This window comes from Pristiophorus japonicus, chromosome 5 (genome assembly GCF_044704955.1).
Source record: "Pristiophorus japonicus isolate sPriJap1 chromosome 5, sPriJap1.hap1, whole genome shotgun sequence".
Taxonomy (NCBI): domain Eukaryota; kingdom Metazoa; phylum Chordata; class Chondrichthyes; family Pristiophoridae; genus Pristiophorus; species Pristiophorus japonicus.
Window position 1 is genome coordinate 67,526,844 of NC_091981.1, and position 243,793 is coordinate 67,770,636.

At 45.6% G+C, this 243,793-nt stretch overlaps 1 protein-coding gene across 1 annotated transcript; it reads right to left on the reverse strand.

Moving 5' to 3' along the window:
* Positions 1-27,178: 27,178 nt before the first annotated feature.
* Positions 27,179-237,645, reverse strand: LOC139264084 (androgen-dependent TFPI-regulating protein-like). Its single transcript, XM_070880177.1, has 6 exons — positions 237,490-237,645; positions 143,467-143,583; positions 92,649-92,750; positions 44,773-44,888; positions 43,546-43,697; positions 27,179-27,276 (listed from the first exon to the last, which is right to left on the reverse strand). Exons 1-6 carry the CDS (start codon positions 237,643-237,645, stop codon positions 27,179-27,181), a joined length of 741 nt encoding a protein of 246 aa, XP_070736278.1.
* Between the last annotated feature and the right edge of the window lie 6,148 nt (positions 237,646-243,793).

The following is a 243,793-nucleotide window of genomic DNA, read 5'->3' on the forward strand; positions in this document are numbered from 1 at the left end:
TAGCAAGAACCTAGTGATACAATGCTTAAATAGAATCAGTCCACAAAGGGGTAACATAACTTTATATGGTCCCATAACCTGCAGGAGTTGTTGATGAATTAGTCTTTCATAGACTTGCTGATGCAATGTCACATATCAGTGATGTGATTCCTTGTGGAGTTAACCTTTTCAACTTAACTGAAGTAAAATTAAACAGTTAGGGCAATGGTTTTTCTGTCAAAAGTAGACTTGCATTCATTAATTTTTCAAAAAGTGATTTCCCAAGCACTAAGCAATCGTTGACATAAAATTTGTTTCCGAGTACAGGCAGTAACCTGTAAAGAAAGCTCTCTAATTCTGATTAAAGATGTGGATAGATCTGATCAGATTCATGAATTGGCTACTGCAAATCAAAACGAATGAAGATTAGGAAAAGATTAGGAAAAATCTCTTTATGAAGAGAATTGTCAGACCATGGATCGCTTTGACACTAGATCTAAGTTTTCATTGTGTAACATCTGTATCTGAGTTAAAAACATGAAAAAAATAAATACAGGTTAGAAATTAGTGGTGAAGCTTTGCAACTAGGCTTCAGCCAAGCAGCACACATTGCCCAATTCAAATTTCTCCACTATTAGCAAAAGATTGCAACAATCTGGAAGAGTGGGTAATAAACTTCGTAGTTTATCCACTGTGGGACTGGATACAATGAAGGTCCCTCCCATTATAGTATTCTTGCATAACATTGAGGCCAGACCTTTGCTACAAATTCAGGACAGTGGCAGAGTTAGCATTTGATGTATAATTATTAAATTATAGGGGAAATTTTTAAGTTGGGCCCAAAATGGGTGCGATATTGGCTGTGAGCCTTCTCAAGGCCACAATTGTGAGACTTAAACTAGTTTACGTTTGCGCCTTATTTAAATTTTACCAACAAGCTGCGGGTGTCAAACAGGCCCACAAAATTATTTTAAAAAAGCAAAATCTTTACCTTTTCTGAATAGCCTCCAGCAGTCCATTAGAAAACTGGATAATATTCTTGCTGGCCTGCAATGCCCATTTCAAATGGACAGGAAACCTAGGAATTGAAGGCCTATTTCATAATACATAGTTGAGTGGACCTTCAATGTCTAAGGGAGCTCTGAAATGTTCTGTAATAGAGTGAGCAATACAGATGAGAAAGCTGCTTGCTTGGCGAGATGCCTTCCAGTTTGGAACTCACTATTTTCTGACTCCTGCTTGCCCAACTCATACCAATCAACCCATTTTCACCAGTTGCCACTTTGACCCTGTTCAATCAAAGCACACTAAAACCAAATATGCAACTTAATGAATTATGTAAGAAACTGTTCAATCCTCTATGGTGTTGCATATGGGGAGTCAAGACCAAGACCAGGAATAGTAATGGAGGGAAGAGAGAGGGGATAGGGAGATGGGAGAGGAGGGGGGGATGGAGAACTGTGGGCAGGATGTGGGAGATGGGGGTGGGCGGAGACGTACAAAAAGAGGAACAGGAGTAGGTCATCCAACCCCTCGAGTCTGTTCCACCATTCAATGAGATCATGGCTGATCTGTATCTGTTCTCCAGCTACCTACCTTGACTCCATATCATAGAAACATAGAAACTAGGAGCAGGAGTAGGCCATTCGGCCCTTCGAGTCTGCACCGCCATTCAATGAGTTCATGGCTGAACATGCAACTTCAGTACCCCATTCCTACTTTCTCGCCATACTTCTTGATCCCCCTAGTAGTAAGGACTACATCTAACTCCTTTTTGAATATATTTAGTGACTTGGCCTCAACAACTTTCTGTGGTAGAGAATTCCACAGGTTCACCACTCTCTGGGTGAAGAAGTTTCTCCTCATCTCGGTTCTAAATGGCTTACCCCTTATCCTTAGACTGTGACCCCTGGTTCTGCACTTCCTCAACATTGGGAACATTCTTCCTGCATCTAACCTGTCTAAACCCGTCAGAATTTTAAACATTTCTACGAGATTCCTTCTCATTCTTCTGAGCTCCAGTGAATACAAGCCCAGTTGATCCAGTCTTTCTTGATATGTCAGTCCCGCCATCCCGGGAATCAGTCTGGTGAACCTTCGCTGCACTCCCTCAATAGCAAGAATGTCCTTCCTCAAGTTAGGAGACCAAAACTGTACACAGTACTCCAGGTGTGGCCTCACCAAAGCTATGTACAACTGTAGTAACACCTCCCTGCCCCTGTACTCAAATCACCTCGCTATGAAGGTCAACATGCCATTTGCTTTCTTAACCGCCTGCTGTACCTGCATGCCCACCTTTAATGACTGATGTACCATGACACCCAGGTCTCGTTGCGCCTCCCCTTTTCCTAATCTGTCACCATTCAGATAATAGTCTTTCTCTCACTTTTTATCACCAAAGTGGATAACCTCACATTTATCCACATTATACTTCATCTGCCATGCATTTGCCCACTCACCTAACCTATCCAAGTCACTCTGCAGCCTCATAGCATCCTCCTCGCAGCTCACACTGCCACCCAACTTAGTGTCATCCGCAAATTTGGGGATACTACATTTAATCCCCTCGTCTAAATCATTAATGTACAATGTAAACAGCTGGGGCCCCAGCACAGAACCTTGCGGTACCCCACTAGTCACTGCCTGCCATTCTTAAAAGTACCCATTTACTCCTACTCTTTGCTTCCTGTCTGCCAACCAGTTCTCAATCCACGTCAGCACACTACCCCCAATCCCATGTGCTTTAACTTTGCACATTAATCTCTTGTGTGGGACCTTGTCGAAAACCTTCTGAAAGTCCAAATACACCACATTACTACTGGAAACATCCTCAAAAAATTCCAGAAGATTTGTCAAGCATGATTTCCCTTTCACAAATCCATGCTGACTTGGACCTATCATGTCACCTCTTTCCAAATGCGCTGCTATGACATCCTTATTAATTGATTCCATCATTTTACCCACTACCGATGTCAGGCTGACTGGTCTATAATTCCCTGTTTTTTCTCTCCCTCCTTTTTTAAAAAGTGGGGTTACATTGGCTACCCTCCACTCCATAGGAACTGATCCAGAGTCAATGGAATGTTGGAAAATGACTGTCAATGCATCTGCTATTTCCAAGGTCCCCTCCTTAAGTACTCTGGGATGCAGTCCATCAGGCCCTGGGGATTTATCGGCCTTCAATCCCATCAATTTCCCCAACACAATTTCCCGACTAATAAGGATTTCCCTCAGTTCCTCCTTATTACTCGACCCTCCTTTTATATCCAGGAGGTTGTTTGTGTCCTCCTTAGTGAATACCGAACCAAAGTACTTGTTCAATTTTGGTCTGCCATTTCTTTGTTCCCTGTTATAACTTCCCCTGATTCTGACTGCAGGGGACCTACATTTGGCTTTACTAACCTTTTTCTCTTTACATATCTATAGATGCTTTTGCAGTCTCTCTTAATGTTCCCTGCAAGCCTCCTCTCATACTCTATTTTCCCTGCCCTAATCAAACCCTTTGTCCTCCTCTGCTGAGTTCTAAATTTCTCACAGTCCCCAGGTTAGCTGCTATTTCTGGCCAATTTGTATGCCACTTCCTTGGCTTTAATACTATCCCTGATTTCCCTTAATAGCCACAGTTGAGCCACCTTCCCTTTTTTATTTTTATGCCAGACAGGGATGTACAATTGTTGTAGTTCATCCATGCGGTCTCTAAATGTCTGCCATTGCCCATCCACTGTCAACCCTTTAAGTATTATTCGCCAATCTATCCTAGCCAATTCACGCCTCATACCTTCAAAGTTACCCTTCTTTAAGTTCTGGACCATGCTCTTTGAATTAACTGTTTCATTCTGCATCCTAATGTAGAATTCCACCACATTATGGTCACTCTTCCCCAAGGGGCCTCGCACAATGAGATTGCTAATTAATCCTCTCTCATTACACAACACCCAGTCTAAGATGGCCTCTCCCCTAGTTGGTTCCTCGACATATTGGTCTCGAAAACCATCCCTTATGCACTCCAGGAAATCCTCCTCCACCGTATTGCTTCCAGTTTGGTTAGCCCAATCTATATGCATATTAAAGTCACCCATGATAACTGCTGCACCTTTATTGCATACACCCCTAATTTCCTGTTTGATATCCTCCCCAACATCACTATTACTGTTTGGAGGTCTGTACACAACTCCCACTAACGTTTTTTACCCTTTGGTGTTCTGCAGCTCTACCCATATAGAATCCACATCATCCAAGCTAATGTCCTTCCTAACTATTGCATTAATCTCCTCTTTAACCAGCAATGCTACCCCAGCTCCTTTTCCTTTTATTCTATCCTTCCAGAATGTTGAATACCCTTGGATGTTGAGTTCCCAACCCTGATCATCCTGGAGCTCCGTCTCTGTAATCCCAATCACATCATATCTGTTAACATCTATATGCACAGCTAATTCATCCACCTTCTTATAGATACTCCTTGCATTAAGACACAAAGCCTTCAGGCTTGTTTTTTTAACACCCTTTGTCCTTTTAGAATTATGATTTTGTGTGGCCCTTTTTGTTTCTTGCCTTTGTTTACTCGGCCTTCCACTATTGCTTTTTACCTTTCTACCATCTGTTTCTGACTCCATATTACTTTGCCCTGTCTCACTGCATAGGTTCCCATCCCCCTGCCATATTAGTTTAAGCACTCCCGAACTGCATTAGCAAATGTTATCACCAGGACATCAGTTCCAGTCCTGCCCAAGTGCAGACCGTCCCTTTTGTACAGGTCCCACTTCCCCCAGAACTGTTTTCAATGTCCCAGGAATTTGAATCCCTCCCTCTTGCACCACTGCTCAAGCCACGTATTTATTCTAACTATCCTGCTCCCTCTACTCTGATTAGCACGTGGCACTGGTAGCAATCCAGAGATTACTACCTTTGAGGTCCTATTTTTTAATTTAATTCCTAGCTCCCTAAATTCAGCCTGTAGGACCTCTTCCCACTTCTTACCTATATCGTTGGTACCTACATGTACCACAACAACTGGCTGTTCACCCTCCCTCTCCAGAATGCTCTGCAGCCACTCCGAGACATCCTTGACCCTTGCACCAGGGAGGCAACATACCATCCTGGAGTCTCGGTTGCGGCCGCATAAACTCTTATCTATTCCCTTACAATAGAGTCCCTTATCACTATAGCTCTCCCACTCTTTTTCCCGCCCTTCTGTGCAGCAGAGCCACCCATGGTGTCATGAACCTGGCTGCTGGTGCCTTCCCCTGGTAAGTCATCTCCCCGAACAGTATCCAAAACGGTATATCTGTTTTGGAGGGAGATGACCGCAGGGGACTCCTGCACTACCTTCCTGCTCTTGCCTTGTCTCTTGGTCACCCGTTCACTATCTGTCCTAACCCTTACCTGCGGTGTGACCAAATCACTAAATGTGCTATCCACAACATTCTCAGCATCACGCATGCTCCAGAGTGAGTCCATCCGCAGCTCCAGTGCCGTCATGTGGGCTGTCAGGAGCTGCAGCTGGATACACTTCCCGCACACATAGTAGTCAGGGACACTGGAAGTTTCCCTGATTTCCCACATAGCACAGGAGGAGCATGACATGGGTCTGAGCTGTCCTGCCATGACTTAACCCTTAAATTAATTTACTTACTAAAATTTACTTAAACACCAATCAGCTACTTAGTAGTTTGCTGCCAATTAAACCAATCTAAAAGTTAGTCTAAAAGAGAGTTATACTTACCAGTTGAACAGCCAACCACTTACCAGCTTGGCTGTGACATCACCTCTCGATTTCGCACCCCTCTATCTTTGTCTGCAGCTCGTTCGGCTGGTCTCTGGGCCTCCGTCTCCTACTCTCGCACTCCTTATCAGCTGCTCTAGTGTCTAGTATACCCTTAGCTAGCAAAATTCTATCGCTCTCATACATAAAATTATTAATTGGGCTAGCATCTACTGCTTTTTGTGGGAGAGAGTTCCACATTTCTACCACCCTTTGCACGAAGAAGTGTTTCCTAAATTCTCTGCTGAATAATTTGGTTCTGATTATGTCCCCTTTATGCTCGACTTCCCCACCAGTGGAAAAAGTTTCTCTCTATCAATTCCTTTCATAATCCGAAAAACCTCAATCAAATCACTGCTGAATATTGTACATTCCAGGGAATACAAGCCTAGTTTATGTAATCTCTCCTCATAATCTAACCCTTGGAGCCCTGGTAACATTCTGGTGAATCAGCGCTGCACTCCTTCCAAGGCCAATATATACTTTCTGAGGTGCGTGGTCAGTACTGTACACAATACTTCAGATGTGGTCTAACCAGAGCTCAGTATAGCTGCAGCAAAACTTCCCCCCCTTTATATTCTAGCCCTTTAGTTGTACAGGTTAACATTCCATGAGCCTTTTTGATTGTTTTTGTACCCGATTATTACATTTTAGTGATCTATGTACATGGACCCGTAAATCTCTTTGGAGCTCCACTGTTCCTATCTTTTCACCATTTAAATAATAGTCAGGTCTGTTGTGTATTTAACCCTTTGTAACCTGCATGACACCTGACCACCAGAGGGTCCACCTGTTGGAGTTCCAAGGTATCCCAGCATCTTTTGGGAGCACAGTATATAAGCAGGCTACCCACAAGGTACCTGCACTCCGGAATCTTATTAAAGGAGCTGAGGTCACACTTGCTCATTACACACAGTACTCAATTTCACCCTTTATTATGAGCGTAATAATTGGCGACGAGATAATGAACACCGCGCGAAAATGCAAAGAACAGTCGGCATCTTGGAGAAGTTCTCAAAAGGGGATAATTGGGAGGCCTTCATGGAGAAACTCGACCAATACTTCGTGGCCAGCGAGCTGGAAGGGGACGAGAACGCTACCAGACGAAGGGCAATCCTCCTAATTGTCTGTCTGGGGCAACAACCTATGGCCTCATGAAGAATCTCCTGGCCCCGGCAAAACCAACAGAGAAATCCTATGAAGCATTGTGTATGCTGGTCCGGGAGCATCTAAATCCTAAGGAAAGCATTTTGATGGAGAGATATCGGTTCTACAGGTGTCAACGATCGGAGGACCAGGAAGTGGCGAGCTACGTCGCCGAACTAAGGCACCTCGCAGGACATTGTGAGTTTGAGAGATTCCAAAAACAAATGCTCAGAGACTTTTTTGTATTGGGCATTGGTCATGAGACAATCCTTCGCAAACTGTTCACTGTAGAAACTCCAAATCTAAGTAAAGCCATAACGATAGCCGAGGCATTTATGTCCACCAGCGACAACACCAAGCAGATTTCGCAGAAAAAAGAAGTTTCGGCCAGTACTATGCATAAAGTAACGTTGGTTTTGAGCAGAAATGTACTTGGCAGAATGTACATGCTGGCTGCCATGGCCCGATCTCAATTTACCCAGAGTCTGCCATCAACTGTTAATGCGAGGCAGTTAACACCCTGTTGGCACTGCGGAGGTGATCATCGGCCCCATCAATGCCGCTTTAAGCACTATGTTTGGAATGGCTGCAGAACAATGGGACACCTCAAACGAATGTGCAGGTGAACTGCAAACCCTGCAAACCACCACATTGCAGAGGAAGATCGATCTACAGAGGATCAGGCTGAATTGGAGACTCGTACGGAGGAGGCAGAAGTGTACGGGGTGCACACGTTCACTACGAAATGTTCACCAATAATGTTGAAAGTTGAACTGAACGGTATTCCAGTATCTATGGAGCTAGACACGGGGCAAGTCACTCCATAATGAGGAAAAAGGCCTTCGACAGGCTGTGGGGCAAAAAGGCACACAGGCCCAAGCTCAGCCCCATTCACACCAAACTAAGGACTTACACCAAGGAACTAATCCCTGTAATTGGCAGTGCAGAAGTCAAAGTCTCCTACAATGGAGCAGTACACGAACTCCCGCTGTGGATTGTGCCGGGGATGGCCCCACGTTGTTTGGCAGAAGCTGGCTGGGAAAAATCCGCTGGAACTGGGACGACATCCGGCGCTTTCGTCCATTGACGACGCCTCATATACCCAGGTTCTGAGCAAGTTCCCATCGTTGTTCGAGCTAGGCATCGGAAGCTTCTCAGGGGCGAAAGTGCAGATCCATTTGGTTCCCGGTATGCGACCCATCCACCACAAGGCACGGGCGGTACCGTACATGATTCGTGAAAAAGTGGAAATCGAGCTCCACAGGCTGCAACGCGAAGGCATCATCGCGCCGGTGGAATTCAACAACTGGGCCAGTCCGATTGTCCTGGTACTCAAGGAGGATGGCACGGTTAGAATTTGTGGGGACTATAAAGTAACGATTAACCGTTTTTCGCTGCAGGACCAGTACCCGCTACCCAAGGCAGATGACCTATTTGCGACCCTGGTTGAAGGGAAGACCCTCACCAAGTTGGACCTGACCTTGGCCTACATGACGCAGGAGCTGGAGGAGTCTTCGAAAGGCCTCACCTGCATCAACACGCACAAAGGTCTGTTTATCTAAAACCGGTGCCCATTCGGGATTCGGTTGGCTGCGGCGACCTTCCAGCGGAACATTGAGAGCCTGCTAAAGTTGGTTCCTTGTACAGTGGTCTTCCAGGACGACATACTGGTTACAGGTCGGGACACTATGGAGCACTTGAAGAATCTGGAGGAGGTTCTTAGTCGGCTGGATCGTATGGGGCTCAGGTTGAAATGCTTGAAGTGTGTTTTCCTGGCACAGGACGTCGAATTCTTCGGAAGGAGAATCGCAGCTGACGGCATCAGACCCACCAATGCCAAGACGGAGGCCATCAAGAGCATGTGCGATCACAGAACATGATGGAACTGCGGTTGTTCCTGGGACTCCTTAACTATTTCGGTAATTTCCTACCTGGATTAAGCACCCAGCTCGAACCCCTACATGCGCTACTGCGCAAGGGAGACAACTGGGTATGGGGGAATTCACAAGAGGCTGCCTTTAAGAAAGCCAGAAATCTGTTGTGTTCTAACAAACTGCTTATCCTGTATAAAACCTTGTAAATGATTAGTGCTAGCTTGCGATGCGTCGTCATACGGGGTCGGGTGCGTGTTACAACAGGCTAATGAATCGGGGATTTTGCAACCAATCGCTTATGCGTCCAGGAGTTTGTCCAAGGCCGAAAGGGCCTACAGCATGGTTCAAAAAGAGGCTCTGCCGTGCGTTTACGGGGTAAAAAAATGCACCAGTACTTATTTGGCCTCAAGTTTGAGCTTGAAACTGACCACAAGCCTCTCATATCATTGTTCCGTGAGAGCAAAGGGATTAATACCAAAGACTCTGCCCGCATCCAAAGATGGGCGCTCACGCTGTCAGCATACACTATGTAATCCACCACAGACCGGGCACAGAGAACTGCGCAGATGCTCTCAGTCGGCTGCTATTGCCCACCACCAGGGTGGAAATGGCACAGCCAGCGGACTTGTTCATTGTCATGGAGGCATTTGAGAACGAGAAGTCCACCCTTACGGCCCGCCAGATCAGGACGTGGACCAGCCAGGATCCTTTACTGTCCTTGGTAAAAAAAACTGTGTCCTCCATGGGAGCTGGTCCGGTGTCCCAGTGGAGATGTAGGAGGCGTTTAAGCCGTTCCACAGACGCAAAGACTAGTTGTCCCTGCAGCGGACTGTCTGTTGTGGGGCAATCGTGTGGTCTTTGCAAGAAAGGCAGAGATATGTTCATATGTGAACTGCACAGCACCCACCCAGGCATTGTAATGATGAAAGCCATAGCCAGATCCCATGTGTGGGAGCCCGGCATCGTCTCAGATTTAGAGTCATGCGTGCGTCAGTGCAACACTTGCTCTCAGCTGAGCAATGCACCCAGAGAGGCACCGCTAAGTTTGTGGCCGTGGCCCTCCAAACCTGGTCGAGGATCCATGTAGACTATGCGGGCCTATTTCTAGGCAAAATGTTTTTGGTTGTCGTGGACGCTTACTCAAAATGGATTGAATGTGCAATAATGTCTGTAAGCACGTCCACGGCCACCATTGAAAGCCTACGAGCCATGTTTGCCAAGCACGGCTTGCCTGATGTCCTAGTCAGCGACAATGGGCCGTGCTTCGCCAGTGCTGAATTCAAGGAATTCATGACCCACAACGGGATCAAACACATCACATCTGCCCTATTCAAGTCCACATCCAACGGCCAGGCAGAACGGGCAGTTCAGACCATCAAGCAAAGCTTGAAACGTGTGTCGGAAGGCTCCCCGCAGATCCGGTTGTCCCGCGTGCTGCTCAGCTACCGCACCAGATCCCGGGAATCCCCCAGCCGAGCTGCTCATGAAAAGGGTGCTCAAAACAGGGCTCTCTCTAGTCCACCCTGATCTCCATGATCACATGGAGGACAAGCGGCATCAACAAAGTGTGTACCATGACCGCGCAAATTTGTCACGTGATATTGAGATCAATGATCCTGTGTTTGTGCTCAATTATGGACATGGTCCCAAATGGCTTGCTGGCACGGTCACAGCCAAAGAGGGGAGTAGGGTGTTTCAGGTCAAATTGGCCAATGGACAAACGCACAGAAAACATTTGGACCAAATCAAATTGCGGTTCACCAACAGCTACGAACAACCCGAAGAGGACACCACCAACTTTACCCTTCTAACACACACACACAAGTGGCAACTGACATCATAGTTGACCATGAAACCGAGCTCATCATCCCCAGCAGCCCGGCAAGGCTGGCTACCCAACAGCCCAGTGAAGAACTGACCAACCCACCCACACCCGCATTTGTACCGAGACGATCGACAAGGGAGCGTAAAGCCCCAGATAAGTGTACTATTGACTTCACGGGGGAGTGATGTAGTGTATTTAACCCTTTGTAACCTGCATGACACCTGACCACCAGAGGGCCCACCTGTTGGAATCCCAAGGAATCCCAGCATCCCTTGGGAGCACAGTATATAAGCAGGCCACCCACGAGGTACCTGCACTCTGGAATCGTATTAAAGGAGCTAAGGTCACACTTGCTCATTACACACATACTCAGTCTCACCCTTTATTATCAACATAATAGGATCAATCTTATTTTGGTCTAAAATGAATGACCCACATTTACTTGCGTTGAATTCCATCTACCATAGTTTTGCCCACTCACTTAATCTATCGATGTCTCTTTGTAATTCTATGCTCCTGTCTACACTACTTACTCTGCCCCCAATCTTTGTGTCATCGGCAAACTTGGATATTACGTTATCGAAGTCATTAATAAATAAGGGCTAGATTTTCGCCGACTTTGCAACCGTATTTTTGCTGCGATTTTACCCTCCGCAACGAAAACCCGGTCACCGGGATCTTCGGGCACCTTTTTTTGGCAGCGCTTCGATGTACCGCCGGGGAGAGGTGCACCGACATGAAATAATGTGCAACATCGTGGATTGCGTTACCATCGTACTTTCGGCACTCTCCGTCACGCCCAGAATACCGACAGGGTCAAACCTGCCGGTGCAGCCCTGCCAGCAGCAGTCAGTATGAAGACCTGCAAAAAAGGTAAGTTAAAGCTTTAATTTTAAATTATTTATCAGCGATTGAGTAGGTAAGGGGTTTGTGAATGTTTCATGAATGTTTTTTGCAAGTTTTTTGTGTGTTTTCCCCCCCTCTCAAGGCCTCTCTCGCAGCACTAAAGTTGCCGAAACTTGCGGTTTGCGCCATGAATCCTCGTGCAACCCCAACTTTACCAATGCAGACGTAAAGGCCAAAATTTAGACCTAAAAATGTTAACGCAGCGAAAATGGTAATTTTGGCGTAAAACTACCGTTTTCGACGACAACCAAAAATCTAGCCCCAATGAATAGCTGAGTCCCCAGCACAGATCTTTGTGGAACACCACTAGTCCCTTCCATCCAATTTGAGTATATACCCATTATTGCTACTCTGTCTTCTACTACCTAAGCAACCTCCTAACGCGATCAATCATTTTCCATCAGTTCCATGACCTTTCATTTTTGCTAACATTCTCTCATGTGGTACCATATCGAATGCCTCTGGATGTCTATATCAACTACATCCATAAACATTTCCCTGTCTACTACTTCAGTTACCTCCTCAAAAAATTAAATTAGTTTCGTGAGACATGACCTCGCCTTTACAAATCCACGTTGGCTCTCTCTAATCAGCTCTCTAAGTGCTCAGTCTGTCTTCAAATATAGGTCCCAATAACTTACCTGCAACAGATATTAGACTAACAGGTCAATAATTTCCTGAGAGAGAAGGAAGAGAGACAAGAGGAGGTGGAAGGTAGGAGAAGGATAGTAATTTTCTTCTGAAAAGTTGGGGTGGAGGAGATACCATAGCCTTCTCCAGCTTCATAGCTTCCTCCCAACAGAAGGAGGGAGGGTTGTGGTTGGCTACCCTTCATTGCTCCTGTTGTGTATCTGTAAAGCATGCACTCCCATGTTCCGCCAACAGGGAGTACATCCCCTCGAGTCCCAAGGGATCCCAGCATCACTTGGGAGCACTGTATATAAGCTGGCTCCTAAGGCCTGTTACTCACTCTGGAGTGTCTTAATAAAGACTGAGGTCACTGTTACTTTAACCTCCCTGTGTGCAGTCTCATCTGTGTTAGGAACACAATAACTGGCGACGAGTATACGAATCCAACGCAAAGATGCAGCGAACTGTGGGCATCCTGGAGAAGTTCTCGGAGGGTGAGGACTGGGAAGCCTATGTCGAATGGCTAGACAGTACTTTGTAGCCAACGAGCTGGACAGAGAAGGAAACGCTGCAAAAAGGAGAACAGTCCTCCACACGGTCTGCGGGGCACCGACCTACAGCCTCATGAAGAATCTTCTGGCTCCGGTGGAACCCACAGATAGGTCATATGAGGAGCTGTGTACACTGGTTCGGGAGCATCTTAACCCGAGGGAGGATGTGCTGATGGCGCGGTATCGGTTCTATATGTACCAGCGATCTGAAGGTCAGGGAGTGGCGAGCTATGTCGCCGAGCTAAGACGACTTGCAGGACAATGTGAGTTTGATGACTACCTGGAGCAAATGCTCAGAGACTTTTTTGTACTGGGCATTGGCCACGAGACCATCCTATGAAAACTTTTGACTGTAGAGACACCGACCCTCAGTAAGGCCATTGCGATAGCACAGGCGTTTATATGTCCACCAGTGACAACACCAAACAAATCTCTCAGCATACAAGTGCTAGAAATGTTCATAAATTAACTGGAACTGTATTTTCGAGCAGAAATGTACAGGGCAGAAACCACAAGTCTGCAACTGCCAGCAGGCCTCAGGTGACCCAGATGACTCAGAGTCCGCACAAAGGATGAATGCAAGGCAATTCACACCTTGTTGGTGTTGTGGAGGTTTCCATTCAGTCTATTCATGTTGCTTCAAAGGGTATGTTTGCAAGAGCTGTGGAACAATGGGGCACCTCCAACAAGCTTGCAGATGACCTGCAAGCTCTGCCAAACCTGCTAACCACCACATGGCAGATGAAGCTCGGTCCATGGTGGATCAAAGCAATTTCAAGCCTTAGCGAGAGGAGGCAGATGCTGAAGTACACGGGGTGCACACATTTTCGACGAAATGCCCACCTATAATGCTAAATGTAAAATTGAATGGCTTACCCGTAGCCATGGAACTGGACACTGGCGCTAGCCAATCCATCATGAGTAAAAAGATGTTTGAGAGACTGTGCTGCAACAAGGCACTCAGACCAGCCCTGAGCCCCATCCACACGAAACTGAGAACGTACACCAAAGAGCTTATCACTGTCCTGGGCAGCGCCATGGTCAAGGTCACCTACGAGGGCATGGTGTACGAACTGCCACTCTGGATTGTCCCAGGCGATGGCCCCACACTGCTTGGAAGGAGCTTGAGGGGCAAAATCCGCTGGAACTGGGACGACATCTGAGCGCTATCACATGTCGATGAGGCCTCATGTACCCAGGTTCTTAACAAATTTCCTTCCCTTTTTGAGCCAGGCATTGGAAACTTTTCCGGGGCAAAGGTGCGGACCCACTTGGTCCCAGAGGCACGACCCATTCACCACAAGGCGCGAGCGGTACTTCACATGATGAGGGAGAGAGTGGAAATTGAGCTGGACAGGCTACAATGCAAGGGCACCATCTCCCCAGTGGAATTCAGCGAGTGGGCCAGCCCGATTGTTCCAGTACTCAAAAGTGATGGCACGGTCAGGATTTGCGGCGATTATAAAGTAACTATTAATCGTTTCTCGCTACAGGACCAATACCCGTGACCTAAGGCAGACGACCTATTTGCGATGCTGGCAGGAGGCAAGACGTTCACCAAGCTCGACCTGACTTCAGCCTACATGACGCAGGAGCTGGAGAAGTCTTCGAAGGGCCTCACCTGCATCAACACGCACAAGGGACTGTTCATCTACAACAGATGATCGTTTGGAATTCGGTCGGCTGCAGCGATCTTCCAGAGAAACATGGAAAGCCTACTCAAGGTGGTACCACGCATGGTGGTTTTTCAGGATGACATATTGGTCACGGGTCGGGACACTGTTGAGCACCTACAAAACCTGGAGGAGGTCCTCCAGCGACTGGATCGCTTAGGGCTGCGGCTGAAGAGGTCGAAATGTTTCTTCATGGCAACAGAAGTGGAGTTTTTGGGGAGAAAGATCGCGGCGGACGGCATTCGGCCCACAGACACCAAGACAGAGGCTATCAGGAATGTGCCCAGGCCACGGAAAGTCACGGAGCTGCGGTCGTTCCTGGGACTCCTCAACTATTTTGGTAACTTCCTACCGGGGTTAAGCACCTTCTTCGAGCCCATATATGTGTTATTGCGTAAAGGTGAGAACTGATTATAGGGAAAAAAAACAAGTAATTGCTTTTGAGAAAGCCAGAAACATTTTATGCTCCAACAAGCTGCTTGTATTGTATAACCCGTGTAAAAGACTTGTGCTAGCATGTGATGCATCGTCATACGGAGTCGGGTGTGTATTACAACAAGCTAACATTGCGGGGAAGTTGCAACCTGTCGCCTATGCTTCCAGAAGCTTGTCTAAGGCCGAGAGGGCCGACAGCATGATTGAGAAAGAGGCATTAGCGTGTGTGTCCGGGGTAAAGAAAATGCATCAGTACCTGTTTGGCTTCAAATTTGAGCTGGAAACCAATCACAAGCCCTTCATATCCCTGTTCGCTGAAAACAAGGGGATAAATACTAATGCCTCAGCCCGCATACAAAGGTGGGCACTTGCGCTATCAATGTATAACTATACCATCCGCCACAGGCCAGGCACCGAGAACTGTGCGGATGCTCTCAGTCGGCTACCATTGCCCACCACGGGGTTGGAAATGGCGTAGCCTGCAAATTTGTTGATGGTGGCGCAGCCCGCAGACTTGTTGATGGTCATGGAAGCGTTTGAAAATGATAAATCACCTGTCACGGCCCACCAGATTAGGACTTGGACCAACCAAGATCCTCTGCTGTCCCTAGTAAAATCTGTATACTGCATGGGAGCTGGACCAGCATCCCCATTGAAATGCAAGAGCCAATCAAGCCGTTCCAGCGGCGAAAGGACGAGCTGTCCATTCAGGCAGACTGCCTGTTGTGGGGTAACCGCGTAGTGCTGCCCAAAAAGGGCAGGGAGATGTTCATCTCGGATCTCCACAGCACACACCCGGGTATAGTAATGATGAAAGTGATAGCCAGGTCCCATGTGTGGTGGCCCGGTATCGACTCTGACTTAGAGTCCTGTGTACGGCAATGCAGCATGTGTGCTCAGTTGAGCAACGCACCCAGAGAGGCACCACTAAGTTTGTGGTCCTGATCCTCCAGAACATGGTCGAGGATCCATGTCGACTATGCGGGCCCGTTTCTCGGTAAAATATTCCTGGTGGTGCTGGATGCTTTTTCAAAGTGGATTGAATGTGAAATAATGTCGGGAAGCACCACCACCGCCACCATTGAAAGCCTGAGGGCCATGTTTGCCACCCACGGCCGGCCTGACATACTGGTCAGTGACAACAGGCCATGTATCACCAGTGCCGAATTTAAAGAATTCATGACCCGCAATGGGATCAAACATGTTACCTTGGCCCCGTTTAAACCAGCCTCCAATGGGCAGGCAGAGCGGGCAGTACAAACAATCAAACAGAGCCTTAAACGAGTCACAGAAGGCTCACTCCAAACCCACCTGTCCCGAGTACTGCTCAGCTACCGCACAAGACCCCACTCACTCACAGGGGTGCCTCCGGTTGAGCTATTCACGAAAAGGACACTTAAAACCAGACTCTCGCTGGTTCACCCCAACCTGCATGATCAGGTAGAGAGCAGGCGGCAGCAACAAAATGTAAACGATGGTCACGCTACTGTGTCACTGGAAATTGATCTGAATGACCCTGTGTATGCACTAAACTATGGACATGATCCCAAGTGGATCGTGGGCACGGTGATAGTTAAAGCAGGGAGTAGGGTGTTTGTAGTCAAACTAGACAATGGACAAATTTGCAGAAAGCACTTGGACCAAACGAGGCTGTGGTTCACAGACTGCCCTGAACAACCCACAGCAGACACCACCTTTTTCGAGCCCACAACACACACCCAAAGGATCAACGACACCACGCCGGACCAGGAAATCGAACCCATCACACCCAACAACCCAGCAAGGCCAGGCTCACCCAGCAGCCCTGCAGGGCCAACAACACGCCAGCCCAGTGAGGGCACAACCAACACACCAGAACAGACATTTGTACCGAGGCGGTCCACCAGGGCAAGAAAGGCTTCCGGCTGCCTCACCTTGTAAATAGTTTTCACTTTGACTTTGGGGGGGAGTGATGTTGTGTATCTATAAACCATGCACTCCCATATTCTGCCACCAGGGAGCGCATCCCCTGAAGTCCTTGGGAGCACTGTATATAAGCCGGCCCCTAAGGCCTGTTACTCACTCTGGAGTGTCTTAATAAAGACTGAAGTCACTGTTACTTTAACCTCCCTCTGTGCAGCCTCATCTGTGTTAGGAACACAATTGCTCCAGCCCAGAATTCTGCTCCCAGAGTGGGGAGGGAGGGTTGTGGTGAATTGACATTGGTTGCTTCAGCTTTTCTTTTTTCAGCTATAAATTCTCATTGACCAGAGACAAGAAGGGAGATGGGTGGATGACATGAAAAACAGGACTTAGAAGGGAAAAAGATAACAAAAGATAACAAAAACATTGAAGAGAATTGTAATTGAGAATTGTGAATTGCAAAATTGCTCACTATTCCAGAATCATTCTGGAATATAATGATAAACCCCGGCTTCTATTCTCCACTGCTAACTGTCTTTTTAAACCACTCTATAGTTTCCACCCTCACCTCCGACAATAAGTGTGAGAAGCTCATGGACTTCTTTTTCTCTAAGATTGAGACCATCCGTTCAGCCACCTCTGCCTCTTCCCTTCCTTCCCCTATGCCACCGGGCCAAACCTCCTCTACGGATCCCACCTGCCCTAGCCCTGACCTCACATTTTTCTCCAGTTTCTCTCTGATCTCCCCTCATGACCTCTCCAAGCTCATCCTGACCACTTCCTGCTCCCTTGACCCTATTCCCACCAAACTGCTGACCACCCAACTTCCTTTTCTGGCTCCCATGTTAGCTGACATTGTTAACGATGCTCTCTCCTCAGGTATTGTCCCCCCCTTTCTCAAATCTGCCGTCATCACCCCTCTCTTCAAAAAACAACCCTTGACCCCTCTGTCCTTGCAAACTACCATCCCATCTTCAACCTCCCTTTCCTCTCCAAAGTCCTTGAATGTTTTGTCACCTCCCAAGTCCATGCCCATCTTTCACGCAACTCCATGTTTGAATCCCTCTAATCCGGTTTCCATGCATGCTACAGTATCGAAATGGCTCTCATCAAAGTCACAAATGATATCCTTTGTGACTGTGACAAAGGCAAACTATCTCACCTCATCCTTCTTGACTTGTCTGCAGCCTTTGAAATGGTTGACCACTATATCCTTCTCCAACATCTCTCCATCATCGTCCAGCTGAGTGGGACTGCACTAGCCTGGTTCCATTCTTATCTATCTAATCGTAGCCAGAGAAGCACATGCAACAGATTCTATTCCTGCCCCCACATCATTACCTCTGGTGTCCCCCAAGGATCTATCCTTGGCCCCCTCCTATTCTCATCTACATGTTGCCCCTTGGAGACATCACCCGGAAATGCAGCATCAGTTTCCATATATACACTGATGACACCCAGCTCTACCTCACTACCACTTCTCTCGACCTCCTCCATGGTCTCTAAATTGTCAGACTGCTTGTCCGGCATCCAGTTCTGGATGAGCAGAAATGTTCTACAATGGAATATTGGGAAGACCAACGTCATTGTTTTCGTTCTACGCCACAAATTCCGTTCCTTAGCCACTGACTCCATCCCTCTCCCCAATTTCTCTTTGAGGCTGAACCATACTGTTCGCAACTTTGGTGTCATATTTGACCCTGAAATAAGCTTTCGACCACATATCCGCAGCATAACTAAGACCGCCTAATTCCACCTCCGTAACATCGCCTGTCTCTGCCCTTGCCTCAAGCTCATCCGCTGCTGAAATCCTCATCCATGCCTTTGTTACCTCTAAACTTGACTATTCCAATGCACTCCTGGCTGGCCTCCCACATTCTACCCTATTTAATCCTAAACTCGGCTGCCCGTGTCCTAACTCGCACCAAGTCCTGCTCACCCATCATCTCCGTGTTTAATGACCTACATTGGCTCCCGGTTAAGCAACACCTCTATTTCCAAATTCTCATCCTTGTTTTCAAATCCCTCCTTGGCCTTGCCCCTCCCTATCTTTGTAATCTCCTTCAGCCCCACAACTCCCCGTGATGTCTGCGCTCCTCTAATTCTGCCCTCTTGAGCATCCCTGATTATAATCACTCAACCATTAGTGGCTATGCCTTCTGTTGCCCAGGCCTTAAACTCTGGAATTCCCTGCCTAAACCTCTCCACCTCTCTATCTCTCTTTCCTCCTTAAAGGCATTCCTTAAAACCTACCTCTTTGACCAAGCTTTTGGTTACCTGCCCTAATTTCTCTTTATGTGGCTCGGTGTCAAATTATTTGTCTCATAATACTCCTGTGAAGCGCCTTGGGATGTTTCACTATGTTAAAGACGTGATATAAATATGAGTTGTTGTTATTGTTGTTTTAAAAATCTGTTGATAGAAATGCATGACAATGCTGTCAGTTATGAATAGAGTTTGAAGTGTCCAAATGGATCCAACAACTCAGCAGAAGGTAGCTTATAAATCATGGGGTGAATGTAACAATTAGTGCTTCCAGTGCAGAACTTCACACAATGGGAGCACATTTCAGGAATTTGGGTTCAGAGATCAATGTACCCAGATCACGGTGCAAGTGATTTATTTTATCTATTAAAGTGAATGGATGGAATATAGAGTGAGGTAACTGATGGACTGACTTTCCAATACATTGCACAAAGCTCTGCACTGGGTGAGCTAAATCACAACATTTGCCTTCATATGTACAAAACCATCTTTAAAGAATTAATGAGGCTTTGAGTGCATTATTTTAACTATTTGAATAGAAGAAAAAGATTCAAATCATCTTATCTTAAAATTTTAAAATGCATTTATTTTATATATATATCTCAATAGTTGTACATAATACAGATTGTCAAATGAATGCAGTAGTATTCAATCATAAATATATTATTTATAATGTCCTGGAATAGTTTGGTCAAATATATATGATGAATGGCTTTGCAAACCAGAAAGTTGGTATACACCTTAATAATAATGTCATTTCCCATCTAGTGATAGTTGTGGTATGGCCAACAGCATTGAGATACCAAGCTATTCCAGGCTGCGACAGACATTGTGCATCCACTTAAAATGGGTAACAAACTAACATAAAACTTTAACAAACCCATCAATTTTACATATCCTGTTATATTACTGTAAACCCCACCCCACCCCATACCACCAAGAAAAACACAAGATTAACAGGTTGTTTTATTTCCTGTTTGTGGGATCTTGCTGTTTGCAAATTGTAAGTCATTTTTTCTTACACAACTGTAGTCATTGTTATCCAAAAGTAATTCATTGGCTGAGAAGCACTTTGGGAAGTCCTTTGGGATATTAATAATGTAAGGGGCAAATAGAGGGAGGAATTCCTGAAATGTGTACAAGTGAACTTTCTTGATCAGTATGTTTCCTGCCCAATGAGGAAGGAAGCAGCATTGGATCTTGTTCTGGGGAATGAAGTGGGGCAAGTGGAGTATATTTCAGTGGTGGTGCATTTGGGGAACAATGATCATAATATCATCAGGTTTAGAATAGTTATGGAAAAGGACAAGGAAAGGAACAATCAAGTGTAAATATACTTAACTAGAAGAGGGCTAACTTTAGTGAAAAGAGATCTGGTCTAGGTGGATTGGAATCAAAAATTGGTAGACAAAACAATAATTAAACAAGGGGAAGCTTTCAAAGAGGAGCTGGTTTGGGTACAGAGTAGATACAGTCCCACAAGGGGGAAAGGAAGGGCATCCAAAGCTGGAGCTCCTTGGATGACAAAAGCTATAATAGAGATTAAAATGAAACTGAAAAAGGAGGCTTATGATAATTGCATGGTTCATAATACAGTAGAGAACCAAGCTGAATATATAAAGTACGGAGGAGATCTTAAAAGGAAATGAGAGAGCAAAGCGAGAGAGTATGAGAATAGATTAACGGCTGGCACATAAAGTAAACGGAAAGTCTTTTCTAAACATATAAGTAGTTAAAGGGTCGTCAAAGGAAGGGTGGAGCCAATTAAGGACTGAAAAGGAGATCCTCTGATGGAGTCAGAGGACATGGCTGAAGTACTAAATGAGTAATTTACATGTGCCTTTACTGAAGAAGAGGATGCTGCCAAAGTAGCAGTACTAGTGATATTGGATGGGATAAAAATAGATAAATAGGATGTACTTAAAAGGTTGGCAGTACTCAATGTAGAAAGGTCACCCGGTCTCACTGAGATGCCTAAATTACTGAGGGAAGTAAGTATGGAAATTGTGGGTGCTCTGGCCACAATCTTCTAATCCTCCTTCGAGATAGGGGTGGTGCTAGATTACTAGAAGATTGCAAATATTACATCCCTGTTCAAACAAGGAGAGAGGGATAAACTCAGTAATGACAGGTCAGTCAGCATAACGTCGGTGGTGGGGAAACTGTTAGAGACAATAATCCGATACAAAATTAATTGGCACTTAGAAAAAGTATGGACTAATAAATGAAAGTCAGCACAGATCTGTTAAAGGCAAATCGTATTTGACTAACTTGATTGAGTTCTTTGATGAAGCAATGGAGAAGGTTGATGAGGGTACTGCAGTTGATGTTGTGTATATGGACTTTCAGAAGGGATTTAATAAAATTACTGCATAATTGACTTGCTAGCAAAATTAAAACCTATGGGATTAAAGGGACTGTAATAGCATGGATACAAAATTGGCTAAGGGATAGAAAGCAGAGAGTAGTGGTGAATGGTTGTTTTTCAGACTGGAGGGAAATGTGCAGATACACAAATCACTACAAGTAGTGAAGCAGATTAATAGGCCATAACAAAGCACTGGTGTTCATTTCTAAAGGGTTTGAATTGAAAAGCAGGGAAGTTATGTTAAACTTGTATACAACCTTGGTTGGACCACACTTGGATTACTGTGCACAGTTTCAGTCTTCATAATGGCCCGGATTTTCCTGTAATAATAATGTCGAGACTACGTGAGCTCGCCGTTAAAACAGGATAAATCTGACAGCAACTTTTGCCGTCCACCCCTGCGCAGTTAAACATGGAAATCCAGAAGTTGCTGTCAGTAATACCCAGCTCCTCCACAAGCTTTGCTGATACAGTCTTTGATGATGGAATCTGCACAGAAATGATGATGGAATCTGCACAGAAATCATTGTAATGGCATGAACATGGGCTAATTACCCACTTGTTCCACAGTAAAAGTGGCTGAAAAAGTTAGGGTTGTAGCATTCAGGAGTAAGTGAGTTTTTAATGGCATAATACATGATAATTGCTGCTGAACAACCTCTCTGGCCCTGAAAAATTAATGTTGTAAGTGTGGCATCTCATTCTCTCAGAAGAAAATTAAGGTTTTCTCTTTGATCTCTTTCCCTTAATCCCATCTGTATGTCCCAATCTCTATTTCACTTCTTGTATAATGATTTAACTGTAATTTATATTTCCTCTTTTTTGCTTCCTGGTTTACAGTCTGCACGTCTCAGTGATGATATCTCAAGCTCATTGGTTGAAGAGCCTTGCTGCTCATAGGCACCATAGATACCCTGTAGAGGATGCTGCATTAAAACAGATGGCAGATTAGCAGATATCTCCGCTGACAAGGCTGCTAAAGGTCTGTGGGCAACTGCACGTGAGGTGAACAGCGAAAGCCGTTCCTTCGCCACTGAAAGGAAAATTCGGACCATTGTATAAAGGCATTGGAGAAGGTTCAAAAAAGACTTCCAAGCATAATACCAGAACTGAGAGGTTATAACTATCAGGAAAGACTACATAGGCTGGGGCACATTTGTCTAGAAAAGAGAAGGTTGTTGGTACTTGATAGAGCTCTATAAGATAATGAAAGGGTTTGATAGGATAGATGTAGAATGTTTCCACTTGTGGGGAGATCAAAACAAGAGGCCAAAAATATAAGATAGTCATTAATAAATCCAATTGGGAATCCTAGAGAAACTTCTTTACCCCAAAAGTGGTAAGAATGTGGAATGCACTAATACAAGGAGTAGTTCAGACAAATAGCATAGGTGCATTAAGGGGAAGCTAGATAAGCATATAAGGGAGAAAAGAATAGAAGAGTATGCTGATGGAGTTAGCTGAAAAGAGGTGGGAGGAGACTCATTTGGAGCATAAACATCAGAAAAGACCAGTTGGGCCAAATGTACTGTTTCTGTGCTGTAGACTCAATGCAGCGATATACAGTGGTGTTCCCCACGACTATATTAGCAGCACTACTCTGTTCGATATATAGTAATGACCTGGTCTGGGGTGTACAGGGCATCATTTCAAAGTTTGCAGATGACACAAAACTTGGAAGTGTAGTAAACAATGAGGAGGATAGTTGCAGACTTCAGGAGGACATCGACAGACTGGTGAAATAGGCAAATAGATGCCAAATGAAATTTAATGCAGAGAAGCATGAATTGATATATTTTGGTAGGAAGAATGAGGAGAGGCAATATAAACTTAATCTTCAAATTCTAAATGGGATGCAGGAAAAGAGAGACCTGGGGTTATATGTACACAAATCTTTGAAGATGGCAGGACAAGTTGAGAAACCTTATAGGACCCTTGGCTTTATTAATAGAGGCACAGAGTGAAAAAGCAAGGAAGTTATGTTAAACCGAGTTAGGTCTCAGCTGGTATATTATGTTCAATTCTGGGTACCGCACTTTAGAAAGGATATCAATACTTTAGAGAGGGTGAAGAAGAGATATACTACAATGGTACCAGTGATGCTATATGGGTTTTTTGTTGCATTTTTTAAATGTGTAGAAAATTATCACTTAAAAAAAAAATGTTTATACTGTAGAAAGTCGAGAGCTACCAGATTTGTAGAGTTGTAACGCGTTCAACACTGTACCGCACAGAAGTGCATTTAAATTCATTGCATCATCTGTGTCTAAGATGGCATATAGATATTTAAGCTGAATGCTGTCTGTATAAATGTGCTCTGTGTGATAACACCACCGCAGGTCAGGGCTATAAATAGAGCTGGAGCGCCGGGCCCTGGAACATCATGGTGGAGGTGCGGCGAATGATGGTACGGGGCCCAGGGGCAGCACGGGCCAGCCCACACTGCGATATGTGTGAACACTGGGTCCGTGCAGCAGAGCAGGTCTCCAGTCGTCCTGGTTAATCCTTGCCACTGGATAAAGGCCTAGCTCTGTCAAGCCCATGTGGTGGCTGATGTGCAACGGTCACCACACATTAAAAAAATTCACGCACAGGCATCTTCCACCCCCTCAACTGGAGTTCAGGACTGAAACATCGGGTCCTTCATTGAAACATCTGTGGAAGCAAGTCATCCTCGTTCGAGGGACCGCCTATGATGATAACCAGGGATGAGGGATTTCAATTATGTGGAGAGACTGGAGAAGCTGGGTTGTTCTTCTAAGAGCAGAGAAGGTTAAAGGGGAATTTGATAGAGGCATTCAAAACTATGAACGGTTTTGATAATGAGAAACTGTTTACAGTGGCAGAAGGGTCAGTAACCAGAAGACACAGATTTGGCAAAAGAACCAGAGGCGACATGTGTTGTTGTGATCTGGAATGCACTGCCTGCAAGGGTAGTGGATGCAGATTCAATCGTAACTTTATAAAGAGAATACTTGAAGGGTACACATTTACAGGGCTGTAGTAAAAGAGTAGGGGAGCGGGACTACATTGGATAGTTCCACCAAAGCATCAAAGCATCAGCACAGGAATGATAGGCCGCCTTCTGTGCCGCACCAATCCATGATTCTATGATAAGGTGATCTGTAAATGAATGTGTTTCATTCTTTATTCCTTTTACCAATACCCAATATTTAAGCTGTACAGCTTTCATTTCTACCCATTTAATTTGATTTCTGCATAATTTACAAGGGTTACAATTTAAAAGACTTTAATATCAGGTTAGCTACACAGTGTGCAAAATTTCAGTGCTTCATTAGAGATAATTCATCACAGTGCTCTGAGGTTTTCTTGTTTGAATTGTTCTTTAACAAGTCAATTGTAACTGTTTGATTCTTAGAGTGAGTCGAGTAATGTAATGCATACATAAATAACATTCCTATTCAATCTGATGTTTTATACACAATGGAGGACCATACTTCTTCTCTGCCCCATTATTTGAGTTGATATTTATGTAAAAATAGCACTGTTACCACACTATTTCCATCATCGCACAATATGTGTATTTGCCTAGCCACCCTGCTACACACTGCACCACATATTATATGGCTAAACATGTCAACCCTGAAATTCCAACTGGGTTCTGTGTGTCTCCCATTCTATCTCCAGCAAGATACCAGCAGTACCTCCCAAAAAATAGTAGAGACCCAGCAGAACTCATGTCATCAGGTTTTATCTTAAGTTCCAGCTCCATGACTTCCATCCTCCCCCAACCTAAGAATTTCTGACCCAGGGTATTTTTTGAATGGTGATATCGCCAGTTGACTCCCAGTGCTAATTCTCACTTCCTTCAAAGATTATCCATCTCTGGTGAGTTTAGAGTATGAATTCAAACAGTGGCACAATCATCAGGTTAGAAAGGACTTGTATTAGTGTACAAAGGTTTTTCTGGGATACAGGAAAGACAGCTGTGGCAGGGTGCTCCGAGGTGTGTAAGACATCCAAATTCCTCAACAGTTTGACATGCTTGCATCCCATTTATGTTTTCTTTGCTTTTTCAGTTAAACCTGAAAATAAAAAAATGCGTAGTTATTCTGTTGGAACATAAGAACAGGAGTAAGCCATTCAGCTCCTCTAGCCTGTTCTGCCATTCAATTAGATCATGGCTGATCTATATCGGAACTCCATTTACCCACCTTGGTTCCATAACCTTTAATATCCTTAACTAACAAAAAGTTTATCAATCTCAGTTTTGAAATTTTCAATTGATCTAGACTCATCAGCTTTTGGGAGGCAGAGTTTTCCAGATTTGCACTACTATTAATGTGAAGAAATGCTTCTTAGCATCCCCCCTGTACAGCCTGGCTCTAAATGTAAGGTTTTGTCTGGACTCTCCGCCAGAGGAAATAGTTTCTCTCTACATACCCTATCAAATCCTTTAATCACCTTAACCATCTCATTTAGATCATCCCTTAATCTTCTATACTCAAGGGAATACAAGTTTAGTTTATGCAACCTGTCCTCATAACTCATAACCAGAACTCAATGTAGGATTCCGGATGCAGTCCAACCAGAGATTTATACATCTGTAGCAAAATCTCCACCCCTTTGTATTCCAGTCTCCTTGAGATAAAGGCCAACATTCCATTAGCTTTTTAAATTATGTTTTGTACCTGTCCATTAGTTTTTAGTCACTAATACAAAAGCAAAATACTGCGTATGCTGGAATCTGGAATAAAAACAGAAAATGCTGGAAATCTCAGCAGGTCAGGCAGCATCTGTGGAGAGAAAGCAGAGTTAATGTTTCGGGTCGATGACCGTTTCGGGTCTGACAGAGGGTCATCGACCCGAAACGTTAACTCTGCTTCCTCTCCACAGATGCTGCCTGACCTGCTGAGATTTCCAGCATTTTCTGGTTTTATTACACTAGTTTTTACATGATTTCTGTACATGGACCCGTAAATCTCTCTGCTCCTCTACATATCCTAGCATTTTACAATGAAATGAGATGATATTCCGTCTCTCTTCTTCAATATCAAAAAATGAACAATGATGACGACCATTTACTCTGATGTACTCTGATGTATCAGTCAACTAAATAATAAATGTTAATAAGCAGGATTCATACTCACTCCAAAAGATGAAACAAAAATTGAAAACGCACTGAACACAATTCTCCAGTAATTTGATGTTTAATATGATTGGTCGAGTCTGTTGACTTCGGAGACCGTGGGTCCAATAGCATTGTCTGCAGTACCTGATCAGCTTCAGGCATCAGGGCCCCATATTACTGAATGCTGAGACCTGAGGCCAACTTAATGTTTGACGAGCACAAAGCTGCATGGTATCAGATGAAGAGTTTGAGCACGAAAAAACTAATTAAGCCCCCAGTTCTTATTGAAATTAACCCAAAGACAAATGGTAGGAGCACCCAAGAAGCACTCCAGCTGCTCAGTTTCCATTTGAATTGAACACTTGATGGCAGACTTGAAATAATATATCCTTTTCCTCTTTTTCCCAATAGGACCCCAATTCGATGCTGTGCATACCTTTACTTGGGCTACAAAAGACATCCCATGAAAGGGTCCTTAATCCCCCAGCATTCCTATGGTCCAAAAAATGGCAGCATTTTAAAGGCAGCCAGTGTCTCTGCTAATACTCAGTATTTGCCTCCAACTTCAGTGGCACTCCCAGCACACTGTAAGCTAAATGCCAGGAGCACACTAAAAATGATCTAATCTTGCATCATCGGGCCACATCAATTTCATGGGGTACAGGTGCACATAGTGCCTATAGAACTGCACTGTTCCAGGACCAAACACTCTGCCCTATATTTTTCTGTTCTCACATCCATATCAGCCACTGGATTGGGTATAATTGTGGCTCAAAGCCTCAGCTGTTCCAGCAAACTCTCACCATAACTATAGCAGATGTCCACCAGGACGGTTACAAACTCCGTTGGGGCAAAGTTTGCACCCACCCCTACAAGAGTGTCGGCATAAAAGGGCATGAATGGTGAAGGGTCTCCCTAGGTTGGAAGTTTCTACAGCCCTGCCCTCACCAGTCATATCTCCCTGACACCTGACAGAAGTGAGGACCATCCGGGGTCCAGGCTGATATTGTAGACTAGACCCCCAAAAGAATTTTGATATTGCATGCTGCCCCTGACATAGGCATCTTCAGTGGCGGAGGTCACTGGTAAGCACGCAATTCCAGGACACCATACTTTTTCCTGTTAAAATTTGCAAGGAAACATTTTTTGGGGATTACATTGAAGTGCAGGAGAAATATATTTATATCTACTTGGAAACCATTTTTTGACTACATACGCATCTAGAAAGCTAAGTTGACATCTCTTTCAATTTTTAAAATGTATTTTGTAAATGTGTCCACGTCACCACAGCTGGCAGAAGTCCTATCTCGACCCATCTCTGGAAGCAAAACCGCTACAGAAGGAAATCCAGCCTCGAGATTCTGATGGGCAGTGCTCTCCCTCCAAAACTTTACCCTGCCCTTTCTCTTCTCAGATACTGATGAATATTCTCAGCATTTTCAGTTTCCATTCTTGATATATAGATTACCAAATACAGTGTATTCACCACCCGATGGCATTAATGGTTAGCACTAGGTCTTAAGCTAAGAGTAAAAATGGACTACTGCCAGATGCTCAATGCTATCATGTCAGCAGAATGCTGTCAGCAAGACACAGGGTATAAGAAAGAAAGATTTGCATTTATATAGCACTTTTCATGACCTCAGGGCATCCCAAAGTACTTTACAACGAATGATGTACTTTTGAAGTGCAGTCACTGTTATAATGTAGCAAATGCAGCAGCCAGTTTGCGCACAGCAAGGTCCCACAGTGAAATGTGAGAATGATGAGATAATCTATTTTTTGGTGATGCTGTTTGAGGGATAAATATTGATCAGGATACTTCTGCTCTTATTCAAAATAGTGCCATGGAATCTTTTATCACATTGGTTTAACGTCTCATCCGAAAGACGGCACCTCCGAAGTATCAGTTTTCTGCCTCAAATCTCTGGAGTGGGTCTTGAACCCAAGACCTACTGACTCAGCGGTGAGAGTGCTTCCATTGAGCCATAGCTGACACTTAAGTATGTAGTGGTCATTGTGACATCCCACCTGATTTATTGTTGCTGGTAGATGGGACACCAACAGAAGCTGGACTTACCCTCATCTTAGTAGTTTAATGTAATACCATGTACTACATGTGCCAATTATGGGTGAATCTCAAAATGGGATTGAAAATAATCGACTGTTTTTGTTATGTATGTAAACTTGTAAATACCATGTCTAACCACCCGAGGGCTTATCCCCTGGAGTCCCAAGGGATCCCACAATCCCTACAGTCACACCTTACTTTGAGCTTGCAGTATCTAATCTGATTCTTTATTCAAGACATAACAATTGGCGACGAGATACAGATGACGAACCCCACCGCAACAATTCAGAGAACTGTGGGCATCCTGGAGAAATTTTCGGAGGGAGATGATTGGGAAACCTTCGTGGAGTGACTCAACCAATACCTCGAGGCCAACAAGCTGGAAGGAAAAGTGAACGCTGCCAAACAAAGGGCAATCCTCCTCACCGTTTGCGGGGCACCAATATATGTCCTCATGAAAAACCTGCTCACTCCAGCGAAATACACAGACAAGTCGTACGATGAATTGTGCACACTGGTCCTGGAGCATCTAAACCCAAAGGAAAGCGTTCTGATGGCGAGGTATCGGTTGTACACGTACAAGAGGTCTGAAGGCCAGGAGGTGGCGAGCTACGTCGCCAAGCTAAGGCGCCTTGCAGGACATTGCGAATTTGAAGGACACTTGGAGCACATGCTCAGGGACTCCTTCTACTTGGCATTGGACATGAAGTAATACTTGCAAACTTTTGACTGTAGAGATCCCAACCTTGAGTAAAGCCAAAGCGATAGCCCAGTCGTTTATCGCCACCAGTGACAATACCAAACAAATTTCTCAGCACCCGAGTGCTGCTGCAAGTAATGTGAACAAAGTAACGTTGTTTTCGAATCGAAACATACATGGCAGGACTTACATGCCTACAGCTGCATGTCCGCAGATGACTCAGAGCCCACCATCAAGGGTGGTGAATACAAGGCCATTAACATCTTGTTGGCGCTGCGGGGGTGATCATCGTTTCCATTCATGCCGCTTCAAAGGATACATTTGCAAGGGCTATGGAACAATGGGACACCTTCAATGCATGTGCAGGCGAGTTGCAAACCCTGCTAATCCTGCAAACCACCATGTTGCAGAGGAAGACAGATCCACGACAAACCAGAGCGTCAGACCGAGGAGGCAGAGGTATATGGGGTGCACACATTTACCACAAAATGTCCCCCGAAAATGCTGAATGTTAATTAAATGGACTCTCGGTGTCCATGGAGCTGGACACGGGCGCAAGCCAGTCCATAATGAGCAAAAAGACTTTGGATAAATTGTGGTGCAGCAAGGCTTCAAGGCCAGTATAGACTCACATTCATACTAAACTGAGAATGTACACAAAGGAATTGATTCCCGTAATTGCTACCATAAAGGTGTCCTACGATGGAGCGGTGCACGAGTTACCACTCTGGGTGGTACGGGGGGATGGCCCCACGCTGGTCGGCAGGAGTTGGCTGGGAAAGATACGCTGGAACTGGGATGACGTCCGAGCGCTTTCATCTGTTGACGACACTGCATGTGCCCAGGTCCTAAGCAAGTTCCCCTCGCTGTTCGAACCAGGCATCAGGAAGTTCCAAGGAGCAAAAGTGCAGATCCATTTGATTCCGGGAGTGCGATCCATCCATCACAAGGTGAGAGCGGTACCTTACATGATGAGAGAGAGGGTGGAGATCGAGCTGGACAGGCCGCAACGAGGGGGCATCATTTCACCGATCGAATTCAATGAGTGGGCCAGTCCGATTGTTCCAGACCTCAAAGGAGACGGCACCGTCAGAATCTGTGGTGATTACAAAGTAACTATCAATCATTTCTCACTGCAGGATCAATACCCGCGACCAAAGGCAGACGACCTATTTGCGACGCTGGCGGGAGGGAAAATGTTCATGAAGCTGGACTTGACCTCGGCCTATATGACGCAGGAGCTGGAGGAATCATCGAAAGGCCTCACCTGCAGCAACACACACAAAGGTCTCTTCATTTACAACAGATGCCCGTTTGAGATTCGATTGGCCGCGGCAATATTCCAGAGGAACATGGAAAGCTTGCTGAAGTCGGTCCCGTGCACCGTGGTCTTCCAGGACAACATCTTGGTTACAAGTCGGGACATCATTGAGCACCCGCAGAACCTGGAGGAGGTTCTTAGTCGGCTTAATCTTGTGCGGCTCAGGCTAAAATGCTCGAAGTGTGTTTTCATGGCACCTGAGGTGGACTTCCTGGGGAGAAAAATCACGCCGGATGTCATCAGGCCCACCGGTTCGAAGATGGAGGCAATCAAGAATGCACCGAGACCATAGAACGTGACAGAGCTGCGGTCGTTTCTAGGACTCCTGAACTATTTTGGTAACTTCTTACCGGGTCTTAGCACATTGTTAGAACCCCTGCACTCTTTAATGTGTAAAGGAGATGAATGGGTATGGGGTAAAAGCCAAGAAAATGCCTTTGAGAAAGCTAGGAAGCTGTTATGTTCAAGCAAATTGCTTGTGTTGTACGATCCATGTAAGCATTTGGTACTAGCATGTGATGCTCATCGTACGGGGTCGGGTGTGTATTGCAACAAGCTAATGAATTTGGGAAATTGCAACCAGTTGCTTATGCATCCAGAATAAGGCTGAGGGGGCCCACAGTATGATCGAAAAAGAAGCGTTAGCGTGTGTTTATGGGGTAAAGACAACGCATCAATATCTGTTCGGGCTCAAATTTGAATTGGAAACCGACCATAAGCCGCTTATATCCCTCTTTTCTGAAAGTAAGGGGATAAATACGAATGCATCGGCCCGCATCCAGAGATGGGCGCTCACATTGTCCGTATACAATAAAGTCATCCGCCACAGGCCAGGCACAGAAAACTTGCCGATGCTCTCAGTAGGCTGCCATTGCCCACCACAGGGGTGGAGATGGCACATCCCGCAGATTTAATTATGATAATGGAAGCATTCGAGAGTGAGCAATCACCTGTTACCGCCGATCAGATTAGAACCTAGAAGAGCCAGGATCCCTAAAAAACTGTGCTCCACGGGAGTTGGTCTAGTGTCCCATTAGAGATGCAGGAAGAAATAAAGCCGTACCAGTGGCACAAAGATGAAATGTCTATACAGGCGGACTGCCTCCTATGGGGTAATCGGGTAGTGGTGCCAAAAAAGGGCAGGGACACTTTCATTAATGATCTCCACAGCAGCCACCCAGGCATCGTAATGATGAAAGCGATAGCCAGATCCCACGAGTGGTGGCCTGGTATCGATGCAGACTTAGAGTCCTGCGTGCATGAATGTAATACATGTTCCTAGTTAAGCAATGCACCCAGGGAGGCACCACTAATTTTATGGTCCTGGCCCTCCAAACCGTAATCTAGGGTCCATATCGACTATGCAGGCCCATTCTTGGGAAAAATGTTTTTAGTGGTTGTAGATGCGTACTCCAAATGGATTGAATGTGTGATATTGTCAGCAAGCATGTCCGCTGCCACCATTAAAAGCCGACAGGCCATGTTTGCCACGCATGGCCTGCCTGATGTCCTTGTAAGTGACAATGAGCCATGCTTTATCAGTGCCGAATTCAAGGAGTTCATGACCCGCAATGGGATCAAACATAAGAAAATAACATAAGAACATAAGAATTAGGAACAGGAGTAGGCCATCTAGCCCCTCGAGCCTGCTCCACCGTTCAAAAAGATCATGGCTGATCTGGTCGTGGACTCAGCTCCACTTACCCGCCCGCTCCCCATAACCCTTAATTCTCTTATTGGTTAAAAATCGATCTATCTGTGATTTGAATACATTCAATGAGCTAGTCTCAACTGCTTCCTTGGGCAGAGAATTCCACAGATTCACAACCCTCTGGGAGAAGAAATTCCTTCTCAACTCGGTTTTAAATTGGCTCTCCCATATTTTGAGGCTGTGCTCCCTAGTTCTAGTCTCCCCGACCAGTGGAAACAACCTCTCTGTCTCTATCTTGTCTATCCCTTTCATTATTTTAAATTTTTCTATAAGATCACCCCTCATCCTTCTGAACTCCAACGAGTAAAGACCCAGTCTACTCAATCTATCATCATAAGGTAACCCCCTCATCTCCGGAATCAGCCTAGTGAATCGTCTCTGTACCCCCTCCAAGGCTAGTATATCCTTCCTTAAGTAAGGTGACCAAAAATGCACACAGTACTCCAGGTGCGGCCTCATCAATACCCTGTACAGTTGCAGCAGGACCTCCCTGCTTTTGTACTCCATCCCTCTCGCAATGAAGGCCAACATTGCATTCACCTTCCTGATTACCTGCTGCACCTGCAAACTAACTTTTTGGGATTCATGCACAAGGACCCCCAGGTCCCTCTGCACCGCAGCATGTTGTAATTTCTCCCCATTCAAATAATATTCCCTTTTACTGTTTTTTTTCCAAGGTGGATGACCTCACATTTTCCGACATTGTATTCCATCTGCCAAACCTTAGCCCATTCGCTTAACCTATCTAAATCTCTTTGCAGCCTCTCTGTGTCCTCCACACAACCCGCTTTCCCACTAATCATTGTGTCATCTGCAAATTTTGTTACACTACACTCTGTCCCCTCTTCCAGGTAATCTATATATATTGTAAACAGTTGTGGTCCCAGCACCGATCCCTATGGCACAACACTAACCACTGATTTCCAACCCGAAAAGGACCCATTTATCCCGACTCTCTGCTTTCTGTTAGCCAGCCAATTCTCGATCCATGCTAATACATTTCCTCTGACTCCGCATACCTTTATCTTCTGTAGTAACCTTTTATGTGGCGCCTTATCGAATGCCTTTTTGAAATCTAAATACATCACATCCATCGGTACACCTCTATCCACCATGCTTGTTATATCCTCAAAGAATTCCAGTAAATTAGCTAAACATGATTTCCCCTTCATGAATCCATGTTGCGTCTGCTTGTTTGCACTATTCCTATCTAGATGTCCCGCTATTTCTTCCTTAATGATAGCTTCAAGCATTTTCCCCACTACAGATGTTAAACTAACCGGCCTATGGTTACCTGCCTTTTGTCTGCCCCCTTTTTTAAACAGAGGCGTTACATTAGCTGCTTTCCAATCTGATGGTACCTTCCCAGAGTCCAGAGAATTTTGGTAGATTATAACGAATGCATTTGCTATAACTTCCGCCATCTCTTTTAATACCCTGGGATGCATTTCATCAGGACCAGGGGACTTGTCTACCTTGAGTCCCATTAGCCTGTCCAGCACTACCCCCCCTAGTGATAGTGATTATCTCAAGGTCCTCCCTTCCCACATTCCCGTGACCAGCAATTTTTGGCATGGTTTTTGTGTCTTCCACTGTGAAGACCGAAGCAAAATAATTGTTTAAGGTCTCAGCTATTTCCACATTTCCCATTATTAAATCCCCCTTCTCATCTTCTAAGTGACCAACATTTACTTTAGTCACTCTTTTCCGTTTTAAATATCGGTAAAAGCTTTTACGATCTGTTTTTATGTTTTTCGCAAGTTTACTTTCGTAATCTATCTTTCCTTTCTTTATTGCTTTCTTAGTCATTCTTTGCTGTCGTTTAAAATTTTCCCAATCTTCTAGTTTCCCACTAACCTTGGCCACCTTATAAGCATTGGTTTTTAATTTGATACTCTCCTTTATTTCCTTGATTATCCACGGCTGGTTATCCCTTCTCTTACCGCCCTTCTTTTTCACTGGAATATATTTTTGTTGAGCACTATGAAAGAGCTCCTTAAAAGTCCTCCACTGTTCCTCAATTGTGTCACCATTTAGTCTGTGTTCCCAGTCTACTTTAGCCCAACTCTGCCCTCATCCCACTGTAGTCCCCTTTGTTTAAGCATAGTACACTCGTTTGAGACACTACTTCCTCACCCTCAATCTGTATTACAAATTCAACCATACTGTGATCACTCATTCCGAGAAGATCTTTTACTAGGAGATCATTTATTATTCCTGACTCATTACACAGGACCAGATCTAAGATAGCTTGCTCCCTTGTAGGTAACATACTGTTCTAAGAAACAATCCCGTATGCATTCTATGAATTCCTCCTCCAGGCTACCCCATGCGATTTGATTTGACCAATCGATATGTCGGTTAAAATCCCCCATGATTACTGCCATTCCTTTTTCACATGCCTCCATTATTCCCTTGATTATTGTCCGCCCCACCGTGAAGTTATTATTTGGGGGCCTATAAACTACGCCCGCCAGTGAGTTTTTCCCCTTACTATCTCTAATCTCCACCCACAATGATTCAACATTTTGTTCATTGGAGCCAATATCATCTCTCACAACTGCCCTGATATCATCCTTTATTAACAGAGCAACCCCACCTCCTTTTCCTTCTTGTCTATCTTTCCGAATTGTCAGATACCTCTGTATATTTAATTCCCAGTCTTGGCCCCCCTGCAACCACGTTTCTGTAATGGCCACCAAATCATACCCATTTGTAATAATTTGTGCCGTCAACTCATTTACTTTATTTCGAATGCTGCATGTGTTTAGGTAGAGTATTAAAACACTCTACCTAAACATGTCACGTCTGCCCCGTTTAAATCAGGGTCCAACGGTCAGGCAGAACGAGCAGTTCAACCATTCAAGCAGAGCTTGAAAAGGGTAACTGAAGGCTCACTGCAGACTCGCTTATCCCGAGTCCTGCTTAGTTACTGCACAAGACCCCACTCACTCACTGGCGTTCCTCCCGCTGAACTGCTCATGAAAAGGGCACTTAACACAAGGCTCTCGTTAGTCCACCCTGATCTACACGAACAGGTAGAGAGCAGGCGGTTTCAACAGAATACATATCATGATCGCGCAAATGTGTCACGCGAAATTGAAATAAATGATCCTGTATTTGTGTTGAACTATGGACAAGGTCCCATGTGGCTTCCTGGCACTGTTTTGGCCAAAGAGGGGAGTAGGGTGTTTGTGGTCATACTCTCAAATGGACTCACCTGCAGGAAACACTTGGTCCAAACCAAACTCAGATTTGCAGACAATCCAGAACAACCCACAATAGACTCCACCTTTTTTGACCCTCCAAAACGCACACAAGTGGCAACTGACCCAACGGTTGACCATGAAGCAGAACCCATCACCCGCAGCAGCCCAGCAAGACTCACCACCCCAGCAGCCCAGCAAGGCCAGCTGTGCAGCAGCCTAGCGAAGGCCCAACAAATGACTCACCAACACCAGCATTTGCACCAAGATGATCAACTAGGGAAAGGAAGGCCCCAGATCGTCTCACATTGTAAATAGTTACACTATTGACTTTGCGCGGGGGGGGGGGTGGTGGGGGAGCGGGGAGTGTTATTATGTATGTAAACCTGTAAATACCATGTCTAACCACCAGAGGGCTTATCCCCTGGAGTCCCAAGGGATCCCACAAGGAGGCCTCACAGGCTGGAGAGGCACTCTGAGATCTGTAATAAAGGACCACGGTCACACTTTACTTTGAGCTTGCAGTATCTAGTCTGATTCTTTATTCAAGACATAACAGTTTTCAGTTAGGTATGTTGCCTGCAGAATAGTTAAAGCCATCTTTTCCACCCCTAGTGCCTATCCTCCTTAAACAGAAGGGGTAATGGTGAGAAAAATCTCTTTGGGTTTGAGATGGCTCTAAGAGCTGCAATGCAAATCTTGTACCAAATTAACTCTCTCTGTTAGACTCAGAGTTGAATCAGACAATTCCACAGTACTCCAAGGCAGTTAGGGTTAGGGAGTGCTGCACTGTTGGAGGTGCTGCCTTTCAGATCAGATGTTAAACTGAGGCCCTATCTATCCTTTCATCTGGATGTAAAAGGTTCCATGGCACTATTCAAAGAAGAACAGGAGAGTTCTCCCGATCCATATTCATCCCTCAACCAGCATCACAAAAAAAATAGATTATCTGATCATTATTACATTTCTGTTACTTTCAGTACAATTTAGAATTTGAGGACTGCAGCTTCCATACCAAATGGCAGATCCAAGTGTCATCTGCAGCTCAGCACTCTCACTGCTGAGTCAGAAGATCGTTGGTTCAAATCCCACTCCAGAGACATGAGCACATAATCTAGTGCAGGTCTGAGGGAGCACTACAATGTCAGAGATACTGTCTTTCAGATGAAATGTTAAACCTAGATCCCATCTGCCCTCTCAGGTGGACGTAAAAGATCCCATGGCAATATTCGAAGAAGAGCAGAGGAGTTCTCCCTGATGTGCTGGACAGTATTTATCCCTCAACCAACTTCAGATGATTTTTTCATTTTCACATTGCTGTTTATGGGACCTTGCTGTGCACAAATTAGCTGCCGAGTTTCCTACATTACAACACTTCAAAAGTACTCCATTGGCTATAAAGTGCTTTGGGACGTCCTGAGGTTGTGAAAGCCGCTATATAAATAAAAGTCATTGTTTTCCTATTCCTCCGCTTCCCCTTTCTTAGCTATTCTTTTGTCATGCTCTATCCTCAATGCTCCCAGACCACTGCATGTCATTCAAATGAGCAATAAGGAAACACAGCCCCTGCTTCATCTGCGTCCTCGGAAATGTGGGCTGACCTTTCGTTTTCAAATCCAATTGTATATTTGGCTGTCAATCATCCTTTAATAGTTTATTATTTCTTGGGTATTTTACACTTAGAATTGTTTAAATTGGAACTTTCTGAAGTCGCTCATCATATATGTTCCCATGTGTTTTGTAAAAATCCCTTTTTGCAGTTTAGCTCCTGTCCCAGTGCTTTCACCTTTTATGAGTAAATTGGCTTATTTAAAGGTACAGGGTAAATCCAGGATAGCTTGGCACAGAGCCTCGTACAGAGTGAGTGCTGATTAGAGAATCAGTGCCGTGTCATTATCCTTTCTGCGATCTGTCTAACAAGGCTCTTCGCCCGGGGAGCAGCTCATGGAATTTAAAGCAAAGCACAATTCATTCCTCAAATTTCCTACATCACGTGACTCTGCATTCCTAAAACCCTCAAACAAGATTAGCGGCATCAAAGAGGGCATGGCTGGGAAGGAACTCCAAGGGCAGGAGGTTTCTCACCTGACCTGGTGGTACAGTGGTGGGTTGCTATGCCAAGTCATAGCAAGTGTGCCAACTTAATAAAGAAAAAGAAAGACAAACTTGCAATTATATGGCGCATTTCACACTCTCAGGACCTCCCAAGATGTTTTACAGCCACTGAAGTACTTTTGAAGTGTAAGCACTATTGTAATGTAGGAAATGTAATTTAGCATCCAGCAGAAGTGGGGCTCCAGGCCTGGGTCATCAATTTTTAAGAAATGTCATGATTACTTTTTTCCCTTTTTATAACAGGGCCAATGGGCCCACATCAACCACCTTGCGGGGGTGGGGGATTTGGGTGGGCCAGCACGCCCCACCCGTCCACGGAGCAGTTACTCTCTGTCGTGTGTTGTGGCCTTCTCCCTCTGGCTGACATCCAAATTGAGCACCTAGTGTGGTAGATTATTCAAATTAGGTGACCACCCTGCATACTTTGGCGAGGTCAGCCACAGAGATCACTGCTGGTTGGATCCTGACACTTACTCTGGGAGCAATGGCCTGAAGATTTTCAGGGCATGCGTCTTACCTTTCTGGAACATGCAGTCAATTCCCACAATTAGAGAGTGCAACTGTTCAAAGTCGTGCTGTCAATAGTCTGTTCAGGAAAATTAGGAGAAGCACATGGGGGAGTGGAAAAGGTACCTCAGGAGTGTTGGGAATGATTCAGCAAAGTAACAGGATTTCAAGGGAGTAGCTTATAGTATTATAAGTAGTGCTGTAATATGTCCCAGTGATGTAACAGTACTGCTAGGAAATGACTAGTGTCCTGACTGCAGCGGAATAATGCAGAATAGAAACGGAACTACTTAAGAATGGCCCAAAAGAAGGACTAAGAAATCCTTTTTTGCTGTAGAGCGAGAAACCTTAGCACATTTCAGGACTGAAAATAAGCTTGCTGTCAAAAATACATTTGTATACATGCTAACTGGGCGACAACTTATAACCTTTATTTAAAACTGGTATTAGAAGTCACTTAAGTAACACAAAAATCAGTTGGAGGGTAGGATTGAAGAGTCTTATGCCCAATAAATCAGACGTGATATACTGCAACTGTTGAACACAAGAACATAAGAACACAAGAAATAGGAGGAGTAGGCCACCTGGCCCCTCGAGCCTGCTCGGCTATTTAATAAGATCATGGCTGATCTGATTATGGACTCAGCTCCACTTCCCTGCTCGCTCCCCATAACCCTTTATTCCCTTATCGCTCAACAATCTGTCTATCTCCGCCTTAAATATATTCAATGACCCAGCCTCCACAGCTCTCTGGGGTACAGAATTCCACAGATTTACAACCCTCAGAGAAGAAATTCCTCTTCATCTCAGTTTTAAATAGGCGGCCCCTTATGCTGAGACTATGCCCCCTAGTTTTAGTTTCCCCTATGAGTGGAAATATCCTCTCTACATCCACCTTGTCGAGCCCCTTCATTATCTTATATGTTTCGATAAGATTACTTCTCATTCTTCAGAACTCCAATGAGTATAGGCCCAATCTATTCAACCTATCTTCATAAGTCAACCCCCTCATCTTCGGAATCAACCTGTGAACCTTCTCTGAACAGCCTCCAATGTAAGTATATCCTTCCTTAAATACGGAGAGCAAAACTGTACACAGCACTCAAGGTGTAGCCTCACCAATACCCTGTACAGTTCGAGCAGGACTTCTCTGTTTTTATATTCTATCCCCCTTGCAATAAAGGCCAACATTCCATTCGCCTTCCTGATTACTTGCTGTGCCTGCATACTAACATTTTGTGTTTCATGCACAAGGACCCCCAGGTCACTCTGTACTGAAGCACTTTTCAATTTTTCTCCATTTAAATTATAATTTACTTTTCTATTTTTTCTGCCAAAGTGGATAACCTCCCATTTTAACACATTATACGTCATCTGCCAAATTTTTGCTCACTCACTTATTCCTTTGCAAATTTTTTATGTCCTCCTCACAATTTGCTTTCCCACCCATCTTTATATCATCAGCAAACTTGGCTACATTACACTCGGTCCCTTCATCCAAGTCATTAATATAGATTGTAAATAGTTGAGGCCCCAGCACTGATTCCTGCGGCACCCCACTAGTTACTGATTGCCAACCAGAAAATGATGCCTATATCCCGACTCTCTGTTTTCTGTTAGTTAGCCAATCCTCAATCCATGCTAATATATTACCTCCAACCCCGTGAACTTTTATCTTGTGCAGTAATCTTTTATGTGGCACCTTATCGAATGCCTTCTGGAAATCCAAATACACAACATCCACTGGTTCGCCCTTATCCACCCTGCATGTTACATTCTCAAAGAACTCCAGCAAATTTGTCAAACATGATTTCTCTTTCACAAAACCATGCTGACTCTGCTTGATTGTGTTATGCTTTTCCAAATGTTCTGCTGCTGCTTCCTTACTAATGGACTCCAGCATTTTCCCAACGACAGATGTTAGGCTAACCAGTCTATAATTTCCTGCTTTCTGTCTGCCTCCTTTTTTAAATAGGAGCGTTACATTTGCGGTTTTCTAATCTGCTGGGACCTCCCCAGAATCCAGGGAATTTTAGATTACAACCAATGCATCCACTATCTCTGCAGCTACTTCTTTTAAAATCCTAGGATGCAAGCCATCATGTCCAGGGGAGTCGTCCACCTTTAGTCCCATTATTTTACCGAGTACTATTTCTTTAGAGATAGTAATAGTTCCTCCCTCCCTATAGCCGCTTGATAATCCACTATTGGGATATTATTAATGTCTTCTACTGTGAAGACCGATACAAAATATTTGTTCAAATTCTCTGCCATTTCCCTGTTTCCCATTATTAATTCCCCATTCTCATCTTCTAGGGAACTAACTTTAGCCACTCTTTTCCTTTTTATGTATCTGTAGAAACTCTTTCCATCTGTTCTTATATTTCGTGCTAGTTTACTTTCATAATCTATCTTTCCTCTCCATTTTTTTTTAGTCGTTCTTTGCTGGCTTTTAAATCCTCTGGCCTCCCACTAGTCTTGGCAACATTGTATGCCCTTGTTTTCAATTTGATACTCTGTCCAACAATGTATCTACTGTTAGTGGGTCCGTTGACTACGCCCACCAGTGACTTTTTACCCTTATTATTCCTTATTTCCACCCAAACTGATTCAACATCTTGATCTTCTGAGCCAATATCGTTTCTCACAAATGCACTGATCTTATCCTTTATTAACAGAGCTACCCCACCTCCTTTTCTTTTCTGTCTGTCCTTCCGAATTGTCAAATACCCCTGAATATTTAGTTCCCAGTCTTGGCCACCTTGCAACCATGTCTCTGGAATGACTATCAGATCATATCCATTTGTATTTATTTGTGCCGTTAACTTATCTATTTTGTTATGAATGCTGCGTGCATTCAGATAAAGAGCCTTTAAATTTGTTTTTTTACCATTTTTTCCTGCTTTGACCCCACTTTCTGATTCACTTTTATATTTATATATTCTGTCCCTTCCTGTCACGCTCTGGTTTTCATTTCCACCAGTGCTACCCTGCTCTATTGCCTTCTCCTTATTCTTTGACTTTTTAAATTTTTGCTCAGGTGAACCCTCCCCCCCACTATTTAGTTTAAAGTCCTCTCTACAGCCCAAGTTATTTGATTCGCCAGGACCCTAGTCCCAGCACGGTCTAAGTGGAGTCTGTCACAACGGAACAGCTCCCTCTTACCCCAGTACTGGTGCCAATGCCCCACGAACCAAAACCCATTTCTCCCACACCAGTATTTGAGCCATGTGTTTAACTCTCTGATCTTATTTACCCTATGCAAATTTGCTCGTGGCTCAGGTAGTAATCCAGAGATTATTACCTTTGTGGTTCGGCTTTTTAATTTAGCCCCTAGCTGCCCATATTCCCTCAGCAGAACTTCTTTCTTTGTCCTACCCTTGTCATTTATTGCGCACAAATTTGATGCAGAAAGTTTTAAGCTGAGCTTATAGTTTCTGAGAGTTGCTGCAGGTGTTTATTTAATGTTAGTTCTATCTAACAAATAAGCTGTTAAAATGAAGCTTTAAAAATATATATATTTTACTCAAAGGCTATTTCTGGTGCTGTTGTTCTAATGGAGGTTTATTTTTTTCCAGACTATTTGCAACTGCTTTTTTGATACAAGGAACATACAGGTGCATTCATGCTTTCTTTGAGCATTCTTATCACTGCACTTGTGAAATTTTCACGGCTGGAAATAAAGTCGGGAATGTGGTTGGAATGGTGATAATTTATACTTAATTTTAGGTATTGTAATGCGACTCTCATATTTAGAACTTTAGAAGTTTAATATAGATTGTTGTGATTCATAATTCTGTTCTATAATTGTGAAGGTTCTTTTCAGTTGGCATGTAAGAAGGACCCATTGTTACCATGCAGTAACTATGGAGAGAACCCACACATCCGTATTGGAGCTGTCAACAGCCACAGGGAAATGTGAGGAGTAGTATTAATAATATTAGTTTGCAAGCCTCAAATGGCCAATTAGGTTCCTCTGAGAGCCAAAAATTCAGCTTCTTGTGTCAGTTTCTGAAAACCACATTTTTGTGCATGTTAATGTTTTGTTTAATGATCAACGTGGGTAATGGCTTTATTTTCAGTACAAGCCTTTGACAAGTTAAAGGAAATAAAGAAATACTTGCATTTATATAACACCTTTCTCGACCACCAGACGCCCCAAAGCGCTTTACAGCCAATAAAGTATGTTTGGAGTGTAGCCACTGTTGTAATGTGGGAAACACAGCCAATTTGTGCACAGCAAGCTCCCACAAACAGCAATGTGATAATGACCAGATAATCTGTTTCTGTTATATTGATTGAGGGATAAATATTGGCCAGGACACCTAAGATAACTCCTATGCTCTTCTTCGAAATGGTGCCATGGGATCTTTTACTTCCACATGAAAGAGCAATTTAATGTCTCATCCGAAAGATGGCACCTCCAACAGTGCAGCACTCCTTCAGCACTGCAGTGTCAGCCTAGATTTTTGTGCTGAAGTCCCTGGACTGGGACTTGAACACACAACCTTCTGACTCAGAGGTGAGAGTGCTACCCACTGAGCAACGACTGACACTAAGTTGAAGCGAGCAAGCCACAGGACCTCACTGGAAAATAAATCTCTTGCTGTTTGCATTTACATCTTCTGTCAGCTGTTTGTACCATTCACCGTGATTGGTGGGTGTATCTGCAGCTTATGTTATAACAAGCTTATGTCCTACTGTCCTTATTTTAATTTGGTTGCCAAGTTGCCACACTCAATGAGTGGGAAATCCAACAGTTCCTTCACGGAGCTGATCCAGAAGTTAAACATTATGGGGAGGTGGGGTTAAAGCATTCCCAGGGGGCGGTGTGGGAGGGATCACTGAGCAACCAACAGTGAGTGTGAAGATTTTTGGGGGGCTTGGTGGAACACTGAACTATCTCTGGGTGCTAAGTAAATCAGTGACACTACTTTTTTTGCGCTTTTTTGGAGTGCTCTGCAGCGATCCCTTTAAGGACCGTTGGTTGGGCCGGTCAATGCCCAGTGGAATACTAAACTCGCATCAGGGTCCTACAAATGACATAGGACACCGATTTAAATATTTTAATGAGGCTCCTGCCTGTTTCAAGCCAGGTCACTGGCTGCCCATTTTGAGACCCACTTGAATATCGATTCGGGCGGGTCTCGGGCAGCCAGTGAGCGGTAGCGTTCTTTTTAATTTTCAGCTGTCTACTGCCCCTCTTTACAGTGTGAATGAGGTGGTAGGCTTACAGAAATTTATCCCTTTGTCTTCTTGTGTTACAAAGACTATATTTAGGTTGTTTTTGAGGTATTTTTTTGAATTTATTGGTCAGCTTATATTAGTTTTCTAGATCAGCATGCATTCTGTAATTCACAACATTAGTTAACTGCAAATTTTTGCTTGCAAGCATAAATCTTGATGACACCACTAACTGAAAAAGCTGAAAAAGATTTGAGTATCTGAAGATCGATACCCTCTGTCATTTGTCATCATGCGAATGTAATAGATGAATATTTACTTACCCCACGTTAACAAGGTGAGCTTCTCCCCCAGGAAATATAAGAATACCACCAACAGAAGACTCACTGAGAAAAATAACACCAGGCCAAGTCGATTAAATAGGCCCAATAAGGGATAGACCCAGGCTCCAGCTGCATAGTAAATCCACAGAACCCTATATTAAAGAGAATACATTCCATTTGATTACTGAATATAATCATCAGAAAGTAGTAACTGGTTGGAATTTTGGTGTAACAGAAGGGAATTGGAATGGAACACATGCTGGAGCATTATGCTTGGATAAGGAATTTGTCTATATGGATTCCACTACTTTATTTTAATGAAAACATGAGGATGTTTTGTCAGTAAATTTATGAAATAACAACCCTCGTTTGAATTTGATAGTGAAATTTATATATCTTGTTAGAGCTATACAAGATACTAAGTGGATGAGACAAGGTTCATCCTAAGCATTATTTCACGTTAAACCATGACTGCAGGACAAGGCAGATATAGTTACAAATTGATAAAACATAAGAACACAAGAACATAAGAACATAAAAGGTATGTTTGGGAATAATGCCAGGACCAAGAGTGCTTAATACCTGGAATGGTCTCCTGGTTAAGGTAGTTGAGGCAAAAAGTCTGGAGTCATTTGAGAGGAAGTTTGAGGGTGAGGGGTCTATAGGCTTGAATGGAAAGATGAACTTGATTGGCCTTTATTTATCTATATTTATAAACATACAAAAATGGCAGGCAGAAAAATCAAGCCTGCCCCTCACTCATGATGGCTGGAGCATCATGACTCGATACTTCCTACCAGTTTAAAATAAAAACAGCTTTCCTTTCACACAAATATTACTTTATTTAAATTTTCTGCACTTGTACTCCCAATGCAATGCCCTCGCTACCAGCAGCATGTATCAGGAAATTAAGTGCACAAAGTTCCTGTTTTTCCATTCATTGCAACACATAATTTGGACTTCACGATATGCAATCCCAGAAGCAAAGGCTTCATGTACAGAAGCAGGAAATTGACCAAAACGCCAATCCTTATTAATCTGAGGTGAGAAGAAACAAGTGGCCTCAGCCAATAATAATGAAAGACCTCAAGACATGTTGAAGATCCATTAAGGAAAGAAAAATCAAATATGCACAGAGATTTTAGTGATTGGAATTTAAAATATTTGGAAAGGAAATGCATTGTTTCACCATTTGGTCATGTTTATTTGTCTGTGTGCAGTCCTTACCACAACAAATAGGAAATGGAGACAATTCCCAGGATGAGAAGTCCAGTTCTTCGTTTTGGATATTGATGGGGTATAATGAACAGCTCCAGCAGGATTAGTGGCAATACTATAGTGTGCTGAAATAAGAAAGAGAAACTTTCATTTATATATGGCATTTCACAACCTCAGGACGTCCCAAACAATTTGACACGCAATGAAGTACTTTTGAAGTGTAGTCACTGTTGTAATGTAGGACACGCAACAGCCAAATTGCATTTTAAACAGTGCAGCACTCCTTCAGTACTACACTGGAGTGTCAGCCTAGATTTTGGGAATATATAACAATACTATTGCAGTTGTTTTCAAAATCAGCCACCACTATTCCAAACCAATCAGATGGTTCACAAACCTATCTGTACAGAATGTAAGATGGCAGAACTGCAACAATCGCTGCACTGTACAATACTCACTGCTGCAGAAAATATTAACTGCATATCTGTGGAAAACTTACTTTCCTTATTGTTAGATCTTGCACCATTCATAACCAGTAGGAATTTAAAAAAATATGAAACTAAAGCATAAAATGTTGATGCTACAGAACAGGTCAGACAGCATATGTAAAAAGAAAAGATGGGCAAAGGCTTTCTGACCTTCTATCAATACCAGATGTAATATATTCTTATGATATCACTAACAAACACACTCTATAGGATGGCTCCAACTGTCATCCTGTGACTTTGTCACATGATGCTTTTATTGTATTTACATCAGTAGTTGCATTTTCACAGTGGTCCACTAGATAGAGCAGTTGTCCACGAGGGGGGAGCTCTATAACACTTCTCCCTCCTTAATGAAGAAGTAATCATAACAAAATAATCATCATACATAACTTACACGGTATACACAACAAAAGATATGGAATTATTTTTCCATATTTACAAATCGAACTTAACCACTGGTTTTCTGTTTCGAAGAGGATACCATCATTCTTGAACAGAACTTCCCAAACTTCTTATAAAATTTAATTCATTCTCGGCTGAGCCTGAGGAGAGTTTTTCTCCAAGGGCAACTCTTGATCTACATTTGAACTCTTCACAACTTCAGACTGTTTGTCTACCTGACTCAGGCTGAGACTTAAATTCTGACTTTCTCTTGGACTTGTTTCTAGTACATCTGATATAGAATTTGCTACTGGTACTCCACTTGCAAATAGACTATCTGACGCATCAGAAATAATCAAATCATTCCAACTTTCAACTCCTTCTACATCTGTAGGTAAAATATGATCAATGTGAAAAACCTAACCTTTCCACGATCAAACATCTTGACCAAATATGTGCGAGGACCACCGAAAAGCAAAATTCGGTCACGCAGAATCAGCATGGATTTATGAAGGGGAAGTCAAGTTTGACAAATTTGCTGGAGTTTTTTGAGGATGTAATGAACAGAGTGGATAAAGGGGAACCAGTGGATGTGGTGTATTTGGACTTCCAGAAGGCATTTGACAAGGTGCCACATAAAAGGTTACTGCACAAGATAAAAGTTCACGGGGTTGGGGGTAATATATTAACATGGATAGAGAGCAGAGTCGGGATAAATGGTTCATTCTCTGGTTGGCAACCAGTAACTAGTGGGGTGCCGCAGGTAACAGTGTTGGGACCCCAACTATTTACAATCTATATTAATGACTGGGAAGAAGGGACTGAGTGAGCCTTGCTGATGATACAAAGATGGGAGGAAAAGCAATGTGTGAGGAGGACACAAAAAATCTGCAAAAGGACATAGACAGGCTAAATGAGTGGCAAAAATTTGGCAGATAGAATATAATGTCGGAAAGTGTGAGGTCATGCACTTTGTCAGAAAAAATCAAAGAGCAAATTATTATTTAAATGGAGAAAGATAGCAAAGTGCCGCTGTACGTCGGGACATGGGGTACTTGTGCATGAAACACAAAAGGATAGTTATGCAGCTACAGCAAGTGTAAGGGCGTGGTCTCTATGAGGGGGTCAGGTTCCCTTCTGACTAACTTGAGCGGTTCAAATCGCTCCCCCTCCCTTGGGTTCTAGACTCTGGATTTATTTGGCGGGTGTGACAAAGTGCAAAGGACAGTGGTTTGATGCAAAAGAACTTTGGTTTTATTACAGTCAAGGTAATACAAGCTTATTACTCTTGTGAGAGAATACAAGGCCAAACTTACAATCACTCTAATAAAGGACAATACAAGGAAAGGTACAAGGTCAAACTTATAATCACTCTAATAAAGAACCATACACTATGTATTCAAAGGGGGTTACAGTAAAATTATACCTCCCACCTCCGAATATCTAATTCTAGCTAGGTTGGACCCCAGGGCAGGCAGGGACTATGCTTACCAATCCTTTTGACAGTTAACGGTAGATCGCGGTTTTGAGGTTCGCTGGATGTGGTAGGGTCTGCTTGCCGTAACCCGAACGTCGGAGAAGACTTCTTGCTGCGCAATCTTCAGTTGGGCTGAGTCCGCTGATGTGGTAAGGTGTGTTTTGGATCTATGGGGTAAGTACCTGGTTTTCTTTGTTAGTCTTTTAGGTAAGGTTTTACCCGTTGGTAGGTCAGGATTAGATTGTAGAATGGAAACTTTTCGATTCTTCGGTTTTTTCCCGTTGGAGTTTTGTTCGAGTTTGGTCGATCGTGGTGGTTTTTCCGTTGATACCACGTTGACTGTGGTCGGTTGCTGCCACGATGGTGATGTTCTTCAGGACTTCAGGACGTCGAGGCTGGAGAAATTAGTTTGCATCTGTCGTGTTGGTTTCTCTCCTTGTCGTGATGACACAAGCGTGGTCTCGGTTGTATCTCGAAATGTGTCATCTGAGGTAGTAGCAGCCTTGTAGCTACCTAGCAACCTAACCTCTGTTGAAAACAGGTGCCAGTTATACGATTTCAGTGGTTCTAATCTTGGCGCCAAATCAGTTCAAAATCCTTTGTATAAATTTGGCGGGCTTGGCTCTTCTTTGTAATATTTTGACTGGCTCGTTAAAAGTTGATTTGTTTTGGGTGGGTTCGAAAACTGTTTCCTGATGGAAATATTAGTTTGGTAATTGCAATATCCTTTTATGCTTAGTTTTCTCATGCAGGCTGGATTGGGCCTCTTTGTGATGTATATGCTGAAATGGTTGTCCAGACCCATGTTGATGGGTAGCTAGCTCTGGGTGATTTTATGATGTTAATGTCTCTTGTGAAGAAGGGTTCTCGAATACTCATTCCTCCAGACAGGTTAACTTAGTCCTCACACACAGGTACCCTCACTTAATCAGACTGTCTCCTGCTAGTTCCTTCGGCCGCCCACAGCCTTGAGTTTGTCTTTTAAAATCCAAAATTCTATTAAAGTTCGTAATTTCTTCTGTAAGCACCTTAGAGTTCCAAACATTTCGGTAGACAGTCCCAAATTAAATTTCCTTTCGAATGAGCCCAAACACAGGGAGGGTTTCTTGTGAATTGTGCACCTACTTCAGTCCCTCCTGTTGACACTCCACACTCTTGAGTGTCGATCAAGGTAAGCAAAATTCTTGCTCCCGAGAGTCAATCTTCCCTGCATTTAAACTAGCTCTAAACATTAATGTACTTCCCCCATTGAAATGCAATGCAATTTACAGGCGAATACAATCATTACAATTCGGTTGCATATAGAGGGGGTATGACGTCCCCCTTTTACTCGGTTTTCACAGTAAAGTAACGGGATACAGTCAAACACAGTTTAAGTAAAGTAAAATAAAAGCATATAGTCAAAACACATTCTCAAGTAACATAAAGGTCCATCGTCAAACATATTTTAAGTTCAGTAAAATAAAGGTAAGTAGTCAAAACATTTTTAAGTAACACCCTTACAACACTCGCTGGCTGGGTAGAATTAGATCCCAGCCACCCTGGCCATCTTCCCTCGTGGGCGTAAACGATGAGTTCTTCCACGCCTGGGTGCCACCCCTGGCGGTTACGATCGGTGCTCTTCCCCCTGAACACCCATAAATGAGGGATTCTTCCACGTCTCCTCGGTCGCCGCTGCTCATCATTATCAGAGCGAGCAGGAACAGGATCCTTTCCATACTGTTCTCTTTCCTGTCGGGGCACATAAAACAGATTGTCTAGCCCTGAGAAAGCTCTCTGGCTTGACAAAGGTGACCGAGTTCCAATTTGGGCTCATAGTCTTTAGTTGACTGGCTGTCTTATTCAGTTCCTTGTGGACAGATGACTGCTCTAAACTTTATCTCACAGTCGTTTTGCTTGTTATCTCACCGGTGCTTCCTTAATAGCCATACTGGTAGATTCTTTTTACTCCCAGGTGTTACCCAGCCTGTGCTTCTTTTAACAGTTGCGCTGGTAGATTCTTTCCTTACCCCAATTAACTAATACATCTATACTTATCATTACACAGATAATCTTACATTACTCTAAATTACTACTAAACATATTTAAATTCATATCGTACTATATATGTACATTTGCCACCCGTCTCCGGGTGGCCAGGTTAATTCCTGCCTTCTTTCTTTCTTCTTCTTCCGCTGGGTGTCCAGCGAGGTGAGCAATAGGTCGGTCTGCACCGCCGGACCCGGAGTGTCCTGACCGGAGGTGGGTTCGAGTCCCACACTATCGGGGGAATATCCCCCCGGTGCTGCAGCACAACGCTTCTTTGGGGGTGGCTGCCTGGTTCGTTTCTTCCCCTGGATGAGGGCTACAGCCTGGGGACTCTCACTTGGTGGCTGGTCCACTGCTATCTCTTTTGAGGGTCCCTTGTTGCCCGAGGCTACCGGCTGGGTGTCCCTGCTCGCGAGCTGGTCTCTGACCTTAGGTACCCTTTTGCAGCTGGTCCCTTTCCCGGGGCTGAACCATTTAAATTGGAGCGCTGGTGACCACGGTGTCTTTGGCCGTGGTGTGCAGGGAGTCCTTCTTAAGGCTCTGGCTGCTGGAGGTGCGTCCAAGTCCCAAATGATTGGGGGGACAGCCCCTCCAGTAACACAGTCCACCGCCCCTCTAGGTACAGTTTCTGGGTCTGCCACGCCCCCTGTGGGAATTCCACAGTCGGGGGCTGTTGGCTGGGGGTCCCTGTCTTTAGCACAGTTTACAGGTTTTGACTGTCCCTTATGTTTAGCTGCTGCCCCTGGGTTGAAAAGTTTGCACTGATTTATGTGGAACCATTTTGTTCGGCGGGGCAATTTTATGGCATAGGCCATGGGGCTTGCCTTGTCGACAATGTGGTACGGTCCCATGTACAGTGCCTCAATGACCCCTACTATAGCGTAGTTCCTCACCATAATCTGGTCCCCTATCTCCCACTCATGATGTTTGCGGGGCTCTAGCAGCAGTCGGTTGCTCCGATGCTGTTTTCTCATGTTGTTAGCAGCCTGCCAGTGAATCTGTTTAAGGTGTTCAAACAGATTCCTGACAAAGCTGTCCCGGTTCGCTTCCCTCAGCTGACCTTCCGTGAGTACCGGGGCTAACACATGGGTGGGGGTTCGCATGGTTCTGCCGGTCATGAGGTCGTATGAGGAGTACCCCGTGCTATTTGACTGGCTGGTCCAGATCACCATGAGGACTAGTGGTAGGACCTCTTCCCACCCCTTGGGTGAGTCCCCTGTGTCTTTGCACAGCCTTTCCTTGACAGTGTGGTTTAAATGCTCCACAGGCCCCGATGTCTGCAGGTTGTGGGCAATATGCCATTTTCCTTTGATGCCGAGAACCTTAAGGGTCTCCTGCATCACCTGCCCGGTGAAGTGACTCCCTTGGTCGGACTCCATGTATTGTGGTAGCCCCCATCTAGAGAACACTTCTCTGACCAGGATCCTCGCTGTTCCCAGGGCAGTGGCTGTTCGGCATGGGAAGGCTTCCACCCATTTGGTGAACAGGTCCACCAATACTAGGCAGTACCTGCAGCATCCCTGGGCAGTGGGTAGGGGCCCGATGTAATCGATTTAGATCAATTGCCAGGGTCCCTCTTCCCTCCTGATATGTCCCATAGACACCTTTATTTTCTGGGGGTCAGGGTTGTTGGCCGCGCACGCCTGACAGCTATCACAGAACTCGCGGACGTCTTCCCTGAGTCCTGGCCACCACCCTGCCTGTCCCATTCATTGCCAAGTGGTCTCAGGTCCGTGGTATCCTGCTCCTGGACCCTCGTGGGCCAGATGGAGGAATTCTCGCCGGTGTTGTTGTGGTACTATCCATTGCTCCCCCCTGAACAGCATGCCTTCTTTAATGGCAATTGCTGCGGTGCCGTCCGGGCCGTCTATCCTTTCCCCTTTAGCTAGCGTGTTCAGGACAGTTTTGAGGACGGGGCCTTGGGTCTGAACCGTTTTTAGGTCCGGGGGCAAAGCTATCCCTGCCTTCCCTGCGTCCCCATCCTGCCCCTGACTGCTGCAATGGGTCCTGGATTGTACTGATCCCAGAGCTTGCCCGTGCGGGCACCTTGCTTGGCCAACATATCAGCCTGCTGGTTTCCCTCACTACGAGGTTCAGTGGTGGAATGTGCCTTCACCTTATGTATATGGATATTCACTTCCTCCCCTATGGCTTTCGTGATCTTTTCCAGTAGGGGCTTAATTGCCAGGGGTCTCCTGTCTGCGGATGTGTATCCGAGACGGGACCAGTTAGCCAGGTACTCCGTACATGAATTGTATGTGAACATACTGTCTGAGCAAATCGTGTATGGGGTAGGGAATTCTTCGGGGTATGTGACTACGTACACCACCGCAGACAGTTCAACGTGCTGGGCACTCATGGTACTGGGGAGTTTAATCCCCAGGGCAATGCCTGCCTCGGGGTCATAAACTCCGCAGCCTGTGATTCGTTCCCCCGCAGATTCTGTGCTTGAACCGTCCACATAAATCTCTCGGCCTGTGGGGTGTAACCCAGCCCAAAAACCTATGTCAATTTCCCATACCCCTTCTATGGAACACCGGTGGGCCGTCCCTGGATAAATCATGTTGGCTGTGAGTCTTGGCTCGCAGAGATCCTTTACCCTTAGGCCCATTTAAGAGAGGAGCAGGGTCCAGCGAGCAATGTGGGCACTGCTCACTGTCCGGTCCTTGATTCTCCCGTCCAGGAGCATTTGGGTGGGGGTATGGTGGGTAAGGAGTGTGATAGGGGACCCCGCTATGAAGATCTTTTCACAGCCCAGTGAGTGGCTAGGAGGTGCCGCTCACAGTTGGAGTATCCCTTCTCCACGTCTGTGAATATCCTGGAGGAGTAGACCACTGGCCTCAGCCGGCCGTGCCGCTCTTGGAGCAGTACTGCACTCAGGCTGTCCCCACTGGCTGCTACCTCCAGGAAAAACTCTTTACCCCCATCGATGGCCCCTAGAGCTGGCACGGTCTGCAGGTCTTTCTTGAGTTGGATAAATGCTGCCTCGCAACCTTTGTCCCATTCCCACTCCACTCCCTTGTGTAGGAGTCGGAGCAGAGGGGCTGCGGTGGCTGCATAATCCTCAATGAAATCTCTGCAGTACCCGGTTAGCCCTGGAAAAGATCTCACTCCTGTTACTGTGTTGGGGGCGGGTAACTTCTGCACTGCTTCCCTTCTAGCTTTGTCAATGGCTCTTTCCCCTGCGCGCACAGCCAGTCCCAGAAATTTTACTTTCTTAAGGCCGATCTGTGCCTTCTTGGGGTTTACTTTAAATTCTTCTTCTTTCAGCAGCTCCAGCAGTTCAGCCAGCAGTGGGCCATGCTCCTCCCCCTCATCGGTGAATAGGAGCAGGTCATCCACACACTGTACTAATTGCTGGGGTCTGCTGAAACTCTTTAAACAGTTGGCCATACACTGATGGAAAATACTGGGGCTGTTGTGGAAGCCCTGAGGGAGACAGTTCCAAGTATATTGCTGTCCCTTAAAGGTAAAAGCAAACTTGTACTGATCTTCCCTTCTCAAAGGTATGGACCAAAACCCATTGGAAATATCCAGCACCGTGAAGGTGGTCGCGGAGGCTGGGATACTTCCAATGAGGTCGGCGACAGCAGCAACGGTGGGTGCACAGGTGGGGATGCTCCGGTTGAATACTTGATAGTCCACCGTAGCTCTCCAGGAGTTGTCCAGTTTCTTAACTGGCCACAATGGGGAGTTCACATGGGTTGCTATTGGTCTCAATACTCCCTGTTTAACCAGCGAACCCAAGGCTGTTTCCATGTCTGCCTCCTCCTCCCTGAGGAAGTTGTACTGTTTCTGTGGTCGGGTCATGGGGTCCCCATCTATACTAACCTCGACCTCATTTATTCTCCCGCAGTCGTGTTTGTGAGTGGCAAAAGCTGCAAGGTTTTTCTTCACATACTCTTGATATTCTATCATGGTGCTACTGACCAGTGATTCAAGGTCGTAACCCTCGTTTGGTTTCATGGTGCACACCGTCCCTTTTCCCTGTTTTCCCAGGATAACCATCACCTCACTCTCCTGTCCCGTGCAGACTGATCCCCAAAGGCAGTGGTTTCTTAAATCCACCAGGATTCCATGGCCTAGGATGAAGTCAGCCCCCAGGATCCCTCTCCCTTCCTGCTCCCACTTCATCAGGGCACAAGTCCACTTAGTGTGGAGTGTACCTAAATGAATGGAGAGCAGAACGGAGAATGAGCCAGTCTGTTCAGTGCCTGTGAAACCCACCAAGCTGTCGGGGACCCTGTTAGACAGAGGTGAGGCGGCGGGGTTAGCTGCATAGACAAGGGTGCTTGAGGCACCAGTGTCCAGCAGGTAAGTCCCTTTCACCTTTTCCACTTCCATCTGTACGGTCGGTCTCTCCCACGCATCATACTCGAGGGCACACAGGTGGACAGGCTGTGCCTGTCCTAGTCACGGTTTTGGTTGGGAGGGGGCAGATGGGATTTCAGTACTGGTGGTGGTGGCTACCTTTCCAGGGCCATCTAACATGGCTTGGAGCGCAGTTAAAAAGGTATCAAACGAGTAGGAAGGGACTGGCTTCTCGGTCTCGGCCTTTTTGGCCGGGGTTGGAGAACTCTTTCCTGCGCTATTCTTCCAAGGATTTCTACAATTCTTTCTCCAGTGCCCATTCTTTCCGCACCTGAATCAGGTACGTTTTGTATCGGAGGGATTACCCCCCTCGTGGCGCCATTCCCTCTTATCTTGGTTAGGTCGGATTTCGTGAAACCTTCCCTTTTGTGGGTGCTCTTTTGTCCCTCTGTCGTTTCTGTAAGCAAGGGTCAGTTGCCTAAGCACTCCCTGTTCGGTGGCTTGGGGATCCCTTGGGTCGAACCAGGCCTCAGCCTTCGTTCTTATTCTGGGTAAACTGTTAGCTACTAGGCTTTGGAGCCAGTGTGCTAATTTGTTCGAGTTTAAGAGATCTCTATCTATGTCCCCACTACAGGCGCTTTTGTACACCGGCCACAGTCGGTCTGCGAAAGCCTGTGGGGTTTCTCCTGTGAGCTGCACTGTTTTCTCTACTCTAGAGAAGGGACACCCGTCATTGCAGCCCACAGCTTCTAAAATGTCCTTTTGGACAGCAGCAAGTGTTTTCTGTCCTCTTTTGCTCTCAGTAGAGAGAGACTGGTACAGTTTGCTGTCTAGCGATAGGAGAAGCATCTTTGCCATTTCTGCATCATCGCATCCATTAATATCCCCTGCCTTTCCACTTCCACAAAGTGAACCGAGGGGTCTCCCTTTGGAGATAGCTTTCCCAGGTGGCTTATCATAGCCCTAAGCTGGTGGGGAGTGTGGGGGACCACAAACTGACTTTCCAGGGGCCCTGGACCCCCGTTAAGGATGGGCAGGCCAAACTTCTGTTGCCGGACTGGGCACATTGGCCCTGGTTCTGGCTCTCCCTGTTCTGGCTTGCCTCCCTCTCCTCCCTGCTGCCAAGCCGAGCTGAAACTCGGTGCTACAGGTGGTGGTGGTTCACTATCCCTGTCCGCCCCACAACTGATTTGCCCCTCCTGCTGCTGCACCAATGTAGTCACCGGTGCCACAGGTAGTGGCCAGGTAGTTTCCTCCTTCTCTTCCAGGTTTACCTGGGGCGTACCCGGGCTTATTAGGCATACCATACCTTTTGCCTTGGACAGAGCAAGGTTTAAACTTTTAATTTGTTGCTGGCAGGGACCGTGGTCTCCCGATTCAAACCCATTAGTGCTAGCTACTTTATACGCTGCTTGCACATCTTTTAATCTTTCCTGGAGCTCTTTTACTTGTAGGGTGAGGCGAGTACTTTGCTCCCTCAGTGACTTTTCATTACTTTTGGCCTCGGTAACCTGACATTGAAAATAGTCCTGACTGTTTTTAAACCTTTCCATTATCTGGGTTCTTTCCTGTTTTAGCTTATGGAGTTCTCTCGATAATCTTTCTTTTGACATAACTCTTTCCTGGTAGTTCTCTGCGCATTCCCAGGACACTGCCTGTAATGTTTCATTGGTTTTATCCAGGAGTTGGACCTGTCATTGCAGACAGACCAACAAAATTGCATTCTCTACTGCTTCCTTGTGATCTTTGCTTGCTGTCCACTGGGCTGCAGTGTCAGCCGGACGCTCAGTGCACAATAGACTAAGCACCCATTCCTTAGTTACATTGACCTTCTTAAACACATAGGAGGAAATCCTCTCTTCCATTTTGGTTCTTTGCTCTAAACCAGCATATTCCACATCACAACCCTTGTACCAGAGTCCTGCCGTGGTCGCCATTTTGTAAGGGGGTGGTCTCTATGAGGGGGTCAGGTTCCCTTCTGACCAACTTGAGCGGTTCGAATCACTCCCACTCTCTTGGGTTCTAGACTCTGGATTTATTTGGCGGGTGTGACAAAAGTGCAAAGGACACTGGTTTGATGCAAAAGAACGTTGGTTTTATTACAGTCAAGGTAATACAAGCTTATTACTCTAGTGAGAGAATACAAGGCCAAACTTACAATCGCACTAATAAAGGACAATACAAGGAAAGGTACAAGGTCAAACTTATAATCACTCTAATAAAGAACCGTACACTACATATTCAAAGGGGGTTACAGTAAAATTATACCTCCCACCTCCCAATACCTAATTCTAGCTAGATTGGACTCCAGGGCAGGTAGGGACTATGCTTACCAATCCTTTTGACAGTTAACGGTAGATTGCAGTTTCAGGATTCGCTGGATGTGGTAGGGTCTGCTTGCCATACCCCGAACATTGTAGAACACTTCTTGCTGCGCAATCTTCAGTTGGGTTGAGTCCGCTGATGCAGTAAGGTGCGTTTTGGATCTATGGTGTAAGTACCTGGTTTTCTTCGTTAGAAACAGGTTTCTACAGACTTTTAGGTAATGTTTTACCTGTTGGTAGGTCAGGATTAGATTGTAGAGTGGAAACTTTTTGATTCTTTGCTTTTTTCCCGTTGGAGTTTTGTTCAAGTTTGGTCGATCGTGGTGGTTTTTCCGTTGATACCACATTGACTGTGGTCGGTTGCTGCCATGATTGTGATGTTCTTCCTTCCTTCAGGACTTCAGGACTTCGAGGCTGGAGAAGTTAGTTTACAACTGTCACATTGGTTTCTCTCCTTGTCATGATGACAACAGTTTGGTCTCGGTTGTATAGCGAAGTGTGTCATCTGAGATAGTAGCAGCCTTGTAGCTACCTAGCAACCTAACCTCTGTGAAAAACAGAGGCCAGTTACATGATTTCAGTGGTTCTAATCTTGGTGCCAAATCAGTTCAAAATTTTTTGTATAAATTTGGTGGGCTTGGCTCATCTTTATTATATTTTGGCGGGCTCGTTAAAAGTTGATATGTCTTGGGTGGGTTGATGTTCGAAAACTGTTACCTGATGGAAATATTAGTTTGGTAATTGCAATGTCCTTTTGTGCTTAGTTTTTGCATGCAGGCTGGATTGGGCCTCTTTGTGATGTATATGCTGAAATGGTTGTCCAGACCCATGTTGATGGGTTGCTATCTCTGGGTGATTTTGTGATGTTAATGTCTCTTGTGGAGAAGGATTCTCGAATACTCATTCCTCCAGACAGGTTAACTTAGTCCTCACACACAGGTACCCTCACTTAATCAGACTGTCTCCTGCTAGTTCCTTAGGCCTGCCCACAGCCTTGAGTTTGTCTTTTAAAATCCAAAATTCTATTAAAGTTCGTAGTTTCTTCCGTAAGCACTTTAGAGTTCCAAACTTTTCGGTAGATAGTCCCAAATGAAATTTACTTTCGAATGAGCCCAAACACAGGGGGGGTTTCTTGTGAATTTTGCACCTTCTTCACAAGTGATCAGGAAGGCCAATGGTATCTTGGCCTTTATTGCAAAGGAGAATGAGTATAAAAGCAGGGAAGTCTTACTACAGCTACATAATGTATTCGTGAAGCCACACCAAGAGTACTGCATGCAGTTTTGGTTTCCATTTTACATAGAAACATAGAAAATAGGTGCAGAAGCAGGCCATTCAGCCCTTTGAGCCTGCACCACCATTCAATATGATCATGGCTGACCATGCAACTTTAATACCCCACTCCTGCCTTCTCTCCATATCCACTGATCCCTTTAGACGTAAGGGCCACATCTAACTCCCTTTTGAATATATCCAACGAACTGGACTCAACAACTTTCTGTGGTAGAGAATTCCATAGGTTCACAATTTTCTGGGTGAAAAAGTTTCTCCTCATCTCGGTCCTATATGGCTTACCCATTACCCTTAGACTGTGACCTCTGGTTCTGGACTTCACCAACATCAGGAACATTTTTCCTGCATCTAACCTATCCAATCCGTCAGAATTTTCTATGAGAACCTCTCTCATTCTTCTAAATTCCAGTGAATATAAGCCTAGTCGATCCAGTCTTTCTTCATATGTCAGTCCTGCCATCCTGGGAATCAGTAGGTGAACCTTCGCTGCACTCCCTCAATAGCAAGAATGTCCTTCCTCAGGTTAGGAGACCAAAACTGCACACAATACTCAAGGCCCTGTACAACTGCATCAAGACCTCCCTGCACCTATACTCAAATCCTCTCGCTATGAAGGCCAACATGCCATTTGCTTTCTTAACTGCCTGCTGTACCTGCATGCCTACTTTCAATGACTGATGTACCATGACACTCAGGTCTCATTGCACCTCCCATTTTACTAATCTGTCACCATTCAGATAATAATCTGCCTTCCTGTTTTTGCAACCAAAGTGGATAACCTCACACTTATTCACATTATACTGCATCTGCCATGCATTTGTCCACTCACCTAACTTTTCCAAGTCACCCTGCATCCTCCTCACAGCTCACACTGTCACCCAGCTTAGTATCTTCAAACTTGGAGATATTACATTCAATTATTTTGTCTAAATCATTAATATGTATTGTAAATAGCTGGGGTTCCAGCACTGAACCTTACGGTAACCCACTAGTCACTGCCTGCCATTCTGAAATCCGTTTATTCCCACTCTTTGCTTCCTGTCTGCCAACCAGTTCTCTATCCATGTCAATACATTACCCCCAATCCTATGTTCCTTAATTTTGCACACTAATCGCTTGTGTGGGACCTTGTCAAAAGCCTTTTAAAAGTCCAAATACACTACATCCACTGGTTCTCCCTTGTCCACTCTACTAGTTACATCCACAAAAAATTCTAGAAGATTTGTCAAGCATGATTTCCCATTCATAAATCTATGCTGACTTGGACCGATCCTGTCACTGCTTTCCAAATGCGCTGCTCTTACATCTTTAATAATTAATTCCAGCATTTTCCCCACTACCGATGTCAGGCTAACTGGTCTATAATTCCCTGTTTTCTCTCTGTTAAAAAGTGGGGTTACATTAGCTACCCTCCAATCCATAGGAACTGATCCAGAGCCCATGGAATGTTGGAAAATGACCACCAATGCATCTACTATTTCTAGGGCCACTTCCTTAAGTACTCTGGGATGCAGACTATCAGGCCCTGGGGATTCATTGGCCTTCAATCCTATCAATTGCCCTAACACCATTTCCTGACTAATAAGGATTTCCCTCAGTTCACTCAGTTCCTCCTTCTCGCTAGACCCTCGATCCCCTAATATTTTCGGGAGCTTATTTGTGTTTTCCTTAGTGAAGACAGAACCAAAGTATTTGTTCAATTGATCTGCCATTTCCTTGTTCCCCTTTATGAATTCACCTGATTCTGACTGCAAGGGACCTACATTAGTCTTCACTAATCTTTTTCTCTTCACATATCTATAGAAGCTTTTGCAGTCAGTTTTCATGCTCTCTGCAAGCTTACTCTCATGCTCTATTTTCCTCCCGAAAGGATATACTTGCTTTGGAGGCAGTTCAGAGAAGGTTCACTAGATTGATTCTGGGTATGAGGGGGTTGACTTATGAGGAAAGGTTGAGTAGGTTGGGCCTCTACTCATTGAAATTCAGAAGAATGAGAGGTGATCTTATCGAAATGTATAAGATTATGAGGGGGCTTCAGAAGATGTTTCCACTGATGGGGGAGACTAGAACTTGAGGGCACGATCTTAGAATTAGGGATCGCCCATTTAAAACAGAGATGAGGAGACATTTCTTCTCTCAGAGGGTTGTAAATCTGTTGAATTTGCAGCCTCAGAGAGCTGTGGAAGATGGGACATTGAATAAATTTAAGACAGAAATAGATAGTTTCTTAAACGATAAGGGGATAAGAGTTATGGGGAGTGGGCAGGGAAGTGGAGCTGAGTCCATGATCAGATCAGCCATGATGTTATTGAATGGTGGAGCAGGCTCAAGGGACCGATTGGCCTACTCCTGTTCCTATTTTTTATGTTTTTATGTTCTTATATCTTCACTACTCTTCCTGGTAACCACTTTAACCATTTATGGTGATGGTTCTTCACTCACCTTCTGATTCAATTTCACACTTCTCTCTTTTACTCTACCTCTATCATGATTCTCTTCTGGATTAATTGTTTCTTTTCTACTGACTGTGCCAGGTTTGGCTTTAACAACGAGAATCTAGTTCATGGCTGTCATTTGAGAAACAACTTTGCTGGTGTTCTACCAATAGTTGTATGAGGAATATTATGATAAGTAATTAGAAAATTTACTAGCTTGTGGTTCAATGACAACTGCCGTTTCTTTGGATTTGGATTCAACGTTTACTTGATAAGTGCACGTTTTACAATTTGTTCTGTGCACACTGCTGCACCATTTGAAGCAGGGTAGTACAGTAGAATCTTGGTATCTTTCACACCATTTCTGCTCATGTGTAAATTCCTCTGAACAAAATTGCAGCCCATTATCATACACAATTTCTTCTGGGAGGCCATATGTAGAAAACAATCTTCACAAATTGCCTAGTGTTTAACTTGTTGTTATTTTCCACATCGCAAATACTGCTACCCACTTCGAATGACTATCAATGACAATGAACAATTGCTGTCCTTCAAGCTCATTAAAATCTACATGTAACCTTTGACACACCCTAGGAGACCATTTCCATGGCTGAATTGGTACTGATGGTGGTTTTTTGCTTACTGATTGACATGTTGTACACTGACTAACAATGTATTCTATGATTCAGAATTTCTTAACAACCCGCCAGCGCCCGATTGCCGCCCAAAAGACCACGAAGATTCCCAAGGTTATCACCGGCAAAACTTCCCCCAAACAAAGAAAAAAATCTGCCCAGCAAAAAAATGGGCATGCACCTCGATTCTCGGCAAAAAAGTGGAATTTAGGGTCGAATGGGCGGTTCTTAAAGAAAATGGACGATAATTTAAAAATTCACTAAAAATTTACCCCAAGGCTGCGGGTTGGGCCTAGGAGGAGAAAAACACTAAAAATAATTTTTAAAAAACAGAACATAAAAAAATCATAAAAGCATTCTCAGGACCCTTTTAACTTAAATCACGACAACAGAATTTTAAAATATTGAGTAAAAAAACAATTACTTACCTTTTTCTTGCAGGACTACTCACCGCCTAAATTCTTATGTATTGGTCACTGCTGAGCCAAGTCGCGCCATGGCGATCTGTGGACAGTGCACAGCGACAGTCCGCACCCCAGCGGTACCTCAAAACCGTCGACATAACTCAGCTGGGCAATTTCTCACCGATCCGGTTATTGCCCAAAACAGCCAATACCGTCCAGAAACCGGGCAGTGAGCCAATGCAATTTCTAGCCCTAAATCTTTATCTAAACCTGGCCACCATAAGTAACTGTGTGCAAAATCCTTGGTCAAGCACATTCCCAGGAGCTGGTCATGAAGATCTCCTAACAATTTGGACCTGATCTTATTTGGGATATCGACTCTTGCACTCATGATACAATCTTTATCCACTGATAATTGATTTCTACAAATGAAGTATGGAGGAATATCTTTCTCTGATACCCGGTTTGGCCATCCATTTGCTATGTAATCATACACCTTTGACATAACTGGGTCATGTTTGGTTGCTCTACCAATCTCTTCAGCTGTGACTGGCAGTTCATCAATGTATGAAAAATAGAACACTTCTTCTACCTTAGAGATAATGTTCTCAGATTCTAGTCTTTTGAGTTCTTGCTCAACTTTCTCCTTGAGTGCGAATGGTATGGGACGTGGCTTGCAGTAAAATGGTCTAGCATCCTTCTGCACTCTGACACTCGTCTTGAAGCCTTGGATCGGACTGCCTGTTTCATGGAACACCTTCGGATACTGCTTGTTAATGTCATCTTTCAATGCAAATTTCATTTCCACACAAAAAATATCATTCCAATCCAGCTTCAGTGATACCAACAAATTTCTACCTATCAAACAGGCTTGTCTCCTGCCATTACTATGAGAGGCTAGCTCCGAAACGGATCCCTGTATTTCACCAGTATGGTGATACGACCTACAACAGGAATTTATTCTCTTGAGTAGCCTCGCAGCTCTATCTTCGATTTCTCCAGTGGAAAATCATGTAACGTGTCGAGATATAACGATTCTAGTACGACGCTCACGGATGCACCAGTGTCGATTTCCAAGGGTATCCTGGTTCCTGCAATGTCTACTTGGATGACGATACATCATGAATCATTGTTAGATACCCTCGTGGTCCTGATGACATGTATCTCCAGAAACTCCTCGTCCTGTTGCTTCTCTTCAATGCTATGTAGTGTTTGGTGATTTCTACTTATAGCATTGAAAGTTGGTTTACTCTTCAGTCAGCATGCCTTTGCAAGGTGCCCAGTTTTCTTGCAGTAGAAACACTCTGCCTTCACATATGGACAGCTTTAAATGATGTGTTGTCCCAGACACCGATAGCGCGATTTCAATGCACTGTTGCCTTGGCCAGTTGCTGAGGTCTTAAGACCGAACTGCCTTTTACTTTTAACCGGCAGGCGATTCACCTCAGTTTTCTGATGACTGGAAATGGTCCGAAATTCTCGGGAGTATCGGTCGGCCATATCCATTGACATAGCTACCTGACAAGCTGAATCAAAAATCCAAATTAGGTGTTGTCACAATTTTCTTCTGATTGCTTCATTTTGCTCTCCACAATCAAAGCGATCACACAATGCTTAGTCCTGAAAATTTCTGAAATGACTGTGAATGCATCGCTTTTTTAAAGCTACAATGTACTCACTGATACTCTGGTCATGTAATTGATTTTGTGTTCAAAACGATAACTTTCAGCAATTTCCAGAGGTTCAGGACTGTAGTGCTGTCTCCATCAGTGGCGTGACCTTTGGCTTGATGGGAATAAGCACTCAAGGTTTCATACACCTCGGGGCCTGCTTCAGTCAAGAAAATAGCCCATTTCCTTTCTAACACTACCCGGTTACAGTTTTCATCATCGGGGACTTTGACAATACTGTTCACGGTGAAAAGGATTTCTAGCCACTCCTCATCCGCTCCAGAAGTCTCTTGGTCATGATGGAACTCACCTAAGCACCCTATTATTCCAATAGGCTCAGTCATCTGGATTCTGACAGTTCATCCAAGTGTGCTTGTAATTTATCTTGGATTTTAGCTGTACTGCAAAACGAAGAACCTCTCAAAGTCTCTCTCTCAGTTAGCTGGATCATTCACCAACAAAAATTTCAGCTAGGGAATCTGATTATCTTATCCTCGTTCACCAAGGTGATATATTCTTATGATATCACTAACAAACACACTCTACAAGATGGCTCCATCTGTCATCATTTGTCACATGACCCTTTTATTGTATTTACGTCGGTAGTTGGATTACCACAGTAGTCCACTAGGTGGAGCAGTAGTCCACTTGGGAAATTTCTATTACAACAGGCAGATGGTCACTTGGTGCCAGATCCCTATCAATGTCATTTGCACCTGAACTCTGTCCAACATCTCACTGTAACACCATGGGCATGATAAGAAAATCCACCTACTAAGATTGTACCATCACATCCATCCCATGGGAAATCATTCCTTCATGTACCAATCAATAATAAATCAGTAGCCATTGATTTTCTTTTCTTTTCATGCCTATTTATTTTACTGTAGGAAGGAGGATTGTCTCAGGATTTGTACTGTGCACAAAAAGGCCATTTTCTATCCAAACCTCTCTAGAAGTATCATGATAAATGATTGCATGAATACCTATTACCTGAAGCACAGCCATCAATGACCAATCTGTGCTGACACTTATATTAAATAGAAAATTCAGCACTTAGTTTATTCAGACTATGAACTATTTCGATCAGCTGATATACGACTGGGTTGTTTGCTGCATGTTGACTAATACCTTGTACAGTTAACTGTATTATATTACCACAAAATTTATTGCTCAGAGCGAGAACGTTTCAGAAACATTTGTTGAAACTCCTGTTCCAAATTGTATTCATTTCATATTATCACAAATATTTGTTTTCATTTCCCAGACCAGCCACTCTTGCTTAGTCAGGTGAACTATTATGGTGGCTAATTTGATGAATTTTCACTCCATGCACAGAACTTGGGAATTTGGTAGCACGTTCGCCATGTTTTACCACCTATTCAGACAGAATAATGGTGTGGGGGGAGTGAGCACACCTGGATTCTCGATGGGGGTAAGTTCATTATTGCATGCTTTCAATGGACATTATCTCTGACCTGCAATCCCTTAAAGTGCAGTTTCCCCACTAGACAGGATTGGGGAATTACCCCTGATATACACTCTCAGTGGACATGGCTCAGCAGCTGGTATGAAAATTCATAAAATGATCCTGTTAGTGCTCAGCAGTTTTGGATCATAAGCATTTCTGTACTGTAGACTCACATTGGAGTGAGACTTGAACCCACAACCTTCTGACTCAGAGGCGAGGGTGCCACCAACTGAGCCACAGCTGACACATATGGACAGAGAGTGCATAATTTATACAAGATTTTTAATATATAGATTTCAATAGAGTTTTTAAGCACTAAATAGTATCACATGAAGAACAGAATTTATAATTTGAATACAAGCTGTCATACAGCCAGAACTGAATGTTAAAATGTTAACTTTCGCATAAATAATTTGGCTTGTATGGCAAAGGAGTTTGAAATATTCCAATAATATAGTGAATAACATAGTTAGAGAATAAAACTGTTCATGACTTGGTGAAGGATAGACTCCAAGTCGATTGTTTTTGTTGTCTCCTTGTGATAGGATGAAACTTTCTTCTCATAATGAAAATGCTAAGAACACAGCTGTAACAGTGAAATACTTATTGCTTGATACGACCTATTTCCAGTAATGTGTCCACACATCTGCACTTACCAGGGGTGGACCTGCCCTTCACAATTTGATTTCACTGAGATCAAGATACAGATGATTGCACTCTCAGCATCAGCCCCAGCCCCAGGAACCCCCAGGAGCCTCAGCCACCTCGGATCTGGACCCCACTGATTAACCATTTTCCCTTTTCAGCCAGGGGCTGATTCAAGTTGCCCTTGCTGTCCCATCACTCACAACAGTAGCGTGTGAGGAATCAGAATTGTCAAATTTAATAAGCGATAAGTCTGTCCAAAATGAAGCAGAGGAAATCGGGCCAGAGTCATTGCAAATGTCACATATCCGACCATCAGGTAGCTGGGGAGAAGTGGATAAAACTTTGGGAAATGGGAGGGGAAAAAGTAAATCAAAGCATCGAGAGTAGGGTGGGGCTGATGCTGAGATCGCAGTCACCTGTATCTTGGTCTCAGTGAAATGAAGTTGTGAAAGCCATTAACTTATATGGTCAGGCTACTTCTAGGCTGGAGCAGGAAATATTTGCAACATCTTCCAGTTTGTCATGCGCTGTTCTATAAGGGAGGTAACTAAAGCTCTGTATTCTAAGGGAACTGAATACATTTTCTTCTCTCCAGCCAGAGAGCAGCAGGCAGAGCGAACACGTGGCTTCGCGAGTATTGCAGGTTTCCCCATGGTACAGGGTTCCATTGACTGCAGGCACGTCGCTTTGCAAGCACCACATGTAAACTCTGAGATTTACTACAACGGAAAGGGATTCCGCTCTGAGTGTCCAGCTGTTGTGTGGCCATACTTACCAAATCATGCAGGTGAATGCCCGGTATCTTGGCAGCAGTCCACGGTCCCATGTGCATTTGAGCCACAATGACAAACCAAAGGTTGGCTACTGGGCTATCCGGTAACAACATGGCTCATGAATCCGTTTCGCAACCCATACACACGTGGGCAGCATTCATACAACAAAAGCCATGCTACCACACAAAATATCATTAAACAGACCATTGGTGTGCAGCAGCAATGCTTCTGCTGACTGAACAAATCTGGAGGAGCCTTGCAGTACTTAGCAAAGTGCATGTCAAGATTCGTAGTTGTCTGCTGCATGCTGCACAAACTCGCCATTATGAGGGCACAGCCCTTGACACCAGCTATATGGTGACCAGCTGAGAAGCAGGAGCAGGAAGAGGAAGTGAGGAGGAAGAGGAAGCGAAGAGAAAGCAAGGAGGCAACCCGGACAGCCTTTTGCTGGCGAGGCTGTCGGTGACCGACTCATCCGGCTACAATACCAGTAAACACAAACCTAATCCCCCATTCACCAACACCTTACCTTCCCTCTGTCACTGACCATCACGGCATCTGCTTGGCCATAATGCAAAAATAAAAGCCAACACAAAACAAACATTCCAAACCAAATGTATTAATTAAATCATGCCATATTGCATACAAACATAAACTAATCACCCTTATGCCTTTCTTTGTGGTTATTTTCCATGTGCCTTTGCCTGTCCTAATGCTTCTGTGCAGTGCTATTCCAGTGGCTGCAGTATGGCTGGTTGAAGGCTGCTGACTTTCAGTGGAGGAGACTGCAGATAGCCCTGGAGGATGACCTCAAGCAGCTCAGGGCCTAACAGGCTTGGCTTCGGACTGCACCATCTTTGCATGGGTGGGAGAAGTCTAGACTGGCTGGCTGACAGGCAACTGCAAGGGAACTAATTGAGTAGCAGGAATGGGAGGACGAATGCTATCATCCTGATAGAGGACAACAGGTTTGTGCTCCATGGAGCCACTGCCCTTCCCCTGGATCCGCAAGTGTGCAGTTGGTCATCACTTCCATGCTAGAAAGGATGGGCTGTGCCAAGTTGGTGCCGGACTCCTACATGCTCCTTGACATTGCATGCAGTCCTTCTGGCAGGCCTGCCAATGCACCAAGTAATTTATTGTGCATACCCATCAGCCCTCTTCTGTAGCCTGCCAAATTGAAGTGGTCATCAGAGTCCTCTGCAGCAGAACTCATGTGTGAGTTCGCCCTCTGGGGAGCTGGCACCTGTGTTACCCTTGTTCCCACTCGTGCCTGATGTCTCATCAATTGCAGATCCCACATCTAATGCTATCCTCTAAAGTCATCATCATCATATGCAGTCCCTCGGGGTCAAGGATGACTTGTTTCCACACTAAAAATGAGTACTCAAGTGACTGATGAACTCATTTTAAACGGTGAAAGATGCTTGTGCATGAATTCTTTTAATGTGGGATGGCCGTTGCACACCAGCCACCACACGGGCTTGATGGAGCAAAGTCTTGGTCCAGTGGCAAGGGGATCCAAGACGACTGAAGACCAAGCTCCGCCACAAAGTACGCAATGCGTCAGTATCGGAGTGTGAAATCGAGTGATAGTGTTGTGACTTCATCATCAATGCCTTCTTCCTCTTCCATCTGTTGCTGTTCCACCACTGCTGGCCAGGTTGCAGTTCTTAGGTAGCTGAAAGGAGAAAGGCACAAGGCTGGGGTTGTGGTGCGGTGAGGGAGGGAAAGTAAGAGGTGCATGCTTACACGATCTACAACTTTTAAATCAAAAGACATTGCAATAAGAAGGAAGTGGGAATTGTGAGAAGTAGGATTAGATATGAGGATACTATTATGTTCCATTGATTCAGCACCGCCGTTGACCACAGAATCAGTGATGGCTGCACCAACGATGCCATCTCCTCCATCGGGGTAAGGTCATGCAGGCGCACCTGTCTCCCCTCAGTTAGCTCCTGCTGGCTCCAATTATGTGCCAACTTGTCCTGCAAGATAGAGGGAAGTTTGTCAGTGAGTGCAGTGCAATGTGTTTGGGTGATACAGCTGTCATGGTTGAATAGCTGGCAATGTGGTACATTGAGCAGTGTATGAGGCTAGTGGTGCAGTTGGTGGGTTATGGCATTTGAAGATGAATTCAGTGACCTTGACCACTCATGTGAGGTCATTGAACTTTTTTTGGCATTGCATGCAGGTCCTCAGGGCTTGACTCCTGGCATTGACCTCCACAGCTACCTGCTCCCACTGCCTTTGCAGCATTTGCCTGGAGGGTCTTCTACGCCCCCACTCCCTGTGAATAGAGGACGTCTCTTCTCTTGACCACCTCCTCCACCACGGCTTCAAGTGCAGTATCTGAGAACCTTGGAGCATGCTCTCTCTCCCCTGTTGTGCCATCAGTCAGTGTTCTTGCAGGCCAGACTCTCTTCTCCAGCCACTTGCAGCATCTGCTCCAGTCAGAATGCACCTCCCCTTTAAGCAGTGCAGCCTGGTTTTAAGTAGAGCTGGTTAGCTTTAAGTGGATCTAGCCTCGCACGAACTTGGGCCCCCTGCTCAGGCATTCAGCTATGCAACGGCGCATGTAGCGCTGCCTCAATGCTGTAATCATGTAAATTAGCAGGCAGCACAAAGTTTGCTGTATCGGAAGCAACAGGCGCAGATAAGTCACGTATCCTAATCCCCATGCCCATTTCAGAGGGGCTATCAAAGTTATCCCAATAGAGTTTTATAAAGGCTTGCTCCATTTAAGATCAATTGCCAGCCTTTCTTAACTTCTGAGTTAACTATCCTAATATAGATTTCAAATAATTAATACAAGATGGTTATTCCACTTGCCTACTACGAGTACATATCAGACGGCATGCACAAACAACTTACGAACAGAAATTTTCCTGGACATGCACCCAGGGCACTGAAAAATGGAGTAGGAGCCTGTTGTGTGCTCTGACCCGCCCAATATTCTGTGCCGAGGTGATCCAGTGCCCCTAGGTGTCAACCCGGGAAAATCTCACCTATTATTTTCATCCACATCAGGAGCATGTCAGTGGAAAATTTATCCCAAATATAAATAGTTCCAGCTCAGTGCTAAACAAAGCAATTTGCTGAACTACATCAGCCTGAAAATTACTGTACCTGTAAATGCTTGCATCCAACTGCACTCACTCATCCAATCTCTCTACAGTGCTGCTCTCTTCACCACCTTTAAATTCTATTTTTTATTGTATATTCAACTAAATCCTCCACTGCCCAATCCATCTCTCTCTTTAATCTTTTACTGTTGATTCATCTTTCATCTAAAACCTCTAAGTATCAGTTTGTGTCAGTTGGTACCACCCTTGACTGAAGGTTGTGGCTTCAAACCCCAAAATGGGCTTTGAACACATAATGTACACTGACACTCTAGTGTAGTGATGTATTGTTAAATTAAGGGGGAAAAATGCCGTTGCATCCCGTTTGAGGGTGGTAATATCCGGGAGATGGGACATTTTGTGCCAGGCGCGGATGTCCCGCCCCACTCGCTAAATTCGGGTTACCGCCCCCGAAAAGAAGTGGAGTGCAAAATAATGCACTCCACTTCCTATCTCTTGCAGTAGTGGGGCGGATGGGTAGGGAGTGCAACACTAGGCTACGCACTGGGCCGCGTAGGAGGGCCTCTTCCCTTAATTAAAGGGAAGGACCCTAGGTTCAAACTCTGCAATGATGAAAGGGTCCTATCAGGATCACCGGGGAGTGGGAGTGCCGTGCCAACAGCCCGGCACTCTAGCAAAGTGCCGGGCTGACCGATCGTGGCACGGATCCTGCATTCAATGCGACAACAGGGCGCTCGTCAAAATCGGCTGACTATTTTTTGTAATGGCCCACACCTCCCCTTTAACTTGCACTCCGCAATCGGCCAGCCGCCCTGGACACGCTCCATGAAGCTGTTGCTGGCATTGCCCAGCGCAGCTTCAGGGCGCGATACCCAATTTAGGGTCCGGGGCACTAACGAGGAGCTGCGCATGGTGATGATGTCCCTTTTAGAGCTCCTTTGCAGCCATTCTATGAGGACAGGCTGTGCAACCACATTGGAAAGAGCAGGAAATTGGACAAAGACCCCCTTGAGCATAATTTACACAAGACTTCATAGAAACATATAAACATAGAAAATAGGTGCAGGAGTAGGCCATTCGGCCCTTCGAGCCTGCACCACCATTCAATATGATCATGGCTGATCATGCAACTTCAGTACCCTATTCCTGCTTTCTCTCCATACCCCTTGATCCTTTTAGCTGTAAGGGTCACATCTAACTCCCTTTTGAATATATCTAACGAACTGGCCTCAACAACTTCCTGTGGTAGAGAATGCCACAGGTTCACAATTCTCTGAGTGAAGAAGTTTCTCCTCATCTCGGTCCTAAATGGCTTACCCCTTATCCTTAGACTGTGACCCCTGGTTCTGGACTTCCCCAACATCGGGAACATTCTTCCTTTAAAAAGTGGCTACATTAGCTATCCTTCAAACCATAGGAACTGATCCAGAGTCTATAGAATGTTGGAAAATGACCATCTATGCATCTACTATTTCTAGGGCCACTTCCTTAAGTACTCTGGGATGCAGACTATCATGCAGTAATAAATGTGAAAGGACGCGCTAACTTTAAGTGCAGAATGATCATGGCAAAATCAATCGCTGCCTGATTTCTCAGGGCTGATTTGCCTGAGCAGAAAATCCATCCTGTACATCTTTAAAAGATGGAACCTCAATTTAAATTTTCATCCAATGCACTCCCATAGTACTGCACTGAAGTGTCAGTCTAGGTTATATGCAGAAGGCCTTGGAAAGGATGCAGAAGTGATTTACTAGAATGATATGAGAGACTTCAGATATGTAGAGAGACTAGAGAAGCTGGGATAGTTCTCCTTAGAGCAGAGAAGGTGAAGAGGAAATTTAATGGAGGTGATCAAAATTATGAAAGGTTTTGATACAGTAAATAAGGAGAAACTTTTTCCACTGGCAGGACGGTCAGTAACTAGATGACACAGATTTAGGATAATTGACAAAAGAACCAGAGGGAAGATGGGGATTTTTTTTAATGCAGCGAGATGTTATGATTTGGATTGCAGTGCCTGAAAGGGTGGTGGAAATTTCAAATGGGAATTGGATATATATTTAGAGCAAAAATTAGCCGGACTATAGGGAAAGGGTAGGGCAATGGGACTAATTGGATAGATCTTTCAAAGAGCCGGCACAGGCATGATGGGTCGAATGGCTACCTTTTGTGCTATAAGATACTATGGCTGGTGTTTCAACCGAAGAAAACGCTGGGTTTGGAGTATGGAGCCAGTTAAAATCTTCCTCTTTCACTAACCTTTTGGTCACCTTTCCTACTATCTCCTTATGTGGCTCGGTGTCAAATTTTGTCTGATAACACTCTTGTAAAGTGTCTCGAGTCATTTTACTACATTAAAAGCGCTATATAAATGCAAGTTGTTATTGCTGTAGTAAAATAATTTAACATCCATTATTTCCAGACAGTGGATCACGGCACAGAATATGTGAGAAGGGCCAAAAAAATTCCTACCCTATTCATGCAGCACCTGCAGTAGCTTAATTTAAATATTAAAATCATTGGATATATGTAAGTAAGGTACATGGTGATTTTGGTCCACCAAGATGGAGTCACACTATGCCCTCCCTTTGCATATCTGGAGTGGGTATAAAGAGAAGCTCCAGGCAAAACGTAGGTCTTAAAAGGCTAGACCTTTATTTTTTTTCTATTTGTTCATTTGATGTGGGCATCGCTGGTAAGGCCAGCATTTATTGCCCATCCCTAATTGCCCTTAAAAAGGTGATGGTGAGCCACCTTCTTGATGTGGTGAAGATACTCCCGTAGTGCTGTTAGGGAGGGAGTTCCAAGATTTTGACCCAGTGACAATGAAGGAACAGTGATATATTTCCAAGTCAGGATAGTGTCTGATTTGGAGGGGAACTTGGAGGTTCCCAAGCACCTGCTGCACTTCTAGGTGGTAGAGGTCGCAGGTTTGGGAGGTGCTGTCGAAGAAGCCTTGGTGAGTTGCTGCAGTGCATTTTGTAGATGGTTCATACTGCAGTCACTGTGCGCTGGTGGTGGAGGGAGTGAATGTTTAAGGTGGTGGATGGGGTGTCAATCAAGCTTTGTCCTGGATGGTGTCGAGCTTCTTGAGTGTTGTTGGAGCTGCAATCATCCAGGCAAGTGGAGAGTATTCCATCACGCTCCTAACTTGTGCCTTGTAGATGGTGGAAAGACTTTGGGGAGTCAGGAGTTGAGTCCCTCACTGCAGAACACCCAGCCTCTGACCTGCTCTTGTTGCCACAGTATTTATGTAGCTGGCCCAGTTAAGTTTCTGGGCAATGGTGAATCGATGATGATAATGCCATTGAATGTCAAAGGGAGATGCTTAGATTTTCTCATGTTGAAGATGATCATTGTCTGGCACTTGTGTGACATGACTGTTACTTGCCACTTACCAGACTAAGCCTGAATGTCATCCATGTCTTGCTGCATGCAGGCACGGACTGCTTCATTATCTGAGGAGTTGTAGTACAGGGCTGTAGTAATACCCGTCCTCCTGTATGGCTCAGAGACATGGACCATGTACAATAGACATGTCGCTGGAGAAATATCACCAATGATGCCTCTGCAATATCCTACAAATCCCCTGGGAGCACAGGCGCACCAACATTAGCAACCCTGACCAGGCCAACATCCCCAGCATTGAAGCACTGACCACACTTGATCAGCTCTGCTGGGCAGGCCACATCGTTTGCATGCCAGACACAAGACTCCCAAAGCAAGCGCTCTATTCGTAATTCCTTCACGGCAAACAAGCCAAAGGAAACGTTACAGGGACGCCCTCCCTGATAAAGTGCAACATTCCCACTGACACCTGGGAGTCCCTGGCCAAAGACCGCCCTAAGTGGAGGAAGTGCATCTGGGAGAGTGCTGAGCACTTCGAGTCTCATCGCCGAGAGCATGCAGAAATCAAGCGCAGGCAGCGGAAAGAGTGTGCGGCAAAACTGTCCCACCCACCCTTTCCCTCAACGACTATCTGTCCCACTTGTGACAGGGGCTGTGGTTCTTGTATTGGACTGTTCAGCCACCTAAGGACTCATTTTAAGAGTGGAAGCAAATCTTCCTCGATTCCAAGGGACTGCCTATGATGATTTTACAAGATTTCAACAGAACAAGAACATTTAAATGGGCTTTTACAATATAAACTTGCATTGGAGCTCTGTGAGTGATAGGATCTCTAAGAGCAAGCTGTAGATTCCTGTACAATTCCCAAGGCAAGCTAAGATTAATTACGAGGGTTGGATTTAAAGTGCCGCAAATACAGTATTTCATGGTTGAAAGACAGACTTACATTTATATAGTATATTTTCAAGTCTCTCAGAAGAATGCCAAAGAACCTCACATACAATGAATTGCTTTGAGGTAGACAGCAGTGCGGACTGTATGGGAGGAGATTCTGCAAAAGTTAGATACTGTGATAAGAAAGACATTGGCCTGGAAATTGTGGTCAGAGGCTTGTCGCCTGCGACGCCTCTGAAACACAAGAAAAGTATGTACCTACCGACTGTCTGCAGAGCTTCAGACCCTTGCGGTCCTGGGCCTGCAGGCGTACGCAAGCAGCCCTGGGATCACGTGGGCCAGGCCAACCAATGGCAAAGGTATTATGCTTATGAGGATTCCATTTACCTACAGAATCCTTATAAGCATAATATAAATCGCCTAATAAAATACGATGTCACAATACTGAAATAAAAATAAATGATCACAGGTTCAAAATTAATAAAAATACTATTTAATTAAACATTTAAAATAAAAATGTAATTTTTTGAAAAACTAACTGTAAACATTTTTAACCAGGTTAAAATTGACCTAAACTCACTTGAAATGTAAGTGAATATTTAAATCATTTTTAAAATGTTACTTCCAGGCATAAGGGTTTCATGGGTATTCGCTGGGCAATAGTTGGGCAAATAGCTCAATTCTACGCCAGCGAAAATGAATTTGTAGCGGATGGGTACGATCTGTCAAACTGAACCTCGACAGATCGCAAGTGCCGGGTTTTCGCGCATGCGCTACTCCGGTAACGCCGGTAAAATCCGAGTCTATAATCAGCCTGAGAGCATCTGCCAGAAAGTTACCCAGCATTTCCCTTAACCAAGCCGAAAAGCAACGTATACGTTGGACATTCAATGTAGCCACATACAGATACCAGTACCACTTCTCACAGCTTCACATACATGCAGAGCTGCAGCTGAGCATACGATCCAACTGGAACTTTAAACAGAAATCATTGCCAGTTTAGGATCTGTAAAGGTGAACCCAAAAACTAGCTTCCAACAATACCTAGCTGCATGATGCATGTTACTTTGCTCTCAAAGTACTACATAATAGACTTGATTGAAGATAAGAACATAAGAACATAAGAAATAGGAGAAGGAGTAGACCATTTGGCCCCTCGAGCTTGCTCCGCCATTCAATAAGATTTTGGCTCATCTGATCTTGGCCTCAACACCATTTCCCTGCCCACTCCTTGACTCTTGAGTCCTTTGACAATCAAAAATCTGTCCATTTCCACAGCTCTCTGGGGTAGAGAATTCCACAGATTTACATCTCTCTGAGAGAAGAAATTTCTCCTCATTTCCGTTTTAAATGGGCGACCCCTTGTTCTGAAACCATGGGGTAGAACCTCCACTTTTTTTGCATGCTTAATGAACGGCCACTTAACGTCCATTTTACTACTGAAATGACGTATAACGCCCATATATCGCCCATTTTGGCACAAAATGGAAACTGACGAGCATTTTTAGGAAACTTATCACCGAGCGTTACTTTCCCCATGTGCTTAACGCCAGGAAAAAATATTACCGGCCAGCCACTTTTTTGGAGTGGAATCATCAGAATGGGCGAAATCAACGCCCATAATATCGCCCAGCGTTATTTTCCGCATGGAATTAACGCCGCGATTCAATAATACCACCCGCTCACTTTTTTTTGTCGTAAAGAGCCCAGGAGATCGCCCAGCATCACTTTCACCACCTTGTACACATATCGCCCACAATATCGCTCATCCAGAAAATCACCCAGAAAAAGTGGAACGAACGCCAGTGGTGTGGCTGCATTTTTAAAATCGCAGGTCGCTTCATTCAAAAGGCTGCCTCAACTTCGGGGGAGTTTGCATTGACTCTGGAGTTCTTCTCAGGTGAAGTGAACATCTCAACAGACATATTTTCAGACTCTGGACTATTGGGGGTTTACTCCAGGTATATTTTAGTGAGGAAATCATTGCTTCTGATCAATCGCTATTATACTTTCAATGCAATGGGGCCACCAAACAATAACTGTGCTTAAGCAGCGTTTCAGATGGCTTGACCACTCAAGAGGGGAGCTACAATGCAACCCTGAGCAATTAGCTAAATTTGTGATCGTGTGCTTGATGCTGCACAACCTGGCTATCAGGAGGGGCCAAGAATTGCACTGATACTCCACCTCATGAGAGAGAGGAAGAGGAGGATGATATGGCTGGACGCTGACCTAGGGCCAGACAATCAGGCTGGCTATGCAAACATGCCCACGAACCCCTTCAGACCACAGGAAAAGGCCCGTGATGGCTATATAGCTGCAAGACTCTTAACGTGAGGAGCTGCTATCTGAACGATTTGCCTGAAAGAGCGTTGATGTGAGTGACAACAGTGACACACTGCTGTGTGTGTGCAGCTCAGATATTAATGGTACCCATCACCTTGGTGCCAGTTAAAGTTTACGTTGATTGATGTTAAGTTGTATTTAACCCTTTCATGTTAAGGAATCACCAGTGTGTAACAGTGCAGCTATCTGAGACAATGCACAACAAGGTTATGTTCAATAACAAAAATTTTATACCAACATTGGCCTGAAATCATAAGTATCACAGGCAATAACACCCAAACCCCGCCTACACCCATTTTTTCCACCATTGACAGCAATCAAATGTTCAACATGTCCAGCAACACAGAATACAAAGGCAAAGCAGGAGAATGGTCCCCAGTCCCCATACATTACAACAAATTGCATACACCCAGATGGAGATATAACACAGCCATCACCTGTGGACATGCACCTCACTTTCTTTCCCCCCTCCCTTTCACCTCCCCACCTCTACCCCTTCCCCTCCTCACTCCACGGTGCCTGGCTGAGGAGCTCCTCAGGCGGTGCCTCATTGGGGGGAATGAAGGCAGATGCGGTCTCTGCACGGGTACAGGAGCGGGGGGGGAGGGTGCCGAGGGGGCAACATTCTCTGATGCAGAAGCAGGATCTTGGTCCTTGCTCTCATCTGTTGTTCGCAGTGGTGGTGCGGAACCTAGGGATGGAGTGCCATGCTCGGGGACCACTGGGAGGCCTGTGGCAGCAGTGTTCCTGGCTATCGCATCCAGGGCCTTTGCCATCCGCAGAATATACTTGCTCATGGTGGCTGGTGGGATATGCTCCCCAATGCTTCAATGAGCTGGTCACCAATGTCTACAGTCCTCCTGGACAACTGTACCATCTCTCCGCTGTCATGTGGTGCTCGTAGAACAGACCTGCCACGTCCACAAGACCTCCGCGGGGTCGGTGCCGTCCTGGGGACAAATGGGGTGCCCTGTGGCGAGGTACTTGGGGCCGGTAGAGTGGAGGCAGGAATGACTGGAGGACCACTAGATGGCCTTGGGGTGGAATGGCTTCTGGAGCGTGGCGATGCAGGTTCATCGAAGTCCGCGCTCTCATCCATGGAGAACAGACCCAGTGGATTGATGGTCGAGAATCGGCGCTCCTCAGCATCAGATGTTGGATCGTCCGGAGAGTCGGGCCCCCGCCCGCACCTTCTGGCCTCTGTGGTCTTGCCTTGGGACTGCTGGCTGAGCTGCAAAACACAAATGAGGGTCACAAGGTGAGTCCAATGCTACACACAGCATATGCAGGACAAAAGCACCACCACTCTCAAAATCAACGCAGACATCACATTCATGACCATCAACACATTTGCATTCCAATGGTTTCCATTAGGCCAGCATTATTTCTATGACAATTTTAGAAATCAGCTATCATATATGATTGTTCGGATATGAGTGAGTGTGGCATCTATTGACTTTACATCACTTAATGGTGTAAGCTTTACTCACGTGGCATCACTTCAGGGTCTGCAGATGTGTCCGTGGCTGTCCGGGGGGTGCTTCCCCACGAGTGTGAGCAATCCCTCCTCCATCTCAGTGATGTAACTGGGAACGGGTGCCCCCCCCACCTGTTCGCCTCTGCACGGACCTCATCATCGTAAAAGGTGACAGGACAACATGGTATGAGATAATTGCATGATATTATTGCGAGGTACTGTCACAGACACTGATATAACACATAACCAACAGATGTAATCATGATTATTACAAAAATTATCATTCTTTACCTAAAGACGTACACCGTGCCCACAGACTTTGAGTAAAACATTCCCAGTAAAAGTGAAAGACCTCACATCTGATGATAGCCACTCATGACTGTTACAAATCAAATTATATAAATGCACAAGTACATGTAAATCAATGTAATACTTACTCTTGCGGATCCCACAAGGTCATTCCTTCGTTTGCGACATTGGTTGCCCTCACGCACCTCGATGGTCGCCAACGAGACCACCTCTGCTATCTCGGTGCATATCTGCTGGTATGCCTTTGGGGTGGGCTTCCCACGCTCTCCCTGCGTCAAATTACCACAGCGTGACTCGACCTCCTGCAGGAGGGAGGCATTTGCCTCGTCCGAGAACCTCCTCGCTCTTTTGCGCCCTCCAATGTGCTCCTCTCCCACCTCACTGCTCTCTCCAGTGTCAGTCACCATAGTGTGCTGTGATGCCTCTTCCTCTCTCTCCATTATAGGCCAAATTCCAGCAAATATGTGGCTGGTAACAGCTACCTTTTGTTTGCCTACTTGCTGTGAAGCTCTAAAGTCTCCCTCCTTCCTCCCAAAGCAGCCACACCACACCCAGCCACGCCTGCAGTCCCTCTGAGCTCCCTCTCTCTCTGTCTCCTCTTCTACGCATATCATGATGACCTTTGACCTCCTGAATCAAGGGAATCGAGCGCTGCCATGCCGTTGCTAAGGACGGCCACATTTTATGGCAGAAGGTCAAAAAAATTTAACGCTACTGCCCATTTTCTATCGCTCGTGGTAATGCCCATTTTCAAAAGTGGAGACTAGGTGCTTTGAGAATGGGCGAGAAGCCGGCGATCTGAAAACCTTTTTTTAACGCCCACTCCAGAAATATCGCCCATTTTTAGGCAATAACCACAAAAGTAGAGGTTCTAGCCCCATATCCTTTTGCAGATTTTTTGTGGCCTCCTCACAACGTGCTTATCCCACCTATCTTTGTATCATCGGAAAATTTGGCTACATTACACTCGGTCCCTTCATCCAAGTCATTAATATAGATTGTAAATAGTTGAGGCCCCAGCACTGATCCCTGTGGCACTCCACTATTTACAGTGCCAACCTGAAAATGTCCCATTTATCCTGACTCTCTGTTAGTTTTCTGTTAGTTACCCAATCCTCTATCCGTGCTAATATATTAACCCCCAACCCCGTGAGCTCTTATCTCTTTTATATGGCATCTTATCGAATGCCTTCTGGAAATCCAAATACACTACATCTTCTGGTTCCCCTTTATCCACCCTGCTCATTACATCCTGAAAATTTCCCTTTCATAAAACCATGCTGACTCTGTTTGATTGGATTATGAATTTCTAAATGTCCTGCTATTACTTCTTTAATAATGGACTCCAGCATTTTCCCAATGACAGATGTTAGGCTAACTGGTCAATAGTTTGCTGCTTTCTATCTCCCTCCTTTTTTAAATAGGGGCATTACATTTGCAGCTTTCCAATCCAGAATCCAGGGAATTTTGGTAGATTACAACCAATGCATCCACTATCCCTGCAGCCACTTCTTTTAAGACCCGAGGATGCAGGCCATCAGGTTCAGGGGACTTGTCCACCTATAGTCCCATTAATTTGCGTACTACCTTATCTCTAATGATAGTGATTGTTTTATGTTCCCCCTCCCTATAGCCCCTTGATTATGCATTATTGGGATGCTTTTAGTGTGTTCTATCGTGAAGACCGATACAAAATATTTGTTCAAAGTCTCGGCCATTTCCCATTATTAATGCCCCAGTCTTATCATCTAAGCGACCAATGTTTACTTTAACTACTCTCCTTTTTATATACCTGTAGAATCCCTTACTGTTTGTTTTTGTATTTCTTGCTAGTTGATTGTCATAATCTATCTTCTCTCTCTTTATTACTTTTTTAGTCATCCTTTACTGGTTTCTAAAAATTTCCTAATCCTCTGGCCTACCACTAAAGTCGTAACATTGTATGCCTTTGTTTTCAATTTGTTACCATCCTTTACTTCCTTAGTTAGCCACAGATGGTTCATCCTTCTCTTAGAGTCTTTCTTTGTCACTGGAATATATCTTTGCTGAGGGTTATGAAATATCTCCTTAAATGTTTGCCACTGCTTATCTACCGTCTTATCCTTTAACTATTTTCTCTGTCCACTTTAGCCAACTCTGCCTTCATACCTTTGTAATTGCCTTTATTTAAGTTTGGGACACTAGTTTGAAACCCATATTTCTCACCCTCAACCTGCATTTGAAAAGTCTTATATGCTATGATCACTCTTCTCCAGAGGATCCTTTACTATGAGATCATTAATTAATCCCATTATCAGATCTAAAATAGCCTGCTCCCTGTTGGTTCCACAATGTATTGTGCTAAGAAACCATCCCAAATAGACTCTATGAATTCTTCCTCCAGGCTACCTTTGCCAATTAGATTTGTCTAATCTATATGAAGATTAAAATTGCCTGTGATTATTGTAGTACCTTTCTTACAAGCCTCCATTACTTCTTGATTTATACTCTGTGCTACAATGTTGCGGCTGTTAGGGAGCCTATAGACTACTCCCACCAGTAACTTCTTTCCCTTATTTCTTATCTCCACCCAAACTGATTCTACACCTTGATCTTCTAGCAAAATGAAAGCTCATATGATTAAAGGTGCTATGGCAGTATGGATGCAGAATTGGCTAAGGGACAGAGAGCAGAGAGTCGTGATATTTAGTGTTTTTCAGACTAGAGGGAAGTGTATTAGGGTTGGTATTAGGACCACTGCTCTTTTTGTTATAAATTAATGACCTGTACTTGGATATACAGTGCATAATTTCAAAGTGTGCAGATGATACAAAACTCAGAAATGAAGCAAGCAATGAGGAGGATAGTAACAGACTTCAGGAGGATGTAGATAGACTAGTAAAATGGGCAGACACATGGTGGATGAAATTTAATACAGAGAAGTATGAAGTGGTAGGAAGAATGAAGAGAGCCAGTAGGAACTAAAGGGTACAATTTTTAAGCAGGTGGAGGAAAAGAGCAATCTGTGGGTTTACGTACACAATTCTTTGAAGGTGGCAGGTCAAGTTGAGAAGGCTGTTAAAAAAGCATATGGGATCCTTGGCTTTATTAACAGAAGAATAGAATACAAAAGCAAGGACGTTATGTTAAACCTTTATAAAACACTGGTTAGGCCTCAGCTGCTGTATTGTGTTCAATTCTGGGCACCACACTTTAGGATTGATGTCAAGGCTTGGAGAAGGTGCAGCAGAGATTTACTAGAATGGTACCAGGAATGAGGGACTTCAGTTACATGGAGAGACTGGAGAAGCTGAGGTTTTTCTCCTTAGAGAGTTAGAGGAGATTTGATAGAGATGTTCAAAATTGTTGTGTATCTGTAAAACATGCACTCCCATGTTGCGCCACCAGGGAACTCATCCACCGAAGTCCCAAGGGATCCCAGCATCCCTTGGGAGCACTGTATATAAGCCGGCCCCTAAGGCCTGTTCCTCACTCTGGAGTGTCTTATTAAAGACTGAGGTCACTGTTACTTCAACCTCCCTGTGTGCAGCCTCATCTGTGTTAGGAACACAATAACTGGCAACAAGAATATGAATCCAACGCAAAGATGCAGCAAACTGTGGGCATCCTGGAGAAGTTCTCGGAGGGTGAGGACTGGGAAGCCTATGTCGAACGGCTAGACCAGTACTTTGCAGCCAAGGAGCTGGACGGAGAAGGAAATGCTGCAAAAAGGAGAGCGGTCCTCTTCACAGTCTGTGGGGCACCGACCTACAGCCTCATGAAGAATCTTCTGGCTTTGGCGAAACCCACAGAGAAGTCAGGTGAGGAGATGTGTACACTGGTTCGGGAGCATCTTAACCCGAGGGAGAGCATGCTGATGGCAAGGTATCGGTTCTACATGTGCCAGCGATCTGAAGGTCAGGAAGTGGCGAGCTACGTCGCCGAGCTAAGGCGACTTGCAGGACAATGTCAGTTTGATGGCTACCTGGAGCAAATGCTCAGAGACTTTTTTGAACTGGGCATTGGCCACGAGACCATCCTACGAAAACTTTTGACTGTAGAGACACTGACCCTCAGTAAGGCCATTGCGAGAGCAGAGGTGTTTATGTCCACCAGTGATAACACCAAATTAACTGGAACTGTGTTTGCAAGCAGAAATGTACAGGGCAGAACCCACGAGTCTGCAACTGCCAGCAGGCCTCAGGTGACCCAGATGACTCAGAGTCCCCAACAAAGGATGAATGCAAGGCAATTCACACCTTATTGGCGTTATGGAGGCTTCCCTTCAGCCTATTCATTCTGCTTCAAAGGGTATGTTTGCAAGAGCTGTGGAACAATGGGGCACTTCCCAACGAGCTTGCAAATGAGCTGCAAACTCTGCAAAATCTGCTAACCACCACGTAGCAGAGGAAGATTGGTCCAATGTGGATCAAAGCAATTTCGAGTCTCAGAGAGTGAAGGCAGATGCTGAAGTACACGGAGTGCACACATTTTCGACAAAATGTCCACCTATACTGCTAAACGTAAAATTGAATGCCTTACCCGTAGCCGTGGAACTGGACGATGGTGCTAGCCAATCCATCATGAGTAAAAAGATGTTTGAGAGACTGTGGTGCAACAAGGCATTCAGACCAGCCTTGTTGCACCACAGACTGGATTGCGTAGGGTTGCGGCTGAAGAGGTCAAAATGCGTCTTCATGGCAACAGAAGTGGAGTTTTTGGGGAGAAAGATCGCGGCGGACAGCATTCGGCCCACAGACACCAAGACAGAGGCTATCAGGAATGCGCCCAGGCCACAGAATGTCACGGAGCTGCGGTCATTCCTGGGACTCCTCAACTATTTTGGTAACTTCCTACCGGGGTTAAGCACCCTTTTAGAGCCCCTACATGTGTTATCGCGCAAAGGTGAGAACTGGGTATGGGGAAAAAAAACAAGTAATTGCTTTTGAGAAAGCCAGAAACATTTTATGCTCCAACAAGCTGCTTGTATTGTATAACCCGTGTAAAAGACTTGTGCTAGCATGCGATGCGTCGTCGTACGGAGTCGGGTGTGTATTACAACAAGCTAGTGTTGCAGGGAAGTTGCAACCTGTTGCCTATGCTTCCAGGAGCTTGTCTAAGGCTGAGAATCGCAGCTCCGTGACGTTCTGTGGCCTGGGCGCGTTCCTGATAGCCTCTGTCTTGGCGTCTGTGAGCCGAATGCTGTCCACCGCGATCTTTCTCCCCAAAAACTCCACTTCTGTTGCCATGAAGACGCATTTTGACCTCTTCAGCCACAGCCCTACGCAATCCAGTCGCTGGAGGACCTCATCCAGGTTTTGTAGGTGCTCGACGGTGTCCCAACCCGTGACCAATATGTCGCCCTGAAAGACCACTGTGTGTGGTACAGCATGATTGAGAAAGAGGCATTAGCGTGTGTGTTCGGGGTAAAGAAAATGCATCAGTACCTTTTTGGCCTCAAATTTGAGCTGAAAACGGATCACAAACCCCTCATATCCCTGTTCGCTGAATACAAGGGGATAAATACTAATGCCTCAGCCTGCATACAAAGGTGGGCACTTGCGCTATCAGCGTATAACTATACCATCATCCACAGGCCAGACACCGAGAACTGGACAGGGGGTGGAAATGGAGCAGGCTGCAAACTTATTGATGGTGGCGCAGACCGCAGACTTGTTGATGCTCATGGAAGCGATTGAAAATGATAAATCACCTGTCACGGCCCGCCAGATTAGGACTTGGACCAGTCAAGATCCTCTGCTGTCCCTAGTAAAAAACTGTGTACTGCATGGAAGCTGAGCCAGCATCCCCGTTGAAATGCAAGAGCCAATCAAGCCTTTCCAACGGCGAAAGGACGAGCTGTCCATTCAGGCAGACTGCCTGTTGTGGGGTAACCACGTAGTGCTACCAAAAAAGGGCAGAGAGATGTTCATCTCGGATCTCCACAGCACACACCCTGGTATAGCAATAATGAAAGCGATAGCCAGATCCCACGAGCGGTGGCCCGGTATCAACTCTGACTTAGAGTCCTGTGTACAGCAATGCAGCGTATGTGCTCAGTTGAGCAACGCGCCCAGAGGGGCACCACTAAGTTTGTGGTCCTGGCCCTCCAGACCATGGTCGAGGATCCATGTCGACTATGCGGGCCTATTTCTCAGTAAAATGTTCCTGGTGGTGGTGGATGCTTTTTCATAATGGATTGAATGTGAAATAATGTTGGGAAGCACCGCCACCACCACCATTGAAAGCCTGAGGGCCATGTTTGCCACCCACGGCCGGCCTGACATACTGGTCAGTGACTACGGGCCATGTTTCACCAGTGCCGAATTTAAAGAATTCATTACCCGCAATGGGATCAAACATGTCACCTCGGCCCCGTTTAAACCAGCCTCCAATGGGCAGGCAGAGCGGGCAGTACAAACCATCAAACAGAGCCTTAATGAGTCACAGAAGGCTGACTCTAAACCCGCCTGTCCCGAGTACTGCTCAGCTACCGCACGAGACCCCACTCGCTCACAGGGGTGCCCCCGGCTGAGCTACTCATGAAAAGGACACTTAAAACCAGACTCTCGCTGGTTCACCCCAACCTGCATGATCAGGTAGAGAGCAGGCGGCAGCAACAAAATGTAAACGATGGTCACACCACTGTGTCACGGGAAATTGATCTGAATGACCCTGTGTATGTGCTAAACTATGGACATGGTCCCAAGTGGATCGCGGGCACCGTGATAGCTAAAGAAGGGAATAGGGTGTTTGTAGTCAAACTAGACATTGGACAAATTTGCAGAAAGCACCTGGACCAAACGAGGCTGCGGTTCACAAACTGCCCTGAACAACCCACAGCAGACACCACTTTTTTCGAGCTCATAACACACACCCAAAGGCTCAATGACACTACGCCGGTCCAGGAAATCGAATCCATCACGCCCAACAGCCCAGCAAGGCCAGACTCACCAAGCAGCCCGGCAGGGCCAACAATACGCCAGCCCAGCGAGGGCACAGCCAACACACCAGAACAGACATTTGTACCGAGGCAGTCCACCAGCAAAGAAAGGCTCCCGACCACTTCACCTGTAAATAGTTTTCACTTTGACTTTGGTGGGGGAGTGATGTTGTGTATCTGTAAAGCATGCACTCCCATGTTCCGCCACCAGGGAGCTCATCCCCCGAAGTCCCAAGGGATCCCAGCATCTTATTAAAGACTGAGGTCACTGTTACTCCAACCTCCCTGTGTGCAGCCTCATCTGTGTTAGGAACACAATAAAAATCATGAATGGTTTTGATAGAGTAAGTAAGGAGAAACTGTTTCCATTGGCATAAGGGTCAGTAACCAGAGGTCACAGATTTAAGGTGATTGGCAAAAGAACCAGAGGCGAGATGAGGAAACTTTTTTTTTTAAACACGAGTTATTGTGACCTGGACTGCACTGCCTGAAAGGGTGGTGGAAGCAGATTCAATAGTAACATCCAAAATTGAATGAATACTTGAAGGGAAAAAAGTTGCATGGCTATGGGGAAAGTTGTGGGATTAATTGGACAGGTCTACCAAAGAGCCAGCTTAGGCACGATAGGCTGAATGGCTTCTTTTTGTGCTGCATTATTTTATGATTCTATAAACTCTAATTTCAATGATCTTGGTAAACCACTTTCCTCCATTCTGGTTAAGCTAATGTAACCAATATCAAGTTGTTTTTCTTCTGGGTTATATTTACTTAACCTTTGAATCTCACGATATCCTTTCCATCATCCTCAAGATGTGTCTCCAAACTTTAACCATCTTATTCTCGCTCTTTAATCTCTCTTACTCAGTTAACCTTTCCTTCTCTCTGGAAATTTGTCTTAAAAGAAAGAAAGACTTGCATTTGCAGAACACCTTTCATGGCCTCAGGACATCCCAAAGCGCTTCATAGCCAAGTGTAGGAGGGAATTTTAACCTGGAGGAATGCGCGGGTATGGGTGCGGGTTGGGAGTTAAAAGCAGCAAAAATGCAAGCGTGAAAGGAAGCAAGGTCCAGCATGTCAACTTTTGCACTTAACTCGAGCACATTGGGCTGCTTGCACGCAAGCTCCTCGGCAGATAATGAGGACAGTGCACTATCCGCTACTCACATTGCTGCCTTGGATGCCAGGGGTGCCTTCATTAATGCAAGGTTCATTTAGGTTGCACCAGTGACCGATGTCAGAAGCACATTCAACAGTCACTCTTCCCACCACCTTCAATGTCACCGACACAAAACAGCCCTGCAAACAATTAAGTATGCCTGGCCCATAAAATTCAGGTGTTCCCATTCATAATCAAGCAAGTTAAAATGCGACTTTCTACCCAGCAACTAAAAATGGGAAAGTGGTGCAAAAGAATAAAGTATATGGGCTAGATTTTCCACTTTTTCTGCATGCTTAACGCCCACTTAACGTCAGCATTTTAACATTGAAATGACGTATAACGCCCATATATCGCCCATTTAGCCACAAAATGGAAACTGATGGTCATTTTTCGGACAATTATCGCCGAGCGTTACTTTCCCCATGTGCGTAATGCAGGGAAAAAAATAATACCGCCCGCCTCCTTTTTTTGGCTGGAATCATCAGAATGGGCAAAATCAACGGCCATAATATTACCCAGCATTATTTTCCACACAGAATTAACACAGAGATTCAATAATACCAACCGCCCACTTTTTTTTGTCGCAAAGATCACATTTGTCGAAACTAATGCCCAGGAGATCAGCCAGCATCACTTTCACCACCTCGCACACATATCGCCCACAATATCGCTCGCCCCAAAAAACACCCGGACAAAGTGGAACTAACCGGAACTAATCGCAGCGTTATGGACGCCATGTTCTACACCAATTGTCACACCATTTAAAAGGCTGCTCTGCGTCAACCTTGGGGGACTTCGGATGTACTCTGGAGGCCTTTGGAGGTGAATGTGAACATCTGTAAAAACATCTTTATCATACTGTGAACGATTGGAATTTAATAGGTGTCTTCATTGGGACATTCATTCTTTGTGACCAATTGGTGGAAAGCATAGAGCTATTGCAATGGGGCCTGTCCTTTCTCACCCTCTGATGACCAATTACATGCTGCAGACTCGAGCTGGCTGAAGGTACGCTCCACAGCATTATGTGTCCAATGTAAGACTTGCCAGACTGATGAGGAGGACCAGACGTTACACCCCCAGCAAGTACAGGGAGAAGCAGTCTTTCCTCAACTTGCCCAATACCACCTGCCTTCACGGTCTAAGGATAAGGGATAAGTCATTTAGGATTGAGATGAGGAGAAACTTCTTCACTCAGAGAGTTGTTAACCTGTGGAATTCTCTACCGCAAAGAGTTGTTGATGCCAGTTCATTGGATATATTCAAGAGGGAGTTAGATGTGGCCCTTACGACTAAAGGAATCAAGGGGTATGGAGAGAAAGCAGGAAAGGAGTACTGAGGTGAATGATCACCCATGATCTTATTGAATGGTGGTGCAGGCTTGAAGGGCCGAATCGCGATGCGGGCACCTTTTCAGGATGCAGAGGTTTTCAGGAACCGCAAGGGATTCCACTCCCTGAATGTGCAACTCGTTGTCGACCACCAGCAAATGATTATGGTAGTGAATGCTAAATTTCCGGGCAGCATCCATGATGCTCACATCCTGCATGAGAGCACTTGTTTAACAATCATCCACAAGGTCAATGCTGGATGCTTGGTGACAAAGAATATGGTCTCGCTACCTTGCATGACACCCACACAGAAGCCGAGATGTGATACAATGAGAGCCACAGAGCTACTCGCAATGTCATGGAGAAAACCATTGGAGTGCTTAAGCAGTGCTTTAGATGCCTGGACCACTCAGGAGGCGAGCTCCAGTTCCACCCTGAGCAGGTCGCTCAATTCATGGTGGTGTGCTCCATGCTGCACAACTTGGCGATCAGGAGAGGACAAGAATTGCCTGATGAGTCTGACAGTCCACTTCAGGAGAGAGAGGAAGTGGAGGATGAGGAGATGGATGCTGACATTGGCCCACACTATCAGGCTGATGCTGAAGCCATGCCCCCGACCCCCTGTAGACCACATGAAAGGGCCTGTGGTGGCATGATAGTTGCAAGACTCTTACATCAGGAGCTCATAAATGAGCGCTTTGCCTGAAAGAAAGTTGGTGGTATTTACAAAGCTGACACACTGCTGGGTGTGCAGGTCATACATCAATGGTGGGCATCACCTTGGTGACAGTTAAAGTTTAAGTTGATTGAAGTTAAGCGTAATTATACCCTTTGATATTAAGGAATCACCAGCGTGTAACGGTGCAGCTATCTGAGCCAATGCGCAATAAGGTCTTGTTAAATAAAATACATTTAAACCGAACATTTGTCTGAAATCACAAGTATTTCTGTAAAAAAAACAACCCTTCCACCACCCCCTGCCAGCTTCCCTTTCCCACCTCTACCCCTTCCCCTTCCCCTCCTGATTCCAAGCCGCCTGGCCGAGGAGCTCCTCAGGCGATGCTTCATTGGGGCACGGGGGGTGGTGGGGGACTGGTGTGGGCCGAACTGCTGCTTGGACGGATAAGGGAGACAATGGTCCCGAGGTGGGAATGTGCTCCAAGCCAGAAGCAAGATGTTGTTCCTGGCTCTCATGTGTCGTTGGCAATGGGGGTGCGGCACCTTGGGGTGCAGTGCCACGCTCCAGGACCACTGGGAGCCCTCTGACACCAGTGTCCCTGGCTACCAGCTGCAGGGCCTCCTCCATCCCTTCCATGTTATATATTATTTGTTGGACAAAAACTTGGTGCCAACTATGTTCTTGGTGCTTAGTCGGCTTTTTGCTGCTGGTGAATCTCCCTCGTGCCTCCCACAACAGCCAAACAAACACACATCACAGCCACACACGTTTTTAGTCCCTCTGAGCTCCCTCTCTCTGTCTCCTCTTCTGCGCATGTCATGATGACCCTTGACCTCCTGAATCGTGGGAAACTTTGCTGTTGCTAAGGACAGCGACACTTTATGGCAGAAGGTCAGAGAGATTTAACGTTACCGCCCATTTCATATCGCTCGCAGTAATGCCCAATTTCAAAAATGGAGACAAGGGGCTTTGAGAATGGGCGAGAAGCCGGCGATCTGAAAACCCATTTTTAGCGCCCAAGCCGGAAATACCGCCCATTTTTGGGCGATCTGTACAGAAGTGTAAAATCTAGCCCTATGTTCTTTAACTAAACTTAAGAACATTACATTTTCTCATACATTCATGTGCATACCCTTGAGCAACTGCAAAGCTTTCCTCTTCTATTTTCCTTCTGCTTCTACATGGTGCAACCCCTGTGGCTTCAGTAGAGGTAAAGAGAGGCTGCTCAGATCCTTGCTCTGACTGCTGAGATGCTCTTGGCCAACGACCTTGGGCTTTGGAGTCCGTGAGGGCCCCGCCAAAGGCTGCTCCACCTACACTTGTGCAGGGGCAGACTCACCCATCGGGACACGAGGAAGCATTTTGGGTACTGACTTAGGAGGGTGCAACGGGTGAGAATTAAAAGCTTGTTGCGTGGAGTCCCCACTTTCGCCATCATCCCTCTCATAGCCCAGCCTCATTTCACTGCTACCACTCTGCTGGAGAATACAGTATGGTGCAAATTAGTGCAGCATTGTAAAGCCATTGCTATGGTATCTGTCATCCTACTTAAGGTGGCAGATGTGCTGTCATCCAGAGTCTGCACGGGAATGGACTCATTTGATTGGTGCGTTTGATGTTCCACGGAGCTGGCCACTCTATCTATGGAAGAACATGTTATCGCAATGCCCTTTGACATCAACTCACTCCTGCTTGAGTTGAAATCCTCCATTCTGGGGAATAAGGAAATGGCAGAGATGTTGAATAAGTATTTTGTATCTCTCTTCAGAGTAGAAGACACAGAAAACATACCAGAAATAGGGGGGAACCAAGTCTCTAATGTGAGTGAGGAACTTAAAGTGATTAATATTAGTAAAGAAAAAGTACTGAGGAAATTAATGGACTAAAAGCCAAAAAAATCCTCTGGACCTGATGACCTAGGGTTCTAAATAAGGTGGCTACAGAGATAGTGGATGCATTGGTTGTAATCTTCCAAAATTTCCTAGACTCTGGAACCGTCCCAGTGGATTGGAAGGTAGCAAATGTAACCCCGATATTCAAGAAAGGAGGGAGAGTGAAAACAGGCAACTACAGGCCAGTTAGCCTGACATCAGTCGTCGGAAAAATGCTGAAGCCATTATGAAGGACATTTTAACAGGACATTTAGGAAATCATAATATGATTAGGCAGTGTCAACATGGTTTTATGAAAGGGAAATCATGTTTGACAAATCTATTCGAGGTTTTTGAGAATGTAACTAGCAGGGTAGATAACAGGGAATCAGCAATGTAGTATATTGGATTTTCAAACAGCATTCAATAAGATGCCACATGAAAGGTTATTATACAAGATAAGGGCTCATGGGGTTGGGGGTAATATATTAACATGGATACAGTATTGGTTAAAGGACACGATGGGCCAAAATGGCCTCCTTCCGTGCTGTAAATTTCTATGATTCTATGACAGGAAACAAGGAGTAGGAATAAACAAGTCATTTTCAGGTTGGCAGGCAGTTACGAGTGGGGTGCAAGGATCAGTGCTGGGCTGGGACCTCAGCTATTTACAATCTATATTAATGATTTAGATGAAAGGACCGAGTGTAATATATCCAAGTTTGCTGACTATACAAAGCTTGGTGGGAAAGTAAGCTGCGAGGAGGTCACAACGAGTCTGTAAAGGGATATCGACAGGTTAAGTGAGTGGGCAAGATGGGGTATAATGTGGGGAAATGTGAGGTTATTCACTTTGGTAGGAAGAATCGAAAAACTGAATATTTTTTAAATGGTGCGAAACTATTACATTTTGGTACTCAGAGGGATTTGGCGGTCCTTGTACACAAAATACAGAAAGTTAACATGTAGATAAAACAAGCAATTAAGAAGTCAAACAATATGTTGGCCTTTATTGCAAGGGGGTTGAAATATCAGACTAAGGAAGTCTTGCTGCAATTGTATAGGGCTTTGGTGAGACCACACCTGGAACAGTGTGTACAGTTTTGGTCTCTATACCTAAGGAAGGATATACTTGCCTATACTTGCCGAGGGACTGCCTATGATGATGATGAGAGGTGGTGCAATGAAGGTTTATTAAATTGCTTCCTGGGATGACAGGACTGTTCCATGAGGAGAGACTGAGTAGAATGGGCCCATACTCTCTGGAGTTTAGAAGATGGAGAGGCAATCTTATTGAAATAAACCAGATTCTGAGAGGGCTTGACAGGATAGATGCTGAGAGGCTGTTTCCCTTTGCTGGAGAGTCTAGAACTAGGAGGAATAAAATGAAGAAATGACAATGTATTTCCAAGTCAGGATGGTGTGTGACTTGGACGGGAACGTGGAGGTCATGGTGCTCTCATGCGCCTACTGCCCTTGTCCTTCTAGAAAGTAGAGATCGCGGATTTGGGAGGTGCTGTCGAAGAAGCCTTGGCAATTTGCTACAGTGCATCTTGTAAATGGTAAATACTGCAACCACAGTGCACCTGTGGTGGAAGGAGTGAGTGTTTAAGGTGATGGATGGGATGCTAATTAAGCTGACTGCTTCAGCCTGGATGGTGTCGAGCTTCGTGAGTTTTATTGAAGCTGCACTCATCCAGGCAAGTGGAGACTTGTGCCTTATGAATGGTGGAAAGGCTTTGGGGGGTCAGGAGGTGAGAAGTTACCACAGAATACCCAGCCACTGACCTGCTCTTGTAGCCACAGTATTTATGTGGCTGATCCGGTTAACTTTCTGGTCAACAGTGGCCCTCAGGATGTTGATGGTGCAGGAATCAGTGAAGGGCCATTGAATGTCAAGGGCTGTGGTTAGACTCTCTCTTGTTGGAGATCGTCATTGCCTGACACTTGTGTGGCGCGAATGCTGCTTCCACTTTTCAGCCCAAGCCTGAATGTCATCCAGGCCTTGCTGGATGCGGGCATGGAATGCTTCATTTTCTGTGGAGTTGTGAATGGAGCTGAAAGAAGCAGCTGAAGATGGCTTGGGCCTAGGATACTGCCATGAGGAAATCCTGCAGCGACATCCTGGGGTTGAGATGATTGGCCTCCAATAACTACAATTATCTTCCTTTGTGCTACATATGACTCCAGTCACTGGAGAGTTTTCCCCCTGATTCCCATTGACTTCAATTTTACTAGGGCTCCTTGATGTCACGCTCGGTCAAATGCCGCCTTGATGTCAAGGGCAGTCACTCTCACCTCACCTCTGGAATTCAGCTCTTTTGTCCATGTTTGGAACAAGGCTGTAATGAGGTCTGGAGATGAGTGGTCCTGGCAGAACCCAAACTGAGCATCGGTGAGCAGGTTATTGGTGATTAAGTGCCATTTGATATCACTGTTGATGACACCTTCCATCACTTTGCTGATGATTGAGAGTAGACTGACAGGTGGCTATTGGCCAGATTGGATTTGTCCTGCTTTTTGTGGACAAAACGTACATGGGCAATTTTCCACATTGTCAGATAAATGCCAGTGTTGTAGCTGTACTGAAACAGCTCGGCTAGGGGCATGGCTGGTTCTGGAGCACAAATCTTCAGCACAACAGCCAGGATGTTGTCGGGGCCCATCACCTTTGATCTATCTAGTGCACTCAGCTGTTTCTTGATATCATGTGGAGTGAATAGAATTGGCTGAATCCTGGCTTCTATGATGGCGGGGACCTCAGGAGGAGGCCTAGATGGATCATCCACTCGGCACTTCTGGCTGAAGATGGTTGCGAACACTTCAGCCTTGTCTATTGCACTCGCATGCTGGGCTCAGTCATCTTTGAAGATGTGGATGTTCATGGAGCCTCCGTCTCCCATTAGTTAGAGTGAGGGGGTGGGTAATGCGCACAGCAGGATGAAAGTGAATGTGCAACTGTACTCACCTTTCCTGATGAGTCTGGCACTACGCTCCTGCTGACCTCCTTGGCCACCATCCATGCCTTCTTGGTGTCAGCAGTCGGTTCTCTTCCTCCCATTGCTGAGGAATAGCATCTCTCTCTGGCTCCTCACTGTTCCCAGCAGCACATCATGAGTGAACAGTGGCACAGCCTTTATCCGTCTGGAGTCATTGTCACATCTTGTCTTATCTTGTCTTGTCTCCAACTCCAACTTCTTTAAATTCCATCTTCGGATTGGCTCTTTTCATACTGGAGTTGAGATCATGTCATGCGGGTCCTCATTATGCCCGCTATTGTGCATTGGAAGGCAAACCAGGAAGTAAAATGCTAACGAGCTGGCTGAGTTAAAAAGCCACTGACAGACGAGCTGAACATTCTTCCGGGTTTCCCCTGCGATATCAGTCGCCACCACTCCCAATGCATCTTTCAATTAATATCGGGGCCGTTATAATGTGGAAAATGCAACAGACAAATTTCACACAGCAAGGCCCCACAAACAACAATGAAACTAATGACAGACCACCTGTTTTAGGCATTGGTTGAGGGGTAAATGTTGCCCAGAACACAGGGGAGCTTCCCTGTTCTTCCTCAAATAGGTCTGCAGGATCTTTTCCATCCACCTGAGAGGGTAGATGGGACCTTGGTTTAGCATCTCATCTGAAACACAGCATCTTCAACAGTGCAGCACTCCCTTAGCAATACATTGGAATGTCAATCTAGATTATGTGCTCAAGTCTCTGGAGTACAGCATGAACATGCAACTTTCTGACTCAGAGGCTTGTGTGCTACCACTGAGCCAAGGCTGACACTTGAGTTGAAGCTTTAAATCTGAGTTTTAAATCCAGTTGTCTAAAATTAAACTAGATCAGACAGTTTACCCAATTACAATGCAAGTATAAACGTTGTTGGTGTTTTTTTTAATATCGTTACTGAAATTACCATTCCAACATAACATTTAAACACACTGATTAATAAAACTCATCACATATTTACAGTAAAAAAAAATCATAGAAACAAATGCTTAATATGCCACTGACTGTCTTTGATAACATCACACTTAAACAATTGTGATCTTTAACTTAGGCAGTCAGTTACTTTCTTATTGCAGATAAATTTCCCCATGTTTAACTGCTCACACTTACCACGGCATGATTCAGCCATAAAGGAATGAATTCATCGAGGTCGTCAGGGTACACCAATGCTCTGTCATACGTGAACAAAATCCAAAAGGATGTGACAACGAACTGAAAAAGGTCACATTCAAAATTAAAAAATCAGGATGGGAGTTATAAAACTTTCTAATATAATTTCAAATGAACCAGATTCCATTGATTTGAAATTGTAAGTGATTTATTTAAATATTGTCACTTAATATTCAACTGGACTTTTAGGAACGCAAATTAAATGTAGAAAAAATTTAACAAATAATAGAGGAAAAAGTCCATGCTGAAAGTGTGCATACATTACATTGAACTGTGCGTTAGTCTGCTGTTTCTGAGAGCTATGGGAAATACTGATGTCAAGGAGTTCTCCCGGTACCCTGGCCAGCATTGATCTTTCAACAATCACTAACCAATAACAGATCATCTGGCTATTCAGTGATTTACTGTTTGCCCACAAATTGGCTTCCCCATTCGCTTATGTAACATCAGTGACTGTACTTCAAAAGTAATTAATTAGTAGTGAAGCATTTTCAGATATTCAAAGGCTGTGATAACATGCCGTATAAATGCAAGTTCTCTCTTTTGTCTATGTGGTTCTGCTCTGTGTGTTTCCTAAACTGAACCCACAATATCATCTTTAAAAGTAGATAAATCGCCAGGCCCGGATGAAATGTATCCCAGGCTGTTAAGAGAAGCAAGGGAGGAAATAGCAGAGTCTCTGACCATAATTTCCCAATCCTCTCTGGCTACAGGTGTAGTGCTGGAGGACTGGAGGACTGTTAATGTTGTACAGTTGTTTAAAGAAGAAGAAAAGGGATAGAATGAGTAATTACAGGCCAGTCAGTCTAACTTCGGTGGTGGGCAACTTATTGGAAAAAGTTCTGAGGGTCAGTATTATTCATTGTTTAGAAAGGCATGGATTACTGAAGGATAAGAGCATGGATTTGTTAAGGGAAGGTCGACTCTGGTAACAAGATAACAAGGAGGGTCGCTGAGGGTAGCGTTTTTGATGTAAATTACATGGATTTGAGCAAGGCTTTTGTTAAGATCCAAAATGGAGACCTACATATTGAGGTAGAGGGCGTGGTTGAGATATTAAATGAGTACTTTCCATCTGTCTTTACCAAAGAAGAAGATGCTGCCAAAGTCATAGTGAAAGAGGAGGTAGTTGAGATACTGGATGGGATACAAATTGATAAGGAGGAGGTACTAGAAAGGCTGGCTGTACTTAAAGTAGATAAATCACCAGGACCGGATGGGATGCATCCTAGGATGCTGAGGGAAGTAAAGGTGGAAATTGCAGAGGTACTGGCCATCATCTTTCAATCCTTCTTAGATATGGGGCTGGTGCCAGAGGACTGGAGAGTTGCAAATGTGCATGTTCAAAAAAGGGTGTAAGGATAAACCTAGCAATTACAGGCCAGTCAGTTTAACCTCGGTAGTGGGGAAGCTTTTAGAAACGATATTCCGGGAAAAAATTTAAATTAACAGTCACTTGGACAAGTATGGATTAATTAAGGAAAGCCAGCATGGATATGTTAAACTATGTGTTTAACTAACTTGATTCAGTATTTTGATGAGATGACAGAGAGGGTTGATGAGGGCAATGCAGTTGACGTGGAGTACATGGAGTTCCAAAAGATATTTGATAAAGTACACATAATAGGTTGCCAGCAAGGTTGAAGCCCATGGAATAAAAGGGACAGTGGCAGCATGGATCCGAAATTGGCGAAGTGACAGGAAACAGAGAGTAGTGGTGAAAGGTTGTTTTATGGACTGGAGGAAGGTATACAGTGGTGTTCCCCAGGGGTCGGTACTAGGACCACTGCTTTTCTTGATATATATTAATGACTTAGACTTGGGCGTACAGGGCACAATTTCAAAATTTGCAGATGTCACAAAACTTGGAAGTACAGTGAATAGTGAAGAGGATAGTGATAGACTTCAAGAAGAGAGAGAGAGGCTGGTGGAATGGGCGGACACGTGGCCAATGAAATTTAACGCAGAAAAATTATATATTTTGGTCGGAAGAACAAGGAGAGGCAATATAAACTAAAGGGTACAATTCTAAAGGGGGTACACGAACAGAGAGACCTGGGGGTATACGTGAACAAATCTTTGAAGGTGGTAGGGCAAGTTGAGAAAGCGGTTGACAAAGCTTACGGGATTCTGAGCTTCATAAATGGAGGCATAGCGTACAAACCAAGAGAGTTATGATGAATCTTTATAAAATACTGGTTCAGCCTCAACTGAAGTACTGTGTCCAATGCTCCAAAATCCTGAGGGGTCTAGACCAAGTAGATAGAGAGAAACTGTTCCCATTGGTGGAGTTGACAACCAGAGAGTACAGATTTAAGGCAGAAGACCCAAAGACGACATGAGGAAAAACGTTCTTATGCAGCGAGTGATTAGGATCTAGAATGCACTGCCTGTAAGGGTGGTGGAGATAGATTCAGTTGTGGCTTTCAAAAATAAATGAATTTGCAGTCTACGGGGAAAAGGCGGGGGAGTGGAACTAGCTGAACTGTTCTTGCAGGGAGCCGGCACCGGCTCGACGGGCCAAATAGCCTCCATCTGTATTGTAACCATTCTATGATCTAGGTTCCCACTGGCCAGAAAAGTAAAAGCCCATGGAATCCAAAGGAAAGTGCCAAGTTGGATCCAAAATTGGCTCAGTGGCAGGAAACAAAGGGAAATGGTCCCCAGGTGTTTTTGTGACTGGACTAGGTTCAGTACTAGGTTCTTTGCTTTTTGTGGTTGATATTAATGATTTAAACTTCAATGTAGGAAGCAAGATTAAGAAGTTTGCAGTTGATACTATCGACCACATAGCCAAATTTTGGGAGGAAGAAAGCTGTAGACTGCAGGAAGATGTCAATGGACTGGTCAGGTGGGCAGGAAAGTGGAAAATGGAATTCAATTCAGAGAAGTGTGAGGTAATCCATTTGAGGAGGGTTAACGAATACACAATCAATGGTAGGATACTGAGAAGTGCAACAGTACAAAGGAACCTTGGAGTATATGTCCACAGATCCCTGAAAGCAGCAGGACAGGTAGACAAGGTGGTTCATCAGCCGAGGCATAGAATACAAGAGCAGGAGGTTATGCTTGAACTGTGTAAAACACTAGTTAGGCCACAGCTAGAGTACTGCATACAATTATGATTACCACATTACAAAAAAGATGTGAATGCACTAGAGAGGGTACAGAGGAGATTTACGAGGATGTTGCCTGGACTGGAGAATTTTAGATATGAGGAAAGATTAGTTTCTTTGGAGCAGAGGAGGCTGAGAGGAGATTTGATTTGGTATATAAAATTATCAGGAGCCGAGATAGAGTGGGTAGGAAGGACCTATTTCCCTTTGCAGAGAGGTCAATAACCAGGGGGCATAGATTTAAAGTAATTGGTACAGGTTGTACTTCTCCAGTCCAGGACTCTTTGGTCCGGCAACATCCTTGGTCCGGCATCATTCCCAGTGAGGGTTCGCAACCCGGGCTATGTCCTAGGGCTGGCTGCTCCTCTTCTCCCCGCTGCCTCCAGTGTTCCCTCCTTGGTCGGGTCGGCGCGGAGAGGGAGCGAGGAGCGTGGTGGCTGACTGAGGTGCCGAAGCTGGGCCTGAGAAATGTTGCGCAGTAGGTTTCTGTGCAGCGCATGCACAGAATGTGGATGGGTCGTTGTCAGCAACAATGCTAGGGTCGGCGTGACCTCCCGTGGTCCGGAAAATTCTCTCGTCCGACACCAGTCAAGTCCCAAGCATGCCAGACTGGAGAAGTACAACTGCAGTAGGATGAGAGGGCAGTTGAAGAGAATTCTTTTTACCCAAATGGTGATGGGAGTCTAGAACTCACTGCCTGGAAGAGTGGTAGAGGCAGAAAACCTCATCACATTTAAAAAGTACTTAGATATGCTGTAACCTTCAAGGCTATGGACCATGTGCTGGGTAGTCTGATATAGACACGATGGGTCGAATGGCCTCCTTTTGTGCCGTTAATATCTATGATTCTATGAATGTTGCATTTTGGTGTCAAGATCACAATTTGGAACAAAATAAATTCCAGCAGAACATACGAGTGATTCCAAAAGTGAAATGCTGGTGAGTGAGAAAAGTAGCACAGTGGCACAGTTTGGGCTTAATTTTCCCCAGCGATTTGCACCGTTTTTTTGGCGCATGCCGCTTTTTTTAGCCTAAATTTAAAAAGATTGTGTGCTAGCATAACACAGTTAGTTACGATTTTTTTAGTTTCGCTTTTTTTTGCGTCATATGAGACGTAACCTGATGTTTGCAGCAGTTTTTCACAATTATGCAAGTTTGGCCAACTTACATTTCTCCTCGGACGGCGTATGTGACCACTCCCAAAAAACCTTCTGGGCACTTAAGAAAAACCAGCGCACATCAAAAAATTGGTGCAGAAAGACGCCTTTGTTTTTCAGCGAAGTTTTGGAGGGAGTCAATAACACATAAATATGCATCTTCACGATTACATTTTTAACACTTAAAACACAGAAAATAGAAGTTTCATGGAATTCTTTAAGGTTTGATTTTTTTTTTTTAAGTGCCACGCCATCACTGAATATCTCCAAACTGGGCTCGAGGGTCTGAGCGTAAACCCGCAGAATAGGTCCCTCGCCCGGACACAGGGGCTCGGGACTCGGCTTGAAAAGAAGCCCGGGGAGGTGGGGTGAGCAGTGTGGAAGGCAAACTGAAGGCATGAGAAACCTTACGTTATGCCACTATGCATCAAATGAAGCCCCAGGGTGGGGTGGGGGGAAGCTGTGTTTCCCGATCATTGCGCTTGCTCAGACCTGGGTGTGGACCATACTAGGGCATCGACTTTGGGGAGAGAGAGAACAAAGAACCTTGTCCTGCTGCCGTTTTGAGCTCCTTGCAACGGTACAGTTTAATCATGGGGGAAATACTGACAATGCCATACCTTGTGCAAGCCTTCTGAATGATGGTGCTGCGGAGGCGACAATTGATTCGACGTCATTGCATGAGGAACTTCAGAGCACGTAGGATGATGGGCAGGAGACCTTACCCATGTCGGGTATATCGAGACAGGCATTCATACCTGCATCTGAGTGATGCAGACTGTGTGAGAAGGCTGCGTTTCCGCAAAGAAGTTGTAACTGAGATCTGAGAGTTAGTAAAAGGTTACAGCTGCACTTTCATTCTATGCACTGGATCGTTCCAGGCCACAACTGAGGATGTGTGCACCATTTCTCAATATGAAACACATATCTGCATTCGGCAGATGACTGCTGCACTATATGCCCAGAGGAATGCCGACATAAAGTTCCCCATGACCGTGCAGGCAATGCGTGAAAGGGCTGTGGGCTTCCCCAGGATTGCTGGCTTCCCAAAGGTACAGAGCTGCATTGATTGTACCCACATCGCCTTGTCAGTACCTTTGGAGGATTCAAAGATGTACAGGAACAGAAAAGGTTTCCTCTCCATTAATGTGCAACTCATGTGTGACGACATGCATCGCATCATACCCTGGGAGCACCCATGATGCGTTCATTCTATGCAAGAGCAGCAACCAGAAGGGCAGAACTGGGTACTGGGAGACAAAGTGTACGGCCTGGCCACCTGCCTCATGACGCCCCTACATGTAACCCGGATGGAAGCTGACCGGGAATACAACATGTCGCACATTGCAACACGCAGCATAATAGAGAGGACCATTGGCATCTTGAAACAGCGTTTCCGATGTCTGGACCATTCCGGAGGCTACTTATTGTACTCCCCTGTGATTGTCGGTCAGTTCACTGTTGTGTGCTGCATGCTGCGTAACTTAGCCATCATGTGGCAGCAGCAGCTGGTAGCAGAAGTCCAACCTGAGGTGAGAGTCGCTGATGATGATGAGGAAGATGCAGATGACGAAGAGAAGGAGGAGGAGGATGAGGAAGCCATGCAACTACCTGAACCCAGAGCACGATGGTGGAGGAGGACGGGCTGTCGTGCCCCTTTAACGATTGCTCAAGCCTTGCGCCAGCAGCTCATCCATGAATGCTTTGTTGCCTGAAGGCTCAGTAGCAACTATTCCAAATGGCATTGTTTACTATTTGGACCTGTTCCATAATGTTGTATTGTGTTAATGGAACAAATGATCAAAATGATTCTTGTTTACTTCAAAAGGTTGTGTCAATAATGGAACAAATAATGTAAATGATTCAGTTATAATGTAAAATATATTTTATTGAAAAGTTTAACAAACATTTGTTTGTATTTAACTTAACTTTAATAAAAATATTCTTGTATCGAACTTTAAAGTTTTCAGTTAAGATCACTTACAAACTTTATCACTTACAAACTCTAAGATCACTTACAAACTTTAATATGATTTAAAAACTTTTAAATTTGTAAATTTACATAACTTACAAAAAGCTTTTAATTTGAGAACAGTTACAATAGGTAACAACAATAATAACAACAACAGCAGCAGCAAAGAAAGGCTGTATCCATCTCTCCTCCAACTTATTCGAAGACTGGTCTTGTTGACGCCATCCCTGCCCGCAGCATTTCTCGGGTTGGTACCAAGCTTATTATCCCGAACATCTCGGATAATGCGCATTTCTTGATGGGGGGGGCGTGAGCAGGCGGTAATGTGGAGGGCCTGGCTTGGGCCTCTTCGGAGGCTGCTCTGGGGATTAGAGTGACAGTTGATTCTGTCAATGGGCACGGAGTCTGGACATGTTCCCTTCTTGCAGCAGCTAACTCTGACATTCCCTTCCCCATGTCATCATCATTCCCTGACAGTGTGTCAACTACCTGCAACATTCCTTCCCTCATGTTCGCCGACAGTGTCTCAGCTACCTGTGACATGCCCTCCTTCATATTGAGCAACAGTGCGTCAACTACCTGTAACATTCCCTCCCTCGCGTTCACTGACATTGTATTCGCTGAGACAGTCTCTCCCTCAAGTTATTGATTAAAGCAACTATTACAGCTGTGAGGAGGGATGATATGTTAGAGGGATCATCAAATGAGGCCATATGGGTTGAATTGAAAATAAAACAGGGGCAATCACACTGCTGGGTGTGTATTATAGACCCCCAAACAGTGGGAGGGAGATAGAAGAGCAAATATGTAGGCCAATTTCTGTGAAGTCCAAACAACCATAGGACAGTAATAGTAGGGGAATTCAACTATCCTAATACTGATTGGGACAAATACAGTGTGAAGGGTATAGAGGGTGCGGAATTCTTAAAATGCATTCAAGTGACCTTCTTTAGTTAGTATGTAACAAGCTCAACACGGGAGAGGGTGGTTCTGGATTTAGTTTTGGGGAATGAAGCTGGGCTGGTGGAAGGGGTATCAGTGGGAGAGCACTCGGGTGCCAGTGACCATAATTCAGTCAGATTCAAGGTAGTTATCAATAAGGACAATGAGAGACCAGGAATAAAAGTCCCAAATTGGAGAAAAACTAACTTTGCTAAATTGAGAAGTGATTTGGCCACAGTGGACTGGAAACAGCTATTTGTAGGTAAATCAGTGTCAGAACAGTGGGAGGCTCAGGCCAAACATGTTCCCTTAAAGAAAAAGGGTGGTAATAACAATTATAGAGCCCCCAGGATGCCTAGGGACTTATAGGGGAGGATAAAGAAAAAAAGGGAAACGTATGCCATATACCAACAGCTAAATACGGGAGAATCTCGGAAGGAATATAGAAAGTTCAGAGGTAAAATTAAAAAGGATATTAGGAATGCTAAGAGAGAGAGCATGAAAAATTCTTGGCAAGTAAAATTAAGGAAAACCCAAAGATGTTCTATAAATATATTAGGTATAAGAGGATATCTAAAGAAAAGGTAGGACCTATTAGAGACCATGAGGGTAATCTCTGTGTGGAGGCGGAAGATGTTGGTATGGTTCTTAATGAGTATGTTGCATCTGTTTTCACAAAGGAAAGGGGCAATGCAGATACTGCTATCGAGGAGGAGTGTGAAATTCTGGATGAAATAAACATAGTGAAAGAGGAGATATTAAGGGGTTTAGCAGCTTTGAAAGTGGATAAGTCCCCAAGCCCAGATGAAATGCATCCCAGGCAGTTGAGCGAAGCAAAAGAGGAAATAGCAATGGCCTTGACCATCATTTTCCAGTCCTCTTTGGATTTAGCCATGGTGCCGGAGGACTGGATGATTGCTAATGTGGTACCCTTGTTTAAGAAGGGAGAAAGGGATAGGCAGAGTAATTACAGGCCTGTCAGCCTAACCTCAGTGGTGGCAAAATTATTTTTAAAATTCTGAAGGATAGGATAAATCTAGATAAATGATGGTGGATAGGCAATGGCAGACATTTAAAGATCACATGGATGAACTTCAACAATTGTACATCCCTGTCTGGCATAAAAATAAAACGGGGAAGGTGGCTCAACTGTGGTTAACAAGGGATATTAGGGATAGTGTTAAATCCAAGGAAGAGGCATGTAAATGGGCCAAACAAAATCAGCAAATCTGAGGACTGGGAGAAATTTAGAATTCAGCAGAGGAGGACAAAAGGTTTAATTAGGAGGGGGAAAATAGAATATGAGAATAAGCTTGCAGGGAATATAAAAACTGACTGCAAAAGCTTCTACAGATACGTGAAGAGAAAAAGATTGGTGAAGACAAATGTAGGTCCCGTACAGTCAGAATCAGGTGAAGTCTTGATGGGGAACAAAGAAATAGCAGACCAATTGAACAAAAAATTTGGTTCTGTCTTCTCTAAGGAAGACACAAATAACCAACCGGAAATACTAGGCGAAAGAGGGTCTAGCGAGAAGGAGGAACTAAAGGAAATCCTTATTAGTCAGCAAATTGTGTTAGGGAAATTGATGGGATTGAAGGCAGATAAATCCCCTGGGCCTGATAGTCTGCATCCCAGAGTACTTAAGGACGTGGCCCTAGAAATAGTGGATGCATTGGTGATCATTTTCTAACAGTCTATCGACTCTGGATCAGTTCCTATGGACTGGAGGGAGCTAATGTACCGAACTTTTTAAAAAAGGAGGGAGAGAAAACAGTTCGGTCATAGACCGGTCAGTCTGACATCAGTAGTGGGTAAAATGTTGGAATCAATTATTAAAGATGTAATAGCAGCACATTTGGAAAGCAGTGACAGGATCAGTCCAAGTCAGCATGGATTTATGAAAGGGAAATCAAGCTTGACAAGTCTTCTAGAATTTTTTGAGAATGTAACTAGTAGATGGAGAAGGGGGAGCCAGTGGATGTGGTATATTTAGACTTTCAAAAGGCTTTTGACAAGGTCTAACGTAAGAGATTAGTGTGCAAAATTAAAGCACATGGTATTGGGGTAATGTACTGATGTGGATAGAGAACTGGTTAGCAGACAGGAAGCAGAGAATAAACGGGTCCTTTTCAGAATGGCATGCAGTGACTAGTGGGGTACCGCAAGGTTTAGTGCTGAGACCCTAGCTATTTACAATACACTTTAATGATTTAAACAAAGGAATTGAATGTAATATCTCCAGGTTTGCAGATGACACTAAGCTGGGTGGCATTGTGAGCTGTGAGGAGGATGCTAAGAGGCTGCAGGGTGACTTGGACAAGTTAGGTGAGTGGGCAAATACATGGCAGATGCGTTATAATGTGGATAAATGTGAGGTTATCCACTTTGGTGGTAAAAACAGGAGGGCTGATTATTATCTGAATGATGACAGATTGGTAAAGAGGGAGGCGCAACGAGACCTGGCTGTCTTGCTACATCAGTAATTGAAGGTTGGCATACAGGTGCAGCAGGCGGTGAAGGCGGCAAATGGCATGTTGACCTTCATAGCGAGAGGATTCAAGTACAGGAGCAGGGAGGTCTTACTGCAGTTGTACAGGGCCTTGGTGAGGCCACACCTTGAATATTGTGTACAGTTTTGGTCTCCTAAGCTGAGGAAGGAAATTCTTGCTATTGAGGGAATGCAGCAAAGGTTCACCAGACTGATTCCCTGGATGACTGACATATGAAGAAAGACTGGATCGACTAGGCTTGTATTCAATGGAATTTAGAAGAATGAGAGGGGATCTCATAGAAACATATAAAATTCTGACGGGATTGGACAGTTTAGATGCAGGAAGAATGTTCCTGATGTTGGGTCTGTCCAGAACCAGGGTTCACAGTCTAAGGATAAGGGGTAAGCCATTTAGGACCGAGATGAGGAGAAACTTCTTCACTCAGAGAGTTATGGGCATGTGGAATTCTCTACCACAGAAAGTTGTTGGGGCCAGTTCATTACATATATTCAAAAGGGAGTTATATGTGGCCCTCATGGCTAAAGGGATCAAGGGGTATGGAGAGAAAGCAGAAATGGGGTAATGAAATGTATAATCAGCCATGATCATATTGAATGGTGGTGCAGGCTCGAAGGGCCGAATGGCCTACTCCTGCACCTATTTTCTATGATTCAATGTTTACATTTAAAATGGCAAAGATTAATCAGGGACAGTCAGCATGGATTTGTTAAGGGGAGATCATGTTTGATTAACCTGATTGAATGTTTCGAGGAGCTAACCAGGAGGGTCAATGAGGGTAGTGCGTATGATGTAGTGTATATGGACTTTAGCAAAGTTTTTGATAAGATCCCACATGGCAGACTGGTAATGAAAGTAAAAGCCCATGGGATCCAGTGCAAAATGGCAAGTTGGATCCAAAATTGGCTCAGAGGTAGGAAGCAAAGGGTAATGGGTGATGGATGTTTTTATGACTCAAAGGGTGTTTCTAGTGGGGTTCCGCAGGGCTCAGTACTCAATCCATTGCTTTTTATGGTATACATCAATGATCTAGATTTGAATATAGGGGGTATGATTAAGAAGTTTGCAGATGACACTAAAATTGGCTGTGTGGCTGATAATGAAGAGGAAAGTCATGGGCTGCAGGAGGATATCAATCTACTGGTCAGGTGGGCAGGACAGTGGCAAATGGAATTTAATTCAGAGAAGTGTGAGGTAATGCACTTGGGGAGGGCTAATAAGGAAAAGGTATAGATATTAAACGGTAGGCCACTTAGAATTGTAGATGAACAAAGGGACCTTGGAGTGCTTGTACACAGATCCCTGAAAGTAGCAGGCCAGGTCGATAAGGTGGTTAAGAAGGCATACGGAATGCTTGCCTTTATTGGCCAAGGCATAGAATACAAGAGCAGGGAGGTTATGCTTCAATTGTATAATACTCTGGTTAGGCCATAGCTGGAATACTGCGTGCAGATCTGGTCGCCATATTATAGGAAGGATGTGATTGCACTGGAGAGGGTGCACAGATTTACGAGGATGTTGCCTGGAATGGAGAATCTTAGTTATGAGGACAGATTGGATAGGCTGGGTTTGTTCTCCTTGGAACAGAGGAGGCTGAGAGGAGACCTCATTGAGGTGTATAAAACTTTGAGGGGCCCAGATATAATGGATAGCAATGCCTATTTCACTAGGTGGAGGGGTCAATTATGAGGGAGCATAGTTTTGAAGTGCTTGGTGGAAGATTTAGAGGTGATTTCAGGGGAAGCTTCTTCATGCAGAGGGTTGTTGGGGTCTGGAACTCACTGCCTCCAAGGGTGGTAGAGGCAGAAACCCTCACCACATTTAAAAGGTGCTTGGATGGGCACTTGAAGTGCCATAATCTGCAGGGTTACGGACCTAGAACTGGTAAGTGGGATTGGACTGGTTACTTCTTGTTGGCTGACGCAGATACGATGGTAAGTATAGATATATGAAGAGAAAAAGATTAGTGAAGACAAATGTAGGTCCCTTGCAGTCAGAATCAGGTGAATTTATAATGACGATCAAAGGAATGGCAGACCAATTGAACAAATACTTTGGTTCTGTCTTCACTAAGGAAGACACAAATAACCTTCTGGAAATACTAGGGGACCGAGGGTCTAGCGAGAAGGAGGAACTGAAGCAAATCCTTATTAGTCTGGAAATTGTGTTAGGGAAATTGATGGGATTGAAGGCTGATAAATCCCCAGGGCCTGATAGTCTGCATCCCAGAGTACTTAAAGAAGTGGCCCGAGAAATAGTGGATGCATTCGTGAACATTTTCCAACATTCGATGGACTCTGGATCAGTTCCTATGGATTGGAGGGCTGCTAATGTAACCCCACTTTTTAAAAAAGGAGGGAGAGAGAAAACAGGGAATTATAGACCAGTCAGTCTGACATCGGTAGTAGAGAAAATGTTGGAATCAATTATTAAAGATGAAATAGCAGCGCATTTGGAAAGCAGTGACAGGATCGGTCCAAGTCAGCATGGATTTATGAAAGGGAAATCATGCTTGACAAATCTTCTGGAATTTTTTGAGGTTGTAACTAGTAGAGTGGACAAGGGAGAGTCAGTGGATGTGGTGTATTTGGACTTTCAAAAGGCTTTTGACGAGGTCCAATACAAGAGATTAGTGTGCAAAATTAAAGCACGTGGTATTGGGGGTAAATTATTGACGTGGATCGAGAACTGGCTGGCAGACAGGAAGCAAGAGTAGGAATAAACGGGTCCTTTTCAGAATGGCAGGCAGTGACTAGTGGGGTGTCGCAAGTTCAGTGCTGGGACCCCAGCTATTTACAATATACATTAATGATTTGAACAAAGGAATTAAATGTAATATCTCCAAGTTTGCAGATGACACGAAGCTGGGTGGCAGTGTGAGCTGTGAGGAGGATGCGAAGAGGCTGCAGGGTGACTTGGACAGGTTAGGTGAGTGGGCAAATGCATGGCAGATGTGGTATAATGTAGTTAAATGTGAGGTTATCCACTTTGGTGGCAAGAACAGAAAGGCAGAATATTATCTGAATGGTGACAGATTAGGAAAAGGGGAGGTGCAATGAGACCTGGGTGTCATGGCACATCAGTCATTGAAAGTTGGCATGCAGGTACAGCAGGCGGTGAAGAAGGCAAATGGCATGTTGGCCTTCATAGCGAGAGGATTTGACTATAGGAGCAGGGAGGTCTTTCTGCAGTTGTACACGGCCTTGGAGAGGCCACACCTTGAATATTGTGTACTGTTTTGGTCTCCTAATTTGAGGAAGGATATTCTTGTTATTGAGGGAGTGCAATGAAGGTTCACCAGACTGATTCCCGGGATGGCAGGACTGACAAAGGAAGAAAGACTGGATCGACTAGGCTTTATTTCACTGGAATTTCGAAAAATGAGAGGGGATCTCATAGAAACATAAAATTCTGACGGGATTGGACAGGTTAGATGCAGGAAGAATGTTCTCGATGTTGGGGAAGTCCACAATCAGGGGGTCACAGTCTAAGGATAAGGAGTAAACCATTTAGGACCGAGATGAGGAGAAACTTCTTCACTCAGTGAATTGTGAACCTGAGGAATTCTCTACCACAGAAAGTTGTTGAGGCCAGTTTGTTAGATATATTCAAAATGGAGTTAGATGTGGCCCTTCCAGCTAAAGGGATCAAGGGGTATGGAGAGAAAGCAGGAATGGGATACTGAAGTTGCATGATCAGCTATGATCATATTGAATGGTGTTGCTGGCCCAAAAAGCCAAATGGCCTACTCCTGCACCTATTTTCTATGTTTCTAGGTTTCGATGTTACTTCAGTGAATCGAATGCGGCCAGAGTGATTTCCTGGACTAATTTCGATCACCTGGATGGGTCAGAGGAATTTTCCCAGATTTTTTTCCCCAAATTGGCCTGGGTTTCTATCTGTTTTTTTTTGCCTTTCCAAGGAGATCTTATGGCTCCCGTTGGGGTTGAGTGTAAAATGTTGCAATGCGTGGTGTATCGCAGTTATGTGGGCAGACTGGTTGGGCCGGATGCTCTTTACCTTTCGCCATTGCTCATAGGTTTATATGTAACCTTCAGGGCTGCTGACTGAGGGTAGTGTGGCTCGTTGTTGGCCGGCGCGGACATGAAGGGTCGAAAAGACCACCTTCTGCGTTGTAGATTTCTATGTTTCTATGTTCCCGGACAGTGTTCCCATTTCTCGTGAAAGTGTTGTTACTTCTCCCGACAGTCCCGATAGAAATATAGAAACATAGAAAATAGGTGCAGGAGTAGGCTATTCGGCCCGTCGAGTCTGCACCGCCATTCAATGAGTTCATGGCTGAACAGGCAACTTCAGTACCCCATTCCTGCTTTCTCGCCATACCCCTTGATCCCCCTAGTAGTAAGGACTACATCTAACTCCGTTTTGAATATATTTAGTGAATTGGCCTCAACAACTTTCTGTGGTAGAGAATTCCACAGGTTCACCACTCTCTGGGTGAAGAAGTTTCTCCTCATCTCAGTCCTAAATGGCTTACCCCTTATCCTTAGACTGTGACCCCTGTTTCTGGACTTCCCAACATTGGGAATATTCTTCCTGCATCTAACCTGTCTAAATCCGTCAGAATTTTAAACGTTTCTATGAGATCCCCTCTCATTCTTCTGAACTCCAGTGAAAACAAGCCCAGTTGATCCAGTCTTTCTTGATATGTCAGTCCCGCCATCCCAGGAATCAGTCTGGTGAACCTTCGCTGCACTCCCTCAATAGCAAGAATGTCCTTCCTCATGTTAGGAGACCAAAACTGTGCACAATACTCCAGGTGTGGCCTCACCAAGGCCCTGTACAACTGTAGTAACACCTCCCTGCCCCTGTACTCAAATCCCCTCGCTATGAAGGCCAACATGCCATTTACTTTCTTAACTGCCTGCTGTACCTGCATGCCAACCTTCAATGACTGATGTACCATGACACCCAGGTCTCATTGCACCTCCCCTTTTCCTAATCTGTCACCATTCAGATAATAGTCTGTCTCTCTGTTTTTACCACCAAAGTGGATAACCTCACATTTATTCACATTATACTTCATCTGCCATGCATTTGCCCACTCACCTAACCTATCCAAGTCACTCTGCAGCCTCATAGCATCCTCCTCGCAGCTCACACTGCCACCCAACTTAGTGTCATCTGCAAATTTGGAGATATTAGATTTAATCCCCTCGTCTAAATCATTAATGTACAATGCAAACAGCTGGGGCCCCAGCACAGAACCTTGCGGTACCCCACTAGTCACTGCCTGCCATTCTGAAAAGTACCCATTTACTCCTACTCTTTGCTTCCTGTCTGCCAACCAGTTCTTAATCCATGTCAGCACACTACCCCCAAATCCCATGTGCTTTAACTTTGCACATTAATCTCTTGTGTGGGACCTCGTCAAAAGCCTTTTGAAAGTCCAAATACACCACATCCACTGACTCTCCCTTGTCCACTCTACTAGTTACAACCTCAAAAAATTCCAGAAGATTTGTCAAGCATGATTTCCCTTTCACAAATCCATGCTGACTTGGACCTATCACGTCACCTCTTTCCAAATGCGCTGCTATGACATCCTTAATAATTGATTCCATCATTTTACCCACTACCGATGTCAGGCTGACCGGTCTATAATTCCCTGTTTTCTCTCTCCCTCCTTTTTTAAAACGTGAGGGTACATTGGCTACCCTCCACTCCATCGGAACTGATCCAGAGTCTATGGAATGTTGGAAAATGACTGTCAATGCATCTGCTATTTTCAAGGCCACCTCCTTAAGTACTCTGGAATGCAGTCCATCAGGCCCTGGGGATTTATTGGCCTTCAATCCCATCAATTTCCCCAACACAATTTCCCGACTAATAAGGATTTCTCTTAGTTCCTCCTTCTCACTAGACCCTCTGACCCCTTTTATATCCGGAAGGTTGTTTGTGTCCTCCTTAGTGAATACCGAACCAAAGGACTTGTTCAATTGGTCTGCCATTTCTTTGTTACTCATTATGACTTCCCCTGATTCTGACTGCAGGGGACCTACGTTTGTCTTTACTAACCTTTTTCTCTTTACATATCTATAGAAGCTTTTGCAGTCTGTCTTAATGTTCCCTGCAAGCTTCCTCTCGTACTCTATTTTCCCTGCCCTAATCATCAAGCCCTTTGTCCTCCTCTGCTTATCATATTTCTGCGGATAGATTTTCCTGCAAACCAAGTTATCATTTGCTTTCCTTGAAAATGCTTTGTAAATCTCTGCCCGTATTAAGTGTGTATTCCTTAAAATAAATTAAGCTGCTATCTGTATCCTATTACCAAAATATTCAATCTTCTAAATACAATTTGATTCCATGACACACTTCAATACAGTTCAGGATAAAAGATGTTCTTAAATTGTTAGGCATGGTATGTTCTTACCACTCTCAAAAATGGCACAAATGTTAGCAAAAAAACAAACACACAAAACCTCATTTGCATACTCGTGTAGCTTGTTATTCTAGTTCCAAGCCCAACCCTAACCTAAATAATAAGAGTTTTGAACTAGGAAATGTTTTAATAAGTTTTGTCAAGCAAAGCTTTAGTCTTTCAAGTCTTACACCACACTGCCCAATGTGCACACTATTTAAGTTAAGATTCAGATATTCACATTTTATGATGTCACAGCATTGAACAAACTTCCAATTATTTAGGATAATATGCCTGCACTTATACAGGTCAACCTAGATTTTTTACAGCAATAGTTTAAACAGTCTCTAAAGACTCCGAGGTCTACACAAGGCCCAGTCGATGAGTCGGAGAGGCAGTCGAGGAGGCGGGAGTCCGGGGCAGCTTCCGAAACATAGAAACATAGAAAATAGGTGCAGGAGTAGGCCATTCGGCCCTTCGAGCCTGCACCGCCATTCAATGAATTCATGGCTGAACATGCAACTTCAGTAACCCCATTCCTGCTTTCTCGCCATACCCCTTGATCCCCCGAGTAGTAAGGACTACATGTAACTCCTTTTTGAATATATTTAGTGAGTTGGCCTCAACAACTTTCTGTGGTAGAGAATTCCACAAGTTCACCACTCTCTGGGTGAAGAAGTTTCTCCTCATCTCGGTCCTAAATGGCTTACCCCTTATCCTTAGACTGTGACCCCTGGTTCTGGACTTCCCCAACATTGGGAACATTCTTCCTGCATCCAACCTGTCTAAATCCGTCAGAATTTTAAACGTTTCTATGAGATCCCCTCTCATTCTTCTGAACTCCAGTGAATACAAGCCCAGTTGATCCAGTCTTTCTTGATATGTCAGTCCCGCCATCCTGGGAATCAGTCTGGTGAACCTTCGCTGCACTCCCTCAATAGCAAGAATGTCCTTCCTCAAGTTAGGAGACCAAAACTGTACACAATACTCCAGGCGCGGCCTTACCAAGGCCCTGTACAACTGTAGTAACACCTCCCTGCCCCTGTACTCAAATCCCCTCGCTATGAAGGCCAACATGCCATTTGCTTTCTTAACCGCCTGCTGTACCTGCATGCCAACTTTCAATGACTGATGTACCATGACACCCAGTCTCGTTGCACCTCCCCTTTTCCTAATCTGTCACCATTCAGATAATAGTCTGTCTCTCTGTTTTTACCACCAAAGTGGATAACCTCACATTTATCCACATTATACTTCATCTGCCATTCATTTGCCGACTCACCTAACCTATCCAAGTCAATCTGCAGCCTCATAGCATCCTCCTCGCAGCTCACACTGCCACCCAACTTAGTGTCATCCGCAAATTTGGAGATACTACATTTAATCCCCTCGTCTAAATCATTAATGTACAATGTTAACAGCTGGGGCCCCAACACAGAACCTTGCGGTACCCCACTAGTCACTGCCTGCCATTCTGAAAAGTACCCATTTACTCCTATTCTTTGCTTCCTGTCTGCCAACCAGTTCTCAATCCACGTCAGCACACTACCCCCAATCCCATGTGCTTTAACTTTGCACATTAATCTCTTGTGTGGGACCTTGTTGAAAGCCTTCTGAAAGTCCAAATACACCACATCAACTGGTTCTCCCTTGTCCACTCTACTGGAAACATCCTCAAAAAATTCCAGAAGATTTGTCAAGCATGCTTTCCCTTTCACAAATCCATGCTGACTTGGACCTATCATGTCACCTCTTTCCAAATGTGCTGCTGTGACATCCTTAATAATTGATTCCATCATTTTACCGATGTCAGGCTGACCGGTCTATCATTCCCTATTTTCTCTCTCCCTCCTTTTTTTAAAAGTGGGGTTACATTGGCTACCCTCCACTCCATAGGAACTGATCCAGAGTCTATGGAATGTTGGAAAATGACTGTAAATTCATCCGCTATTTCCAAGGCCACCTCCTTAAGTACTCTGGGATGCAGTCCATCAGGCCCTGGGGATTTATCAGCTTTCAACCTCATCACCACCCCACTGATAGTGTCCAGAAGTAATCGGGTAAGGTCAATGCTCTCCGCACTCGTTGCCATCATTTGAACCACATCTGTTAGATTCTGCACCTCAGGAGAGCGCTTTTGAGTTCTCCTTCCTCTCCTCACCTTGGGTGTGGCTCGCTGCATCCCACTGGGACCCGCAGCCTCGGACGATGGGGCCCTGGGTATGCCTCGCTGCACCCCACTGGGACCCGCAGACTCCAACGGTGGGGCCCTGGGTGTGCCTTGCTGCACCCCACTGGAATCCCCAGTCTCGGACTTTGGGAAACCATGGAATGTCCCATCAACACTTGTCCCACTCAGGAAAGTGGCTAGCATCTCAATGGGTGGCAACTGCACTGTTTCCAAAGTGAGTACAACAGTGGGGGCTTCATCCATCCCCTCCCCCTCACACCCATGCTCTTGGTCTGGAAGATGTTTTCTCTTCAGGCTCGTCCATGTCCAAATCTTCTTCTGCATCGTCACGGTTGGCCTCAAGTTCTGAAAAATATAACAGAACAGAGAAACAGTTAGCAGCAGAGAAGGGGGCAGGGTGGGTGGCATGAGTAGGCTCACACAGTGCAGGCAGCAGGTGGATTTGAAGGACCATGATGAATGATAGCACATTACATCAAACAAAGTGTAGCCGAAGGAGACATCCCCAGGAACCAAAGCATGGCTAGCCCGCTCAGTACTTCACATTTAGCAAAGCCAGACTGTGGAATTTGCAGGACTTACCCTTATCCTCGAGTGTGGGCCCAGCTTGTGCAGTTCTGGTTGTTTTCTCCAGACAGGACCCATCAAAGCAGCGACCCTCTCTTTCAAGGGTGTCAGTGGCTGCAGATTTGCCGGGCCTCCTCCTGTTCGAGCTCTTTCTCATTTGTTGTGTGCCACCTTCCTCTGCAAAGATGAAAATATAACTTTTTAGAGAAGGTATCTTTCTACTGGGTTGGACACATACAGATGGTCACATTTACAATTGCAATTCCACTGAATAAATTAAAATATTACTTACACTAACTACTTGACCAAGGTCCTGCCACTTCTTTTTGCACTAGCCTCCAGACCTCGGGTTGGTCACCGTTGCACAGTAATCTTCTGTAACTTGGTTCCAGTGTTTCTTCATTTCTTTGGGTGATACTTTTATGTGACCTCTGCTGGTGTCCAGCTCCTGCCATCTGGCCTCAATCACAGTAATTAGTGCCTCCACTTCATCCTGTAAGAAATTCTTGGTCCTTGAGCCGCATTGCATCTTGTATTGCAGCTCCGATTTTTCCAATGAGAATGAAAGTTCTCACACACAACTGGCACTTTAGAAATGGCCGAATGCAGACAGGGAGCTGTACTGGGCATGCGCGCCCATATCAATCACGTCAAAAACATGCGCAGAAGGGGAAGCATCGTTTTTTTCGGCACAGACATTAGGCTGCACACCCCCGAAGCTACAGAACAGGCTGCGCAGCGCCAAATTCAAAAAATAGAACGGGGAAACTGGATACTTATTTTTTTGGTGTAGTTGGGGCCAAGAAAATACTGGAACCAAGTAACTCTGGCAATACGCCAAAAAACGACATTGGGGAAAATTGAGCCCTTAGTCTGGAGAAAGGACAATAAATTCAGCAAACTATTGATAACACGAAGAAAATTTGAAAATCACTGGCCAAGAACACAGCACGTGAATATAAAAAGCTGTGGTGAAAAACAACTCCAACCCAGGCATCGACTGTAAATTTAATCACAGGCAGGTACTCAACAGTAAAATAAATATAAGAAACATAAGCCATAATCCATCAAACAAAACAATCACAAGAACATATTAAGTAGATCATGTCAAAACTTATCAGCAAAATAGAATACTGTTTCTCCTCACTTAGACCCCTCATCATTATAGGCAGTCCCTCGAAACCGAGGAAGACTTGCTTCCACCCTAAAAGCGAGTTCTCAAGTGACTGTGCAGTCCAATGTGGGAAGTACAGTCTCTGTCACAGGTGGGACAGACAGTCGTTGGAGGGAAGGGGTGGGTGGGGGAGTCTGGTTTGCCGCTCGCTCCTTCCACTGCCTGCGCTTGTTTTCTGCATACTCCCGGCAACGAGACTCGAGGTGTTCAGTGCTCTCCCGGATGCTCTTCCTCCACTTAGGGCAGGTCTTTGGCCAGGGATTCCCAGGTGTTAGTGGGGATGTTGCACTTTATCAAGGAGGCTTTGAGAGTGTCCTTGAAACATTTCCTCTGCCCACCTGGGGCTCGCTTGCCGTGTAGGGGTTCTGAGTAGAGCACTAACCAAGTAGAGGTTAGACCCCTCACCTTGTATATGGCAACGCTGTGACAGAAACTCGCATAAAAATGCTCACGGCTTCTAACAGGGGTCAAGTCATGTATGGTTGAAAGGTCACAAGAGAACTGACAAAAAGGAACAATGTAAAGGGATGAAATAAAATATAATGATCCTTTTAAAGATACAAGAAGTAATCTACCACCTATTGGACATTTAAGTCCCTTCACACAATTATTTGTTGGGCAACCTGTCCAACTGGTATCTATGAAGGAGCAGAGCATTCTCTAATGAACTGCATGTACCTATCAGCTGGCTGAGCCACCCAATCAGAGTTCAGCCTTAGTAATCAGTTTAACACCTTCAGAGGAAGGAAAGAGGTGGGCACCGGAGGGACTGGAGTGCATCATCACGCCCGGCAACCAAATTTTAATTTGATTTTACGTTTTAAAGTTAATTTGTTTTAATTGCCGGTGCTTTTAGTGTCCCCTTCCCTTTTATAGGGGGCACTGGGGAAAAATTGTGATTTTAGTGCCCAAAAAAAACAAAAAAAAAAAAAGAAAAAACACAAAAAAAAAAAAAAAAGGGGGGGAAAAAAAGGGCCTTGTAAATGTCTGGAGTGTCACCCAGGTCGGGTGGCACCGTTTAATGTCTTTATGTTTTGCAGATAAACTCAAAAGAGTTTCAGAGGAAGGAAATTACCCTCTTTACCTTATATGACTTCAGATCGTGGTCATCCAGAAATGCAAATCAGAAAATTCAATATAATAGCTTTAAAAAATGGAATGCATAATTTACTGAATTATAAATGGACTTAATTATCAATGAGGTAGTTTTAAGGATGGCAAAATATTTAACATGGGGAAATCTAATCCCCTTCCCCCACAATCCACACAAGGAACAGGTGCAGCAGGTTTGAGACAAATTGGATGACAAAATAAATGAGTACTCTCTCAATCAGCAGAATTTAGCAGGAAGTTCAAAACAGTTGACTAATGTAACGGAGACAGGTAAATAGCATTCAACAGACTTGTAGGACTAAGGTGAAGGACCACAGTAGCTGAAAGTGTTCAGAAAAGCTGTGATCCAGCCTCTGGGGGAGTGGCTGAGGTAACTGCTTTCTCTTCTAAAAGTTATTGGGGGAGAAATTCGGTTGTGCCTCATTTGAGGTGGTAACCCAGGCAGAGCGGTAAATTTAGCACCTTAAAAAAGTTTGTGTCCTCTGCCCAGAAATTAATCAGAATCAGGCGAGTAGCTGACAGGGGCACTAAATCAGCCGCTGCACACCAGAGCTGGTGGGGGATCGATATTGAAAGTTTGGTCGGAAAATTTGGCGGACCCAATGCACATGCGTGGAACTCCGAGTCAGACCCCAGCAACAGCCGAGTGTTAAAGTTATGGCAACTCAAGTTAGCACATGCACAGTTCAGGCTCCACAGGTCTTCAGAACATGGAAATGCAGGAGCAAAGCTTTCTACCTGCTTCTCACCCACTGCCCTTGATATTTTGCTGGAGGCAGTGGAGAGTCGCAGGAGTGCCTTCCAACCTGGAGGGCAACGAATGCCAGTGCCTCGGGATTTCAGAAAGCTCTGGAGGGAGGTGGTTGAGCATGATACAGCCCAGAACGCAGTGCCCACAACAGCGACCCAATGTCACAATAGATTCAACAGCCTAACTACGGTCGTCAGGGTGTATACCCTTTTCATTCATCTTCCAATGCTTTCATGTGAACCTCACTGTCCCACACAACGTGAAGACTTTGCACTGCCTATCCTTTTTCTATGTCTACCAGGCCATGCTCCTGATTACTGAAGCCAGCCTGAGACCTCTGCCCATCCAAGTGTCTCTCACCTTCTAGTTCCTGACTCAGCCTGAGTCCACCCACCAGTACCTTTCAACTCTTCATATGCAGTCCCAGTCCTGAGCCCCATACATACTGGTAGCTGCTTGTGCCCCAGGCCTACCATTCACACATCCACTGTATGTTGCCATGCAGCATGTAAAGCAGATATGCACACCGCCATATTACTCGCGAGTACCCTACTGCAGACACGTGGCACACCAGCAACTATACAGCCACTAACATCTTTTTGCTTTTGTAATTACAGGACAAACTTGCATACAATCTGCGTGAGTTGGATTGTCGGGGAGAGGGCAAGCCCTACCTGCTGGACCTGACTGACCAGGAGAAGCGCGTGTACATGGGTGCTGCAATCGTGGCGCAGGAGGGTGGGGAGGCAGAGCCCCCGCTTGACAGTGAAGATATGTGAATGAGATGGCCATTTTGTGTGAGTCCCCTTAGCCATGAGGCCACATGTCTTGCAAGATGTTGCAACCAAAATAACGATGCCCCACTACTTCCTGCCTTCCTGCCCTCTCCCCAGCTGATAACCGCACTTAGAACATACATAAGTAGGAACAGGAGTAGACCATTTGCCCCCTCGTGCTTGCTCCGCCATTTAATAAGATCATGGCTGATCTGATCCTGGGCTCAGTTCCACTTCTCTGCCCACTCCCCATAACCCTTTATTCCCTTATCGCTCAAAAATCTGTCTATCTCTACCTTAAATATATTCAATGACCCAGCCTCCGCAGCTCTCTGGGGCAGAGAATTCCACAGATTTATTACCCTCTGAGAGAAGAAATTCCTCCTCATCTCCGTTCTAAATTGTCAACTCCTTCATCTCAGGAATCAACCTAGTGAACCTTCTCTGAACTGCTTCCAATGCAAGTATATCCTTCCTTAAATATGGAGACCAAAACTGTACGCAGTACTCCGGTGTGGCCTCCCCAATACTCTGTACTTTTGTAACAGAACTTCTCTGCTTTTATACTCTATCCCTTGCTATAAAGGCCAACATTCCATTTGCCTTCCTGATTACTTGCTGTATCTGCATGCTAACTTTTTGTGTTTCATGCACAAAGGCCCCCAGGTCCCTCTGTACTACAGCATTTTGTAATTTCTTTCCATTAAAAAAATAATCTGCTTTTTTATTTTTCCTGCCAAAGTGGATAACCTTACATTTTCCCACATTATACTCCATCTGCCAAATGTTTGCCCACTCACTTAGCCTGTCTATATCCCTTTGCAGAGTTTTGTGTCCTCCTCAAAACTTGCTTTCTCACCCATCTTTGTATCATCAGCAAACTTGGCTACATTACGCTCGGTCCCTTCATCCAAATCATTAATATAGATTGTAAATAGTTGAGGCCCCAGCACTGATCCCTGTGGCACCCCATTAGTTACCATTTGTCAACTAGAAAATGACCCATTTATCTTGACTCTCTGATTTCTGATAGTTAACCAATCTGCTATCTATGTTAATATATTACCCCAACCCTGTGAGCTTTTATCTTGTGCATTAGCATTTTATGTGGCACCTTATGTCACCTTTGGCTCAGTCGTTATAATTAGTCAGAAGGTCATAGGTTCAAGCCCGGTTCCAGGACTTGAGCACATAATCTAGTCTGTCACTTCAATGCAGTACTGAGAGAGTGCTGTACTGATGAAAGTGCTGTTTTTTGGATGAGAAGCTAACCAAAGATCCTCTTTGTTCTCTCGGGGGATGTAAAAGATCCCATGACACTTTCGAAGAAGTACAAGGAAGTTCTTCCGGTGTCCTGACCAGTATTTATCCCTTAACCAACATTGCTAAAAAAACAACAGATTATCCCGACATCTATCTCATTACTGTTCATGCGATCTTAATGTGTGCACCTTGGCTGCCAGGTTTACCTACATTACAATAGTTACATAAGAACATAAGAAATAGGAGCAGGAGTAGGCCATATGGTTCCTCGAGCCTGCTCCGCCATTTAATACGATCACGGCTGATCTGATCATGGACTCAGGTCCACTTCCCTGCCCGCTCCCCATAACCCCTTATTCCCTTATCAGTTAAGAAACTGTCTATCTCTGTCTTAAATTTATTCACTGACCCAGCTTCCACAGCTCTCTGAGACAGCGAATTCCACAGACTTACAACCCTCCGAGAGAAGAATATCCTCATTTAAGTTTTAAATGGACGGCCCCTTATTCTAAGATTATGCCCCCTACTTCTAGTCTCCTCTATCAGTGGAAACATTCTCTCTGGATCCACCTTGTCAAGCCCCCTCATAATCTAACACATTCTCCAGAATCAACCTAGTGAATCTTCTCTTAACTGCCTCCAAAGCAAGTATATATTTTCTTAAATATGGAAACCAAAACTGTATGCAGTATTCCAGGTGTGGCCTCACTAATACCCTGTATAATTGTAGCAAGACGACCTTGCTTTTATACTCCATCACCTTTGCAATAAAGGCCAAGGGTGATGTGTAATGAGAAAGGACTAATTAGCAATCTTGTTGTGCGAGGCCCCTTGGGGAAGATTGACCATAATATGGTAGAATTCTTTATTAAGATGGCGAGTGACACAGTTAATTCAGAGACTAGGGTCCTGAACTTAAGGAAAGGTAACTTCGATGGTATGAGACATGAATTGGCTAGAATAGACTGGCGAATGATACTTAAAGGGTTGACGGTGGATAGGCAATGGAAATATTTAACGATCACATGGATGAGCTTCAACAATTGTACATCCCTGTCTGGAGTAAAAACAAAATGGGGAAGGTGGCTCAGCCGTGGCTAACAAGGGAAATTAGGGATAGTGTTAAATCCAAGGAAAAGGCATATAAATTAGCCAGAAAAAGCAGCAAACCTCAAGACTGGGAGAAATTTAGAATTCAGCAGAGGAGGACAAAGGATTTAATTAGGAGGGGGAAAATAGAGTATGAGAGAAAGCTTGCTGGGAACATAAAAACTGACTGCAAAAGCTTCTATGGATATGTGAAGAGAAAACGATTAGTGAGGACAAATGTACGTCCCTTGCAGTCAGAATCAGGTGAATTTATAATGGGGAGCAAAGAAATGGCAGACCAATTGATCAAATACTTTGGTTCTGTCTTCACTCAGGAAGAAACATATAACTTTCCGGAAATACTAGGGGACCGAGGGTCTAGCGAGAAGGAGGATCTGAAGGAGATCCTTATTAGTCAGGAGATTGTGTTAGGGAAATTGATGGGATTGAAGGCTGATAAATCCACAGGGCCTGATAGTCTGCATCCCAGAGTACGTAAGGAAGTGACCCTAGAAATAGTGGATGCATTGGTGATCATTTTCCAACAGGCTATGGACTCCGGATCAGTTCCTATGGAGTGGAGGGTGGTAGCTAATGTAACACCACTTTTTAAAAAAGGAGGGAGAGAGAAAAAAGGGAATTATGGAGCGGTTAGCCTGACATCAGCAGTGGAGAAAATGTTGAATCAATTATTAAAGATGAAATAGCAGCGCATTTGGAAAGCAGTGACAGGATCGATCCAAGTCAGCATGGATTTATGAAAGGGAAATCATGCTTGACAAATCTTCTAGAATTTTTTGAGGATGTAACTAGTAGAGTGGACAAGGAAGAACCAGTGGATGTGGTGTATTTGGACTTTCAAAAGGCTTTTGACAAGGTCCCACACAAGAGATTAGTGTGCAAAACTAAAGCACATGGTATTGGGGGTAATGTATTGAGTGGATAGAGAACTGGTTGGCAGAAAGGAAGCAGAAAGTAGGGATAAACGGGTCCTTCTCAGAATGTCAGGCAGAGACTAGTGGGGTGCACAGGGCTCAGTGCTGGGACCCCAACTATTTACATTATATATCAATGATTTAGATGAAGGAATTGAGTGTAATATCTCCAAGTTTGCAGATGACACTAAGCTGGGTGGTGGTGTGAGCTGTGAGGAGGATGCTAAGAGGCTGCAGGGTGACTCGGACAGGTAAGGTGAGTAGACAAATACATGGCAGATGCAGTATAATGTGGATAAATGTGAGGTTATCCACTTTAGTGGCAAAAACAGGAAAGCAGAATATTATCTGAATGGTGACAGATTAGGAAAAGGTGAGGTGCAACGAGACCTGTGTGTCATGGTACATCAGTCATTGAAAGTTGGCATGTAGGTACAGCAGGCGGTGAAGAATGCAAATGGCATGTTGGCCTTCATAGCGAGAGGATTTGAGTACAGGGGCAGGGAGGTGTTGCTACAGTTGTACAGGGCCTTGGTGAGGCCACACCTTGAGTATTGTGTGCAGTTTTGGTCTCCTAACCTGAGGAAGGACATTCTTGCTATTGAGGGAGTGCAGCAAAGGTTCACCAGACTGATTCTCAGGATGGCAGGACTGAAATATGAAGAAAGACTGGATTGACTAGGCTTATATTCACTGGAATTTAGAAGAATGTGAGGGGATCTCATAGAAACATATAAAATTCTGACGGGACTGGACAGGTTAGATGCAGGAAGAATGTTTCTGATGTTGAGGAAGTCCCGAGCCAGGGGACACAGTCCAAGGATAAAGGGTAAGCCATTTAGGACTGCGATGAGGAGAAACTTCTTCACTCAGAGAATTATGAACCTGTGAAATTCTCTACCACAGAAAGTTGTTGAGGCCAGTTCGTTAGATATATTCAAAGGAAGTTGGATGTGGCCCTTACGGCTAAAGGGATCAAGGGGTATGGAGAGAAAGCAGGAATGTGGTACTGAAGTTGCATGATGAGCCATTATCAAATTGAATGTTGGTGCAGGCTCGAAGGGCCGAATGGCCTCCTCCTGCACCTATTTCCTATGTTTCTATGAACCAGTGTGTGGAGCTAGACGCTGGACTCATTTTGCACCAATTTTTTGTGGAAGTAGCGTTCCATCCCCAGTATAACCTCTGGGTGATTCCATGATCCGGCTTCCTAGTGGGGAGTTGCACTAACATGGAAGGCAGCTGCTGAGCTACGATTTATTGACCTGAGCTCCTGGGAGTGCTGGTCCCTGCTGGGAGCACCAGATTCAGGAATTACTCCTACATGTCCATGTGTGCACGCCACTTAACTTTTGAAATAATGGAGTGCGGTTCCAATTTGTTGGATGCACCTCCCCAGTAATGGATTGGATTTGCCTGCTGATGGAAAACCATTCCCACTGTTTTAAACCCATTTCGTAAACTGGGGAGCAAACTCAAACTTTACATCTGGTATTGCATTTCTTGCACCGTGACAGATTGATATAAAAATTAATGACCGATGGAAAATTTCCATCTCCCGCAAAGCTGCATTCCAGATTCCCACTCCAGAGACTTGAAATCAGACATCTAGGTTGACACGCCAGTGCAGTATTGCTAGGAGTTGCCATCCATCAGATGAAATGTTAAATCTGCCCTCTCAGTTGGATGTAGAAGATCCTACGGCACTATTCGAAGAAGAGCAGAGGAGTTCTCCCCGTGCCCTGGCCAATATTTGTCCCTCAACCAACAACATTAAAGAAATAGATTATCTGGTGATTATCACATTGCTGTTTGTGGGAGTTTGCTGTGCGCAAATTGGCTGCCACATTTCCTACATTAAACAGTGTAGTCCTTCAAAAACTACTTAATTGGTTTTAAGGTACTTTGGGATATCCTGAGGATGTGGAAGGTTCTATATAAATGCAAGTCTTTCTTTCAGATAACTGGAGTTCAAGGGGACAAAATTGCCCAACGCTGAAAATGGGGTGCAATTACCCTGTTTTAGTTGTTTTTACCAGCACGGTTGATGCAGTGGCCTCTTGAGCGAAATTCCACTCTTTAGCTTTTTTTTCAGCGGACCGGAAGTCAGTGATAATGGGGGCGGATGTGTAGCGGTGAGCATAAGTTCACACTCTAGAGGGGCAGAAGTTGGGGGCGGGCGGAGTGGCCGCCACTGTCAGTCATCAGCGTAGCGCTGTTGACGACTTCATGGTGCTGCGTCACCACGGCTCTCCCCTTCACTTAAAGGGGAGATTGGTGCGATTCTTTCAGTTCGGTCCACTGGGCCACCAGGGAGGGTTTCGGCCAGGCTAGCGGCTGGCACTCGAGGGGACTCGCTGAACCCGAGGACAGAATTGTCGGCCCGACGTAGCAGTCGGCCGACAAAAAAAAAACATGGCGACCACGGCAGTAGATCCTCCCCTTTAATGGCAGCCACACCGTATTTTAGAAGCACTGCAAACACAGTGCACCGGTAGAAAAAGCTGCCGGTGACACCGAGTGGCAGCAGCAAGATTTTCTCAGCAGAATTTCACGATTGCGGGAGCACATCTGCGGTGTTCGCTCTGATGACACACTTAGGATGGATTGGCAGCAGCGGAGCGGTAGTGGGGGGAACGGGTCACTGCTGGGATACCACAGGAGCGGGATTTTCAAAATGGCAGCCATTCCACGAGAAATCGGCGGCCATTGCACTCCGCAGTGTAGCTGCCGATTTCCGGCGGTAACAGGCCTTAAGGGAAGGGGCAATTTCGGTCCCTTCAAATCGAAAGATGGGCATCCAGCTTTTGCAGTCTGGAAGCTTCAAAAAGTGGTCCGAGATCTGTGAAGAAATGGCAGAATCTGCAGATTTGGGGGTTGCTGATAACTTGCCCCCTGTTAAAGAAATGGCTCTGAAACTGAAGAGCTCGAACTAAATACCCATTTCAGTGCTTTTGTTTCACTACTTAACAAAAATAAGCAGATGGAAACAACTGTAGCAGGGCAGAAGTCTCTCAACTTTGATCCTGGTATCTGCCGTAAGCAGAGAAGGTCTAGAAGGAATTGTAGTGGGTCACTACAATGCATGCTCCAGCACTAATTCAGCAGCTGATGGTTCATTCCCAGAATTGAACTCCTGCAGACATGCACGGAAGGAAGTTTCCAGCTCTAGTATCTCGGAGAGTAGTGCTGGCACACAGGCAGGAGAGGGAGGGAAGCCTTTCTATGGGTATTCTGGGTAGATATTGTGAACGGATATGGAATAAGATGCAACTACAGCAGCTCTTGTGTGCCTGTCAAGTGCAACAACCAAAATTGACACAACTCTCCAGTGTTGTTCATAAACTCTGATCTGAAGTATATCATTATCGGAGCATGGAATATTAAAGAATCAGTAAAGACTATGCGATCTTCTTGACAAATCTTCTGGAATTTTTTGAGGAGGTTTCCAGTAGAGTGGACAAGGGAGAACCAGTTGATGTGGTGTATTTGGACTTTCAGAAGGCTTTCGACAAGGTCCCACTTAAGAGATTAATGTGCAAAGTTAAAGCACATGGGTTTGGGGGTAGTGTGCTGACGTGGATTGAGAACTGGTTGGCAGACAGGAAGCAAAGAATAGGAGTAAATGGCTACTTTTCAGAATGGCAGGCAGTGACTAGTGGGGTACCGCAGGGTTCTGTGCTGGGGCCCCAGCTGTTTACACTGTACATTAATGATTTAGACGAGGGGATTAAATGTAGTATCTCCAAATTTTCAGATGGCACTAAGTTGGGTGGCAGTGTGAGCTGCGAGGAGGATGCTATGAGGCTGCAGAGTGACTTGGATAGGTTAGGTGAGTGGGCAAATGCATGGCAGATGAAGTATAATGTGGATAAATGTGAGGTTATCCACTTTGGTGGTAAAAACAGAGAGACAGACTATTATCTGAATGGTGACAGATTAGGAAAAGGGGAGGTGCAACGAGACTGGGTGTCATGGTACATCAGTCATTGAAGGTTGGCATGCAGGTACAGCAGGCGGTTAAGAAAGAAAATGGCATGTTGGCCTTCATAGCGAGGGGATTTGAGTACAGGGGCAGGGAGGTGTTACTACAGTTGTACAGGGCCTTGGTGAGGCCACACCTGGAGTATTGTGTACAGTTTTGTCTCCTAACTTGAGGAAGGACGTTCTTGCTATTGAGGGAGTGCAGCGAAGGTTCACCAGACTGATTCCCGGGATGGCGGGATTGACATATCAAGAAAGACTGGATCAACTGGGCTTGTATTCACTAGAGTTCAGATGAATGAGAGGGGATCTCATAGAAACGTTTAAAATTCTGACGGGTTTAGACAGGAAGAATGTTCCCAATTTTGGGGAAGTCCAGAACCAGGGGTCACAGCCTAAGGATAAGGGGTAAGCCATTTAGGACCGAGATGAGGAGAAACTTCTTCACCAGAGAGTGGTGAACCTGTGGAATTCTCTACCACAGAAAGTTGTTGAGGCCAATTCACTAAATATATTCAAAAAGGAGTTAGATGTAGACCTTACTACTAGGGGGATCAAGGGGTATGGTGAGAAAGCAGGAATGGGGTACTGAAGTTGCATGTTCAGCCATGAACTCATTGAATGGTGGTGCAGGCTCGAAGGGCCGAATGACCTACTCCTGCACCTATTTTCTATGTTTCTATGTTCCTGTCTGGCCGCTCCCAAAATGAACGAAGTGCACAGAGCTGCAGGGCCTTCTACTGCTATGAACCTTACAGGGGCAATTTTGGCTGAATACTTCAGGCGCTAAACAGGTAAAGAGGTGGCCAAGTTGGGGTCTTGAGTTGCAAAGCTGGTTTCGGCTCGAGTGGAACATAATTGGCAGCATGGATGCGTTGGGCCGATTGGCCTGTTTCTGCACCGTATATCCTATGTAATCCCATGTTTAGTGCAAGACCATTGTAAAGAAGTAGAAGTCAGCGCTAGAATATGCTGCCCAGAGGATCGTTAGGGGGTTGATTTAAAAATTAAATTGCCTGCTAGCACTCATTAAAGAGGCTGCACGACATTTTGGTGGATAATGCTAAATGCAATGACCTCTCCTAACAGTGACCAGCTGAACAGCAATAAACAAGTCCTTGCTGAGTATTTTGAGCACTACTTAAAGCCATGCTTGGCATTCAATGTTCACTTGCTGTTTGATATCGATGGGCTACACAGCGTTTGAAGAGGACTTTTGAAACACATCGGGAGACATTGTAGAACACTGTGTCAAGACTTCACCAACACTATCATCATTTTACCCGGATATTCTCTCAGGACTTCATCTAAAAAAGAGTGAGCGTTGTGCTACTCTATCTAATTGGACACCTTACAGGAGACACCAGGAGAAATGGAGTGGTTCATCAAGGTCATCTTGATAGGGGCCCTCTTAGCTCTGCATGACAATTTGGAGGAGGAGACGAGGTTAGGCAGGAAGCACCAGCTGCCATAGGAATGGGGAACAGGAGGGCCATGATAAAGAGGAGGCATCTCAGCAGGAGGCCCTATCCATCGAGGGTAGTCAGAGAGCACTACTACTACATTCACATGACCCCCAAGGAGGTCGTTAGAGATCTGTGGTCTCGTGACAAGAAGACTCGGACATCGCACCACAGCCAGGACTGCATTGCCTCTGGCAGTCAAGGTCATAGTAGCATTTAACTATTATGCTGCTGAAATCTTCCAGGCTGCCACAGGTGATATAAGTCAAATCTCACTTCTCTACAATCGTGGTCTCTGCGGCTTTATACACTCTGAGTTAAATGCTATGTAGTCATTCCTATTATGCTACTGGAACCTTCCAGGCTGGCCTTAATGTCTAGAGGACTAGAGTACAAGGCGGGTAGAAGTTATGCTGCAGCTGTACAAAACCCTGGTTAGCCCACACCTGGAGTACTGTGAGCAGTTCTGGGCACCACACCTTAGGAAGGATATATTGGCCTTGGAGGGAGTGCAGCGTAGGTTAACCAGAATGATCCCCGGACTTCAAGGTTTAAGTTACGAGGAGAGATTACACAAATTAGGATTGAATTCTCCAGAATTTAGAAGGCTAATGGGTGGTCTGATTGAAGTTTTCAGGATATTAAGGAGAATAAATTGGGTAGATAGAGATAAATTATTTCTGCTAGTTGGGGATTCTAGGACTAGGCTGCATTGTCTAAAATTTAGAGCCAGACCTTTCAGAAGTGAAATTAGGAAACACTTCTACACACAAAGGGTGGTAGAGTTTGGAACTCTCTTCTGCAAACGGCAATTGATGCTGGATCAATTGTTCATTTTAAACTGGAGTTTAATAGCTTTTGGTTAAAGTATTAAGGGATATGGGCCAAAGGCAGTTTTATGGAGTTAGTATACCAATCAGCCATAATCTCATTGAATGGCGGAACAGGCTCGAGGGACTATATAATTCTCTATTGCCAGAGAAGACAAGAGGCAGAGAGCCCTTGGATTCCACAGGTTGTGGGATTCCCCATCGTCCAGAGAGCCATTAACTGTACACAGGTGACCATGCAGAGGAGGGTGCAGAGGAGATTTACGAGGATGTTGCCTGGACTGGAGTATTTTAGTTATGAGGAAAGAATGAATTGGCTGGGTTTGTTTTCTTTGGAACAGAGGAAGCTGAGGGGAGACCTTATTGAGGTGTATAAAATTATGATTGGCCTAGATAGAGTTGATAGGAAGGGCTTATTTCCCTTAGCAGAAGGTTCAAGAACCAGGCGGCATAGATTTTAAGTAATTGGTAGGAGGTTTAGAAGGGATTTGAGGAGAAATATCTTCACCCAGAGGATGGTCGGAGTCTGGAACTCACTGCCTGAAAGGGTGGTAGAGGCAGAAACCCTCACCAAATTTATAAAGTACTTGGACGTGCATTTGATGTGCCATAATCTACAGAGCTCTTAAGTGGGATTAGGCTGGATAGCTCTTTGTTGGCCGGCACGGACACAATGGGCCAAAATGGGCGCGTGCTGTAAATTTCTATGATTCTATGCAAGCCCCTCATTTAAACTCGGAAGTATTCAAGAACAGGAAACTATTCCATTCCCTAAATGTGCAGCTTGTCTATGACCACCAGCTGTTCATCATGTAGGTGAATGCCTGCTATACAGGGAGCTGCCATGATGCATTTATAATGAGACAGTCGCCTGTCTCACAGATCTTTGAGCCCCAGTGCAATGTTTATAGCTGGCTATTAGGTGACAGGGGATTTCCTCTGATGCCATGGTTCATGACTGGCCTGAGAAACCCCCAGACACCAGCAGAACACTCGTAGAGTAGGAGCCATTCAGCCACTAGGAATATCACTGAACATTGGTGTCCTCAAGCAGAGGTTTAGATACCTCACAGTCGGAGCACTTGGCCGAGAAGTTGTCCACGTTCGTGGTGATTTGCTGCATGCTCCAAAATCTGGCAATCATGAGAGACTAGCCGTTACCAGCAGCAATTGTGTGCTAGAGGGTCAAGCTCAGGAGCACAGGAGAATGAGGATGAGGAGGAGGAGGGGGAGGAGGGGGAGGGGGAGGAGGAGGAGGACCAAAGGGAGCACTAGAGGCTTCCAGGTAGGTGGGCTACACCTGGAACGGACACTTGCCACCCTCTGTGTTTCTGAGAGATGTGCTCTACTATCAGACTCTGGAGCACTATTGCCACATGATGTACCTTCCACTTAGGATCCATCCTATCATCTGCTCTCAATCCTTTCAACCCCTTCCTCTTGAAAATCATAAAGAATACTGATTTCACCATGACCCAATTAGCATCATCACTGTTTAACTACATCAAAAATAAAATATGTAAATATAACAGAACCAATGTCACTTAAAAATATTAAACAATTCACCATGGTGCTTACCCTTAGTGACTATCTACAAGTGCTCATGCATAATCTAGTGCTTCGATGCAGTGCAACCCCAGTGGCAAAATTAATGAGACTAAAAGCCGACAGATCCCTTGAATTTGATGGCCTACATCCTACAGTGTTAAAAGAGATGGCTGCAGAGATAATGGATGCATTGGTTTTGATCTTCCAGAACTCACTAGATTCTAAAATGGTCCCCGCGGATTAGACGTTCTTGCTATTGAGGGAGTGCAGCAAAGGTTCACCAGACTGATTCCAGGGATGACTGGACTGACATATGAGGAGAGACTGGATCAACTGGGACTTTATACACTGGAGTTTAGAAGGATGAGAGGGGATCTCGTAGAAACGTATAAGATTCTGACGGGACGGGACAGGTTAGATGCGGGAAGAATGTTCCCGATGTTGGGGAAGTCCAGAAACAGGGGACACAGTCTTAGGATACGGGGTAGGCCATTTAGGATTGAGATGAGGAGAAACTTCTTCACTCAGAGAGTTGTTAACCTGTGAAATTCCCTGCCGCAGAGAGTTGTTGATGCCAGTTCATTGGATATATTCAAGAGAGAGTTAGATATGGCCCTTACGACTAAAGGGATCAAGGGGTATGGAGAGAAAGCAGTAAAGGGGTACTGAGGTGAATGATCAGCCATGATCTTATTGAATGGTGGTGCAGACTCGAAGGGCCGAATGGCCTACTCCTGTACCTATTTTCTATGTTTCTAAATGTAACCTTGCTATTCAAGAAAGGAGGGAGAGAGAAAACATGGAACTACAGGCCAGTTAGCCTAACTTCAGTAGTAGGAAAAATGCTGCAATCAATGATTAGGAATGTGGTAACAGGGCACTTAAATCATAATTTGATTGGTCAGAGTCAACACAGATTTATGAAAAGGAAATCATGTTCGACAAATCTAAGAGTTTTTGAGGTTATAACTAGCAGGGTAGATCAGGGGGAAACCAGTGGATGTAGTGTATTTGCATTTTCAGAAAGCATTCAATAAGGTGCCACGCATGGGATTAGTACACAGAATTAGGGCTCATGGATTGTGGATTGGATTTACGGACAGAAAACAAAGAGTAGGAATAACTGGGTAATTTTCTGATTGGCAGGCTGTAATTCGTGGGATACTGCAATGATCAGTCCTTGGGTCTCAGCGATTTACAATCTATATCAATGATTTAAATGAGGGGACCAAGTGTAATGTATCCAAGTTTTCTAACGATACAGCACTAGGTGAGAAATTAAGTTGTGAGGAGGATGCAAAGAGGTTGCAAAATGATATCATCATCATCATAGGCAGTCCCTTGAATCGAGGATGACTTGCTTCCATGCCAAAAAGGGATGATTTCACAGGTTTTTCAATGAAGGACCTAATATTCCAGGTCCCAAAATACATCTTGAAGGGTGGAAGATGCCTGTACATGGTACACTGAACAGTTATTTAATCCCAGCTCACTGGGTGAGGTACGGTGTCGGTATGCTGCCCCTTTTTGCCCGAGGTAATGAGCTGCGCTGAGACAGGGTATCGCAACTAGTGCATTGTCTCTGCTCTCATTAGTCGCCTTAGCGGCTCATCTGCAGCCGCTGAACCATTGCATGAATCACGTACAATCGAAAATCGCCTTGGTCCATTAGGCATGTTAGTCACGGACCCCTTAACCCTTTTACTTGTGCCTCGTGGTATTAACCCTTTTCGTAAATCATTCATATCCATCATTTTAAACACAGTACCCATATAGCATCAAAAACTCTTATCCTAAATCACGTCATCATGCAAATCACTTTACTCAATTAGACTCGCTCTTGCCTTACAAAAGTCTCTTTGTGGGGACTGCCAACAGTGTAAGACCCTTTTAAGGCTCCCAGGTGCATTTCCCTTTTAAGACACCATCTTGTGGTTCCCACGAGGCTTCCACTGGGCGCCACCATTTTAGTTGCTCTGCTTGCCTTTGTTCTGCTGAACGCTGCTGCTCTTGAGCTCGCTGGCATGGCGTTTTAGGAAGAACTAAAAGGGGTAAAGAAGGAAGAAAGAAGACAAATGGCCAAGAACGATTGAATCTTGAATCGTGGCAGAAATGGTTCTGTGGATTCGATCAGTCATCATCCCTGTGGCCTCCGTAACTGCTGCCTAATCCGCCGCTCTGGCTCTTGTGCCCACCCGAGTAGCCGTCGTGTTCTCCCGGGTCATACCTGCCGCCGTTGTAGCCTCCGCCGCCGCTGTAGCCTCCTCTCCTGCCATTCCGGCTGTTGCTGCAGCCTCTGCCGCCGCTGTAGCCTCCTCTCCTGCCGTTCCGGCCGCCGCCGTCCCGGCCTCCACCATAGCCGGAAACGCCGCCCGACTTTCTCTCCGCGTGGGCCCCCCCCAACTTGTCGTCCGTCGATGGATTTCCCGATCAACGCCTGCTCTTCCAGCGTCTGCTCGCCTGTGGAGGCTGAGGCTGCAGGATTGCTTGAGGTCAGGAGTTCTGGGCTGCTGTCGTCTGTGTGGGGATTTAGACTGCTGATGAACGGCTTCTTTCTCCTCTACCTCGGTCGGCACTGCTCTTTGGGAACCTGGGGAACAGCAGTCTGTGGAGGAATGAAGTCTTTCCAGTTCGCACGGACCTTCCCCATCCACCTCTTGCCGAGAAGTGTTGGCCCATCGCCTGCAATGACCCACAAAGGTAAACTGTGCATCTCACTCCCGAGAGACACCTGCACATCTGCTCTGCCAAGAACAGGTATCAGTTCCCTGGTGTAGGTACGCAGCTTCACCGTGATTGGGACCAGCTTGGGTCATGCAGCTGGGTTGACTCACAGTTTCTCAAAAGTTCTCCGACTCATCAACGACGGACCCAAGCCCGTGTCCACTTCCATACTCACAGGGACTCCGTTGATCTTGACTTCCATAATCACTGGGGCCAAATCCGTATACTCCGCAAACCTGCACCGGTGAGCCCCATGGCTTCCTCCGCAGCGTCAGCATGGTGCTACTCGATTAGCCCCCCTCGGTGGACTCTGAGTTCTAAGACCCCGAGGTCCATGCTCCCCGCCCTGGGCAGAGCCACGTTCTGCAGTTTTGTCCATGGTGGGTGCTATCCTGTGGACAGTGCCTGCCAGGTTCAAAACTGTGTGGATCATCTGCTTGGTGCTGCACGTCGAGGTCATAAATGCCCTGCTGATGGTGATGGCTTGCTTCAGGGTGACTGTGGATTCAGTGGATAGCAGCTTGTGAAGGAGACCCTCACGGCCAATCCCCATAACAAAGACGTCTCGCAATGCCTCGTCAAGGTATGTGCCAAAATCACATGGCGCCGCGAGTCTCCTGAGGTCCGCAGCATATTTGGTGACATCCTGGCCCTCAGGTCTGCAGTGGTGCTAGAATTTGTGCCGGGCTGTGAGGATGCTCTCCTTCGGTTTCAGTTGGTCACGAATGAGTGCGATCAGCTCCTCATATGACTTATCCCTGGCGCTCGCGGGTGCCAGCAAATCCCTGATGGGACAGTAAACCTCATCACCACAACTGGAAAGCAATATCACCTTACGCTTCTCTCTCAGTGCGTCCATGTTGCCCGTCAGGTCGTTTGCTTTGAAGTAGTACTCGAGCCTTTCCGTAAGGGCCTCCCAATCATTGCCCACCATAAAATCCTTTAGCGAGCCCAGAGTAGCCATGGTTGTGTGAACTTCATCCGTGTCCTTGTCGCCAATGTGGTGTATGTAGCACTCAAATCATTGACTCCACACTGTCTGGTGTTGTAGTAACTGCTGTGACCTTAGTCCTTTATTGTGTAACTCCAGAGTGCCTCTCGGGTGTGGTGGGCAGCCTTTTATACTCTGTCTTTCAGGTACTTTCAGGTCTCCCACCACAGCGCCCTCTGTGGCGCACCATTGTATTTATATATTTAATGTACCTGGACAATACATAACACTCCTGATCTTTGGGCACCCTGTGCGGAAGGGAGTGGGTAGGTCCGAAGGCCTCCTCGAAGGAATGCTCCTGGGCACGGCCAAGGGTGCCATCAGCCGGTCCAGGCAGCAGGCGGTCGAAGGGGTCGTTCAGCCCAACTGCCTGCCTCTCTTCCGCGATTACATCCGAGCCAGGGTGTCCCTGGAGATGGAGCACGTGGTGTCCACCAGTACGTTCGTGGCCTTCCGCGAGAGGTGGACGCCAGAGGGACTGGAGAGCATCATCACCCCTGGCAACCAAAATTGAATTTGATTTTATATGTTTTAAAATTAAATTTGTTTTATTGTGCTGGGTTTTAGTGTCCCCTCCCTTTTAGCCAGGGGCACTTGTATAAGTTGTGGTTTTAGTGCCCCAAAAAACCCCACAAAAAAAAAGGGCACTTGAAAACTGTTTGGAATATCCCCCCCGCCCCTTTAATAAGGGGGCTCTTGATTTAATGTATATTTTTGTTTTCTACAAAAAGATTTGTAGAGCTGTTGCAAACTGACCCCCATCTGTATGGAATTCCTCATCAACGCCAAGCCCCGGAACCTCCCTTGGGAGCCGGCACCTCATAACCTGAGCCGCCTCCGGGAAATCCCTCCATGCCTTTCAGTTCTGCGCAGAGGGGATTCCTGCACGGGCTACTCTTGCGCATCCTCCATTGTGCCATCCTCGTCTGCGGTCCAGACACGCCATGGTGCACCATCTTGCCATCGGAGGAGGCGGGGGTCCCCAATGGAAGGCTCTCTATGCGTGAGTCCTCCCATTATTTATTGGGGACTTGGCCTGGAAGGTGTTGCACGGGGCAATCCCATGCATTAAGCTTTAAAGTCGGTTCACGGACTCTCCCGGCAACCAAATTTTAATTTGATTTTTTTCGGTTTTCTTGTTGTTGTGCCCCTTTAACAAGGGGGGCACTTGGTTAATTGTATGATTTAAAATAGTTGTAGAGCTGTTGCATTGTGAGTTGCTTAGCCAGTCACGTGGTGGTCACAAGATTTAATAAAACCCCAGTCAGTTGAGTCTCGGTCATCCACGATGAGGTATGCAGTTGTGAGCCTAGTGGATGTACTTATAATGTGTACTGTGATTGTTAAACCTTTGCTCATAAATGAACTAGTTATTAATAGCAATGTGTTGCTATGAATTCTTAATCAAAGAACCCATGAAGCAAATACAATACAAAATGGCAACAAGAATGGGAGTTTCTTCATGAAGAAATTTTGGTAGAATTTCCTTTTGAAGGCAAATGTAAGTGGAGCACAATAAGAATATATGCCAACAGCGTGGTAACCAAATGCGTGTCTGGCAGTACCATTTTTTTGTGAGTAGTGAACAGTGTGGAACTGACAAAAGGGCTTATGGAAAGCCATTTAGAGTAATTGAAAAGCAATTCAAGATTATTGAGAGTGACTAGCAGCTATTAAGCTAAAAAGGCAACATGGATGTGACAACAAGTTACATCAGTAATTTGGGAGCTTTTGACAAGAATAAAAAATCGTTTAGATCTTACAGGGAAAGATTGCAAATGTTATTTTAGAACGAATGATGTCAATGCTGTTCCAGCAGGTGTGGCAGATTCGCAATTAAAGAATGAAGCAGTTTAGGAGAAGATGAAAGCTATTCTGTCAGTCATAATTGGAGCTGAGAATTATAGGGAATTATAAATCCCCCATTTACCGCCCAGTTACCGCAAAGAAATACAAGTTTCGTCGAAAAAAAACACATTTACCACCCAGATATCACCCGGCGGTAAATTCCACAGTCATTACTGCTGGGCGTATTCGATACTGTCCGCCCAAAATAGAAGTTTCATCATTAAGATCCGTTTACCACCGGACCTTAATACTGTCTTGAAAAAGCAAGTCTTACCGGAACTTAAGCGGATCTTAAGTGGGGGGTATGGACACAGATCTGAAAGAATTGTTTGATATTACACAGATCTTTATAGTTCTCCACAGTTTGATGTATTTTTAAATGGATTGCAGTATTTTCTAGTGTTAGGCAATAATATAAATGGTCTAATAAAGCCTATTTTATTCCTTTTAGTCTCTCTCTTTCTCCTCCTCCCACCCCCCCCCCTTAGTCTCTCTCCTCCTCCCCACCCCAGTCTCTCTCCTCCTCCCCCCCAGTCTCTCTCCTCCCCCACCCCCTCAGTCTCTCTCCTCCTAGCCCCCAGTCTCTCTCCTTCCCCACCCCCCAAGTCTCTCTCCTCCCCCCCCACAGTCTCTCTCCTCCCCCCCCCACAGTCTCTCTCTCTCCTCACCCCCAGTCTCTTCTCCTCACCCCCAGGTTATCACACCTCCCAGTCTGTCTCACCCCCTACAGTGATCTCACCAGTCCCCCCTCCCCACAGTGATCTCACTCTTCCCCATCCCCACAGCAATCTCAAGCCGACAGTCTCTGGCCTCTCGTCAGTGCCTCTCGGGATGGGGGGGGGTGGGAGGTGGCGGAGCTTGACAGCCGCGCACGCATGCGCACAACTTGGGAGCCGAAGATTCCTGAGTCGATAGGCCTCCTCCGCCACACACCACCCGCTGCACTTCGCTCTCACACCGCTTCGCCGCCGCCGACATGGAGCATCCAAAAACCATGGGAGCGCGCACCAGTGGTATTCCGGCCATTGCAAAAGACGCAACCACCGGAACACCGATAAGGATTGGGCGAGGGCAATTTAAAAGGAAAATCCAGCCCATAGTATCTTAGTAAATTTGTTAACCCCGAGAAGGGTAAAGGATGCTTCATTCTCAGACATATTACAGATATTGGAGAATCATTTTGATCCACAGCCTTTAGAAATAGCAGAGAGCTATAAGTTTGCAATGAGAAACCAAAGGCCTGATGAAACCATCAGTGAATATATTGCTGCCATAAGAAAATTGTCTCCATACTGCAATTTTGGAGAATTCCTAAACAGGACTCTTAGAGATAAATTTGTGTGTGGATTAATGGATGAACACATCCAGACAAAATTGTTAGGTATGAGCTCTTTGGAGAAAGCTTGTAAGATAGCCACCTCCATGGAAATGGCAAAATAAAATATGAAGGAATTTCACACATTACCGGCAGTAGTAGCAGTTCACAGCCACAGGGCTGTCGAATCGCAGAAGATTCTGAGTCCTAGTCGGTGGGAGAGTTATGAAACAAAGAAGAATAGATATTATAGGTGTAATGGCAACCACACCGCACAACATTGTCGGTTCAACTGGGCAAGATGCAATGTGTCCAGTAAGGGGACACATTGCAGCCACATGTAAATCCAAGGTGATCCAAGGTCCAACAGTAATCAAAGGCTTCACTTGGTGGAAACTGACAGGAACAGTATAGGTTTTGGTATATATATATATACAGTGTAAGGCACGGTAATATATTCTTTATGTCAGGATTTCAGAACGTTGATACTGATTAATAATCGATGAATTAATATGACAATAGATACAGCGGCTGATTGCTCAATAATGAGTCAGGATGTGTATTACAAAAATTTCAAGAGCATACCACTAAAGGCAAGCTCAGTGAAGCTGAAAACATATTTGGGGAAAAACTGAAGATGCTTGGACAAATGGAGTGTATAGTACAATACCAGGGGCAACAAGCAAGATTCGCTATTATTATAATGAAATATGTCAATCGGCCAACACTTATGGGCAAAGATTGGCTAAGCATGCTTCATTTGAATTGATACAGTGTCTGTAGTATAGAAATGGTTAAGTTTCGGCTAGATACTCTGCTGGAGAAATATGCTAACATGGTTGAGGACTCATATAAGGGTATCAAGGGATACAATGCACATATTCAGATTAGGCCGATGTCAAACCTATTTTTTGTAGACCAAAGCCATAACCATACGCATTAAAATTGCAGGTTGAGCAAGAGCTGATAAGTTGGAGTAAAACGGAATTGCAGTAAAGACTGATAGGAGTGATTGGGCCACCCCCGTTAGTTGTAGTTCTGAAGGCAGACAAACAGTATGGCTCTGTGGGGGATTATAAAATTACCCTGAATCGAGCAGTTGATGATGGGCAGTACCCTTTACCGACATCACAGGACCTGTATGCAGAACTGGCGGGAGCCAAAGTCTTCACAAAACTGGATCTCTCCCACGCCTATGTTCATCCCCACGTTGACAAGGATAGTCAGCAGTATCTGACAGTCAACACACACAAAGGTTTATATTCATACACCAAGTTGACCTATGGTATCAAGTCCTCACCAAAGATATTTCAGGCTACCATGGATCAGATCTTATACGGAATAAATCACTGTTTGTGCAATCAAGATGATGTGTTGATAATCACCGGTATAGAGAAGGAAAACCTAGAAATCTTAGAAGTATTCAGATGGTTGAATTACCATAATTTGAAGCTGAAGAAGAGTAAATGTGCATTCACATAGCGTGAGGTGGTTAATCTAGGATTACAGGTAAATGAAAATGGTCTCCAACCAGTTACGGAGAACATGCAAGCCACCATGATGGCTTCGAATCCGAAAAACGTTACTGAATTACGATCATTTTTAGGCATGGTCCAATATTATGTTTGTTTCCTTCCTGGACTAGCAACAGTGCTCGCACCACTCCATTATTTATTAAAGAAAGGTGTGCGTTTGATATGGGATAAAGAGCAACAGAATGCATATGACACATGCTAGCACGTTTGAGCAGGAGTGCTCTTCTTGTCCATTATAATCTGACTCGTAAACTAAGACTAGTGTGTGAAGCATCTGGGTATGGTGTGGGATCAGCCATGTTATGAATGATGGGAAGGAAAAAACAGTTGCCTTTGCATCGTGTACGCTCAACAAAAGCAAACAAAATTATGCCCAGATTGAGAAAGAAGCTTTGGCAATTATATTTGGTATTAAAAAGTTTCACCAGTTTCATTTGGGATGCCAATTCACGCTTGTAACCGATCACAAACCGTTACTAGGTATCCTAGGCTCAAAGGCAGCAATTCCATTTATGGCAGCTTACAGGATGCAAAGATGGGCTATTTTATTGTCTCTGTATGATTACAAAATCGAGTATCATATGTCAAAGCAGATGCAATGGTGGATGAACTTTCAAGAAGATTCTGAAATTGGCTGTGAACAGTCAATCTTTACTTTACATGTCATTGATGAGGTCTTTCCAGTTTGCAGAGCACACACACAAAGATGCCACGTTACAGCGGTCTATGAGCATACCCTGCGAAGATCAGAATAATTTAGATGAGGGGATAAAGCTTTTTTATCATTATCGGCATTAATTATCATGTGAGTAGGTCTAAAATGGAGCCTGAGAGTAGTCATTCCCAGTTCACTACAGGCCAAAGTCTTGACGGAACTTCACAGTGAGCATACTGCCATCTTAGGCATGAAAGCGGTGGCCCGAAGTTATTGGCCTGGGTTGGATAAAGACTTAAAAGTATTAGTAAGTAAGTGTACTATCTGTCAAGACTGTAGCGCCATGTCAGCTTAAATGCCGCTGCAAACATGGACTTGGCCAACAAGACTATTCCAAAGAATATATATTGATTTTTGCAAGAGGGGCAGTGATAATTTTCCAGTTCTAATCGATAGCCATTCAAAATGGCTGGAAATACGGCATGTGGGGTCATCGACAACTACAGATCGTACATTGGATGAATTACGGAGTATTTTTGTATGCCACGGCCTGCCAGAAGAATGGTGTCTGATAATGGGCTGCAATTTCGGTCTGTGCAATTTAAGAAATTTGCCAGACAAAACGGTTTCAAACGGTATAGACTAGGCCTATATTCTTTAGAACTTAGAAGAATGAGCGGTGATCTCATTGAAACATACAAAATTCTTACAGGGCTTGACAGGGTAGATGCAGGGAGGATGTTTCCTCTGGCTGGGAAGTCGAGAACCAGGGGTCACAGTCCCAGAATAAGGGGTCGGCCATTTAGAACTGAGATGAGGAGAAACTTCTTCACTCAGAGGGAAGTGAATCTCTGGAATTCTCTAACCCACAGGGCTGTGGAGGCTCAGTCTTTAATTATATTCAAGACCGAGAGCAATAGATTTTTGGAGATTAAGGGGATCATGGGATACCATGATCTTATTGAATGGGCGAGCAGGCTCGAGGAGCCGAATGGCCTAGTCCTGCTCTTAATTCTTATATTCTTATGTAAACACATGTTGTTAGCACCATATCATCCTGCTTTGAATTGTGCAGCTGAAAGGTTGGTCAGAATTGTCAAGGAGGCTTTGCGGAAACAAATTTTACAGACTAGGTCATCAGTGAGCATGAAGCACAGGTTAGCAAATTTTCTTTTCAAGAAAAGAACTACGCCTCATTCTACAATAGGGTATATACCTGCTGAATTATTGATGAAGCGTAGGCTGAGGATGCGTCTCAGTTTATTGCAACCAAACTTGTCTGATAAGGTAGAGCAAGCACAATCGGTGCAGAAACATCATTCCGGTATTAAAGAGCGGTACTTTAAGAAAGGTGATCAGGTCAGAGTTCTCAGTCCATCGAAAAGGGTGAGTCCATGCAAATGGGACCTTGGTAAAATTATTTGATATGTAGCACCAAGCAATACCTGGTCAAAATTGGTGAACATATCAGGAAGGTTCATGTGGATCAAATGTTTCTAGCAAGTGATGCACCTTCGGTACCACAAGTAGATGATTATGAGTCTAACTTGGACGATGATCAGAGTTGAGTTGGCAGATCCAAGTACTTCAATGATCACAACACCCATATCCCCAACTCCGATGCAGCTGACTGAAAGCGGTTCTGTGGGCTTGGGACAATCTTGCAGATACTCTGTAACTTCCGAGGTGGGAGATTGAGTTAGGGTTCTGTTGAGACGATCAATGAGAAAACGCAAACCAACTAGACAGGATATTGATAACTGGGAATATCAAGATCTTAGGAAGAAAAACATAAGAACATAAGAAATAGGACAGGACTAGGCCATTTGGCTCCTCGAGCCTACTCCGCTATTTAATAAGATCATGGCTAATCTGATCATGGACTCAGCTCCACTTTCCTGTTTGCTCCCCATAACCCTTTATTCCCTTATCGCTCAAAAATCTGACTATCTCTGCCTTAAATATATTCAATGATCCAGCCTCCACAGCTCTCTGGGGTAGAGAATTCCACATATGTACAACCCTCAGAGAAGAAATTCCTCCTCATCTCAGTTTTAATTGGGTGGCCCCTTATTCTGAGACTATGTCCCCTAGTTTTAGTTTCCCCTATGACTGGAAATATCCTCTCTGCATCCACTTTGTCGAGCCCCCTCATTATCTTATATGTTTCGATAATATTACCTCTCATTCTTCTGATCTCCAATGAGTATAGGCCCAACCTAGTGAAACTTCTCTGAACAGCATCCAATGCAACGCAGTACTCTAGATGTGGCCTCACTAAAACCCTGTACAGTTGTAGCAGGACTTCTCTGCTTTTCTACTCAATCTCCCTTGCAATAAAGGCCAAAATCCCAGTTGCCTTCCTAATTACTTGCTGTACCTGTGCATTAACTTTTTGTGTTTCATGCACAAGGACCCCCAGATCCCTCTTTACCGCAGGACTTTGCAATTTTTCTCCATTTAAATTATCATTTGCTTTTCTATTTTTTCCTGCCAAAGTGAATAACCTCACATTTTCCCACATTATATGCAGTCTGCCAAATTTTTGCCCACTCATTTAGCCTATCTATATCCCTTGCAGATTTTTTGTGTTCTCCTCACAATTTGTTTTCCCACCCATTTTTGTATCATCAGCAAACTTGGCTACATTACACTCAGTCCTTTCGTCCAAGTCATTAATACAAATTGTAAATAGTTGAGGCCCCAGCACCGATCCCTGCAGCACCCCACAAGTTACTGTTTGCCAACTGGAAAATTACACATTTATACCGACTCTCTGTTTTCTGTCATCTTCTATCCATGCTAATATATTACCCCCGTGAACTTTTATCTTGTGCAGTAATCTTTTATTGTGGCACCTTATCGAATGCCTTCTGGAAATCCAAATCCACCACATCCATTGGTTCCCTCTTATCCACCCTACTCATTACATCCTCAAAGAACTCCAGCAAATTTATTAAAACATGATTTCCCTTTCATAAAGCCATGCTGAATCTGCTTGATTGAATTATGCTTTTTCAAATGTCCTGTAACTGCTTCCTTAATAATGGACTCCAGCATTTTCTCAACGACAGGTGTTAGGCTAACCAGTCTATAGTTTCCTGCTTTCTGTCTGCCCCCTTTTTTAAATAGCGGTGTTACATTTGCGGTTTTCCAATCCACTGGGACCTCCCCAGAATCAAATGAATTTTGGTAGATTACAATCAATGCATCCACTATCATAGAATCATAGAGGTTTACAGCACGGAAGGAGGCTATTTCAGCCCATCGTGTCCAAACCGGCCAACAAGAGGCTATCCACCCTAATCCAACTTTCCAGTTCTAGGTCCGTAACCCTGCAGGTTACGGCACTTCAGGCACTTTTTAAATGTGGTGAGGGTTTCTACCTTTATCACTCTTTCAGGCAATGAGTTCCAGACCCCCACAACCCTCTCTCTGCGTGAAGAAATTTTCCCTCAAATCCCTTCTAAACCTTCTACCAATTACTTAAAATTTAAATCTATGCCCCCTAGTTGTTGACCCCCTCTGCTAAGGGAAATAGGTCCTTCCTATCCACTATATCTAGGCCCCTCATAATTTTATACACCTCAATGAGGTCTCCCCTCAGCCTCCTCTGTTCCAATGAAAATAAATCCAGCCTATATAATCTGTCCTCATAGCTTAGATTCTCTACACCTAGCAACATCCTCGTAAATCTCCTCTGTACTCTCTCCAGTGCAATCATGTCCTTCCTGTAATGAGGTGAGCAGAACTGCATGCAGTACTTCAGCTGTGGCCTAACCAGTGTTTTATAAAGTTCAAGCATAACCAACATGTTCTTGGCTAATAAAGGCAAGTATCTCTGCAGCCACTTCTTCTATGACCCTGGGATGTAACCCATCACATGCAGGGGACTTGCATTCCTTTCGCCCATTATTTTACCGAGTACTACTTCTTTACTGATAGTGATTGTATTAAGTCCGTCCCTCCCTATAGCCCCTTGATTATCCACTATTGGGATGTTTTTAGTGTCTTCTACCGTGAAGACCGATACAAAATATTTGTTCAACATCTCTGCCATTTCCCTGTTCCCCATTATTAATTTCCCAGTCTCATCCCCTTGGGGACCAACATTTACTTTAGCCATTCGTTTCCTTTTGATGAACCTGTAGAAACTCTTACCATCTGTTTTTATATTTCGTGCTAATTTACTTTCAGAATCTATCTTCCCTCTCTTCATTATTTTTTTTAGTCGTTCTTTGCAGGCTTTTAAAAGTTTCCCAATTCTCTGGCCTCCCACTAGTCTTGGCCACATTGTATGCCCTTGTTTTCAATTTGATACCATCCCTTATTTCCTTAGTTAGCCATGGATGGTTATCCTTTCTCTTATAGTCTTTCCTTCACTTTGGGATATATTTTTGTTGTGAGTTATGAAATATCTCCTTACATGCCAAAAAAACCAGCAAACTTGAGGACTGGGAGAAATTTAGAATTCAGCAGAGGAGGACAAAGGGTTTAATTAGGAGGGGGAAAATAGAATTAGAGAGTAAGCTTGCAGGGAACATAAAAACTGACTGCAAAAGCTTCTACAGATACGTGAAGACAAAAAGATTAGTGACGACAAATGTGGGTCCCTTACAGTCAGAATCAGGTGAATTTATAATGGGGAACAAAGAAATAACAGACCAATTGAACAAAAACTTTGGTTCTGCCTTCACTAAGGAAGACACAAATAACCTTCCGGAAATACTATGGGACCGGGAGTCTAGCAAGAAGGAGGAACTAAAGGAAATCCTTATTAGTCAGCAAATTGTGTTAGGAAAATTGATGGGATTGAAGGCTGATAAATCCCCAGGGCCAGATAGTCTGCATCCCAGAGTACTTAAGGAAGTGGCCCTAGAAATAGTGGACGCATTGGTGGTCATTTTCCAACGTTCTATAGACTCTGGATCAGTTCCTATGGACTGGAGGGTAGCTAATGTAACCCCATTTTTTTAAAAAGGAGGGAGAGAGAAAATAGGGAATTATAGACCGGTCAGCCTGACATCGGTGGTGGGGAAAATGTTGGAATCAATTATTAAAGATGTAATAGCAACGCATTTGAAAAGCATAGACAGGACTGGTCCAAGTCAGCATGGATTTATGAAAGGGAAATCATGTTTGACAAATCTTCTAGAATTTTTTGAGGATATAACTAGTAGAGTGGACAAGGGGGAGCCAGTGGATATGGTGTAGTTATTGGTTGGCAGACAGGAAGCAAAGAGGAGGAATAAACGGGTCCTTTTCAGAATGGCATGCAGTGACGAGTGGTTTACCGCAAAATTCAGTGCTGGGACTCCAGCTATTTACAATATACATTAATGATTTAGACAAAGGAATTGAATGTGATTTCTCCAAGTTTGCAGCTGACACTAAGCTGGGTGGCAGTGTGAGCTGTGAGGAGGATGCTAAGAGGCTACAGGGTGACTTGGACAGGTTAGGTGAGTGGGCAAATACATGTCAGATGCGGTATAATGTAGATAAATGTGAGGTTATCCACTTTGGTGGTAAAAACAGAAAGGCAGATTTTTATCTGAATGGTGACAGATTTGTAAAAGGGGAGGTGCAACGAGACTTGGGTGTCATGGTACATCAGTCAGTGAAAGTTGGCATACAGGTACAGCAGGCGGTGAAGAAGGCAAATGGCATGATGGCCTTCATAGCGAGAGGATTTGAGTATCAGAGCAGGGAGGTCTTATTACAGTTGTACAGGACCTTGGTGAGGGCTCACCTTGAATATTGTGCAAGTTTTGGTCTCCTAATCTGAGGTAGGACATTCTTGCTATTAAGGGAGTGTAGCGAAGGTTCACCAGGCTGATTCCAGGGATGACAGGACTGACATATGAAGACAGAGTGGATCAACTAGGCTTATATTCAATGGAATTTAGAAGAATGAGAGGGGATTTCATAGAAACATATAACATTCTGACGGGATTGGACAGGTTAGATTCAGGAAGAATGTTCCCGATGTTGGGGAAGTCCAGAACCAGGGGTCACTTTCTAAGAATAAAGAGTAAGCCATTTAGGACCGAGATGAGGAGAAACTTCTTCACTCAGAGAGTTGCGAGCATGGGGAATTCTTTACCACAGAAAGTTGTTGAGGCCAGTTCGTTAGATATATTCAAAAGGGAGTTAGATGTGGCCCTTATGGCTAAAGGGATCAAGGGGTATGGAGAGAAAGCAGGAATGGGGTACTGAAGTGCATGATCAGCTATGATCATATTGAATGGTGGTGCAGGCTCAAAGGGCCGAATGGCCTACTCTCCATCTATTTTCTATGTTTCAATGTTTCTACGTCTGCCACTGCTCATCAACCGTCCCATACTTTAATCTATTTTCCCAGTCCACTTTTGCCAACTCTGCCTTCATAGCTTTGTTGTCTCCTTTTATTTAAGTTTCGGACACTGGTTTGAGATCCAACCATGTAAGGGTTTCAAAGAAGAGGACACAGGAAGAAAGAGGTTGGGAATCTTTGGCTACACGCCCCGAAGACAGAAATTCCCCAAGACAATCTCCTGAGTCAAATAAAAATATAGAAAACGGGCATAGCCGGCCAATTGCAAAGAAATTGAGATTGGACCAGGAGGAAACTAAAATCTTACAACAGGATGCTCAGACTCAGCAGTTGAATTTGTAAAATTGTAATCATGATAAGTAATCTTTGGAAATATTGTATAAATACCTTGCTTCTAAAAAATGGGGAAGCAGTGTAATGTATGCACCTGTGAGTATTCTCACAGATTTGCAGAGCTGTTGCATTGTGAGTGGCTTAGCCAGTCACATAATGTTCTCAAGACTCAATAAAACCTCAGTCAGTTGGGTCCAGGTCATCCATGATGAGGTATGCAGTTGTGAGCCTGGTGGATGAACTGGTAATGTGTAGTTTGATTGTTAAACCATTGTTAATAAACCAACTAGTTCTTAATAGCAATGCATTGCTATGAATTCTTAAGCAAAGAACCCATGAAGCAAATACATTAAAGTGGCTGAAATACCGGAGGAATTGAGGACCGGCACATATACCAACCAGGCTGCTTGAATGGTGCCAGTAAAATGGAATATCCAGATCAGAAAATTTAGGCCTCTATGTCCTCGCATAGAAGACTGACAATGTCTTGGTTCTGGATAGTTAACGATTTTCTGAGTGAAGTGAACAAGAAACAAGGAACATAAGAAAGACTGCGTGATACAATGGGTTAAACACTAAAGGGTTGAAAGAATCCTCTTTACAGGCTATAATAGTCCTGTCTGATGTATGGGGGAATCTCAATAAAAATGATCGATGATTTGTAAGATAACTCATTGCAGTATGTCGTTCCTGTTATGTATGCAACACTATGTAACCAGCATTCTACTGCCACCAGAGGGCATATCTGTTGGAGTCCCAAGGGATTCCAGCATCCCTTGGGAGCACTGTATATAAGCAGGCCTCCCATGCTGTACCAATACTCTGGAGTCAGAATAAAGAGACTAAGGTCACACTTACTCATGTCTACAGTACTCAGTCAAATTGCTTTATTCCAGACATAACAGTTCCCATTCACTGTTTCTTGGAAAATAGAACCTCTGCTTGGTACAAAAGGGTATCCTGTGAAAATTGTAAACATTGTAAAATGTTCTCCAGTTTGAATAGGATTCTAAACCTCATCAATTAAAGTCACAGCTCAATTCTCCTCAACTCCAGAAATAGTATGGTTGTGCTTCAACATTATCAACTAATTATTTGCCTTGGTTCTGGGGAATTTACAATTACATGTGAAATTATAGGATGAAGGCAAGAGAACAGCTAACATCATTATACTCTTTTCAAATATAAAATATGAACTTTAAAATCAACTGCTCCTTGTTCATAGTTTCTGGTAGACCCACGGCAGTTTGCAGAACAGTGAAAAGAATTTCTACTTACAGTGCCAACAGGGAAAGCCAGGGCTGAGAAGAAGAGATCTCGAAGTGACAGGATCCATATCGCTCGTCCTAGTATGTCTGCCAGGATGCACAACCCGTTGAAAACAGTCTGCAGAAACTATGAAATAATTGGAGATATTTTGAGTGCAGCATATAAACAGCAATGTTGCAAAGTTACAATGCAGGCTCCAGGACCACCTTTAGCCAATTCATCGATCTCCCTTGGTGTTGCACACAAGATGTCAAGACCAAGTACAGTATTCGGGTCAAGCAGTGCGGAAAGCGGAGGGGAGAAGACAGATAGGAGGAGGAAAAGTGGGAGGCGGGGATGAGGAGGGGATGGTTATTGGACAGAGACGTTAAGGGTTGTAGGAGAGAAAGAAGAGAGAGAGCGGAGAAGTGGAGAGGAGGGGCATCAGGAAGGTGAGCATCGGGGAATGAGAAGGGAAGGGAGGAGAGGAGGATGATGGGGAAAGGGGATGGAAGAGGGAGAGCGGGGAGGATAAAAAAAGTAGGCATTAAATGTGAACATAAGAAATAGGAGCAGGAGTCGGCCATTTTGCCCATCAAACCTGCTCCAACATTCAATAAGATCATGGCTGATCTGATCCTGGCCTCAACTCCACTTCCCCTACCCATTCTCCTTAACCCTTGATTCCCTTATCTTTCAAAAATCTGTCTATCTCCACCTTAAATATATTCAATGGCCCAATCTCTACAGCTCTCTGGGGTAGAGAATTCCAAAGATTTATGACCCTCAGAGAAGAAATTCCTCCTCATTTCCATTTTAAATGGGTAACCCTTATTCTGAAACTATGCTCCCAGTTCTACATTCCCCCACGAAGGGACTCATCCTCTCTGCATCTATCCTGTCAAGCTCCCTCAGAATCTTATACGTGTCAATAAGATTATCTCTCAGTCCAATGAGTATCGGCCCAACCTGCTCAACCTTTCTTCATAAGACAACCCCTTCATCTCAGAAATCAACCTTGTGAACCTTCACTGAACTGAAAAAGCAGGACCAATCGAATGAGACCAAGTTTACATTAAAAAAGGAGATAGAGTTTATAGACATGATAGTAATAGAGAAGATGTACTAAAAGATTTAGCATTACTAAAAGTGGAGCAGAATGCATTCTAGGTTGCGGAAAGTAGCAAAACTAGAAATAGCAGAGGCATTGGTCACAATCTTTCAATCCACATTGAATACAGGAGTAGTGCCGGATGACTGGAGCATTTATAATGTTATATCACTATTCACCCCCACTCCTGACCTTATGATGGAGGGAAGGTCATTGATGAAGCAACTGAAGATGGTTGGTCCTAGGACATTTCCCTGAAGAACTCCTGCAGTGATGTCCTGGGGGGTGAGATGATTGACCTCCAACCACTACAACCATCTTCCTTTGTGTTAGGTATGACTCTAGCCAGTGGATAATTTCTTCCTGATTCCTATTGACTTCAATTTTACTAGGGCTCCTTGATGTCACACTCAGTTCAATGCTGCCTTGATATCAAGGGCAGTCACTTTCACTTCACCTCTGAAATTAAACTCTTTTGTCCATGTTTGGACCAAGGCTGTAATGAGGTCTGGAGCCGAATGGTCCTCGTGGAACCCAAACTAAGCATTGGGTGAGCAGGATATTGGTAAGTGCCGCTTGATAGCACTGCCCGGCGACACTTTCCATCACTTTGCTGATGACTGAGACTAGACTGATGGGACGGTAATTGGTCCCATTAGATTGGTCCTGCTTTATGTGAACAAGAGACATACCTGGGCAATTTTCCATATTGTCAGGGAGATGCCAGAGTTATAGCTGTACTGGAACAGCTTATCTAGAGGCAATGCTAGTTCTGGAAAACAGAAGTCTTCAGTATGACAGCCAGGATGGTGTCGGGGCTCATAGCCTTTGCTGTATCCAGTGAGCTCATGGAGTGGACTGAATTGGCTGAAGACTGACTTCTGTGATTGTGGGGACCTCAGAAGGAAGCCGATATCACTACCTCCCTACTGTATACCACTCTGTCACCACCTCTGGTGGGTCTGTCCTGCCGGTGAGACAGGACATACCCAGGGATGGTGATGGAGTCTCCCTGGAGGAGTCTGGGACATTGGCTAAAAGGTATGATTATGTGAGTATGACTATGTCAAGCTTTGCTGAACCATCCTGTGGGACAGCTCTCCCAATTTTGGCACACGTCCCCAGATGTTGGTGAGGAGGACTTTGCAGGGCTAGGTGTGCCATTGTCATGATCGGTGCTGAGGTCGATGATGGGTGGTATTAGAAACATAGAAACAAAGAAAATAGGTGCAGGTGCAGGCCATTCGGGCCCTCGAGCCTGCACCGCCATTCAATATGATCATGGCTGATCATGCAACCTCAGTACCCCACCCCTGCCTTCTCTCCATAATACCGATCCCTTGAGCCGTAAGGGCCACATCTAACTCCCTTTTGAATATGTCCAATGAACTGGACTCCACAACTTTCTGTGGCAGAGAATTCCACAGGTTCACAACTCTCTGGCTGAAAATGTTTCTCCTCATCTCGGTCCTAAATGGCTTACCCCTTATCTTTGGAATGTGACCCCTGGTTCTGGACTTCCCCAACATCGGGAACATTCTTCCTGCATCTAACCTGTGCAGTCCCATCAGAATCTTATAAGTTTCTATGAGATTCCCTCACATTCTTCTAAATTCCAGTGAGTACAAGCCTAGCCAATCCAGTCTTTCCTCATATGTCAGTCCTGCCATCCCGGGAATCAGTCTGGTGAACCTTCGCTGCACTCCCTCAATAGCAAGCACTTCCTTCCTCAGATCAGGAGACCAAAACTGCACACAATACTCCAGGTGTGGTCTCACCAAGGTCCTGATCAACTGCAGTAAGATCTCCCTGCTCCTATACTCAAATCCACTCGCTATGAAGGCCAGCATGCCATTTGCCTTCTTTACTGTCTGCTGTATCTGCATGCCTACCTTCAATGACTGATGTGCCATGATACTCAGGTCTCGTTGCACCTCCCTCGTTACTAATCTGTCATCATTCAGATAATATTCTGCTTTCCTATTTTTGCCACCAAAGTGGATAACCTCACATTTATCCACATTATACTGCATCTACCATGCATTTGCCCATTCACCTAACCTGTCCAAGTCACCCTGCAGCCTCTTAACATCCTCCTCACAGCTCACACTGCCACCCAGCTTAGTGTCATCTGCAAACTTGGAGATATTACATTGAATTCCTTCATCTAAATCATTAATGTATATTGTAAATAGCTGGGGTCCCAGCACTGAACCCTGCGGCACCCCACTAGTCACTGCCTGCCATTCTGAAAAGGATCCATTTATTCCTACTCTTTGCTTCCTCTGCCAACCAGTTCTCTATCCACGTCAATACATTATCCCCAATACCTTGTGCCTTAATTTTGCACACTAATCTCTTGTGTGGGACCTTGTCAAAAGCCTTTTGAAAGTCCAAACACACCACATCCACTGGTTCTCCATTATCCACGCTACTAGTTACATCCTCAAAAAATTCTAGAAGGTTTGTCAAGCATGATTTCTCTTTCATAAATCCATGCTGACTTGGACCAATCCTGTCACTGCTTCCCAAATGCGCTGCTATTTCATCTTTAATAATTGATTCCAGCATTTTCCCCACCACCGATGTCAGGCTAACCGGTCTATAATTCCCTGTTTTCTCTCTCTCTCCTTTTTTAAAAAGTGGGGTTACATTAGCTACCCTCCAATCCATAGGAACTGATCCAGAGTCCATGGAATGTTGGAAAATGACCACCAATGCATCTTCTATTTCTAGGGCCACTTCCTTAAGTATTCTGGGATGCAGACTATCAAGCCCTGGGGATTTATCGGCCTTCAGTCCCTTCAATTTCCCTAACACCATTTCCTGACTAATAAGGATTTCCTTCAGTTCCCCCTTCTTGCTAGACCCTCGGTCCCCTAGTATTTTCGGGAGGTTGTGTCTGTAAGCACTCTAGTAATGATTCCATGAGGTAAGGTATTGCACTTGAACTGTTGTGACCTTAGTCCATGTATTGCAGCTCCTGAATGAGGGCACAGTAAGGTGAGCTCCCTTTTATACTTGGTTACTTGCAAGTGTGCAGGTGACCCCTAGGTCTCCACCAGTTGCACCCTCTGGTGGCACAGGCATAGTGTATACAGTGTGAAGATACATCCAGTGGTCTTATGTAACTGTACATTGAGTGTACAGGGTATATACATATATTATACATACACTACAGGTGGTCTGTCCGGTTTTATTCTTAATATTGTTTTTCGTGGTGGTTTGTTGCAACTGAGTAGCTTGCTAGGCTGTTTCAGAGAACAGTTAAGAGTCAACCACATTGCTCTGGGTCTGGAGTCACATATCGGCCAGACAAGGAAAGGATGGCAGATTTCCTTCCCTAAAAGGACATTAGTGAAGCAGATGCGTTTTTACAATAATCCGATAGTTTCATGATCACCATTACTGATACTAGCTTTTTATTCCCAATTTAATTAATTAACTGAATATTGCGTGGGTCAAAGTTACATTTCCTCCCATTGGTGGAGGGGGATTATGTGGACCCGGATTGATTCATTACCGCAATCAGTGTGGAGGGGTAAGGGTCCGAATTGTTGCGGGATTTTTGTGGCCAAAATGCAGTGTGATGTGGGTGAGAGAGTCGTTGTGATGGGGGCGGGGGGTGGGCACCAAATGATTCTCAGTGGAGGGGGGAAAACAGGTTATGGAGGAATAGCAACAATGGCCAAAGCAAGGGAATGAAGGGCTGCGTTTTAGCATCGCATCTGAAAGGCAGAACTTTCTTGATATTGCATTGAAGTGCCTGTCTAAATTCTGTGGTCGAGTCCAGAAGTGGGGCTTGAACTCGCCTACCTTCTAACTCAGGATAAGAATAACAGAGGAACTCTCCAGGACTGATCCAAGTCTAATGATCTAATTGGCCTATCCTTTATAGTTGTTCATCATTGCACTATTACGGGCTCAACAGGCCGAATGGCCTCCTTCCGTGCTGTAACCATTCTATGAATCAATGGGCTAGAACCTCCACTTTTGAGCTTATCGCCCAAAAATGGGCGTTATTTCCGGCGTGGGCATTAAAAAAGCATTTTCAGATCACTGGCTTCTCGCCCATTCTCAAAGCACCTAGTCTCCATTTTTGAAAATGGGCGTTACCGCGAGCGATATGAAATGGGCTGTAGTGTTACATTTTTTTGACCTTCTGCCGTAAAGTGTGGCTGTCCTTAGCAATGGCATGGCAACGCTCGATTCCCGCGATTCAGGATGTTAAGGGTCATCATGACATGCGCAGAAGAGGAGACAGAGAGAGGGAGCTCAGAGGGACTGAAGGCGTGTCTGGGTGTGGTGTGGCTGCTTTGGGAGGAAGGAGAGAGACTTGAGCTTCACAGCAAGTAGGCAATCATAAATTAGCTGTTACTAGCCACATATTTGCCCGAATTTGGGATATAATGGAGAGAGAGGAGGAGGTATCACAGCACGCTGTGGAGATTGATGCTGGCGAGACCAGTGATGTGGGAGTGGAGCATATTGGAGGGCGCAAAAGAGCGAGGAGGTTCTCGGACGAGGCAAATGCCTCCCTCCTGCATGAGGTCGAGTCACGCTGGGGTGAGTTGGCCCCCCAGCCGTTCGCCTCTGCACAGACCTCATCGTCGATAGCTTCTTCTGTAAAAGGTGACAGGACGACATGGCATGAGATCATTGCGTGATATCATTGCTAGGTACTGTCACAGAGACTGATACAACACAAAATAATCATGATTACATCTGTCGGTTATGAAAATGATCATTCTTTACCTAAAGACGTACACCGTGACCGCAGGCTTTGAGTAAAACATTTCCGGTAAAGGTGAAAGGTGCAGTGAGGGCGTGGGAAGCCCACCCCAAAGGCATACCAGAGGACATGGACCGAGATAGCAGAGGTGGTCTCGTCGGCGACCAACGAGATTCATGAGGGCAACCAATGCCGCAAACGATGGAACGACCTTGTGGGATCCGCAAGAGTAAGTATTACATTGATTTACATGTACTTATGTATTTATATAATTTGATTTGTAACAGTCATGAGTGACTATCAGATGTGAGATCTTTCACCTTTACCGGAAGTGTTTTACTCAAAGCCTGCGGTCACGGTGTACGTCTTTAGGTAAAGAATGATTATTTTCATAACCGACAGATGTAATCATGATTATTTTGTCTTGTATCAGTCTTTGTGATAGTACCTAGCAATGATCTCATGCCATGTCGTCCTGTCACCTTTTACAGAAGAAGCTATCGACGATGAGGTCTGTGCAGAGGTGAACAGGTGGGGGGCCACCAGTCTCCAGCGACATCACTGAGATGGAGGAGCGTGTGCTCACACTCGTGGGAAAGCACCCCCCGGACAGCCACGGACGCATCTGCAGATCCTGAAGTGATGCCACGTGAGTAAAGTTTACACCATTGCGTGATGTGAAGTCAATAGATGCCACACCCACTCATATCAGAATAATCATATATGACAGATGATTTCTAAAATTGGCCGAGAAATAATGATGGCCTAATGAAAATCATTCGAATGCAAGTGTGTTGATGGTCATGAAATGTGATGTCTGCGATGATTTTGAGAGCGGTGGTGCTTTTGTCGTGCATATGCTGTGTGTAGCGCTGGAATCACCTTGTGACCCTAGCACCCCGTTCTCCTCTAATAACCTCATTTGTGTTTTGCAGCTCAGCCAGCAGCACATCTCAAGGCAAGACCACAGAGGCCAGAAGGTGGGGGCGCGGGGCCCGACTCTCCGGACGATCCTACATCTGGTGCTGAGGAGCTCCGATTCTCGCCCGTCAATCCGCTGGTTCTGTTCTCCACGGATGAGAGCGCGGAATTTGTGGAACCTGCATCGCCACGCTCCAGAAGCCATTCCACCCCAAAGCCATCTACAGGTCCTCCGGTCATTCCCGCCTCCACTCTGGAGGTACCGGCCCCAAGCACCTCGCCACAGGGCACCCCATTTATCCCCAGGACAGCGCCAACCCCGCAGAGGTCACGTGGACGTGACAGATCTGTTCCACGAGCGCCACATGGCAGCGGAGAGATGGTACAGTTGCCCAGGAGGATTGTAGACATTAGTGACCAGCTCATCGAAACATTGGGGGGCATATCCCGATGGCTGGCCACCATGACTGAGTACATTCCACAGATGGTGGAGGCCCTGGATGCGATAGCCAGAAACATTGCTGGCACAGGCCTCCCAGTGGGCCCCGAGCGCGGCACTCCACGCTCTGCACCACCACTGCGAACGACAGATGAGAGCAAGCACCAAGATCCTGCTTCTGCATCAGAGAATGTTGCCCCCTCAGCACCCCCACCGGCTCCCGTACCTGTGCAACAACTGCATCTGCCTTCATACCCCCCCACAATGAGGCACCGCCTGAGGAGCTCCTCGGCCAGGCCCCGTGGAGCGAGGAGGGGAAGGGGTAGAGATGGGGAGAAGAAGTGGAGGGGGGAAAGGAAGATGAGGTGCATGTCCGCAGGTGATGGCTGTATTATATCTCCATCTGGGTGTATGCAATTTGTTGTAATGTATGGGGATGGGGAGCACCCTCCTGCTTTGCCTTTGTTGCTGGACATGTTGAACATTTGATTGATGTCAATGGTGGAAAAAGTGGGGTGTGGGCAGTGTTTGGGTGTTATTGCCTGTGATACTTATGATTTTAGACCAATGTTGGTATAAAATTTTTGTTATTGAACATAACCTTTTCGCTCATTGTCTCAGATAGCTGCACCGTTACATACTGGTGATTCTTTAACATGAAAGAGTTAAATACAACTTAACATCAATCAACGTAAACTTTAACTGGCATCAAATTGATGGGCACCATTGATGTCTGAGCTGCACACACACAGCAGTGTGTCAGCGTTGTCACTCACATCAACGCTCTTTCAGGCAAATCGTTCAGATATCAGCTCCTCACGTAAGAATCTTGCAGCTATGTAGCCACCATAGGTCCTATCCTGCGGTCTGGAGGGGGTCGTGGGCATGGTTGCATAGTCAGTCTGATTGTCTGGCCCTCGGTCAGCATCCAGCGCGTCGTCATCCTCTTCCTCTCTCTCATGAGGTGGAGCATCAATGCCTTCTGGCAATTCTTGGCCCCTCCTGATAACCAGATTGTGCAACATCGAGCACACAACCACAATTTTAGCTACTTGCTCAGGGTTGCATTGTAGCTCCTCTCCTGAGTGGTCAAGACATCTGAAACGCTGCTTAAGCACAGATATTGTTTGGTGGCCTCATAGCATTGAAAGTATAATAGCTATTGATCAGAAGCAATGATTTCCTCACTAAAATACACCTGGAGTAAACCTCCAATAGTCCAAAGTCTGAAAAGCTGTCTGTTGAGTTGTTCAGTTCACCTGAGAAGAACTCCAGAGTCAATGCAAACTCCCCCGAAGTTGAGGCAGCCTTTTGAATGAAGCGACCTGCGATTTTAAAAATGGCAGCCACACCGCTGGCTTTAGTTCAGAACAGTTCCACTTTTTCTGGGCCTTTTTTTGAGCGAGCGATATTGTGTGCGATATGTGTGCGAGATGGTGAAAGTGACGGTGGGTGATTTCCTGGGCGTTAGTTTCGCCAAATGTGCTCTTTACGACAAAAAAAATGGGCAGGCAGTATTATTGAATCTCAGCGTTAATTCTGTGCAGAAAGTAACGTTGGGCGATATTATGGACGTTGATTTCGCCCATTCTGATGATTCCACCCAAAAAAAGTGGGTGGGCGGTATTATTTTTTCCTGCCGTTAAGCACATGGGGAAAGTAACGCTCGGTGATAAGTTTCCTAAAAATGCCCGTCAGTTTCCTTTTTGTGTCAAAATGGGCGATATATGGGCATTATATGTCATTTCAGCAGAAAAATGGGCGTTAAACATGCAAAAAAAGTGCAGGTTCTAGCCCTACAATTCTAATATGGGTTAGATTATATTGGGCCACAAGGCCCCAGTCTGAAAGTGGATTATATTTACAGATAGGCAGCAGCATGTCTGCTTGTGTAACCATACCGGATTGCTAGATAAATAGAACTGCAATGTAACATTATTAGTCTTGCGAACTACAGGATATAGATGGCAAATGCTCATGGTGCTGGATACAAATTGTTTGAATTGTTATTGTTATACCCTAGCTTCCTCTTCCATTTCATTCCCAAATTTGCACAGCCCTGCTGAGATAGTTATACTGAACGGAGATTTGCTGCATGATGAAATTGAGGATTTTACATGAATTGAAAGAGAATCAAAATGCAGATTTTTTTAACATACTCACAAACCTTACATAACCACATGATTTACCTTAGTCCTTTTCCTTTGTCCAAACAATAGTTGCACTGAAATACAGCACTTGTCTAGTGAAAAAGTAGGTCACTCTTATGCTTGAAGGATTATAGCCTGATTTCTAAAAGTCTTTAAAGTGTTTCCAACTGTGTGTGCAGTTTATGTTCCAATGTGACCAAGTTGGAGATTTTCCATTACTTCTGAATGATTTGCAGCAATGGATTCATCTGGATATCAGATGTGATGATATGGATTATCATGTGTCATCAAAAACAAAGACATTTGCAGGGTGTGGGGAGGGGAGGGTTGAAAATGTGGTGGAAAATTATGTAAACAAATAATGGTTAAAAAATCTCTCAGGCTCTAAGCTGGTGAAATGCCCACTGAGAAACAGGACTAATGAGGTAAACATTTTGCCAACAAACAATGAAATTCCTGCTTAACAAGCCCTGATGGAAAATTAGCAATTTAGGAGCAGAAGTAGGCCACTCAGCCCCTCAAGTCTGTTCTACCATTCAATTATAACATGGCTGATTTGTATCTTAACTCCATCTACCAGCCTAGTTTCCGTAAGCCTTAATACCCTTAATACACTTGCCTAACAAAAAAAAAATCAGTTTTGAAACCTTTAATTGACCTAGCCTCAATATCTGTGGGAGAAAATTCCAGATTTCCACTAATCTTAAAGTGAATAAGTGCTTCCTGACCTGATTCCTGAACAGCCTAGCTCTAATTTTAAGGTTATGCCCCTTTGTTCTGGATTCCCCCAGATGAAATTATTTCTCTAACTGACTGATCCAATCCTTTAATCATCTTAAACACCTCAATTAGATCACCACTTAATCTACTATACTCAAGGGAGTACAAGTCCAGTCAATGCAACCTGTCCTCATCATTTAGCTCTTTTAGCCCAGTATTCTTCCAGTGAATCTGCACTGCTCGCGCTCCAAGGCCAATATAGCCTTCCAGAGGTGTAGTGCCCACAACTAATCACAGTACTCCAGATGGGGGCTCGGTGTTATGTATGTAAACTTTACTAATGTGTAAGACTTGCCACCAGGGGGCGCACCTGTGGGAGACCCAAAGGTCACCTGCACACCCTGGGCAAGCAGGTATAAAAAGCAGTCTCCCATGCTGCTTCTTCACTCTGGAGTTACATTAAAGAGACCAAGGTCACAACAGTTTGAGCTTACAGCACACAGTCTTGTGGAATTATTCTGAACATAACAATTGGTGACGAGTAACAGATCACAAACTTTCATGCGGTTATGGTTGCCGTTGGTATTCTTGAGAGATTTGTTGAGGGTGATGATTGGGAAGCCTTCATTGAGCGTCTTGACCAGTACTTCGTGGCCAATGAACTGGATACGGAAGAGACCGTGGTCAAGCGCAGGGCGATTCTCCTCACCATTTGCAGGTCCACGATATATGGCCCCATCAAAAATCTGCTAGCACCGACGAAACCAACGGACAATACATATGAAGATTTGTGCACGCTGCTTCGGAAACACCTCAAGCCGAAGGAGAGCCTCTTGATGGACAGGTATCGCTTTTATATGCACCATTGCTCTGAGGGCCAGGACGTGGCGAGCTATGTCGCCGACCTAAGACGCCTTGTGGGACCGTGCATATTTGCTGGATTTTTGAGGGAAATGTTGCGGGACTTTTTCGTGCTTGGAATCGGCCACAAGGTCATTCTTCGCAAACTGCTGTCTGCCGAATCCCTAGATCTGAGCAAGGCCATCACAATAGCCCAGGCTTTCATGTCCATGATCGATAACAGATATCTTTGCAGCATCGAAGATCACTGGCAAGTACTGTGCATAAAATAACACCTTCAGCAGGCAGAACTGTACAGGGCAGGGCCTACACGCCTGCAGAGCCCAGACCTAGGATGACTCAGAGTCAGCTGTGGGGCATGAGTGCGAATCCATCAACACCATGTTGGTGCTGCGGGGGTAATCATCGAGCCCAACAATGTCGATTCAAGCACTATGTGTGCAAGGGCTGTGGAACAATGAGGCACCTCCAGCAGACGTGCTGCGACTCACCACATGGCAGAGTCGGCTGAAAATGACCGATCTAGCATGGATCACGCTGAACGAGTAAGAGAGGCAACTCAACCCGAGGCTGAAGAGGAAGTGCATGGGGCACACAACTTCACCACCAAAAGCCCTCCGATAATGTTGAAAGTCAAATTAAATGGCATTCCAGTTTCCATGGAATTGGACACGGGGATGAGTCAGTCAATTATGAGCCAGAAGGCTTTTGAGAAACTGTGGGGCAACAAGACACAAAGGCCAAAACTAAGCCCGAACCACACCAAGCTGCGCACTTACACGAAAGAGCTCATACCAGTCATTGGCAGTGCGGCAGTGAAGGTATCGTACGATGGAGCTTTGCATGATTTACCACTATGGATTGTACCAGGCGATGGCCAAATGCTGTTCGGCAGAAGCTGGCTAGGAAAGATCCAATGGAACTGGGACGACATCAAAGCACTGTCTCCAGTGGATGACGCCTCATGCACCCAAGTGCTAAACAAATTCCCGTTGTTATTCGAGCCAGATATCGGCAACTTCACAGGCGCCAAAGTGCAGAGCCATCGAGTCCCTGATGCACGACCCGTTCATCACAAGGCCTGAGCGGTTCCATACATCATTAGAGAGAAAGTCGAGACCGAGCTGTACAGACTTCAATGAGAGGGGATCATATTGCCAGTCGAGTTCAACGAGTGGGCCAGTCCAATTGTGATGGGACGGTCAGAATATGCGGGGACTGCAAGGTAATGATCAACCGAGTCTCGTTACAGGACCAGTACCCACTACCCAAAGCGGATGACCTGTTTGCAACGTTAGCAGGGGGGAAGTCATTCACCAAGCTGGATCTAACCTCTGTTTACATGACACAGGAGCTGGCTGGACCTTCGAAAAAATTGACGTGCATCAACACACACAAAGTACTGTTCATATACCCTTTTGGGATTCGCTCGGCTGCAGCCATCTTCCAGAGGAACATGGGGAGTCTGCTGAAATCGGTTCCGCGTACCGTGGTGTTCCGAGACGACATCCCGATCACTGGTCGCAACACCACCAAACAAGTGAACAACCTGGAAGAGGTTCTAAAATGACTTGACAGAGTGGGACTCCGGCTGAAAAGCTCCAAGTGTGTTTACCTGGCGCCAGAAGTCGAATTTCTGGGGAGAAAGATTGCGGCGGACGGCATCAGACCCATGGACTCCAAGACGGAGGCCATCAAGAATGCACCCAGACCACAGAATGTGACGGAGCTGCGTTCGTTCCTGGGACTCCTCAACTATTTTGGTAACTTTCTACCGGGGTTGAGCACTTTGCAAGAACCTTTGCATTTATTGCTACACAAGGCTGACGACTGGGTTTGGGGTAAATCTCAAGAGACAGCCTTTAACAAGGCCAAAAACCTTCTATGTTCCAACAAGTTACTTGTATTGTATGACCCGTGTAAACGTTTAGTACTAGCTTGTGATGCATCTTCGTACGGGGTCAGTTGTGTGTTACAGCAAGCCAATGTGTCAGACAAACTGCAACTGGTTGTATATGCATCCAGAAGTTTATCTAAGACTGAAAGGGCCTACAGTATGGTTGAGAAAGAAGCATTAGCATGTGTATACAGGGTTAAGAAAATGCATCAATACCTATTTGGACTCCGGTTCGAGCTCAAAACCAACCACAAGCCGCTCATTTCGCTGTTCTCAGAAAGCAAAGGAATTAAGACCAATGCTTCGTCCCGCATCCAAAGATGGGGACTAACATTATCTGCGTATGACTTTGTAATCCGCCACAGACCAGGCACTCAGAACTGTGCTGATGCCCTCAGTCGGCTACCATTGCCCACCACCGGGGTGGAAATGGCGCATCCCACAGACTTGCTTCTTGTAATGGATACTTTTGAGAGCGAGAGGTCACCCGTCACGGCTCGCCAGATCAGGTCCTGGACTAGCCAGGACCCTGTACTATCACTAGTAAAAAGCTGCGTCCTTAATGGGAGCTGGTCGGCGGTTCCCGGGGAAATGCAAGACGAAATTAAGCCGTTCCACCGACACAAGGATGAAATGTCCATGCATTCGGATTGTCTCCTTTGGGGGAATCGTGTAGTTTTGCCAAAAAAAGGCAGGGAAACTTTTATACGGGACCTACACAGTACCCACCCAGGCATAGTCATGATGAAGGCTATCACCAGGTCACATGTTTGGTGGCCCGGCATTGACTTGGAATTGGAGTCATGCGTACACCAATGTAACACTTGCTCACAGTTGAGCAATACACCAAGGGAGGCCCCACTGAGTCTGTGGTCATGGCCCGCTAAAACGTGGTCCAGGGTCCATGTAGATTTTGCTGGACCCTTTGTAGGAAGGATGTTCCTAGTAGCAGTAGACGCTTACTCTAAATGGATTGAAAGTATAATAATGGCATCATGTACATCCACTGCCATTATTGAAAGCCTTCGGGCCATATTCACCACCCATGGTTTGCCCGACGTCTTTGTCAGTGACAATGGACCATGTTTTACCAGCTCGGAATTCAACGAGTTCATGACCTCCAATGGCATCAAGCATGTAAGGTCTGTCCTGTTTAAGCCTGTATCCAATGGTCAAGCGGAACAGACAGTCCAAACTATCAAGCAGATCTTGAAACACGTGATGGACGGCTCCCTGCAGAACCGGTTATCTTGGATTCTGCTCAGCTACTGGACGCGACCCCACTCACTTACTGGGATTCCCCCTGCAGAATTGATAATGAAGAGAGCACTCAAAACCAGGCTCTCCTTAGTCCACCTGGATCTCAATGATCATGTAGAAACCCGGCATCACCGGCATAACGTGTACCACGATCGCGCGGCCATATCGCGTGATATTGAGGTTAATGACCCTGTGTTTGTTCTTAATTACGGTCATGGTCCCAAATGGGTTGCTCGCACTGTCTTAGCCAAGGACGAGAATGGAGTGCTTGTTGTCAAACTTTTGAATGGATAAACGTGCAGTAAGCACTTGGATCAGATCAAACTGCGATTCACTGACAACCAAGAACAGTTTGAAGAGGACATTACCATCATTCATCCACCAACACACACCCAACCAGCAATCAACCTCGCGGTCAACCACGAGGATGGACCCACCATGCCTGATAGTCCGATCAGACCAGCCACACTGCAGTGCAGCAATGATCCGACCAACTCACCCATGCCAGGACTTCAACTCAGGCGATCGACCCGGGAACGCAGAGCCCCGGATCACCTCAACTTGTAAATAACATATCTAAGACTTTGAGGGGAAAGTGATGTTATGTATGTAAACTTTACTAATGTGTAAGACTTGCCACCAGGGGACGCACTTGTGGGAGACCCAAGGGTCACCTGCACATCCTGGGAAAGCAGGTATAATAGGCAGTCTCCCATGCTGCTTCCTCATTCTGGAGTTACATTAAAGAGACCAAGGTCACAACAGTTTGAGCTTACAGCACACAGTCTTGTGGAGTTATTCTGAACATAACAGTCTGGCTAGAGCTTTATTTAACTATAGCATAACTTCCACCCCTTTATATTCCAGCACCCTTGAGATAAAGATGTATATGCCATGCCATTACCTTTTAATTACTTTTGGTATCTGTCCATTAGATTTACTGATTCCCGTGCATATACTCCTAAATCTCTCTGCTCCTCCACAATTCCTAGCTTCTCACTATTTAGAAAATACTCTGTGTCATGTATTCAACCAGCATTGTAACCCATGTATAAACTGACCTAAGTTGTACACCGTGAGAACACTGACCACTAGGTGGGAGACACTCCTAACCTGGACCTTCAGGTATAAAAGGGGAAGCTCCACCCACCTTCATCACTTGAGTGCTAAGGAATAAAGGACAGGTCACAGACTGACCTTCTCTCAAGCATGGGCCTCGTGTGCATTTATACTGTGTAGTAAGGACGTATCAATGGCGACAAGAAACTGGGATTTAAACCACGCGAGCATGGCCACTAGCAGAACAGACGAGAGGTACTGTATTAAAGAATGGTTGGGACAGAGATTCAACATTGTTAAAGCAGCACACAGTTCTCCAGGCAGACAAGGGCAGTCAGGCATGCCCCAACATGTAGTCGAACCCAGAGGGGGAGGTCGACAGAGACAATGGCAAGCTGAACAGCGATTCACGCCATTGCAAGGGACAATGCGGCCAGTAATGGGGCCATCAACACCTGTTAATGGTGCACTCAAGGACAATAACTGGGGCAGTCAGGGACGATCGACTGGCAAGGGACCTTTTGTTTCAAACCGCAACTCATGCTGGAGGCGTGGAGGCATACACTCAGCCGGAGTTTGCAGAGATGAGCAAAATACCTGCAGAAATTGCAGAAATGGACACTGGGGGAAATCGCTGGAAGCTGAAGTTCAGCGAGTTCATGTGGAGCACGTATACAGTTCATACACCAGGACGCCACCGATAATGATGAAAGTGCTCCTCAATGGCATCCCAGTATCAATGGAGTTAGACACAGGTGCCAGCTAGCCCCTGATGGGTATCAAACAGTTCGAAAGGTTGTGGGCATCCAAGGCCAGGAGGCCAAAATTATCGCCGATTGACGCACAGCTATGGACTTACACAAAGCAGATCATTCCGGCGCTAGGCAGCGCCACGGTAGTCGTGACCCATAAAGATTTGGAGAACAGGTTGCCACTCTGGATTGTCCCAGGGGACGGTCCCGCACTACTGGGGAGGAGTTGGCTTGCTGTCATGAACTGGAAATGGGGCGATGTCAATGCAATTTCCTCTGTGGAGTGAGTATCATGCTCACAGATCCTGGACAAATTTGACTCATTATTTCAACCCGGCATTGGCACTTTCATGGGGGCCAAGGTAGTGATTCACATAAACCTGGACGCCAGACCAGTACACCACAAGGCCAGAGCGGTGCCGTACGTGATGCGGGAAAAGATAGAAGGCGAATTGGACCGCCTGTTGAGGGAAGGCATCATCTCGCCAGTCGAATTCAGTGACTGGGCGAGCCCGATTGTGCCGGTGCTCAAGGCGGATGGGTCGGTCAGGATATGTGGCGATTACAAGGCCACCATCAATCGGGTGTCACTCCAAGACCAGTACCCGCTACCGAGAGCGGAGGACCTCTTTGCGATGCTATCCGGTGGTAAACTTTTTTCAAAATTGGACCTGACCTCAGCTTACATGACCCAGGAGCTGGCGAGTGAGTCGAAGAAGCTGACCACCATCACGACACACAAGGGGTTGTTTGAGTACAACAGATGTCCGTTCGGGATTCGCTCAGCCGCCGTGATCTTCCAACGAAATATGGAAAGCCTCCTCAAGTTGATTCCAGGGACGGTGGTTTTTCAGGACGACATCCTCATTACGGGTTATGATACTGAAGAACACCTCCACAACCTGGAGGAGGTGCTACGCAGAATGGACCGGGTAGGTCCTGACTGAAAAAGGCGAAGTGCGTCTTCCTAACTCCAGAGGTAGAATTCCTGGGGATGAGGGTAGCAGCAGACGGGATCAGCCCTACTGCACCCAGACCCCATAACATGACGGAGCTGCGTTCGTTCCTGGGGCTCCTGAACTATTTTGGTAACTTTCTTCCCAAATTGAGCACGCTGCTAGAGCCACTACACGTGCTCCTACGCAAAGGTCGCGAATGGGTCTGGGGGGACAGCCAGGAAAGGGCTTTTAATAGAGCACGCAATTTGTTATGTTCCAACAATCTGTTAACGCTATATGACCCATGTAAGAAACTTGTGTTAACGTGCGATGCGTCGTCCTATGGTGTCGGGTGTGTGTTGCAGCATGTCAATGCCAAGGGTCAGTTACAGCCGTTAGCTTATGCCTCCAGGAGTCTGCCCCAGGCAGAAAGGGGCTACCGGATGGTAGAAAAGGAGGCACTCGCATGTGTATATGCGGTAAAGAAAATGCACCAGTACCTGTTTGGCAGGAAATTTGAGCTGGAGACAGATCACAAACCCCTAACGTCCCTTTTGGCTGACAACAAAGCCATAAACGCAAACGCATCGGCCCGCATACAGAGGTGGGCACTCACGTTAGCTGCCTATGACTACACAATTCGGCACAGACCGGGCACCGAAAACTGCGCCGATGCACTCAGCAGGCTCCCACTAGCCACCACTGAGGGGGCTACCGAGCATGGTGCTGAGATGGCCATGGCTGTTGAAGCTTTCGGAAGCGAAGGCTCACCCATGACAGCCCGTCAGATTAAAGTCTGGACAAATAGAGACCCGCAATTGTCTCTAGTCAAGAAATGTGTCCTGAATGGGGACTGGGCAGCCACGTACAGGGCATGCCCTGAGAAATTTAAACCATTTCACAGGCGCAAGGATGAACTCTCGATTCAGGCTGATTGCCTACTGTGGGGAAACCATGTAGTCATGCCCCCAGATGGGCAGAGAGGTGTTCATCAGAGAACTCCACAATGGGCACCCGGGCATTGTCACAATGAAGGCAATTGCCAGGTCACACGTTTGGTGGCCAGGGATAGACGCAGATCTGGAACTTTGTGTTCGCAGGTGCAATACGTGTGCCCAGCTGGGCCATGCGCCCAGGGAAGCCCCCCTTAGCCCCTGGCCATGGCCCGCCAAGCCTTGGTCACGCATCCATGTGGACTACGCAGGTCCTTTCACGGGGAAAATGTTTTTGGTTGTAGTAGACGCCTACTCCAAATGGATCGAGTGTGACATTTTAAATTCAAGCACATCCTCTACCACGGTAGAAAGTCTACGGGCAATGTTCGCCGCCCACGGTCTACTGGACATCTTGGTCAGCGACAATGGCCCGTGCTTCACAAGCACTGAATTCCAGGACTTCATGGCAGGCAATGCAATTAACCATGTTAGAACGGCACCGTTCAAGCCGGCCTCAAACGGCCAGGCAGAACGAGCAGTGCAGATAATCAAACAGGGGATGCTCAGAATCCAAGGGGGTTCCCTACAAACCCGCTTATCACGCCTCCTGTTGGCCTATAGATCCCGACCACACTCGCTCACAGGGGTTCCACCCGCAGAGCTACTAATGAAAAGGACGCTCAAAACCCGATTATTCCTTATACACCCCACCATGAAAGAAATTGTCGAGAGCAGGCACCACTCACAATATCACTACCATGACAGGAATGCGAGGGCGCGATGTATTGATGTAAATGATCCTGTTTTTGTCCTCAACTATGCTGCAGGGCCCAAATGGCTCGCAGGCACTGTGGTTGCCAAAGAGGGAAATAGGATTCTGGTAGTTAAACTTACCAATGGACAAATCTGCCGCAAACATGTGGATCAAACAAAAAGGAGGTTCAGCAACCCCATAGAAGAAGCAGAAGAAGAGCATGATATAGAGTTCACTCCACCACAGGTGACCGAACACTGGAAACAAAGGAAGGAGAGCCCAGTCACTGTGGGCAGTCCGGACAGGCCTGAGACACTGCAAACAGCAGACACTCAGGCCAGCGCCCAACTACCGGAGCCCCAACTCAGGCGCTCTACAAGGGAGCGTAAACCACCAGAGAGACTCAACCTGTGATCCCAATAAGACTTTGGGGGGGGAGGTGATGTCATGTATTCAACCAGCATTGTAACCCATGTATAAACTGGGTTACAGCATGGGCCTCGTGTGCATTTATACTGTGTAGTGAGGACGTATCACTCTGATCTATCTTTCTTTCCAAAGTCCAAAGTGCATGAGCTCACACTTCCCCACATTAAGCTCCATCTGTCACAGTTTTTCCCACTCACTTCATCTATCAATGACTCTTTGCAACTTTCTGCTCTCATATACACTATTTACTGTGCCACTTAACTTGGTGCTGTCAGAAAACTCTCTGGGGGTGAAATTCGGTCATGCCCCATTTGGGGACGGTAACCGAGGCGAGGCCCCGACTACGAAATTGGGGTTATCGCCCCCAAGAAAAAGTGGTGCGTAATGTCGGGCTCTACCGATTTGAACCTCCGCTAACTCCCTTGCAATTTCGCGGGAGGCAGTAGCGGTCCCGCATCCCAGACGAGAAATTGTTTGCACCCCGCTAAGTGTCCCTTGGAGACGCAAACAGAAGACGCAAACAATGCGAATTTCTGTTCCTACATCAGCTTTAAATATGGTGAAAAGCTAAGGCCCCAGTATATCACTAGTTACATGCTGCTAATTTGAGTACATACCCATTATCCCTACACTCTGTCTCCTACCAATTCCCGACACATGTCAATAGGTTACCTCAAATTCCATGCACTTTCATTTTTTTAACAGTCTCTTGCGTGGTGCCTTATCAAATGCCTTCTGGAAGTTCATATAAATAATATTGAGGATAAATTCAACATAATGATATATTAAAGAGTGGAAACATTAGCTAAATGGTATAGTTCTAAAGGAGATGAATATTGGGGTACAGGGGCATAGATTCCTGAAGCCAACTACACAGTGTGCAGCAGCAGTAAAGAGAGCAAATAGGATCTATAGCCAGAGAGTTCGTCCTCAAATCTCAGGAATGATTGAGTTTATACAGAACACTGGTCCAGCCCCACCTAGAGTACATAAGAAATAGATGCAGGAGGCCATTCAGCCCTTTGAGCCTGCTCCGCCATTCAATAAGATCATGGTTGATCTTCTACCTTAACTCCACTTTCCCACATTATCCCCATCTCCCTTGATTCCCTTTATATCCAAAAATCTATCGATCTCTTTCTTGAATATATTCAACACTGAAAATCCATAGCTCTCTGGGGTAGAGAATTCCAAAGGTTCACAAACCTCTGAGTGAAGGAATTCCTCCTCATCTCAGTCCCTCATCTCCTTATTCTGAGACTATGACGCCCTAGTTTAACACTCCCCAACCAGGGGAAACATCCTCCCGGCATCTACTCTGTCAAGACCTGTAAGAATGTTATATGTTTCGATGAGTTCACCTCTCCTTCTAAAGTCTTGGGAATATAGGCCTAGTCTACACAATCTCTTCTCATAGGACAATTCCACCAACCCAGGAATAAGACTGGTGAACCTTTGTTGCACTTCTCTAAGGCAAGAATATTCTTCCTTAGGTAAGGAGACCAAATCTGTACACAATAGTCCAGGTGTGGTCTCACCAAAGTCCTACATAATTGTAGTAATACTTCTTTGCTCTTATATTCCAATCCCTTTGTAATAAAGGTTAACATACCATGTGATTTCCCAATTTCTTGCTGTACCTGCATGTTAACTTTCTGTAATTCATGTACGACACCGAGGTCCCTCTGAATACCAACATTTCCCAATCTCTCACCATTTAAAAAATATTCTGCTTTTTTATTTTTCCTACCAAAGTGGATAACTCCACATTTCTCCACATTATATTTCATCTGTCATGTTCATGTCACCAGTCTGTATCTCTTTGCAACCTCTTTGCATTCTCCTTACAGCTTACAATCCCATCTAGCTTTGTATCATAAGTAAACTTGGATGTATTGCATTTGGTCCCCTCATCCAAATCATTGATATAAATTGTGAATAGCTGGGGCCCAAGCACTGATCCTTGTGGCACCTCACTAATTACAGTCTGCCAACCCGAGAATGACCCGTTTATTCCTACTCTCTCTTTTCTGTCCGTTAACCAATCCTCAATCCATGTTAATATATTACCCCAACACCATGAGTTCTAATTTTATGTAACTAACCTATTGTGTGGGACCTTATTGAATACTTTTTGAAAATCCAAATACACCACATCCACTGGTTCTTCCTTATCTACACTGTTAGCTACAACCTCAAAAAACTCTGATAGATTTGTCAAACACGAGTTCCCTTTCATAAATCAGTGTTGACTCTGCCCAATTATATTTTGATTTTCTAAATGTTCTGTTCCCACATCCCTAATAATAGATTGTAGCATTCTCTCTACTGCCGATGTCAAACTAACTGGCTTATAGTTCTGTGCACAATTTTTGTCATCGCATTATTAGAAAGGTATCCAGACATTGGTGAGAATTCAGTGAAGGATAACTAATTTATTAATAGTTCCCTCTCCTCAAGTACTGTCCCCCTCCCCTTCAAAGCTGCCAGCATCACCTCACTCCACAAACCCCTCTCTCCAGTCCCCACCCTCACCTCTGACAATAAGTGTGAGGAGCTCATGGACTTCTTTGTCTCTAAGATTTTAAGATCATCCGTTCAGCCACCTCCGCCTCTTCCCTTCCTTCCCCTAGCTCACCGGGCCAAACTTCTTCCAAGGAGCCCCTCTGCCTTAGCCTTGACCTCACATCTTTCTCCAGCTTCTCTCCAATCTCCCCTCACGACCTTTCCGAGCTCATCCTCTCCATGAGACCCACTTCTTGCTCCCTTGACCATTTTTCCATTAAACTGCTGACACCCCAACTTCCTTTTCTGGCTCTTATGTTAGCTGACATTGTTAACGGTTCTCTCTCTTCAGGTTTTGTCCCCCCTCCCTCAAATCTGCTGTCATCACCCTTCTCCTCAAAATACAAACCCTCGACACCTCAGTCCTTGCAAACTATCGCTCCATCTCCAACCTCCCTTTCCTCGCTAAAGTCCTTGAACATGTTGTCGCCTCCCAAATCTGTGCCCATCTTTCCCGCAAATCCTTGTTTGAATCCCTCCAATCCAGATTCCGTGCCTGCCACAGTACCAAAACGGCTCTCATCAAATTCACAAATTATATCCTTTGTGACCGTGACAAAGGCAAACTATCCCTACTCGTCCTTCTTGACTTGTCTGCCATCTTTGACACGGTTGTCCACTCTATCCTTCTGCAACGCCTCTCCACCGTTCTCCAGCTGGGTGGGACTGCACTTGACTGGTTCCATTTTTAACCCTTCTAACCGTAGCCAGAGAATCACCTGCAACGGCTTCTCTTCCCTCCCCCGCATCGTTACCTCTGGTGTCCCCCAAGGATATATCCTTGGTCCCCTTCTATTTCTCTTCTACATGCTGTCCCTCAGCGACATCATTCGAAAACACATCAGGTTCCACATGACGACACCCAGCTCTACCTTACCACCATCTCTCTCGACCCCTTCACTGGCTCTAAATTGTCAAACTGCTTGACCAACATCCAGTACTGGATGAACAGAAATTTCCTCCAACTAAATATTGGGAAGACCGAAGCAATAATCTTTGGTCCCCAACATAAACTTTGTTTCCTAGTCACCAACTACATCCCTCTTCCCGGCAACTGTTTGAGGCTGAACCAGACTTTCGCAACCTTGGAATTTGACCCCGAAATGAGCTTCCGACCACAGATCTGCACCATCACCAAGCCTTCCAGCTCCTTAAATTCACCTTACTCCGCCCTGCTTCAACTCATCTTCTGCTGAAGCCCTCATCCATGCCTTTGTTACTTCTAGACTTGACTATTCCAAAGCTCTCCTGGCTGGCCTCCCATCTTCCACCCTATATAAATTTGAGCTGATCCAAAACTCTAGTGCCTGAATCCTAACTCGTATTAATTCCTGTTCATCCATCAGCCCTGTGCTCGCTGGACTACATTGGCTCCAGGTCTGACAACGCCTCAATTTTAAAATTCCCATGCTTGTTTTAAAATCCCTCCATGGTCTCGCCCCCTCCCTATCTCTGTTATCTCCTCCAGGCCTGCAATCCTTTTGAGATCTCTGCATTCTTCCAATTCTGGCCTTTTGCACTATTTTATTTGCTCCATCATTTGCGGCCATGCTGTTAGCTGCCTAGGCTCTAAGCTCTGAAATTCCCTTCCTAACCCTCTCTTTCTTTCTCCTCCTTTAACAACAATAACAACAACAACAACTTGTATTTATATGGTGCCTTTAAAATAGTAAAATGTCCCAAGCCACTTTACAGGAGTGTTATGTAACAAAATTTGACGCCGAGCCATATAAGGAGAAATTAGGGCAGAAAAGAGGGAGGTTTTAAGGAAGGTCTTAAAGGACGAAAGAGAGGCAGAAAGGTTTAGGGAGGGAATTCTAGCGCTTAGGGCTTAGGCACCAAAGGGCACGGCCACCAATGATTGAGCAATTAAAATCAGGGATGTCCAAGAGGCCTGAATTAGAGGAGCTTAGATATCTCGGGGGTGGGGGGCGGTGAGGCTGAAGGTGATTACAGAGATAGGGAGGGGCAAGGCCATGGAGGGATTTGAAAACACTGATAAGAATTTTAAAATTAATGTGTTGCTTAACCGGGAGCCAATGTAGGTCAGCGAGCACAGGGGTGAGAAAACGCCGCTTGGTGCAAGTTAGGACACAGGCAGCCGAGTTTTGGATGACCTCAAGTTTACGTAAGGTAGGACGTGGGAGGCCAGCCAGGAGTGCGTTGGAAAAGTCAAGTCTAGAGGTAACAAAGGCATGGATGCTGTTTTCAGCAGCAAATGAGCTAAGGTAGGAATGAAGTCGGACGATGTTACTGAGGTGGAAATAGGTGATCTTCATTATGCCACAGATAAGACGCTCCTTAAAACGTACCTCTTTGACCAAGCTTTTGGTCATCTGTCCTAATATCTCCTTATGTGGCTTGGTGTGAAATTTTGTTTGATAACACTCCTGTGAAGTGCCTTGGGTCATCTTACTACATTAAAGGTGCAATGTAAATGAAAGTTGTTGTTGTTGTTATTATCTGGGATTTGTACCTGAGTTATAAGGCAAGGCCACAGAAGCTAGGAATGCTAGCATTCAAGAAGAGGTGATCTTATTGAAGTATGAAAGACTCTTATGCATATGGACAAGATAAATGTCAATGGTCCTGAATTTTTTAGAGAATTTTGTCAGTCCCTCGCTGTAACAGTATGGGATGGATATTGTTTAAATGAACTATAACTGGAATTTTAATCTGGAGGTGGGTCAGGAGTGAGGGAGCTAGAAAGTGGTCAGGAAACCTGGGAGAATGGGTTTCCCGCATGCCCTGCCGAATTTAACGGCAGGGCCTGATTAACATTTCAAAGCTCCCATTCACGCCCGCAGCCAGGCAGATGGAGAGGCTGGCTGGCTGCGGGCAGGTGGTCGGGGGCTGGAGGATTGGGGACAAAGAAGCATTGGAGGTGGTGTGGGAAGGCGGGGTTGGGAGTTGGAAGAGCAATGGGGCTGGGTGGGTGGGGGCGGCTGTGGGGGGGGGAGGCCGAGAAGGCGATCATAGGATTCGGGAGGGGTGATCGGGTGGTGGTCGGGTGATGATTGAAGGCCTCATGGGGGAGGATTGGAGGCCTCAAGGAGAGGAGGTCAAGGGGGAGATCAGAAGCCTGTCACTGGGAGGTGGGTGAGGCAGGGTCGCTGGGCTGGATCCAGGAGGTAAATGTAAAGGCACTTAGCTCCTGATCAAGCAGTCCTCACCTTCCTTTAGCAGAGGGGGGTGCCCCGGGCCACAGGAAACCCAACCAGCCAGAGTTAAATTTGTAATGGTGGATCAACATGAGGCCCGCCAGCCTCATTATAATACTTAAATGGATGACCTGCCTCCTGGGAGCTGGGTGGCTACCCATCACCGCGCACCCCCCCCCCATCCTGCCTCCATTAACCTGCCCGCTTCTGGTTTGAGGTTGGGAGTCCATTTTTTAACTCTTTAACCTTGCACCCAGCCCCAACCCATCTGTTTTTATGGAGATAAAACTTTCCCCATATGATGCCAAGGGGCGGAGATTCCATACACTCAGAGTTCCCACTTCCCTGGCTCAGGAGGAGACTGTCATGTAAGTGGCGGCGAGTATACCAACCACTGTGATATTCATCCTTCATATGAGCAGTTATCCTAATCCAATGTATCTCCTCCTTCCAATAGTCCTTTATCTTATTTTCCTTCAACGAACTATCTAACCTACTCTGAAATAGTGACATGGGATTGATTTTCACTTTCACCGTATGTCGGAGTGCAATTCCCACCCTTTGTAGAATCGGCCCGATTTTCAGTCCATTGATTTGCTGCCTTTAGTGTCTTGTGAATTTGAACTCCCAAATCCCTCTGCTCTTCCACATTACCCAACCTTATCCTATTCAAAATATAATAATTTTTTTAAACCACCTCAAACTTACTGTCATTGAATATAACTTATTCCTAAAACTTTTCCATGAAAAAATCATTAAAGAAAAACATAATAAAACAGGAATGAAGAAGATTCCTTCCTTCTCTACCATAGAAAGTTTAAAGAGAGAAATACAGACACATCTATCACATCCTTAGGATGCTCACGAACCTTTTAAGTGCAATAACTGCTGATTTTAACATGTCAGCCAATGTGCAGTCAGCAAGGTCCCACAAACAGACAGCAAATGTGGTGAATGACCATATAATCTGTTTTTGGAGGTCTTAGTTGAGAAATAAATAATGGTCAGGAAACTGGAAGAATTCCCAGCTCTTCTGCTTCTTCAGCAGAGCAGGCAGATGAAGGCGCAAAAATCAACAGGTGTTAAGGAGTGGACAAATGCTGTGAACTTTCCTTCACATCCAGTAGCTGATTTGAATAATTTGCACAAAAAGTCAATGGGGGTCATTTTGACTTTGGATAATAGTGTAAAATGGACGATATCAGATTATAACGGGCGGCTAATCTAATTTCACCCGTTATGGTCGGATATTGCCCAAAGTCAAAATTGTCCCCATGGTAAGTACAAGCAACTACCTGTTTTTTTTCTTCATTAAAGCCCAATTGTTTGCTATCACCCATCAATATTTTTGGTGAAAGACAAAAGGTGAGAGATTTAAGGGAAGAAGTTTTGTCCATTCAGAAATCCTAACTGAAAGGATAATTGGTCAAAAGCAACCAGTTTTTACAAATGATGGTGGAAGTGAGAAGTTGATGTACTGGAGGAAGATGCAGAACAATTGTTAGAGATAAATGTAGAAAAGGAATTGATTGTGAAAAAAAATCAGCAGATTTCATGGTGATTGTCACTGGATCCCTAGGCTGTTGAAAAAAGTTAGAAGGCTGAAAGCAGAGGAACAGTTTTTCAATCCTTGTTAAATATACAATTGTGCCACCGGACTGGAGAGTAGCCAATGTAATAATTTTGTTCAGGAAGGAACAGAACGATAACTTGGGTCGCTATAAACCAGTTAATCAAACACAATGGTAGACAAATTTGAGATAAAGTAAATGTGTATTTAGAAATATATGGGTTAATTCAGGACAACTAGCATGGAGTTGTTAAATAAAAACAGAAAATGCTCGAAATACTCAGCAGGTCAGGCAGCATTTGTAGAGACAGAGAGAGTTAACATTTCAGGTTGATGACCTTTCATCAGAACTGAAAGGTCATCAACCTAAAATGTTAACTCTCTCTCTCTCCATAAATGCTGCCCGACCAATTGGGCCAAAATTGCCCTTTTTTTTTTAAGGCCTGGTACCGCTTCTAAGAGGCGGTAACGGAGCAGTAAGGCCTTTCCACCTAGGGGCAGGCAGCGGGTGCAACACATCTGCAATTTCCCCCAGGCCAGGAGCGGCAGAAATGGGTTTCTGCTGCATCCGTGTTTCCCGCCCCACTCGGCGCGCTGACCCCTTTTGCGCTCCGCAGGTGGAATTGTCCCGCAGGAGCGTGGTTGCCATTGGTCGGTGCCCGGGACAACTTCAAGGGACACAAGTTGCCAGTGGCTGGGTGGTGCAGCCGCCCTTAAAGGGGAGGGCTCACCGCCCCAGCCGCCATTTTGTTGTAATTGTCAGCCGATAATCTTAGCCATTGGTTCAGCCGGGCCTCGCAGCGTCCCTCCCCTTTAAGTGAAAGAGAGGGACGTTGCAATGAGTCAGCGTGACGCAGCACATCCACATCCCGCTGATGGACACCGCCTCACGCCCGTGCCAATCCTGCCCGATACCGCCTCCAATAGTGCCCAAAAGCGCTGGGAGGTGGTTTTGAAATCTAAGAGCCCAATTTCCTGGCTCTTCCTTCTACATCCCACCTGGCGGTAATAATTCGAATAATTCAAATTGTTATATATGTAAACTTGTATTTACTCTGTACAGCCACCAGAGGGCTCATCCCCTGGAGTGCCAAGAGATCCCATAATCCCTTGGGAGCACAGATATTTAAGGAGGCCTCACAGGTTGGAGAGGCACTCTGGAGACCTGCAATAAAAGACTATGGTCACATTTTACTTTGAGCTCACAGTGTTCAGTCTGACTCTTTCTCCACACATAACAACTGGCGACAAGATACAGATAGCGAACCCAAAGATGCAGAGAACAGTGGGCATCCTGGAGAAATTCTCGGAGGGAGATGATTGGGAAACTTTTGTGGAGCGACTCGACCAATACTTCGTGGCCAATGAGCTGGATGGGGAAGAGAACGCTGCCAAACGAAGGGCGATCCTCCTCACCATCCGTGGGGCACCAACGTATGGCCTCATGAAGAATCTGCTCACTCCAGTGAAACTCACGGGGAAATCATACGACGATTTGTGCACACTGGTCCGAGAGCATTTGAACCCGAAGGAAAGCGTTCTGATGGCGAGGTACCGGTTCTACACCTACAAAAGGTTTGAAGGCCAGGAATTGGCGAGTTATGTCGCCGAGTTAAGACGCCTTGCAGGACATTGCGAATTTGAAGGACATTTGGAGCACATGCTCAGAGACTTTTTCGTACTTGGCATTGGCTATGAAACCATACTTCGCAAACTTTTGACTGTGGAGACTCCAACCTTGAGTAAGGCCATAGCGATAGCCCAGGCGTTCATTGCCACCAGTGACAATACGAAGCAAATCTCTCAGCACACAAGTGCTGCTACAAGTACTGTGAACAAAGTGATGTTGTTTTCGAATCGTAACGTACAGGGTAGGACACACCTGCAGCTGCACGTTCGCAGATGTTTCAGAGTCCACCATCAAGGGTGATGAATGCAAGGCCATTGTTGGCGCTGCAGGGGTGATCATCGTTTCCATTCATGCCGATTCAAAGGGTACATTTGCAACGGCTGTGGTACAATGGGACACCTCCAACGAGATTGCAAGCGAGCTGCAAATCCTGTTAAACCTGCAATCCACCATGTTGCAGAGGGGGACAGATCCACGGAGGATCACGATGAACCAGAGCCTCAGACCGAGGAGGCAGATGTATGTGGGGTGCACACATTCACCACGAATTGTCCCCCGATAATGCTGAATGTTGAACTAAATGGACTCCCAGTGTCAATGGAGCTGGACACGGGCGTGAGGCAGTCCATCATGGGCAAAAAGACTTTCAAAAGATTGTGGTGCAACAAGGCCTCAAGGCCAGTCTTAACTCCAGTTCGCATGAAACTAAGAACTTACACAAAAGAACTGATTCCTGTAATCGGCAGTGCTACTGTAAAGGTCTCGTACGATGGAGCGGTGCACAAGCTATCACTCTGGGTGGTACCGGGCGATGGTGCCATGCTGCTTGGCAGAAGCTGGCTGCCAAAGATACGTTGGAACTGGGACGATGTCCGAGCGCTATCGCCCGCTGACGATACTTCGTGTGCCCAGGACTTAAACAAATTTCCTTCGCTGTTCGAACCAGGCATCGGGAAATTCCAAGGAGCAAAAGTGCAGATCCACCTAATTCCAGGGACGAGACCCATCCATCACAAGGCGAGAGCAGTGCCATACATGATGAGAGAAAGAATAGAGATCGAGCTAGACCGGCTGCAAAAAGAGGGCATAATTTCACCGATCGAGTTCAATGAGTGGGCCAGTCCGATCGTTCCTGTCTTCAAGGGAGATGGCACCGTCAGAATCTGTGACGATTGCAAAGTAACTATCAATCGTTTCGCCCTGCAGGACCAATACCCACTACCAAAGGCCGACAACCTCTTTGCAACGCTGGCGGGAGGAAAGACGTTCACGAAGCTGGATCTGACTTCAGTCTACATGACGCAGGAACTGGAGGAATCGTCGAAGGCCCTCACCTGCATCAACACCCACAAAGGTCTTTTTGTTTAAACAGATGCCTGTTTGGAATCCGATCAGCAGCGGCGATATTCCAGTGAAACATGGAAAGCTTACTGAAGTCGGTCCCGCACACCATGGTCTTCCAGGACGACATCTTGGTCACAGGTCGAAACACAGTCAAGCACCTGCAGAACCTGGAGGAGGATCTTAGTCAACTCAACCGTATGGGGCTCAGGTTAAAATGCTCAAAGTGCTTTTTCCTGGCACCTGAAGTGGAGTTCTTGGGAAGGAGGATTGTGGCGGATGGCATCTGGCCCACCAACGCGAAGACGGAGGTAATCGAGAATGCACCGAGGCCACAGAACGTGACAGAGCTGTGGTCGTTTCTGGGACTCCTGAACTACTTTGATAACTTCTTACCGGGTCTTAGCACACTATTAGAACCACTGCATGTTTTACTATGAAAGGGGGATGAATGGGTTTGACGCAAAAGCCAAGAAAATGCCTTTGTAAAAGCGAGAAAATTGTTATGCTCAAACAAATTGCTTGTGTTGTAGGATCCAATGTAAGCGTTTGGTACTAGCATGTGATGTGTCGTCATATGGCATCGGGTGTGTATTGCAACAAGCTAATGATTCGGGGAAACTTCAACTGGTTGTTTATGCATCCAGGAGTCTGTCTAAGTCTGAGAGAGCCTGCAGTATGATTGAGAAAGAAGCGTTAGCGTGTATCTATGGGGTAAAGAAAATGGATCAATACCTGTTTGGGCTAAAATTCGAATAGGAAACTAACCATAAGCCACTTATATCTCTGTTTTCCGAGTGTAAAGGGATAAATACCAATGCATTGGCCCGCATCCAGAGACGGGCGCTCACATTGTCCGCATACAACTATTCCAACCGCCACAGGCCAGGCAGAGAAAACTGCGCCGATGCTCTCAGTAGGCTGCCATTGCCCACCACGGGGGTGTAAATGGCGCAGCCCGCAGATCTAGCCATGGTTATGGAAGCATTTGAGAGTGAGCAATCACCCGTCACTGCCCGGCAGATCAAAACCTGGACAAGACAGGACCTCTTATTGTCTCGAGTCAAAAGCTGTGTGCTTTACGGGTGCTGGTCCAGCGTCCCAGTGGAAATGCAGGAAGAGATTAAGCTGTTCCAGCGGCGCAAAGATGAAATGTCTATACAAGCAGGCTACTTTCTGTGGGGCAATTGAGTAATGGTCCCCAAGAAGGGCAGAGTCACCTTCATCAGTGGCCTCCACAGTATCCACCCAGGCATCGTAATGATGAAAGCGATGGCCAGGTCCCACGTGTGGTGGCCGGTATCGATGCGGACTTATAGTCCTGCATTCACAGATGTAATAAATGCTCGCAGTTAAGCAATGTACCCAGGGAGGTGCCACTAAGTTTATAGGGCCCAAGTTTCCACATGATTTGCGCCTGATTTTTAGGAGCAACTGGTGGAGAATGGACTACCTTAGAAATCGCAATTCTCCACATTTTTTTTTCTGCAGTTCTAGTCAGGTGGAACAGTTCTACTTTGGAACAGAATTTTTTCTTCAAAAGGGGGCGTGTCCGGCCACTGATGCCTGATTTCAAAGTTTCCACAGTGAAAACGTACTCCAAACTAAGTTAGAATGGAGCAAGTGAAGATTTTTGTAGAACTGAAAAAACCTGTTCTACACATTAAAAAATCAGGCGCAGGTTACAAATTAGGCGTCCAGAACGAGGGAGGGGGGTGGGAAGGGAAGTCATTAAATTCTACAATAAATCCTTATTTATACTTCTACAAATATTATACAAATAAATCCAACCTGAATAAACATTTATAAGCAAAGAAAAGATTAAATAAAGCATCTTCCAACCTGTGTGAAGGCACGGAGAATGCTGCAGTCAGCCTGAGGCGCCCATTCTTCCCGCGGGGGGGGGGGGGGAGGAGGAGGCGCCCGTTCTTCCCGCGGTGGGGGGGGGGGGAGGAGGCGCCCGTTCTTCCCGCTGGGGGGGGGGAGGAGACAGTGAGAAGGCTGCAAGAAGCCTCAGTGCTGATGTGCTGATGGCAATGTGCTTTTATTAAAAAAATGTTCAAAAATTAAACAGCTACAAAGAACTACAAAAATGGCCGAGTGCCAATGTTTTTTTCACACTGCGCGTGCGCGAACGCTCCAACACGCACGCGCAGCGTTGCCGGCAGAAAAAAAACTAATTTAAATAGTACCCGCCCCCTCCCACTTACAAAATCGGCGCGAGTGTAGGCTCCGCCCCCCGGGCGCCGCGCCAAACAGACAAGGAGCTGCAGGGCTCCAGAATCGCAATTTTTTTTTTAGGCGCCGTTTTAGGCGCAAAAAACGGGCGTCCAGCTCGGAGGGGCGCCCTTTTTTTATCGTGTGGAAACTTGGGCCCATAGTCTTGGCCCTCCAAACCATGATCTCGGGTACACGTCCACTATGCAGGCCCGTTCTTGGGTAAAATGTTTCTTGTGGTTGTCGAAGCATGTTCCAAGTGGATTGAATGTGAGATAATGTCGGCTAGCACATCCGCTGCCACTACCAAAAGCCTGCGGGCCATGTTTGCCACACACGGCTTACCTGGTGTCCTGGTGAGCGACAACGGGCCACGTTTTACCAGTGCTGAATTCAAAGAATTCATGACCCGTAACGGGATCAAACATATCACATCTGCCCCATTTAAACCAGCGTCCAATGGTCAGGCAGAGAGAGCAGTGCAAACTATCAAGCAAGGCTTGAAGAGCCTATCCCGAGTCCTGCTTCGCTACCACACGAGACCTCACTCACTCACTGGGATCCCACCTGCTGAACTGCTCATGAAAAAAGCACTTAAGACAAGGCTCTCATTCGTTCACCCTGATCTACATAAACAGGTAGCAAGCAGGCGGCTTCAACAAAGTGCACACCATGATAGCGCAAATGTGTCACGCGAGATTGAAATCAATCATCCTGTATTTGTATTGAATTATGGACAAGATCCCAAGTGGCTTCCCGGCACTGTCGTGGCCAAAGAGGGGAGCAGGGTGTTTTGGGTCAAACTTTCAAATGGACTCATTCACCGGAAACACTTGGACCAAATCAAACTCAGATTCACGGACTATCCTGAGCAACCCACTTTGGACCCTACCTTTTTTGATCCAGCAACATACACACCAGTGGCAATTGGCACCACGGTTGACCACGAAGCAGAACCCATCATCCACAGCAGCCCAGCAGGACCCAACAAATGATTCAACAATGCCAGCTTTCACACCGAGGCAATCAACTAGGGTAAAAAGGGCCCCAGATCGACTCACATTGTGGGGGGGGGGGAGGTGTTGTTATATATGTGAATTTGTATTTACTCTGTACAGCCACCAGAGGGTTCATCCCCTGGAGTCCCAAGGGATCCCATAATCCATTGGGAGCACAGGTATTTAAGGAGGCCTCACAGGTTGGGGAGGCACTCTGGAGACCTGCAATAAAAGACAGGTCACACTTTACTTTGAGCTCACAGTGTTCAGTCTGACTCGTTCTCCATACATAACACAAATTATCTGCCCAAAACGGGGCAGAGGGCAATTTCCACCCCGCTTAATATTTCTAGCATTTTCTGTTTTGATTTCAGATTTCCAGCATCCGCAGTATTTTGTTTTTGTAGAGTTGTTAAGTATAAGTTATGTCTGACAAATTTAATCATTTTTTGGAGAAGGAACTAGATAATGGTAATGCAGTAGATGTAATTTACGTGGTCTTTCAGAATGCGCTTGATAAGGTGACTCATAAGAGGTTTGTTAGAAACATTTAGCTATATGATATAAGGGAAAATACAGAAGCAAGAACAAAAAGTTATGAGAAGACACTTAAGATACTGAGACAATTTCTACTGGACCAGAAATGACAAAGAAGAGAATTAATTGAGGTTTTAAAAATAAGTAGGATTTTGATAGCGTGAATAGGAAGAGACTAGTTGGGAATTCAGTAATGAGAGGCCATCAATTTAAGCTTGTCACAGAGAGTGAGGAGAGATGTAGGGAGAGAGTTTTTTAACAGAGGACTTTATTAGCATGGCATGCTTTTTCATAGGAAGTGGCTGAGATAGAGACTATTGCATCTTTTAAGGGAAATTGGATAAATATTTGAAGCAGAGGAACATACACAGCTATGGGTAGAAGGTGGGGGAATAGAATTAGTTTTGGATTCCTTTTGAAAAGAGAAGGCAAGACACAAAGGGCCCAATGGCTTTTTCTGCAGTATTTTTACTATATAAACATAATCAAATACTGGATTATCTTCTTCGGGGTGAAGCTCCAGTGGGGCAGGACTTCCACCTGCTCCTCCGATTCCACCCCAGTCCAGACACATTTTCCTTGTTTGTGGCTCATTGAATATGCATGGAAAGCTTCCAACAGGATTCCTGCCACCAAGAGGGAGCTCTCCATTGACCCAAAGGACATGTTAGCAGGACCACTGCTGCAGAAGTACCATTGCTGCAGTGCCAAAGAGGCAAGAATACAATAAAAGAGGCAGAAGTCCTCGGAAAATTGTTGCAGATGCAGCAATGTGGGACATGGCAGAGATGGAAGCCTACACAGGTAAGTCATTAGGGTTCAAATTGGAGGGAGAGGAGGCCATTATAAGGACCTTTCACTCCATTGGGACACCCAAGACCATTACTGCCTCTATCCAGGACCGACAGCCACCTTCCCCATGGCAGTTCCAGAAAGGGACAGTAATCAGTTGTCTGTTTCTTTGTGCCTAATTTTCTCACTCTCTCTTTCACACACATAAATCTTCACTGCCTCTGGACAAAGTGCTACCCACAAATTCCACTCCTCGCACTGGCCCTGGGAAAACTGACCCGATATTGTGATGGCTTAGCTTTTCCGTATGACAGTCTGTGTGAAAAGAACAGAAGTGAAAGAACTTAAAAATCTCTGACAGGTCTCCACTGGGAATTACCCTGGAGGACAAGCTTCTTTATATTCAGAGCTGGAATTGGTCCAAAAGTTAAGTCACTCCAGATGCTTCATAGATTCTCATCATACTTTATGAGGGAGTTTCAGCAGAGCAACCTTGCCCATAGAATAGGTACAGAATCATTCCGGCTGTGGTATTTCAGGAATTTGTTTTGGGTGTAAAATCTATTTTGGGCAAATTCCTATGTTGTCGATTAATGGCAGCATTAAGCATTGCACATAAGTAAGCAATCATCAGTTAAACCAATAATTAAAATGTATCAAAACAGTGCACAAGTGCAGTCACAACTAAACTGAAGCAGGGTTCAGTACCATTTGCACACAGCAGGTTATAATGAGTACACAAAGTTGAAATGTGATACATCCTTACTATACAGTATAAATGCACACGAGGCCTATGCTGGAGAGAAGGTCAGTCTGTGACCTGTCCTTTATTCCTTAGCACTCAAGTGATGAAGGTGGGTGGAGCTTCCCCTTTTATACCTGAAGGTCCAGGTTAGGAGTGTCTCCCACCTAGTGGTCAGTATTCTCACGGTGTACAACTTAGGTCAGTTTATACATGGGTTACAATGCTGGTTGAATACATGACATCACCTCCCCCACAAAGTCTTATTGGGATCACAGGTTGAGTCTCTCTGGTGGTTTATGCTCCCTTGTAGAGCGCCTGAGTTGGGGCTCCGGTTGTTGGGCGCTGGCCTGAGTGTCTGCTGTTTGTGGTGCCTCAGGCCTGTCCGGACTGAACACAGTGACTGGGCTCTCCTCCCTTTGGTTCCGGTGTTCGGTCACCTGTGGTGGAGTGAACTCTATATCGTGTTCTTCCTCTGCTTCTTCTATGGGGTTGCTGAACCTCCTTTTTGTTTGATCCACATGTTTGCGGCAGATTTGTCCATTGGTAAATCTTCTGGAATTTTTTGAGGATGTTTCCAGTAGAGTGGATAAGGGATAACCAGTTGATGTGGTATATTTGGACTTTCAGAAGGCGTTCGACAAGGTCCCACACAAGAGATTGATGTGCAAAGTTAGAGCACATGGGATTGGGGGTAGTGTACTGACATGGATTGAGAACTGGTTGTCAGACAGGAAGCAAAGAGTAGGAGTAAATGGGTACTTTTCAGAATGGCAGGCAGTGACTAGTGGGGTACCGCAAGGTTCTGTGCTGGGGCCCCAGCTGTTTACACTGTACATTAATGATTTAGATGAGGGGATTAAATGTAGTATCTCCAAATTTGCGGATGACACTAAGTTGGGTGGCAGTGTGAGCTGCGAGGAGGATGCTGTGAGGCTGCAGAGCGACTTGGATAGGTTAGGTGAGTGGGCAAATGCATGGCAGATGAAGTATAATGTGGATAAATGTGAGGTTATCCACTTTGGTGGTAAAAACAGAGAGACAGACTATTATCTGAATGGTGACAGATTAGGAAAAGGGGAGGTGCAAAGAGACCTGGGTGTCATAGTACATCAGTCATTGAAGGTTGGCATGCAGGTGCAGCAGGCGGTTAAGAAAGCAAATGGCATGTTGGCCTTCATAGCAAGGGGATTTGAGTACAGGGGCAGGGAGGTGTTGCTACAGTTGTACAGGGCATTGGTGAGGCCACACCTGGAGTATTGTGTACAGTTTTGGTCTCCTAACCTGAGGAAGGACATTCTTGCTATTGAGGGAGTGCAGCGAAGGTTCACCAGACTGATTCCCGGGATGGCGGGACTGACCTATCAAGAAAGACTGGATCAACTGGGCTTGTATTCACTGGAGTTCAGAAGAATGAGAGGGGACCTCATAGAAACATTTAAAATTCTGACGGGGTTAGACAGCTTAGATGCAGGAAGAATGTTCCCAATGTTGGGGAAGTCCAGAACCAGAGGTCACAGTCTAAGGATAAGGGGTAAGCCATTTAGGACCGAGATGCGGAGGAACTTCTTCACCCAGAGAGTGGTGAACCTGTGGAATTCTCTACCACAGAAAGTTGTTGAGGCCAATTCACTAAATATATTCAAAAAGGAGTTAGATGAGGTTCTTACTACTAGGGGGATCAAGGGGTATGGCGAGAAAGCAGGAATGGGGTACTGAAGTTGAATGTTCAGCCATGAACTCATTGAATGGCGGTGCAGGCTAGAAGGGCCGAATGGCCTACTCCTGCACCTATTTTCTATGTTTCTATGTTTCTATAACTACCAGAATCCTATTTCCCTCTTTGGCAACCACAGTGCCTGCGAGCCATTTGGGCCCTGCAGCGTAGTTGAGGACAAAAACAGGATCATTTACATCAATACATCGCGCCCTCGCATTCCTGTCATGGTAGTCATATTGTGACTGGCGCCTGCTCTCGTCAATTACTTTCATGGTGGGGTATATAAGGGATAACCGGGTTTTGAGCGTCCTTTTCATTAGTAGCTCTGTGGGTGGAACCCCTGTGAGCGAGTGTGGTCGGGATCTATAGGCCAACAGGAGGCGTGATAAGCGGGTTTGTAGGGAACCCCCTTGGAATCTGAGTATCCCCTGTTTGATTATCTGCACTGCTCGTTCTGCCTGGCCGTTTGAGGCCGGCTTGAACGGTGCCATTCTAACATGGTTAATTCCATTGCCTGCCATGAAGTCCTGGAATTCAATGCTTGTGAAGCACGGGCCATTGTCGCTGACCAAGATGTCCGGTAGACCGTGGGCGGCGAACATTGCCCGTAGACTTTCTACCGTGGCAGAGGATGTGCTTGAATTTAAAATGTCACACTCGATCCATTTGGAGTAGGGGTCTACTACAACCAAAAACATTTTCCCCATGAAAGGACCTGCGTAGTCCACATGGATGCGTGACCAAGGCTTGGCGGGCCATGGCCAGGGGCTAAGGGGGGCTTCCCTGGGTGCATTGCCGAGCTGGGCACACGTGTTGCACCTGCGAACACAAAGTTCCAGATCTGCGTCTATCCCTGACCACCAAACGTGTGACCTGGCAATTGCCTTCATCGTGACAATGCCCGGGTGCCCATTGTGGAGTTCTCTGATGAACACCTCTCTGCCCATCTGGGGCATGACTACGCGGTTTCCCCACAGTAGGCAATCGGCCTGAATCGAGAGTTCATCCTTGCGCCTGTGAAATGGTTTAAATTTCTCAGGGCATGCCCTGTACGTGGCTGCCCAGTCCCCATTCAGGACACATTTCTTGACTAGAGACAATAGCAGGTCTCTATTTGTCCAGAATTTAATCTGACGGGCTGTCATGGGTGAGCCTTCGCTTCCAAAAGCTTCAACAGCCATGACCATCTCAGCACCATGCTCGGTAGCCCCCTCAGTGGTGGCTAGTGGGAGCCTGCTGAGTGCATCGGTGCAGTTTTCGGTGCCCGGTCTGTGCCAAATTGTGTAGTCATAGGCGGCTAATATGAGTGCCCACCTCTGTATGCGGGCCGATGCGTTTGCATTTATGGCCTTGTTGTCGGCCAAAAGGGACGTTAGGGGTTTGTGATCGGTCTCCAGCTCAAATTTCCTGCCAAACAGGTACTGGTGCATTTTCTTTACCGCAAATACACATGCGAGCGCCTCCTTTTCTACCATCCCGTAGCCCCTTTCTGCCTGGGACAGACTTCTGGAGGCATAAGCTACCAGCTGTAACTGACCCTTGGCATTGACATGCTGCAACACACACCCGACACCATAGGATGACGCATCGCAGATTAACACAAGTTTCTTACATGGGTCATATAGCGTTAACAGATTGTTGGAACATAACAAATTGCGTGCTCTATTAAAAGCCCTTTCCTGGCTGTCCCCCAGACCCATTCGCGACCTTTGCGTAGGAGCACGTGTAGCGGCTCTAGCAGCGTGCTCAATTTGGGAAGAAAGTTACCAAAATAGTTCAGGAGCCCCAGGAACGAACGCAGCTCCGTCGTGTTACGGGGTCTGGGTGCTCTCTGGATTGCTTCCATCTTGGACGCAGTAGGGCTGATCCCGTCTGCTGCTACCCTCATCCCCAGGAATTCTACCTCTGGAGCTAGGAAGACGCACTTTGCCTTTTTCAGTCGCAGACCTACCCGGTCCAGTCTGCGTAGCACCTCCTCCAGGTTGTGGAGGTGTTCTTCAGTATCGTAACCTGTAATGAGGATGTCGTTCTGAAAAACCACCGTCCCTGGAATCGACTTGAGGAGGCTTTCCATATTTCGTTGTAAGATCGCGGTGGCCGAGCGAATCCCGAACGGACATCTGTTGTACTCAAACAACCCCTTGTGTGTCGTAATGGTGGTCAGCTTCTTCGACTCACTCGCCAGCTCCTGGGTCATGTAAGCTGAGGTCAGGTCCAATTTTGAAAAAGGTTTGCCACCGGATAGCGTCGCAAAGAGGTCCTCCGCTCTCGGTAGAGGGTACTGGTCTTGGAGTGATACCCGATTGATGGTGGCCTTGTAATCGCCACATATCCTGACCGACCCATCCGCCTTGAGCACCGGCACAATTGGGCTCGCCCAGTCACTGAATTCGACTGGCGAGATGATGCCTTCCCTCAACAGGTGGTCCAATTCGCCTTCTATCTTTTCCCGCATCACATACGGCACCGCTCTGGCTTTGTGGTGTACTGGCCTGGCGTCCGGGTTTATGTGAATCACTACCTTGGCCCCCATGAAAGTGCCAATGCCGGGTTGAAATAATGAGTCAAATTTGTCCAGGATCTGTGAGCATGATACTTGCTCCACAGAGGAAATTGCATTGACATCGCTCCATTTCCAGTTCATGACAACAAGCCAACTCCTCCCCAGTAGTGCGGGACCATCCCCTGGGACAATCCAGAGTGGCAGTCTGTTCTTCGAATCTTTGTGGGTCACGACTACCGTGGCGCTGCCAAGCACCGGAATGATCTGCTTTGTGTAAGTCCGTAGCTGTGTGTCAATCGCCGATAATTTTGGCCTCCTGGCCTTGGATGCCCACAACTTTACAAACTGTTTGATACCCATCAGGGACTGGCTGGCACCCGTGTCTAACTCCATTGATACTGGGATGCCATTGAGGAGCACTTTCATCATTATCGGTGGCGTCCTGGTGTATGAACTGTATACGTGCTCCACATGAACTCGCTGAACTTCAGCTTCCAGCGATTTCCCCCAGTGTCCATTTCTGCAATTTCTGCAGGTATTTTGCTCATCTCTGCAAACTCCGGCTGAATGTATGCCTCCACGCCTCCAGCATGAGTTGCGGTTTGAAACAAAAGGTCCCTTGCCAGTCGATCGTCCCTGACTGCCCCAGTTATTGTCCTTGAGTGCACCATTAACAGGTGTTGATGGCCCCATTACTGGCTGCATTGTCCCTTGCAATGGCGTGAATCGCTGTTCAGCTTGCCATTGTCTCTGTCGAACTCCCCCTCTGGGTTCGACTACATGTTGGGGCATGCCCTACTGCCCTTGTCTGCCTGGAGAACTGTGTGCTGCTTTAACAATGTTGAATCTCTGTCCCAACCATTCCTTAACACAGTACCTCTCGTCTGTTCTGCTAGTGGCCATGCTCGCGTGGTTTAAATCCCAGTTTCTTGTCGCCATTGATACGTCCTTACTATGCAGTATAAATGCACACGAGGCCCATGCTTGATAGAAGGTCAGTCTGTGACCTGTCCTTTATTCCTTAGCACTCAAGTGATAAAGGTGGGTGGAGCTTCCCCTTTTATACCTGAAGGTCCAGGTTAGGAGTGTCTCCCACCTAGTGGTCAGTGTTCTCACGGTGTACAACTTAGGTCAGTTTATACATGGGTTACAATGCTGGTTGAATACATGACAAAATGTTTATTGATGAACTATTTGTTTTGGCAGCAGCTGCCTACAACAGCAGAGGGATTATAAAGAAATGGAATACAAAGGAGCACAGAGACAAAGAGACAGTCAGACAGATAATGTTTCAACTACAGTATACACATAACTTGTAACTAACAAAACCTGCGCAATCTGAGAAGACAATGAAAGAATGATTTTACTGCAATGAGATTGAGGGAAATGAAAGTATATTGCGTAGCAAAGTGAAAGCGAAAACAACATCTGAATGAGGAATTTCAGTGCAAGTGAGGACCTAAAAGAGGAAAGAAAAAAATTGCAATTGTAAGCTGTAAAAAAGGCTAGGGCCATTTTAAGTCCCAGGCCTCATTACAATATCATGGGTAGGCTACCCTCCTAATTGCCTGCAGAATCAGGTGGTCCACCCCCTGCCGCATGCAATTTCTGGTTTGAGTGTTGACTCTACTTAAAGTGGGAATGCACCTCTTAAAGTGTGTTCAAACTGCTTATAAAGTGCTGCAAATGCTAGGAAAATGCTTTCTGGCAGCTAAGTTGAACAGAAATGCTCAAGATTCTCTGATGTCTCCCTGACAGTTTTAAGTCAGGAAGTGAGGGGAAGGAGGGAGCAACATTTCCCCACAAGCTGCAAGGCCAGGATGAAACAGGCATGGACAGAGGTGGATCAAAGTGTCAGTGCCTCCAACCTCACCCCCCCAGACCTGGCTTCAGTGGAAGAAGAGCCACACGAGAGCAGCAAGGGTAAATTCGCCTCTTAATTTTGCCATCTTTCTCAACGATACCTCACAACTTTAAGAGGTACCTCATAACACTGTTTTGACACTCTTCCCCGACCAATCTCCAATTCCATCCCCCTCTATCTCAAAGGTACACTACAGCACTCCTCTTTCTCATTATAAGCACACTCATCACTTCCTTTCCTCTTTTCACACCACACTCTGATACCATTCACTTCTCACATAACACTTGTGCAACTATCAACTCCTCCCAGCACTCCTTCCTCATCTCACATTACACACACTTGGCCAATTGCTGGCATTACAAAGATATTGGAAGGCCTGCCAAAGAGTTTCACTATTATAGCTGACAGTATGTTTCCTGCCTGTGTGGTGTCATCTCGCATGTCATCAGCACTCCTCACAGTGTGTCGACGTCCAGGGATGCTGCTGCTGGGCCTTATAGCAGGAGTCCATGTTTGCATGCTTTGTAGCTTTGGTGGAAGCTCAAACGGTTGCCATGCAGACCCTGGGCTCCGATGTCTAGAGACATTGGATAGACTGGTGTCAACCTTGAACTCATTGGTGCAACAAATAGGTAGGGGCTTTGAAGGAGTTACCCATCTTCTGCATTGTGCACTCCCGCAGATCATGAAGTCATGAGCCCCCATGGAAATAACAGTGGCATGATGGGAGATTCAGGTTCTCTTCTCCCAATATGTTATCACATCTGCCCCTTCCCAACCTTCCCAACCAATACCCCCCCATAGTGTCAGCAAGTCAGCTCGACCAACTGGGAGCAGCAGTCTACTGCCTGGCTTTCACACATTTGAGCACCCAGAAGTAACTAGCCACAAGCAACATAAAGAATAGTAGCCTTCCACCAGCTTTGCTGAGGCCACAAGGGAAGCACCTCATTGGATTGGTAGACGTAGGAAACTTTCTTTTAAGAAATGCACTATGGATTGAGTACTTGGGTGAAAGATGAATTCAAGGCAATTACTACGTTTGGTTTTAAATAGATTACTTTTATTAAATTTGGCATTACGTTTACAGTGAGGTTTCATAGCGGCTTCAGAGGCCACATTCTCTGTAACTGATTGATATAGGAGTTGTCTGAGCAGTGCATTAGGTATGGTGTACCAGGATTTTGACCCAGCAACAACAAAGGAACAATGAAGTTTTCTGTGACATCCTGCCTGATGAAGCAAGGCCTCTTAAAGCACTGTTACTCAGATCCAAGAAATGACTCTTTGCCTGCACATCCCTGTGTGTGGGGTCTGGCCTATAAACAGCCGCACCTCACCTGCTGCCTTCTGATAGGCACAGCTGCTGCTGGTTTCTGAAGCTCCTCCTCCTCCTCCTCCTCCTCCAAGTGTCTTTCCTTCCAAAAGAAACTAGCAATAATAACACCCATGATAAGCACAGAAAGCTTTTGGAGGGTTATAAAGGAGAAAAGGTAGGAAAGATATGATCTGTTTGCTGGAAACTCTCCTGGCAAATTCAACAGTGAAAAAGATCCAATGATCCACTGAGCTGCAGTTGAGTACCCCATTAAATGTATCTTCAGTGGCTCTTGTACACCAATCCTGCCAGGCTTTACTAGCAGGTCAGACACTGGGCAGAACATATGCCATTTTGAGTGAAAATGGTGTCGGATCCCCAATTTTACTGTATTCATGAGGCCCCGCCTGCCCGTGGCAAGCACTTTACCAAAATATTTTTTTTAATTAATTCTCGGAATGTGGCTGTTGCTGGCAAGGCCGGCACTTATTGCCCATTCCTAGTTGCCCTTGAGAATCCACTCCCCTACATCCACTTCATACACTTAGGCTTATACTCACTGGAATTTAGAAGAATGAGAGGGGATCTCATAGAAACGTATAAAATTCTGACGGGACTGGACAGGTTAGATGCAGGAAGAATGTTCCCAATGTTGGGGAAGTCCAGAACCAGGGGACACAGTCTAAAGATAAGGGGTAAGCCATTTAGAACCGAGATGAGGAGAAACTTTTTCACCCAGAGAGTTGTTAACCTGTGGAATTCTCTGCCACAGCAAGTTGTTGAGTCCAGTTCGTTGGACATATTCAAAAAAAAGATGTGGCTCTTACGGCTAAAGAGATCAGGGGGTATGGAGAGAAGGCTGGGGTGGAGTACTGAGGTTGAATGATCAGCCATGATCATAATGAATGGCGATGCAGGCTCGAAGGGCCGAATGGCCTGCTCCTGCACCTATTTTCTATGTTTCTATGTTTCATCAGTGACCAACAGTAGTGCCAGAGACAGCAGAAGTTTTTCCAGATTGCAGCTGTCATTACTTGTACCCATGTAATATTTGGACACCTGCCAACAATCCTTTAATCCACAGGAAAGGCCACTATTCCATCAGCGTGAAAATAGTCTGCAATTCTCAGTGGAAAATAGTGAGCAGCAATGCATGCTTACCAGCCTTTTCTTTACCAAATTTCACTAAAAACTTTTCTCTCCTCACAAGATGTTGACTCTTGCTGCTAATGGTTCTACAGAGGTTGTTCAATCAGCATTATTCATGCGGAAGAATCACAGCCAAGTATGACTCTGCAATTACCTAATGTACATGCACATACACACACTCACACCTCCAATAGCGGTCACCGGATGGCAATCTGCAGCCTGCACCTTGTCTAATTTTCCTCCTTGTCAACCTAGGCGATCTTTACTGTTGCTCCAGCTAACTCAACACACACTGGGGGATTGAACTTGGGACATTTCTAATTGAGATCCTACTGCCTTACTTGCTACTTCCTTGCTAACATTTCCTCGAGTCAGTACAGTATTTTAGCAGATATCCTTTAATAACTGTCACTTCCTTCCATATATGTCCTGTGCTGCTAATTTACAGTAAGATTGTTGACTTCCCTCACTGCTTTCCCTGCGTTCCCCCCACCCCCAAGTCATGCGACTGCTTCCAGTTCTTTCACCAACTCCTTGTGTATCTATATACATTTTGGCTCATGCTTTATTGGGGGAAGTCCTCCAACACTAAAAAGATCCTGGCATTTCTAAAGAGTCTAATCACAATGGCACATGAGTGTACTTAGGGGTTGTTATCATGGGTGAACATGAGGCTAATACTGTAGTGTGGCTTTGTTTACACATGTGTTATGGGTATTCTCTTGTCAATAAATAAACTGTCCATGTTTATTACTGCTCCTTCTGACTCTATCAACCACTCCTGGTCTAGCACAATCCCGCTCCACAAGTTATACAGCTCAAGTGTCAACCCATTAAACCACAAAATCCTGTTAGAATCAGTCAGGAGCATTGAACAATAGATGGAAATTAAGTGCTCTCATCATGTTCCCAGCCTGAGCAACTTTCGAAAAAAGCTCCATCTCTCTGAGTACAGCTTGTGTCATGTATGTACATGTTGTTTGTAGCCACCAGATGGTGTCATTGTTGGAGGCCACTGAGCAGCACGGACATGGTGCTGCTCTGGTATAAAAGGCCAGCCATTTTGTGAGTCAGGCACTTTGGGCCTAAATAAAGCAGAAGCAAGGTTGTACCTTGTTCAGTTAAACAGGACTCAGCTTGAACATTTATTGCATACATAACATTTGGCGATGAGAATAACAGAGCCTTTGTTTGCAAAATGAGCATGATTGGATTTTTAGAGCGGTTCGTTGAGGGAGAAGATTGGGTAGACTTTGTGAGCCATTTGAACCAGTACTTCGTGGCCAACAAAATGAAGGGGGTTGACGATACAGATCGGCGCCGGGCTGTGTTCTTCACTGTGTGCAGTTCAAGGATCTAAAGTCTGATAAAGAGTCTACTCATGCCTAGTGATCCAACAGAGAAAACGTACGAGGAGTTGTGTACATTGGTACGGGAGCACCTCAAGCCAGACGACGGCATCATCATTTCGAGATACAGGTTTTATTCACACGTTCGACCAGAGGGCCAGAGCGCGGTGGAATTCGTTGCCGACCTCAGGTGTCTAGCAAGACCGTGCAAGTTCGGGACGGTGTTGGCAGACATACTGCGGGACTTCTTTCTTATCGACATCAACCACGAGGTGATCCTGTGCAAACTTCTGGCGGTGGAGGCGTTGGATTTAAAAAGGGCCATCTAGATCGCTCGATCATGTATGACAACGGATAGGAGTCTAAAGCAAATATCGGTGAAAAATCGAACCTCGACAAGTACTGTAAATGCGATTAAATCGGTGTTCGGCAGAGCGGCACATCCGGCTGCATTCACGATTGATTCGGCGTTCGGCAGAGCGGCACATGGCAGGGCCTATCCGGCTGAGTTCGCGAAACCTGTGGCTGCCCAAAGTCCACCAGCGAAAATGTATCCAATTTCTTTGTATTAGTATTGTGGGGGAAATCATCAGCACCAGCAGTGCCGATTTAAGCAATATAGTTGCAAAGGCTGTCTGAGAGTGGGGCATCTCCAGCACAAGTGTCCGCAGGTGAGCAAGCGAGCTGCGACACACCACGTGGAGTATGAGTGTCAGACTAGCGTGGATCTGGATATGCAATCCGAGATGCCAGAGGAAGAAGTGTATGGACTGTACTCTTTTGATTAACGTGAAGTTTAACGGGATACCAGTATCGATGGAACTGGACACAGGGGCGAGTCAATCGATCATCGAGAGGGCATTTAATAAGCTGTGGGATACTAAGACTGTGAGGCCCAGGTTGAGCCCTGTTAACGCCAAGCTGCTCACGTACACCAAAGAACTGATAAAGGTGACTGGCAGTGCACAAATTAATGTGTCATATAACAGTGCGGTTCACGAGTTACCGCTGTGGATTATTCCAGGCAATGGCCCAATGCTGCTCGGCAGGAACTGGTTGGGGAAAATCAGATGCGACTGGAACGACATAAAGGTGCTGTCGGCGGAGGAAGATACATGTGCCCAAGTATTGAGCAAATTCCCCTCGCTGTTTGAACCGGGTATCAGCAACTTCACGGGAGTCAAGGTGCAGATCCACGTGGACTCAGATGCAAGACCCGTCCATCATAAAGCTCGGGCAGTGCTGTATATGATGAGGGAGAAGGTCGAAATTGAACTGGACAGACTGCATGAAGGGATCATATCACCGGTCGAATTTAATGAATGGGCCAGCCCCATTGTTCCTGTGCTGAAAAGTGATGGCACAGTCAGAATCTGTGGAGACTACAAGGCTACAATCAACAGGGTTTCGAAACAAGATCAGTGCCCGTTAACCGAAGGCTGATGACTTGTTTGCGACGCTAGCCGGAGGGAAGTCGTTCACAAAACTAAACTTGATGTCAGCCTATATGACGCAGTTGGTCGAGACGTCGAAGAGACTTACGTGCATTAACACAGACACTTGGCTACATCAATATTCCAGAGGAATATGGAAAGTCTACTGAAGTCCGTTCCCAGAACCGTCGTGTTCCAAGATGACATCCTGATCACCGGTCATGACTCCAAGGAACATCTGAACAACCTGGAAGAGGTTCTACTACGTTTGGACAGAGTGGGACTCAGACTTAAATGCTCGAAGTGCGTCTTCATGGCACCGGTGGTCGAATTCCTCGGGAGGAAAATCGCTGCTGATGGCATCAGACCTACTGACGTGAAAGCCAAAACCATCAAGAATGCACCCAAGCTGCAGAACATGATGGAGCTGCATTCATTCCTGGGTCTACTCAACTACTTTGGTAACTTTCTACCTAAATTGAGCACCTTACTTGAACCACTGCACATGCTATTGAGAAAAGACAACAACTGGGTGTGGGGTGCATTGCAAGACAGAGCTTTCGAGAAAGCCACCAATCTGCTTTGCTCGAACAAGCTGCTGGTACATTATGACCCATGTAAACATTTAGTTTTGGCCCGTAACACATCATCATATGGAATTGGTTCCGTATTACAACAAGCCAATGAGTCAGAGAAACTTCAGCCTGCCGCGTATGCATCCAAAAGTTTGTCTAAAACAGAAAGAGCCTACAGTATGGTAGAAAAAGAAGCTTTAGCGTGTGTGTGTACGGTGTTAAAAAGATATATTAATACCTGTTCGGTCTGCGGTTTGAATTAGAGACCGATCACAAGCCGCTCATTTTGTTGTTTTCCGAGAGCAAAGGTATCAATACCAACGCTTCATCCCGCATCCAAAGGTGGGCGCTGATATTATCTGCCTATGCTTAAGTCGTTCGCCACAGACTTGGCACAGAGAATTGTGCCGATACTTTGAGCCGGTTGCCGTTGTTCACACCGGAGGTGGAAACGCCACAACCGGCAGATTTATGATAATCATGGATGCTTTTGAGAGTGAAGGTTCCCCTGTCACAACTCAACAAGTTAAAACCTGGACCAGCCAGGACCCAATATTATCGGTGGTAAAGGGTTGCATCCTCAAAGGTTCCGTGTTACAATAAGCCAATGAGTCAGGGAAACTTCAGCCTGTCGTGTATGCATCCAAAACTTTGTCTAAAGCAGAAAGAGCTTTAGGTATCTGCCATACCGAAACAAATGTGCGGGGAGGCCAAACCATACATTCGTCACAAGAACAAACTGTCTATTCAAGCAGATTGCATATTGTGAGGCAATTGAGTTGTAATGCCTAAGAAAGGGAGAGAGAAGTTTCTGCGTGAGTTACACAGCACACATCCTGGTAGATTGATGATGAAGGCCATCGCCAGATCAAAGTATGGCGGCCAGGAATTGATTCTGAGCTGAAAGCATGCATGCATCAGTGCAACACCTGCATGCAGCTCAGCAAAGCACCAGCGGAATAGCTGCTGAGTCTGTGGTCATGGCCATCCAAACCTTGGTCCAGGATCCATGTAGATTTTGCATGGGTTTTTAGTGGTGGTGGATGCTTATTCGAAGTGGATAGAATGCATAATCATGTCATCCAGTACGTCCACGGCAACCATAGAGAATCTCAATGTTATGTTCGCGACACATGGTCTGCCTGACATAGTAGTGAGTGACAATGGGTTATGCTTCACCAGTCAGGAGTTTCAGGAGTTTGTAAAACTTAACGGCATAAAACATGTAAGGTCAGCACCGTTCAAACCGACGTTCAACGGGCAAGCAGAACATGCAGTACAAATTATCAAACAAAGCATGAGGAGAGTAACCCAAGGGTCACTGCAGACCCACTTGTCTTGCATGAGTTACAGGACAAGACCCCACACACTCACAGTGGTCTTGCCTGCTGAACTCATGATGAAAAGAGGTCTTAAGACCAAGTTATCTCTTGTACACCCAGATTTAAGTCATCATGTTGAACACAGAAGACAGAGTCAACAAGGGTACCACGATCGCGCAACTGTGTCACGCAAGATTTCTGTTAATGATCCTGTATGTGTGTTGAATTATGGTCAGGGTCCCAAATTGATCGCTGTTATGGTCATGGTCAAGGAGGGCAACAGAGTATTTGTTATTAAGCTGAAGAATGCGCAAACTTGCAGGAAACACATGGATCAAACAAAGCTAAGGCACACAGACGAGCCAGAGCAATCGGATGAAGAAACAGTCAACAACCAACCAACTACCAGCAGCCTTCAGTGGACTCAAGGGTCATCAGTGAACCCGGAATTTCCATCACGGACTTGTTCAATACAAATTGACTTGCAATTCCTGACATGGCCACTGCCACCCCCAATAAGTCAGCCATCCAGCCATCACCACAACAGACCCCGCACATTCACCCAAGCCCGGAATCGAACTGAGACGATCAACACGGGAGCATAAAGTACCAGACCGTCTCAACCTGTGAAAGACTGTGATAAGATCTCAGAGGAGGGTATTGTCATGTATGTACATGCTGTTTGTAGCCACTAGGTGGTGTCATTGTTGGAGGCCACTGAGCAGCATGCACATGGTGCTGCTCTGGTATAAAATGCTAGCCATTTTGTGAGTCAGGCACTTTGGGCCTAAATAAATCAGAAGCAAGATTGTACCTTGCTTAGTTAAACAGTACTCAGTATGAAGCTTTATTGCATACATAACAGCTTGATCCTGAGTTTACCTGCAGGTTCAAATCTGTTAGAAGATCACAGGATAGCTTTTCAACTTGCTGCTCAGGTGTAAAACTGGCGTTGTGGATCGGCCAGTCGTTTTAAAGTCTGCCTAATTTTAATTTTCATTGTTTTACACCCTGGTGGCTAGTTTACAATCGGCCTCCACCTGTCTTCAAAGAACAGTTCTAATCAGAGCCCAAACTATTGAGAATAGGATCAAAGAACTACAGACATTGCAACACAGAAGAAAGCCATTTGGCTGATCACACCTGTACCTATTGTGTTCCTAACACAGATGAGACTGCACACAGGGAGGTTAAAGTAACAGTGACCTCAGTCTTTAATAAGACACTCCAGAGTGGCGAACAGGCTTTAGGAGCAGACTTATATACAGTGCTCCCAAGGGATGCTGGGATCCCTTGGGACTTCGGGGGATGAGCTCCCTGGTGGCGGAATATGGGAGTGCATGCTTTACAGATACACAACATCACTGCCCCCCCCAAAGTCAAAGTGAAAACTATTTACAAGGTGAGGCGGTCGGGAGCCTTTCTTTCCCTGGTGGACCGCCTCGGTACAAATGTCTGTTCTGGTGTGTTGCCTGTGCCCTCACTGGGCTGGCGTGTTGTTAGCCCTGCAGGGCTGATAGGTGAGCCTGGCCTTGCTGGGCTGTTGGGCGTGATGGGTTCGATTTCCTGGTCCGGCGTGGTGTCGTTGATTCTTTGGGTGTGTGTTGTGGGCTCGGAAAATGTGGTGTCTGCTGTTGGTTCTTCAGGGCAGTCTGTGAACCGCAGCCTCGTTTGGTCCAGGTGCTTTCTACAAATTTGTCCATTGTCAAGTTTGACTACAAATACCTGATTCCCTTCTTTAGCTATCACTGTGCCCGCAATCCACTTGGAACCATTTCCATAGTTTAGCACATACACAGGGTCATTCAGATCAATTTCCCGTGACACAGTGGCGCGACCATCATTTACATTTTGTTGTTGCCACCTGCTCTCTACCTGATCATGCAGGTTGGGGTGAACCAGCGAGAGTCTGGTTTTAAGTGTCCTTTTCATGAGTAGCTCAGCCGGGGGCACCCCTGTGAGCAAGTGGGGTCTCGTGCGGTAGCTGAGCAGTACTCGGGACAGGCGGGTTTGGAATGAGCCTTCTGTGACTCATTTAAAGCTCTGTTTGATGGTTTGTACTGCCCACTCTGCCTGCCCATTGCGGGTCGTGAATTCTTTAAATTCGGCACCGGTGAAACATGACCCGTTGTCACTGACCATATGTCAGGCAGGCCGTGGGTGGCAAACATGGCCCTCAGGCTTTCAATGGTGGTGCTGGCAGTGCTTCCCGACATTATTTCACATTCAATCAATTTTGAAAAAGCATCCACCACCACCAGGAACATTTTACCGAGAAACGGGCCCGCATAGTCGACATGGATCCTCGACCATGGTCTGGAGGGCCAGGACCACAAACTTAGTGGTGCTTCTCTGGGTGCGTTGCTCAACTGAGCACATATGCTGCATTGCCGTACACAGGACTCCAAGTCAGAGTCGATACCGAGCCACCACACATGGGATCTGGCCATCACTTTCATCATTATTATACCCGGGTGTGTGCTGTGGAGATCCGAGATGAACGTCTCCCCTCCATTTTTTGGTAGCACTACGCGGTTACCCCACAACAGGCAGTCTCTGCCTGAATGGACAGCTCGTCCTGACGCCACTGGAACGGCTTGATTGGCTCTTGCATTTCAACGGGGATGCTGGCCCAGCTCCCATGCAGTACACAGTTTTTTGCTAGGGACAGCAGAGGATCTTGGCTGGTCCAGGTGATTTATCATTTTCAAATGCTTCCATGACCATCAACAAGTCTATGGGCTGCGCCATTTCCACCCCCGTGGTGGGCAACGTTAGCCGACAGAGAGCATCTGCCAAGTTCTCGGTGCCTGGCCTGTGGCGGATGGTATATTTATATGCTGATAGCGCGAGTGCCCATCTTTGTATGCAGGCTGAGGCATTAGTATTTATCCCCTTGTTTTCAGCGAACAGGGATGTGAGGGGCTTGTGATCAGTTTCCAGCTCAAATTTGAGGCCAAATAGGTACTGATGCATTTTCTTTACCCCGAACACACACGCTAATGCCTCTTTCACAATCATGCTGCAGGCCTTCTCGGCCTTACACAAGCTCCTGGAAGTATAGGCGACAAGTTGCAACTTCCCCACAACGTTAGCTTGTTGTAATACACACTCGACTCCGTACGACGACGCGTCACATACTAGCACAAGTCTTTTACACGGGTTATACAATACAAGCAGCTTGTTGGAGCATAAAATGTTTCTGGCTTTCTCAAAGAAATTACTTGTTTTTTTTCCCCATACCCAGTTCTCACCTTTGCGCGATAACACATGTAGGGGCTCTAAAAGGATGCTTAACCCCGGTAGGAAGTTACCAAAATAGTTGAGTCCCAGGAATGACCGCAGCTCCGTGACATTCTGTGGCCTGGGTGCGTTCCTGATAGCCTCTGTCTATGGGCCGAATGCCATCCGCCGCAATCTTTCTCCCCAAAAACTCCGCTCCTGTTGCCATGAAGATGCAGCCCTACACGATCCAGTCGCTGGAGGACCTCCTGCAGGTTTTGTAGGTGCTCGGCAGTGTCCCAACCCGTGACCAATATGTCATCCTGAAAGACCACCGTGTGTGGTACCGACTTGAGTAGGCTCTCCATGTTTCTCTGGAAGATCGCTGCAGCCGACCGAATTCCAAACAGGCATCTGTTGTAGATGAACAGTCCCTTGTGCGTGTTGATGCAGGTCAGCCCTTCGAAGACTCCTCCAGCTCCTGCATCATGTAGACGGAAGTCAAGTTCAAGCTTGGTGAACATCTTGCCTCCTGCCAGCGTCACAAATAGATCATCTGCCTTAGGTAACGGGTAGTGGTCCTGTAGTGAGAAACAATTAATAGTTACTTTATAATCGCCGCAAATCCTGACTGTACCATCACTTTTGAGTCCTGGAACAATCGGGCTGGCCCACTCGTTGAATTCCACTGGGGAGATGATGCCCTCGCGTTGCAGCCTGTCCAGCTCGATTCCCACTCTCTCCCTCATCATGTGAGGTACCGCTCGCGCCTTGTGCTGAATGGGTCGTGCCTCTGGGACTAAGTGGATCTGCACCTTTGCCCCGGAAAACTTTCCAATGCCTGGCTCAAAAAGGGAAGGAAATTTGTTAAGAACCTGGGTACATGAGGCCTCATCGACATGTGATAGCGCTCGGATGTCATCCCAGTTCCAGCGGATTTTGCCCAGCCAGTTCCTTCCAAGCAGTGTGGGGCCATCGCCCGGGACAATCCAGAGTGGCAGTTCATGCACCGTGCCCTCGTAAGTGACCTTGACCATGGCGCTGCCCAGGACAGTGATAAGCTCTTTGGATATGTTCTCAGTTTCGTGTGGATGGGGCTCAGGGCTGGTCTGAGTGCCTTGTTGCACCACAGTCTCTCAAACATCTTTTTACTCATGATGGATTGGCTAGCGCCAGTGTCCAGTTCCATGGCTACGGGTAAGCCATTCAATTTTACATTTAGCATTATAGGTGGACATTTCGTCGAAAATGTGTGCACCCCGTGTACTTCAGCATCTGCCTCCTCTCTCTGAGGTTCGAAATTGCTTTGATCCACCATGGACCGATCTTCCTCTGCCACGTGGTGGTTAGCAGGTTTTGCAGAGCTTGCAGCTCGTGTGCAAGCTCGTTGGAGGTGCCCCATTGTTCCACAGCTCTTGCAAACATACCCTTTGAAGTGACATGAATAGGCTGAATGGAAGCCTCCACAATGCCAACAAGGTGTGAATTGCCTTGCTTTCATCCTTTGTTGGGGACTCGGAGTCGTTTGGGTCACCTGAGGCCTACTGGCAGTTGCAGACTCGTGGGTTCTGCCCTGCACATTTCTGCTCGCAAACACAGTTCCAGTTAATTTATGAACATTGCTAGCACTTGTGTGCTGAGAGATTTGTTTGGTGTTATCACGTGTGGACATAAACGCCTGTGCTATCGCAATGGCCTTACTGAGGGTCGGTGTCTCTACAGTCAAAAGTTTTCGTAGGATGGTCGCGTGGCCAATGCCCAGTACAAAAAAGTCTCTGAGCATTTGCTCCAGGTAGCCATCAAACTCACATTGTCCTGCAAGACGACTTAGCTTGGCGACCTAGCTCGCCACTTCCTGACCTTCAGATTGCTGGCACGTGTAGAACCGATACCTCACCATCAACATGCTCTCCCTCAGGTTAAGATGCCCCCGAACCAGTGTGCACAGCTCCTCATATGACTTATCTGTGAGTTTTACCGGAGCCAGAAGATTCTTCATGAGGCTGTAGGTCAGTGCTCTGCAGACCGTGAGGAGGACCGCTCTCCTTTTTGCAGTGCTTCCTTCTCCGTCCAGCTTGTTGGCTACAAAGTACTGGTCTAGCCATTCTTCATCGGCTTCCCAGTCCTCACCCTCCGAGAACTTCTCCAGGATGCCCACAGTTTGCTGCATCTTTGCGTTGGATTCGTATACTCGTCGCCAGTTATTATGTTATTAACACAGATGAGGCTGCACACAGGGAGGTTAAAGTAACAGTAACCTCAGTCTTTAATAAGACTCTCCAGAGTGAGGAACAGGCCTTCGGCGCCGGTTTGCATACAGTGCTTCCAAGAGATGCTGGGATCCCTTAGGACTTCAGGGGATGAGCTCCCTGGTGGCGGAACATGGGAGTGCATGCTTTACAGATACACAACGGTACCGTTGCAAACTTTTCAAGGAGTCAGTGACACCTTTCATTGTGTCTGCTTTTGTTGTGCTCTCTCTTCCACAAATACAGCACTTGAAGTGCCAGTTGGTGCAGCCAGACAAGGAGGAACACAATTAAAGATCTAATTTTTTAAAATGTAATGCTTTTTATATCGTACAATAAATCCACTTTGCAATTAATTTTAAAATAATGAAAAAAAATCATGCCGCCAAGTATTGTGGAATACACGGACTATACTGAGATCCTGACAAGCTCGAGGATTGACTTAATTATCAATATGGAATTGCAGTTCTATGATACACTTTTAGATGCATTGCTGGGGATTTTCAGTACCGGGACACCTGAAAGGCTAGCCATTAATGTCTCAAAAGATACAATGGCCTTACGAATCTTGTTTCATATCTTCGCTTTAATCCCCTTGGAAAATAGTTTGAAGTGGCGAAGTATCTTCAGGCGGATTAGCAATCTGACAGGCCGCAACATGAAAGCTTCTTCCATGGTCATAACCATGTTTAAACCAGGTGATAGGATGGTTAGTCCTATACAGCTGGAGTGTTTTATGGGCTCCTGCAACCCAGCTCAGTTGGTCCTCTTGCCTGTGGTCATAAGATTGTCAGTGAAATCCTCATTTCAGGATATAGTAGGGTCAATTTCCAGTTAAAGTGCATGTTGGGATGGCAGTGGGCAGAGCCTGCCTGATGGCACTAGAGAGAGGACCAAACTATGATCAAAGTCAAGCATGTTTTTGAATGTATTTGGCGAGCTACAAGTGCACAGTGACCACTGGCAAGCAGCTCACCGATCGGAGGGAGTAGAAAATCAACAGCTCCTCCAGAGCTGAGCCAGAATTTAAATCCTAAAGAGGGGAGAGACAATTAATTCCTGTTCCTTCTGGCCCTGCAAAATCAGCAGCAGTGAGGGTGAGTATGCATATGGAATAGCAGGATAGTTCAGATGAATACGTGGCTAGAGGAGTGGTGCAAGGGGGAGGGATTCAAATTCCTGGGACATTAGAACCTGTTCTGGGGGAGGTGGGACTAGTACAAACTGGACGGTCTGCACCTGGGCAGGACCGAAACCGATGTCCTAAGCGGAGTGTTTGCTAGTGCTGTAGGAGAAGGTTTAAACTAATATGGCAGGGGGATGAGGATCTACGCAGGGATGCAGAGGGAAGTAAAAAGGGGGCAGAAGCAAAAGGTAGGAAGGAGGAAAAAAAAAGAGTGGAGGGCAGAGAAATCAAGGGCAAAAATCTAAAAGGGCCACATGACAACATAATTCTAAAAGGACAAAGAGTGTTAAAAAAACAAGCCTGAAGGCTCTGAGTCTCAATGTGAGGAACATTAATAAGGTGGATGAATTAACTGTGCAGATAGCTGTTAACGGATATGATGTAATTGGGATTACGGAGACATGGCTCCAGGATAACCAAGGCTGGGAATTCAACATCCAGGGGTATTCAATATTCAGGAAGGATAGACAGGAAGGAAAAGAAGGTGAGGTAATGTTACTGGTTAAAAAGAAGATTAATGCAATAGTAAGGAAGGACATTAGCTTGGATGATGAGGAATCTATATGGGTAGAGCTGCAAAATACCAAAGGGCAGAAAACGTTAGTGGGAGTTATGTACAGACCACCAAACAGTAGTAGGGAGATTGGGGATGGCATCAAACAGGAAATAAGGGATTTGTGCAATAAAGGTCTGGCAGTTATCATGGATGACTTTAATCTACATATAGATTGGGCTAACCAAACTGGTAGCAGTACTGTGGAGGAGGATTTCCTGGAGTGTATAAGGGATGGTTTTCTCGAGCAATATGTCGAGGAACCAACTAGAGAGCAGGCCATCCCAGACTGGGTCTTGTGTAATGGGAGAGGATTAATTAGCAATCTGACCATGCGAGGCCCCTTAGGGAAGAGTACCATAATATGGTAGAATTCTTCATTAAGATGGAGAGTGACACAGTTAATTCAGAGACAAGGGACTTGAACTTAAAGAAAGGTAACATCGATGGTATGAGACGTGAATTGGCTAGGATAGACTGGCGAATGATACATAAAGGGCTGACGGTGGATAGGCAATAGTAGACATTTAAAGATCACATGGATGAGCTACAACAATTGTCTGCCGTAAAAATAAAAAGGGGAAGGTGGCTCAACCGTGGCGAACAAGGGAAATTAAGGATAGTGTTAAATCCAAGGAAGAGGCATATAAATTAGCCAGACAAGGCAGCAAACCTGAGGACTGGGAGAAATTTAGAATCCAGCAGAGGAGGACTAAGGGTTTAATTAGGAGGGGGAAAATAGATTACGAGAGTAAGCTTGCAGGGAACATAAAAACTGACTGAAAAGCTTCTATAGATATGTGAAGAGAAAAAGATTAATGAAGACTAATGTAGGTCCCTTGCAGTCAGAATCAGGTGAATTCATAATGGAGAACAAGGAAATGGCAGAGCAATTGAACAAATACATTGGTTCTGTCTTCACTAAGGAAGACACGAATAACCTCCTGAAAATAATAGGGGACCGAGGGTCTAGCGAGAAGGAGGAACTGAAGGAAATCCTTATTAGTCAGGAAATTGTGTTAGGGAAATTGATGGGATTGAAGGAAGATAAATCCCCAGGGCCTGATAGTCTGCATCCCAGAGTACTTAAGGAAGTGGCCCAAGAAACAGTGGATGCATTGGTGGTCATTTTTCAACATTCTATAGACTTTGGATCAGTTCTTATGGATTGGAGGGTAGCTAATGTAACCCTACTTTTTAAAAAAGGAGGGAGAATGAAAACAAGGTATTATAGGCCGGTTGGCCTGACATCGGTAGTGGGGAAAATGTTCGAATCAATTTTTAAAGATGCAATAACAGCGCATTTGGAAAGCAGTGGCAGGATCGGTCCAAATCAGTATGGATTTATGAAAGGGAAATCATGCTTGACAAATCGAGAATTTCTTGAGGATGTGACTAGTAGAATGGACAAGGGAGAATCAGTGGATGTGGTGTATTTGGACTTTCAAAAGGCTTTTGACAAGTTCCCACACAAGAGATTAGTGTGCAAAATTAAAGCACATGGTATTGGGGGTAATGTATTGACGTGGATAGAGAACTGGTTGGCAATCAGGAAGCAAAGAATAGGAATAAACGGGTCCTTTTCAGAATGGCAGGCAGTGACTAGTGGGTACGACAGGGTTCAGTGCTGGGGCCCCAGCTATTTACAATATACATTAATGATTTAGACAAAGGAATTGAATGTAATATCTTCAAGTTTGCAGATGACATGAAGCTGGGTGGCAATGTGAGCTGTGAGGAAGATGCGAAGAGGCTGCAGGGTGACTTGGACAGGTTAGGTGAGTGGGCAAATGCATGACAGATGCAGTAAAATGTGGATAAATGTGAGGTTATCCACTTTGGTGGCAAAAACAGGAAGACAGAATATTATCTGAATGGTGACAGATTAGAAAAAGGGGAGGTGCAACGAGACCTGGGTGTCATGGTACATCAGTCATTGAAAGTTAGCATGCAGGTACAGCAGGCGCTGAAGAAGTCAAATGGCATGTTGGCATTCATAGCGAGAGGATTTTAACTATAGGAGCAGGGAGGTTTTACTGGAGTTGTACAGGGCCTTGGTGAGGCCATATCTTGAATATTGTATACAGTTTTGGTCTCCTAATCTGAGGAAGGATATTCTTGCTATTGAGGGAGTGCAGCGAAGATTCACCAGACTGATTCCCGGGATGGCAGAACTGACATATGAAGAAAGACTGGATCGACTAGGCTTATATTCACTGGAATTTAAAAGAATGTGTGGGGATCTCATAGAAACATATAAAATTCTGACGGATTGGACAGCTTAGATGCAGGAAGAATGTTCCTAATGTTGGGGAACTCCTGAACCAGGGGTCACAGTCTAAGGATAAGGGGTAAGTTATTTAGGGCCGAGATGAGGAGAAACTTCTTCACTCAGAGGATTGTGAACCTGTGGAATTCTGCACCTATTTTCTAAGTTTCTATGTGTGTGTCTATCCTAGTTACCTGCATCACCAAAACATCTTGACAGGCAAGCAGAAACTTCAAATGGGGACTATCAACAGTGCAAAGAGATAACTAAACTCACCAGAAAATGTTATGGGGTTGTCCATTCTGGTCTAAGTACCCTTTTAATGGCATGGGAAGTCTTAATTACTGCCAACAAACTCTCTAGCACTGAAAATTGAATTCCAGCACTATTTGCAACCTCATGGCCCGGCATATCCTTCACTCAGTGCTATCAAGCAGCACTTACTCACCAATAACCTACTCACAGATGTTCAGTTTGGGTTCCGGCAGAAACACTCGGCTCCAGACCTCATTACAGTCTTGGTCCAGACATGGACAAAAGAGCTGAATTCCAGAGGTGAGATGCGAGTGACTGGCCTCGACATCAAGGCAACATTTGACCCAGTTCAGCATCAAGGAGCCCTAGTAAAATTGAAGTCAATGGGAATCAGAGGGGGGGAAACACTCCACTGGCTGGAGTCAAACCTAACACAAAGGAAGATGGTTGTGGTTGTTGGAGTCAATCATCCCAGCCCCAGGACATCACTGTAGGAGTTCCTCTGGGCCGTGTCCTCGGCCCAACCATCTTCAGCTGCTTCATCAATGACCTTCCCTCCATCATAAGGTCAGAAGTGGGGATGTTCACTGATGATTGCACAGCGTTCAATTCCATTTGCAACTCCTCAGATAATGGAGCAGTCCATGCCTGTATGCAGCAAGACCTGGACGACATTCAGGCTTGGGCTGATAAGTGGCAAGTAATATTCGCGCCACAAAAGTGCCGTACGAATGACCATCTCCAACAAGCGAGAGTCTAACCACCTCCCCTTCATATTCAATGGCATTACCATCGCTGAATCCCCCCACCCCCGCCCTCCCCATCAACATCCTGGGGGTCATCATTGACCAGAAACTTAACTGGACCAGCCACATAAATACTGTGGCTACAAGAACAGGTCAGGGGCTGGGTATTCTGTGGTGAGTGTTTGAATTCCTGACTCCCCAAAGCATTTCCATCATCTACAAGGCACAAGTCAGGAGAGATTGAATTCTCCCCACTTGCCTGGATGATTGCAGCTCCAACAACACTAAAAAAGCTTGACAACATCCAAGACAAAGCAGCCCACTTGATTGGCACCCCATCCACCACCTCAAACATTCACTTCCTCCACCACCAGCGCACCATGGCTGCAGTGTGTACCATCTACAAGATGCATTGCAGCAACTTAGCAAGGTTTCTTCAACAACATCTCCCAAACCCATGACCACTACTACCTAGAAGGACAAGGACAGCAGGTGCATGGGAACACCGTCATCTGGAACTCCCCTCCAAGTTACACACCATCCTGATTTAGAAATATATTGCCATTCCTTCATCGTCGCTGCGTTAAAATCCTGGAACTCCCTCCTTAACAACACTATGGGAGTACCGTTACCTCAAGGACTGCAGCGGTTCAAGAAGGCGGTTCATTACCACCTTCTCAAGGGCTATTAGAGATGGACAATAAATGCTGACCTTGCCAACGACGACCACATCCCAAGAATCAATAAAAGGACAATTAAAAAAGTGCTGCCATACAAAATGTGATAAAACAGACCATTGGGATGCTAATAAAATGCTTCCACTGCCTGGATTGCTCTTGAGGAACCCTGCAGTACTCGGCAGAGTGGGTGTCAAGTTTCGTGGTAGTCTGCTGCATGCTTCACAACCTCATCATTATGAGGGCACAGCCCTTGCCACTGGATATATGTCGACCAGCTGAGGTGCAGGAGCATGAGGTAGAGGTGGTGGAGGAGGAAATGAGGAAGAAGGAAACCTTAACAGTCTCTTTCTGCCCAGGCTGTCCGTGAAGAACTCATCTGAGTGCGATACCAGTAATCGCAAACCCAGTTCCCCATTCACCAACAATCCCACACGTTACCTTCCCTCTGTCACTGACCATCACAGCGTCCACTTGCCATACTGAAAAAAATAAAGGCCACAACAAAATCAACATTCCCAACCAAATTTATAAATGCCATATTGCATACAAAAGTCAACTAATCACGCTTGTGCATTCTCTTATGCATTCTGTGAGCCTATATCTGTCCTAGTGCCCCCAAACAATGCTATCCTCATCGCTGCAGCATGGCTGGTGAAAGGCTGCTGACTTTCAATAGAGGGGACTGCAAATATCCTTCTTAGCCGACTTCGAGCAGCTCTGTGCCTAGAAGGCCCGGCTGCGGACTGCACCATCTTGGCATGGGCGGCAGCAGTCTGGGCTGGTAGGTTGACGGCAACTGCAAGGGTACTGGCGCAGGGGCAGTGGTGGGAGGACAAATAATAGAGCCTGTAAAAAAGGAAAAGCAATAATCCTGGGCGATTTTCACCTTCATATTGGTTGGACAAAGCAAATTGTCCAGGGTAGCCTTGAGGAAGAGTTCATAGAGTGTATCTGGGATAGTTTCCTTGAACAGTACATTGCAGAACCCACCAGGGAGCAGGCTATCTTAGATCTGGTTCTGAGTAATGAGACAGGATTAATAAATGATCTCCTAGTAAAAGATCCTCTAGGAAAGAGTGACTATAACATGGTTGAATTTCAAATTCAGTTGGAGGGTGAGAAAGTTGGATCTCAAACCAGTGTCCTAAGCTTAAATAAAGGAGACTACAAAGGTATGAAGGCAGAGTTGGCTAAAGTGGACTGGGAAAATAGATTAAAGTGTGGGATGGTTGAGGAGCAGTGGCAGACATTTAAGGAGATATTTCATAACTCGCAACAAAAATATATCCCAATGTGAAGGAAAGACTGTAAGAGAAGGGATAACCATCCGTGGCTAACTAAGGAAATAAGGGATGGTATCAAATTGAAAACAAGGGCATATAGTGTGGCCAAGACCAGTGGGAGGCCAGAGGATTGGGAAACTTTTAAAAGCCAGCAAAGAACGATTAAAAAAAATGATAGAGAGGGAAGATGATTATGAAAGTAAACTAGCACAAAATATAAAAACAGATAGTAAGAGTTTCTACAGGTGCATCAAAAGGAAAAGAGTGGCTAAAGCAAATATTGGTTCCTTAGAGGATGAGACTGGGAAATTAATAATGGGAAACAGGGAAATGGCAGAGACGCTGAACAAATATTTTGTATTAGTCTTCACGGTAGAAGGCACTAAAAACATCCCAAATAGTGTATAATCAAGGGGCGATAGGGAGGGAGGAACTTAATACCAATCACTAAAGAAATAGTACTCGGTAAAATAATAGGATTAAAGGCAGACAAGTCCCCTGGACCTGATGGCTTACATCCTCGGGTCTTAAAAGAATTGGCTGCAGAGATAGTGGATGCATTGGTTGTAATCTACCAAAATTCCCTGGATACTGGGGCGGTCCAAGCGGATTGGAAAACCGCAAAACTCCTATTTAAATGGGTAATTTTTTTGGTTGGCAAACAGTAACTCGTGGGGTGCCACAGGGATTGTTGCTGGGGCCTCAACTATTTACAATCTATATTAATGATTTGGATGAAGGGACTGAGTGTAATGTAGCCAAGTTTGCTGATGATACAAAGATGGGTGGGAAAACAAATTGTGAGGAGGACACAAAAATCTGTAAAGGGATATAGATAGGCTAAGTGAGTGGGCAAAAATTTGGCAAATTGCATATAATGTGGGAAAATGTGAAGTTATCCACTTTGGCAGAAAAAAATTAGAAAAGCAAATTATAATTTAAATGGAGAAAAATTGCAAAGTGCTGCAGTATAGAGGGACCTGGGGGTCTTTGTGCATGAAACACAAAAAGTTAGTATGCAGGTGCACCAAATAATAAGGAAGGCAAATGGAATTATTGTAAGGGGGATAAAAGATAAAAGCAGAGAAGGCCTGCTACAGCTGTACAGAGTATTGGTGAGGCCACACTTAGAGTACTGCGTACAGTTTTGGTCTCCGTATTTAAGGAAGGATATATTTGCATTGGAGGCTGTTCAGAGAAGGTTCGCTAGGTTGATTCCAGAGATGTGGGGGTTGACTTATGAAGATAAGTTGAGTAGGTTGGGCCTATACTCATTGGAGTTCAGAAGAATGAGAGGTGATCTGATCAAAACATATAAGATAATGAGGGGGCTCGACAATGTGGATGCAGAGGGGATATTTCCACTCATAGGTCTGCACCTGGGGGAACCAATGTCCTAGGGGGAGTGTTTGCTAGTGCTGTTGGGGAGGGGTTAAACTAATATGGCAGGGGGATGGGAACCTATGTAGGGAGACAGAGGGAAGTAGAATGGAGGCAGAAGCAAAAGATAGAAAGAAGAAAAGTAAAAGTGGAGGGCAGAGAAACCCAAGGCAAAAATCAAAACGGGCCCATTACAGCAAAATTTTAAGGGACAAAGAGTGTTAAAAGGACAAACCTGAAAGCTCCGTGCCTAAATGTGAGGAGTATTCGTAATAGGTGGACGAATTAAGTGCACAGGCAACAATTAATGAATATGATATAATTGGCATCATGGAGACATGGCTCCAGGGTGACCAAGGCTGGGAACTCAACATCCAGGGGTATTCAACATTCAGGAAGGATAGCAGAAAGGAAAAGGAGTTGGGGTAGCATTGTTGGTTAAAGAGGAAATTAACGCAATAGTAAGGAAGGACGTTAGCTTGGATGATGTGGAATCTGTATGGCTGGAGCTGCAGAACACCAAAGGGCAGAAAACACTAGAGGGAGTTGTGTACAGACCACCAAACAGTAGTAGTGAGGCTGGGGACAGCATCAAACTAGAAATTAGGGATGTATGCAACAAAGGTACAGCAGTTATCATGGGCGACTTTAATCTACATGTAGATTGGGCTAACCAAACTGGTATCAATACAGTGGAGGAGGATTTCCAGGAGTGTATTAGGAATCGTTTTAAAGACCAATATGTCGAGGAACCAACTAGAGGGCTGGCCATCCTAGGCTGGGTGATGTGTAATGAGAAAGGACTAATTAGCAATCTTGTTGTGCAAGGCCCCGTGGGGAAGCGTGACCATAATATGGTAGAATTCTTCATTAAGATGAAGAGTGACACAGTTAATTCAGAGACAAGGGTCCTGAACTTAAGGAAAGGTAACTTCGATGGTTTGAGGTGTGAATTGGCTAGAATAGACTGGCAAATGATACTTAAAGGGTTGACGGTGGATAGGCAATGGCAAACATTTAAAGATCACATGGATGAACTTCAACAATTGTACATCTCTGTCTGGAATAAAAATAAAATAGGGAAGGTGGCTCAACCGTGCCTAACAAGGGAAATTAAGGATAGTGTTAAATCCAAGGAAGAGGCATATAAATTGGCCAGAAAAAGCAGCAAACCTGAGGACTGGGAGAAATTTAGAATTCAGGAAAATAGAGTATGAGAGAAAGCTTGCAGGGAATATAAAAACTGACTGCAAAAACTTCAATAGATATGTGAAGACAAACATGGGTCCCTTGCAGTCAGATTCAGGTGAATTTATAATGGGGAACAAAGAAATGGCAGACCAGTTGAACAAATACTTTGCTTCTGTCTTTACAAAGGAAGACACGAATAACCTTCCGGACGTACGAAGGGACCGAGGATCTAGTGAGAAGCAGGAACTGAAGGATATGAACTCATTGAATGGCGGTGCAGGCTAGAAGGGCTGAATGGCCTGCTCCTGCACCTATTTTCTATGTTTCTATATCCTTATTAGGCGGGAAATTGTGTTTGGGAAATTGCTGGGATTGAAGGCCAATAAATCCCCGGGGCCTGATCGTCTGCATCCCAGAGTACTTAAGGAAGTGGCCCTAGAAATAGTGGATGCAAATAGTGAATGCATTGGTGATCAGTTTCCAACAGTCTATCGATTCTGGATCAGTTCCTATGGACTGGAGGGTAGCTAATGTAACACCACTTTTTAAAAAGGGAGGGAGAGAGAAAACGGGTAATTATAGACTGGTTAGCCTGACATCAGTAGTGGGGCAAATGTTGGAATCAATTATTAAAGATGAAATAGCAGCGCATTTGGAAAGCAGTGACAGGATCAGTCCTAGTCAGCATGGATTTAAGAAGGAGAAATCATGCTTGACAATACTTCTGGAATTTTTTGAGGATGTAACTAGTAGAGTGGACAAGGGAGGACCAGTGGATGTGGTGTATTTGGACATTCAAAAGGCTTTTGACAAGGTCCCACACAAGAGATTGGTGTGCAAAATTTAAGCACATGATATTGGGGGTAATGTACTGACGTGAATAGAGAACTGGTTGGCAGACAGGAAGCAGAGAGTCGGGATAAACGGGTACTTTTCAGAATGGCAGGCAGTGACTCGTGGGGTGCCGCAGGGCTCAGTGCTGGGACACCAGCTCTTTACAATATACATCAATGATTTAGATGAAGGAATTGAGTGTAATATCTCCAAGTGCAGATGACACTAAGCTGGGTGGCGGTGTGAGCTGTTAGGAGGACATTAAGAGGCTGCAGAGTGACTTGGACAGGTTAGGTGAGTGGGCAAATGCATGGCAGATGCAGTATAATGTGGATAAATATGAGGTTATCCACTTAGGGGGCAAAAACATGAAGGCAGAATATTATCTGAATGGCAGCAGATTAGGAAAAGGGGAGGTGCAACGAGACCTGGGTGTCATGGTACATCAGTCATTGAAAGTTGGCATGCAAGTACAGCAAGCGGTGAAGAAGGCAAATGGGATATTGGCCTTCATAGCTTGGGGCTTTGAGTATAAGAGGAGGGAGGTCTTATTGCAGTTGTACAGGGCCTTGGTGAGGCCTCAACTGGAATATTGTGTTCAATTTTGGTCTCCTAATCTGAGGAAGGATGTTCTTGCTATTGAGCGAGTGCAGCGAAGGTTCACCAGACTGATTCCTGGGATGGCAGGGCTGACATAAGAGGAGAGACTGGATCGACTGGGCCTATATTCACTGGAGTTTAGAAGGATGAGACTGGATCTCATAGAAACATATAAAATTCTGATGGGACTGGACAGGTTCGATGCAGGAAGAATGTTCCCAATGTTGGGGAAGTCCAGAACCAGGGGACGCAGTCTAAGGATAACGGGTAAGCCATTTCGGACTGAGATGAGGAGAAACTTCTTCACTCAGAGTGTTGTTAACCTGTGGAATTCCCTACCGCAGAGAGTTGTTGATGCCAGTCCATTGGAAATATTCAAGAGGGAGTTAGATATGGCCCTTACGGCTAAAGGGATCAAGGGGTATGGAGAGAAAGCAGGAAAGGGGTATTGAGGTGAACAATCAGCCATGATCTTATTGAATGGTGGTGCAGGTTCGAAGGGCCAAATGGCCTACTCTTGCACCTATTTTCTATGTTTCTATATTTCTATGCACCCAGAGAGGCACCGCTAAGTTTGTGGTTATGGCCATCCAAACCATGGTCGAGGATCCATGTAGACTATGCGGGCCCATTTCTCGGCAAAATGTTTTTGGTTGTCGCGAACGCTTACTCAAAATGGATTGAATGCGCAATAATGTCTGTAAGCACATCCACAGCCACCATTGAAAGCCTACGAGTTATATTTGCCACGCACCGGCTTGCCTGATGTCCTAGACAGCGACAATGGGCTGTGTTTCACCACTGCTGAATTCAAGGAATTCATGACCCACAATGGGATCAAACATGTCACATCTGCTCCGTTCAAACCCGCAACCAATGGCCAGGCAGAACGGGCAGTTCAGATCATCAAGCAAAGCTTGAAATGCATGTTGGAAGGCTCCCTGTACCCTATTGTCCCGAGTACTGCTCAGCTACCGCACCAGACCCCACTCACACACCAGAATTCCCCCAGCTGAGCCACTCTACGAGATACATCCTCAAAAAATTCCAAAAGATTTGTCAAGCTTGATTTTCCCTTCATAAATCCATGCTGACTTGGACCGATCCTGTCACTGCTTTCCAAATGCGCTGCTATTTCATCCTTAATGATTGATTCCAACATTTTCCCCACTACTGATGTCATGCTAACCAGTCTAGAGTTACACACTTTCTCTCTCCCTCCCTTTTTAAAAAAGTGTTATTACATTAGCTACCCTCCAGTCCATAGGAACTGATCCAGAATCGATAGACTGTTGGAAAATGATCACAAATGTATCCACTATTTCTAGGGCCACTTCCTTAAGTACTCTGGGATACAGACAGAACTAAAGTATTTGTTCAATTGGTCTGCCATTTCTTTGTTTCCCATTAAAATTCATCTGAATCTGAATGCAAGGTACCTACGTTTGTTTTCACTAATCTTTTTCTCTTCACATATCTATAGAAGCTTTTGCAGTCAGTTTTTATGTTCCGGGCAAGCTTCTTCTCGTACTCTATTTTCCCCCTCTTAATTAAACCCTTTGTCCTCCTCTGCTGAATTCTAAATTTCTCCCAGTCCTCAGGTTTGTTGCTTTTTCTGGCCAATTTATATGCCTCTTCCTTGGATTTAACACTATTCTTAATTTCCCTTATTAGCCACGGTTGAGCCATCGTCCCTGTTTTATTTTTACTCCAGACAGGGATGTACAATTGCTGAAGTTCATCCATGTGATCTTTAAATGTTTGCCTATCCAACGTCAACCCTTTAAGTATCATTTGCCAGTCTATTCTAGCCAATTCACGCCTCAAACCATCAAAGTTACCTTTCCTTAAGTTCAGGACCTAGTTTCTGAATTAACTGTGTCACTCTCCATCTTAATAAAGAATTCTGCCATATTATGGTCACTCTTCCCCAAGGGGCCTCGCACAACAAGATTGCTAATTAGTCCTTTCTCACTACACATCACCCAGTCTAGGATGGCCAGCTCCCTAGTTGGTTCCACCGCATTGCTACCAGTTTGGTTAGCCCAGTCAATATTTAGATTAAAGTCACCCATGATAACTGCTATACCTTTATTGCATGCATCCCTAATTTCTTGTTTAATGCTGTCCCCGACCTTACAACTCCCACTAGTGTTTTCTGCCCCTTGGTATTCCGTAGCTCCACCAATACCGATTCCACATCATCCAAGCTGGTGTCCTTTCTTACTGTTGCATTAATTTCCTCTTTCACCAGCAATGCCACCCCGCCTCCTTTTCCTTTCTGTCTATCCTTCCTAAATGTTGAATACCCCTAGATGTTGAGTTCCCAGCCTTGGTCACCCTGGAGCCATGTCTCCGTGATGCTAATTACATCATACCCGTTAACTGCTATCTGTGCAGTTAATTTGTCCACCTTATTCTGAATATTCCTCGCATTGAGGCACAGAGCCTTCAGGCTTGCCTTTCTAACACACTTTGCCCCTTTAGAATTTTGCTGTAATGTGGCCCTTTGTGCTTTTTGCCTTGGGTTTCTCTGCCCTCCACTTTTACTTTTCTTCTTTCTATCTTTTGCTTCTACCCCCATTCTACTTTCCTCTGTCTCCCTGCATAGGCCCCTATCCCCCTGCCATATTAGTTTAACTCCTCCCCAACAGCACTAGCAAACACTCCCCTATGACATTGGTTCCGGTCCTGCCCAGGTGCAGACTGTCCAGTTTGTACTGGTCCCACCTCCCCCAGAACCGGTTCCAATGTCCCAGGAATTTGAATCTCTCCCTTCTGCACCACTCCTCCATCCATGTATTTATCTGAGCTATCCTGCGATTCCTACTCTGACTAGCACGTGGCACTGGTAGCAATTCTGAGATTACTACTTTTGAGGTCCTACTTTTTAATTTAGCTCCTAGCTCCCTAAATTCGTCTTGTAGGACCTCATCCCATTGGTACCTATATGCACCACGACAACTGGCTGTTCACCATCCCTTTTCAAAATGCCCTGCACCTGCTCCGAGACATCCTTGACCCTTGCACCAGGGAGGCAACATACCATCCTGGAGTTTCGGTTGCGGCCACAGAAACGTCTATCTATTCCCCTTATAATTGAATCCCCTATCACTATCGCTCTCCCACTCTTTTTCCTGCCCTCCTGTGCAGCAGAGGCACCCACGATGCCATGAACTTGGCTGCTGATGCCCTCCCCTGATGAGTCATCTCCCTCAACAGTACCCGAAGCGGTGTATCTGTTTTGCAGGGGGATGACCGCAGGGGATCCCTGCACTACTTTCCTTGCACTGCTCTTCCTGTTGGTCATCCATTCCCTAACTGGCTTTGTACTCTTTACCTGCGGTAAGACCAAGTCACTAAACGTGTTATTCATGTCATTCTCAGCAACGTAGATGCTCCAGAGAGAATCCACCCACAGCTCCAGTGCCGCAATCGGTCCGTCAGGAGCTGCAGGCGGATGCACTTCCCGCACACGTAGTCGTCAGGGACACCGGAGGCGTCCCTGACTTCCCAGATAGTACAGGAGGAGCATAACATGTGTCCGAGCTCTCCTGCCATGAATTAACCCTTAGATGCACTTAAATTGGCAACAACAATGCTAAAGATTATTTACAGATAGAGAAAAAATAAGAAAAACTACTTACTAATCACCAGCCAATTACTTACCCCTTTGGCTGTGACATCACCTTTCAATTTCTTTCTACTTCTCTTTTGCCTTCTCTCCCTGCTGCAGCTGCACTGGCTGGCCTCAGCGATCTCCTGCTCCGTCTCCCGACGATGCTGGGCCTTTATAGGTCTTTCGACGCTCCCCGGACTGCCCGAACTCCTCCGACTGCCGCCTCTCCAACGCACTGGGCCTTTATAGGCCACTCGACACTCCCCGAACTCCTCTGACTGCCGCCTCTCCAACGCGCTGGGCCTTTATAGGCCTCTCGATGCTCCCCGGACTGCCCGAACTCCTCCGACTGCATTGCTCAACTGAGAGCAAGAATTGCACTGACGCACGCATGACTCTAAATCTGAGTCGATGCCAAGCCATCACACGTGAGATCTGGCTATGGCTTTCATCATTACAATGCCTAGGTGTTGTGCAGTTCGCAAATAAATGTGTCTCTGCCCCACAAAAGACAGTCCGCCTGCAGGGACAGCTCATCTTTGCATCTGTGGAATGGCTTAATCGCTTCCTGCATCTCCACTGGGACGCTGGACCAGCTCCCATGGAGAACACAGTTTTTTTTACCAGGGACAGTAAAGGATCCTGGCTGGTCCAGGTCCTGATCTGGCAGGCCATAACGGGGGATTTCTCGTTCTCAAATGCCTCCATGACCATGAGCAAGTTCGCTGGCAGTGCCATTTCCACCCCGATGGTGGGCAATGGTAGCCGACTGAGAACATTTACGCAGTTCTCTGTGCCTGGTCTGTGGCAGATTACACAGTTGTATGCTGATAGTGTGAGCACCCATCTTTGCATGCAGGCAGAGGCATTGGTGTTAATCCCTTTGCTCTCTGAGAATAGCGATATGAGCGGCTTGTGGTCAGTTTCAAGCTCGAACTTGAGGCCAAATAAGTATTGGTGCATTTTCTTTGCCCCATAAATGCACACCGGAGCCTCTTTTTCAACCATGCTGTAGGCCCTTGGACAAACTCTTGGATGCATATGCTACTGGTTGCAAAATTCCCGATTCATTAGCCTGTTGTATCACACACCCGACCCCATATGACGACACATCACAAGCTAACACCAATCATTTACATGGGTTATACAGGACAAGCAGTTTGTTAGAACGCAATAAGTTTCTGGTTTTCTTAAAGGCAGCCTCTTGTGAATTCCCCCATACCCAGTCATCTCCTTTGTGCAGTAGCCCATGTAGGGGTTCTAGCAGGGTGCTTAACCCAGGTAGGAAATTACAGAAGTAGTTAAGGACCCCCAGGAACAACCGCAGCTCCGTCACGTTCTGTGGTCGCGGCACATTCTTGATGGCCTCCATCTTGTGCCAGGAAAACATACTTCATGCATTTCAACCTGAGCCCCATGCGATCCAACCAACTAAGAACCTCCTCCAGATTCTTCAAGTGCTCCATGGTGTCCCGACCTGTAACTAATATGTCATCCTGGAAGACTTTTTCACACATCATGTACGGTACCACCGAGTCTTATGGTGGATGGGTCGCATACCGGGAACCAAATGGATCTGCACTTTCACCACCGAAAAGCTTCCAATGCCTGACTCGAAAAACGAAGGGAACTTGCTTAGAACCTGGGTAAATGCGGTGTCGTTGACAGACGAAAGCGCTCGGATGTCGTCCCAGTTCCAGCGGATTTTCCCCAGCCAGCTTCTGCCAAACAATGTGGGGCCATGCCCTGGCACAATCTGCAGCGGCAGTACGTGTACTGCTCCATCATAGGAGACTTTGACTTCAGCACTGTCAATTACAGGGATTAGTTCCTTGGTGTGAATGGGGCTGAGCTTGGGCCTGTGTGCCCTCTTTCCCCACAGCCTGTCGAAGGCCGTTTTACTTATTATGGACTGACTTGCCCTGTGTCCAGCTCCATAGACACTGGAATACCGTTCAGTTCAACTTTCAACATTATTGGTGGGCATTTCGTCGTGAACGTGTGTACTCCGTACACCTCTGCCTCCTCAGTATGAGTTTCCAATTCCGTCTGATCCACTGTGGTCCGGTCTTCCTATGCAATGTGGTGGTTTGCAGGGTTTGCAGCTCGCCTGCACATTCGTTGGCGGTGTCCCATTGTTCTGCAGCCATTGCATGCATAGTGCTTAAAGCGGCATTGGTGGGGCCGAAGATCACCTCCGCAGCGCCAGCAGGGTGTTAACTGCCTCGCATTAACAAATGGTGGCAGACTCTGGGTCAATTGAGGTCGGGCCACAGCAGCCGTCGTGTACGATCTGTCATGTACATTTCTGCTCAAAACTGACGTTATTTTATGCACAGTACTGGCCAAAACTTCTTTGTTCTGCGAAATCTGTTTGGTGTTGTCACTGGTGGACATAAATGCCTGGGCTATCGTTATGGCTTTACTCAGATTTGAAGTTTCTACAGTCAACAGTTTGTGAAGGATTGTCTCATGTCCGATGCCCAGTACAAAAAAGTCTCTGAGCATTTGTTCTAGTAATCTCTCAAACTCACAATGTCCTGCAAGGCGCCTTAGTTTGGCGATGTAGCTCGCCACTTCCTGGCCCTCCGATCGTTGACACGAGTAGAACCGATATCTTGCTATCAAAATGGTTTCCTTAGGATTTAGGTGCTCCCGGACCAGCGTACACAGTTCTTCGTAGGATTTCTCTGTTGGTTTTGCTGGGGCCAGGAGATTCTTCATGAGGCCATAGGTTTTTGCCCCACAGACAGTTAGGAGGATCACCCTTCGGTTGGTCGCATTCTCATCCCCTTCCAGCTCGTTGGCCACAAAGTATTGGTCGAGTCTCTCCACAAAGACCTCCTAATTGTCTCCCTCTGAGAACTTCTCCAGGACGCGGAATGTTCTTTGCATTTTCGCACGGTTGTTCGTTACCTTGTCGCCAATTGTTACACTCATAATAAATGGTCAGACTGAGTAGTGTGTGTAAAGAACAAGTGTAACCTTAGCTCCTTTATAAAGGTTCCAGAGTGCAGGTACCTCGTGGGTGGCCTGTTTATATACTGTGCTCCCAAGGGATGCTGGGATCCCTTGGGACTCCAACAGGTAGGCCCTCTGCTGGTCAGGTGTGATGCAGGTTACAAAGGGTTAAATACATAACAGTTTTGATAAAGTAGATACAGAGAGATTGTTTCCACTTGTGGGGAAGAGCAAAACTAAAGGCCATCAATATAAGATAGTCACCAAGAAATCAAATAGAGAATTTAGAAGAAACATTTTTACTCAGAGTGGCGAGAATGTAGAACTCTCCACCACAGGAAGTGGTTGAAGCGAATAGAATAGTTGCATTTAAGGGATGGTTAGATAAGCATATGAGGGAGAAGGGAATAGAGCATTAGGCTGATAGAGTTAGATGAGGAATGTCAGGAGAAGGCTCAAGTGGAGCATAAACGCTGGCATGGACTGGTTGGGCCGAATGGCCTATTTCTGTGCTGTATATCCTATGTAACAGTCCAGGTTACATCAAATATCAAAGTGGAGAGGGGGTGGAATGAGTGGTGAGGGTATGGCGTTTGTGGTAGGGCTGAACACAATGGCTTTGATCTTCCAGCATTTAAATGTTGGAAATTTCAGGTCATCACTCTGACACACAGGGCTGAATTTTTACCTCTGAGTCAGGTTAGGTGTGTGAGTGCCACGTAGCGGGTCACCATACAAACTTTCCATCAGCGCGATCTCCACTGTGCGTTTAACTGAATTAGATCAATGAAATGAGCCATGCGGGATTCCCGGCCAATTAACTGGAGCGGTTCTGATCACGTCAACGATGATTTGCCTTCAGCTCAGATATTTAAAAGAGCCTTGCACACATCACAGTTGAAGGTTGTTGTCGGAGGCACAGAGGTGTAGGGAGAGGTGCCTATGCTTATCCATCCAAGACTTTGACTGTGAGGGTACAAGGAAGGATGCAGTCTCAGCACCAGAAGGCTGCGCCCAGGTTTTTGGATTCCTCCCTGGAAGTCCTGCTCCAGGGAGTCAGAGCACAGAGGGAGGTCTTATTCCCTGGTAACAGCAGGAAGAGACAAACCAGTGATTCCAAGAGGGCATGGCTAGAGATCGCCCAAGAAGTCAGCAGCAGGGGTGTAGTGAGCCGCTCCTGGATACAGGGTCAGAAGAGATTCAATGATCTCATGAGGTCAGGAAAGCGGAGTACAATGCCACATTCAACTACATCCTGATGTGCGTGTCATCCAAACCCCCTCACTTTGCCTTCCATTGCCTACTCCTGCACATCACTCCTCACACCAACCTATCTTGCAGGTACACCCATCTCACTCTCTGTCTACGCACCGACTCACATCCCCATCTGACTAACCACTAATGACGCTCACTCTCATCCTAATACAATCATAGAAAGTAATTCCACAGAAGGAGTCATGTCACTTTATGCATTCATAATAAAGGATGAAACTGAGTACTGTGTACAATGAGCAAGCGTGACCTTACCTCCTTTAATAAGACTCCAGAGTGCAGCTACCTTGTGGGTGGTCTACTTATATACAGTGCTCCCAAGGGATGCTGGGATCCCATGGGACTCCAACAGGTAGGCCCTCTGGTGGTAGTGATTGCACTCCCTCAAAAAGTCAATAGTACACTTATTTACAAGATGAGACGATCTGGGGCTTTTCGCTCCCTTGTCGATCTTCTCGGTACAAATGCCGGTGTGGTTGAGTTGGTTAGTTCTTCACTGGGCTGCTGGGCAGCCGGCCTTGCCGGGCTGCTGGGGATGGTGAGTTTGGCTTCATGGTCAACCATGATGTCGGTTGCCACTTGTGTGTGTGTTGGAGGATCAAAGTTGGTGGTGTCTTCTTCGGGTTGTTCATAACTGTTGGTGAACCACAATTTGATTTGGGCCAAGTATTTTCTGCACATTAGTCCATTAGCCAATTTGACCTGAATCACCCTACTTCCCTCTTTGGCTATGACCGTGCCTGCGAACCATTTGGGACCATGTCCATAATTGAATACAAACACAGTGTCCTTGACCTCAATATCGCGTGACAAATTTGCGCGGTCATGGTACACACTTTGTTGATGCCGCCTGCCCTCCACGTGATCATGGTGATCGGGGTGGACAAGAGAGAGACTTGTTTTGAGTGCCCTTTTCATGAGCAGCTCGGCTGGGGGAACCCTGGAGAGTGAGTGGGGTCTGGTGCAGTAGCTGAGCAGCACTCGGGATAGTCGGGTCTGCAGGGAGCCTTCCGACATGCATTTCAAGCTTTGCTTGATGGTCTGAACTGTCCGTTCTGCCTGGCCATTGGATGCAGGTTTGAATGGGGCAGATGTGACGTGCTTGGTCCCATTGCAGGTCATGAATTCCTTGAATTCAACACTGGTGAAACACGACACATTGTCGCTGACTAGGACATCAGGCAGGCCGTGCGTGGCAAACATGGCTTCTAGGCTTTCAATAGTAGCCGTGGACATGCTTACAGACATTGTTGCACATTCAATCCATTTTGAGTAAGCATCCACGACAACCAAGAACATTTTGCCTAGAAATGGGCCTGCATAGTCCATATGGATCCTCGACCACGGTTTGGAGGGCCACGACCACAAACTTAGCGGTGCCTCTCTGGGTGCATTGCTCAGCTGAGAGCAAGTGTTGCACTGGTGCACGCATGACTCTAAATCGGAGTCGATGCTGGGCCACCACACATGGGACCTGGCTATTGCTTTCATCATTAACAATGCCTGAGTAGGTGCTGTGCAGTTCACAAATGAACTTATCTCTGCTTTTCTTGGGCAAGACCATGCGATTACCTCAGAACAGACAGTCCGCCTGCAAGGCCATTTTGTCTTTGCGCCTGTGGAATGGCTTAATTGCTTTCTGCATCTCCGCTGGACACTGGACCAGCTCCCATGGAGGACACAGTTTTTTACCAAGGACAGTAAAGGATCCTGGTTGGTTCAGTTCCTGATCTGGCGGGCCTTAACGGGGGACTTTTCGTTTTCGAATGCATCCATTACCATGAGTAAGTCCGCAGGTTGTGCCATTTCCACCCCAGTGGTGGACAATTGCAGCTGACTGAGAGCATCAGCGCAGTTCTCTGTGCCCGGTCTGTGGCGGCTTACATAGTTGTATGCCGACAGCGTGAGCGCCCATCTTTGGATGTGGGCAGAGGCATCGGTGTTAATCCCTTTGCTCGCAGAGAACAGCAATATGAACGGCTTGTGGTCAGTTTCAAGCTCAAACTTGAGGCCAAATAAGTACTGGTGCATCTTCTTTACCCCGTAAACGCACGCCAGAGCCTCTTTTTCAATCATGCTGTAGGCCCTTTCGGCCTTGGACAAACTCCTCGACGCATAAGCGACCGGTTGCAAGGTCCCCAATTCATTAGCCTGTTGTAACACACACCCGACCCCGTATGACGACGCATCGCAAGCTAGCACTAATCGTTTACAAGGGTTATTACGGGACAAGCAGTTTGTTTGAACACAACAGATTCCTAGCTTTCTCAAAGGCAGCCTCTTGTGAATTCCCCCATATCCAGTCATCTCCCTTGCGCAGTAGCACATGTAGGGGTTCTAGCAGGGTGCTTAATCCAGGTAGGAAATTACCAAAATAGTTAAGGAGTCCCAGAAACGACCGCAGCTCCGTCACGTTCTGTGGTCTCGGCGCATTCTTGATGGCCTCCGTCTTGGCATCGGTGGGTCTGATGCCGTCTGCTGCAATTCTTCTTTCCAAGAACTCGGCCTCCTGCGCCAGGAAAACACATTTCGAGCATTTCAACCTGAGTCCCACGTGATCCAACCGACTAAGAACCTCTTCCAGATTCTTCAAGTACTCAGTGGTGTCCCAACCTGTAACCAGTATGTCATCCTGGAAAACCACGGTGCGAGAAACCGACTTTAGCAGGTTCTCCATGTTCTGTTGGAAGATTGCCGCGGCCAACCAAATCCCGAACGGGCATCTGTTATAGATGAACAGACCTTTGTGCGTGTTGATGCATGTGAGGCCTTTCGAAGACTCCTCCAGCTCCTGCGTCATGTAGGCCGAGGTCAATTCCAGCTTGGTGAACGACTTCCCTCCAGCCAGGGTCGCAAATAGGTCGTCTGCCTTGGGTAGCGGGTACTGGTCCTGTAGCGAAAAATGGTTAATCGTTACTTTATAGTCTCCACAAATTCTGACCGTGCCGTCCTCTTTAAGTACTGGGACAAGAGGACCGGCCCAGTCGTTGAACTCCACCGGTGCGATGACGCCTTCACGTTGCAGCCTGTCCAGCTCAATTTCCACTTTCTCACGCATCATACATGGTACCGCCCGTGCCTTATGGTGGATGGGTCGCGTACCGGGAACAAAATGGATCTGCACTTTTACCCCCGAGAAGCTTTCAATGTCTGGCTCGAACAATGATGGAAAACTGCTCAGAACCTGGGCACGAGGCGTCGTCGACGGACGAAAGCGCTCGGATGTTATCCCAGTTCCAGCAGATTTTTCCCAACCAGCTTCTGCCAAACAATGTGGGGCCATCCCCTGGCATGATCCACAGCGGGAGTTCGTGTACTGCTCCACCATAGGAGACTTTGACTTCTGCAGTGCCAATTACAGGGATTAGTTCCTTGGTGTAAGTCCTTAGTTTGGTGTGAATGGGGCTGAGCTTGGGCCTGTGTGCCTTGTTGCCCCATAGCCTGTCGAAGGCCTTTTTACTCATTATGGACTGACTCGCACCCGTATCCAGCTCCATAGATGCTGGAATTCCATTCAGTTCAACTTTCAACATTATTGGTGGACATTTCGTGGTGAATGTGTATACCACGTACACTTCTGCCTCCTCGGTACGAGTCTCCAATTCAGCCTGATCCATAGTGGATCGACCTTCCTCTGCAACGTGGTGGTTTGCAGGGTTTGCAGGGTTTGTAGCTCGCCTGCACATTCGCTGGAGGTGTCCCATTGTTTTGCAACCATTGCACGCATAGTGCTTGAAGCGGCATTGATGGGGCCAATCATCACCTCCACAGCACCAACAAGGTGTTAACTGCCTCGCATTAACGATTGATGGCGGACTCTGGGTCATCTGAGGTCGTGCAGCAGCAGCCGGCGTGTACGTTCTGCCGTGTATATTACTGCTTGAAAATGACATTACTTTGTGCACAGTACTGGCCGAAACTTCTTTACTCTATCATTATGGCTTTACTTAGATTCGAAGTTTCAACAGTCAACAGTTTGCGAAGGATTACCTCATGGCCAATGCCCAGTACAAAAAAGTCTGTAAGCATTTGTTCTAGGAATCCTTCAAATTCGCAATGCCCTGCGTGGCACCTTATTTCGTCAAAATAGCGCGCCACTTCCTGGCCCTCCGACCGTTGACACGTGTAGCACCGATAACTCGCCATCAAACCGCTTTCCTTAGGATTTAGGTGCTCCCGGTCCAGTGTACACAGTTCTTCATAGGATTTAGCTGTTGGTTTTACCGGAGCTAGGAGATTCTTCATGAGGCCATAGGTTGTTGTCCTGCAGGCAGTTAGGAGGATCACTCTTTATTTGGCAGCATTCTTGTCCCCTTCCAGCTCGTTGGCCACAAAGTATTGGTCGAGTCTCTCCGTGAAGGCCTCTCAATTGTCCCGTTCTGAGAACTTCTCAGGATACCAACTGTTCTTTGCATTTTCGTGCAGTTGTTCGTTACCTCGTCGCCAATTGATGCGTTCAATAATAAAGGATGAAACTGAGTATTGTGTACAATGAGCAAGCGTGACCTTAGCTCTGTTAATAAGACTCCAGAGTGCAGGTACCTCATGGGTGGCCTGCTTATATACCGTGCGCCCAAGGGATGCTGGGATCCCTTGGGACTCCAACAGGTACCTCCTCTGGTGGTAGTATGATACAGGTTGCAAAGGGTTAAATACAAAACACCACTCCCTCATAGTTGCCCGCTCCTGATGTAGCCCATCCATCCCTTACACTCATTGCATTTCTTCTTTCCCTCCTTACAGGAGAAGAGTACGCAGAACAACAGAGAAAGACAAAGAACCATAGGTGGCCCTTCAATATACATGACTTTGACGCCATTGAGGAAGATGTACTGGAATTAAGTGGAGTGGCAGAGTTGCTGGCGGTGGGAGACGGAGAGAGGGGGACAGAATTAAATATCCCACATGTCATACAAGACCCATGTCCTGCGAGACACAGAGTAATGTTGTCACCTGGTGTCTCACACATCACAAGTGAGCAAGGGCAGATGGGGGCAGCAGTGGAGAGTCCTCGCCAGAGAGCGCAGTTTGTTCCAAGCTCTGCTCAGCTGATTGCACATGCTGAACCTCGGGGGACCATCAACAAAGAGGTTGATCTTGTGGGAGCAGCAACAAAGGCGCGAGGCTCTGGCAGCTTTACCAGCTGCAATGTGCACGATTGTACAGAGAATGGGGGAGTCCATCTACAACATAAACAGCTCCATATCGCAGGCGGTGACAACGATGTGCTATTCCACGGAAAGGATGGCCACCTGCATGGAGCCACTAATGCGCCAGCCAAACGAGAACGTGCTTGCTGTGAACAACAGATTGTAGACTTTTATTAAACTCATCACTAAAAGGGATACCAACATAGACTTAGTTGTTCATCGCCCCACTAATGTGCAGCAATGTGCTCTCCAGCTTCTTGCTGGCAGGGATGTGCGGATGATGGTGAGAGGGCACATGGAAGTGGGGGCTCTGCTCAAGGTGCTGCCACTTCTCCCCCGATGCCTCCCCCTCAGTCTTGGATCCTGATGGCCGAGACTGCCTCTGCACAGTTACAGCAGGAGCAGTCTTTTGCAGGGCCTTCACAGGCTTCAAAGCCCAGAGGACGTCCGCCAAAAGTGTCTAAGCCGTCACAGCTGCACCTTGTAGAGGCACTCGGAAAAGAAAAATTACACAATCGCAGATACACAAGGGTATGCACATGAGTGTCTGCCAAAACGCTAGTGTTAAGTTTCAGTTCTATTTATGACCCATATAAATTTATTTCTTTTCACCACTTTCCCATCTTGTCCATTCTTGACTGCTAACTAGGAAGTGGCCTTGTCACTTGGACTGAATGGTGAGACATTACTGAACCTCGAGCAATTGGTGTATATGTGTGCGACAAGAATGGTTTGGAAACATATAAACATAAGAAAATAGGTGCAGGAGTAGACCATTCGGCCCTTCGAGCCTGCATCACCATTCAATAAGATCATGGCTGATCATTCCCTCAGTATCCCTTTCCTGCTTTCTCTCCATACCCCTTGATCCCTTTAGCCGTAAGGGCCATATCTAACTCCCTCTTGAATATATATCCAATGAACTGGCATCAACAACTTTCTGCGGTAGGGAATTCCATAGGTTAAAAACTCTCTGAGTGAAGAAGTTTCTCCTCATTTCAGTCCTAAATGGCCTACCCTTTATCCTAAAACTGTGTCCCCTGGTTCTGGACTTCCCCATCATCGGGAACATTCTTTCCACATCGAACCTGTCCAGTCCCGTCAGAATCTTATAAGTTTCTATGAGATCCCCTCTCATCCTTCTAAACTCCAGTGTATAAAGGCCCAGTTGATCCAGCCTCTCCTCATATGTCAGTCCTGCCATCCCGGGAATCAGTCTGGTGAACCTTCGCTGCACTTCCTCAATAGCAAGAACGTTCTTCCTCAGATTAGGAGACCAAAACTGAACACAATATTCCAGGTGAGGCTTCACCAAGGCCCTGTACAACTGCAGTAAGACCTCCCTGCTCCGATACTCAAATCCCCTAGCTATGAAGGCCAACATACCATTTGCCTTCTTCACTGCCTGCTGCACCTGCATGCCAACTTTCAATGACTGATGAACCATGACACCCAGGTCTCATTGCACATCCCCTTTCCTGATCTGCTGCCATTCAGATAATATTCTGCCTTTGTGTTTTTGCCCCCAAAGTGGATAACCTCACATTTATCCACATTATACTGCATCTGAGATCCCCGGCCGACTGTGGTGCATCCAGCAACAATGGCAGCAGTCAGATGGCAGCATGGCATCCAGCTGAGATTGCATTAGAACAGTCTGTGCTTCCATGCTGCCAACCATTCTCTGCATTACAGCACGAAAATGTTGCATTACTTCTGCCTGTGCTACAATGGAAGCTGCCACATTGCCCATGACACACATCACGAGGTCTGGATCCGCATGGTTTCGCTGGGAGTCCACCATCGTCTGCAGATTAGAAATAATAAACTCCATGGTGTGTGCAGAGCTCTGTGCAATGTTGGAGACAGACTCCTCCATGCTCCTTACCATTGTTGACAGGCTCTCGGGCACCCTTGCCATTGAACCCATCACCTCCGAGTGCATGGCCATCACCCTTGTTGTGAACACCTCCCCATCGAGTCCTCATCTGAGTCCTGTGCAGCAGAACTCGCACGCAAACTCTCCCTCTGGGGTGCTGACTCCCGAGCTACCCTTTCCCCTTGGCCTTGTTGTAGCCCGCTCGTACCCAGTGCATCACCCAATGCAGACCCCACGACTAAGCTTGCCTCTAACAAACAAACAAACACATAGTGCCAGTCTCTGAGGTGGTGCCTGCAGGTGAGAGATGCAGTGACGCGGTGCTTGGATCCTCCTCCTTTTCTCCTTCCTCACTCTTATGGGGGGCTCAGGAACAGGTTGGTCATCTGCTGGCTGATTATCTGAACGCATAAAGGCACAAGACTCGTGTTAAGTTGAAGGTAGGGAGGCAGGAATGGAGCAGGGAATGCAGACAGCATCAGGAGCTGAAAAGTAATAAAGCCTTCTGGTGTGAGGGGGAAGTGGGATGAGAAAAGGAGAGGGGTTAAAGAAACCGTTGTTGGCCTAAGTGGGGCCGATATCGCCAACGGCCACGGTGCCCACCACCTGCTGCCCAATGAGTTGCAGCACTTGCTCATTGAGGTCTGAGAGCTGCTGGAGCTGAGGTTCACCCCTGCCTGTCCTCTGCTGCTCCCTCCTATTGTGTGCCATCTTGGCCTGCAAAATAAAGGAATGTGTGTCAGTCAGAGTCCAGCTATGTGTCTGGGAGATGTGTCTGCCGTCATCGAATAGCTGTGTATGTAGGCATGGTGTGAGATAAGGACATGAGTTTGGGAAGTTGCAAATGTTTGGTGGGTGAGTGATGGGGGAGTTGTGCATTGTGCAGTGTGCACAGACAGAGGTTCAGAGGCTGGTATGTAGGACTTGTTGGAGCATGTACTCACCTTGACCACCTGACTGAGGTCATTAAACTTCTTATGGCACTGTGTGAGGCTGCGTTCCATGACATTACTGTCCAAGACCTCCTGTGCCACTTCCCTCCACATTGCCCGGAAAACCTGGGGCAATGGCCTCCTTGCACTTGCCGGGAGCAGTGCTTTTCTCCTTTGTTCCACTGTCCCCACCAGTACCTCCAATGTGGCATCATTAAACCAATGAGGTCTCTTCCTTTGATCTGAACTAGGAGCAGCCATAGCCATGAGTTCTCTCAGTTGGTCTCAGGTCGAGTTCAGTTGCAAGAATGGTGAAAATGAGCAGCTGCAGCTTGAAAGAACCTCCCTTTTAGGAGCTGGAATGAGCCAGTGTGAATGATTGAAAGATGATTGCTGAATGCAAACAACCTGAAATTAGGTAACGCTCTGATGGTAGTGCCCCTGTAGCATCCCACTGAGGTCATTCATGCTTGATTTACTGTCCCCTTCCTTCCTGGGGCGCTAAAGCCAATTTAGAAGTTGTTCAGAATCCTTTGCGCCTGGCGCTAGATTTTCAAAATTTAAAAACTAAACACCCCAAATGGGGTGCTACTAAATTTCTTCCCCATATGTTTGTATGATGCTGCCAAGGGGCAGAATAATGAAGAGAAGGGGGCCAAGAATAGATCCTCAGGGAATAGGAAGGCATTGTTGAAAATGCTCTGGCTGTGATTTGAGAGTTAATATGGAATGCAGCAAAGGCAGTCTCACTACTAAGTTGGACAATAAAAAAAAGGCATTTGAGGAAGATGGTATAGTCGACTCGATCAAAGACTGCAGAGAGGTTGAGCAGAATGAGAAGTAATAATGAACCATGATCAAAGTCACAAAGAATGTCATTTGTGACTTTGATTCGGGTCTTTTCGGTACTGTGGCAGGCGCGGAAATTTGATTGGAGAGTTTAATACAAGGAGTTGCGGGAAAGATAGATTTGGGAGGGGACAACATGTTCAAGCACTTGGGAGAGGAAAGGGAAGTTGGAGATGGGATGGTAGCTTGCAAAGATAAGAGGGGTATGTTAATGGTGGTTTTCAAAAAAGATGGGGACAATCCCTCTGAGGAAAAGGAAACATTTACAATGTCAACTAGCATGGGGATCAGGAAGGGATATAATGGTCAGCAGTTTAGTAAGAATGGGCTCAAGGGAGCAGGAAGTGGGTCTCATGGTCAAATGAACATGAGGGGAGATAGGAGGGAAATTGGAAATCAGAAATTGTGTGTTCAGAGGGAGGGGGGAAGCTTTGGTTTGTTGGGCAAGGGGGGGAAGAGGTGCATGGGCAGAGGCAACTGAATGGATGGTCTCAATCATAGTGACAAAACACTTATTGAAAGTGATGATGGAGAGCACGAAGAGGTTTAAGAGGTGATTTTCAGTGGAGAAAAGAAGTTGGGGTTATCTTTGCATTCTAGGATGATTCCTAAGTAGTGAACAGTTTTGTAAGAAGAGAGCAAACCCCGATGGTGCTTGAGTGGAGTGGAGTGATCTGGAAATGGATAGCTAAACCGGGTGTGTGAAGGGAGACTTCCATCCCATCAGACTGGGTTGCATTTGAGTCCCTTTCCCAGTAGAGGTGACCAGTAGCTAATCCACTGTGCCACTCAGGTCCCAGGATGACAATACTTGACACTGAGAAACAACCACTAAATCTGACGTTGACATTGGCCCTGAAATTTCGGCTTCCCTGGGTCCATACGGAGTTCCTACGGACCCGGGAAGGTATCGGAAATGCCAGTTTCCAGTGCGCAATGCACATGCGCTGGAAACTGGCATTTCTGATCTGTCAAGTTTCTGGTTTGACAGATCGTAGCCAGATCGGGAGCGAGGACACTTGTAATTGTAAATTTCCGATATTTACGCTTACAAATGTCCTCAAAAATCTTGCGCCTGAAAAAGCAGGCACATAACCTACTTTTTAAAAAACACAAAAATAAAGTTATTAAAACATATATTATTAAAAATCCTCCCCACAACAGTAAGTTTTTTTTTAAATCGGGAAGTTATTTTTTTTAAAAGACATTTAAGAACCTTAATTTAAATGAAAGTAATGTAATTATTTTCTATTTTTTTATTAGTGTGGGTTTTGGGTGCTTCGGGCTCGATCACAATCACAGTAATAGGAGTTTAGGACCCTGCAAAACTCCTATTACTATGATACCTTACCTGATTGGCTGCCCAGAGCCATGCGGCGCCAGCTCCAGCACTGCGCACGTCCCCATGTGCACATGCTGCGACTGGCAGTCAGCTCAGGCCACAGGCTCGGAAGTGCAGACGTGGGGAGTAGCATAAGGCAAGTGCGGATTTTTTCTCTAAAATGTCCGCGGGAAGGCCAAATCGGAATTTCAGGGCCATTATGTTTTGCATGTTTAGCAATAACTTTGTACATCCAAGTTTGTTCAATTTCCAAATCTACTGAAACACTTCGCATAAACTGTTACTTAATAATGAGAGATCTACAGCTATATTTACAATGTGGGGGTGTGAAGGTGATGTAATACCTTACCAGCTTCATTATTTTCCTCCCCACAAAAACACCTTCTGCCTCATGAACGAGTAAGAAATTGCAATTGGGAGCCGTGTCATCAGTACCTGCAGGTCAAACAATCAACCTACAGAGCTCTATGATGATCTGCCTGGTCAGTCTAAAGCTCCTCACATCCTGCATTTCAGGAAGACTAAATTTAAAGTAGGAACTTACATTTATATAACGCCTTTCACAGCTTCAGGATGTCCCATTGCTGTTTAGAGCCAATGAGGAGCCTTTGAAGTGTAGTCATTGTTGTAATGTAGGAAAGACAATAGCCAAATTGCTCACAGCAAGGTCCCACAAGCAGCAATGAAATAAATGTTCAGATCATCAGTTTTAAGTGCTGAGTGAGGGATCAATATTGACCAGACATAAGAACATACGAAATAGGAACAGGAGTAGGCCATATGGCCCCTCGAGCCTGCTCCGCCATTCAATAAGATCATGGCTGATCTGATCATGGACTCAGCTTCACTTCCCCTCCGCTCCCCATTGCTGTGTATCTGTAAAGGAAACACTCCCATTTTTCGCCACTAGGGTGCACATCTCGTGAAGTCCCAAGGGATCCCAACATCCCATGGGAGCACTGTATATAAGCTGGTCCCCAAGGCCTGTTCCTCACTCTGGAAGGTCTTAATAAAGACTGAGGTCACTGTTACTTTAACCTCCCTGTGTGCAGTCTCATCTGTGTCAGGAACACAATAACTGGCGACGAGTATACAAATCCAACGTAAAGATGCAGCAAACTGTGGGCATCCTGGAGAAGTTCTCGGAGGGCGAGGACTGGGAAGCCTATGTTGAATGGCAAGACCAGTACTTTGTAGCCAATGAGCTGGACGGAGAAGGAAGCGCTGCAAAAAGGAGAGCGGTCCTCCTCACGGTCCGCGGGGCACCGACCTGCAGCATCATGAAGAATCTTCTGGCTCCAGTAAAACTCACAGATAAGTTGTATGAGGAGCTGTGTACACTGGTTCGGGAGCATCGTAACCCGAGGGAGAGCGTGCTGATGGCGAGGTATCAGTTCTACATGTGCCAGCGATCTGAAGGTCAGGAAGTGGCGAGCTACGTCGCTGAGCTAAGGCAACTTGCAGGACAATGTGAGTTTGATGGCTACCTGCAGCAAATGCTCAGAGACTTTTTTGTACTGGGCATTGGCCACCAGACCATCCTACAAAAACTTTTGACTGTAGCAACACCGACCCTCAGTAAGGCCATTGCGATAGCACAGGCGTTTATGTCCACCAGTGATAACACCAAACAAATCTCTCAGCACACAAGTGCTAGTAATGTTCATAAATGAACTGGAACTGTGTTTGCGAGCAGAAATGTACAGGGCAGAAACCACGAGTCTGCAATTGCCAGCAGGCCTCAGGTGACCCAGATGACTCAGAGTCCGCAACAAAGGATAAATGTAAGGCAATTCACACCTTGTTGGCATTGTGGAGGCTTCCATTCAGCCTATTCATGTCGCTTCAAAGGGTATGTTTGCAAGAGCTGTGGAACAATGGGGCACCTCCAACGAGCTTGCACACGAGCTGCAAGCTCTGCAAAACCTACTAACCGCCACGTGGCAGAGGAAGATCGGTCCATGGTGGATCAAAGCAATTTCGAGCCTCAGAGGAGGCAGATGCTGAAGTACATGGGGTGCACACATTTTCGACGAAATGTCCACCTATAATGCTAAACGTAAAATTGAATGGCTTATCCGTAGCCATGGTACTGGACACTGGCGCTAGCCAATCCATCATGAGTAAAAAGATGTTTGAGAGACTGTGGTGCAACAAGGCACTCAGACCAGCCCTGAGCCCCATCCATACACAACTGAACATACACCAAAGAGCTTATCACTATCCTGGGCAGCGCCATGGTCAAGGTCACCTACGAGGGCATGGTGCACAAACTGCCACCCTGGATTGTCATGGGCGATGGCCTCACACTGCTTGGAAGGAGCTGGCTAGGCAAAATCTGCTGGAACTGGGATGACATCCGAGCGCGATCACATGTCAATGAGGCCTCATGTACCCTGGTTCTTAACAAATTTCCTTCCCTTTTTGAGCCTGGCATTGGAAACTTTTCCAGGGTGAAGGTGCTGATCCACTTGGTCCCAGAGGCATGACTCATTCACCACAAGGCACGAGCGGTACCTCACATGATGAGGGAGATAGTGGAAATCGAGCTGGACAAGCTGCAACGCGAGAGCATCATCTCCCCAGTGGAGTTCAGCGAGTGGGCCAACCCGATTGTTCCAGCACGGTCAGGATTTGCGGCGATTATAAAGTAACTATTAATCGTTTCTCGCTACAGGACCAATATCCGCTACCTTAGGCAGACGACCTATTTGCGACGCTGGCAGGAGGCAAGACATTCACCAAGCTCGACCTGACTTCAGCCTACATGACGCAAGAGCTGGAGGAGTCTTCGAAGGGCCTCACCTGCATCAACACGCACAAGGGACTGTTCATCTACAGATGCCCGTTTGGAATTCGTTCGGCTGCAGCGATCTTCCAGAGAAAAATAGAGAACCTACTCAAGTTGGTACCACTCACGTTGGTTTTTCAGACGACATGTTGGTCAAGGGTTGGGACACTGTCGAGCACCTACAAAACTTGGAGGAGGTCCTCCAGCGACTGTATCGCATAGGGCTGTGGCTGAAGAGGTCGAAATGCGTCTTCATGACAACAGAAGTAGAGTTTTTGGGGAGAAAAAACGTGGCAGACAGCATTCGGCCCACAGACGCCAAGACAGAGGCTATAAGGAATGCGCCCAGGCCACAGAACGTCACGGAACTGTGGTCGTTCCTGGGACTCCTCAACTATTTTGGTAACTTCCTACCGGGGTGAAGCACCCTCTTAGAGCCCCTACATGTGTTATTGCGTAAATGTGAGAACTGGGTATGGGGAAAAAAAACAAATAATTGTTTTTGTGAAAGCCAGAAACATTTTATGCTCCAACAAGCTGCTTGCATTGTATAACCCGTGTAAAAGACTTGTGCTAGCATGTGATGCGTCATCGTACGGAGTCGGGTGTGTATTACAACAAGCTAACGTTGCAGGGAAGTTGCAACCTGTCGCCTATGCCTCCAGGAGCTTGTCGAAGGCCGAGAGGGCCTAAAGCATGATTGAGAAAGCGGCATTAGCGTGTGTGTTCGGGGTAAAGAAAATGCATCAGTACCTGTTTGGCTTCAAATTTGAGCTGGAAACCGATCACAAGCCCCTCATATCCCTGTTTGTTGAAAACAAGGGGATAAATATTAATGCCTCAGCCCGCATACAAAGATGGGCACTCATGCTATCAGCGTATAACTATACCATCCGCCACAGGCCAGACACCGAGAACTGTGCGGATGCTCTCAGTCGGCTACCATTGCCCACTAGGGGGTGGAAATGGCGCAGCCTGCAAACTTGTTGATGGTGGCACAGCCCGCAGACTTGTTGATGGTCATGGAAACATTTAAAAATGATAAATCACCTGTCACGGCCTGCCAGATTAGGACTTGGACCAGCCAAGATCCTCTGCTGTCCCTAGTAAAAAACTCTGTACTGAATGGGAGCTGGGCCAGCATCCCCGTTGAAATGCAAGAGCTAATCAAGCCGTTCCAGCTGCGAAAGGATGAGCTGTCCATTCAGGCAGACTGCCTGTTGTGGGGTAACCGCATAGTGCTACCAAAAAAGGGCAGGGAGACGTTCATCTCGGATCTCTACAGCACACACCCGGGTATAGTAATGATGAAAGCGATAGCCAGATTTCACATGTGGTGGCCCGGTATCGACTCTGACTTAGAGTCCTGTGTACGGCAATGCAGCGTATGTGCTCAGTTGAGCAACGCGCCCAGAGAAGCACCACTACATTTGTGGTCCTGGCCCTCCAGACCATGGTCGAGGATCCATGTCGACTATGCGGGCCCGTTTCTCGGTAAAATGTTCCTGGTGGTGGTAGATGCTTTTTCAAAATGGATTGAATGTGAAATAATGTCGGGAAGCACCACCACCGCCACCATTGAAAGCCTGAGGGCCATGTTTGCCACCCACGGCCTGACTGATATACTGGTCAGTGACAGCGGGCCATGTTTCACCAGTGCCGAATTTAAAGAATTCATGACCCGCAATGGGATCAAACATGTTACCTCGGCCCCAATGGGCAGGCAGAGTGGGCAGTACAAACAATCAAACACAACCCCTTAAACGAGTCACAGAAGGCTCACTCCAAACCCACCTGTCCCGAGTACTGCTCAGCTATCGCACGAGACCCCATTCGCTCACAGGGGTGCCCCCGGCTGAGTTATTCATGAAAAGGACACTTAAAACCAGACTCTCGCTGGTTCACCCCAACCTGCATGATCAGGCAGAGAGCAGGCGGCAGCAACAAAATGTAAACGATGGTCATGCCACTGTGTCACGGGAAATTGATCTGAATGACCCTGTGTATGTGCTAAACTATGGACATGGTCCCAAGTGGATTGCGGGCACGGTGATAGCTAAAGAAGGGAGTAGGGTGTTTGTAGTCAAACTAGACAATGGAAAAATTTGCAGAAAGCACCTGGACCAAACGAGGCTGCAGTTCACAGACTGCCCTGAACAACCCACAGCAGACATCACCTTTTTCGAGCCCACAACACACACCCAAAGAATCAACAACACCACACCGGACTAGGAAATCAAACCCATCATGCCCAACAGCCCAGCAAGGCCAGGCTCACCCAGCAGCCCTGCAGGGCCAACAACAAGTCAGCCCAGCGAGGGCACAGCCAACACACCAGAACAGACATTTGTATCGAGGCGGTCCACCAGAGAAGAAAGGCTCCCGACCGCCTCACCTTGTAAATAGTTTTCACTTTGACTTTGGAGGGGAGTTGTGTATCTGTAAAGCATGCACGCCCGTGTCCCACCACCAAGGAGCGCATCCCCTGAAGTCCCAAGGGATCCCAGTATCCCTTGGGAGCACTGTATATAAGCCAGCCCCTCAGGCCTGTTCCTCACTCTGGAAGGTCTTAATAAAGACTGAGGTCACTGTTACTTTAACACCCATAACCCTTTATCCCCTTATCATTTAAGAAACTGTCTATTTCTGTCTTAAATTTATTCAGTGTCCCAGCTTCCACAGCTCTCAGAGAAGAACTTTCTCCTCATCTCTGTTTTAAATGGGAAGCCCCTTATTCTAAGATCATGTCCTCTAGTTCTAATCTCCCCTTTCAGTGGAAACATCCTCTCTGCATCCACCTTATCAAGCCCCCACATAATCTTATACATTTCGATAAGATCAGCTCTCATTCTTCTGAATTCAAATGAGTAAAGGCCCACCCTACGCAACCTTTCCTCATAAGTCAACCCCCTCATCCCTGGAATCAACCTCGTGAACCCTCTCTGATCTGCCTCCAAAGCAAGTATATCCTTTCATAAATATGGAAACCAAAACTACATGCAGTATTCCAGGTGTGGCCTCACCAATACTTATGTAGCTGTAGTAAGACTTCCCTGCTTTTATACTCCATCCCCTTTGCAATAAAGGCCAAGATACCATTGGCCTTCCTGATCACTTGCTGTACCTGCATACTATCCTTTTGTGTTTCATGCACAAGTACCCCCAGGTCCTGCTGTGCTGCGGCACTTTGCAATCTTTCTCCGCTTAAATAATAACTTGTTCTTTGATTTTATTCTTCCGGGAGAATTCCCCTGCTCCTCTTGTTATGCAAGATGAGGGCTCATGGGGTTGGGGTAATACATAATCATACTTAGAGGATTGGTTAATGATCAGAAAAGAGAGAGTAGCGATAAACGGGTAATTTTCCAATTGGCAGGCTATAACTAGTGGAGTACCGCAAGGATCAGTGCTGGGCCCTCAGCTATTTACAATCTATATTAATGACTTTGATGAAAGGACTGGGTGCAGTGTATCCAAGTGTGCTGATGATATAAAGCTAGATGGGAAAGTAAGCTGTGAGGAGAACACAAAGAGCCTGCAAAGGGATATAGACAGGTTACATGAGTGGGCAATAAGGTGGGAGTATAATGTGAGGAAATTCACTTTGATAGGCAGAATAGAAAAACGGAATCTTTTTTAAATGGTCAGAAACTATTAAATGTTGGTGTTCAGAGAGATTTAGGTGCCCTCGTACAGGAAACACAGAAAGTTAGTGTGCAGGTACAGCAAGAAATTAGGAAGACAAATGGCATGTTGGCCTTTATTGCAAATGGATTGAAGTACAAGAGTAAGGAAATCTTATTACAATTGTACAGGGCCACACCTAGAGTACTGTGCACAGTTTTGGTCTCCTTATTTGAGAAAAGAACATACATGCCTTAAAGGCGGTGCAACAAATGTTCACTAGATTGATTCCTGGGATGAGCGTGTTGTCCTATGAGGAGAGATTGAGTAGATTGGGCCTATCCTCTTTGGAGTTTAGAAGAATGAGAGGTGATCTCATTGAAACATAAGATTCATAGGGGGATTCACAGGGTAGATGCTGAGAGGTTGGTTCCCCTGGCTGGAGAGTCTAGAACTAGTGGGCATAGTCTCAGGATAAAGGGCCAACCATTTAAGACTGAGATGAGGAGGGATTTCTTTACTAAAGGGTTGTGAATCTTTGGAAATTTATACCCTAAAGGGTGTGAATGCAGAGTCATTGAGTATATTCAAGGCTAAGATAGATAGATTTTTGGACTCTAGGGGAATTAGGGGATATGTGGATCGGGCGGGAAAGTGGAATTGAGGTTGACGATCAGCCATGATCTTACTGAACGGTGGAGCAGGCTCAAAGGCCCGTATGGTCTACTCCTGCTCCTAATTCTTATGTTATGTTCTTTGAATAGTGCCGTGGGATTTTTTACATCCACTTGAGAGGGCAAGCAGGGCTTCAGTTTAATGTCTCATCTGAAGTTTGGCACTTCCAACAGTGCAGCACTCCCTCAGTACTGCACTGAAGTGACAGTCTGGATTATGTGCTCAAGTGTCTGGAGTAGGGCTTTAGCCCTTCTGACTCAGAGGCAAATGTGTTACCACTCAACCAAGGCTGACAAAGTAACTCATGCTTAGACAATAAATCTTTCTAGCCAAATTGTTCACCTTGTTTAACTCACCAATTATTCTCCTGCTTTGGAACCTGTTGCACTTTATACTATTTCTGAGCGATAACAAACCAATGTCCTAGCCAATATTTATCCCTCAATCAACATTACTAATGCAGATTATCTGGTTATTATCACATTGCTGTTTGTGGGAGCTTGCTGTGAGTAAATTTGGCTGCCATGTTTCCATTACAATAGTGACTATACTTCAAAAGTACTTCATTAGCTGTAAAGCACTTTGGGACATCCGTTGGTCATGAAAGATGCTATATTATTGCAAGTCTTTTTATCCCAATCAAAGGCTTATTATAAAATGGCACAACATGCCTATGGAGATTAAGTCAACTCATGATTAGATTGGGTCCATCCCCTAAAAATTGGCGAAATTGGCAGATTAAAATCATGTGTGGAAGACTTTTCCAGAACAGGCAAGCTTAAATTTTTCCAAACCCCAGATATCTGTCCATCTTCCAATATCCTGCCACAAGGTAAATGAGCAATCATGTTGCTGACACTTAACATTTGGAATAACACCCTCCCCTCCAATCCCACATTACTATAAATTCCAGTAAATCACTTGTCTCCCATGTTGTTTTGCATTAATTGCCTTTATCAGGTGCTTTTGAATAGTTTCCTTCACAATAACTGTCCAATATTCCCAATATAAATAACATGTTAGCAGAGGTAAAGATCCAGTATCAAGTTGCCAAAAGTTTTGGAGCGCCTTAACTAAATGCTAGAACTGTAATTTCTGCCCTACAGCCAATGAGCTTTGTACAATTTCTACACCTCTACCTCTTTCCCAAGGTTATTCTGTTTCATTAAGGTCAGTAACCAAGCAAATCCCACCTTATATCCTTTATACATTTAATACTCCACCTGATAATCTTTATATATATTATAGCCCAGCTCATAAATAGTAAATAATGGTGCTGAAATTCCAATGTCCCGGGTCTGTACGAAGTTTCTACGGATTCGGGAAGGTATCGGAAAAGCCGGTTTTCAGCACGCAATGCGCATGCGCTGAAAACCGGCTTTTCCAATCTGTCAAATTTCTGGCTATATCTTGCCCAGCAAATGTCCTCAAAAATCTTGCACCTGAAAAAACAGATGTAAAGTGTTTAAAAATATACAAAAACATTTTAATTGTTTATTAGTGTTTTGTGTGTTTGGGGGGAGGTTTCTCATTCATAATAATGGGAACTCCAATTTAATGAGAAAATATTGTACCTTGATTGGCTGCCCAGAGCCATGTGACTCCAGCTCCAGCACATGGACGTCCCAACGTGCACGCGCTCCGCTGCGTAGGGAGTGAAGGCCTCAGGATCGGAAGTTCGAGCGGGCGCAGCAGGGACAAGTCGGTGCACTTCTTTAACTTTTTCAGTCGATTGTCCGTGAGAAGACTTCAGTCGGAATTTCAGGCCCAATTTATCCCTGCCTCACTGTGGATTGATGTTAATTATGCTTTTGCTGGTATGGTCTACATCCCGAGAACAAATATAATTTTTTTTAATTGGCTGGACACCTCTGTCGTTAATGAAGAAAAAATTGTAATATGATATAATTAATTGAATAATGGAAACAGATTATACAAAAAAATACTGAGAATCACTTATCTGCTTCGAGCCTCTATTCTGTGAATGCATTTCACCCTGCACAACTATACACTTAAGTGAGAATCATCCTTATTATTGCCTCACACTTAATGAGGAGAGGCTTATATGGTAAAATAGCTAGTTGGTGTCAGTGAAGTCAATGTATTAAATACAAAAGAATTATTAAAACCTGTCAGGGTTTGGCTGTGTTCTTCTAGGTCTTTTTGTGCTCCCTCTCTCTGTGACTATCAGATACTGATTCTGAGCTGGAGCCCCCAAAATATTGTTGTCAACTGGAAGAACTTTTGTATATGTCTTCTCCCCACATTTATATGGCAAAAGTTAAATCAAGAACAAACAAGTAAGTCATTTGCCCGACGAAAAGTGCAATTAAGAGTCAACTATATTATGCTGGGACCGGAGTCACATACAGGCCAAACCAAGGTAAGGATAGCAAGTTTTCTTCCCTAAAGGACATCAGTGAACCAATTGGGCTTTTATGACAATTTGACAGCTTTGTGGTCACTTTTACTGAGACCAGCTTTTTATTTCCAGAATTGCTTTTTAAAAAACTGAATTCAAATTATCAAACTGCCATGGTGTGATTCCCTGGATTATTAGTCCACGCATGTGGAGAGCTAGTGCAGTAACATAACCACTACACTACTGTACCCGCAAGAGGTACAATTGCTGCTGTTGTCCGAGATCACAGGGCAATCATCGGCAAAGCAGCGATGAAAAAAATCAGCTTTAGGTTTAAATTAATTGTTGTCCTGGATTGTTGCTGGGCAGATCTCCTTGGGCTCTGTCCTAGGGTCTGGTGATCACATTGTGCATACTATGGGAAGATTGAGTGTGCAGGATGCCATAACCAATTTTTGCTTTCAGTGTTCCTCTCTTTATACATTGAAGTCGTGGGAATACTCAAAGTTCTTGCCTTCGGTGTTTAATTAAAAATTTGATTTCTTTGGATGAAATCGAGGCCCTGTCTCTCAAGAGGACGTAAAAGATCCCATGGTACTATGTCGAAGAAAAGCAGGGGGCTTATCTCCGGTGTCCTGGCCAATATTTATCCCTCAATCAATATCACTAAAAAACAGATTATCTGGTCATTATCACGTTACTCTTTGTGGGAACTTGTTGTGTGCAAATTGGCTGCCGCGTTTCCCACATTACAACAGTGACTACACTCCAAAAGTACTTCATTGGCTGTAAAGCGCTTTGAGACGTCCGATGGTCATGAAAGGCACTATATAAATCCAAGTCTTTCTTTCTTCTTTCTTTCTCATTATAGGACTTGCTCACTACTGATCAACTCAGCAATCGAACAGGCCTGTGAGTCCCAGCTATCAGTTAGTCTTCCCGCAGACTCACTGCTCAACCAGAAAACTGCAGTTTCACTCCTACACTTAATGTGGCCTGTTGTATTTTCCCTCCCAAATATTCTCAATCTGTTCTAAGACTTGCCTTTTGAACCTTCAATATACCAGCACAACATGTCATCACATTTCCCCCTTTTTTGTCCTGTGACTGCTCTAATGCAGGTAAGTGGAAATGAGAAGCGCAGTTCATTACTGAAATTATATGCTGTTCCAAGTGAAAGCGGTTTGAAATGAAACAGGAATTTAGACTGAAAAACTGTTAAGTGCACAGAGTACGGAAAGGGGATTCTTAGCATTGTTGCAGCTGATTAGGTGCTGATCATAATCTCAGCTGGTTCTTCAAGATTGTTGGGAAAACTTTCACAGTACATTGACAATTTTGAAAATAAGGTAATCTGCAAAAGGACGAGAGCTGATGACAGTCCCCAAGGTGTCTTTAATTTATAGTTTTCACTGTATTTCCTAGTATTGCAGGTGCATTTTGATTAGCTGCCTTATTTTTCTACAGCAGGTTATTTTTGTGATAAATTATACAGCAGAGAGTGACGGATAAATTGGCCTGGAAATCCCGACCTCCTCGGGTCCATACTGAGTGTGTACGGACTCGGGAAGGCATCGCAAAAGCCGATTTTCAGCACACAGTGCGCATGTGCTGAAAACCGGCTTTTCCGATCTGTCAAGGACATTCACAAGGGCAAGATTGCGGTATTTACCCATATCTTGCCCGGCAAATATCCTGAAAACTCTTGCACCTGATAAAAGCACCTAAAAATCGAGATGATTGCCCCCTCAGTGATTCGGCAGGACCTCCATTTAATGACTCATCTGAAAGACGGCACCTGTGACATGGAACACTCCTTCAGTACTGCACTGAAGTGTCAGCCTAGATTATGTGTTCAAGTCTGGGGCTCAAATCCATAAACCTTCTGATTCAGGGGCAAAAGAGCTACAGGCACCACTGACCCAAGTGACAAATACCTAACCATTAGAAAATATCCTAAGGTTGGTTGATTCCCAAGAGACTGTTTCTGTCTTTTGGAATTTTGTAATAATCAGTTCATGTTTCATAGAATGTGCTGATTTTCTCTAATATAAAGTACTGTAAAAGATCTGTTGAAATGAATGATTTCAAGTGCAATTAATATAAAATCTTGACATTAGTTAGTCCACAAAATCAATAATATAAAATTATTTAATCCTTTCAAGATGTACTGTTCACTGTGGTAATGTTGATGGATGGAAAGTCTGTGGCTAAATTTTCAACATGAGCAACAGTCAGGTAAAGATTCACACTGGGGAATGCATTTGTAAAAAGTAGCCCTGTGCAGTTTTTCATCCATCATCATCATCATCTCACTTGGAACTGGGCAACTTCCCACATTTTTCTCTTACTTATTTCATCGACACTTACTTAACACGAACATATAAAACTGAAGAAGCACTTACTAAATTTAGGAACGTGAGGTACTTCCACTGACCAGCGTACAAGAACACTCCTGCAGGCAGGTGGTCGGACTGAGTAGTAAGAAGCAAATAAACGAGAAGAAGATACCACAGAAAAGTGGTGATGTGATACACTCCAGACAGTGTTGTTGAAGCCATGTTTGTCCCTATTGCTGAAGTAGTAGCATGAGCATGACACTAATCTTATAATCTCACTGGATGCTACCATTTAGCATCAGGAACAGGGTGAGCTAAGCATGACATTTAAAAAATAAAGTCAAATCTTTTTTATTAATCTCAAAGAGGGATCATTATCTCCCCTCTAAAGTTTCTGCTTTTCCAGTTTCTCCGAATAGCTATTAAACCTTAGCAGGGTAGTTAACTGTCTGACAGGCGTCAAAGAATGAACATGATTCACAATCGTAAATAGACCAGTCAATTTCATTTAAGTTCAATACTTGTGCAATGTAAATCAGTGGACATAAGATACAAAGGACTCATTGTTTGCTAATATTTATGCAGTGCCACTTTTTGTAATGTTTCCAAATACAAAGTAAAGCTTTTACTAACATTGTAGCCTACGCTGTGGAAGTTGAATAACAATTACTTAACAGTTGGTATTAAGCACAAAATAAAACTGCACAATGTTTTCATTGTCGAAAACGATTTTGTCCATTTAATAAATCCCTCGCGGGCCCGATGACTTACAGATCTAATTGTAGTTCCATGCGTGTTAAAACATAGCACTGTACGGCGAGGCCTGTCTGTCTGCCTATCTGACTATGGATCAATTATAAGCCAGCGCTTGTTTAGTAGTTGGGCAGACCAGAGTATTGGGAGAAGAGGTCAGTGTGTCCAATATTCCCAGTCATTAAAGTCAATAATTGGAAATTAAGGAGGGCTGTGAATCAGGTGTGCTGTCCTCCTGCTCAATTATACAATGTATCCTTCCATTAACCGAAGTTCCTTGGGAGGAGCACTAACAAATACAATTTACCCTTAGAGGAACAGAGGAACAGGAGTAGGTCATTCAGCCCATTGAGCCTGTTCCGCCATTCAATGAGATCATGGCTGATCTGCTTTCTAACTCCATAGATCGCCTTTGGCCCCATATCCCTTAATACTTTGGTTAACAAAAAGTTATCAATCTCCGATTTAAAATTAACAATTGATACAGCATCAATTGCTGTTTGTGGAAGAGAGTTCCAAAATTCTACCATCCTTTATGTGTAGAAATGTTTCTTAATTTCACTTCTGAAAGGTCTGGCTCTAATTTTTAGATTATGCCCCCAAGCAGAATCCCCAATCAGCAGAAATAGTTTATCTCTTTCTACCCTATCTGTTGTCTTTAATATCCTGGAAACTTCGCTCAGATCATCCCTTAACCTTCTAAATTCTAGGGAATACAATCCTAATTTGTGTAATGAATCATTCTGGTAAATCCAGGCTGCACTTCCTCCAAGGCCAATATATCCTTCCTAAGGTGTGGTACCCAGAACTACTCACAGTACTCCAGGTGTGGGCTAACCAGGGTTTGGACAGCTGCAGCGTAACTTTTCCCCCTTGTACTCTAGTCCCCTAGATATGAAGACCAGCATTCCATTAGCCGTTTTGATTATTTTCTGTACCTGTTCGTGACATTTTAATAATCTATGTACCTGAATCCCCAAGTCTCTTTGGACATGCACTGTTTTTAGTTTTTCACTATTTAGAAAGTACCCTGTTTCTATCCCTTTTAGGTCCAAAGTGGACCTCACATTTGCCTACATTGAAATCCATTTGCCACAGTTTTGCCCATTCACTTAATCTATCGATATTCCTTGGTAATTTTATGCTTTTGTCTACACTGCCTACAATGTGAATAGTTGAGGTCCCAACACTGATCCCTGCAAAAGATCACTAATCATATCATGCCAATTTTAGTACCTGCCCATTATCCCTACCCTCTGTCTCCTGCCACTCAGCCAATTTCCTAACCTGATCAATAATTTGCCCTCAGTTCCATGGGCCTCTACCTTAGCCAACAATCTCTTATGTGAGACTTTATCAAATGCCTTCTGGAAGTCCACATAAATAACATCCATAGACACTTCCCTGTCCACTACTTTAGTCACCACTTCAAAAAATTCAATCAGGTTTGTCAGGCATGCCCTACCTTTCATAAATCCTTACTGGCTCGCTCTGATCAACTTAAAATTTTTGAGGTGTTCAGTCACCCTAATTATAGACTCTAGCAAATTCCAGACAACACATGTTAGGCTAACTGATCTATAATTCCCTGGTTTCCCTCTCTCGCCATCCTTAAAAAGCGGAGTGACATGCGCAGTTTCCAATCTAAAGGGACGGTTCCTGGAAACTAGAGAACTTTGGAAGATTATAGTTAGGGCATCTGCAATGTGCTCTTTTAAAGCCCTGTGATGGAAACCTCTGATCTTGGGGATTTGTCGCTCCTTAGTGCCATTATTTTCTTTATTACTGTTATTTTACTTATATTAATTTTATTGAGTCCCTGTTCCTGATTCAATATTAGTTGTTTTGAGATTTCAGGCATGCTATCCTCTTCTACTGTAAATACTTATAAGTTTGTTTACCTGTCTATCTGACTATCAGCTATCTACCAATTCATCCAGCTATTATCTATATATACCTAGTTATATATCTATCCATTCATCAATCTACCTCTACACACATCTTCTTGGGTAGTCTCTCGGAATCGAGGATGACTTGCTTCCATGCTAAAAATGAGTTCTCAAGTGACTGAAGAGTCCAATGCATGACTTACAGTCTCTGCCACAGGAGGGGCAGACAGTGGTTAGAGGAACAAGTGGGTGGGGTGCCTGGGTTGCCACGCACTCCTTGCGCAGTTGACACTTGGCTTCAGCTTGCTCTCGGCGATGAGACTCGAGATGTTCAGCGTCTTCCCAGATGCTTTTCATCCACTTTGGGAGGACTTGGGCCAGGGATTCCCAGGTGTCGGTGGAGATGTTGTATTTTTTCAAGGAGGCTTTGAGGATGTCCTTGAAGTGTTTCCTCTGTCCACCCGGGGCTCACTTGCCGTGTCGAAGCTCCGAGTAGAGCACTTGTTTAGGGAGTCTTGTCAGGCATGCGGACGATGTGGCCCGCCCAACGGAGCTGGTCGAGTGTGGTCAATCTTCGATGCTGGGGATGTTGGCCTGAGCGAGAACACTGATGTCAGTGCGCCTATCCTGCCAATGGATTTTCAGGATCTTGCGGACGCAACGCTGGTGGTACTTCTCCAGCGTTTTGAGGTGCTTGCTGTACATAGTCCATGACTCTGAGCCATATAGGAGGGCAGGGATCACTACTGCTCTGTAACCATGAGCTTGGTGCCGGGTTTGAGGTCCTGGTCTTCAAACAATCTCTTCCTCAGGCGACCGAAGGCTGCACTGGCACACAGAAGGCGATGTTGGACCTTGTCGTCGATGTCTGCTGTTGTTGCCAGTAGGCTCCCGAGGTATGGAAAATGGTCCACATTGTCCAAGCCCTTGTCGTGGATTTTGATAACCGGGGGGGCAATGCTGTGTGGCGGGGGCAGGTTGGTATTGGACCTTTGTCTTACGGATGATTAGTGTAAGGTGTAAGGCCCATACTCTCGTATGCCTCAGTGAAGGTGTTGATGGTAGCTTGGAGCTCGGCCTCCGAGTGTGTGCAGGCGCAAGCATTGTTTGGATATTGTAGTGCATTTTGGCCTGGAGGCAGCGGAGGTTGAACAGATTCTTGTTTATTTTGTAATTTAGCCCCACTGCAGCAGGGAGTTTGCTGAGGGTGAGATGGAGCATTGCAACAAGGAAGATCGAGAAGAGCAATGAAACAGTCTTGCTTGACCCTGGTCCGAACGTGAATAGGGTCTGTGATGGATCCGTTGGTCAGGATCACGGCTTGTATGTCATCGTGGAGCAGGCAGAGGAGGGTGACAAACTTTTGGGGGCAGCCTAAACGGAGGAAGACGCTCCATAATCCCTCACGGTTGATAATGTCAAAGGCCTTTGTGAGGTCAAAGATGGCCCTGTGCAAGTGTTGGTGCAGTTCCCTGAATTTCTCTTGTAATTGCCGCGCGGTGAAGATCATGTCCGTTGTGCCACTTAGTGGGTGAAATCCGCATTGCGACTCTGGGAGGAGCTCTTCAGCCACAGGGAGAAGATGATTGAGGAGGATTCTTGCAATGACCTTCCCTGTGGTCGACAGCAAGGAAATTCCTCTGTAATTACCGCAGTTGGATTTGTCACTTTTCTTGAAGATGGCCACGATTACGGCATCTCTGAGATCTCCTGGCATGCTCTCCTCCTTCCAAATAAGAGAAATTAGGTCATGTACTCGCTCCAATAGTGCTTTTCCGCCATGTTTTAGTGCTTCAGCGGGGATTCCTCTGCTCCTGATGCCTTGTTGTTCTTTAAATGTTGGATGGCTTTTTCTACCTCGTGCCAGGCTGGGGTTGTGCTTAGATTGTCGTGGGTAGCATACTGTGGGATGGAGTCGAAGACAGAGTCTCGGTTAAGGAGATCTTCGAAGTGCTCCTTCCAGCGGGCACTGACTGCCTCTATGTCCTTGATGAGCACCTCTCCATTCTTGGCCAGCAATGTGCTTGGGCCGTAGGTGGTCTTGACTGCGCTAAAGAATCCTCATACGTCATGGTTGTTGGCTAACTGCTGGATCTCCTGCGCTTTATCCACCCACCATCTGTTTTTTAGTTCACAGGTTTTTTGTTGGACCTCAGCCTTCAGCCATCTGTAGAGCTGCTTTCTTGCTCTCGAGTTGGATTGCTGTTTCAGGTTCAGAAAAGCCTTGCGCTTGCGGCTTATCAGCTCCTGGATCTCCTGGTTGTTCTCATCGAACCAGTCTTGGTGTTTCCTGGTCGAGTGACCAAGAGTCTCTTCGCAGGTTCTAATTATGGAAGACTTGAAGGCACACCAGGCACTGTAGACACTCTGCGTCTCTAAGTCACTGGGAGTCGTCAGGTTGGTTGTGAGGCGCTGGGTGAATGGAGCTTTCTTATCAGGGTCTTTGACTGCCCCTGCGTTGATTTTCATGCGACATTGTTTCTGTTGCTGTCACTGCTTTGGGGCTACATTGATGTTGATGACAGAGCAAATTAGGTGGTGGTCTATCTAGCAATTGTCACCTCCTATCATGGCGTGGGTGATGCGCACATTCTAGCGGTCCCTCACTCGGACGATAACGTATTCGAGCAGATGCCAGTATTTGGAGCGAGAGTGTTGCCATGAAGCCTTGTATTTGCCTCTCTAATGGAACAAGGGGCTAGAACCTCCACTTTTGTGGTTATCGCCCAAAAATGGGCGACATTTCCGGCGTGGGCGTTAAAAAATGTTTTTCAGATCGCCGGTTTCTCACCCATTCTCAAAGCACCTAGTTTCCATTTTTGAAAATGGGCGTTACCGCGAGCGATATAAAATGGTCAATTTTTTTGACCTTCTGCTGTAAAGTGTGGCCATCCAATGGCATGGCAACGCTCAATTCCCGCGATTCAGGAGGTCAAGGGTCATGACATGCGCAGAAGAGGAGACAGAGAGAGAGGGAGCTCAGAGAGACTGAATGTGTGTCTGGGTGTGGTATGGTTGTTTTGGGAGGAAGGAGGGAGACTTTCAAGCTTCACAGCAAGTAGGCAAACAAAAATTAGCTGTTGCCAGCCACATATTTGCCCGAATTTGGCCTATAATGGTGGGAGAAGAGGAGGCATCACAGCACGCTGTGGAGACTGAAGCTGGAGAGAACAGTGAGGTGGGAGAAGAGCACATTGGAGGGCGCAAAAGAGCGAGGAGGTTCTCGGACGAGGCAAATGCCTCCCTCCTGCAGGAGGTCGAGTCACACTGGAGTGATTTGACACAGGGAGGGCGTGGGAAGCCCACCCCAAAGGCACACCAGAGGATATGGACCAAGATAGCAGAGATGGTCTCGTCGGTGACCAACAAGGTGCATGAGGGCAACCAATGCCGCAAACAATGGAACAACCTTGTTGGATCCGCAAGAGTAAGTATTACATTGATTTCCGTGTACTTATGTATTTATATAATTTGATTTGTAACAGTCATGAGTGACTATCAGCAGATGTGAGGTCTTTCACTTTTACCGGGAATGTTTTACTCAAAGCCTGCAGTCACGGTGTACGTCTTTCGGTAAAGAATGATAATTATCATAATAATCATGATTACACCTGTCAGTTATGTGTTGTATCAGTCTCTGTGACAGTACCTAGCAATGATATCACGCAATGATCTCATACCATGTCGTCATGTCACCTTTTACAGAAGAAGCTATTGACGATGAAGTC

Bases quoted from the DNA above. Each gene is read 5' to 3' on its own strand.
- LOC139264084 (XM_070880177.1), bottom strand. From the start codon at position 237,645: ATGGCTTCAACAACACTGTCTGGAGTGTATCACATCACCACTTTTCTG. The intron at 143,584-237,489 runs GTAAGTGCTTCT...ATTATTTCATAG, and splicing joins ACCTCACGTTCCTAAATTTA to TTTCTGCAGACTGTTTTCAA. The intron at 44,889-92,648 runs GTAAGTGTGAGC...TTCTTATTTCAG, and splicing joins TATGGCTGAATCATGCCGTG to CACACTATAGTATTGCCACT.